Source organism: Diabrotica undecimpunctata, chromosome 6, assembly GCF_040954645.1.
Source record: "Diabrotica undecimpunctata isolate CICGRU chromosome 6, icDiaUnde3, whole genome shotgun sequence".
Classification (NCBI taxonomy): domain Eukaryota; kingdom Metazoa; phylum Arthropoda; class Insecta; order Coleoptera; family Chrysomelidae; genus Diabrotica; species Diabrotica undecimpunctata.
Genome location: NC_092808.1, coordinates 103,915,389 through 104,203,746, shown reverse-complemented (window position 1 = coordinate 104,203,746; position 288,358 = coordinate 103,915,389). Strand labels below are relative to the sequence as shown.

The 288,358-nt window shown below is 32.7% G+C and overlaps 2 protein-coding genes across 5 annotated transcripts in view; both read right to left on the bottom strand.

Annotated features, from left to right (window-relative positions):
- The window catches only part of nolo (ADAMTS-like no long nerve cord), a 2,006,971-nt gene extending 1,915,812 nt beyond the window's left edge, over positions 1–91,159 (bottom strand). For all 3 annotated transcript variants that reach the window (XM_072535059.1, XM_072535060.1, XM_072535061.1), the window contains exon 1: positions 90,961–91,159. The gene's annotated coding sequence lies outside the window, so the exon portion shown is untranslated. The remainder of the gene's footprint in view (positions 1–90,960) is intronic.
- Positions 91,160–128,419: 37,260 nt separating this feature from the next.
- Positions 128,420–228,778, bottom strand: LOC140443681 (dopaminechrome tautomerase-like). Of its 2 annotated transcripts, none has more exons than XM_072535056.1 (6): positions 228,664–228,778; positions 167,783–168,184; positions 150,129–150,351; positions 143,162–143,348; positions 132,667–132,861; positions 128,420–128,672 (listed from the first exon to the last, which is right to left on the bottom strand). In XM_072535056.1, the coding sequence occupies exons 2-6, from the start codon at positions 168,155–168,157 to the stop codon at positions 128,462–128,464; spliced, it is 1,191 nt and encodes a 396-aa protein (XP_072391157.1). In that variant the 5' UTR covers positions 168,158–168,184; positions 228,664–228,778; the 3' UTR covers positions 128,420–128,461. The 2 variants fall into 2 exon arrangements, with proteins under 2 accessions (XP_072391157.1, XP_072391158.1); XM_072535057.1 differs by lacking the exon at positions 228,664–228,778 and adding an exon at positions 228,469–228,657.
- Positions 228,779–288,358: the final 59,580 nt, after the last annotated feature.

Below are 288,358 nucleotides of genomic sequence, written 5' to 3'. Positions count from 1 at the left end.
CAAAAATGTTTATTAGCATTTTGTATAGAATGAACCGTTCTCTTAGAAACAACGCTTGAAGCAACCTTCGATTTTGCATGTCAGTTACGTGCTCGAATTCAATGTTCAATAAAATTTGTATCAGCTCGACGGTAAGAATCCGATATCTTTTGATTTAAGTGACCTATCGACAAAAATCAAGATGTGTTTTAAATGTAAAGAGATCAACTTTCGTATGTAGTTTTTGTGTTTTGCCGTATATAAACTTGAATTTTATACAGGTGTTAAATAAAAAACGTGGCTCGATTTTTGCCATTTTTTATGATTCTCACGAGATCAATACAATATATCCCTTTCATTGACTTACCACTATGAAGTTTTGATTACTAGAGCCTAACCTTAAGAACTTATAGTATGAAACTTCTGCAATAAACTACACAAAAAAACCGTCTCTTCTAAATGAATTTCCCGTGACGTTTGATGGTTTGTAATGTAAAACAATAAATTCTGCGTTTTTTATTCATATTTCAAATGTCTCATATTTGTTACCACAACTCAAAATTAAAATTTCATGTTATAGGTTTTAAAGATTGATCTCCAAAAATGGAAATTTTACTACAACTGTTAAATGAAAGTTTATTTAACACCTGTATAAAATCTGAGTTTATTTGCGGCAAAAATACAAAAAATGCATACGAAAGCTGAACTTTTTAACTTTAAAACGCATCTTGATTTTTGTCGATAGGTCACTTGAATCAAAAGTTATCGAATTTTTACCATCTACCTGATACAAATTTTATTGAACATGGCGTGAATTTTCCGCTAATAGTCTTGTTTCCTTCATTCGTTGTTTAGTTTAGTTGCTTATTTTGTCTTCTTCGGTTCTTGTTTTCTTTGTGACATGCAGTCTGGTTATAAAAAGGTTTTTTTAAGTTAAATATTAGATTTAGATGGGATTAAGCTACAACTACCTATAATAAAATAAATTACATTATGTATTAGTATATATATATATATATATATATATATATATATATATATTTAAGTTTTGACTTCCATTGTTCTTCCGGCTGACTTCTTCTTTTAGTATTGATTACCAGAGCCTGCTATATTCTGTTGATAAGTTTGCTATATAATTTTCTTCATATAGTAAAATGAGTGTTGCTTCTTTGATTTTTTCTTTTTGCTATATGTGTCAAAATTTCCAGACATATTTGCGTATAGGGGCTGCCAAAGACTCTGTTTTTGATGTACGATTCATGCTTATTTGTTCTAATTCTTAATTTGGTTTAGTGCAGAATAGGTCTCAGTGTATTTGTTCTTTTGTTGTGATATTGTTTTTACTTCCCAGCTTTTTTATTTATTCTGATACTCCATTACATATGAAAATAAATGAATGGAAATGAAAAGTATTTTTGAAATGTGAGAAATATCACAAGCATGCATTTTTGTTATAAAAAAGTGTTTAAAGTTTATTAGGTGTCCTATAGTAAATGGGGTGTGCTGATTACGAAGTCTTAAGGTTTTTCCCACATAAAAATTGTTGCATTCATTTAACCTTAGAACCACACGGTTCCGTCGGTTCCGACATCGAGTCTGACATTTTATGCGTATAAGGTAGTGGGGTGGGGTTGGGGTGAGGGTGAAATTGAGGACAATATTTTATCGGATCATGACTATAAAAAAAAAGAAGTAAATGCCAAGACATGCGAAGACTACAGAACAATTAGCCTAATGAGCCACTTACTTAAAACGTTCTTGAAAGTGATACACGGCAGAATATATAAAAAATGCGAAGAACAAATATCATGGACGCAGTTTGGATTCCGCGATTCCTTAGGCACCCGAGAGGCTCTATTCGCTGTCCCAGTGCTTATGAAAAGATGCAGGGATGTTAACTGTGATATGTATACTTGTTTTATCGAGTACAAAAAGGCATTTGATAGAGTAAAGCATGATAAACTTATAAACATCTTGAAAGAAGTGGGGTTAGATGATAGGGACTTAAGAATCATCTATAATTTATACTACAACCAAACAGCCAATATTAAAGTGGATGACCAATTGACAGAGGCAGTCTCCATAGATATAGGAGTGAGGCAAGGATGCATTCTGTCCCCGGTGTTATTTAATATATACTCTGAATATATCTTCGAGCAAGCGCTAGGCGAACTACAAGAAGGCGTATTAGTCAACGGAATACGTCTAAACAACATTAGATATGCCGACGACGCAGTAGTTTTTGCAGATAGTCTGGACGGTTTGCAAAGAAAAATGTTGCGTATATCAGATATAGGTAGAACACAGACTTGATCTTAATACGAAGAAAACAAAGTACATGGTATTCAGTAAGCGCGAAATATTAAATACACAGCTTTTGGTTGACCAACATCCAATTGACAGAGTGGACAGCTACACATACCTTGGTACCAACATTAACAGCCAATGGGATCACTCCAGTGAAATAAAACAACGCATAGGAAAAGCGAGATCGGCGTTCATAATGATGAAGTCTCTTTTCAGAAGTCACGATTTACCACTTGCTACCAAAATCTCTCTCTTTAGATGCTATGTATTTTCTACGTTATTATACGGAGTAGAGGCCTGGACACTTTCCGAAGCTTCTTTAAGAAAACTCGAGGCATTCGAGATGTGGTGTTACAGACGTATTTTAAGAATTTCATGGGTGGATCGTGTGACTAATGTTGAGGTCCTACGTAGAATAGGCAAGGAATGCGAGATTATTAACACCATCAAAGAGCTCAAACTAGAATATCTTGGCCATGTTATGAGGAATGAACAGAGATACGGCTTGTTGCAATTCATTCTTCAGGGCAAGGTATTTGGAAAGAGAGGACCAGGGAGAAGAAGAATATCTGGGCTTCAAAACCTGAGAAAGTGGTTTAATACATCGACAACCGGACTATTCAGAATAGCAGCAAGTAAAGTTAGGATAGCCATGTTGATCGCCAACATCCGGAACGGATAGGCATCGTAACAAGATGACTATGAGGATATCGAGTATGTACCCTCTGACTCTGACGAAAATGACAAAGGTATGGACATGTCTTTAGCAAATGAACCACTATATGAGAGAAACTTTTTTTTTGGGTAGACAATGAAACAATTTGGACTGACATTCCATTGAGTAGTATACACTCTCGAACTCCTTCGAGAAATATTATTACCCACCTTCCAGGAGCAAAGGGTAAAGTCAAAGGTATTATTGACGAAATAAATATTTTTTATCTTTTTATAACAGATGAGATTATTGAACTGATTTTTCAATATAATAATGAAGAAATTGAGAGAAAATCATCGTCATATAATTCAGAAGAGTCTTACATATCTTCAACAGATGTTACAGAAATAAAGTCCTTTATTGGCTTGCTATATTTGTTTGGTACACTAGAAAATTCAGGCTTGACATAACTGGGTGTATTTTCTCCAGTTTTTGGTCCCAGTTTATTTCGTTGCGTCATGAGCAAAAATCGTTTTGAGTTTTTGTTGAGAGTGCTCCGCTTCGATTCTAAGATCACGAGGAAACAACGAACGAGAACAGATAAATTTGCTCCATTCAGAGAATTCTGGAATTTATTTGAGAGTAATTGCAGCAAAAATTACACTCCATCGGAGTATATAGCCGTGGATGAGACTTTGGTAAGCTTTAGGGGAAGATGCCCGTTTAAAATGTATATACCAGGTAAACCAGATAAGTATTGACTCAAAATTATTTCTCTTTGTGATGCAAGAACATTCTATTTCTATGAAGGAATTCCTTACGTTGGCAAAGGGAACAGACCACAAAGTGACCTGCTGTTACCAACTCAATATGTTTTCAAGCTGGTAGAACCCATCAAGAACTCAAACAGAAACGTTACCACCGACAACTGGTTTTCGTCTTGTCAACTGTCTGAGGAACTTGGGAAGAATAATCTAACTTTAGTAGGCACCCTTCGGAAAAATAAGAGGGAGATTACTAAATCCTTTATTGACACAGAAGGGATTCCTACTGAGTCATCACGATTTTTGTTCAGTCCAGATAAAATTTTGGTATCCTATGTACCTTCTGATCTCGTCAATACATTCTACTGGAGACGTAAATTAAATTTGCTATAAACCTGATATAATAGAATTCTACAATATGACGAAGGGGGGAGTAGACGTCTTTGAGAAGCTCTGTCATTCAAAGACCACCAAAAGAAAATCCAACCGATGGCCTATGAGGTACTTCGTTGGAGTTCTTGACGCTGCTGCTGTGAATGCTTTTGTAATTTACAAACTGAATGTAGATACACCTGTTTCGAGATCTCAATTTTCAAAAAACTTATCGCTCGCCTTATCGGCTACTCACATGGAGCGAAAAATTCAAAATTCGAGAATTCCAGTTGCCCTAAATACGCAAATATCTATATTGCTGGATAAAGATGTCTCTTCTGCTACAAATATAGGTGCTGACGCTCAACAAGGAAGCTCAAAAAGACCAGGATTGTGTGCCTTCTGTGATCGGAGAAAGAGAAGGAGAGAAAATTACAGTTGTGGCCATTGTAATAAAAGTGTGTGTGGTAATCACAAACGAATTGTTTGCCCCCAGCATTATAAGTAATTAATGAAAATTTTGTAATTTTTTATTTTGTTTAACCGTTTTTGTTGTTTTTTTTCCACTTTATAACTTGGAATGTGAAGAATTGTATTACTTTTGTTTAATCGTTTATGTACTTCTAATGTATTTTATAAATTTTTTTATATATCAAATTAACGTATTTTTCACTAAAATCTATTATGAGTTTGGTTATTTAGTTTACAATTGTCTGCTTTGTATAATAAAATAAGTTTTCGATATAAAGTAGCGGTAAAATTAGAATGATATATCCGACGTCACGGTACTAGATATGTCCCAATCATCACCGTGTGGTTCTAAGGTTAATAGTTATTTTATAATTACAGTTCTTTTATGTGTGTTGTTTGATTTGGTTTAGTGCAGAATAGGTCTCAGTGTATTGGTTCTTTTGTTGTGATACTGTTTTTACTTTCTAGCCTTTTTATTTTTTCTGATAAGCCCATTACATATGAAGATGAATGAATGGAAAAGAAAAGTATTATTGAAATGTGAAACATATTACACACATGCATTTTTGATATAAAAAAGTGTTTAAAGTTTAATAGGTGTCTTATAGTAAATGGGGTGTGCTAATTACGAAGCTGTAATTAGTTTTCTTCTAGCATGGCAGCATTTTGAGGAAAGTATTTCTGAAATTTTTCATAGAAACTGTCAAAAATACTGAGAAAATATATTCTATTGAAACTAATTTTAACAGAAAGTTATACTGCAAAATTAAGTCAGTCATAAAAAAACATGCAGTGTAATCTACGTTAGACAATCGTTTTTTTTTTTAATAAAATATTTCACTTTTTTCGTGAAAACTGCGTTTTGTAATTTTCTTTTTGTGGATTTGAGTCTCTCTTCAAGATTCAGCACTAATCAGCAATAATTCTAATATACCGTCTTCATTGGTAACGTCTCTCCATCTCCTTTATGTCTTGATGGAAGCTCTGTCCCTGTTTCTCGCTGATACCTCTAATATTTGCGGGAAAACAGTCAAGGTAAGAATCCAGAAAATGAAGTTTGGCGCACATATTGCATGCCAGTTTTTATTATTTTTGACCATGTTGGCTACAATTTCTTTAAAGTTTGATGATTTGTTGTTTCCAAAGAAACCTTCTATGTTTTCTTCATACTCCAGATTCCTCCTAGGTCATTGTATTATGAAACAATCTATCCGATTTTAAGGTTCGAATTTGAGATATCGAATCTTTTAGTAACAGATAATCTTTTAATTTTTTACTTCTCATTCAATGTCCATATTGTTAGTTATTTTACATATGCAGTTAGTTATGCAGTTTTTAATTTAAACCTGCTTCAAGTAAATATATGATGAGTAGAAACGAATTTGAATCTCTTATTGAGAGATATTGTTTTAATTTTTCACTTTTTATTTAATATCTGTATTTTGGTATTTTTAATGCTATTTTTATTTTAAACCTGCTTAGAATAAATATATGATAAATAGAAACGAATTGATCGAAAGTAGTGAATCGAGGTGAAGAACCGACTTCTTGTGGCACTAGTTTCGTGACGCTCGCTTCAACATTTTACTATAGAGAAAAAAGTAATAAAACACCAGTATAGAAGCTTCGCTTTCAAAAATGTATAGTTTTGGACGAGTAATAAAATTTTGCCAAAAAGAATAAAAAACGAAATCTAACTGAATAGAAAATTTAATTTATTTCTAAGATATGGCCGTCAACTTAGTTCTTACACGGATTTCCGACAACATTTCATTCAGGATCACTTTAGAAAAGCTAGTGGCACATTTCGAGAATTCCGCTTGTAATCTCGCCAATCAGACACCCAAGAGGCGGATGCGTCGTAAGCCAGCATGAAAACTTTCAATTACCTTTCCCGTTTAACTAATCCTGCCTTGGATCCCAATGAACTCAAGTTGAATTTTATAAATGTTGCAATTAATCAGAACTACGGCACTTTCTGTATTAGACTTGTTATAAAACGTTGTAGGATAGCGTTTTAATTTGTACAATTATTTCTAGTTTTGTAGGGGTTTAGCATTTTCTTATGTAATAATGTGTTCCACCTCTGTAATAAATTTAAGTTTTTTTTTATCATTAACGCATTTCACAATCAAATAAAACTTAATGTGAATTTTGGGATTCTCCCCGAAAAATATTAATTTTTGGCGGTTTTCTGAAGATAATTGTAATTGTGCTATCTAATTATTAATCTTTTCGAAATTTAGTATATCTAAATTAAGTATTTTTAAATAAATAAATTTTTATTTATCCAGTCAATGTAAAATAAAAGTGACAAATGAAGAGAAAACCAACAGGGTTTCCAACAGGGAACGGACCAGGATCAAATGATCTTGATCTGATCAAAAGTAAGTCAAATAAATACTCAAGATCACCATTGTGCTCAAATCAACCAACAGTTAACCAAATGATACCTTTTGATAATTATCAACAACAATATCAAGTACAGTCAGTAGTTGCCCAGCAAACCAACTTTTCTTATTCTACATCAAACTCTTAAGCTAAGTTAAACTTAAAAACAATCCAGAAATACAGAATGAATATGATTCAATGTCAGATAAAGAACATGAAGACTCTCAAAATAATAAACACTCATGGCAAACGATAAGATCAAAAATAAAAAGGCTTAAACGTCAAGATTCAAGAGAAGAAGAAGCTCCAATTACACTCTCAAATATGTTTCAGCCACTTCCACAGAAAAACTAAGTAAATGATAGGAATAAAAATCCACCAATCTCAAAACCCCCTCAAATTTTTATATATGGCGTGAATGACTATAGTAAAATGATAGATTATTTAGCTCAAGCAGTAGAAGTAGAAACTTACTTCACTAAAGCCTTAACAAACAACACAACAAAAATTTTACCAAAGACACCTGAATCCTACAGAAAACTAATACATCACGTACGAGAGGAAAATATTGTCCACCATACATACCAACCTAAGGAAGACAGAGCATACAGAGCAGTTATTCGAGATCTACATTACTCTTTTTCGATAGATGAAATAAAAGCGGAAATTCAGAAAAGGAGTCATAAGGTAAGGAACGTTACAAATGTCAGACAAAGATTGAGCCGTGAACCATTTCCATTATTTTTTGTGAACCTCGAGCCTCAAACGAACAACAAAGAAATATTTGAACTACAGTAAATACAACATTGTAAAATAAGGGTTAAACCAACGAGAATTAAAAGAAATATACCACAATATACACAATGTGAGGAATATGGTCACACTAAAACGTACTGTGCAAAACCATATAAAAGCGTAAAATGCGCTGGATCACACAGCACAAAGAACTGCAAGAAACCAAAAAAACACGCCAGCAACTTGCACTAACTGCAATGGAGACCATCCTTCCAATTACAGAGGATGTTCTATTTATCGTGAACTACTAAATGTCAGATACCATGACAAATCAAAACAAATCACCACCCAAAATCTTGTCAACAATTCCAATGTAAATATACCTACCCAAAATCATGTTCATAATTTCAATAACATAAGTTATAGAGATTCTACCATTGGAAACATAAATGCAGATAACAAAAATAACAACAATGAATTAGCAGATAAACTATGAAATTTTCTAAACGAATTCAAAAGTATGTTCTCTCAACTCTTAAACCAAAATAGCATGATTTTAACCATGTTAACTACAGTCATAACAAAATAATAAAATAGCTTTCAAGTCCACTACGAATTGCATCGTGAAATTCTAATGACATTTCAAACCATATATTAGAGATATCACTGTTCTTAAAAATGTTAATATAGACATTTTATTAATATCTGAAAGCCATGCCACACAAAGAACGGTTATTAAGATACCTTACTATACTGTGTATTATGCAAACCATCCAGACGGAGGAGCACATGCAAGTTCTGTCATTATTATTAAATCAAAAATTAAACACCATGCAGTCCAACCTTTTATTACGGAAAAAATTCAAGCAGCAATCATTAAAATCGAAACAAACACCTCTCTTAGTGTATCATCAGTCTAGAGCCCACCTAAACATCCAATTTTAAGCGAAGAGTATCATGATATCATACAAACTCTTGGATATAAATTCATAGTAGCAGGAGACTAGAATGCCAAACACACCACATGGGGTTCCAGATTAATCTCGCCTAAAGGTCGAGCATTAATGAATATCATCCAACAAAATAACTTAAGATACTTATTTACGGGAGAACCCACATACTGGCCTACGGATGTCAACAAAATTCCAGATTTGGTAGATTTTGCTATAACAAAAGGGGTATCTGACATTCATAGTGCAATAGAATCAAACTTCGATTTAACATCAGATCACAGTACAATAATAATAACTTTAAGTACACACATAATATGGAGAACACCACCACCCAAACTCACAACTAAAGAAACAAACTGGGATGTTTTCCAAAATTCTGTAAATACAAAAATTAGACTAGATATTAGAATAAAAGAAAAAGAAAGATGCAGTAAAGCAGTAGACTATTAAACAACAGTTTTACAAATATCAAGATGGGAAGCAACACCACAGCGCCAAAGAAGTATGCAAGAAAACCATAATATCCCCCTTCATATAAGAGAACTGGTAGCAGAAAAAAAAGAGCTCGACGTATATGGCAACAAACGAGAACTCTACTAAATAAAACGTACCTTAACAGGATAAGTCGTAGACTAAATAGAGCATTACATGAAGAAAAAAACGACTCTTTCCAATTTTATGTTTCGAACTTTTCACATGAAGACCACTCTATATGGAAAGCTACAAAAAAATTTAAACAACAGACAATAACAAATTCACCTTTAAGAAAAACAGATATGACCTGGGCCCACAGAAATAGAGAAAAAACAACAGTATTCGCAGAGCATATTGCAACTGTATTCGCAGCGCCAGATACTAATAGCCATGAAGATGATGATATAAGAATGAACCTCGAAACTCCATGTCAACAATCTCCTCATCTGACAACATTTACTCCGACAGAGGTTCGACAATAAATAAAAATGCTTAATCCTAAGAAAGCTCCTGGCTATGATTTGATAACAGGGGAATTACTTCAGAAGCTACCGAGAAAAGCAGTGGTGCTATTAACAATAATATACAATAGCATACTACGTCTTCAATACTTTCCAATACAATGGAAATTTGATCAAGTTACTATGATTCTGAAACCTGGTAAACCCGCAACGCAAACAAATTCATATCGCCCTATAACCCTACTCCCAATAATGTCAAAAGTATTAGAAAGGCTTAGAAAGCATAAAATCGAGCAAGTTGTTCCCATAAACGAAATTATACCACAACACCAATTCGAATTTAGACGTGAACACTCAACCATCCAACAATGCCACAGAATAGTAAATATAATTAAAACCACTCTCGAAGAGAAAAAGTTTTGCGCTATAGTGTTTCTAGATATACAACAGGCATTTGATACAAGCCATAAATAAAAAAACATACATCCACCATCTCAGTGAAATCTACTCCTTTCTTTTAACAGTAGACAAACAGCATATGAAATTCAATAATTTAACAGATTCCTTTTTAGAATAAGATTATTACCATATTATCACATAGTTTAACAATAGACTCTTAAGTAAAAAATCATACAGCTCATTATAATAATCAACTTTTCTTTTCAAAAAAATTTTAAATACGACCTCATTCTATACTACTCTTCAACATTTACATAATATCTAGGTCTTGGAATTAATCAAGATCTAAATATCAAAATCTTGTTAAAGTGATCTTCAATCACTTTAACAATTTCAACTTTTAAATAGCTCCAACTTGAGATTCTAATCAAATACAGGTGGAGACACCTAATGAAGGCAAAGACCACTACAATCTCCATTCTACTTTGACCATCAAGGAAATAAGAAGATTTTAGAAGGTTAGAGCTTTTAAACCTGCAAATCAACCACATTGTCGGCTTTACATGACATAAAGTTCAGGTTAACAATTAGATAAAAAAAGATGTAAAACTCTCTAGAGAGGACTTTCTGTCCAATACACAACAGTAATAATTGTGCGTTGTCTTTGTATCAGTCTTTGTAAATTTCCAATACACGTATTTTGTGAAAAAAACTTATACAATTTTTAAAAAAATTTTTATAACTTTGACCAGCGTTCTTTATGGCGATAATCTCAAATCGTAAGTAACTTAGTTAAATACACTGTCAAATATTCACGTATAACTATTTGTAGCTCATCCCTGATGATGACCATCGACGAAATATTGGAATAATAAAGGAACAAGAGTACACTTAGCCTATTCTTTCAGCTGTGTTTACCCACAGAGTCTCAAGGTTTATTATATATACATATATATATATATATATATATATATATATATATGTATATATATATATATATATATATATATATATATATATATATATATATATATATAATGAACCAGAAGTATTTGCTGACAACGTAAGGAAGTAAACGTTAAATAGTGGGTTTGCAGCAATAAAAAATGAAACGTGTACTCTTTTAAATTTTTATTCCAAGCTTTCGGACATTGTTTATGTCCTTCATCAGGGAGCTACAAATGTGATGAATAAATTGTTGGCGTTGGTATAATTAATTAAAAAATTCACTACTTACAAACTTAATGAGGTTGTATCAACGAAGATGTATTATAATGTTGATAAAATTTATCATAGTAAATATAGAAGTTATATTATATTAAGAAGTTAAACAAGGCGACCTAATATCTCCAAAGCTTTTTAATTTAGCCCTAGAAGACCTATTCAAATCTACAAATTGGTCAACACATGATATCAACGGTAATGGTAAAAAATTAAAGGTTTGTTCGTATAGGCATCAGAACGGTCAGCAACTGCACGACGCATGCGTGTTTCATTATTATCGTTGACAGAACAAAAATAAACTATTAGTGATTTAAAATCATCTGTTTGTAGAGCAAACATTCGAAGTAGTATATTAGTTAGTAATATTTCAAAGAATTTGCAGATTTACTACATATTTTGAATCGGAGACTTACGCAGTTCGAATTGGTTGAATCAAATCCCTAACCCTAACCATACTTTGAAGTTTCAAATTGTATTATTGTCGGAATTTTTTAACATAAATAAATAAACAATACAATATGGACGTAAGTACATACCTATTTAAAATGTATATGATTTGTACATTTTTATTATTTGGTCTGTATTGAAATAAAAAGCAAAATTTAAGGAACACGCTTCTTCTCCTGCAGGCTTTGTTGATTGATATTCTTCAGCAGGATTTAAAATATTTGATCTTATCGACGTTGACAATAAAACTGTTAAAATATTTTTTTTTACACAAGATCTCTTCCATTGGTTCTAAATATTCAAACTCTCTTTGACCTGCTCCTGCCTGGTTCTTATTATCGACAAACTTCTTGTAGTTGCGTTCAACCACTCTTCACCTATTCTTACATAGAGACGGAGAAGTAGATATTCCAGAAATTTTCTTTTCATTTTGCTACCATTGACTGCCACGTTTTATGAGTTTTTAACTTTTACTGTATCTTCTATATTTCTAAATCCTATATACGTTTCAAGAAGTAACAAAGTCGCGATTGTATTGAGCACATTCGAGAAATTATTAATTATGATGAATTGACTCGCTCTCAATACGTCGGCATAAAAATGAATATGACAAAAACAAAAACAATGACAAACACATACGGGCCAAGACGTATAACTATAGTTGACACTGAGATAGAACAAGTCCAGGAATATATCTACCTGGGCCAAATTCTGAAACTTGATAAATAAAATCAAAGTGCGGAAATCACTAGAAGACAAAACTGGTATAGACAGGGTTTGGAAAACTCAGTTGGATACTTAAAAATCGCATAATACCTCAGTACTTGAAGAGCAAAGTGTTTAACCAGTGCATCCTTCCTATCACAATAAAAATTACCAAACTCAAAGGAAGCTTGCAGGTCATACTGCTAGTCTAAAAAACCAACGTTGAAACACCACAATACAACATGGTAGACCTTACAAAGGTAGACGGCAAAGAGAAATATCACAGATGAGATGGTTGGACGACATAAAAGAATAGCCGGAACAAATTGAAAGTATATTGTTCAGAACAAAGCTCGATAGAAGGATTTGGAAGACTCTAATATCCAAAAATAGACGATAGAAGTCTAAGAAGAAGAAAAAGATCTTAGGTATACTACTGGAAAACAGTTTTATAACCATATCTACAATTAACGATACAAGTACATAAAAATCAGAATTTGATATTAATTTGGGGGTACAGCATCACCTTCAGAATTTGAAGCCAAAATTGCCCACAAGATTGAGGCCAAGTAAGTCAACTGTCAAATTGGCTGTCACAAAACGCCAATTGGTAAACATCTACAGGATCACATAATTTCTTAATTTCTATATGTTTCAAACGATTTCCCCGTTGGAAATCGAAACCTAAAAAACTCGTTACAATTTTCATTGTAACGCTTAATCAAAATTTAATGCTCATTACAACCAATTGTGGTTTAATCTTATGTAAATACATTTTTAGTTTTTTGAAGTAGGGAAGGCTAGACTGGTAAAAACAATGTCCCCGAAAAGATTCCAGAAAAAAAATGGACGAAAGAATGGAAGGACCTAAGAGAAGAGGTAGACCTAGAAATAGATAGCTGCAGGATGAATACTTAAAAACTAGGCTAGTTGGTCAATCATGAGCTATGGCGAGAGGAGCAGAAACTAAAGACAAATTATGGAAGAGGCTAAAATTCGATACGTATTTTAGCTTTAAGGACGAAGACCGGCGGATAGAATCTTTGTTTAAAAATTAAAAGGCTGATTTACTAGGAAACCTGAGTTCAAAATTATCCAGGTATGTGCTGTGATAATTTTTATACTCATACATTACAAAACCTTATATTTAATAATTGGGTTTTATGAACTTCGGGTTAAACCAGTAAGCTGCTTAGTGGAAAAATCATTATTACGTGGTTATAAATAATTCAGCGACGACTTCCTCAAAACCAACGGAATTATTTATAATCCCCGCTAGCTACGTCTACATGAGAATAAAGGATGTTTAATTTCGCATTATTTACTTACGTGTATAAGTAGATTATTATGGGGTTTCGTTTATATAGTAACATATAGAAAGTTTGTTGAGTTAAAAATTAACCGTAGGGTCGGTTGTTGGGTAAAGTATGTAGTTATATACGAGAATATGTGGTAAATATTTAGATATTTCGTTATAAAGAGTGAACGTAAATAATACACAACGTAATGCCACAATCTAAATATTTATTATTTATTGTTTCTCATACTGGTTGTCTCAGATTTCTCTTATTTTACAAACTTTTAACTTAATTAGAGATGATACATATGTTTTCTTTAAATTTAAATTACCATTAAACATTTGGATTTGTTTCTTTTATATTATTTTGCCGTAACAGTAATGATCACCTAAAAAAACGATTGGTGGAATTCTCAGATCATGGTTGAAATGTTGTTTTAGCTCAAGTAATTTTTCCTGTTTTTTGTGCCATCTACTATTCTATATGTTATCTATTTTGCTGTTTCTGATTTATTTCTTGTCTTAGAAACAAGACCCGATAGAGCCACAACACAAAGGCTACTGGAAACGACAGCGATAAAAGTACCGAGAAGAATTACAGAAAATACACTGAGAGAACGAATGAGACGTGAAAACATTAGAAGAAAATGTAACATACAGTGTATAAATGAACGAACACAAAATAGAAAAAGGAATGGAATAACCGCATAAGCAGAATGGGGGAGACCGGTAGACCCGTGTCGTCAAAATAGCAAGAGATATGCCACCAATCGGAAGAAGAAGTATCGGACGACCGCGCAAAAGATGGAGTGACAACCTGCAATAGAGATATTATTTCGCCAATGAACAAGCAAAATTGCTAATAAAGATGAAGAGGAAGAATAATCAATTTTGCTGTAGAAATATGATTTGAGATCTGTCGCTCAAGTTTTTAAACAGAACTCAATAATTGCGTCCTCTAAGACTTCTCGTTCATATTTATCTGCCAGATCGTTTCCGTGATTCCAATTTGAGATGGCACCCACGGGAAAGCAATAATTCTGTAATTTAGACTGTGCAATTCTTGTCTAATGAGTTTGACTACGGGATGGGACGAATAGATTTTGGAGATGATTTCTAGAAAATTTAGTGAATCTATAAAGATTAGGAAGTTAATTTCAGAGTTCTCCTGTTAAGATAGTATCAGTCTCCGCTAGTTTATATTTCTTTATTTCCTTTATTACTAAGGCAGATGCTATATAATGTTCCGTCTTAGATACATCGGTAAATAACTGTTTGAAAGAGGAATATTGAGAAATTAAGGTTTAATAGTTAGAATTAATTAGATGTCGATTGGTTTCTGTCTTATTTTTTGATCTTCTTCCTGTAGTTCCTTCTCCTATCGAAGGTTGGCTATCATCACAGCTATCGATACCTTATTGGCGGCTGCTCTGAAAAGATCTACTGAGCTACAACAATACCACTCTCTTAGGTTTCTTAGCCAGGAAATTCTTCGTCTTCCTGCGGATCTCTTATCCTTGATTTTACGTTGCATTATGAGCCTTAATATCTCATATTTCGCACCTCTGGTAATGTGGTCTAAATATTTCAGCTTTCTTGTTTTGATGTGCTTTATGACCTCGCAATCCTTTTGTAGCCTTCTTAATACTTCTGCATTTGTAACTGTTGGATCTATGGTATTTTCAAAATCCTTCTATAGCACCACTATAGATTCTCAAATGATTTCAACTTCTTTATATTATCCACGATTATCCACGAAGGTCTCGATTAACAAACATTGTTTTCATTTTTATAAAGGCTTCTCTTGCAATTTCAATGCGTGTCCTTATTTCTCTACCTTGGTCATTGTTTTCGTTTACCCAGGTTCCAAGATATTTATAGGTATTCACTCTTTCTACTTGTTTTTCCTCGATACCTAGCCTTCCCACTGCATGTTGCTTAGAAATAATTATGCGCTTGTATATTTTATACTGACTTGATTTAATTTATTTACTAAGCGTTGCAATGAGTGCTTCTAGACTGTCTGCAAAAACAGCGGTGTTGTCTTCAAATCTTATGTTGTTTAAGATTTTTTCGTTAATTGATCTCCCTGTTGTTCCTCTAATATAGCTTCCTGAGAAATAGCTTCGCTGTACATATTGAATGACAATGGGGACAGCACGCAACCCTGTCTAATATCTCTTTTCATTTTTATACTTTCTGTATCGACATTTTCGATTATAACCTTTGCTTTTTGATTCCAGTACAGATTGACAATAACCCGTATACCTCGACTATCCACATTGTTTTCTTTTAACAGTTTTACGAGTTTCTGATGTCGTACTCTATCAAAAGCCTTTTGATATTCTATAAAGCAAACATATAGGTCCTGGTTCTTATCTAGTCGTCTTTGCGCGAGAACGTTAAAAGCAAACAGAGCCTCTCTCGTTCCTAGTTCTCCTCTGAATCCAAACTGGGTGTCATCGATATCTTTTTCTATTTTTTTGTATAGTCTTCCATGTATTATTTTGAGAAATATATTAAGTGTGTGGCTTATTAAGGAAATTGTTCTGTACTGAGAGCATTCTGTCGCATATAGTGACTTTGGTAGTGCTACAAACGTGGACAGCAACCAATCTTCGGGTATTACTCCTGTTGTACATATATACTTTATTGAAAAGATCTAAAAGTATATGTAGTGTTTCTTCGTCAATGCATTTAATTAGCTCAGTGGGTATCTGATCTGGGCCTACTGATTTTGCGGTCTTTGCATTTCTAATTGCCTTTTCTAATTCGCACATTATTATTTTCGGTCCTGTTTATTCCTGTGGTCCTTTTTGTATCATTCTATCATCGTCGAATAGTTTCATTATGTATTTTTGCCAAAATCTTAGTTTATCTTTGATGCCTGCAATGAGTTTACCATAATCATCTTTGAGTATCCCATAGTGTGTTCGCTTTTTGGTATTTGTTAGTTCTTTTACTTTTTTATGCATATTAAAGCTGTCATATTTTCTATGGCCTTTTTTATCTCTACCTAAGTTCTACTTTGTAGTTCCTAATATTTTGGCTTATTTCTCCCTTTGGCTTTTCTTCTCTCTTCCATTAATGCTAGAATTTCTGAAGTCATCCACTTCTGTTTTTTATTTGTCTTTTCAGGCTTTAAATTTACTTCTGCATCCTTTAGTAATGCCTTCTGAATATTGCTCCACGTTTCATTGACATCTTCTGACGTTAAGATTTCTTCTCTTACTTCTGTTAAATTTGAGTTGACTTGTTGGATCACTTTTTGATGTATTTCTCTTTTTCTAAATTTTGTATAATCAAAAGTTGGTTTATTTTTAGGTATTACAATCTTTTTGAGTTTTACGTGCATTCTAGCTATCAGCGGGTTATCGTCTGAGTTGAAATATGCCATTTTTTGATAGTAGATCCAAATTAACGTGAAAAGAAGGTATTAGCCAGGATGGGGGAGTTTTCATTTATGATTTGTCTGGATTTTTTTGTAAAAGGTTATGTGGGTTTTTACGTGCTGGATATTCGAGGAGCGAATGATTTGAAGACATTGTGGATAGTACCGCTTCGCTGCGTATGAGATTCTTAATTCCTGTCTTCTTAAATCTAATGGTAGTTCACCGAGTTTGGTCTAAAGTTATATGATAGGGACTATTCTAAATGCACCGCATATTATTCTAAGATCATTATTTTAAATGATGCCTAAAATTTTTTTTTGTTCTTGTTGATGCAGATGAGTAAGCATGGCATCCATTATGGATTTTGGAGCAGATCAGATTTTTATGTAATGTAAGTGAAATTCTACAGTCCGCTCCTTGGTTTGTACCAGTTAGACATTTCAAAAGTTGAAGTCTTTTTTTCAGAAATTGCTGTAATATATTTAATGTGTCCTTCCCAAGTTATAGTGTATTTTTATGTATGAGAGAGTAATAAAACAATAAATTATGTATGCAAATCCCTAAACTGTTGATACGGGTGACTCAATGAAAAACAGATATTTGTCAACAGTTTACAGAAGTATATAGGAAAACAATTTTAAATTGAGTATGACCACCAGGTATAAGGGTTGGAGCAGAATAGAATACAATAGTTGTGAGGGTTACTAATCCCTAAATAAGGTTGCCAGTGTCGGAGTGATGGAGGTTAACAGGTACTAATGAATTTGCAAGAAATGTAAGATGTTTATTTTATTGGTTATATATAACCAATAAAAGTTTAATAAGTACCTACCTATTTGCAAAATAAAGTTTAATTCTTTAGATAAAATAAAACGTTTTATTTTATCTATTTGAAAAATAAAGTTTAATTCTTTGCCTATTTGCAAAATAAAGTTTAATTCTTTAGATAAAATAAAACGTTTCATTTTATCTGAAATGAGTGCATTCCACGAAGTAAGGGTTTCAACAATCAAACATTTAATTCTTTAATTCCAGGAATCTACGACAGTAATTGACTAGATAATTACCTTCTAAACTTATTCCACAGAAAATGTGATAGTGGGTGTTTCCATTTTGTATATAGGAAGGTCCAAGTGGCGTATTCAAAATTCTTAACAGTTCACTAAAAGTAGGTACTTCAGTTGCAAGGTGCAGTTTATTGTGTATACTAGTGTTATGGAAAATTTGGAAGTGCCGTGTAAACGCCGAAAAATTGGTCCTCTAACAGTTAATGAAAAAACATTAATATTTAATTGTTTTATATCATTTACAGACAAACGTTTATGTGAAAGTGTTGATGAGACCGTTGAGTTAGTTAGCAGTACACTTGGTGTTGGGAAATCTACGATTTACAGAGTTATTAAAGAAGAGAAATGTGGTAGTTTTCAAATGCCACGTAATGCTCCAGGGAAAACAAAATTTCAAATAGAATATCATTTTAAAGAAGGACTTCGACGGAAAGTGCATGAATTCTTCTTTAGACAAGAATTTCCAACATTGGATAAAGTTCTTGTCTCAGTTCGAGATGATAAGGATTACCCAGAAATGAGTCGAAGTACGCTATGGAAACTTTTAAAAGAAATAGGCTTCCGCTGGAAAAAGAATCCCAGAAAGTCTATTTTATTAGAAAGAAGCGATATTGTCATATGGAGAAGACATTTTCTAAGAACCATAAAGAAAATGAGAAACCAAAAAAGAAAAATATTTTATCTTGATGAAACATGGATCAACGAGGGTCATACACCAAATAAATTTTGGCAGGATGAAACTGTTACAAGTCAAAGGCACGCTTTTGTAAATAACTTATCTACTGGTTTAAACCCACCATCAGGAAAGGGACGCAGGCTGATAATAGTACACATTGGCAGTTCAGACGGTTTTGTTGAAGGTGGTTTATTAACTTTTGAATCAACTCGTACCGGTGACTACCATGAAGACATGAACGCTGATATCTTTCAAGAATGGTTCGAACAAATGATAGATCTTCTTCCTAAAAACTGTGTAATAGTAATGCATAATGCAAGTTATCACTCCAGACTTATAGAAGGACTGCCCACAACCAAGTGGTTAAAAAAAGACTTGCAGAATTGGCTGAGTTCAAAAAATATTACGTACCATCCTGGATCTATAAGAAAGGAACTTTATTCGTTGTGTGCCCTTCATAAAGAAAAATTTAAAAAATACGAAATTGCCAAAAATCGTGAAATGACAGTACTTAGATCCCCACCATATCATTGTGAATTAAACCCGATTGAACTGGTATGGGCACAGATAAAGAGTGAAGTTTCAAGAAAAAATACCACTTTTAAAATTTATGATGTTAAATAGTTGTTTTTGTAGGCCGTAAATAATGTAAAACCTGAAAATTGGGAAAAGGCAGTAAATCACACTATTAAAGAAGAGGAAAAAATGTGGAAGCTGGACAATATTACTGATAAAATGATCGAGCCAGTTATTATAAATCTTGGTTCTGAAAGTTCATCTTCTGAATCTGATTTGGATTTGTAACAAGTAGCTGTAAGTTTTATATTAATATTTTTATTCATCTATTTAACATACCTTAGACGGTTTTAAAAATTCTTTTTCTCTTTTGTAATTCTTAAAAATTAAAAAAAATGTGAATTTTTTAAAACCCTTTTTAATGTAGGCCAGTCAGTTCTAATATAGTGTGTGATAAAAGAGGTCACTTTTGTTTACATACACATAACACTTTATAACACTGAAATAATTCATTTATTTTTTACAATTATTCAAAGTAATTTTTCAATTAATCTTGAGCACGCCCATGGAGTGGTCGGAGCTACCAGTTAAAATTATGCTAATTACTCTCTCGTTTATAAAAATAAACTATAGAGCTTGATCAAATATTAAACCTAGATATTTAATGGTTTTTATATATTAAAGTGTCTGACCTCTATGTTTTAAAGTAAGTATTTCCTTTGTCTGTTTTGGTCTCTTTAAGAATATGATGCAGCGAGTTTTAGATAGAGCAAATTTTAAACCACTTCTTTTAGACCATGCTGTAAATTTATCGAGTTGATCTTGTAGTACTTCGGCCAGACTCTGTATATTGTTTCCCTTTAAGGATATTATATTATCATCCCCGTATAATCTTGCTTAAATGAGTTTATTTATTTATTTTACTATATCATTAATAGCTGTAAGGAGAAGCTTCGGAGTGATTACCGAGCCTTGAGGCGTGCCATTTTTTTGGTATCTCACATTAGAGAGAAGACCGTTTAGGTTTGGCGTGAAATTTCTATTTAGTTAAATTATTGGTAGTCGATTTTAAGGGACGAAATCAAGATTGTTGATTAATTGGTTGGTTATTTTCTTCGAGACACACAATAAACAATTATTTAGATTTTTTTTTCTAAAAGCTTACACATTACACAAGTTAAAGACACAGGACGATAAGAATCTGCTTTGTTTGGTAGCTTATTAGATTTTAAGATGGGAATAGTTATAGCTGTTTTCCATAATTTGCGAAATTCATGTTTAGTCCATATACGATTATTATATATTCTTAATATTTCAGAAAAGAAGCTGGGATATGATCGATCACAGGGATGTATCCTTTAAAGAATCTGCATTTAAAGGTTTATTATGGTTTACTATGTTATTATGGATATTTTCTTTTTGTTATTTGTATGTTAAGAAATCATAGTTAGAATTTGTGGATGTTAGCTGGAATGTTTCTAGAAAGGGATCGTTTGCAAGTTACCAGCCACCACCCAAAAGAAGAAAGGCATATTCCATAACCTATTTTAATTACAATTTTTTTCGATCCCTGCATATAGCCTATTATTTAGTTACAATTATGTATTAATATTACGTAGCGAAAAGTTTTATGATAGTTCCAAAATTTGTCCATTTCGTTTATATAAAATCACCAAGTAACATACTTATAAATGATGAAAAACTACACTTTTTATAATGTCCATACATAAACAGCTTACATGATTAAATAAAGATTATTAGAATTGAACACCCACTCAACAGCTACCGTTACATATGGCAATAGAAAGAAGAAAAAACCTGTTCCAGGCTGTCGCGTGCGTATTCATCTTCTCGCGTCCTTCGTTGTTGAAGTAGTAGTTGAGAGTCTTCGTATATTTAATGACTCTCTTTATATAAAAGAAATAGTAATGTCGTTAGCATCGTTGCTATAACGCAATGTTACAATAAAAAGCGGACATTTATGGTTGATACTTAATAAATTGCTTAATAAAAATACCGTCAATAAATCTATATAGTTAATGAAGTCGACCGATGCTTGATGAAATTTCATTTTATAAATAAAATGGGGAATTTATCGGCATAATATATAAAGATATAAACAATATAAATACTTCAGCAGAAATCTAGTTTATTACTTATTTAAATTTTTTGCTTTAATTAATACATTACTACAAAAAAAACTACGACAGACAAAGAAAGTTAAATTAAATGAAAAGAAAATCATAGGGAACTTTTGTATCGTAAAGGGTGTCATATCTCAAATATTATTTGAAACGTACCTACTTAAAAATACATTAAAAAATGGACGAAAAATTGCAAAGAAATGGAATTACCCAGTCAAAACACTGGGTCACAATTACACTAACCACTAAGCTTTGGCAATGAACAAACAAACAACAACAACAAAACAACCATGGATTTACATTCGTTATAAGCAAACAAAGCCATAGAAATTTTGTTACTAGAGGTTCTTCAGAAATATCCAGTGGACAAAAATTTGTAGCCGATAATATTAAAAAGAAGTGGTATTATATTGGTAAGGTATCCAAAACTGTAAATGTAAATATTATAAGCAAATATATAACTGATAAAGTAGCATTAAAAAAAAGGTAATGATAATGCCTTTATCATAGAACAACTTAAAACTACAGGAAGAACTAATTCGTTCAAAATTGGGGTTGACCTTAAGTATGATACAATGAATTTTGCGGAATTTTTGGCCAGATGGAATTATTCTAAGACGATTTAACATCAAATTAAAGACAACTCAAAGAAATAACAATGATGTTATTATTGATCCGTCTTCTTCTGATGGTGGGAACAAATCTACGAATATTTCACAAAATTTTTCCCAATAAGACAACCATCTGGAGGTACATGTGCATCAAATGGCTATTACATTGTCTATTATCAAAATGTTATAGGACTACGGACAAAACTTAATACCCTCGCTGAATCAGTAACAGCGAATAATTATGATATACTGGCATTTACTGAAACCTTAATATGTGATAGTATGGAGCAGTGGTGCTCAGACTTATACTGCATGGGATCTACCACATAAACTGCAAGCATCCGGAGATCGACTGCTATACCCTGTTTTAAAACCAGGAGGAATAATTCAAATTTACCGCGCCGCAATGTTTGTTTGTAATTGGTCCAACCTCAGGCAAGTTTACTCCACTGTTACGAAATTTTGACACTAATGGCATTTCATAGGTTAATTAAGTTATATCGGCGATTTTTTGTGTTTTCTGCGTTATTCTTTTAATGTTAAGATTTTTAGTCTGCTTTTATATAAAAACAGTTGTTTTTAGAACTCTTTAGCGACTATATATTTTTGGATTACCACCGAAGGCCGATATGATCAAGCAAAAAAGAAGATGTATTTGGTAACTTTTTCTAGAGACTTTCTTGGGTGTGAATCTGTCTCTTTAGTTTACTCCTCCTGGTTTAAAAATTAAAAATTATAATTAATAATTAAAAAGTAAAAATTTCAAAATGTTCATTTTGAAAATAAAAAAATTTATTGTACATTTCTAGTTGATAAAAAGTTGTAACTACAGCGAGTTATAATTAAAGTCATGTTTTTCATATTAATTTTATTTGGATGTTGATGCACGGCACTGCATGTCAACCACAAGTATTTTATATGATGGTACGTAATTACCGAGGGCCAAACGCAAGCATGAAGAGAGATGTTCGTCAGTTAGCCGATTACGATATTTTGATTTCACTATCTTCATTTGGGAAAATGCAGACTCACACAAGTATGTTGATCCAAATATTGCTACGAGCTGCAGAGCTACTTGTCTCAAAATTTCGTATCGGTCACTCTGTATTTAAGGTGTGTATCCGAAATTATTTTCAGTACCTCATTTTGGACGGAAATAATCTCCATATTAAACGTAACGGATTTCAGTGGCTATTTTTTCTACGTCTTGGCAAAAAAATGGATTAGACATGAATGTTACAATAGCTGTCAGTTCTTTAAAATCAGCGAAGCGTCTTTCAAACTCTCTATGAAGTGCTTGCAGCTCCGTCTCGTAATAAACATAATTCAAATGAGCGGGTACTCTTTTTTTCAACAATGGAAAGTTGTTTAAATCCTTTCTGCTAATTTGTTTAATTAATAATTTCAATTTGTTGACAAAAGAATGTATTGCGCTCATCATATCGATAATTGTTTTATTTTTACCTTGTAGTTTAAAATTAAGGAGTTTCAAATGATTTTTTAAATCTATTAGGAAAGCCAGATCACTGAGCCATTTTTCGTTTTGAAATAGATGAGTGTCGTCCCCTCGTTCTTCTAAAAAAGAAATTATTTCGGGAAATAGCTTGTGGAACCTATCTAAAAATTTTGTACGGCTCAACCACCTCACACTTGTATGCAGAAGTAAACCAGTGTGTTCCGCAGAGTCGCTAGTTTCCAATTGCGAAAGACTTCGTTGCAAGCTTCGCGCTCTGATTGAATTCACAATTTTTGTTGTCATTTTCATGATGTCGTCTATATTTAAAATTTTGGAACACAAAACTTGCTGGTAAATGATGCAATGAAATAAAAAAAAAACGATGGAAATTCATCGTTAGCTCGACATAATGCAACAAATCCATTGTTAACGCCAGTCATGGATGGTGCACCATCTGTTGTAATACACACGAGTTTGTAAGTCGGTAGCTCGTATTGTTTCATAAAATTTATAAAAACGTTGTATATATCTTCTCCGCGAGTTTTTCCTTTCAGAGGCAGCATTGTTAACAATTCTTCTTTAGCCAACATGTCAGAAAATACCAGCCGAATGAAAATACACAGCTGGGCGGTATCATATCGGTTGACTCGTCAAATTTTAAAGAATAAAACATAGCATCATAATTATTTCGATCATGCACGTGTGGTGAGTCAGAACAATCCCCGTATTTTCTCCATGAATCGCGATCGACTTCAAAAACTTTGGCGATCGACCGGTCGATCGCGATCGACCTTTTGAGCACCGCTGGTATAGAGAGTAATGAACTAGGCATCTCACAGTACACTATATACCGCTGTGATATATCAAGCTTAAACAGTTCATGTGAACGACTTGGAGGAGTTCTTATGGCGATTAATAGGGACATTTCTTGAGTTTTAGTAAATCATCAATTTAAAAACATTAAATGTATTTTTGTTGAATTTTTATTTGGAAAACAAAAGTGTCTTATGGGATGTGTTTATTTATCTCCAAACTCCGCATTACGTTTGTATGAAGCCTATGTAAATTATATAGAAGGTATTTTATATGAAACACAGTACAGTTTGGTATATCTACTTGGTGATTTTAACCTACCAAATATTCATTGTTAAAATGATGAATATGGTTCGAAACCGATTGGAAATATTACTAATAAAGTTGAATTTATTTCAGAAAGTTTTGATTTTTTAAATCTCTTTCAAATAAATAATGTACCAAACTGTAATGGAGGTTTGTTAGATTTTTTCTAGTATAAATAACATTGACTTGACACATGAGAAATATGTGGGAGGAAGGATAGAGATGTTGAAAGGTAATGGAAAATCAAGGAGGAGATAGAATTACTGTGTGACAAAGGACTTAACAGAAACAGAGAAAGATGGAAAAATAGTAGTTGAAAAAGACACGATGGACAGAAGTGAATTGCGAAGAAGACTAAGGAACAGCCTTCCCTGAAAAGGGAAACGCTGAGGAAGAAGAAGAAGACAGTTTTTCTTATAATGAATTTCACCAATTCTGTCTGGTTCTTCTGATTTTGTTGTCTAAGAGCAGTAAGATATGTGAGAGGTCCATATACAGGGTGAGTTTTTAGTGCGACTTTGGTCGATAATTCCGTTATATTACAGAATATCCAAAAAAGTTATTAAAAAAAAATGTAAGCAATAATATTCTCCCTGATTTGGTAATATGGCGAATTTTACAGGGTAAATAATACCTAGCTGGTAACGCAAACATACAATTTTTTAAATTGGAAGCCCTGTATATTTTTACATATTGTAGATTCATTACATAATACAGTTATGATCATTTTTATTTCGAAATGATTAATAAATAAGGAATCAATAAATCAGTACCCATTTTTATAATTAGGTAAACAATATAATTCTAGTTTTTAAATTCCGTTTAACAGAAATCATTAACAAAGAGTTGTATGCAGGGTGAACTATAAAAGAAAATTACGATTTTTTCGGTTTGCGATATTTTTTAGATGTTCAACTCTATATTTTATTTTTTCAAAAGATCGCATTTATGACACTCTTCCATTTTTATAAAGCATTTGTGTACATAAACTTATTACTTACCATAATATTTTTAGTTTTCTCAAATTTCGAGAATAACTTCAATTTTTGTAAATAGAAATAACTAAAGTAAAAGCCATATATGAAGACAGATAAGTAATTAACCGATGATCAGTGGACATCAAATAGTGGCTTTGAAATTTAATAATTCCAATCACTTGAAAAGTAAATGATTTAATTTTCTATATTTTATGTACAGTGAGAATTTTGGATTTTGTTCTACTAAATACAAAAATAAACTGAATATAATATCTCTATAATTTTCATTCTGTTTACTATACTATGCTAATAGTCCATCGAAAAGTTATATTTTTGACAGGGCGCAACATTATTTTTTGATGTGTGGGGGTTGTTAATGTAAGCTTAAGTTCAAGTTTGTGGAGTCGTCATCCTTGTCCCCAACGCCATCTTGGAAAAAAAGGCAATGGATTTTCGCGCTATATCTCGTGAATCAGCAACCCTACACAGATTTTTTTTAAAACATAATTTGTATAAAAATAAATTTTGTACAAATTGTTAAAAAGTTATAAACGAAAATAGCTAAAAATTTTTAAACCAATTTTTTTTTTGGCCTTATAACTTTTTTTCTGATCATTCTACAATAAAATAAAAATAAAATAAATAAAATAAATTCATTAATTTCTCTGTATTTTACAGCGCTCCGAAGTTGATAGATTTAATTTCAGAGTTTTGAAAGTTTTTATTGGTATCCAAATTTTTCCATGCTTTTTTCAGCCCCAATCTTCAGGATCGCAGTTTTCCTGGTGATAAACTCTATAAAAAAATAACACTATGGAAACGAGCTCCCTTTTGTGTTGGCGGAAGCAATAATAAGTTAAATATAATTTTGGTCACCATCATCATCTTTGACTCCACAACTCATGGTGGGTCTTGACCTGCTCAAGGATAAGTCTCCATTCTCTACTATTCTTCGCCTTGGCTTTCCAGTTTCGTACTCCCAACATTCTCAAGTCTTCCTCCACCTGATCCTTAAATCGTGCTCTGGGTTTTAAATAAATATATTTTGGTGGCTTCATCTCATTCATTCTCTCTATATGACCTAACCACCGTAGCCGGTTTATTTTGATGGACATAATAATATCAGGTTTATCGTACAGGCGGTAAAGTTCGAAATGATAGCGTCTACGCCATAATCCGCCGTACTGTACTCCTCCATAGATATGTCGGAGGATTTTACGTTCAAAGCATCTTAAACGTTCTTCATCGCTCTTTGTCATCGTCCATGTTTCCGACGCGTGGGTGAGTTGATATTGATAAGAGTTCTGTATATCACTAGTTTCGTTCTTTTTGTAACCGTAACCGTCACCGTCTTCGCGAATTGTTTGTATCTCATGCTGTTAGACATCTTTATTTCCACCACATAAAGAGACAAAAAACGTTTACCAACGACAATGATCAAATATGGCTCGGTTTTTTTACTTAGAAATAATACTTTTCGGCTAGCTTACTTAGAATATTTCTGTTAATTTCATGAATTTAAGTTTGCTGATCTCGTAAGCTAATATTGTGTCGCATTCTGAAAAAGCATGGAGAAACAGCAAATTCTCGGCAATGACGTATCCATATACAAAACTTAACGGACAGTATAATTTATGCGACTTACACCCTTTTGAAGGTTAAACAAAAATTGGACACTTTGGACACACAACATTGGACTTCTTCCTTCCTAACGCCGTAAGCAAGACAAGACTGTCAATGTCCTCTGCTACGAAAGTCACAGAATCATGGAATACAGCAAGAGCAGAACGGATGAAGATTGTATCTGCATCAGATTCCGCCTGGTCGACACAAAAACCCACTTCTGATATAGCAGTTTTGAGAAAATGTATTAAATTTGTCTTCTTTTCATTACCAACAAATGTATCTAGGAATAATATTGGTACGGTGGTCTTATTAAACTTTATCTCTATCCATTGGTCTTTTTTCGTGCGACGCAAGCATACGAGGAAGGTAAGTTTTGTGGTGGCGAATTCGTTCAATAATAAATTAATAATAACATAGGAAGATGTCACCGCTTATTATAAGATGGCGAGTATTCAGTATATATTGTATGCAATTAAATAAATTTGGAGTGAAAATTATTTTATAAAAAAGCCTTTATGATATTGCTCTTGTGTTATTTTATTGTAAAATTACCAGAAAACAAGTAATAATGCCTAAAAAAATTTTTAGTTATTTTTGTTAACACCTTTTTTATTTTCCATTTTACAGTTAAAAGTAAAAATATAAAGTTGTAGACAATTTAGTTGGCTACAAATAATGTCTCATACAATTTTTTGTGGGGTTGTCAGTGTACGAGATAAAGCGCGAAAACCCTTTCTGGTTCTTTTGTCAAGATAGGGGCCGGGTGTACAGGATGGCGACCTCACAAACGTAAACTTAAGCATATACTTAGCCTCCCAATAGATCAAGAATAATAAAATTGCGTCCTCTAAGAAATACACGCTAAGCATTAAAAATATAACATTTTAATGGACAATAAATACTAATTACTATAAATTATTATAATTTATTAATATATAATTTAATACTTAATTATTATAATTAACATTACTAACTAACCTAAAAATTAAATAAATTAAATACTTAAAAAACTTAAACAATATTTAATCAGTTTTATTTATTAATATTTCAGATTGGTGTAAATTTAATAAATATAGTAATTATTAATAGCTTTAAATAACATTTTACAAAGGATGCCGATTGACCATTTACCTACTATGTAATTCCCATTAAGATATTAAATAATACCAGATCATTTAATTTTCAATCATTAACAAAATGTAATAATATAATGACAAATATAAATTTGATTGTGATACGATCTACACATATATCGCCAAGGCAGTATATATTTATTTGTCGGTAACAGTTTTTAGATAACATCAATCATTTTTCAATATTTATGTGTATGGAACCTTATTTTTAATAATAATATGTTCTTGTAATGGCATAACTTTGATTATTTGGTAAACCTACATTATAATTACAAGAAATTAAACGAAAATTATTAAAACGTGTTTGTTAATAAATTTACTGTATAAGTACGATAATACTATACTTCATACCATTTCGAAAACTTGTTGAACAGCGCTAATTGACACAATAGAGCAGTAAAATGTTATAAATAAAGATGTAGTAGATATCTTCACTTACTCGGTGCACTAGTAATAAAGTTATTCTAATTAAATGGCAAAGCCTTATGTAATAATATAAAAAAAAATATTTTTAATATATAAATAATAATTAAAAAATATAAACCAAAACAATATGCAATGAATGTAACAATTAATGTAATAAAAAGGAAATAACTCCAAAGTAAGTTTTTAATATGTCCACCTCCAACGTCTATGTAAGTTTGTAACCGATATTTAAATGAACGAGCCACATTTAATTTTATTTGTAAGTCAATATTATTAAAAGCTTCTCATATTCTATTTTCTTATCAACTGACGTTATTGGGGGCTTCTGATACACAAAGTTTTTTACATGGCCTCACATAAAAAAATTAATTGACAATTCGGGGGATCGCGTTGGCCAAACCGTTGGTCCTTCTTTGCCCATCTACTTCGCAGGAAATTTATTATTTAGATGGTTGTGATGGTAAAAGCAGTTTTTTTTGCACTAATTTATAAATTTTATTAATTTTTTATTAACAAAATAAAAGGTTATTAATACATTTAAACATTGAGGAATTACTGTCTTATAAATTTGTGCGAAATTTCCCCCCGATCGGTCAAATAATTTGAAAGTTATTTAATTTATTTATCCCTGAGGCTAAATATTTAAACTATTGAACTTGCCCTATGAATGATGCTAGATATATTTAGCAAATTTCATAGGATTCTTTAAGACTTAAACTATCTCAGAAGTTAAATGCATATTACGTTTTCATCGAAATTATTTACAAGATGAAAAAAGGGGTATGTTTTTTACTTTTAAACAATTGCAATAAATTTTATATTTTTCAAGCTACAGACTTGTACGTACAACCATTGGATAGCTGGTAAAAAAACTCACATTAAAAAAACCTTCTATGACCAATAGGAACGAAGTTAGCGACTATTTTTTTAAAAATTGTATCTCCATTGTTTATAAACATTAAGAAGTAAATTTGCACAAATTTTGAATGAAAATCTAAACTTCATATTGAAACTTATAGCTATAAAATTCATCCAATTTTTCGAAACTTACAGCCCTTCGAAACGAAGGTACTTTCGAAAGATCGACATAGGAAAGTGGAGAGGATAACTGTTTCAGCTCCGTTTTTTTTTTCGACATCGGAACTTCAAATTGAAACAGGTAGGAAAAATTTACATTATCTCGGCTTCCATTGCAGCTGGAAACCTCTTTTTTAATTCTATGGTAGCTCGTCGAAATATGAATAACTATATAGTTTTCATTCACTGGCCGGAAAATATTGGAAACCTCGGAAAAATTGAGTCCATTAGAAATTCACCGTAAAAAATTACTTTTTTTTAATTTGGCTGGCAATGATGTAATAATACTTATATATTTTATAAATTAAATTTCAGGTAATTTTTTACACAATATATCATTATATTCCTTCTATTAATTATAATTGTTTGTATTTTTATAATTAACAATACTAATTTTTATTCTATTTTTCGTACAAATATGATATACCGATATTAACGAATATTAATCTAATCTGCGTTACTGCTTTGATAAAATAAGTCGATTCATCGACTTCATCGATTCATCGTCGACTTCATCTGTCCTATTTAATTTTGCAATGTTTATTGAAATTTACGTTTTTTATTTTCTTTACATACATTGGTTTAAAAGTTAAAATTTGGTTAATTTAATCGACTTCACTGTCAGCTCCGAACCTTTTTGTTGAAGTTTGTTTGTCTTCACTTATTAAATCAGTCTCTAAATATACATTTTCAGAATCACTGTCATCGTCAAACGTAACTGTACCGAGGTTGCAGCATATTTTCTCCTCAACTTCTTTCTCAGTACAATTTATGCACAAGTTCGTACAATTCAAACCACGTTTTCTGCACCCCCATCTAGTAGTTTTGCAACCTGTGGTGCATTTGCATGTAATGTGCTTTAATGTTTCTTCGGGAAATTAATTATCTAGAGTATAAATTGGTTTAAAACCAGTGGCACTTTATCTCCAACCATAGGCACAATCATCTAACTTATTACCTATCCACATTTATTGTAATTGATAGTAAACCCGAAGAACATGCTGTTTGGCTGCACCTTCAGCTGGTGGCAGAGTTTCTAGTTTAAAAGATATTTACCGATATTTCTGCTGAATTGTAAGTATCTTAAATCATTTAAAGAAAGTGTATCCTTGTGTTTCTTTTATAGTTATTTATTATAATTAATTATCCATTCAATAGTTTTAAATATTATAATTTTCAATCAAAAAGTAATTAAATACGTTTAGTTAAAACTGTTTTGTTCAAAATACAAAAAATATTTTACTTAAAGAAGTATAAGTATATTGCTTTCTAAAGCCACTACACTGAGACTGACGAAATTTTGGAGCGTGGAGCTGAAACAGTTTCCCCTCAATTTTCCTATATCGATCTTTCGAAAGGCTGTAAGTTTCGAAAAATTGAATGAATTTTATAGATATAAGATTCAATAAAGTTTAGATTTTCATTCAAAATTTGTGCAAATTTTACTTCTTAATGTTTATTAACAATGAAGATATGATTTTTTAAAAAATAGTCGCTAACTTCGTTCCTATTGGTCATAGAAGGTTTTTTTTTAAATGTGATTTTTTTTTACCAGCTATCCAATGGTTGTACGTACAAGTCTGTAGCTTGAAAAATTTAAAAGGTATTACAAAATTGTTTATAAGTAAAAAACATACTCCTTTTTCAAAAGTTTATTTTGTAAATAATTTCGATGAAAACTCAATATGCATTTAACTTCTGAGATATTTTAAGTCTTAAAGAATCCTATGAAATTTGCTAAATCTGTCTTAACTTTTAGATCGGGGGGAAATTTCGCAAAAATTTAAAAGACGGTAATTCCTCGATGTTCAAATGTATTAATAATATTTTATTTTGTTAATAAAAAATTAATAAAATTTATAAATTAGTGCAACAAAACTGCTTTTTTGCAAATATCTCCGTAAATTATTTATCAATTTTAATTGAAAAAAACGGGAAAACAAAGATATTCTTGATGATTAAAAAAAATGATAAAAATACGAGTACCATTTCATCTATTTGTCATCTAGTAACCCCTACCTATATCTTAAAAGCTTCAGATATCTGCAAAAATTTTTGCCGTGAAATCGATGATTTTTGCAGAACCAGTCTAGGCTAAATTTTTAATGTAGCTATATGCGGTAGGGATGTATTTTATGTTTACGGATGATTTTTGTCGCCGAAGTTTGACTAATGTCATATTGACGTAAAGTTTCACAAGTGCTGGTGTTGGGATCCTCAGTAGTAGCTAACAGTTATCTCGTTTTATTCACTTATAACAGTTTTGGTTTTCTCATTGTTTTTACAGGCAACTGACCCAATACGAACAAAACGATTAATTATTGTTCAAAATGTCTTACGTTTGGCTTACTCCTTTCAGGATATCGCTGTTGATATATTCTGGATTCAAGTAGGTAAAGACTCGAACTTTCTGTTAATACCCAGATCATATCTATAAAGAAAATATCTCTAGAGAAAAAAATTATTTTTAAAATTGAATACAAGCCTCACAGACTGGCTAAAAAGGTAATAATATGAAAACTTTGACATAAGAACGCATGAAAAATAGCAGATTTCACCTCGGGGATTTTACAGTGCACTCCCGCCCTTCCTTTTAAATATTTTTTGTCACGTTCATTTTAATCTAAGGAAATTGGAGTCAGGAATGTAAACCCGAATAATGTGGTTAGTATTAATTTCTGGGACAGAATTTTGGACCTCTACGAGTATGCTGACTTTTCCGGATATTTTGAACATTTCTCCCAGGATTACACGAAGCGTGTATCCACTCTGGTGGGGCTGCCTCTCACTAGAACTACATCAAACAGAAACAGATTTGTCATCCACCATACATGGCTGAAATGTATTTTTTCTTAATCTTTTAAATATGGAAATAAAATCAAAATCATAAATAACGCAAATTCTATTTACTGAATGATATCAGGCATTAGCTCTTAAAGCTTCAAGTGCAGCATGCAAGATCCGCGAAATAATACCCATATAGTTAAATAATACTAATTTATCCTCCTATACCCATTCATCTCATAGAGCATAAAGGTTGAGAGGCTCTATATTAAGTAGGCCTTCGCGCGTAATAGGGATCGTATCGATGTTTAAGACAATAAAACATTTATGAATTAGGTGTAACCAAAAAAAAACCACGGTTTAATTGAGAAAAAAAAACATATGCAGGAGCTACGAACTCAAATCACAAAATACGCATACACACATATACATCTATTATACGGTGAGATTTGATCTGCAGCTGCTGCTCTCCCAAATTCCGATGTGTAACAGTAAGAAAAGTGTTTTCTAAGCGATGCTCTAGAGACTTTTTGAACTCTGGGATATGAAATTAATAAGCAGTATACTAGTGCACACTCGAGAAGTGTTAATGAAGATTGCAGAGGCTTCGAAAGTTCAGCGTAATAAAATTTAAGGACATAAAGGTCGACATGATACGTCGAGACATCATTCGATAAACTTATCAAAAGAAAGATTTAATATATTCAAAGAGGAGGTAAAACAGTCCGTGCAAAATCTAGTAAGGATCTAAGATCAGATTAAATATACTCCGGGCTGCTACAACTACGTATAGAAAAACAACTTAGTGTTACCAGGCTGTTTATTTTAATCTAAAAAACATTAAATATTTATTCATATCTACTCTTTTGGCACTACTTAACAGGTTCGCGAACAGTATGGCATAACAAACTGTTCCCATAAACGCGCATCTTTTAAGAACATCAGTTTATCGAAAACAAAATTAAAAGTAGTTAAACATGATTTATTATGAATACAACATATATTTTTGACAAAAACATGGAAAGCGGCAAATACCGTCTTATCCCTAGCTAGCAAAGTATATTTTCGTGAGGTGCATACATGACAGCGTTTCCCGTCACAAGAAAAATGAGAAAGAAATGGACGAATTAATTAAAAACAACAATTTTATTGTCTATGGTAATCTTCGAAGCAAGGTTCCACACAAAAAGCTGTCCTGCTGAGGCACGGTTTATAAAGGTACTTGGTCTCCTTTCGTATAGATTTTAATGCACAATGTTTGCATCTCAAATGGTTAAGTTCATTTGGATCTCTTGGGTTTGATATCTTCATGAGTAACATTTTCTATGAGTCTAACAAGTTTCTTTTATCGTGCTGATCTTTATTAATCCCCAAATATTTTTTGCAGTTTCTTCACAATACTGAAAAAATGATAACTTTTTGTCCAGAGTTATTTTTATGTAAAATGCATTCTAAAGAGAAATGTCTAGTAGATGGAACATTACTTTTTTATACAATCTAATACTTTTTCTCTGAAATGAATAATAACTAATCATCTAGTCAATGTGGTCAACACCAGACATAAACTTGTAATAATTGGCTACTTCCTTAGGTTTTACTTTTTCAAGACCATACCTGTTTTTAGCAGTAATCAATTTGGCATCATATTTTGTAGTAATGCAAATGACATCCCGTTTATCTCTCCATTTTAAGACATACTTGACCACATCTGCTCCAACGTTGTTCACCTTTCTTTAACTTGGGTTTTACGATTACGGCAGGATTTATTTTACGATCTTTTCATAAGGTACCAGTTTTATGGATTTTTCGACGAAGAAAAACCTTAGAAAGGGAGAGGAAGTTGTCCATGAAGATATGATGTCCACGATCTACGTATGACTCCACCAGAGAGAGAACTAGTTGCTCAAGTTTTGGTACACAAGTCGCTTTGGTTGTTATGCCGTACCTGGCGCTTTTGATTTTTTATGACTGGTCTAAAGACAAATCTTCTGGAGGAACAACGGCACTTCTAAAGTTTGATAATAATCTATTCAAAAGTGGTGTATCCTTTTGTAGTTTGTCATCAAGACTTTTGCCAATCTGTTCGTAAGAGCAACTAAAACACCTTCGGAGTTCTTTAAAACGTCTTCCAGAAATATGACGATGAGAAAGGGGGCTGTAATATACTGGATCCATCGAGAACCTTTTCCTTATTGAAGGGCATTTGGAGTAACTTTGTAAGATACACAGAGCTAGGATTGCTTTAAGTTTAGGTTTAGTTACTGGTTTAATAGGACTATATCTATAAGTTCGTGTGTGTGGTCTTTTGGTTTTCTATAAAATGTCAGCATGGGCATTCATAAAAGTGACAATCGTTTTCATAACGTCATCATTCTAGAACTTTTTAAAACATTGGATAAAAACACATATTGGATACCACTACCAGCATTATCAAACTGAAAAACAGGAATATCTGTTGTGGTATCACACTACATATCCTATGGTGGTTGCAAATCGAGATCACTAACAATGTTTTCCTTATCACTACTATCGTCTCTAATAGGGTGCCGGTCACTGGAGTCATCATTATCATCATTATCACCACGATAATTAGGGTCTAAGATGTTATCGTCATTACTGAATGCTTCTGGCTCTGTCTAAGCCTCATCAGATGCAGATGATCCTGTACTGACTTCTTCCATCAGTTGCAAAAGTATTTGTTCGTTTTTCTTATAAATTTTATCTATTTGCAATGTCGATAATCAAATTATATTTTTAGATTACTCCACCTTGTAAATAAAAAAAAATATGTTCCCGAACACTAAATATTTTTGTAAACTAAATTTAACAATCATTAGAAAAGATCCAGGATAGACATTTATAACACGCAGTATTTACAAAAATTAGAATTATTTTAAAAAAAATAATAACAGTATGATTTTAGAGTTTTATGTAATATATTACTAAAAGTTCACACCAAAAACCTAATTAGAAATTGATTCTTATGTACATAATACAGATTAGGTACAAATAAATGAAGAACTGGATATTTGTTGATATAACCTGTGAGTATTTTGTGGCTTCGTTCAGTGTTTACTTTATAAAATCTAAATATATAAAATTAAGGACTTATTGATACTTACCAAACACATAAAAGTGCTTTGAACTAATTCAAACACACTGTATAACTTTTAAAGCATAAATATGTAGGAATATATTAATCACGTGCATTACCAAAACACAAGTAAGGTTAACCGCATGGCTAAACTTACGTAGGGCCATTTTGCGAAATATTTTGATGTTTGCTGGGTCACTAGTCGTATTCGTATGGAAAAATTAATATACACATGACGAAAAATGCCGCTTTAAGTATTATACGGAGCTGGTTGTTCTTGTCCGCGAACGTGTTAAGAAAAGCACAATACTAAGTATTGCAAAAAATTCCACATAATCAATTTATCATGTCATATTGTGTGAAATCCACTCAATCAAGTCAATGTTATTTGAGTCCCACACCCATACATGTGTACATATCACTCCACCTGATACTCGAAGCAAAGTAGCCAGAAAGAAACAAACTCTAGATTCGTGACATCCACGCCACTATTACCAGACTACTAGCATAAAGGTTCGGACCGAGAAAAATCTCTCTGGCCAGATCCACATATCTGCAAAACTACACTAGAAGGAACTCGCCTTACTAAATGAAAAGAAGCTATTCTTCATTGTCTGAATCCTCGAGAAGAACTTTTGTCTGGTAGCCATCCTTCTTACCCCATATGAAGGACTCTGAATCGTCTGCGAGTCAGAGTGCCCAAGTGTAAAAACCAACATGGAGAAATGGGGCTATTGCTTGCTGACTCCGATGGCCTATGTGAATGTGGATCGGTACAAGATTCAACACATCTACTAGGTCGTCCTTTGTTGGAGAAACCTTACACCGAACACGATCTCCGATACCCAATTGACAACGGCCACTTCGATTGCTCATTTTCTGGATAAACAAGATTTAATCGTTTGAACTGGACATGTAAATTAGTAATTAACGCTTTTAATTCGTTTTTTACTCTAATCTTCTTAAATGACAATTGTTTTAATCCAGTATCAAGCACATTCCTGTAATTATTCTAGCATTACGCTTTCCAGCTAATGTTAATATATATTTTGTTAACATTTTATATGTTATAGTTATAATAATCAATATATTTAGTTTATATCTGATATTTAATATTAATATTCAGTTCTGCTTGACGCTATTTATTTAAATTCATTTTGATATAAATCCAGCGGCTTGTTTGCTCCTGCTGTGTTTTGCTGATAAAATGCTGATTTAATGAGCAATTACAATCGGCGAATTTGTATATTTATTGGTATCTGATCATAACTGATATGATTGTTATGTAGAATATCAAATAGATTTTTATATATTTTACAACTGTTTTAAACATTTGGTGCAACATATTTATAGTCAATATTAGCCTGTATAAGCCATTATATCAATAATAGTTGTACAGTGCGAGTCAAAAGTCTGTTCCTCCCTCGTATCATTTGAACGGTTATACTTATTTGAACGGTTATACTTATAATAGGGAAATTTGGAGGGAGGTAATAAATAGACGTAGGATTCTTAACTAGTTATAAGAAGTGACGTAATAGTGACAGATGACGTTAAAGCGCCACTGTGACAGATAATTTTAAATAGGAACTTATGGCAAGTGATACCTCGTTTGAAAGGTATTGAAAATACCTATCTAACCATACTAATTTTATTTGATTTTGATGAATGAATTAATAAATACTAAAATTGTAGTTTCGCATTTAGTTAATAAATATTAATACCTTCGCCTCTGGTTACTTGTCAAAAAGTTGACGTTTTTCAATTCTCTAATTGTTTTTACGTCGTCAACTTTTTTGATAATTAACCAGAGGAGAACGTTAGAATATTTATTAATTAATTGCGAAACTATAATTATTTTTATATACCTATTCAATCAAAAATTGCAGAATTAATTTTCAACGCAGCAGAAAGAGTGTGTGATTTACGCACTAGCAACAAAGAAAAATATTAAAAATATTAATAATAATTTCTTACAAAGCTTTTACTTCTGTTCCTAAACTGTTTCATCTACCTCGATCGTTCCATTACCTATCGCTTATACCCTGTTTTATCATGATTTTGTCTACTTTTTTCTCTAGAATTCTTTTAGTCACGCACTCTTTCTTCAACGTTAAAGTTTTATTCTGTAATTCTTGTATACATCTGCAGACACTGGCCCTTCTTATAATAATATGTTTGCAAAACTTTAACATTTTTCTTTTTTTTATGCTAATATAACTTTTTGTAGAGATATAGGGGTTATGAATAAAAATGAGAATTTAGTTTTCCAATTTTTTTAGTAAATACTCCACGTGGTATGAATAAAAAACAGAAGTAGATACCCGTTTTGAGTAGCTACTATCATGTGCAGTTTAGTTGTGAGAATGTTCTCATTTTTGATATGAATAAAAATATCTTTATGCTCTTTAGGATGAGAATCTACTCCATAAATTTGAAGTCTAATAGTTACCAGACTTCATTTTCATCGTGGCAAAGCTATGGCTGAGTTTGAGTTTAATTTGCGTTCAAAACAATATTATAAACCAAGAAGTAAGTGTGATCATGGCTTTAAAGTATTATATCGATTTAATAAAAAAAATTTTAAGTGGCTATATGTAACTTCGATAAAATAAAAAGATTTTTAAGATATGTTGGTGATATATGGTTGGATAACATTTCCTCATACTGCGGCGAATATAATAGAAGCTTAAGAAAGATGGCAAAGTAAACTTTTCCGTATGCCGTGTGATTGCACCCACATAAAAATAAAAAGACCACCTCTTTATGGTGACGAATATATCAATTGCAAAGGATATCACAGTATCAACGTTCAAGCCACTTGCAATGCAGATAAGTGGTTTACAAGCGTACACGCATCATATCCTGAATCTGTCCATGATTCACGGATATGGAGCAAATCGCAAATTTGTATTATTGATAAAAATGAATTTAGGAGGTCACATGCAATAATTTTAGGAGATGAAGTTTATTTCGTAGCAAATTATTTACAAAGGAGCATGTAATAATGGAGTTTTGGACAACTCTATTTTAAAAACAATTGTTCGTTTTTAGGTAAGTTTTAAAATATTTCATATAATCATCCCTCAGGTCTCAATTACCGACAGCAGAATCTTTGGCAGATCATATAGATGACCGATATTTATAAATATAATCTTACTTTAGTATAATGTAAGAATACACATACATTTTTGGTGTTGTTCTTTTCTGACAAAATTTCGAAGGTAACTAGAGGTTAATGAAAATACGATGATTTTTTTATAAATATTACATTACAAGATATCTTTGTAACTACTGAATTTGTATTACCTTCCATGATTTCCAACAAAATCTTTTCCCAATTCTTCAGAACAAGTTTCTTATTTCCTGTTCTAATAATATCAGTTTTTTTCTTGTTTCGATTTCATGTTACTAAATTTTTTGGAGATTTGAGTTGTAGTTATTTATGAACCGAAATTAAGCTCCCATTGTTTTTTCATGACTTCAAGTGCTTTTGATTTTGATAATCGAACGGCTGGTGTTTGTGACTTGGAAAAAAGTATAGGAAAATCACGTAACATATGCAGAAATCCCATTTGGTATTTTCAACCTTTATTACTTTCATCTTCACTGCTTTTACTTATTGTATCAACAAGACAACACGATGAATAATTTCTTAAATTAAAGTCTATTCAAGATTATGCCGAATGCTATGAAACAGGCTCTGACAAGTTTATTAAATAAATAGAGAATATGCACTCTTATGTGCAGTCAGCAGAAACTCACAAATTACATCAAAATATTTTTATTTGTCTGAAATCGAGTAAAAACTTATACTTTATGGGCATACTCATGAGAACATACTCAATGTTTATATTCCGTTGTTATTCTTTTATTCATACCTTCCATCTGTATTGCTTCTTATTACTTTGTAGACATTGTTCTGAAGCTATTTTCTTGTGGCATTTTAAATTAATTTATATTTAAATACAGCCAGACACAAAAGGAATAAGAGAGTATCCATCATTATTTAACTAGGGACCTATCAAGGCATTGATTTATATAAGACACAACAACACTAGGTCACGGACAGGAGGAAGGTATACAAAATATGGTTTAAAACAAAGGTAACAAGATAAATAATTTTTAGAGAATTATAATGATAACTTGTTTTTTTTTTAAATTTAATTAAAGAGTTGGAAATATCTACAGGGCCGAGTGATAATAAATATAGTATGTTCCAAGGAGCTGCTATTTTATATTTTAATAAATCATTTATAAGTTTGGATGAGTAGACTGTATTTTTAGAACAACCAAAAAATATATGATCGAAATCACTTTCCTCTCCACAATGCTCACATTTGTCATCATCCTAAACCTGTATTTTAAATAAGTATTTTGGATAAAATGCCTGCCCGAATCGTATTCTAATAATGGAAGTTATGTGCCTCCTGGAAGCTCTACAAGACTTGTACCAAGGAAATTTGGGAATATCTGGGAAATCGACATATTCATTATGTTCAAATCCTGCATGTGCTTTAATCCAGAGAAAATAGTACATTGATTCCTTTGGTTAAAAGAGTTAAAAGAGTCATTGGCTCTTTGTAATTGCTCGTTATGGATAGAACAATATTTTTATTTACATATATGTTTTCACTATAGTTTGGTACAATAATATCTATATGTAAAAAGTAAGAAGAGTAGTTTTTGAATATCTAGTAGTAGTATATTTTGATTATACGCTTCGCAGAGTAAGGGGGATTTCTTTTTTTTTTGCCAATATTTATTTGTCAGGTCATGGCAATTTAAAGTCACTATCTTTTCGTATAGAGATGAGTTCAGTGAGTATACTTTCATTAAATATTTTTTGGACAAAAACCTTCGTATTATATTTATAGGAGGTTCCAAGGCTTTTAAATATAAAGCTTGTACTGGAGTGGATCTCATAGCTCCTAAACATATTCGTAAGACTGGGTTCTGTAAAACTTTGAATTTCGTGAGTAGAACATTACTTGCTGATCCATACAAAACACTTCCGTAATCCAATATAGATCGTATGTAAGCTTTATAAAATAATAAACTTACTTCAACCTTCGATCCCCACCAAGGTATATTAATTGATTTAAGAAAGTTTAATCCCTTATTGCATCTGTTCAACATGTCATCAATATGTAACTTCTAGATCAATTTCTGGTCGAGTAATTGAATTTAATTGTGTTTTAAAGGGAAAATTGGTACCCACCCAAATTGATTGTACTAGCATTAGAAAAGTTATGTCTGGTAAATAAACAAAATTGTGATTTACTGCAAGATAATTCGAAATCATTTTCTATAAACCATTTTTGATAGAATCCATACACTTTATTCAGATTTTCAATGGATTCCTGATATTTTTTTGTTTTCTTTATAAAAACAGAAATCGTCAGCATGCTGCAGCTGCTGTGTAAATGTTAAACAAAATAGGACTCAAAATGGAGCCCTGGGGTAATCATTTGTTATTAAGGGTAGGTCCTATAAGAGTATGACTGTATTTTAAATAAATTATCCTTTTTGTGTACAGGTTCACAACGTTAGAAGCATACTGTGCTGGAATATGAAAAAATCATTTTTTCATATTGCAAAATTAATAATTTTTTCTTGGAGAATTGATACCGAGCCGTAAGCGCCTTTAATGTCTAAAAATAAAGCAGGTACATAACTGTTCTTTGAAAAACTATTCTGAATGTCTACAACAAGAGTTGTTAAGGAATCTAAAGTTCCATAACCTTTCTTAAAGCCATGTTGGTTAGCGGGTAAGGGACTTTGATCTCTTAGTCACCAATCTAACCTAATTTTAATTATCCGTTCAAGAGTCTTTAATATAAATGATAATAAAGATATAGATCGGTAAGCTTCAGTTAATTTAGAGTTTTTTCCCGGTTTGGGAATAGGGACAACTATAATACGCTTAAAATCGATTATGCCGATACCCTCAATAATTATCTGGTTAAATGTATTTAAAAGTAATTCTTTTACGGTATCTGGCAAATTTTGTATTATAGGATATTTGACTGCATCATATTCTGGTGAGGTACTAACGCGATTATCAAGGGCAAACTCTAATTCAGCTCTTGAAAAAGGTGTTAAGAGAAAATGATTCTGATCAGATGAGAGAGTTTCAAATGGCATTACATCTACCTGGTTATTTATGTAAGGTGGAGCTATTTTATTAAAAAAGTCGTCTACCCACGAGTTACTTAGAGGCAGTGGATAGTTAACTTTTTTCCTATTCATTTTTCTTGCTTGTTTCCAAATAAGACTAGATGGAGTTTGTTTATTTAATTTTGAACACCATTCAACCTAACTTTGTTTGACCTTTAATTTCAGGAATTCTTTGACACGAGCATTTACAAAAATTTCCAGATCAAGAATTTTTTTGTAGTTTACTAATGCTTTTTTTCTTTCCGCAACGGATTGATCACATTCCGAATCCCACCACGGAGGGGGAGTACGTTTACATTTAAATATTTGATATTGGCAAATAGATTGTTTAGAAGATTTATTAATACGGTCAATAAGGAAATTATATTTTTCTTGGGTGACTGAGGAGGCGTGAGGGTTTTTAGTTAATTAATAGGACTGCGTGGAGACTTGCAGAATTTCATAATATTGGAGACCATTTACGTTTGTATCCCTCCCTAAATCCAACAACGCTAAAAAATGTAACGACTTCTGACTGATGAGACTTATCTCCCATATATTAAAGTTGTTTCTGACAATAATTCAAAACCGAATGAAGAGGATATAGGCCCAGAAAAATTTGGTTTCAACAACGGTATGGGAACCTGAGAGGAATTGTTTAGTTTCATTGTGCTCAAGCAAAAGTGTGGCGATCAACAAAAAGATGCATATTTTTGTTTCGTAGATTATGAAAGGGCATCTAATAAAGTCAAGTATGAAAAACTAATAGAATGTCTACAAAAAAAAACATTGATCCCAAAAGTATAAACGAAATACGTGATAACTTTATTAAAGCCAAAATGCATTTATTAAACCATAAAAATCCAAGGACGAGCTAGACAATGTTGTATGCTTTTGTCATTATTATTCAACCTTTACTGAGAGAAGATATTGGCATGAGCTCTGGATGAGGCACCAAAAGGTATTAATGTCAACGGTAGTATTGTTAATAATATCCGATATACCGACGACACGGTACTAATTGTCAGTGTGAGCAAGAACTACAAAATCTGCTGAACCAGGTAGTGAGCGAGGATATAAATATGGTCTTAAAATTAATGCAAAGAAAACAAAACAATGGTAATCACGAAAAAGAATACTCCAAACATAAACATATTAGCAAATGACAAACTAATTGAACAAGTTAAGAAGTTTAAATATCTAGGATGCTGGATATATGAGGCATTATGAGCCAGGAAAATAAGCAAAAAAAGTACCCTGTGTGTGATGCTGAACCGGCCAGGCAAACGAGAGTTGTTTTGAGTAGTATGGATCTCTGTAACAAAAACCTATATGTTTCCTGCTGTCGATTTTTTGGACAATTGGTTATTAACAAATTAAGGTCAAAAAACAGTAAATTTTCACTCTTTTCATCTATCAGCAAAAAGTGAAGCATTTGAAACCAATTTAAGAGTAATAAACTTATAAGTTAAACCTTTAAAATACTATTTTTTTAATGTTTTATTCTTATTTGTTGCTTAGAAAGTTGCAAAATAAGTCGTAAATTTCGGTTTTTTATAAGTAATAAAAACTTATTTAAAAATAAACTTAAATGTTGGGTCTTTCCCAAAGTTTTAAAGCGGTCGGTCCAATTGTTTAACATTAAATTTCTTTGTTTATTCTAAATTAATTTTTTTGCAATAACATGCCAGAAAATGATAAAGTTTCTTTCGTAAGCTATCCACAGTATTTCTGTGGATAGCTTACGAAAGAAGAAGGATGATTCTGTCAAATTAAAAAAAAATAAAGAAAAATGATTTTAAATATTTAAAAATCAATTTGCAAAAATATATCAGTTTTTGCTTATAAAAAATTACAATAACTTTTTAATTGTTGGCTGCAGGAAAATTATTTTTTTATATTTAAAGCATTTTTCTACAAATTAAAAAAAGTTTTAATGGGACAATTTGGGACGAAGTTAGTCCCATTGACAGCAACTTTGTTTATAACAATTAAGAGATCGAATTAGCGTTATTTGAAACAACACACTTTATATTTCTAGTGTGCAAAGATTGAAAAAGTTAGCATTTTAATAAAACCGTCCACAAAGCTTCAAAATGTGGTCCTAAAAATCGGCCGGCTTTTAAACTCGCATGACTGGTGGATGAACAAATTCCCTTCGTTGGCTCAGTGAAGATGTTCGTTCTGTTGTAATGGAAACACCAAATAATAGTAGCAGAGTTTATTGTTGAGACGTACACTATGGGTGTAGACCCGGGATTACTTTGAGTAGAGACTGATGAAGTTGATCGTTGAAGACTATATGTTCGTTGAGTGAATATTGATTGAATACCTCTCTAGGCAAGAGATCTTAGTTTTATATAAACTTTAATTGGGTCAATATTTTCGCGGACCTCGCGTGACATGTGTATTTAATTTATGTAAATAGTTTAACTTTGTCAGCACTTTTGACTGATGTCCAAATTATATTATTGATAATTGACCAAATGTGTATGTAACCTAATTAACTACGTGTGTGTATTTAATAACAAATAGATTCATTCGGTCTACTGGGTGATAAAATTATACTGTCCAATTTCGGATATGAATTCTAAAGATTTGATATTGGACATACTGCGGAATCGGGCAATCTGGCCCAAGTGTCAATACTCAAGGTTTACATATAAGTATTACATAACATAGTAAAATTCAAACATGATAAATTATAAATAGTTTAAGAATAATCAACAATCTTCCAACCGTACCCCAGCTATCAATGTCCGACTGTATATCTAGATTAAAATTAGGGCAATTGGATGAAAATGTGGAAAGTGGGATGTCAACTTGGGAAGTCGACGGTACATTGTTGTGCCGATTACTAACTAATACAGGTACTTCCTGTTCGTTAGTCTGAGTTTGTGGATTCCCTGAACGACATAGTCGTGCAACAGGACGGTACTTCCATAACGTGAGTATCCCAATTATTACCATTATAGTAATGATCCCGGTGGCCACAAAATAATGCCAATTAGATTCGTGAATCGATCGCCACTGCGTATGCGTCATTTCTTGTTCCAGACTCTCCTCCTCAAGTAACACATGACGTAGCTCTCCTCCTGGTATGTCAAGGTAGGTGTTTAGAGGCGTGTTAAACTTGCGGGGTGTCCTCGCCACCAGTTGGGCCACGGGAGTGATTGGCGACTTCAGGTAACTCGTCACTGCTCTGTCCACCCCACTGCTAGTGGGGAGTAATGTAATATTTTTCGTTTGGGCGATACATTTGGGTGAAAGCTTCAGGAATGTGACTCGTTCCAGTACTCTTTCGTTCCGATTTCCATCGCAAATAATGGATATGTGTATCGTGACTGGCGTGATAACTAGCCAGAGGTTGGGAGTACCCATCTTACTCCATTGAGCTGTCTGTATTGTCCTGGCTACCACTGGACATGTGCTATTCTTAGATCGCTCATAAATTTCTTCAAGTATGCAGTTTGGTTGAGTATCCATGTTTCTTATAGCCGTTGGTGAGCACGCTATCTGCGCCTTTGTCAACAGTAAGCATCTTTCTCTATCTTCCGCGGTCAATTCGAAGTAGTGCAGTGTGTTATAATCTACGACCAGTAGATTCCTTGGGGCGACAAATGTGCGCAACACCGACCCCTCAACGTTAAGTGGTATGGCCGTGACTTTGAGCATGCTGTACTTATTTTTCCCTGTCACTATGAAGTAGCCGATGACTGTTATATATCTGTCGTCATGACTGACTTCTGTTTCTATAATGGGTTGTCGTCGTATTTCGACCCCTTGAGGCAGTATCTGCCCTGCTTTCCCTATTAATTTGGTTATTTCACCCGGTTTCACTATATCAATGAAGTGTCCGTGGTTATAGTGAAGGTTTAATATTCCCTCGTAAAATTGAGTATATTCGTTTATGAAGTCCATAACTTGTAATGCTATCGTTTGTATTCGTAACGTGCTATATTCGGTTTCTAGTTTTTGTGCTTTGTCTTCTACTTCGTTAAGTCCTTTAGATATTTCTTGTAGACCTGTGATTAGTGCTTTGTTAAACTTGTTCAATTGCTTGTTTATCCTGTTCTCTGTGTGATTGATTGATGTTATTGTCTCTAACATTATCTTCGCCTGGTGCTGTGATCCCTTTATTAGCTCCTTTTGGTTATTATCTAATGCTTCAATGTTACTGTAGGCTTCGTCATTGACTTCAAATACTGAGGTTAATATTGTTCCTAATATTCCTCTTCTTTCCCTTCCCTTTATTTCTACTGTCAACCCCTCGCTTACTGACTCCGCCTTTCTTTGTCCTTCCTCTAACTTCTCTATTATATCCTTACAATTCATGATTTTTATCCCATGACACAGTTCTCGTAAGCCTTGTATCATATTTCCTATTAGTTGGTGCTCTGTTCGAATTCTTCCTTTTTCGAGTAACACCTTTATTCGAAATGTTCCCCGGTCTATGACGACCTCTCCAAGGTCTTCTGTGAAAAATCCTGGTACCGGATTATATATTTTATACGGTTCTGAATTTATGGGTTTTAACATCGTTAAAAACAATATAGCTACTAGTATTTTCTTCCATCTTAGTGCTGCTGCCTTTTTCGGCTTTTCCTGTTTCTCTTCTTCCAGTCGTATTAGCTTATGTATGGGTCTTTTAGTCAGTTTCCCGTTTGCCTTTCTCACTGTTACTACTCTGGTTAATCCCTCCGCTCCAGGGTGTGTTTCTGTTACCCTCGCTAATGGCCATCTGCCTGGAGGTGTATCCTCTTCTTTAATTATAACTATTTCTTCTTCTTTTATGTTACGGTGCGCCTTATGCCATCTATTTCTCTGTTGTAATTGGTGCAGGTATTCCTGTTTCCAAATTTTCCAGAAGTCTCTTTTTATTTTCTCCACTAATCTCAACCTCGTCGGCATCTTCAAATAAGTCGTAAGCTCTTCTTCCCGATTTGGTGATATAATTTCTCTCCCTATAAGGAAGTGAGCTGGTGTCAGGGCTATTTTCCCTTCAGGGTCTTCTGATGACCCACATAATGGTCTCGAGTTCATACATGCTTCTATTTGTGCCAGCACCGTACTCAATTCTTCATATGTTAGAACTGTTTCCCCGATGATTCTTTTCAAGTGATATTTCATTATTCGCACTGCGCTCTCCCATAATCCTCCGAAATGTGGTGCATATGCAGGTATGACATGCCACTGGGTACCTAGTGCCAGTAATCCTTGTTTTATCTCGTCATCTATTTTTTGATTTTCTTTTTTCAACAAATTTGCTGTTCCTACGAATGTGGTTCCGTTATCGCTGTATACGTTGTTGCACTGTCCTCTGCGTGCCGTAAATCTCTTGAACGCTGCGATGAATGCATCCGTAGACATATCGCTTACTACCTCAAGGTGTACTGCCTTCGTTGACAGACACACAAATACTGAGATGTAGCCCTTATAGCTCCTCTGTCCTCTGCCTCTCGTGGTACTTATTTTTATTGGCCCGGCATAATCTATCCCTGTGTTAGTAAAGGGATGACTCGGGTTCACTCTGTCTTTCGGTAGATCTCCCATTAATTGTTGTGCTGCTTGGCTTTTATACCTCCTGCACCTTAAACATTTTGCTAGATGATCTTTCACGGTTCTTCTGCCGTTGATTATCCAGTATTTCCTTTTTATGTACTGTAGTGTTTGTTGTAATTCGCTATGTAGATTTCTTGCGTGACTATCTGTTATAAGTAACTTTGTTAATGCACTATCCTTTGGCAAAATTATCGGATGTTTTTCTCCGTACTTTAGATTCGTGTGTCTCAGTCTTCCGGTGACTCTTAGAATTCCTTGTCTATCCAGGAATGGTATTAATGACGCTAATTTATTTTTCTTGTCTAATTGCTGTTTCTTCTCCAGCTTATTTATTTCTTGTTTGAAGTAGGCGTGCTGTGTGTGCTTTATCACCTTTAATAGCGTTTCCTCTAATTCTTGGACTGTAAGCTGACTTTGTCCATTGTCTTTCTTTTATCTGCATTTGTCTGCAAATCTCCTACAATATGAAAGTACTCTTCTCATTCTTTCTAAATTTGAGAATCTCTCGCATATGTCCTTCTTTATCGTTGTCGTGTGCACCGTTATTTTCGTTTTGACTTCCTCCTCATTTGTCTCTGGTATTTTTTCTGATTCCTGAGTTAAAGTTTTGTTACTAGTCAGGCAAGTTGGTCCCTTCCACCATAGCTCTGCTTCTAATAATTCTGATGCGGTACTTCCACGTGAGAGGATTTTCGCTGGATTTTCCTTTGTATCTACCTTATGCCAATTTTTCGGTCCTATAACGCTTCTTATTTCCTCTACTCTGTTGGCGACGAACATTTTCCACCTTTTTGATGATCCCCTTATCCAAGCCAGGGTTATCGTTGAGTCCGACCATGCATATACCTCAATGTTTTCCCTGTTCAATGCTTGTAGGGTTTTCTTCATTAAATTTGCTAGTAGTACCGCGGCACACAGCTCGAGCCTCGGTAACGTCGTTTTCCCTTTCAATGGTGCGACTTTCGATTTTGCTATCATTAGATTCGTTTTAATTTCTGGGCCTAATACCCTTGAGTAGATTACCGCTCCATATCCTTTCATAGACGCATCTGCAAATCCATGTAGTTCTACTCTGTTTATCTTGCTTAAGTTGTTCCACCTGGGCAATGTTATTTTCTCCAGATTTACTAATTGCGCCTGGTATGTATTCCACCTGCTTTGTTGGTTGCTATTCCTAGGCCCATTGGTATCTTGTGTATTTTCTCGCCTTCCGTTATTTTGTTCTCTGGCGTTGTATGGATTATTATTTCCTCCTCTGTACCTATCAGCTTGGTACCCGTTTCTTCTATTGTTTGAATCTCTTCCATTTCTTTCTTGTGTTTGTTCTCCTTTCGTTCCATTGGAGTTTCTTTTGTTGCTTGTGTTTCGTTTTTCATAATGCAACATATGGTGGTGGTCTCCGCCACAGTGTCTGCACCTATATTGTGAATAACATTGTTTTTCTTTTTTATGTGCTAGGCAGTTTGTACACAATCCTTTTTCTTTTATCATCCTGTTCCGGTCTCTTACATTGAGTTCCTGAAATTCTCTGCAGTTCGGTACTCCGTGATCTCCGTTGCATATCACGCAATGTGTTCTTGGTTTCCTAAGAGATCCTCCTTGCTTCTCTTGTCTTTTTTCTGACTCCAGCAGTTCCAGTGTCTGAAATCTTCGCTGTAAGAATGTTTGTGTCGATTTGTACGTCGGTATCTCTCTACTGTCTCCAATGTGGTTTTCGTACAGCCTCCTAGTTTCATTGTCCCATTTCGTTATGATAATTCGGGCTATCAATGGGCTCCACGCTTCCGTGTCTGTTCCTAACCCTCCTATGGCTTCCAGACTTTCGTGGAAGGTGTCATGTAGTGATTTCAATGCTCTAGCAGAAGATTCCTTTACTTCCTGCGCTAGTAGCATCCTGTCTATTAATTTAAACAATATCATCCTTGGGTTCTCACACCTATCTTTTAGCATGTTCCAGGCCACTTCGTAGTTGGCCTCGGATATGTTTAAGTGTTCTATCATTCTGTTGGCTTCCCCTATTACTTGAGTTTTTAGGTACTGCATTTTTTCTGCGTTTGATAACTGGTCGTTTTCATGTATTACTTTAGTAAACAGATCGTGGAAAGTTCTCCACGTTTCATATCTGCCTTCATACACAGGGATTTTTACCTGCGGCAATGTCACACCGTCCCTCCTCTGTGTGCTTTCTGGCCGTTGCATTCCTGGCCTTATTTTCTTTAAAACTTCCCTGACTTTCCTCTTTAGATGATTTATTCTGTCTACTTCTCCATTATCTGTAGCGTCTAGTTCCTCATTTACTGCTGCTTCAATCATTAGTGTATTCACCTTTTCCATGTATTCTCTTAACTCTGACTGCAATTCTTCATCCTCCTGCAAGTCTTGTTCATTTTCTGGCCGTAATAATTCCTCGATTCTTTGTTTTCTTATCTGTATCTCCTTTACTTTCGGTGCTTTTCCTCTTTTCAGCACCCTTCCATATTCTTCCAACAGGGTTTTCCCCTCAATGTATGTCTTAAATACCTGATCATAGTATTTTGTTTCAAAATATTTTTCTTTCGTTATACCCCCTTCTAGCAGCTTTTCGTGGTTATTTAAAAATTTTGCCCAATATTCTTCTAATTTTTCCTGTCTATCCCGGATGTATTGTTGATTTTTCCGAGATTGGGAATCCTTTTTTGTATTTGAAACGAGTTTCGTTATTTCTGTTCCTAATTCCGCTTGCTTAACGTATATGCTTTCCATGATTATTCTTATAAATTTTTACATTCAGCGGTAAATATATTAGACAATACGAAATGTACGTTATTTATTAAATAAGTATACCTGTACTATAACACTTTCTTTTCTATCGGAATGTGCAATTTAGCGAAATATGAGTTTGACCTTGCCTGCTGTGCTATTCTTTGTACTGAGGTAGGTCAAGATGTAATCCACACACTCTTATAATGATATATATACATATATATATATATATTGTTATCAAAATAAATGAAATTATTTGCTACGTAATTATTTTAATTTTTCGAAATAAATTATTTAATTGAAATTGAAAGCAAGCTATATGTATGAACGTTTTTTTTTTCAAATTGTCATACAAAATTACTGTTTAGTAAGTTATAGTTGTGAATGACGTTTATTTTTGTTTTATCAATTCTCTGTATTATTTAAATGGTATACATTCTAAAGTACATTATTATACGATTGATAGAGTGGATATACGATTGTTGTTCTAAATTGTTAAATTGTAATAAAAAAAAAACTTGTTAAATTGTAAGATTGTAAAAGTTGGAAGATTTTGTAATTATTCAAAAACTTACGGTTTTTTGTGTTCTTAGACGTTGAGGATCCCTCGCTTCTGGTGGGTTCTGCAATCGGTCCTGTCCTTTGGCTGCTCTGCGGCTCTAGTATGGCTCTCGGCTTTGGTACTGCTCTCGGCACTAGTATGGCTCTCGGCTTTGGTACTGCTCTCGGCTCTAGTATGGCTCTCGGCTTTGGTACTGCCTCGGCTCTAGTATGGCTCTCGGCTTTGGTACTGCTCTCGGCTCTAGTGTGGCTCTCGGCTTTGGTACTGCTCTCGGCTCTAGTATGGCTCTCGGCTTTGGTACTGCTCTCGGCTCTAGTGTGGCTCTCGGCTTTGGTACTGCTCTCGGCTCTAGTGTGGCTCTCGGTCTCCCGGGTCTAGTGGTCTCTCTCTGCTACTGAGGGTGTTGCTGGCGTGGACTGTATAGGCTCTCTCAAACTTCCTTGAAGTATTCTGTTTCTCGATAGGACCATGAACAAATTCCCTTCGTTGGCTCAGTGAAGATGTTCGTTCTGTTGTAATGGAAACACCAAATAATAGTAGCAGAGTTTATTGTTGAGACGTACACTATGGGTGTAGACCCGGGATTACTTTGAGTAGAGACTGATGAAGTTGATCGTTGAAGACTATATGTTCGTTGAGTGAATATTGATTGAATACCTCTCTAGGCAAGAGATCTTAGTTTTATATAAACTTTAATTGGGTCAATATTTTCGCGGACCTCGCGTGACATGTGTATTTAATTTATGTAAATAGTTTAACTTTGTCAGCACTTTTGACTGATGTCCAAATTATATTATTGAGAATTGACCAAATGTGTATGTAACCTAATTAACTACGTGTGTGTATTTAATAACAAATAGATTCATTCGGTCTACTGGGTGATAAAATTATACTGTCCAATTTCGGATATGAATTCTAAAGATTTGATATTGGACAGTGGAGTAGGAAGGCGCTGTTAACTGTACAACTTGTATCTCTGGTTCTTGTTTATGGTTTTCGACGGTTTTTTTTAATTTGAATGTACTTTTGCGTACATTACGAGTATATATTATTTAAATAAATCAATTGGTAAATAAACCATCTAATTTGTTTAATTTTTTTTTATTTTTGATTATTTTTAGTATTATTAGAGATAATTTTTACTGTAAAACATAAATATTTGTGATTAATATATGAGGAGCGTCTATTCAAAAAGACACATGTCCATCAAGTGAAAATAAGATAATAGTGGGATTCTATAGAAATTCCTAATCTGACCAAGAATATAAGGTCAGAATCAAGCAAAATACATCTTGTCCCGTATTAAACACATAGGAAGATATACATATCCGAGCAAAACAGCACATGTCCCAATCGAGTAATTTGATTGTATATTTCGACCAAAACTACTCATGTCCATGAGTTCATAATATGGACTAGTGCAAATTCTTTTTCAAAACAGCACATGTCCACAAATCAAACTTTCCTATATTAGGCTTTTTTACCTATTTTGTGTACGGATACTCGGTTATAGAGGGCAATGCTAATCCTTTATAATATTTTAAAGTGCTTGTTTACAAAAAAATACGATATCTCCACGTTTTGTATCTGTGGTTAACCTATAAAGTCCTAGCACGCAGCGTACACTTATTTCGTTTCAAATACGTTGTTTTTGTTTTGCGAATTTTTAAGAGCTACAGCTACATAATAGTTTTACCTTACTCTTTATAGTTGAAAACTATTTAATAATAAAATATGGATGGAACTGTGGGGCAAATTAACGTTGGCTCTAGAAAATGTTCGAGGCGAGATGTTTTAAAAGAAGAGAAGAATGGGACTAAAAGGTAAGAACTAGGTATTTTTAGCAATTCGATTACTAAATTTTAATATGCGTGTTCATTAAAGGTATACCAACAATGACAATGGAATAAAGAGATTCGAACGTCCTTGTAATCATCAAACTGGAAAAACTTAAATTGCAATTCAGTTTCGCTAGAAGAAATTAAGATACAGAGGGAAAAACTTTATGGATATTCCAATAAAATTGATCAAAACCAGAAATTGAGCCATTTTATCTCAGTGTGTCCACCTCAGAGGAGATGTGGAAGAGATAACACAGAGGAAAATAATGTTAAACCTAAATTATTTTATGCCTTCCATTCTGTACAAATGCAGTACCGGCAGTACGGCAGTGCCGGTGTGTAAAAAAATTATTATGGCTGCTTTAAACATTTCTGCTGGTCGACTACGCACAGTTACCAGATTCCTTGAAAGAGAACAGATATCTAAAGAAAGACGTCGTGCGGATAGAATTTCACGAAAAAACGTTGACAAAAAGCCAAAGTTAAAGAATTAATAGCTTGAATTCCAGCAACTGAAAGTCATTATAATCGTAAGAAATCTTCACGAATTTATCTGGCGTGTGACTTAAATATCAACAAACCTTTTCAAATGTAAAATAATGCACACGACAACTATAAAGTGAGCCTTACTATGTTTAAACACGTATTCTACCAAAACTTTAATATTGGTTTTAAGTCCACAGCTTGCGATGTATGTAGTACTTGTCTTAATTTAAAGTACACTTTACGTAAAGAAACAGGTGAAAAAAGAACAAAAACGTTGACCGATTTACGAATTCATAAGTTACGTGCTAATGCATTTTACGAATAAGCGAAAGAGTCTCCTCCAAAAAGCATTTAATACACCATTTACGCCCTTTGGATTTAACAAATTGTGAGCAAATACGGCTTTTTTGTGATGGTTGTGGTGGCCAAAATAAAAATTCGTATATAATGCATATTTTGGCCTGCTGGCTTTTAGAATCTCCTGCGTCAGTCAAAACTATAATAATACATTTTCCAGTTCGAGGGCATAGCTACCTTCCAGTAGACCGCGCATTTGGAAGGGTTGAAAAATTATTGAAACGCAAAGACTTGATCACAAGTGTGGAAGAATACAATGAGGTTTACTCTAATATCGGAAATGATATGATGTTAGGAAAGGATTGGTTTTTATACTACATAAAAAACATAACGGATGATTTGTACAACAAAATTCCAGGAATAAAAAATTTTAAACGCATTGAACTCAAAAAGTTTACTACAAAAAACATTACTACAACCGTTAAGTACAGGGCTTCCGAATTTTATAGATTTTAAATCAAACTAGATCCATATCAATGCTTAGTAAAATGGGACAAAAGTGAAAGTACATTCAAGTTAACACAGCTGTCAACTAGAAACGAAATTGCGAAAGAAAAGAAAAAAGACGTACAGCAATTGTTGGAAAAACAGTATAATAACGATGAAAAAAAATAAATGGGAAGATCTACCAGAGCTGACATTTTTTAAAAACATTGTTTATGGAAATTCAATACAGAATTTTGAAGAATCATCTACAATAGAGGTCGATGAAGAAGAGACATGCGATTGCTTGGAAGTAGACTGCGGAAAGGTTCACATATAAATAATGAAGTTTATTGTTTATTTTTATAATGTAAAATGATTTATTTTTCTTGGATTTTCTGCATACTAATAACAATTTCGTGTATTTTACCAATAAACTGTTCAAAATAACACATGTCCGTCACTCAATCCAGTCAAAACTGCACATGTTCATACTGTCTGAACAAAACCACACATGTCCAAATTAAAAATAACTATTTTTCATTCCTTATCAAAAAAAAAGTAATTACGACTGTATTCAAACCAGTGTTCACGTAAGTATACTTACTGACATTTTCGTTAAATAAAAATTACTTTCCGTTGTGCAAACAGTTTTTGTAAAATATTTCAAAACTACTTTAAGTGGACATGTGTAGTTTTGTGTGGACGCTCCTCATATACTTCTTCAATAAATGACGTTAATAATTTTAGTTATAAAAAATTTAATGAAAAAAACAAATTATCATATTCAATTATTTCAACAATAGTATTGGTATGTATTGGTTTAGCAATAAATAATCTCAAATAAACTAAGTTTTATTTCTAGCTAAACATGCACGGCAGTTGGCTTTGCAAAAGGTGGATGTCATACCCACATGATGAAACTTATTCTACTCTATATAATTATGATGATAGTATGATAAGTTGAAAAGTTTACCGAAAATTTTCATGGCAACCTATTTATTGCCTTTTTCAGTTCGAAAGCACTTTTTTAAGACAAAAGATATACCTGTGATTTTTATGCGAAACGCTTCCCTTAAGCGTAAATTGCAAATAAATAACTAAAATAGACGAAAAAAGCCAATTTTAGCTTTTTTAAGGCCAGTTTGTTGGACATCAAATAAAAAAAATTTATGAAGTAAAAGCTCAAGTCAAGTAGTTTAAACATGCGCAATTTAATTTTGATTTTATATTGCAAACGTCAGTTTAAAATATCCCTAAACCAATTGTTATACCCCTGCGTTTCGGAATATATAGACGTATATACAGACATATAACGTCTCATCTTTAACGTTCGAAACACATTGTTTATTTCTCACTTCAGAAGTCGAGTCTTATTTTGATCGAAAGAATATGATGCTGCAATATTACAATAAAAAGTTTATCACGGGGCCTGCTTATTAAAAACGGAAGAACTTGGTTTCAAAGAAAAATGATATTTTTTATTTGTTAAAAAATTGTTATAAATAAACAGCTTCCTGTGGTAAACTTTGGGTAAACTTTTTACTGTAATGTTCTACCAACAATGTAGCATCATATTCTACCAACTAAAATATTATTTAGCTTGGGGGAAAAAATAAACAATGTGTTTAGAACGTTAAAGTTTAGACGTTTGTCAAGTCCATATGTCCCGAAACTCAACGGTATATCAATTTGTTTGTTTGTGGATATTTTAAACCCACTTTAGTCACTGTTAGTTTAGTTTAGGAGTCACTGCAAGAAAGGGATATTCATCACGTATGAAAAGGCCTGATAGTTCAATATTTATATTTAAAATTGTTTCTAACATTTTTTTTGCTTTAGGTTAGGTTAGGACGTTAAACGTTGTTGGCGTTTAATAAACCATGCAGCACTGTTATTTTGAGTTGTTGTATTATTAAAAATCTCTGTTCTTTCTGAGATATTTTTATGGAAATTTTTTTAAAAATTCCAGTTTTTTTGCTTCGAAATCCTCATCTGACAACTGAACTAACTCTTCTGCATTTAGGCCATAGTCTTTATCAGATTGATTATTACTTTTTTTTAATATATTTTCTTTGTCTTTTTGTTTGCTGGACCTATTTTTTAATTTTTTTTTTTGAGCAAATAAATTTTGGTAATAACCAGTTGGACTTGTGCTTATATTTTGCAATATATTATTTAAATAATTTCCCCGTGAATTATATGAGGAAGCGTCAGAGAAATTACACAGATATTAATCAAATATATACTCCAGGGAAATAAGCAAAAAATAGACCATGTTCGTGACACTCAATAATCCAGGTCGCTGACAACTTTTTTAGTTATTGTAGACCTATAGGAAGAAAACCTACTTGTTTCCTGCCTTGAATTAAATTGTTAATTATTAAAAACCGGCTCCGAACTTTAGGCAGGAAACAGGTAGATTTTCTTCTTATAGAACTACAATAACTACAAAGGACACTATTGAGTGTCACGAGAAAATCCTTATTACCCTGGACTAATATGACTGGACAAGCAAGTGACGAAACAAACTTCATATATTATGTAAACTTTACTAACAAAAACGTTCAAAATAAATATTCCAATAAATATAAATAATCAAATCCCATATTCAAATACTGTTAAATATTTGAGTATTACCCTGAGCTCATGTAAAGAAAAAAAGAAAATAATAATTCTGATTGAAATACAAAAAAATGTACTGGCTGATTGACCAAAATTCTATATTGTTTCTACATAAAAAATTATTATTATATAAGCAAATACTGAAACAATAGTATTAATATAAAAACAGTATAAACATTTAGAAGGAAAATGTCACAAATCGACAGAAAATATTTCTATTCATATAAAAATTTAATCAAATTCTAGCTACTTACTGCTTATTTATATAAAATTTCTTCAATCGTCGTCGACTTTTTCGTCCGGAACATAAACGTCTTCGTGAACTACCCATTTTAAAAACAATAAACACACTGGTTTGTCAAAAGTCGAAATAAGCCATAATAATGTTATTCAACATTATTTAAAACCCTCCCCCGAGAGGGTGTATACTTCTTACCTACCTGTCGGCGAGAATCCAGAAGCTATCGACCAGGACAGTCTGTGCTGACCGAAAGAGAGTTACATTTAGCAGAACTTTGAGATTTTTTAAAAAGTTTATACCAAATAGCTGCTTCGTGTTACACTTGTTAAAAATCAAAACAGATTCGGAAAGTGGGTCAAATTCTGTAGTGTTCTATTTAAAAAAAAAAATTTACGTTTATTTTAACCAACAATATTTGGAAAAAAAAATATTGTTTAAACAATTTATTAATTTACAACTAAATAGTGCACTAGAACTTTTTAAGACCTTTCATATAAAAAAAGAATCATCTCCATATCTGCCATAGTTGTTGCGTTATTTGATATAAACTTTTACATTGGAATTTAGCTATGCCCAGAATCGTGAGGAACGGCCTTAAAGTGAATATTTTACGAAAATACACAAGAATAACTTTTGTTTTAGAATAACCCGAAACTTAATTGCGCAGCAAAAAAACATTTTCTACAATTTGTTTAAAAATTGTTAAATAAATAAATAATAAATAAATAGACTGCCATGGAAAATTTTTCCATTGAGAAAAATCTCAAATTTTTATTTGAGATCATTTATTACCAACGGATAGGATACTTTGTGTTTTTCATAAAATCTATTATAAATAAATTATTTAGGACATTTATTAAAGAAGTACATATAAATCATAAATATTTGGGTTTTACGATAAAATAACCTCAAATAGTACTAAAAAAAAATTGTTTTTACAAATATAATTTATTTATTAGATGATTTATTTAAGAATTTATTTATTTAAATATTACATATTCGTTATTTACGCAAAATTTACTCCACCGCTCGCGCTCCCACGAGTTTCAAAGCAGGCTGATTTTTTGGACCGGCTGATCTTTTTCAAAACTTTTCACATTAAAACTTAAAGTATGTTATTTCAAATGACGCTAATGATCGATCTCTTAATTGTTATAAACAAAGCTGCTGTAAATTAAAAATAAAAGAAGCTAAGAAAGCTTTTTCTTTTTTTTAATTTGTAGAAAAATGCAAGCTTTCTAAATATGAAAAAAAAGTTCCCTACATTCAACGGTTAAAAAGTAATTATAATTGTTTATAAGCAAAAAATTGATAGTTTTTTATTAACTATTTTGCAATATTTAAAAACATTTTTCACATATTTTTTAATAAAGTTGATAGGATGATCCTTTTTATTTCACAAGCTATCAGTAGGACTACTGTAACGTCATTTTTTTTTATTTAAATTGTCGAAAAAAAATTTAACATGCAGATTACACGAAATGTTGCATGAACATATGTAATAAGAAGAGTTCTAAGTTTATTGTAACAAATAGGGATAAAAACTTTTAAAAAACACAATTTTGAAGGTTTTCATGTGACTTAAGTTTATTACTCTTAAATTTGTTTTAAATGTTTTACTTTTGGCTGATATACGAAAAAAATGAAAATTTACCGTATTTATTTACCATAATTTGTTAATAGCTAATTAAATCCATACTACTTAAAACAACTGTCGTTTGCCTTACTGGTTTAGTCTTACAAAAAACTTAGTCTATTAGTCTCAGAACAAGAATAAAATGTAGAATAGAACAGAACATAAACATATTTCTAAAAATTAAACAAGGTTTCACCAATTGCATCATGTCACCAATGATCAGCATGTCGGCATACTAACGAAGAAAGATGGGAACAAAACTTCCAACCTTTGCGAAAGTGCTGAGGTCCTGATGAAAACACGCTTTCCCGGTGTAAGTGTCTCAACAGCACCAAACTGGATGAAAAAAGCAATCATACCCTCAATAAACGACTGGCGTCTCGCCAGAACAATGATTAATGAGGAAAAGGTAAAATGGGAGATATTGTGCTTCACCCCTTTCAAATCACCAGGGCCTGACGGCATATATCCAGTCCTACTACGGTGGGGACTGGATATCCGTCTGCCGTACCTCGTGAAAATATTCAGACCCTCTTTGGTTCTGAGATATATTCCTAGGAAGTGGAGAGACGTACGTGTGGTCTTCATACCAAAACCGGGTAGGATGTACTACACCCTACCAAAGGTTTTCCGACCAATTAGCCTAACATCCTTTCTGTTGAAAACGATAAAAAGGCTATGCGAGAGGTACATAAGTGATGAAGTTCTGGTTCATAACCCACTTCACCCAAATCAGCATGCATATACTTAGGGAAGATCTACCGATTCTGCACTGCATCATATAGTGGGAAGAATTGAAAGATCGCTCGATAATAAAGAATCCACCCTAGGTATATTGATAGACATTGAAGGAGCGTTTAATAAAACCATATTCCCAACCATCACACAACAGCTCAACGTCAGACCGTAAGCAAATCTATATTCAGTATGCTCTCTAATAGAGCAATAAGCCTAAAGGTAGAAGACGTTTCTGTTAGAGGCCTGGTTACGAGGGAGTGTCCACAGGGAGGAGTGCTATCACCACTACTCTGGAACATAGTTCTAGATACCCTGGTTGACCAACTCAGCAGCAACGGTTTCTACACAATAGCCTATGCAGACGATATTGCTCTCCTGCAAAGCGATAAGTTTGAGAACACACTATGTGAGAGATAACAAGTTGCTCTCCCACTAATAAAAACATGGTGCAAGGAACACTCATTATCTATAAATCCTAAGAAAAGAGAGATGGTCCTCTTTACCAGGAAAAAAAGAATCACGGGTTTAATACCCCCAAGGGTTTAAAACTACAGTCTAAATTTTTCTGACGAGGTGAAGTACCTTGGTATTACCCTTTACAGGAAGTTAACATGGAACTCACACTTAGATGGTAGAGCTAAAAGAGCATATACTGCCTATGAGCAGTGTCGACGAACGGTCGGACGCACCTGGGGCCTTACGCCCAGGGTGATCGCCTGGGTCTACACTGCTGTTATTAGGCCAATGCTAACTTACGGAGCTATTGCTTGGGTACCAAAATTGCTACAGGCAACAGCGATTAACAAACTAAACCATATTCAGAGGATTGCTTGCATAAATATAACAGGTTTCATGAAAACACCAACTGCTGCAATGGAGTTGATCATTGGCATCACGCCTCTAAATATATATGTCAAAGACGTGGCGCTAGTGACAATGATGCGACTGCGCTCAGCTGGTGCAAACCTTGATGTAGGAATGGGACAATTGAGAACTCGTTTCTGGCGGGGAGAGCTGGATACTGTTATAGGCAGGCTGCGACTCAATTGAACCAAAGTTTGTCTTTAACAAACCCTACAAAATCAAAACAAGACAGTATATGGAGACAAACGTGGCAAATGCCTATTGCATGTACACCGATGGCTCCAAAATGAAAGAAGGCTCAGGATGCGGGATATACTTCAGATCAGTAAACCTAATAATAAAGAATAAAGTGGGGTACGGGCAAAAATGCCAGCGTAATTCAGACAGAACTGACTGGTATCTCTATAGCCGCAAAAGAGCTAACCCAAAAAGGTATAGCAGGGAAAACTATAATGATATGCACAGATAGCAGAAAAGCGCTACTAACTAGACCACGTGTCACATCAGGTTTAGTAATAGAGTGTCACAAGTCACTAACTCAAGCTTCGGATGGTAATACCATCATCCTGAGATGGGTTAAAGGACACAATAGCATACGCAAATCGTAAAAAGATGGGAAGAAGGGCAAGGATGTAAACTTGCCAGGGTAACACTAAGAAACATTGAAGAGTCAACATCAAAGAAGTACTTGGGAATGACCAGGAAAAACCTACGTTTGGTAGTTGGTTTTTTAAATGGTCATTTTCAACTAAGCAAACACCTCCACGCACTGGGGCTAGCAGACACACCTCTGCTGGATGTAGGATCTAGGAAATGTGAACGAGAAGATCAAACTGTAGAGCATGTCCTGTGTGAATGCCCGGAGTTATCGTTATTACGAGAGTACGCGTTCGGCGAGTCCTAGCCCACTACTACCCACATAAGAGAGATGTCTCCTGGTGATTTGTCCACCTTCCTAGAAATGGCAGGATGGACACTAAGCTAAGGGTGACATGACAGGATGGACACTGAACTAAGGTTGACAGCTCCCTGGGAGGATGCACAATGGGCCAATTGTGGCCTAAGTCCTGTGAAACTTAACTCGCCCTTCCTACTCTACAGATACAGATACAGATACAGATGCTATGTACACAGTATCCTAATGAATGGCATGGAACAGTGGATGATGATAATTAGCTCGTTATAATGCCTCAAAAACGTTAAGATGTGGGTATTCCTCGCATTCTTAAAGTTCCATAGACTGACCGTGTTAGAAATGAAGAAGTTTTTAGAAGACGTATGAATGGAGGTTGTAAAAATTATTCAAAAACAGAAAACATCTTATCTTGGACATATATTCAGACACGAGAGATATAACTTCCTTTAACTAATAATAATGGAAGGAAAAATAGAAGGAATGCGTGGTCCTAGTAGACTTGAAATGACCTGGCTGCGTAAAATCAAGTATTGGACAGGACTAGACCTCCAAACCCTAATAATAAAAGCAAAGTATAAAGATGAATTTTCAGTAGTTATCGTGAACCTTCATTAGTCACGGCACCTGAAAAAGGAGAAACCAAAATAATTTGGTGGAAATCTAAACGTCAAATATAAAGTATTTTCAATTAAAATTGTGATTTATTTTTAATCTAGTAGTGAACATTTATTACAATATAGAAGATAATGAAGCCTTTTATACTCATTAGGTGATCCTGTAAGTTTTTTTGAAATATCTTTTGTTTCTTCTTAGAAATATAATAAATACGGTAATTAATGTGTGGCATATAACAACAGTTATTTATCTATTTTGTTTTGCTTTTTATAATTTCGATATAAATTAAATATACTTTTATATTCTATTGTTTTCTTCAACAATAGTAATGTTATACGCATTAATACATCAATCTGACCAGTGTACAATCAGTGTTTAGAGTTGCAATAGGAGGATGTACAGAGTACCACTTTAGCCAAGTCGATAAGAACCACTATTGCGGATTTGAAGATCATGAGATATGTATGTATATGTTTATCTAATATTCTAATATTCAAAAACCACTGAACCGAGTGCACTAATATTGTGTGAAAGTTAATTTTTTGGTACAACTTAGGAGACATAAAATTTTTTATCTCGGTTAATCATCCTTATTTTTTTTTAATTGTAAATTTAAAATGTTTTATAAGACTTCACCTCTACAGTTTTAGTTAATTTGATCCATGTAGCTATGAAACAAACATTGTTTGTAAACTATTGTTGTTTATTTGAATTCCTAGGAAGGTCTAATAGGTGAGGAAATAATAAAAGCAATGGATTTATTTCTCATACAAACAGTTTTATATTATGCTCTTATACAGAATGTTAATTTAAACATAAAGTGGCGTTAACCAAACTTCACGTTTATTTACTTTTTTCGTTTTGCTTAAACTTGAGAAAATATTATGATGAAATTGTAGGGAGAATAATAAAAACAGGGGGGTTGAGGTTAATTGGATATGCAGCTGATTGAAAGACAAGTGTACTCTGGTCAACAGTTCATTATATTTCGCCAATTTTCATTGGCATCATCAGATGAGAGCTAAAATCATTTAAAAAATGGTGAAATACAATTTGAGAATTGTTTGATATTTATATCTTACTTGATTGAGGTTAACGGCAGTGTGATTTTTTAATAACCAAATAACATAACCCAATGTCGATTGCAGCTATATTCGACATGTAACATTTAGTTTATAAGGTTGTATAATTTACTTTAACATTTTAAATATAAGCACAAACACAATTCAAATTAAAAACAAAACAAACACAAAAACGTTTAGTTGTGACTGTCATTAAGGTTAAGTACCAGAAATACCAAATATCGAATGTTCCTGATTGAATTATGCTAGAAGATAATTAGTTCCATGTCGTTAATGTCGTTGTTTGTTGCAACTTCTGTAAGCAAACTAACAGACCTAACCTAAAAAGTCGTATCACTTCCCACAAGAGTGACAGCAGATTATATACACCATATAATGAATTACAGCGAAACAAAGATTCTTGCAATGCAAAATGATCTTAATAAAAGATTATTTAGAAAATTTTATATTTATTATGAAAGCGAATAGCTAAACAAAATGTTGAAAGAATCAAATTAGCTATGATATCTTTACGAGTGTGGTTGAAAGTCCTTTTTTTTTGTATATCTATTACTCGTATTCTTGGATGCTTCACACACCCCTGTTCTCCTCAGCTGGTGAAAGTCTCTCACACACACTAATGTCGCTACAGTTTCTCGAAAAGACCTCATGGATAAACACCTATCCCACAGTAACGCACTTTCTTAATAATCGAAAATATTTTCACTTCTCCGATTAGCACTACATATATGCTACATATGTTTTTCTTACTACAGGATGTAAATTCCGCTTTGAACTACTACAACTCCTTTGGCTTATTCCACGGACACATCAAACACTATATACAATTTTTATTTACTTTTGCTGCAGGCTATGGAGCAACAAAACAACAAGCTTCTTCAGAACTTCAGAACACAGTCCCTTCTCCTTCAGCATCGCAAAATCGGCCTGGTATCATTTCCCTTTACCTTTAGCTTCTACCAATCAGATTCCAGCATCATACAATCCACATTTTAAATCCCAACCAATCACATTCAATACTTTCTGAGTAAACAAACTCGCTGTGTCATGACCTTATATCATTTGGTATTTCCAATTTCGTTAATAATTCCTTTCTTTTTGTTTACAAGTCTCGATATAACAATATAACTAAACATAAAAATTATTATCTACCCTCCTTTTTTACTAAAAGCTTTCTCCTTACTTTCAAAATTCTGTGTACAAAAGATTTCTATTTTGTATTTAAAGAATTCCTATACCTGTGCCTTTGACATAATTGTTTATCGACTATTTCTATCATATCGATATATATCTAGTTCATCATAGCTTAGACAAACTCATTACTCATTCTTATCTATTTGGATTTTACAGAAATAGCAAATATTTTCCTAGCAACGGCAAGCCGCTTATACGTATTTCAACCTCTTTACGTCTCATCAGAACGACATATGCTGTTGCTCTAAATCGAAACAAAATATATCCCGTCGTAGGACAATAATTATCGAAATAATTATTTACAAACGTTACAACGCCATCTAATAACAACACAGGAATCCTAAGATTTGGCGAAACTGAATTCAAATCTTTACCACTGTGCTTTCTTAACCTCGCAAAGCAGACAGATTGATGAATTAGTCGGCAAGGGAAGCTACATACGCATTCCACATGCCGTCCATCATGGTCAAAATTCGTAGAGTTTCTGGTACTCCAAACAGAGTAAAGAACTAAAACATAATGACGGTATTAGACTTTAGGTACTTTAGGTCTCATAAGAACGACATATGCTCTCGTGAGATCTATAAAATTGATCACTTTCATTGACCAGCCCTAGCAAAATTTAAATGTCTAGGGGTCAATCTTTAAAACCTGTAACATGAAATTTAAAATTTGGGTAACAAATATCAAGCATTTGAAATATGAATAAAAAACGCAGAATTTAATGTTTTACATTACAAACGATCACACGTCACGGAAATGCATCCGAGAAGACGGTTTTGGGTGTAGTTTATATCGGAAGTTGAGTTCTTTTAAAAAATGTACTAGTTTATTGAAAAAAGATTTAAACGTTTTAGATCGTTTGTAATATGAAAGTTTAAGCGTAATTCAAATGCCCTACTTATCAAAAATTTATAGTGGCCAGTCAATAAAAGACATAGATGGTAATGATCTCATGAGATTAATTAAAAATGGCAAACATCGCGCCACGTTTATTTATTTAGCACTGAATTTATTTGAGGCAAAATACAAAAACTGCATATCAAAGCCAAACTCTTTACCTTTAAAACGCATCTTAATTTTTGTAAATAGGACACTTGAATCAAAAGATATCGAATTTTTACCGTCGAGCTAATACAAATTTTATTGAACATTAATTTCGCACGCCTAAATGATATTGAAAATCGACGGTCACTTAAAGCGCTGTTTCTAAGAGAATGGTTCATTTTTCATAAAAAGTGCTAATATATAGTTTTGTTTAAAAACAAAAGACAGTTAAGATTTGATTGCACGTATAGTGCGTCTGTGTATCCGCTTATACGTATTTCACCCTAAAAGGGATCTTCAGAGCGGTTATTTACAAACGCTCTGAACGTGAAAATAATCTTTCCTGTCATATTAGAAGCAACTTTTGCTTAAAGCAAGAGAAGAATAAGAAGAAGAGAAGATGAAGCAAGTTTTGATTAAAATTATCTTAGCTAGATTTTTTTATTTAAAACATTTTGTTCTACGGCGTACAAATTTTTGGTAAATTGATTTTTTTTGCGTTTTTGCCCCCTAGCTAAAAAAGTGGTAAACATTTTTGGCTTCTTTTTTGAGAACCCAAAATTAATATTCTTGGCAAAATTCAGCTTGTTTCTATGATTTTTAGGGGTTCGGTATCATTTTCTTCTCTGACGACTGGAGTATTCGAAATGATTTGCCGCGCTTAAGTTTCTAGCGTTATCTTTAAGAAAACACTTTATTTTACAGTAGTGGTCGATTTGCAGTAATGGGATAAGCTCTCATAGAATCTGATCCAAAATATGATACAAATCATGTCTCGTCGTTTGTAACCTGTTATCACTGTCAGAGGAAGCAATACTCACTACGTTCAATAAACTTTGAATAACAAAATCTTTTTTGCAAGCAGTCAGCACTACTACTTTTAAATGCTATTTTTTGCAGACTTTGTAGATCTAAATTTCATTTATAATAATATACTTAATCTTTGTTCTTAATTATAAAAATAAAACATTAGTTTTCTGAGTTAAATATTATGTTTTTATGGGATTAATTTACATTTATTGGTTGCGATTGTGATGATTTGTGACATTTGTAAATAACTAATGTTTGGACGGCGTTACATCATGGCGTTGCATCACTAGACCAAGCGCCATTTTCTCAAATTGTGGATTATGGCGCTTTCTGGTAGGAAATAGCATAAACTATCTACAGGATAAATCCCATTAGTCTGTTAGTAATGGTTAACCAGATATATTTAAAAAAACCAAGTGCCTTTCTTCTTATTCTGTATTTTGAATTTTGCATAACTAGACCAAGCGACTAATTTTGTGTATTAGTTTTGCATCAGTAGACCAAGCGCTTCTTGCGAGCGTTTTAATGATTGTAAATCGAATATGTGGCAACATACGTACATAAACGTTGTTGACAATAACTTGTTGAGGCGTTTAGGTTCAGAAGTAGTGACAGTTATTGCTTAAATGTTTCTATAAAATAACCTGTGTCTCAGTGACCTAGTGTACGGGAGATCCAAATAGTTGAGTACTTCCAGATGTGGAACCCAAAGACGTTATTCCTATTCTGTATTATATTTAGTTAACTTTCAGATTTTGTAAAAGAACTACGTAAAATACACCGTTTTCTCAAAAGATAGTGATTTTCATTTATAAAAGTAAAAATTAACTCTCTGAGATTGATTAATCAGTAATGTTACATGCTCGATTGTCGTCCCAACGTGTCGCGTTATAAACCGTTATTAAGTGCAATTAAAAATGAACAATTTTAAATCAAGAACGAGATATATGATTGCCAGTGCTGTGGTATCACATAAACTAGAAGGTGTATGGGTAAGCAAATGAAATAAATATTTATAAATATGATTATACAGATCATATATCTGTACCAACATTTTTGTGACATCAGCTTTTTGTGACAAAGTTGAAATTTTTATAATATCTATGTATAAGTACGTGTTGTTAAATTAAATTTATGTCGGCAACTTAATGTTGATTTATTTTGTAGTAGTGTTGTTTTGTTTGAAATACAGTGTTTCAGAATGAACTGTAAATAAGCAAACGCTTGCTAATTTGATGATATTTGATGATTTCTTGATTATGATTTGGTGAATATTTTGATCTAGTTTTATTTTAATTTTTTTTGTTGTGTATTTTAAGACCAAAAACGGAATGAAAGCTATGAAACATCCAATGGGTGTTCGAGATTGTCGTGGTTAAAGTGGAGGTCGTAACAAAATTAACGATAATCGTGTACAAAAAGAAATTGAGCACATAACGAAATTTCCTAAGTACAAGTCACATTACAGAAGAGCTAACACAGAAAGAGAATACCTAACAGAAGACACAACATTAAGTAAAATGTATGAATTGTATATTGAAAAAGCAGACAATGATCCTGTTAAATTTTCGTATTACAAAAATATATTTTTAACACGATTTAATATTTAAAGAAAAAAGTTAAAAAAAGATGCTTGTAGCAGATGTGATTTTTTCGAATTAAAAATTAAAAATTGTGCAGATAACGAAAAATTAAGCAAGTTAAAGGTATAAAAAAATGTGCATTTGGAAGAAGCTGAAAATACATAAAAAGAACGTGGAGATAATTATAGCAGGAGACCTTAACGGCAGAACCGGAAGGAAAGAAAACGATAAAGTAGTGGGGAGATTTGGAGAGGATGAACAAAACGATAACGGAGAACGTCTGATTGAATTATGCGAATTAAACAACCTAAAAATCACCAACGGATTCTTCAGACATAAAAATATTCATAAATATACATGGACGCAAGAAACACGAAAGCTGAAATCGATAATAGACTACATAATAATCAAACAAGATACCACAATAAAGATCAAAGATGTGCGAGTCAAAAGAGGAGCAGAATGTGGAACGGACCATAGATTACTGACAGCAAAAATGGGCATTAATTGGAAACATAACAAGACCCCCTCCACAGAAGAACCGTTGAACACTATAAGAGAAAAACAATACAATATAGAACTACTCCAAGAACAATCAATAAGAGAACTATACCAACAACGTCTAGACCAAAAATTAATAGAATTTAGATACGGCAACATCGAAGAAATATACGAGCATATAAAGGCGAGTATAAAGCAAGCAGCATTCGAAGCCCTTGGGGAAAAAGAACATATAACAAATAAACAGCACTATAATGAAATAAATGAACCAACAAAAAGAATAATTGAAGAAAAAAAGCAACTATACAGAAAATGGCTGACTACAAACAACGATGAAGTTTATAAAGAATATAGAGAAAAAGATAGAGAAGTGAAAAAACAAATAACACAGCAAAAGAATGAAGAATGGGAAAGAATCTGTTTAAATATTGAAACATATATAGGAGGTACAAGAACTTCGAAGTCATGGAAAGTACTGAGAGGATTGAAACAAAACTCAAAAGAAAAAACTAAATTGGGAAATATACAGGACAAAGAATGGAAGGTCTACTACAAGGAACTATTAACAGAACAAAGACCACAATTCATTGGAAAAGAAAACAGGCGAAGACGAAGCAGATTCCCACAACAAGAAATAGAAATAACAGATAGGGAAATGAGAACGGCCATAAAAGCAATCAAAAATAAGAAAGCACCGGGACCTGGAGGCATCTCACCTGAGCTTATAAAATACGGATCAAAAAAATTACACCGGATGATACAATGGATATTTCAGAAAGCCATAAATGGAGAACAGCTCCCAAAGGAATGGACGGCGGCATATATGACATCTATATTTAAGAAAGGAGATAGAAAACGATGCGAAAACTACAGAGGAATAAGCGTAATATCATCAATAGGAAGATTATATGGGAAGATACTGCGAGAAAAGATAGAGCAAGCGATAAAAGGCCAAATCGGGGAGGATCAGGCAGGCTTCACGGCAGGAAGATCATGCATAGACCACATATACACACTGGAACAACTGTTGGAAAAGAAAAAAGCAAAAAATAGAGATATACACTTAGCCTTTGTGGATCTGAGAAAGGCGTATGACTCTGTACCAAGGTCAGAACTATGGGAGGCAATGTACAAATTAGAAATACAGACGGAACTCATAGAAGCTACAAAAGCTCTGTATAAAGAAAATAAAGTGTCCATTAAAATGGGAACAAGAATCATAGGAGACTTCACCACAACAAAAGGGCTCCTGCAGGGTTGTTCCACATCTCCAACCCTATTCAAAATATACTTAGAGAAAGCCTTGACTACATGGAAAAGAAAATGCGAAGGCATGGGAGTACCGGTACGGAACGAATACCTATATACGTTAAGTTTTGCAGACGATCAAGTAGTGATTGCACAAGACCAAGACGACCTCAGCTACATGATGAAGAAACTACAAGAAGAATATACCAAGGCTGTCCTAGATATTAACCTCGCGAAAACAGAGTACCTATCTACAAGTGAAGAAGACATAGAAGATCTACAGATTGATGACAACGTAACAATCAAAGGAAAGGATAAATTCAAATACCTGGGGTTTATAATCACGAAAAAGGCAACAACAGAGGAAGAAATTACACAAAGATTAGGACAAACAAGAACAGCAATCCGACAACTTAACTCAGTATGGTGGGATAGACACCCAAATTTGAAGACAAAAACGCAGATTTATAAAACATTAGTGCGAAGTATTATGACATATGGGGCCGAAAATTGGATCATAAACAAGAAAAACAGCAGTAAGATAATAGCAAGAGAGATGGAATGCCTGCGAAGATGCTGCAGAGTAACAAGAATGGATAGGAGAAGTAATGACGAAATAAAACAAAGAACATCAATAGAAACAGACATACTAACATATATAGAACAAAAAAGACTAAAGTGGTATGAACATGTAAGAAGAGCTAGCGACAGCAGATGGATAAAAAGAATAACCGAATGGAGCCCCATAGGAAGGAGGAAAAGAGGACGACCCCGAAAATCCTGGAGGAACGAAGTAGACGACGCCATGAGTAAGAGAGGACTAAACGATGGAGAATGGAACAACAGAGAGAGATGGAAACGGTTGAGCGAGGGAAGGCAGTGAATACTGTAGAATCCCCAAATATATATATAATATATGAAAATACACAATAAAAGCTAGACCTGAAGATGAGCAACGATCAACCAGAAGTGAAAACCTTTTGTTTTTATTTAGAAAAAACTCTTTCTCTCCCGAGAATATCAACAAATATCGTATATTATAAGCGTCAATTATGTATTTGCAACCTTGGTATCGATAGCGGCAAGGATAACAAAGGTATTGTATGTTTGGATAGAAGATGAAGCTGGCCGGAGAGCCCAGGAAGTAGGCAGTTGTCTTAAGAAACACATTGAACATGTAATTTTGTGTTCAGACTCTTGTGGCGGCCAAAACCGCAACATCAAAATAGTTTTGATCCTGAAAACGATTTTTGAAACTCATCCTTCCATTAAAAAAATTACATTACGCTATCTCTTTTCTGGTCATAGATTTTTACTCAATGGTAGTGATTTTATAGATATTGAAAATGCCTTAAAATTTTAACAATGTTTATATACAGTTGATGATTACCTAAGCGCGATGAAGAAATCTCGTAAAAAGAACCCAGTAGTAGTTCACAGAATAAAAAAAGAAGAATTCGCTGGAACAAAGAGGTTGAAAACTATGATTAGAAACCGTAACTCAGACATAGAAAACAGTAAGGTAAGCTGGCTTAAAACAAGACAAACTGAAATAAGAAAGGATAAACCACTGAGTATTTTTATGAAAACTGATTTTAACACTAGTGAAGTTGAAGTAGATCTTCACAAGAAACTTCGAAAAGGACGGCTCGTTGCAATGTAATCCCTAAGTAACCACTTGATTCTTCTTTGGCCACAGGCAAGCAATTTTCTGTGCTAAGCTTAAGGACTTAAAAGCTTTAATGCACCTAATACCAAATGATGCAAAACCTCTGTATCGCTCCCTTTTCAGTAACAATACAGTAATGTTTATTTACTATTTTCATAATATTCAGAAAATTGTACTTACAGTTAACACTGAGTTTAAGTTTTTTTTTATATTTTTGGTTAATTTCTAAAGTAATATAAAATATTTAAAACAACGACTTTTATTGTCATACCCAAAAAGAAAAAATAGCATGTGGCCTACTAATCCTTCACTAAAAGTGATATTTTAGTTACGCATCACTTAAACAATGGCATCACTAGACCAAACTACCTCCATATCGCTTGGTTTATTGAAGTATAATACAATTACACAATGTGGCGAAAATCGTAAGTCGACCAAAAGCCTTCTTCGAAAATAAAAAATTACGACTATTGTAACATATACTGAATTTAAAGAGAGTGAAAACTTTGAAGTCAAATATCTCAAAATCAATTTTTGGCGCTTGATCTAGTGATGCATAACGTCGTCCGTTTGATGTTTCGATTTCCACTCCGTAAATTGTTCTTAAAAAAGGTTTTTAAACAAATTCTTAAAATTTATGAATGTGAAAATGAAATATTAATGTGATGTGAATACGAAAAATGTCATACATTTTTCAGAATTTGTATAAAAACCTGTTTTGAGAACAATTTCCAGAGGGGAAATCGAAACATCAAACATTATTTATTTAAAAATGTGATTTCCATCACAATCATAACCACAAATTGTGGCTTATTAAAAAAACATAATATTTAACGTAGACATTCCACAAGAACTTACGTTTCAGAACCTTGATATTTTATTAGCTTTGTGCAATATTTATATTATGAGTTTGATTTATTTGAAAATAATTTATTAGGATTAGAATACTAGAACCAAATGCAAAAATAACCAGAGTTTTTTAATAACTGGCTTAACATCACAATGTTTTAATCTCGGCGCCAAATAACACGTAACACAGAAAAATTCAGAATAGTAAAAAGACGAAAAATAAACGTAGACTATAAAATTCTAGTAATGCATTCTGATATCTGTTTATGACGGACGGCATTTTATTGAAGGTTTGGTATTTTTAAATAACGAAAGCCAGCATATTAATAAAGATAGTAAATGAGAGAGCAGTGGTGATAATAGTTATTTTTTTAATGTTTATGGCTTTATTTAAAGCAGATATGATGCAGGATGTGTATAAAATCAATATAGGTTTTGATTATGATACACGTCCGTTCTTTTGAGAATATTTTTTACATCTTTCTTAATTCTTAATCAAATAAAAGGCGGATATCGATATTATTACATCTTGCCCAAGTACTTTCGCTCCTAGAACATCTTCAGGGGCATCTGAAATAAACCAAGAAACGTTTTTTAACTAAAGAAAAATTAATTAACTTCGAAAAAACTCGGAGTTGATGGCAGATAATTTTTTTTGTAATATAACGTTTTAGACTTACTTCGTCAAAATTAGGCTATCCAACAATATATGGTGAATGTCATAAATATTAACTGATATATTTACACAACACGAGACAAAGGAGAGTTTAACAATTATTATAAATTTGAAGAAGCTACATATTGGATGACAGCAGAAGAGAGAATGGCTCCTGGTCCTGCTGTCACCCAATATATAGCTTCTTCAAATTTATAATAATTTTTAAACTGTTTGTCCTTTGTCTCGTGTTGTGTAAATGTATCAGTTAATGTTAATGACTAGACTTCGGCAAATATGCATATTGCATATTTTGCATATTGTGCATATTTTATGCAAATATTTCATATTTTGGCATATTTGTATAAAAGTTTGCATAAAGTGCACAAAAGTTCAGATTTTTATACTGTATTTGAAAATTTTTAAACATACCAATTTATTTCAATTCTTGTATAAAATTTTGTAGTCATTTTAATCAAGAATCCAATCCAAGTACGTAATCTCTACAGGTACAAAACATTTACAATTTCAAAGAAGATCAATTTAAGTAGCCCTCAACATTCTTAGAAAGTCTCGGTCACTGAGGCATTCAGTTGTTGGATAATCGCTAAGGGTTTCATTTGCATTTTATGATCTAATCCCCAAATCTATCTACAATTTATTGTATCTTAACAGCAGGTAAACGGCTAATAGTTTTGTTCCTAATTTAGGGATTTTCCAAAATCTCCCAGTTTATTGAATTAGGTACCTAAACATTTCTAATTTGATGCTCAGATTTGTAAATCATTTTTGTTTTGATATTCAAAGCGTAAACACTTGTTGTGCGTAACAAAAAGGAAGATTGTGATTTTATAATGCCTAAAACAACCAGTGCTTCAACGTGGATTAAACCTAATTATTAAATATCTAATATTTCATACATACAGGGTGTTTCCAAATGACACTTACAACGTTTGACTGTAGATACTTCTCGAAAAATTGAACAAAACGATACAGTTAATGAGGGGTCAAACTTATATACTTTTCGAGATACAGGGTGTTAAAATTAAAAAAAATTAAATTCTTTTAGTTAATAACAACAATAACTTTAAAACCAATAAACGTATTTACTTGAAATTTAGTACTCGTAGGTTGTTTTTAAATGAAAAATAGCTTCCTTTAGTGAGAAAATATTGTCCATGGTACAATACAATGGTGTGTATTTAGAAAAATTTTTCAACTTTACTTTTTTTATGAAGTCAGCTATTCTAAAACACAATTATTTTTATTGTAATTGAATTAACAAAAAAAAACTTTTGTTGAATTTTAAAATAAGTTATATGATGTACTAATGGTTAGTAACAAAAACTAATTTGTGGATTAATACTGCATTTAAAACACTTAGCGAGTGTTTTTTTTTCCAAACCAGATATTTGATTAACCAAAAACACCTTGTATATTTTTATATTTTAAAGGTTGGGTTAAAATAAAGATTTTTATTTTTATTTATAGATAGCATGTGAGAAGAAATTTTAGATAGACCAACATGTGAGAACTGCTTCACACATTGCAAAAAAAGGAAAAATAGGAGGAAAACATCAAACTTCAATGGCTAAATGTTTCCAATCTACTTCAAAAAAATTAGATGAGCAAGAAACTTTTAATGAAGACTTGTGTCGCGCATTAGTGTCTGCAAACATACCGCTTTCAAAATTAGCAAATGTAAATTTTAGTTCGTTTCTAAAAAAATATTGCAAACTTAATGTTCCAAGTGATCGGTCTCTAAGAAGAAATAATGTGAACGGGCTATACTCGTCGGTGTTAATTAATATTAAGGAAGAAATTGCAGATAATTATTTTTACATACCTGTAGACGAAACCACTGATTCCTCAGGAAAGTATATTGCTCATTTATTAATTGGTGTTCTTAAAGAAAATACCTTACCAAAATCTCATCTTATTTCATGCCAGCAACTTGAGAAAACAAATGCTTTAACAATTTCGCGTTTTATACAAGAAACATTAGCAACTTTTTTTCTTCCGACAACTATTCCTTCTAATAAATTACTGCTTATTTTATCGGATGCTGCTCCTTATATGGTGAAAGCAGGACAAAATTTAAAAATATTTTTCCCAGATTTAATACATATTACTTGTGTAGCGCATGGATTAAACAGAGTTGCAGAGGAAATAAGAAAAAAGTTTCCTCTTGTAAATACCATGATATCCAGTGTCAAAAAAGTATTTCTTAAATCTCCTATAAGAATTCAACTTTATAAAGAAATGCTACCTAACATTCCTCTTCCACCACAACCTATTTTAACGCGATGGGGAACATGGTTAGAAGCAGCTAATTTTTATGCAGATCATTTTGTTAAAATAAAGAACATAATTGATACGTTAACAGATGAAAGTTCCCAATCTCTTTTGGATTCTAAACAAACTTTTCAGAGTAACTTGCTTCAACAAGAACTTTCATTTATAAAATCAAATTTTAGTTTTGTTCAAAAAACAATTACTCAGTTAGAATCACCAAAACTGTCATTGTTCGAAAGTACAGCATTAATAAAAGAATTTGCGTCATGTTGTCGGAACGTTAGATGTAATATTGGAAAAGATATTTTAAAAAAATTTGAAGCTACTAAGGAAAAAAATAAAGGTTACCATATTCTTTCTGAAGTAGTCAGTGTTCTAGCTGGAAATATTTCGGAAACAATTAATTTAGAACCAAATGTTTTGGTTAGTTTGAAAAATGCTCCCGTTACATCAGTTGATGTTTAACGAAGTTTTTCCATATATAAATATATGTACTCAGACAGAAGCCACAAGTTTTTGTTAGAAAATTTTGAACACTACTTGGTCATTTATTGTTACCATAATTCTAAATAAGTTTATTCATACTTAAAAATGATGTAGTTACTTAAAATTAATGTAAATCTAAATGAATAGTAGGAAATATTTAGTTATGTACACTTTTTTTTTAAATAAAATTGTTACTATTTTACGATTTTTTTATTTATTTGTATGCATATTTTGTAAAATATTTGCATATTTTCGGGGAAACACGTGCATATATTTTCTACATTTTTATTTGCATATTTGCCGAAGTCTATTAATGACATTCACCATATTGTCTAAGTCTAAAACGTTATATTATAAACAAGATTTTATTAACCATCAACTTCGAGATTTTTAGAAATTAATTAATTTTTCTTCAGTTGAAAAGTTGAAAAAACGTATCTTGGCCTATTTCAGATGCCCCTGAAGATGCTCTAGGAGCCAAAGTACATGGGCAAGATTTAAAAAAAACTGCAGATATATATATATATATATATATATATATATATATATATATATATATATATATATATATATATATATACGTAGGAATTATCAGTAGTAATATCCCTAGTACATTGATAACAGACGAGATAATTTCATGACAATCGAAAGCTCGTTCCTTGGTAACAGCACGAAGCCGAAGGCTGAGTGCTGTTACCAAACAACGAGCTTGAGAAATTTGTCATGAAATTATGAGGCATTCATTAATGTCCGAGGGATATTCGGCGGATAATTTTTCGAAAAAAAAAAATCATACCGAAACATTTATTTATTAAAAGTACAGTTAGTGAAAGTACAATTATTAAAATTTAAGTTAACGTTAGATTCGTTGCTGTTCTCTACTATAGAAGATCTATTACCACGCATAATATTTATAATTCTTCTAAGCTTCTATGTTCATTCAACTCATATTCTCGTCCGCAGCAAAATTCCATGAATATTCCCCAAATATATTTGTGACTGTAGGTTGTATTTCTGGGAATTTTTTCTTTGATTAGCGCATTTATACTTTGAACATTCTCATTGCCGAAACGAGACATTTTGAAATTTATTTGGATGAAGTTGTCAAACTCGATCGTGCTGTCATAGGGATTGAAAATTGCACTGAATGCAATTATCAGTCTAATGTTGGCATGATTGGGTGAAATTGTTCCACATGACACAAAATGTTAGAACAGTCGAAAGATTATCAGGTAAAGTGGTCTCCAATAAAAATCTTTGTTTTTTCTAAGAAACTCAATATTTCGCTATTTATTTGATAGCTTAATCAGGAGTACACTGTAAAACAATTTTAACATTACAAAAAAGGCGTACAAATACATTTAAAAAACAATTACAGAAAATAAAAAATTTCACAAATAAAAACTGACATTGAAGTATGTAATGAATGTCAAGATTAAATTGTCTTAAGCACGTTCGTTACAGCAATACGATAAAAAAAATTAAAATTACTTCAAATGTAAAAATAAAAATAAAAGAAATAAGAAGAATAATATTTCTTTGATGAATTATTAAGGTTAGTTGTTATTAAGTTGAATGTTAACTATTTTAAATATTTATAAATTTTGCTCAATATATTACAATATATGCGGCTGGTCATACAAGGGAAGGTGGAAGGCAAAAGAGGACCGGGGAGAAGACGCACGTCCTGGCTGAAGAATCTGAGACAATGGAGTGAAAAACATCAACAGAACTTTTTAGAACGGATGCAGGTAGAGTCAAATGGGCCATAATGATCGCCAATGTTCTTAGAGATGGGGCACGTTAAGAAGAATATTACAATATGTTACTTAACTGCCCAGTGTCCGTTTTATAATTTAAAGTGTTTTTATTTTTGTTAATGAGATACATCTCATTTTTTGGAAAAAATATATACTGAGCATATATTTTTATATACTGCTTGGAAAAATATACTTGCGCAGTAGTTGAGCACTATGAAAACACCGGTCATATGCTAGACTATAACAAAGCTCACATTTTCACACAGGTTGATAACTACAAAAATAGATTATTTCTTGATATGTATCACATTACCAAAAATAAAAACACTTTAAATTATAAAACGGACACTGGACAGTTAAGTAACATATATTGTAATATATTGAACAAAATTTATAAATATTGAAAAGCTATTGAAACATTCACCTTAATAACAACTAACCTTAACAATTCATCAAAGAAATATCATTCTTCTAACGTTTCTTTTATTGTTATTTTTATTTTTACATTTGAAGTAATTTTAATTTTTTTTTTCTCGTATTGCTGTAACGAACGTGATTAAGACAATTTAATCTTGATATTCATTACATACTTTAATGTCAGTTTTTATTTGTGAGATCTTTTAATTTCTGTAAGTGTTTTTTAAATGTATTTGTACGCCTTTTTTGAAATGTTAAAATTGTTTTACAGTGTACTACTGATGAAGCTATCAAATAAACAGCGAAATATTGAGTTTCTTAGAAAAAACATTTACTTTTATTATTCACTCACATTTTCTTTTTCCCATTATATATACCTATATATATATATATATATATATATATATATATATATATATATATATATATATATATATATATATATATATATATATATATATATATATATATATATATATATATATATATATATATATATATATATATATATATATATATATATCCATCAGATATTAAATTTTATCAACATTATACGAGGTATGTAAAAAATTATGAAATTTGCTCAAGAATAAAGTACCTTTATATTACACAATATCGAGAATTTGTATATGGAAAAGTTGTTTCTTATTAAAAACTATGTGTTAATATATAATAACATCCCTGTTTTTAAAAAGAAAAATTGCATTTTTTTTTTTAAATATTGATACCCAACATTTCTAATTTTTATTTATTACAAATATGATACTGAACTCTTCCGTTCAGATAAAAAATGATTTTTAAATAAAATAATTTTCACAAAACAAAATACATTAAATATCTAATTAACATTAAAGAGTTATAACCTTTTTTATCGGAACGGAAGAGTTATCATATTTGTAATAGATAAAAATACTATTCAGTATCGGTAATTTGACAAAAATTTGCATTCTTTTTTATTAGAAAAGTATAATTACATATTAAAACATAGTTTTTTTATTTAAAACAACTTTGCATAATACAAATTTTCAATAGGGTGAATTATAAAGCTACTTAACTTATTTTTCATAAAATTAATAATGAAAGAGTTAATATATTTGTAATGAATAAAATCATGTTGAGTATAAGTAATTTGACAATTTTTTTTTTAATTAGATAGATGTAATTACTATTAAAACATAGTTTTTAATTTCAAACCAGATATTTCTATTTTAAGAACAATCTTGAAGTCTTTCTCTTTTACGTCTTCCGGTCGGATTCCTTTTAAATAATCTACTGGGCCGTCTACTTTCTTTCATCCTTAGAATATGTCCAAGCCACTTAAGACTCTTTCTTTTTTTTCTATCATTTAACGTATCTGTGGAATTTAAGATATTAATGTCTAATAGCCTAGTTGGTAATTCTGTCACGCCTTGATATTCTGGCGCTTTTTTGAAAAGAGTTTATCTCTACTACATCTATATGTTTCTCTTTGTTTTAGCATTTAAGTCAAGACTTCAAATTACTTTCTTTCCCTATTCCAGTGGTATCTAATTTTCTGTTGTCCTCCTAGCTTATCTGCACTCAACAGTACTTCTAGATATTTAAATGATGTTACTTGTGTTATTTCCACGTTGTTGTCAATCACATCGGTAAAATTAGCTTCAGAGTTAAACACTTAATATTTTGTTTTTTGCAAACTTATGTTGAGTTCCCATTCTTTATATTCTCCGTACAGTCTGCTGAGCATACATTCCAAAACATTGGAGTCCTGTGCTACAACAGCTGGTCATCTACGAAGTTATTGCTGCTTAAATAGCCGTCCTTCACTGATATCTCCATACCGGCGCAGCTGCGTTTCCACTGATATAAAACTATTTCTAAATTAACACTATTAAACAAAGGAGATAGACTGTATTATTTTTTAACAATCTAATTGTAAATATCACTTTCGTTAACATATTTCTTTCAAAATATTAACTATCGCCTGCTCAACTTCAAGTTCATGTAAAACTAACCATAATTTTGACCTAGGTACGTTATCATACACCTTTTTTAAATTAATAAAGGGGATAGCCGTTTCTTTTTCCATAAAATGTCGTTTTCTATGATTTGTTATGTAAGAAAGAGAATATTAGCACATTTTAAGTATGTTCTTTACTATCTTACAGAAGAGTCTACTTGAAGTTCTGTTAACCAACAATCCTCTGTAGTTTGCAATATCCATTCGTTTTCCTTTCTTGTATAAGAAAGTTATCATTATTATTGTATGATATGTTTTATTGATATGTTTTATTGGTGTTTTACATTTATTTATATATACATTATCTATTACATAATCGCGTTAAATGGTGTATTAACTGGTCATCTCCATACTTTATCATTTTATATATTCTTATTTCATCTTAACAGATTTTCATAATAAAATTTCCAAGTTTAAATCAGAATAACGTTGAGAGTCCGTTTTGTATGGTTGGTTTTCATCTTTCTTATTGATCTCCATACTTTAGTGGAGTGCGAAGCTTCTGTTCTCTTTAATGTTTAACTACAATCAAAAACAATGTTTTAAAATAAAACGAGCCCAGAATTTTCATCAAGAGCTGATAAAAGAAGTCTTTTTCTTGAATTTGGGTACTTAATGATTTCAAAAATAATATTTTTTACTTGTGGTTTTAAGCCGTGAAAATCGGAATTTTACGTTTTAAGTTTTAAATTATTTATAACCCGAAAACAATCAACTTTAGAGAACACTTACAACAGATCTTATTTGGTAATGATCTACAAAATCTTGAAAAAATGAATCTAATAAAGAGCGTATGGCAGGGCGGACGATCATTTGTACAATGAGAATTTAAACCAGCAAAAATTTGTGCCATAGATCTTGTTTCTCAGCACACGCTGCAGCCCGAGCACTTTTCCTGTCATAAGCGCTTCATTAACGATTAGAAAACAATGTTATACTTATTGCAAAATGATATAACAAGATTTAAACTTAAATTTAAGTCCTTGGTGATTTCAAAAATAATATTTTTTATAGTTATCTTTTTGAGTCTTGAAAATCGTAATTTTGCGTATTTTTCAGTTTTAAATTGTTTATAACTCGAAAACTATCAAGTTTACAGAAAAAATACAAGAAATCTATTTTGTTTGGAATGGCCCAAAAACTTTTTTAAAAATTTGTTCTGACAAAAAAAATTGATTTGTAGAATTTGTTTAAATAAAAATAGTTTAACAACATTTTAACAACCTTTCGCCTGGGCACCCTTTTGAACCTTATTCTGGGGTATCTCATGAAAGTATTTCATATTTTCCGAACGAACAAGAGCTTTTCGCCTTGTCTATAAACACGTTTTTTCTTGACAAATTTTGCACACTAAGTACCTAGTTTTTAACTAATTTTACTTAATGAAACTACTTTTACTTAATGAAAATACTTTAATATTAATTAATATTGAGTATTTTTAGGGAAAAAAATTTGCCATGGCTAAATGGGCTTGGGGCGGACATGTTGCCAGATTAACGGATGATAGATGGACCAGAAAGATTCTGGAATGGCGACCAAGGCAAGAGGAATATCGAAGCAGAGGACGACCACCGACTAGATCTTCTTTTTCTTTATGTGCCGTGCTTGTATTCAAGCGTTGGCTATCGTCATATTGACAAGCTGATGAAATGATTCTCGGTCGGCAGCTAGATGAAACAGTTCCTCGACCGTTCGGTCTGTCCATTGTCTAATGTTACGCAGCCAGGACAGTTGTTTTCTTCCGACCCAACGTTTTCCTTCGATTTTGCCCTGAATGATTAACCGGAGTAAACGATATTTAGGTCCTCTCATTATATGACCGAAGTATTGGACCTTTCTCATTTTGATGATGTTGATCAATTCTCGCTCTTTGTGCTCGGTCTCTAGCACGCGTTCGTTAGATATGTGTGCTGTCCACGGGATTCTGAGCATGCGAGGGTAACACCATAACTCAAACGCTTCTAATTTGTTAAGATTTTTTATTTTTGTTGTCCAGGTTTCACATCCATAGAACAAAGTGGACCAGACGTAGCACTTCAATACTCTTAGAAGTGTGGTCAACGACAGACTTCTACTACATAATACAGAACGCCAGTTAATAAAGTATTTCCGTGCGAGTTCTATTCTGGTCAAAATTTCCTCGTCACTTTCAACCCTGCAGTCAATCCAGCTACCCAGATATCTAAAGTGTTCCACCCTTTCCAAGATTTTGTTATCTAATCTTAGTACTGAGTCTTCGATATTAATTTTTCCGACCACCATCCATTTTGTTTTTTTTGCGTTGATTGTTAAACCCTTTTTAGTGCATTTGTTGTCTACAGCATTCAACAGGGTTTGAAGATCTTCTGGACTCTCTGCCATTATTGCGGTGTCATCGGCGTATCTGATGTTGTTAATAATTTCACCACCGATCTTAACACCTTCGCGGCGATTATTTAACGCTATTTCAAAAACTGGTTCAGTGTAGGCATTAAACAACATCGGTGACATAACACATCCCTGTCTGACACCACGCTTAATAGAAACTTTAGCTGAAACCTCTTGGTCCACCTTAACACATCTAATCACAATCTAATGTCATACATGTCCAGACCAACTGAGTCGAAGCATTGAAATAATAATGTATGTGGTATTCTATCAAAGGCTTTTTCGAAATCTATAAAACATACGTAAATATTTTTCCTAAACTCAATGCTCTTTTGTAAGAGTATTCGCATGCAAAAAAGAGCTTCTCGAGTACCCATACCGTTTCGGAAACCAAACTGCTCATCACCAGTTATCCCCTCACAACCGACTAGATGGACGGATGATACATCGGGCGCATCACCACAAACTGGATGCAAGAAGCACAAGATAGGAATAGGTGGAAAATTTTACAAGAGGCCTACGTTCAGCAGTGGAAAAATATAGGCTAATTGATGAATGATTTTTTGGGAGAGTTCTAACTATATGTATTCTGACTTTGACATTAATTTTACAATTTTTTTAATGTTATAAATCTTCTGGCACTAAATGATAAACAATTTTTACATTATACTTTACTTTATTTTCAAATTTCAGTATAAAATTAAGTTGTAAAATAACTAGAGACCTACCTTACCCTGGTCTACTTAGAATTTTTTTTAAAAAATATGCCCAGAACAACCCCTGTGCGAGAAAAGTTTAATCCTTGTCCTAATTTCAAAATGTTTATTATATTTAATGCTCAAAAAAGATTGCGCTAAAAAAATGTTATTTATTATCATAATAATTTTGGTCAGACTAAGATAACTTTACACTAAAAAAAATTAAAGAATAGCTAGACTTAATGCACACTTCGTTTTTGGCTGCATGTACTAATCTTAAAGCCAAACAAAAAAGTGTAGCACTAAATGATAAGTGGAATCGAGATCTAAAAATAAAAATAAAAATTGAGGAAGTCAGAAACATGTGCACCAAATGGAAGCAAATTTATCTGCAACCGAAAACTAAACCTTATATATCCGAATTAGATTTATTATAAGTTATGTTTGTTCTTCTGTAGGGAGTTACACATAAAAAATCATCAAGAACTGACATAACCAGAAAGCAAAAATAAGAAATAATGATTAAAAAAACAGACCTCGTACCTAGGCCACATAATTACATAAAGAAATGACAAAAATTTAACTTGATACAGCTAATAATTGAAGCAACGATGAAAAGTAGCAGGGTCATAGATAAAAGAGCAATGGCATGGTTTCGTAATAACATAAGCTTGAGCAGGCATGAATGTTTAACAAATATTAAGCGATGAACAGAATAGAAAAACTTTTGATGTAGTGATCGCGAACCTCCAATAATGGAGTATACCTAAGGAAAAAAGGTATATTCATTAAAAACAATGTTGTACACCTCTTAAATATTTGTTTAGAGCCAAACTCCTTGCATTTTAATAGAGCCATATATATCATCCATTCCAAGATGGCGGAAAGTAAAAAATGTGCCATCACCTCTCTCTGTAGTAAAAGAGGTAGATTTTGAAGAGAATACATTTAAATGTTCTTAAACTAAGCCTAAAAAAACAATCGTTTGTATAGTATGTGGAAATAGTTATCACATCTTATGTGTTACAAAGTGAAATTCTTCAAGATAGGGGATTCACGTGTAATTTGTTGCCAAAATAGTGATGAACAACCCATCGAATCATTTAGTGCCATAGCGATAGAAAATCAGTGGTTAAAAAGGCTGTTAGCTGAAAGATAATAAGTATAATTTATTATTAAATAACAATAATCCATTAAAATCAAATAATGAACATTTGCTAGAAAAATTAAATTTATTGAAATAAGAAATAACCAGAACCATAACACCATAAAAACCCAACACAACTGTTAATGAGGGTTTAATAAAAACTCAAGGTAATGAAGATAAGACGGCCAGTATCCAGTTAACGAATTCTAAATACAAAATGATACAAAACAAATAATGAAACTGACTCAAATAAAATTTTTAATGATAAAAACACCAAACATGTTGAAAGGCATTCCAATATACAGGGCATTTTAAAAATTACTACAAACGAATTAAATGCATAATTAATGTAAATTTAAACCAAACAATCGTGTGACTACATGACAAATTTAACTGTTGAGAATAAGGAAAGCACAAAAATGAATCTTAATCATATCACAACGGGTAGTTCAGAGAATAAAACGAACGATGAGGAATATCAGATTGTGAGAAAAAAATGTAAGAAAATAATGGGAACTGGAATTGGTGATAAGGATTTCCATGGAAAATCCGAAAAACCAGACAAAAAATTGTGGCTATTCATCTCAAAAGTTCCGGATAGTGTAAATGCGGACCACATCAAGAGTTTCATAATAACTAAGACAAACTGTGAGGTTATACAAGTAAAATTGTTACCAACTGACCATAAAAGAAGGGATAATCAATGTTTTATGATAGGTGTACTACCTGACTTAAGGGAAGAAATTTAAAATCCTGCTTTTTGGCTGAAAAAAATTGGCATTGAACGATTTAACTTTAGGTTAGGAAGAAGATTTTTAGATCGAGAGCATCACAATAGAGGTCTATCAACTGGAGAAGATAGACCAGGTTTTTTTTAGTCAAGTAAATCCAAGAGAAACGTTACTTTTATCATCACCAGACAGTTGTTTAAAAATATTGCAACTAAATGCTCAATCTTTGACAAATAAGTTACTCAAACTTGAAGTCTTAACATTGCAAGAAACACCTGATATAATTTGTCTATCAAAACATTGGTGTACTGAAGAAAACATCCAATTTATGACCCTGAATGGATTCAACATCGTCTCTTATTTTTGTCGAAAGTTCCATATCCATGGAGGATCCATCATCTACATCAAAGCTGATAATAAATTCAAAACATTAGACGTCTCTAACTTTAGTGAAGAAATTGTGTGTGAGTGCTGTGCGATTTCTCTGTTTATAGCCAATAGGAAAATTTGTGTTATTGTATATATATTGTATGTTTATCCTTTGCCATCAGAAGTTTAGAGTTTTCTGTGTAAATTACATAATATATTGGATCTACGCAGTGCAGTAAGTCATATCATGATATTTATATTTGTGGGGATCTAGATATTGGTTAGTTGTCATGTCTAATAATAAGAAATCCTTTTACGAGTTTTTAGTAAGTTATAATCTTAGAGTCACGTCTGAGGTTCCTACAAGAGTTTTTGTAGATAAAGTGGGTAGATGATGTGGGTAAAACATCATCTACAAAATTGGACTACATATTGACAAATATCGAACCACATCTTTATAAATCAAATGTTTTCGAGGGGCACTTCAGTGATTTTCGCTACGGTATTTTCACTTAGTGTAAATTTGCAAGCCAATAAAGTGTCGAAAAAAGATAAAAAAAAACTTATCAGTTACAGGGATACGTCAGATGAAAATATGTTGATGTTTAAAGCAGGGATTTCTTCTACAGTTTTTAATGAAGTTTATTCACAATTGAATGCTGAATATGCCACAAATTCATTTGTTAGCATTTTAGATTACAATCTAAATTTATATTGTCCAATAAAAACACGGTATAAAGCACACAAAACAAATAAGGCTACATGGGTAACAAATGGGGTAAGACACGCTAGTGAAAAACTAAAAAATTTACACTGGATAGCAAAAAATATAGGAAGTCTCGAGTCTCAAGATACCTATAAACAGGCAAAAAAAGAATATAATTCTCTATTAATAAATACTAAAAAAAAACTTTCATAGTGAATTAATTAATCAATCTTACAATATACCAAAAACAATTTGGAATTTAGTAAACAGTGAAACCGGTAGGCAAAAGAATAGGTCTGATATTATTATTCTACATTATGATAATAAAATTATTACCAAGTCTTGTGATATTGCTAATTCGCTTGCCTCATATCTTACTACAAGTACAGAATACAATCTTTAACCCATTTAGTTAATCTCTCAATAACAACCAGCCAATTTCCATCCATATTTAAAATGGTAAAAGTTATTCCAATGTTCAAAAAGAATGACCCTCATGATATTTCAAATTATAGACCAGTATCTGTCCTTAGCATAATTTCCAAAGTAATAGAGAAGGTTGTATACAACAGAATGTTAAATTTTATAGAAGAATACAATTTATTAACTCCAAACCAACACGGCTTTAGATAAAAAAAGTCAACACTCACAGCTGCATGCAGGTTGTTTAAGCGTATTTATGATGAATTAGATAGTAGAAACCACGTAGCAGAACTATTTATTAATCTATCTTTGATAAGAGCTTTTGACTGCTTAGACATAACACTTATTTGCAATAAATTATATAACGTTGGTTTTCGAGGGATATTTTTAGAATGGGTAATAAATTTCTTAACTGACGGGAAGAGTGTTGTTAAAATGAAAAAATCAAGCTCAGAACCATACACGACAAATAAATGAGTACCACAGGTATCCGTGCTGGGGCCATTATTATTTCTAATTTTTATTAACGACCTACCAGATCACACAAGGGCACTTTTAATATCAATGTTTGCTGGTGATACCTCGTTAATAGTCTCTGCACATACACTGAAGGAACTAAAAATTACAATGAAGACTGTTGTTGACTGCTTTATACGCTGGTGTAATACCAACAGACTAATATTAAACATTGACAAGACGGAAATTATTTATTTTCATTCATACAACTCATCTAACTATGACTATATCTTAATATGTTATCTTCAACTCACTCTACAAAGTTTTTGGGTGTGTTCATTCATTGATTATAATTTTAAATGGTCAGAGCAAGTGAATTCAGTGAACATGAAATTGAATAAAGCTTTCTATGCTATATCTAGAATCAAAAACACACTACCCATCTCGGCATTAATGAACGTTTATTATAGCTTTGCTTACAGCCACATGTGCTATAATGTAATTCTGTGGGGGAATTCAGTATATAGTAACAAAGTGTTCACTACCCAAAAAAATTATCCGTAAAATTTTTAATTTGGATTATCAACAATCTTGTAAACCAATTTCTATTAAACACCAAATTTTAACTTCCTACTGTCTATATATCTATAAATGTTTACTTTATGTAAAAGAAGAAATCAATACATTTCCAGTAAATTCAGACAATCACTATTACAATACAAGAAGTGCTGAATCTTAACGAGTTTCTAAACACAGAACATCCAAATTTCAAAATTGCTTCAGATATATGGGACTGACCTTATACAATCATTTGCCAAAAACTGTGAAAGAAATACCACTTTCCCCTAAATTTAAAAAAAAAATGTTAAAGATTTACTCTTAGAAAAAGCATATTATTCTATAAATTAATATCTTGAGGACAAACTGCAGTAGCTTCATATTTTACTTGTAAAAATGTTATTTTATATATTTTATGTTTTGTGAATTTGGTTACACTGTGAATATTGTATTATACACATTAATGTTTTTTTTATATACCGAATTCTGTAGTGACGTATCCTATACTTTTATTTTGAATGTCTTAAAGGATCAATAATAAAGTATGACTATGACTATAAAGGCATGTTGACAGAAATATTTATGTAAGATACCAAATGTGCAACTCCCAATAGTACAATAGTAAAAATTTCCTTTATTGGAATTCGTATCGATAGCGAGATATGAATTTGAAGATAATGAACAACGTTTAACCTGATGTTAAATTTACAATAAAAAATGAGCAAAAAAAAATAGATAGAACCTACCATATCTATGTTTCGTGAAGTTTGAAGGCATTTCACACAGTAAAATTAAATGTTGTTATTCACTTATTGTATGCAAGACAGATATCTCTAAGAATAATAAAAACGATCGAAAATATCTACCAAAACAAAACAATAAAAGTAAAAGTGGAAGAAAAACTAACTAATTAAATTTAAGTCCTATATTGTTTAACCTGATCATGAATGAAATAATTAAAAAGTAAGAACTAAAAAGTATACCAAATGGGAGAAAAACAACTTAAAATAATCTGCTATGCAGACGACGCAATACTAGCCTCTCAAAGTGAAGATAATTTAAAAAGTATGCTGCAAAAATTTAATATAACCGGCAGGAAATTTAACATGTTAATTTACCCAAATAAGATAAATTACATGGTTAAGCAGAAAATTTACTGAGATGTTAATTACTGAGCTGGAACGTCAAATAATAGAACAGTGATGGACTTTAAATATCTAGCCATTGCACTATCTCTAGCTACGCAAAGCTCGGAACAGAAATGTACGATCAAGTAAATAGAGCAAACAGAGACGCAGACTGCCTGAATATAATAATATAGAGAAATAAATATACCTATCAGAAAAGAAATGAAAGGCAGAATTTACAAAACAGTCATCAGACCAATAATGACATACGCGGCAGAAACACGACCTAATACAGAGAGGACAAAAAAAACGTTGCAAACAGCAGAGATGAAAACTCTTACAAAAAATGTATGATAAGACACTATGGGACAGAGCAAGAAGTAGAGATATAAGACGTAGATGCAAAGTGGAGACTGGGTAAGAAAAAAAACGTAGTAAAGACGACGAAAGACGTTTTCCCAATAGGAAGACGATTAGCAGAAGGCCACTATAACGATGGAACGACAACTTACTGGAGGCACGAAGAAATACGGACAGTGTCATGTTATCAAGACACAATAAAGGAATATAAGTATTGTCCAACCAATAACCGGTAATATTGCAAACTCTGAAGAAACAATGTATTAATACATATCCAAAGATTATCAATTCGTATTTGGTACAGCTGGTTCCTAAAAAAACCGATACGACTTTTAAAGCGTATTTTGTAGAAAATTGAGCAGTGTATTTTGAAGGATAAATACTTATTATTTACATACTGTCACTGTCACTGCCAAATCTTAAAATTTGTCAAATAACTTATTATATTCGACCTCAAAAATGGCTCCACATGCTAGCAAAGATCTAAAAGCAAGAATTGTAACGAAATTACAAGATAGTTGGTCACTATCTGACATAGAGAACCATTTCAACTTAAGCAGAACAACAGCTTTTAACATTAATAAAAGATGGAGAGAACAAAAAACTCTCGAAAGAAAACAAGGTTCTAGAAGACCAAAAATATCTACTGCTCATTAAGATCATACGCTTTGGAGAGATTAGAAAAGAATCCTTTTAAAGATGCGAAGACTGCAAGAGTTATGTTACAGTTTGCGGGAATAAAGACAACTTTCGCAGAATTAAAGCATTGCGTCTTAGGTGCCGAACTACAGCAAAAAAAAAAAAACAAGCTCTTACTCCACAACAGAAGCATCCAAGACTTATATTTGCTTTAAACTATCAGCTACAAAATTAAGATTTTTGGGACAATGGGTAATATTTACAGTTGAGAAAATTTTTCAATGTTCCACAAAGGGCAAAATTGGGGTGTATAGACCAGATAATAATAGATTTAATCCTCTATATGTTGATAGATCTCGAGCAGCTGGTTATTTTAGCGTCAATATATGGGGATGAATTTTATCTAGAGGAATGGGAATGGTATGGCGTATTGATGGCAGGTTTGTTGGGCAGACTTATTTGAATATACTAAAAAACATCATGTTTCCCAGTGTAGAACAGTTGTATCTGGAAAATAATTTTATCCTCCAACAAGATAATTGTCCTGTTCACACTGCAAATATAATAAACCAGTGTCTCCAGAATAACAACATCGAAACCTTACCATGGCCCAGCTATAGTCCAGATTTAAACCCAATCGAGAATGTGTTATGGTTATTATAAAACGATTGTATCGGCGTAATTTTATATCTCAAAATGCTGAAGATCTGTGGCACGGTATAGAACAGGTTTGGGGAGAGCTCTCTGAAGAAGACAATTTCATAGTTTCTTTTACGTAGATAGACCGAAGACTACAAGCTGGTATCAATGCTGATGGAGATATTACAAAAAATTAATTTTATTTTCACATACCTAAATTTAGTATAATTTGGGTCTTCCAGACCCTCGCTCTCTTTCGAGAGTTTCTTATTCCTTCATTTTTTATTAATAGAAAAACTGTGGTTCTGCTTAGGCTAAAATGTTTTGCTGCCTCTGATAGTGTCCATTAATCTTTTAATTTGGCTACAATTCTTGCTTTTATATATTGTTTAGTTAAGTCGTTTGTTTTATTCCTTAATAATTATAAAATAAAAACTATCATTTATATACTCTATAAAATGCAGGAATTCAAAAGAATATCAAAATTTAGACCTTAATAATTATTACAATTTATGAATTAACATATGTAATCAATTGTTTGTTTGTTTATTTTATTATTTGTCATAATAAATATAATATAATGTCAGACCAATCAAATACACTGCTCAAAATAAACAAATCCTAAGAGTCGTATCAGTATTTTCAGAAACCAGCTGTACATATAATATCTACATAAAAATAATAAAGAGATTATTTAATCGATGTCCGAGAGAATACAAAATCTCTTGCATTATATGAGGAGAAGTCTACATAGGTCAGAGAGGAAAAAGTTTTAAGTAGACGAATACCTAAGCATAGAGCTAGTTTTGCATGAACCAACCGTTCAATTACAAATATATCTTTGATCTCTTCTAAATTTTAATATATTTTAAATACTGAGTTTAAAATTTGACGAAACTAAACATGATGGTTAATTACATTCTGTGGAAGTTTTTTGAAGTTACGTTTCCTGTTACATCATTGAACATATATCTAATTACATAAATACATAGTACCTATACACGAATTATTCTATGTACATATTTAAGCACTAAATACTAAACGAAAAATTTAATATTTATGTAAAATAAAATATAAGATAAGAAACTCAAGAACGTTTTTGGGCAAACCGATATTTTTACTACAAAACTAATTTTTGATTTATTTTTTTTTGTAGAGTTCTAAACAGAAAAGTTTGCATACTTCCATAAACTGGTAACATAGACGATAATTTAATACATCTTATAGAACCATTTGTCTAATATTTGTTTTATAATTATTGTAAACGAAAAGTTTTCTCCAACGTTAAAAAGCGAAAACAATATTTTATGTGCCTATCAGATATGACATAGCACACGATAGCACACATATCGCTAATAATGTTCTACATGAACATGTTTGGTTGTGTTATCTATGATATCCTATTATTGTAAGTATGACAGATTAGATTTGTTAATCAATTAAGAAACTAATCAACTTATTTGAATTGAAAAAGGACTTAACTAGTTTAAATTTCTTTCTTTATTTTAATTTTTTTTTAAAAACCTGTAAAAAAATAAATAATATTATTTATTAACCGAGAATAAAAGTTATTACAAAATATGTTCTGAGTTAACCGTGAGGAACTGTTTGTATAAAAATCCGCATGCAAAATACAATACACATACCAGTATAAAGTACAGAACTAAGGAAAGAATCCGAAAAAGTCAAACAAAAACAATCACTGTAAGTGTTTAAATTCGAACAAATCTCACACCGAGCCTACAAAAAACGCTGCGTCAAAGTCAAAAAGTTCCAAAAATGTAGTCGACTGTGATCGTCACGCGCGCACGTTATTCGTATGTTTTTGGGGCACTAGACGCGATGCTTTCCTCCCATCGAGACGGCCGAGAAACGAATGCTATTGCCGATCACCACACTACTTGCTTGCGGCACTCTTGCCACGAGCGATACGATGCGGTATCGACCGCGGCATCACATCAACCCTGTATTTCTTCAATTTACATAGTAGGCCGCTTGCCACGACTTTTTTCTTTGCGCCGTCTTCGATTTGCGATTGTTTTCATAGCAGTTATGATTTTAGTGGCGCCGCTATCAATTTTAACGTTTCAAAAGAAAAAAAAATTTGATTGCAGCAATAAACATTTTTGATGTCCATAAAATTGCTGAACAAAAATTTGAAAACATGACACATTATTATTTCTTAAGGCTTTTGGAAAATCTATATATATGGCCAAGACGTCGACCGCAAAGATTTTGAAAGTAGCCCGCGAAGCTCTCTTCGTTATCTTTCTGTCTTTGTATGTGTAGTTATATAATTATGTATGATGCTGTTCTCAATCTCAATACAGCGCATCCCAATGACGGATAGAGAACATTATATTATGGATATGAAAGATTAAAATAAGGTACAAACAATATTGTCTCTGTAGTTTTCTGATTGTTTCTTATTACCCGTTTTAAATAGTAAGATTAGCTCGCTTGTTCTCCATTCTTTCTTTATTTGTATTTTATTGTATCTTGTTAATTACTATTGTCCATTGATCCATACTTAACGCTCCACAATATTTCAATTATTCATTTGGTATCTCGTCTTTACCTGCAGCTTTTCTGTTCTTTAGTTTTTCAAGTGTGTATTCATTTATGAAAATTTCTGGTGTTTGTGGTTGCAACGTCATTTGTTGTTCTTCTGTATATATTTCTTTAGATAGTCAATCCATGCATTTTTTTCGATGTGTTCGGGTCAACAGGTTTGACTGCGTTACCGGTCCCCTGGGACCAGTGTTCGTTATTATTAAAGCGGTATGTGAAAACTGCGAACTTTTAAAAATTGTGAAAGGCATATCTTCGTTAATATTCGTTTGTTTGAATTGCTAAAAACAGCATTATACTTATCTTAAGATTCGCAACATGTTTAAAAGAAAAAACTGTACCGGGCTTTGGGGGCCGGTAATGCACAGACATTACAACTGGTTACTCGGGTACGAGACCGGTTCTACGGGACCGGCGCATATTTATATATGCATACTTGCGCAGTCAATCGACTATCGTTTGTATTTCAATAGCAAGTATGTTTACGCCCGTATTTTACTAGTATAAAAATGTCATCTAGCGTTAAACAGATTATGTTTTTAGCTCAAACAGCTGATACATACAAAACAAAAACTCTACGAGTGTAACGAACCGAGTACTTTTCAGTTGAAAATAAAAAATATAACGAAGATAACCCAAGTATTGTAAATGAGCGCCAAAGTGCAACTGATTCAAGAGTCCATGTGCTTGCATAGTTGTCAAATAGTAACAGTGAAAATGTTCTTTTTCAATGTTCTTTCTTCAGATGAATCGTACAGTGATGTAAGTGCGAGTAATTTATTCGATGATGATAATGGGACAGAAATTGAACGGGAAAAAATGTCAGAACCTAAAAATGATGATGAAAACCATTGGCATGATATAGATGAGGGTGACAATAAAGCTGGTGAGTTGAAACAATATCAAGATATGCCTATATTACATTTTAACGTTAACGAAATAGAAAATCCTATAGACGCTTACAAATTATTTGTAACCGGTGATCTTTTACAGAATATTTTTACTGAAACAAATAGATTTGCTAGGGAAATATTGTTAAATATAATATCGATCAAAAGTACGTATACGTTTCTGGCTAACTGCGATATAGCCGAAGTTTTTTTTTCAATATGTATAATTTTGGGATTAGTTGATGGACCGGCAATAAATTTATATTGGACGAAAGATCCCATGTTCAGGAATGAGTATATTATGAATACCATGAGACCATGAGGTTTCTTTTACTGATGGGTTGCATTAATTTTTGTAATAATATGCAGTTTAATAAAAATGATCGGCTCTATAAGTAAGGTGAAGTTTTAAAAGCATCGAACAAAAATTTTCAAGCTGCATCAACTCCAGGACGAATTTTGGTAGTGGATGAAAGTATAGTACCTTTTTACAGAAGACTGCAAATAAAGTAATACCTGCCAAATAGAACAAGCCCATATGAAATTAAATTATATAAGTTATGTACAGTGGATGGATATGCTAACAACATAATCGTTTATCCTGATAAAAATACGATTACTAATGCAAATACTTCTCAAAGTGAGCAGATAGTGTATGATCTTGAACATGCTAAATTCGAAAAGGGCTACTATCGCTACTTGTATGCTGATAATTATTACTCAAGTTTACCTTTAGCCAAATTATTATTAGAAAAACACATAATTTATTCTGAAACCCTGAGGTCCAACAGAAGAGGTGTTCCCAAAACGGTACATAAACAATAAAAGTGGGAGAAATTTATGGTACTCAGAACAACTCCTTACGTATTATAAAAACGACGGACAAACGGCAAGTCCTAATGTTAGGGGAAGGCCAGGATATATCGTCTACTTAAGACAAAACTGTTCTAGACTTTGCTATCGCTTTTACGAATTTGAAACTTATAATTTGGACATTTAGTTCATTCTGTTAACCAATTACTGCTTCAAAAATATTATAAAATAATTACAAATATTTTAAAAATACATATTTTTGAAACCCAAAAAATCAGGTAATATGGATGATGTAGATGGGTAATATCGATCAAGGATGGGAAATATCGATCACAGATTTAAGTATAAAATACCTACTTCTTTAGTTACATTTACAGTTTGAGCAAATATAAAGAGTAGCAGTATCCACTTCCGTGCAATCTGCGTGAGCCCAGAGACTACAGAAACGGCATCTCCACCATAATTCATTTGAGTCAAACTCCGATCATACTGCACATAGTTCTCTTTATCGTGTTTGGTGTTCTTTCATGCCATAAGTCCTCTTTTTGACTAATTTTTCTGTTTTTATATTAGTAGCTTCAATTGTTCGTTTAGCTTTCTCGACCTCATTCTTCTTTTGCTTTTTTTGTTCTTTATTCTCTAATTGTTCTTTTAATGGTGTTGATGTTAAACTGGTCGAGTGTTGAGTTCGCCTGCTTCCTGTTTTTGTATAACTACTGACTGTTAGTGCCAGTAGAGGGCATATTTCACTAAAAGATATACGAGATAGGCTTTCATTTTTTAGCTGCACAGATTTATCCTTATCGTCGCCCAGATAAATGTCTGAAACCTTTTCTAATTCTGATTTAGATAAATAATAATTTGATGATGATGCTACTTTTGATCTCAGTGTTGTTGTGTTGATTTTCTCATATTTTTTTTGTTTTATACACTTGTCACATTCTTGGTAGTAAGCTGTCTTAATTGGAAAAAAAAAATCTAGAGGCTGGAGACGGTGTGCGGTGGCAGTGAAAGGAGATTTATTCCGGTGTCGCGAAAAAAATTGTAGGAAGCCAGACTAAAATGCGTTGTGTGGTTATCTAGCACTATAAGAACTGGATAGTCTTTAGAAGCAATAACATGCCACTGAAAATGGTTTAACCATTCCAAGAAAAGTTGTTCCGTTATCCACCCTGATTTGGAACATCTGTATATTGCCCTAATAGGACCGAAGAATGAAAAAAGATAAAGAAATACCCAACACTATAAAGAAAAGAAAAATAAACTACTTTGGTCACATACTAAGAAACGAGAAATACGAATTGATGTGGCTGGTCACACAAGGGAAGGTGGAAGGCAAAAGAGGACCGGGGAGAAGACGCACGTCCTGGCTGAAGAATCTGAGACAATGGAGTGGTAAAACGTCAATAGAACTTTTCAGAACGGCTGCAGATAGAGTCCAATGGGCCATGATGATCGTCAATGTCCTTAGGGATGGGGCACGTTAAGAAGAAGAAGGACCGTTTTTGTCCAAACCTTCTTTCTTCCGATTTCTTCTATAAATAAAGATAGGTGGAATATATTGACCCCTAGGCACAGAAATCGCATACTAGTGTCGTGATTTCTCCTCGTTTAAAACTGGTAATTGCACCAGCTTGTTTCTGGCCTCTGGCAATAACAATTTTACAGGGAATATGAACATTACTAATACCCGTCTCATCAACATTAAAAATTTGATGACATTCAAATTTGTAACGATCACATAAAGTTGAAAAGTTTTTTGTAAAATATCTTTAGTTCTTCACGATTAAAAGAAGTAATTCTAGTCAAACTCGTTGCTTCTGGTTTACGCAAACTGGTTCTGGCTGACGGTGCATAAATGAATAAAACCAATCTTTTCCAAATATTTTCGTTGCCATTTTAAATGGATGTTTAATTTTGTTTTGCTCTGCATGTTTATAAAGCATTTGACGCATGGTACAGGATGTAAGGCCAAAAAACGCTTTTGAAATTCTAGATACAAATGTTCCATAAGGGATGTTGTATAACTTGAATGCTCCTCCTATCGATATCATTTTGTCAGCTATATCGCTGAGCGCTCTTTCCATCGCCTCTTCGCCCCATGAGGACCGTCTAGTTTTTCTGTGATATGTTCGTGGCATCTACAATAAATAACATCAACTGAGACCTACCACAATTAAAGTAATATCAATTACGTTGGGGTAAAATCGACCACTATGGTCGATTTTATGCGAAAGTGTGCTCATTATTGACATGAACTTTTTTAGAAAACACTAAACCTAAAAATATATAATTTTGTGATATCTGTATTCTTGAAATATGTTTTCATGCATTGTGAATACTAAATTGATTGCTATACGGAATATCTGTGTTGAGGTCTTTCTATACCACATTCTCAGGTTAGCAAGCCAGGATATTCTACTTTGTACTGAAGTCCTTTTTCCTTCAATTTTATCTTGTAAAATGCATTGGAGTAGCTCGTATCTGCATTAGTTTCTTATTATATATCCCAAGTGCTGCAGCTTACGGTCCTTTACGATGTTGACCAAATCCGCGGTTGTGTTCATCCTGCGTAGTACTTTGTTATTGGTGACTTTGTCTGTCCACGGTATCTTCATAATCCTTCTGTATAACCATAGCTCAAAACCTTAAGTTTTGATAGTGTTTCCGCCTTTAATGTCCACGTTTTTACTCCGTACAGAAATACTGAGAACACGTAACATTTAAAGAGCCTAATTTTTTCTCTAAGGTGAGGTCATAGCTCTTGACAGAGCTCATAGTCAAGAATTTGCTTTTTGCCTTTCCGGTGCGACATTTAATCTCTTTGGTATTGTCCCACGACTCATTGATTATAGTTCCCAAGTAGTTGTACTGTGAGACACGTTTAATTCTCATTCTATATATATATTTAGGGATTCTACAGTATTCACTGCCTTCCCTCGCTCAACCGTTTCCATCTCTCTCTGTTGTTCCATTCTCCATCGTTTAGTCCTCTCTTACTCATGGCGTCGTCTACTTCGTTCCTCCAGGATTTTCGGCGTCGTCCTCTTTTCCTCCTTCCTATGGGGCTCCATTCGGTTATTCTTTTTATCCATCTGCTGTCGCTAGCTCTTCTTACATGTCCATACCACTTTAGTCTTTTTTGTTCTATATATTCTCATTCTCCTCTCCCTAAATGCTGCATGAAAATTTAAAATCCCTTAACCGCTATGGACTAAAATTTAAAAAAGAATGGTTGCAGAAATCATTTCCATATTCAATCATAAAAACATAGAGTCCGCACAAACCATGCCAAATGTTAGACTTACTAAACAAGAGCAATACGCTACTATCTTCCTTGTGCGACTATGTTGTTGCAAGGCAAATGGTACAACGTGTAATGGCAAAGTGGTAACTTACGGCTTACGAAGGCAACTAAGAAGATTTCCTATTGGCTGTAAATAAAGTTATCTCTTATATAAATGAGTTGGAAATATTGACTAATTTATTATTCAATAACTTAAACATTAGTTAAACATGAAAACAATATACAATGACATGCGTGGTTTTTCATAAAGTAATATTTATGCATATGCAGATATTTCGTATTTACAAGTAAATTTATTCATTGTACAGAAAATACTTTATAAACTAACTAATCATTGATTTATTGTCAAAGTTATTATGTCAGTAGGAAAATATTGTACAAAATTTAAAAGCCAAATGAATCTTAAAACTTTTCTTTGTTCGAAGTAAAAGTTTGTTAATTATCGATGGAGTCAAATTCTCGTAGGACATTAATCTTTCTAAATGAAGTTGATGGGCTTTACCATGTTTTGCTTTTAATAATGAATATATTTTGTTTTAAATGAGTTTTTTGGTAGTCTAAAATCTACATTTATTAAATTTTGTATTGACTGTTTAATTGGAATTATTTATATGCACATAACATATAACAACGTATGGATATTCTTTATTCTTAGAATTATCCTTTCTTTTAATTTACACTTGTTTTATGGTGTTTATTTTGTAGCTTAAATTTGTAAGTATTCATTAAGTATCATTCCATCCAGTAGCCGTATGGTCTTGATATCTTCATATTTAGGGTGGACCCTCTCTTTACCCATCCATTCTTGTGTTTCGTGATTCATCCATTGTCTTGCATCCTCTTGGTTTTCCCTTTTGGTCCCAGTATTTTTCTGATAATCTTCCTATCAAAAACTCTCAATTGCTCTTCTTCTCTTACTGTTTATGTAAATGTTTCTGCAGCGTATACTACTATTGGTCTTATAGTCGTTTTGTAGATTTTCATTTTTGTGTTTCGGCTTATCTTTTTATCTCTAAACATTTTTTTATTTCTATAAAATGCTGTATTTTCCGCTTGAATTCTTCTTCTCATATCTACACTTTTATTTCTTCTATTTACTAGTACTCCCAAATCTTTGAATGTTTCAACCTAAACTGTGTGCATCTATTGTCAGTTCTGTCATTTGTGTCTTCTCTTTCTTGTTTACGTCTGTATATCCTATTATTTGTACTACATTCTTGTTTATAAATGCTGCGTTTGACAGCTTTTCTATTATCTTGTCTAGTGATATAATAAATAGTACCGTTGAGAGCGCATCTCCTTGTCTTACCTACTCCATTTTTTATGTTTATTATTTCTGTTCTTTCTCTTGCGGTGTCTATTATTGCTTGGGAATCTCGCATTGTCATTTATATCATTCTTACAATTCTATTTGGTATATTACTCTCTTGTAAGTCTTGGATTATTTTTCTTCTGTTTAGTTTGTCAAACCCTGTTTCAAGTCTAAGAAAAATATATGTGTTTCTTCGTTATACTCGTATGTTTTCTCTATCACTTGTTTTAGCATATGTATAGCATCTATCGTGGATCTGTCTTTTCTAAAACCGTACTCGTAGTTGCCTATGCTTTGTTCTGTATATATTGTTAGTCTGTCTCTAATTATACCAGTCATTACTTTATATGTTACATACAATAAATTAATTGCTCGGTAGTTTTTGCATACCCTGTGGTCTCCTTGATTGGGATTGGATTGGGAGACTGGATTGGGACTGGATTGTCACTATAATTCCCGTCTTCCATTCTTCGAGCATTATTTATTTGCTTCATATGTTCTGTATTAACTCATAAATCTATCTGTATAGTGCCTCTTAGCCGTATTTTAAAAGTTCTGCACTATTCCGTCACCTCCCGCTGTTTTCCTGTTTATAAGATTGCTTATTTTCTCTTTTACTTCTCTATAGGTCAATTCTTTTTTTTTTCATCTTGTTCTGTGTTCGTTATTGTTTCTCTTACTTCTTCACTATATATTTCTTGCTATATTTCTTTGAAATACTTCTGCCGTTTTTCTGCTTCTATAGCTATATTAGATGTCCGTTTTCGGTTAGCTAGTTTTAAGTATTTTTACAATAGTTTTGAGTTGTGTTTATATATTTGTTGTTTTCTTGTATTATTCTGTTTCTATCTCGTTCATAATTTCTTTTACTCTTTGTTTCTTTGTCTTTTGCCTTTAATCTTTGTATTTTTCTCGTTCCTCTTCGTTGCTTGTGCTTAACCATTTCAATCTTGTTTTATTCTTTTCTTTTTCTGCTAATTTTGCACTCACTGTCAAACCAATTATTTCTTCTTTTATTTTGCATTTCATCAACCACTTTCTCCGCTGCATTGTTTATTCCTTGTTTGATTTTTTTCCACTATTCCTCCATTTTTTGTTCTTTGAACTGCATCTCTGCATTTACTTCTTGTACAAATCTTCTTTTTACTTCTTCTTTCTCTTTCAATTTATCTACGTTCCACTTTCTATGTGCTTTTCGCCTTTCATTCTTCGTTGTTTTTATTTTACATTTTGTAATCACTAGATATGGTCCGAATCCATGTTGGCCCCTCTATAAGATCTAAGGGATAGCGCCCACTTAACTGGCATGACAAGTGACAAGTTACAAGTAGAGCGCATCTAACAGGTTACTTAAAATGTAACCAATGCAAACGAATGATTCACACGACTGACACACCAAAATGACAGTGGCAGTGGCGACATGCAGCTTGCTACGCCACGTCGTTAAAAATAGAGCTTGTTCTACCTTTTGCCACGTGCTACTATGGAATATAAATATGGAAGACAGGCCAGAATTTAAGATTCGTTTTACCTCATTAATTGAGAAATTTCTAGGTATCTATGACAAGACAAGTCAGTCATTCAAAATTATTCATCAATAACTTTTTTAATTAGCCGATCTGTTTTAATTCTTCAATGATAGATATTTTAAAGATGACCAGATTTATAGATTTTTGTCTAGACCACAGTCATACCTTACAAGCTGGTGTAAAACCTAAAATTGAGCCTATATATTTTTTAATAGTTGGTCTATCTGACATTTTTGTAAAAAAAGCTTGTATTCTAAAAAAAGTTGTTAGCTTGTATTGTAAAACCATAATGTTAACAAAAATAAAACTATTTGTTACGATATTTATTAGGAAAAAAACGAATAATTCAACGGATGAGGGCTAAAAACACTATACCGTTTTACTAGAATACCTTATTAATATTTACCTATTTAGGAATATGTATACATCATCAGCTTGGTGCTACAGCCCTTAGAGGGCCTCGACCTTCTCAAGCTTTCTACGCCATTCTATTCTGTCCCTCGCTTGCATTTTCTAGTTGCCGACTCCTATCTTCTCGGCATCTTGTGTTACCCCTTCCATCCACCTCAGCTTTGGTCTACCCCGTCTTCTCATTCCCACGGGTTGCGCTGTTAGAATCTTTTTTATCATGTTTGACTCAGGGGCCCTGGCTACATGTCCTGCCCACTGCAGGCGGCTTAATTATAGTGGTAATATCTTTACCACCAAACGTATGCTTGTAGATATTCTGCAGTTCAAGGAATATGTATACACAAATATGGCTTTAATATGTTTTTTCAATTGAAATGTGGGATTAGTAAAAACTTCATCATGAACACGTATAAAATTGTGTTACACACAAGTAGCTTGAATGATGCTATTAATTTTGACAATATTGCAATATATTGGTGTCTCCAATACTTTGACCTTTGAAGTTGGCAAACCAAATGCACACTCAATAGATCTTTGCCCTCTAGAAAATATGTAATTAAATATTTGTTTGTCATTTGTTACTTGTCTTCTGGAATATGGTTTTACGACACGATCTGAGAGGGGAAAAGCTTTGTCTGCTGTAAAATGGTAAAGAATACTTGTATTATCATTTTCTTCTGGTAACGGTTAGGTTCGGGAAGATCAAGTCGGTCGCGAACTACTGCTTTTCCAAATTTACTTTCTTTGAATGCTCTGCCATCAATATTTCGTCCTTATTCCTCAATACCAACCGACAAAAATAGCCCGTCTGCATCAGCCACAGCTATTAATACAATAAAAAAATATCCTTTGTAATTAAAGTAGGCTGACTTAGATTTCGATGGGGTTTTAATCTTAATATGCTTTCTATCAATAAAGCCACAGCAATTGGGCAAATTTCAAAGTTCCCAGTATCTACTTGTTGTTTTAAGCGATAATTCCCTAGAAGGTTTAGTCAGATATTTTGGCTGAACTACTGTCCAAATTTCGCTTCGCCGGATACATATTTAATCCTTTAAATACATTAAATCTTCTATGATCTTGAATCTCTTTCCAATAAAAGTGTACCCAAAACTGACGTTGCGGACAAGTTTTGTTCATACTGTTTACGTTTAAAAGCGTTAGCATAACTTCATCCTCAGAGGACGAAATTATGAATTTTGAAAAAACTAGCCTTTTTAGTGTCGTTACTTTAATGTGCGCTACCTGCCACGCCAGTGCCATACCCTTGCTATGTCACTGCCATGTTACATGTCACGCCACTTTGGTGGGCGCTCTCGCTAAGGTTATTTATCGATTGTTTGTGTTTTTTTTTAATCAGTACATGGTCTATTTGATTGATTGCCCTCCAGACTTCCTGGTCTCATCCATGTTATTTTGTGTATATCTTTGTGTTTATATTGTGTGCTACTTATGTCCATGTTTAATGCTGCTGCTAAATTACATAGTCTTTCTCCATTATTGTTTGTTGTGTCGTGTATCGAGTTTGTACCTTCAAACTCTCTGAAGAAATTTTCCTTGCTTATTTGTTCATTGAAATCTTTTATAAGGATTAATATATTTTTTTCCGGGATATTCTCAGCATTTTCTTCTGTTTTGTTTAAGTTGTCACTGTTTTTACTCTAATGTATGATATTCTTTTACTTAGGGTAAAGGGAGGAGAGATGGACCACTTTTAGAAAACCGAAGCCTTTTTCTTTATTAAATAACCATCAGAATAGAAAAAAATTGTATAACATAACTTAACATTAATTAATTAACATTATAATTCTTAAACCTAAAAAAATATAATGCACTGGCAAGTCATCGGTCCATCTCTCCTCATAATCTATGGAGGAGAGATGGGCCACTAGGAGTAAAAGAGATGGACCAAGCTATACCTTTTTCTTTTTAATAGCAAGAGACTTTCCGTACTTGTTACAGGGATTAGCGAAGCCAGTACAAGTTTCATGTAACCAGCGCTTACAAAAAATACATTGTAACCAGTCATATTTTTTACATGTTTGGCGATAGTCCTCGTTGCACCCAACACACTCATTTTCAATATCACTCATGTTTTCATCACCACTAGTGTCGTTTAGAGTAACATCTTCAGATAGTGACGATTCGCTTGGCGTTCTCTTACGTTTTTGTTTTTTATAGGTTTTACGCTTTTTTTAATCAAGGCATCCTTCTTCATTTTAATAAAGTCTTGAACAGTAATCTCTCCAGTTATTTTTTTACGAACTTTCTTTATTGCTGCTGTCAATACAGGCACGGGCGTTACCTCATCAAGAGCCTATCCGGAAGTTATATCTTCATCAGATGACTTGTTTGGGCTACCGTGCAAGGGTATTTTACCACTGATTCCAGAGGGACCTGGTTCAGGAGATTCTGATCTAACTGGAAAATTCATTGTTTCTGTTTCTGATGGGGTGTGTGTCAAAAATGCATATTCTTGGAATATAAATGGATTAAACGGATAAATTCCCGTGAATTTAAATGCAGAAACCGAATTTTGGACAGTTGCTGAGTTTCCCTGATGCTCGACCTAAGAGTTTACCAAACTGAAGGTATTTTAGAACCTTGTTTGTGTTATTCTGTATCATAAAACGGCATTCAGCATAAAAGTTACTTTTAAGTGACTTAAAAAAAGTACGATCCCGAGGCTGTAGGTAATGTGTTGTGTGAGATGTGTGGCCATCTAATATTAATAAGGTTTTACCTGGAGGCTGTCTCCTACAGCAAGCTATTACACTGATCGTTTCACCTTTTTCCCCAGGGCTTACGCTAGGAACACATTTTGAACCTTTTTCTGCTAGAACTTGACCGGCTCTAGTATTCAGTTGTAATTCTGTTTCGTCAGTATTAAATATATGTCCGGGTTTATCATAAAAATTATATTCGGCCATATTTCTCTCGAGGTCAGAAAAGTAGTTATCGACTGTTTCTTTGCACATTCCTAAAGCTCGTGCAATTGAGGTGTTCACAGCTTTTCTAATTGAAATGTTAGGTCTTCTTTTCAAAAAGAGTTCTAACCATTTTTTACCAGCTTTACCTAAAAGTAGACAATAAGTAACTCTTGTATCAGATTTATGATTTTAAAAATTTACCTTCTTCTACATTAACTTTATTTGGGATTCCTAATCGCTGAGCTAAATTAAAGGTCATGATTTTTACTTCAGTTCTGGTTGGTGCAAAGCCTTCTTTTTGTAGTTTTTTTATATAGCTAACGACTTTAGCTTCAAAAGCACTTCCTAAAGAACAATCTGGACCCAGTCGGTTCATATTATCCATATTGTTTGTTTTTATACGACGTTTAAAAGTCGTTTTGGGTATTCCAAATGCTCTGGCGGCTTCATTAATACCCATATCAACATTCTTTACAGCATCTATGGCATTACTTAGCTCCCTAGAGGTCCAGTTACATGTATTAGGTGTATTTTGTTTGCGAATATATTTATTGGGCATAATCCTAAAACAAAACATACTGGTCCAACACTCCTCCTCGTAAGTGGTCCTATCTATCCTCAAATAGGAAGAGAGATGAACCAGCCCTTATTGTTTAAAATAAGCAAACTATAGCAGTAGTTCTTACTTTATAATACACATTTTAAATATAGTTCAATAATAAACTAACAAATAATTGGTCAAACTCACCTGTTTTTACAAAACATGAAATTTAAAAAACTTAAATAAAATTATCACACCTGGCAATTTCAATTATCGAAACACCGGTTTTCGGTTATACCGGTTTTTTTTTGCTTACGGTTTAACCTGGCGGTTATAACCGGCCAAAAAAACCGGTTTTTCCAAAAACCGGTTTTCGGTTTTTTTTTTAAATAAAATAGGTTACAAAGTTACATTTATAATGAACTTTAGTTTGCGATACTACATTCGACTCGATATCAATATAATCAAAATTAGTACTATCTAAAGAACATCAATATAAATTTAAATAAAACACAATTTTTAATAAAACCATTTTATTCTACTAATTATTATATTTATTTATTATTTTATTATTATTATATATTTATTGATTAATATTAAATATAATATAGCGTAAGATTAATATATACATATTACAATAATATACAATAAAAGTATAATATAAGTAGAATGAAGTAATATTTTAAGTAAAAAAGTATAGGTTAGAAGGTTACAAATAGGTTATATTATATGAAATGTATTTAGCATTATGTTGGCCAGTATTTTTCATGAAGCCTATTGAGAAAAACTCGTTCATAATATGTTGGTCGGTTAAGCGGCTTCTCTCATCTGACACAATATCATTCAATGATGACACCAGTCTCTCTGATGCCACCGAACTTCCAACCAACGACATGTATTTTTTAGCTATAAAAGCCAAGCCTGGCATACAGGTTCTGTTCTGTTCCTAGAATGATAACGGATCACTTAATCTCGCAGCAAGGGCTGCTACATATATAGAGTCAATCAGAACTGGAACCACTTTTCACCAACTCCAGATCGTGTGAAGACCAAAGAGGGTTTGATTTTAAACTCACTTCAGCTTTTTCCTTCTGGAAGGAGCAGGAAGGAGAAAGTTTTCCGATTTCGGTAAGATACGCCCTAACTTCCGAGCTTAAATTGGATGTGACTGTCTCCGCCATAGACGGATTCAGATATAGTTTTTTGAACCTCGGGTCCGTGATTGTAGCATGGCAAAGCAGTGGGTTTCATAAAAGCTTAGTGCCTCTCTCTTGAAGGCTAGTTATAAGCTTTTGGCATAACTTTTGGGCTGTACTAAGGTTTGGCTTGAGGTTTTTTTATCTTTCGATAATAGATACAAGGGGGATAACATGGCTAGCAGTAATGTACTAGAAACTCGAGATCCCCTTTGTGGCCTCATCGAAAGGCGATAAAATTTCAGTAGTCAGATGTAGAGAACATTAAACAAAAATTATTGTACTACTGCTCAACAGAGAGCGCTAAAATAATTCAGATTCTATTGTCATTGAATATGTTATGAGATCAGAATATAATATGCAACTATTGTATTTAATTAATGATGCAAATTTAATTTACCATTTAAAAATATAATCTTCTAAAATACCCACCAATTTTCCTCTCCTCCTAAACCCAAAAAATTCCCCACCCCAACCATTTCAACTTATAAAAAATGTCCCAGACTCTTTCAAATGGGATTTAAAAAAAATATATCAACATAAATATTTTACTTAAGAATAAATTGGATAATGCAATTCATCTTTTATTTTTACTACCATCAAAAAAAAATTATCATGTATAACTTTTAACACGTTTGTATATTTGTATAACAGATACATTTTAACTCATTTAATACTTCCTGTATGGGTGTATCGTTTTTAAAACGTAGGGAAATCCTTGGAGATTCGTATTCGTAATCGGTAATTCGATATTCATAGTCAGAACATTATTTTTGGTAATCAGAAAAAGCCATTCTCCCACTTTCAATGTCAAGAGTCAAGTGTGAAAAATAGATGATGTACCAGATCGCTTCTTATGTAAATATTACGACTACAAATACCTTTTCAACGAAATATTATAATAAAACTTAATTGTTTCTGGCTAATGTGAGTTTGCACTTTCAGTTTGTTTCTGTATTTATAAAATAAAATAAAATTTGAATTATGGTTTTTATGGAATAATTACTTGTGAATAATAATTATGATTGGTATCCAAAATAATACCCAACCTAATCCTACTCACGGTAAAAACCTAATAACCGGTTTTTACTTTAAAAATAAAAAAACCGGTTATAACCGGGACAAAAAAACAACCGATAAAACCGGTTACTGCGAAGTAAAAACCGGTTTTCGATTAAAACCGGTAGATTTTTCCCATCCCTAATTATGTCAAACGATACAACAGAGTAGGATAGACTTGCCCTGTTGCCAAGCTTGGTCAGGTGTACCTAGCGGAGCGACTATCCTCCTGGTCCATATCTCATACCTTTGCTCTATGGGTTTAAATTCCATAACTATGTCTCATTTCTCCTATCACTATAAAAGCTGTTCCTCCATATCCCTGGTTTTCTTCGCTTGCATACGATACTCTATAATTTTCCTTTTCGATTTTTTCATGTCCCCATCTGGTTTCCTGAATTCCTGCAATATCTATCTTGTATTGTTTTATCTGTGCCGCTAGTTCTTCCATTTTTACAGTTTCCAGCAGCGTCATCACGTTCCATGTTCCAGGGTTTTTTGTCATTATTTTTCATTTTTTTGTATTTTTCTTATTATTCTGAATATACCTTGACTCATTTTCCTCTTGGTTTGCATTATCTGTTTTCTTTTCATCCATCCATTCTTCTTTTTCTAAAGGGTGATCCTTAAGTCCTGCAAAAAGAAACATTAGATATTCCACTTTAAAGTATTACGATTCCAGCCAACTTGCTTTAATAAAATGTTTATGTTAAGAAGGATATAGGGTGTTAAAGTTGAAATTTAAAATTTTCTTTTTTGGTATAACTTTGATGTTTGTGGACATTTTTTTATAAAAATTTATAACCAAGGGTTTTTTATTATCAAGAATTATAATTTGATACAGAATTTGATGTAGCTGATCAAGGGCCCTTTTTTTACTCTTCAAATTGGCGCTATTTGTGTTAAAAAATATAAAAGATACATTCTTTTAACAAAAAAAAAGATATACTTGTTAAGAACTTATCGCTTTGATAAGTTCTTAAGAAGAACTTATCGAGATAATCGCAGAGATAATTTTCAATAGTAATACCACTAGTGATTCAATTGTCGCGATAAGTCTGTCGATTTACTTGTAAACGAAACTCGAGTTGCTTGAAAACACCACGAGTCCGTAGGACGAGTGGAGTTTTCTTTAAGAAACTCAGTTGAGTTTAGAAATAAAAGACAGCCTTATAAGCTAAATTAAATCACGAGTGGTATTTTATTAGACTATTTCATGAACAAAGTGATAGGTCAAAAATTCAGTAGAATGAGAGGAAGAAATTTAATAATAATACATTTGATCTAGGTAACCCAAATCTAACCATTTTACACAGAACATCATAAATTGTCTCCATATATAAGATTTAGATTTTCTTGTGTTACTCGGTATATTTTCTTCAATGTTTTGGTTTATAACTTCGTTTGAAGTACCACCGAAACGACTCATTTTGACGTATACAGCTACAATAAGTTTTTTGGCAAACGTCAAACTTTGCTTTGCGATCGGTATCCATGGTTACGTCGTTGAAAACACGAAGCTAATAGACCAATCAGAATTGAAAGACAGTTTGTGTTTTCGCGATAACACAAGCTGTCTTTGGTTTGTGATTGGTCAGGTTATGTGAAAATTTTAAGACGAGTGAAATAGTCGAGATAATCGCAGTTTACAAATCAGCTGCTTAACTCTAATTTACCGCAATTACTGCAGGTAAAATCATCTGCATCTAAAGTTAGTATTGAATAAAAGAACAACTAATCATTACAGTTAATTAGTCAATTTTGGGATACTATCACTGTATTAAAAAAATTCATAATATCAAAATGTTGATTAAAACAATATGTTTTTTTTTTCATTGAATATACACAAAAGAGTATTTTTAGTGTATAAATTTCAACATTGTTAACATTATTAATAAAAAACTGCTATAATGCTTTTGATCAAAAATTTTCGCTTGAGTTCAACGAAAAAACTAAAACAAAATAACGTCCCTTACGTTTCACAGCAGGTTAGGCACCGCTTTTTTGTCTTGCGTATTTTTTACCCTTTTATCTTACGCCACGATCGCAAAGGCTTTACCAAAACAACATTTTTCATGCAGATGACATTTGTTTGACCAGACAAAAAACAAAACGGTCGTTAGCCTATATACCGGACGTTTAGTATTACAGCAGAAAAATATTCATAAATATCTATTATCATTTCTTAATAGTCGTAAATTGTTTATACACTATTGAATATATAGTTTTATACTTAAGTTTTAAAATCCTTTTACATATTTTCGTTATGCTAAGTTGGTAACATACTAAGTGATACATATTATAATATTTTATATAAAAAATTATTAAATACTGTTTGTATAAGACTAAATTACGTATCGAAAACAACAGTGTAGTGTTTTTGATTTTTGCTTGACCGTTTTGAAGTGGAATTTTCCTCGTTACGATGGATTTGTTAAAAATTTGGATTTAGGTTTAATCCAAAGCTCTTATCCCTTACTTGACTTTTGAAATTTAGCCAAGGATTGCTTTTACTTGGGGGGTAAAAGTCATCCCTTCTCGGGGGTGAAAAAAGATACGATAACAAAAATTCCGGAAATAGATAAATTGACTAATTCTAAGCAACTTTTGTTATAAAGTTTGTTCATTCACTCAAAAGTCAATACTTTTTGATTTATTTGCGAGTGAAAACGTTCATTTTACAAAATAAAAACCACGTTCTTAGACGGTTTTTCACAAATAACTTAAAAAGTAAGTATTTATCGAAAACAAATTGTATGCAAAAATCTTGCTTATAAAAAACAAAAAAAAATGGTGTACTTAAGATATCTGTAGACAAAGTAGAAGCAGAGTTTTAGCTTATGGAATGTAGGTTATTATTTGTCAAATTCCAAATTGAATATTTTAGACCTTCTCAAAACTTTCTGGAAGTATTTAAAAAGCTTTAGTTTAGTTTTTTTTGAAGTTTCTAGCATCAAACCTAAGCCAGTTACTCTCAAAATAAAGTTGGTCTCTTTCTTTTGGTACAAACATCTCAAAAATCACTCCTTAATTAGCACAAGTAAAATATCGTTACCGGTTTACAATTTTTTTTAAATAACTTATTAGTGATAATAAGTATTATTGATATTGAATAACCAAATAAAAAATATATATATATATATATATATATATATATATATATATATATATATATAATATATAGGTTCTATTTTTTTTAACGTTTTGGTTTTGTTTGTCTTCTGTAAGACAAAAATTGATTAAGGGATCTTATTGCCCTTAAAAAAATACAAGGATCTTTCAAGTACTTCATAGCTTAAAACTTATACGAGTTATAAGTAAAAAACTAATCACATAGTTTAGAAGATACCAGAACGCGTATATTGGAGAATTGTAAGATACACATGCTATGAGCGTAGGCGCAAAATTTCGAGTCAATGGTATTTAAATGCATTCATTTTTTTCGAATCCTGAAAAAATTAATAAGTATTTTTGAAAAATTTGAACGAAGAATGAAAGATTACATTATTACAGAGGGCCGAAAGTCCCTGAAAACTTCTTTAATGTTTATTTTAGTAAGTTACATGGATGAAAATGAAAAGAAAATAAAGTGTGATTTTGAATTAAAATATCTCATTTAAAAGAAACTTTTTATTTATAGTAAGTGACTTCTGACCCTCCGTAATAATGTAATCTTTCATTCTGCGTTTAAACTTTTTAAAAATATTTATTAGTTTGCTCAGGATTTGAAAAAAATTAATGCATTTAAAAAGCATTGGGCCCGAAATTTTGCGCCTACAAATGCAAACTAATAAGAGCTTTTCTAAGTTAAAATAAACTAAATTCATAACATTTTGAATAAAAAAAATATTGTATTTATAGTTTCAATGAAAAACAAAATACTACAGCTATTTGAATTTCTTTACCAGGGGTGGTTTTTATACGGGTAGAAATTATGTGGAAAAAAATTAAATTTAATGTCACTGTATAATAAAATATTTCCAAATTGCTTAAATTTACAATTATATGATATTTTTTAATCGCTTTTAAGGTGTTGTTTTCACCCCTAAAAATAAAAACAACTATCGGCACAATTCCAACTTTTAAGTGAAGGATAACCTAAATCCAAATGTCCATGCAAATCAGTGAGGACAAGGTATATAATGACATTGTTTTAATTATCTATAATAAAATTTTAATTTATGTTGTTTAATGTAAACCGACATTCATTTACTTTATTTAAAGATGATTTGAATCAATTACCAGCTTAAAATTACAATTATACAATTTTTTTGTAATTAGGGAAGTTTTCACATCTAAAAAATAAAAAAAAAATAGCGGTTTTAGTCCAAAAGTGAAGTGGAGGGTAAAAAGAACGTAAATCCAAATTTTCCTGCAATTAGGTGATAACATGGAAAATTACAGGGTGTTGCCGTCTTTCACATTCATTTACTGGCCTACCAAATTTGGAAAATATTTTTATATTTGCTATAAAATTTATAGTATTATGTGAATGGTGGATGGGCTCTTGTGACCGGGATGTCTCAATTTCCTGACCGGGATCAGTGGACAGAACGAGAGTCTGCACTGGATGTGTCCAGAATAGACGAGTGGGCAGGTGCTCTGGTCGGTCTCTCGGTTCGCATGCATCAGGGTTTCAGGCCGAGATCTTTGCTCAGAGGATAATAGATAGGGCTTACTTAGGCAAAATCATCTCTATCTGCTCTGACAGTTCAGCAGCGCTTTTGAAGGGCTTTTGAAGCGCCCAAAGTCAGCTCTAAGCTGGTTCTTTAGAGCAAGAGAGCACTTGCTAATGTTGCGCGGACTAATAGGGTTAACTTGGTATGGGTAACGGGACACATAGGCGTCGAAGGGAACGAATGGGCTGATGCGCTGACATGACAGGGCTCATTCAATCTGCCGGTGGGAGTCGAACCTGTGATTGGAGTACCCTTCAGCATTGGTCGGGGTAGTCTCAGAGAGCTTTTTCTGTGGAGTCCATGAGTTCCTGAAGTATGAGACAGGCTAGGTCTCACAGGCTCCACATAGTGAGCCATCCAAAAGTCTTACAGCCCAACTTCTCCATCTCGACCGTAGAAGGTGCTCTCTGGTGGTCAGTAGAGCCACTGTAGACTCAGGCGGCACCTTCATCTGCTTAGATTGACGGATAGCCCACGGTGCCGTCTTTGTAATGAGGAGGAGAAAACCTTCTCATATGTCCTCTGGAAGTGCCTGGCACTGGCCTACCAGAGGTGGCAGATCTCGGGTTCGATCTTTATGCAACCGTGTCAAATAAGGGAGTTATCTTTAAAGAGACTTATGGCTTTCTGTGAACTCACAAGTTTACTAAAGGATTAGATGTTCAGAATGGCTCAGACTTGGAGCCTCTACTAATCACTGCAGATATGGGAGCCCGGAACAGCCTGGGCCCAGAAACGTCGAAGGCTAGGTTCTTATGGACCTATTCCGTATGATAGGGGTAATACAATGGAGCCGTCTTAGGAGGTCTAAGTGTCTGAAGGGTTAATAAATGGGTCCTGCCTCGATATGCCATCACCATAACCATGTAAATGGTAATTATTTCTGTTAAAATACATTATCACTTATTATAGTTTATTAAATCAATGTAATTATTTTATGACAATGTCAAAAGAAACATGCTTTACGATATTATATTCAGCTGTTAGTTGTTCTTTATATCATTATGTTCTTTATATCATATTTTTTTTTGTTATTTAAATTAACGTGTCTTAACAACTAATGGTCATTGACACGGGAACTAAAAGTAATGTACAATTAATAAATACAAAATTTTTAAATATCTTACCTACATCAATTTGTATAAGTTACAGTTTCTCAAAAAACTAATTAAAGAGTTCATTAAACAAGGCGAATTAAGTGTATCACTAAGGGTACCATTAATATTATGCTATCGTCAGATAGAACTAGAAGTATTGCATTTAAGTAGGACATCCTAGATGGAACAGCATGTATTTTTTGGTTGTATTTGGTGTGATTTGGAAGTGCTTGTACTCCACCCATCTTGCCAATTTATAGAGCTATTTTAGGTCTTAATGTAGCTGTATTTTTTCGACTGGAAAATTGGGAAAATTGTAGACTGAGGTGCCCGAAATTACTAGCTGATGACAGTGATTGTGTACCTCATTGACTATTGGGTGTTGTGAGCTTAAAGTTCTTAGTGAGTGAATTTATGGCATTTGTCGGTGCATATGGCTATGGTTCTTACAGTTTGTAGAAAGACGAAATGATGCTATTTTTTTGGGCTGTTGTAGTAACTGCGCAACTTGTACCATATTTATCCTTACTGGCGTCAGTATAGAATGTTGTGTCAAACTTTCCATTATCTATCATTTTGTTAAATTCTTGTCTAAGCAGAAGGGTGGGAGTTTTCTTTTTCTCACAGCTACATAGACTAATGTTAAAAGTAGCAGCTTTCTGTTCCAAGGCTGGGTATGAGGGATATAAATAGGGGTCATCTTCGAGAAATCTGTATTGTTAATTATCTGGTGTAATTTACGGTCAATTAGACATACTGACTTAAATATTTCACATTTTTAAAGTAATTCAAAAGGAGTTTTTATCTCCCAAATTCCAGACTAGGTTCGCAGGCTTCAGATAAGATAGATATAAGGGCACCAAGACAAATATAAAGAGACGTATTTTAAATGACGTTAAATGAATTTAGGAGAGAGTTACAGGCTGATATATAGAGTATGCTACCATAATCGACTTTTAGACCTGAATATAGCTCAGTACATTCTATGTAATCGTTGCTCTTCGGCCTCCGAGTGATATTAAGCAAAAAAGTGTAATTATGGTAATTGTTTTTAAAGAATTAATTATGATGTTAACCTTATAAATACAAGAGTAGCACAAATCTTCTTACCCAGCCTGGTTCCTTTTCTTGAATTGATCTGAGCATTAATAATCCTTAAACAGCTCCTCTTCTTACCTGGTACGTGCTCAAAAGTCTCTATGATAATAATCACTTCCCTTTCTTTATTACCAGTAATGAGATTAAACCTTTTTTTACTAAGAGCAATTGGAATATCTTAAAAGCTAATGGGGAACTATTCAGCGCAGCTGTTAAAAAAAGATTTAACGAATTTTTTTTTTAAAACAATGCTATACGGATGTTAAACAATTTAATAAAGGTATACTACAAGCAGCAGATGAATAAATTGAAAATAACACCATCAATATTTCCCAAAAATTCGTACCATGGTGTAATCTATCCTGCAATCTAGCAATAAAAGCTAGTAAGAAAACTTCAAGACAATTTTACAGAACACGATAAATAGAGGATTTAATTAATTTTAAAATACTAAAGGTCAAATTACAGCGAGTGTTAATCAAAACTAAAGGGGATTTTGGATTAAATTCTCCAGTAATATAACCCCTGACATACCTCCAACTCAAGTATGATACAAAATAAAACATATTATTGGAAGCAGCACAACATATAAAATACCCGCTTTTATCCACAAAATATGATGTTATCACAGACGACCAGAAAATGTCTGATACCTTTGAAAAGCACCAGTCCAGCACGCTATTGACGCTGATGATCTCTTACTATTTTGTCAAGGCAGGAGCACAACTATTACATGTGCCTTACTTCAAAACACCCTAAAGTGTATTAATAGTTAGTAAACAAGAGTAGGATTCAAATTTTCATTACCTAAATCAGCAGTAATCCAGTTTAGCAAAAAATACAAGTCACCCCAACTTAATTTACAGCTACACGGAATTTTTCTTCATGTAGTAAATAACCAAAAACTCTTAGATTTAAATTTTGATAAAAGACTATCGTGAAGAAACCATATTGAAGAAATCTGGATCAAGGATCCATAGCATTAAGAATTTATAATCTTCTAAACAAAGACGGCACTTAAAAAAGATGAATAGTGTCCAGGGTTGGTTTTTCAAAATTCCTTTCCTTAAAAGTATTTAACCCTGCATTGGTGTCGCCTCATATCAGAACACCAGTAGTGGCGCCAAGTCTGACAGACCTAAAATTCAATAATTTATTAATTAGAAAATCCAAACCATACTGGTGCATTATCTAACTTTACTTCTTTATGAATATCATTTAAACAATAAAATATAATTCGGGCAAAATAAATAATATAACCTTCCAAAATAATTAATAAATAATAGATGTTCACGAATTGTGAAAAATAAAACAAGGGTTCATGCAAATTAATTTTTATTTTATTAAGGGTACAAAACATTAAAATATAAGATTTATTTGTCAAACTCGATCCTATGAGTTGCACTTTTAAATATTTTGTGGGTGCAATATACAATCAGGGCACTAAAACCGGGCATGTGTAAAACAAATAAATTTTTTGCACATTTGCCAAAAACTACGAGTCTTACTGTCTTTAAAGCAAAAACTATATCGTTTTTTATTATTTAAATTATTGGGATTACCTCTTGGAACTTCACTTGAAGTTCCAGTCACTTCCTGGCGTCGGTTGCGAATATTTGGAGAGATATTTTCCATCATGGAGCGACGCTTAAGCTGCTGGTCGATTAGCTCTAAAACGGCCAAACGTTTTATGTACATTCTACGAAGCAAATTATCATTTTAATCATTGGCCAGATATATGATTTGAGGGATTACTCCAGCCACATTCATAAGTGAATAAAAAATCACCATTGGCCATCTCCGGTATTTCTAGTTACATTATACGTGGCACAAAGTTCGTCAAGGGTGTCGACCCCATCTTTAGTTGAGTTATAGAACGTTACAATCTCTGGTTTCTGTTCATCATGTGTTGATTCGTCTATTTGATCATTATTGTGCATACTTGAGGCCAGTATAACATATTTTCCTTTCTTGGGTATATAGGATACTATTGTAGTATTTTCTTGGAATCCAAACATACTTGAATAAACAGGTCGATGTTTGGTGTTTATAAACTCTAACAGTTTTTTGTTTTTTTTTTTTCACTGTACCGACGTATGTCAAGTTGTGATCACGACGAAGTTTTGTAAAAAGCTCAAAGCTAGTAAACCAATTATCACAGGTAAGGTTTCTTCGAGTACCCGATATTGGACCAATTAATCCCTCGACAATACTAACGGACCATTTTTTAAATGAAAGGGTTCCTCTGGTTGTAAACCAACATATGGTTCTAAATTTAATGTATATCTAGTTTTTGCATCAACTAAGGCAAAGATGTTTAATCCATATTTGCTCGGTTTGGAAGGAATATACTATTTAAAACCGCATCTTCTCCGAAATGCCTCAAGTTTTTCATTTATAGTGCCATACTCGCTAATTGTGTAGGCATTTTTCAATTTTTTACAAAACTTGTAAACAGTTGTATTGTAGGCGTTAGCTTATCAGACAATTTTCTTTCGTGTCAAGTTTCTAAATCATCAAATCTAGGATGTCTCAACAAAAATAAAAAATGTTGCTGCGACATGGTTATCCAAAACATTTTAACCCCGCTGCCATTTCGCTCCCACAACTCTTCTGTGCTTAATCGATTATTTTTCAAATGCCTAGCTAAACAGATCAATCCAAAAAGCTCTTATTTCGATTACATCAGTGCTTGTAGCAGGAGGGGCTCTGTTATACATCTCTTTCGGGTATAAATATTGATCTATATATTAGTTTGTACTTTCCACAATATTGTTTAAAATATCTTCGGAAAAAAGCAAATTCCAATAATCAATTATGGATTTGGCATTCTCACCATGCTTTGATACCCGGTAAGTGAAAAACTTTAATAAATTGGCGAGTTCTTAGCGTTTCCACTGGGCAGTGTTTTTTCAGACTACTCCATCTTTGCCTATAAAAGAAGCAATCCGTGAAACTTTTGCTGCTATTACATCCACTTCGCAATCATCGCCATTACCCTCTTCTTCAGTGTTATCTATGTCTATGTTATCTACTTCATCTTCTGATTCAATGTCATCAAAATGTTATTCTGTGTCAGTTTTTACTTTCTCAAGCAATTGAAGTAGATAACTTTGTTCCTTTTCATAACTCATTGTGATAAACATAATAAATTTGACTAAGAAAAATATAAAATAATACATGTTTACGTAATAGAATACATAATATCAGCAAAATTGCTCACCACTTGTAAAATAAATTCCAAGAAACGAAAATAAAACAATAGTCACTTGAGTTACTTAAGAGTGTAGGCCAAAATTTCGGGCCAATGCTTTTCAAATGCATTCATTTTTTTCGAATCCTGAAAAAATTAATACGTATTTGTGAAAACTTTAAACGCAGAATGAAATATTAAATTATTACCAAGGGCCAAAAGTCACTGAAAACTTCTATAATGTTTATTTTATTAAGTTATAGGGGTGAAAAAAAAGGAGAAAATTAAGCATGATTTTTAATTTCAAATATCCCATTCAAAAGAAACTTTTTGTTTATTCTAAGGGACTTATGGCCCTCGGTAATAATATAGTCTCCCATTCTGCGTTTAAATTTTTCAAAAGTATTTATTAGTTTTCTCAGGATTCGAAAAAAAATTAATGCATGTAAAAAGTATTGGGCCTAAATTTTGCGCCTACGCTTTTAAGTGGAGGCGCCAAGTCTAATGAACCCAAATAGGCTATAACAATAAATATAAAAATCAGGTACAAGTTCTCGGCTCGATGGTCGATGCAATAATAAATATTAGTAAGGTACCATGGTACCAAGAGCACGAAGTTCATAGTTTAAACCCCGCTCTTTTTATATCGTCTAGTACGACACTTGGGTCTAAGAGACTTGGCGCCACCGCTCCAGGATTAAATTGCCACCTAGAATCTTATGTGTTCTTCGTACATCTTTTCTATACAAATATTGTTTTTATTTTTTCTATTTGTGACATTATTTCATAAATCTCTCTGTTTACGATCAATAATATTTAATACGTTTAACATTTGTTGTTATTCGATTTTAATAGCCGACGATCGATTTAACCTACTTCATCAGATACTTTTGCAATTTTTTCTTAAACAAGAGTGTTTTTTAAAAGAAAACATTAAAGATATAGGTATGATGATGTATCAAAATGCTGACACAATTTTAATATAAAAAAATCAATTGCCAAATTTATATTAAAATATATAGCCTGATATTTTCAAATTTAATAGAAAGCAGTATCATCTATTTTAATATAAAAAATAATCACCAAATTTCTATAATTTCTCTGTAATTAAAGTTGAAAAACATTGTAAACGTCAAAAAAATGTCCGCTTTAAGGTCGTCCAACAAAATTGAAGCGTAATTACTCCTTTTCGTTTTGTCAGCTGTCACCTACAGCATGATTAATGAAGTTTATCCTGTATGTAGTTTATAGCTCTTCACATCAGAGGTGCGAACTCTAATACATAGTGTATCGATCAAAATTGTCTTTGATTTATTACTTAACTTTATTAATGCTAACACTTTACATACATATTGCACTAAAATATTCAAGTATATAAATACATGAGTAGTTCATCAGTACACTGATGAATTTAAAATGTTACAATTAAAAGTATTAAATAGAACAATATACAATAATTATTAACAGGTTTACTGCCGTAACGGTCACATAGGCCGACCATAGGTCATTTCCCACTCGCCACGGCGCGGCGGTCATAGAAGCCGCTAGGAGGTTTGTCAATAAATCCAGCTCGAACTCGGTTATGACCGCCGCTTTTATGTAAAACGTAAGGTAACTGCTTGAAATATGGGGTTATGTGAATTTTGGTGTTGGACTAATTTTTCGTTTTCATTTGTGGAAATTAGATTGGTACCTAATGGAAAATTAAAATGTTTTCATCCTTGTATATATAATATAATAACTAAATGAATTAGTCTAAAATATTACCACGCATTAATACAAAATATATAAGTTTTATATTACGTTTGTAAATGGTTTGTGTTGAAGCAGGGAAGACAAAAATGAGGGCGATTTTTGCAATCCGTAACTAGGCATAACTCGTGGGAAGAAAGATGAGAAGGAAAAGGAAAAATAGAAAAAACGGAAGAAGGAGTAGTGAGAATAAGGGAGAAAGTAGAAGAGGAGTTGGAGGAGTAGAAAAAATTAGAGCTGGAAAAAGTCCAAACAAAAGCACCGGAAAGGATAGGGAGGGAAGACAATAGCAAACCAAAAGAGAGAAAGAAATAAAACGAGGAAAAAAAGAGATAGAGAGAAGAAAACAGACAAAAGAACGGAAAAAATAAAATGAGGGAGGAGATTCTAAGGTAAGACAATGAAAGAAAGAAGGAGAAGGGCAAGCAAGCAGTACGGACAGCAGAAGCTCTAACGATGAATGGGAAGAGCGGAAATCAAGAAAAAGAAAACCAAACAAGAGGACAGAAACAACCAGTTTGGAGGAAAGGGGACAGCTACTCAACTACAAAGCCAGATTAAACTTGAAGCGTCACCAGTACAGCGTAGCGAAACTCGAGAAACTAATGAGAAAGGTGCCAAATACAAGACTATCCATAAAGAGAGAGGTCTACATCCTAAGAAATCGGATGCTTGATTATATTGAGGAAGTGGAGTAAAATACGAAAGAAGAAGAGGGTCTAAGGAAGTCTGTATGCACGAGGCCATTAAAAAAAGGGTAGACGATATCGTGGACAAGATGGCAATATACGAGGACGAAAAGAAAACAATAGAGTTTCTAAATAAGTACTGACCAGAGGAGATCTTCACGAGAACCGCAATGAAAGAGAAACTTCTCGAAAATAATAGGAGACGTGACAGTCTTTGACACTACAAATGATGAGGGCAACAAAGGTATGGAATAGACCATACGTTATATATACCTATACGTTATGTATCTTACCAGGTGTTCCATCGGATGTGAAAAAGGATGGTGACCTGTGAACTATGAAAGTCACGATGTCTGCACATAAAGATAGAACGTGGATCCACAAGGAGCAGTATGGATTCAAACTTCTTCCAAACAAGAAGGAAGAACAAGAGCCGGTGAAGTTTCTAAACACGTTGAATAAACTGGTACAGAAGATGGAGAAGCTAGGAAGATAAATCGTGGGAATCCATACGCCGGAAGCACTAGGAGATAAGACATCGAGGAGAATTCTGGAGTGGGTTTCCACCGACAAATAAGCAGAATTATTTACAAAGAGGAACAAGAAAAAGAAGAAAACTTGCTTTATTACGTTTTGAGATTTACCTTAAATATAGTTTTAAGTCTATGTATTGTTATCCTTTTATGATGTAATTTTTTTTTCTTAACTAGAGTTTTAAAAGTTGAGTTTTAAATATGAGTATGTTCTCAAAGTCTCCCATTCTTCATTTGTATCTAGTTTTGTAGCTTGTATTTCAGATTTTGATTTCAGCAGATTTGATAAAGATTCTTTAAATATATCCATTTTTGTAAGTAATAGTAACATGGAAACAAATAAATAGTTTAAGTACCCAAATATGGGATTATAAAACAATTAATAAAGAATGTAAAAGTTGACTTATACACCCTATTAACAAGAATAGAAATAAGCCAGAATAATTCAACTATAAAGGAATGATGTTATTTAACATATCATACAAAGTATTTTCTTCTATCCACACATCCTATGACTCTATAGCCCAATTTGACCCATGGACTCCCTCATTAAACCTTTCCATCTGTTACGGTCTGTAGCTATTCTCCTCCACGATCAGCTTCAAAAGAGATTTCTGACGTCCTTATCTACATCATCCTCCCATCGCTTTCTCAGTCTTCCAGTAGGTGTCTTCTGCTGCATTGTTACATTTAACAGTTTTTTGAGAAGCCTGTTTTCTTCCATCCTATATATACATATATATATATATATATATATATATATATACATATATATATATACATATATATATATATATATATATATATATATATATATATATATATATATATATATATATATATATATATATATATATATATATATATATATATATATATATATACCCGGTATTTAGGCGGCACACGCCCTTCCGGTAGGGATCTATGGAGGAGTATCACCAAGCCGCAAGCCCTTATCTCTTGCCGTACTGCTCCACCATAGGCCGATCAGATACCAGCATATTCTAGACTAAGCCGCAGATTCATTTAGAATTTTAAACTGCTGCGTTAGCCTTTTTGTTTTCTGTACACCGAGCTGGGGATTGAACTGACATCTCTCGCAATGAAGCGAAGCCCGCTTGGATCGGATAGCCAAGCGGGCTGGCAATATATACATATATATATATATATATATATATATATATATATATATATGTATATATATATATATATATATATGTATATATATATGTATATATATATATATATATATATATATATATATATATATATATATATATATATATATATATATATATATATATATATAATATATATATATATATATATATATATATATATATATATATATATATATATCTATATATATATATATATATATATATATATATATATATAACCTGCCCATGAAAGAATACCATATTTCTTTAAACGGGGACGCTTGCTTTCTTCTTTACTGTAGAGTAGAACAAAGTGACGCCTTTTGCGAAAGAGGTCAATGGCGACTACCAATGCGGATTTCGACCAAATTGATTTAATAGTGATCACATATATATAATAAGGCAAGTGTTAGAAAACATCCAATAATACAACATCAACCTAAACAGTCTATTTATTTATGTCAAACAAATTTTTGATACTATGAAAAGGAAATAACTATAACGAAAACCTAGTGCTTCTGGGTATATCCAAAAAATAGTCAGATTAGTACAGCTCACTCTCACTGACACCAAAGCAGATCAAATAGGATGCATGACAAGGATATGCTCTCTCAGTGTTATTCTTTAACCTCGTACTGCATGAAGCAATATTCAAAGTTATCCGTGGAAACCTTATAACCAAAAGCAAACAAATAATTGCATATACCGATGATGTCATGATACTTAGACGTAATGAGAAAGCAATAAAGGAGCATGAGCTCTTTTATTTTGAAAGACTGTGTTTCTGTTTTGATCTGCTGTGTAACCATCTAATTTGTTAATTCTTTGAGGTCTTTTTAAACAGTTCTGTAACTATTTCCTTGTGGCATATTTAAGTTAAAAATTACGTTTATATAAGTTTCTTTTTGTCTCAATTATGACGAATGTGTTTATCTAACGTATATTTAGTTTGTAGTTTATCCATTGTTTCTTTGAAACTAATCCTTTAAATCACTTAAGTAGAAATGCGAAGATTTCTTGGACAAAACTAAAATTCAGATTTTTGCTTTAATTTGTGCCTTCTATAAGTTGCAAGTCAGACGACGAAAAAGGTATAAAAAAGACATGGGGGATCTAAAAGTTGCATTTTACAACATATCTCCTCATCTAAGCAACCATCCTTGATGAACTGGTTTCTTGTATTCATAAAGAGTAAACCGACATAAAAGAAAAGACAGTTTTGATTTTACGTATAGTGCCTTTGTATATCCGCTTATACGTATTTTATCCTACCAGGATTCATCAGGACGACTGGTACAGAAGCTCTAAAAGTGAAATTAAATATTTTCCCTCAAAAAAGCAACAATAAAATGGCTTTAATATGGACGCTATAGCGACATCTAAGAACAAATCACTAAAGTAGTAATGCAAAGATTTCTTTGAAAAAACCAAAAGTTTTGCTTTAATCTGTGCCTTTTATAAATTGCAAGGCAAAACAGACGATAAAAAGGTGTAAGAAAGACATGGGAAAGCTAAAAGTTGAATTTTACAACATATCTCCTCATCTGAGCAAAAATCCGTGGTGAAATGGTTTCTTATACTCATAAAGAGTAAACCATTCGCTTATACGTATTTCATATTTAAGCCTTTTTGTTGCCTTATTGTTGCTTCGTTTGACGTTGGACAAAAAATATTTTATTTCACTTTAAGAGCTTATGTACCAGTCGCTCAAATGAATCCTGGTAGAATGAAATACATATAAGCGAATAAACAGAGGCACTCTATGTGAAATTCAATCTTAACTGCATTCTCTTTTATTTCGGTTTACAATTTATGAGTACAAGAAACAAGTTCACCAAAGATTCTTGCTTGGATGAGTATATATGTTGTGGAATGCAACTTTTAAATTTCACATGTCTTTTTCACACCTTTCTTATCGTTTGTTTAGCTTTGTAATTTATAGAAGCCACAGATTAAAGCAAAAATCTAAATTTTGGTTTTGTCAAAGAAATCTTTGCATTGCTACATTGGTGATTACTTCTTATATGTCGCTTTATCGCGTCCATACTGAAGCCATTCTATTGTTGCTTCTTTTGACGAAACAAATTTTATTTGACTTTTATAGCTTCTGTACGAGTAGCTCTGATGGATCCTTTTCTTTTAATCCTTAAACATTTCAAGTGTAACACTGCCTGGGGTAATTGCGGGGTAGATTGAGCAGCTCTATGGTTATTAAATAAAAGAGTATCAGAAAATAATAAATATTAGAAAACGATAACATCGAGGAAAGCGGGGAAAAACTCAAAAATAACATAATTAACGCAGCAACACAATCCCTTGCAGAGAGGAAAGTAATGAACACTAACATATCAAAAAAGAAAACAGCATGGTTTAAAGAGGAAGTGAAGACAAAATGTGAAGAAAAGAAGAAAGCCTTTTTACAATACAAAACACAACAAACACAACAGGCATACAACCACTATAAACGAATGAGAAATGAAACGAATACTTTAGTTTAACAAATAAAAAAGGAACACTGACAGAGTTTCTCAAAACCGATGGAACACGACTTCTACGGAACACGAAAAGAAATATGGAGAATGATCAGAGGACAAAGACAAGAGATGAACGAACTAATAAAAACGAAACAAATTCAAAAGGGAACATGGGTAGACTACTTTAGATCCCTGTTTGCTAAAGGTGACGATAATAATAAATATTGAGAAGGAAGAGGTAAAGGAAGCATTAAGGAAATTAAAAAATAGAAAATCACCAGGAGAGCACAGAATACCGAACGAACTTCTAAAGTACGGAGGACCAGATCTGACCAAACAACTATTAAAACTAATCCAAAAAATAATAGAACAAATCAGAATTCCTGAAGAATGGAGATCAAGCATCCTAATACCTCTCTTCAAAAAAGGAAACAAATCGGCCCTGGAAATTACAGGGGAATTAATTTATTAACCACGTACTGGCGCACCCGGCAGGGGTTTTGGGGGTTTAAACCCCCCCAGGACTCAAAATAGAAGTAGCATCATAAAAAAATTCCGTAACCAACCAAACCCCCCCCAGAGGCAAATTCTAGGTGCGCTACTGTAAACACGACACTAAAATTAACAACCAAAGTAATAAAAATAAACTGAATGAAATTACAACACTAGCAGAAGACAATAAGGTTTTTGGTCGGGAAGATTATGCATCGAAGCTGTATCTATAATGAGGCAAGTGCAAGAGAAATAATTAGAATACAACAAACCGGCATATCTATGTTTTGTGTACCTTACGAAGGCATGTGACCGGGATGAATAATTTAAAGACGTTATCCATTTACTCTACGCGAGAGAGATACCTCCATAAAAACGATCGAAAATATCTACCAAAACAACACAATAAAAGTAAAAGTAGCAGAAGTAACCGATCCTATTGTAGCTGGCAATGTTATAAGTTATAAGATAGGGAGATTCCCTAAGTCCTCAATTGTTCAACCTGATTATGGATAAAATAATAAAAAAAGTAAGAACTAAAAAAGGATACCAAATGGAAGAAAAACAACTTAAAATAATCTGTTGTGATGGAAGAAGTGATAGAGTTTAAATATCTAGGCATCAGTTTATCTAGCTACGAAAAGCTCGAAACTAAAGTGGAAAATCAAATGAATAGAACAAACAGAGCCGCAGGCTGCCTAAATTAAGTAAAATAGAAAAATAAAAATATCGGAAAAGAAACGAAAGGCAGAATCTACAAAACAGTCATCAGACCAATAATGACCTACGTGGCAGAAACAAGACCTGACACAAAGAGGACAGAAATGATGTTAGACACAGCAGAGATAAAAACAATTAGAAAAATTGATGGCAAGTCACTATGGAACAGAACTAGAAGTACAGATATACGACGTAGAGGCAAGATGGAGAACATCAAGAACTGGGTATGAAATAGAAGAGTAGAATGGAACGATCATAGAAGCCGAATGACAATAAATAGAGCAGTAAAGAGGGCAAAAGATGGTTCCCCAATAAGAAGACGATAAGTGGGAAGACCACGAAAACGATGAAACGACAACTTACTGGAGACACATTAAAAAACAACCAGAGTCATCTCTATATAAAAAGAAGAAGAAGAAGTAGAAAATTTCAAGTGGATAGACTGTCTTCATTATACCAGTTACTCTAGCTAGTTTATCCATAATCTGCGTGATTTGTCGTGATTTTTTACCATGATTTTTTTCAACAGCATTTAAGTTTTATGCGTCTGAGTATGCCTCAGAACTTAACCTTTTGAGATATAAGAATAAAATTTATTGGCCGAGAGGTAAGAATAGAATTTATTGCTTATATTTATAGAAATTCCAACTTATTCATCGGGATTAATGGACATTGTCCATATAGCCCAGTCTGGTTAAAAAAAAGGTGGAAAAATGTTTCGCAGATATCTGAAGCTTTTAAGACATAGGTGGGGGATAATAGATGATGAATAAATGAAAAGATACTCCTAGTTTTACCTTGCGTTTTTTTTAAGCAATAATTTATGGCCACAATTTGATTTTTTGTCTATAAATTTTTTCTCTTATATTTTAAATAAACAATATTTATGTCATTTTTTTATGTCAAGAATATCTTTATTTTCCCGTTTTTTTAATTAAAATTAATAAATAATTTACAGAGATTTGTGCAAAAAAGCAGTTTTTTGCACTAATTTATAAATTTTATTAATTTTTTTATTAACAAAATAAAATGGTATTAATACATTTAAACATCAAGGAATTACCATCTGTTAGATTTGTGCGAAATTTCCCCCCGATCAGTCAAATATTTTATAAGTTATTTAATTTGTTTATCCCTGAGGCTAATTATTTAAACTATTGAGCTTGCCCTATGCATGATGCTAGACACATTCAGCAAATTTCATAGGATTCTTTAAGACTTATACTATCTCAGAAATTAAATGAAAATTGAGTTTTCATCGAAATGATTTACAAAATAAACGTTTGAAAAAGGGATATGTTTTTCACTTATAAACAATTGTAATAACTTCTATATTTTTTAAGCTACAGACTTGTACGTACAACCATTGGATAGCTGGTAAAAAAGCTCACATTCATAAATAAAAAACCTTCTATGACCAATAGGAACGAAGTTAGTGACTATTTTTAAAAAAATCATATCTCCATTGTTTATAAACATTAAGAAGTAAAATTTGCACAAATTTTAAATGAAAATCTAAACTTTATATTGAAACTTATAGCTATAGAATTTATCTAATTTTTCGAAACCACGGTACTTTCGAAAGATCGACATAGGAAAGTGGAGAGGATATCTGTTTCAGCTCCGTTTTTTTTGCTGTTTCAGCTCCAACACGTAGGAAAAATTTACATTATCTCGGCTTCCTTTGCAGCTGCAAGCCTCTTTTTTTATTTTGGGGTGGCTCGTCGAAATATGAATAACTACATAGTTTTCACTGGCCGGAAAATATGGGAAATCTCGGAAAAATTGAGTCCATTTGAAATTCACCCTAAATACTTACTTTTTTTTAATTTGCTCGAATAGTCTGTCGCAGTATTAATAATGATGACAATATTTTCACCCTCCTAAATCTCGGAAAATCCCGGAAAATCAACATATGTTTTTTCATTTTATATCAATGATGTAATAATACTTATATATTTTATAAATTAAATTTGAGGTAATTTTTTACACATTATATTATTATATTCCTTATATTAATTATAATTGTTTGTATTTTTATAATTAAAAATATTGATTTTTATTCTATTTTTCTTACAAATATGATATACAATATTAATCTAATCTGCCTTACTTCTTTGATAAAATAAGTCGATTTTTTCATCACTTGCCTTACTAAATTTTGCAATGTTTATTGAACTTTACTTTTTTTATTTTCTTTACATACATTGGTTTAAAAGTTAAAATTTGGTTCATTTATTCGACTTCACTGTCAGGTCTGCACCTTTTTGTTGCAGGTTGCTTGTCTTCACTTATTAAGTCAGTCTTTCCATACATTAACATATTAATGGGCGATCTTAATGCCAAGGTGAGTCAAGGTAAGGTAGGAGAACAAGTAGGAAAATATGGGCTTGGAAACAGAAATGACAGAGGAGATCGATTGATTCAATTATGCCAAAGTGAAGACTTCGTAATAACAAATACCTTTTTCAAATTACCTCCTCGACGGTTATATACATAGACATCTCCACAACATACCAAAGAAAAAATAGTGAGAAATCAAATAGACTACATTATGATAGCAAGGAGGTATCATAATGCTGTTAAATGTACTAAGACGTACTTAGAAGCTGATATAGGCTCAGATCATAACCCGGTAGTTACTGTGATAGAGGCGAGATCAAAAAAGATTAGAAGACCACACAGAAAGGCACTAGATTTAAATAAACTTAGAAACAAAAATATACGACAAGAAACAGGAGAAGAAATAAATGAAAACCTCCGTTCAGTGCAGCAACAAATTAACGATACAAACAACGTTAACCAAAAATTAAAGTACATAAATACAGCTATACAAACAGCAGGAAAGAAACATCTTACAGAAACAACAACAAAGAATAAGGGGTGGGTGACACAAGATATACTAGACTTGATGGAACAAAGAAGAAAGATGAAGAATTACCCAGACAAATACAAAGAAATAAATATACACATAAAAAAGAGAATAAAAGAATTGGCTTCTTTTATTCTCTTTTTTATGTTCTCTCTTAATCCACAGAGGAGTGGATTAAAAAACAATGTGAAGAAATGGAAACCTATGAGAAAAAGTACGATGCGTTCAATATGCACAAAAAAGTAAAAGAGATACCAGGAAGCATAAAGAAATGCCAAATAGGTAAACTTGAAGACAAAGATGGAAATCTTATTGTAGATCTAGAGAATAACATAAAAATATGGACAGAATACCTGAATGAATTATTTGAAGACGATAAAAACAACTTAACTCAGATAATCAATGCAACTGGGCCAGACATATTGAAAGAAGAAGTAGAATACGCAACAAGAAACGCTAAAAATGGAAAAGCAAATGGAAATGATGAAATTCCTACAGAACTGTTGAAGCTTTTGAATGATAAATACGTAACCATAATATTAAATTTTGCAGCGAGGAGCTAAAACAGTTTCCCCTCCACTTTCCTATGTCGATCTTTCGTAAGTAACTTCGTTTCGAAAGGTTTTAAGTTTCGAAAAACTGGATGAATTTTATAGCTATAGAATTCAATATAAAGTTTAGATTATCATTCAAAATTTGTGCAAATTTTACTTCTTAATGTTTATAAACAATGGAGATATCGTTAACAAAAAATTGTCGCTAACTTCGTTCCTATTGTTCATAGAAGGTTTATTTTTTTTTGTTAAATGTGAGTTTTTTCCAGCTATCTAATGGTTGTACGTACAAGTCTGTAGCTTAAAAAATATAGAAGTTATTACAATTGTTTATAAGTTAAAAACATACCCCTTTTTCAAACGTTTATTTTGTAAATAATTTTGATAAAAACTCAATATTCATTTAATTTCTGAAATAGTATAAGTCTTAAAGAATCCTATGAAATTTGTTAAATGTGTTTAGCATCATTCATAGGGCAAGTTCAATGGTTTAAATAATTAGTCCCACGGATAAACAAATTGAATAACTTTTAAACTATTTGACCGATCGGGGAAAAATTTCGCACAAATTTAAAGGACGGTAATTTCTCAATGTTGAAATGTATTATTAACATTTTATTTTGTTAATAAAAAAATTAATAAAATTTATAAATTAGTGAAAAAAAACTGCTTTTTTGCAAATATCTCCGTAAATTTCTTATCAATTTTAATTGAAAAAACGGGAAAATAAAGATATTCTTGATATAAAAAAATGGTATAAATATTGTTTATTTAAATTATAAGGGAAAAAACTTATAGACAAAAAATCAAATTGTGGCCATAAATTATTGCTTAAAAAAACGCAAGGTAAAAATAGGAGTATCTTTTTATCTATTCGTCATCTAGTAACCCCCACTTATGTCTTAAAAGCTTCAGATATCTGCGAAACATTTTGCCGTGAAATCGATGATTTTTGTATAAGCAGACTGGCCTAATAGATTTATAACTAAATCATATTAATATTTTAGCACAAAATCATTTATATTTGCGAAATCAGTATGTTTGTAATTTTTTCCACCAATGTTGACTATTTTAAAAACCTTAATTACCTGTAACTTTGGCACCACAAATGTTAGGTTTTTAAAAACTAGGAGCAATAGAAACATATGTGATCCTTTGTTGACAGTTTCAATCACCAGGAATATAAATTAGATTAGATCGGAAATTATTAAAAGATTAAAAATTATATTGATAACTTAGTCCTTTATTGAAATTAAAATAACAATATTATTTTGGTCACTTAAAATAAAAGTTGGGACTAAGTCCTGGAAAACGGGTAACTGTTTGCTTCAAAGGTATTCTTAAAATTCTTATATTCGTTTCGTTTGGAGTAACGGTCCTTTTATAGAACTTATGGAAACGTGAACTTAGGACATAAAGGTATCCATTATTCTTCCAGCGAAGTTCTGCAACAAACTGAAGATTCAGAGGATCTGCTACTAGCACCCTAAAAAATTAACAAAAACTTGTTATGAAAAAAAAAATATTCTATTTAAATTTACAAGTAAAAATAAGTTTTACACTTTTAGTTTTAAATAAATGAACATAATAAATATAGTAAATAAGTAATAGGACTACGAGCGTAACTATTATGAAAATTAATATGCGAAATTGCTAATAAATCCTTTTCAACATAAATATAGGACAAATTCATGTTACAGACTACAACATTGATGGTTGATACTGTTATATTATTACAATTGTAATTTATTTAATTTTAAATAATTTAGCTTCTGTCATTTTAGACAACTACCGTAAGTTGCACTGACTGCTCTGTTCCGATATCTGTCCTAACATGTCAATATTGTCATTTTTATCAGTTATTATCAACAGGTCATCGAAGACCCTTTGTCTCAGGACCAAGTATCTGATGTAGAGCCATACGTTGCCATGTTATCAATTCCAACGGTAACTTAAACATCCTAATTTTTAATAGGATATAATGTCACATATTTGTAAATTTAAAACATTTAAAGGGTTTTCACTCATATATTTAAGTGGCTCATAGCATGTACACTTTGTAAATGTTAACCACATTTTGCATAACCTTACTCAACATTTTAAATCTTACGTTATTTTTAATTAAAGTGGTTAATTACTTTCAGGTTACACTGATGATGGAATTTACATTCCGAAAACGTTTTGTATTTGTGATACAGCCCGTTTGGGTATTCTATTTATACCTTGTACTAAAAATTTGAAATAATTTTTTTTATATATTGTGGTATGATGTGTGGTACGGTAGATATAGTAGTTCATTTTTCTTTCCTAGATGGCGCCGTTACCTTACTGGACAAACGATGCGACCTGTCATCAAAGCCTTTTATATAGATAGAATAACATTCAATTTATGTATGCGAGGGCCGGAAAGGTCAAACGATAGAGTTTTTGACTACCACGTAGAAGGCATACGTTTATTACCTGACATCGGCAAAATCATCCTTCTTCTTCTTAAAGTTCCATCTCCTATCGGAGGTTGGATATCATAACGGCTATGGTCACTTTGTTGGCTGCTGCTCTGAAAAGTTGTAGTGAACTACAGTTAAACCATTCTCTAAGGTTCTTCAGCCAGGAGATGCGTCTTATTCCTATGCTTCTTCTTCCTTGGATCCTTCCTTGCATAATAATTCTCAGCAGCTCATATTTTTCTCCTCTGGTTATGTGACCCAAATATTCTAGTTTTCTTCTTTTTATGCTGTTCATAATTTCTAACTCCTTATTTAGACGTCGTAGTACCTCAGCATTGGTAATCCTTTGAACCCACTGAATTTTTAATATTCTTCTGTAACACCACATTTCGAACGCTTCTATTTTCCTTATGTGTTGTTTCTTCAATGTCCAAGCTTCCATTCCGTATAGTAAGATAGAAAATATGTAACATCTTAGAGCCCTCAATCTGAGATGCAACTGAAGGTCTCTGTTGGTAAGCATTGTCTTCATTTTCACAAATGCTTGCCTTGCAGTTTCAATTCGGACTTTGATTTCTTTGCTTTGGTCATTTCTGTCATCAACCCAGGTTCCCAGATATTTATATGTCTCTACTTTTTCTATTTGGATTTGCTCTATCATTAATCTTTCATTTCCATGTTGCGTTTTTGAGACAATCATAAATTTAGTTTTTCTCTTATTTATTTTTAATCCGTATCTAATGCAATAATCGTTAATTCTATTTACCAATTCTTGTAGCGATTCCAGGGTGTCTGCCATTATAACGGTGTCATCAGCGATTCTTATGTTATTTACTATTCTTCCGTTTACAGAGATTCCATCACCCAGATCCGCTATCGCTTCCTGGAATATGGCTTCACTGTACACGTTAAACAGTAATGATGACAGAACACAGCCCTGTCTTACTCCTCTCTTTATATCTATATTTTCGGACTTTTGTTCTTCTATCTTTATATTGGCCTTTTGATTCCAATACAGATTGATAATGATTCGTAAGTCTCGTCTGTCTATATCTTTGTTTCTCAGTATTTCTATTAGTTTTTCATGTCGGACCCTGTCGAATGCCTTCTTGAAGTCGATGAAACAGGAATAAATATCTAGGTTCATATCTAAGCATCTTTGAGAGAGGACATTAAAAGCAAACAATGCCTCTCTCGTTCCCAAACCCTTGCGGAACCCAAACTGAGTATCATCCAGATAATTTTTAAATGAAAACGATGCCAGTCCGACTCTTCTTCTTCTTACGATGCCTATCCGTTCCGGATGTTGGCGATCAACATGGCTATCCTAACTTTGCTTGCTGCTATTCTGAATAGTCCGGTTTTCGATGTATTAAACCACGTTCTCAGGTTTTGAAGCCAAGATATTCTTCTTCTCCCCTGTCCTCTCCTTCCAAATACCTTGCCCTGAAGAATGAGTTGCAACAAGCCGTATCTCCATTCATTTCTCATAACATGGCCAAGATATTCCAGTTTGCGCTCTTTGATGGTGTTAATAATCTCGCATTCCTTGCCTATTCTACGTAGGACCTCACCATTAGTCACACGATCCACCCATGAAATTCTTAAAATACGTCTGTAACACCACATCTCGAATGCCTCGACTTTTCTTAAAGAAGCTTCGGAAAGTGTCCAGGTCTCTACTCCGTATAATAACGTAGCATCTAATGAGAGAGATTTTGGTAGAAAGTGGTAAATCGTGACTTCTGAAAAGAGACTTCATCATTATGAACGCCGATCTCGCTTTTCCTCTGCGTTGTTTTATTTTACTGGAGTGATCTCATTGGCTGTTAATGTTAGTACCAAGGTATGTGTTGCTGTCCGCTCTATCAATTGGATGTTGGTTAACCAAAAGCTGAGTATTTAATATTTCGCGCTTACTGACTACCATGTACTTTGTTTTCTTCGTATTAAGATCAAGTCCGTGTTCTCTACTTATATCTGATATACGCGACATTATTCTTTGCAAACCGTCCAGACTATCCGCAAAAACTACTGTGTCGTCGGCATATCTAATGTTGTTTAGACGTATTCCGTTGACTAATACGCCTTCTTGTAGTTCGCCTAGCGCTTGCTCGAAGATATATCTAAAGTATATATTAAATAACACCGGGGGACAGAATGCATTCTTGCCTCACTCCTCTATCTATGGAGACTGCCTCTGTCAATTGGTCATCCACTTTAATATTGGTTGTTTGATTGTAATATAAATTATAGATGATTCTTAAGTCCCTATCATCTAACCGCACTTCTTTCAAGATGTTTATAAGTTTATCATGTTTTACTCTATCAAATACCTTTTTGTAGTCGATAAAACAAGTACACACATTACAGTTAACATCCCTGCATCTTTGCACAAGCACTTGGACAGCGAATAGAGCCTCTCGGGTGCCTAAGGAATCGCGGAATCCAAACTACGACCATGATACTTGTTCTTCGCATTTTTTATAATTTTGCCGTGTATCACTTTCAAGAAAGTTTTAAGTAAGTGGCTCATTAGGCTAATTGTTCTGTAGTCTTCGCATGTCTTGGCATTTACTTTTTTTGGTACGGTCACGAAAGTCGACTTTAACCAGCTTTGGGGTATTTTTAAAGTTACGTATATGTTATTGAATATAGTTGTTATCCAGGCCGACTCAACATGAATAAAAAGAGTATCTTGGGCAACCAGAATTCATAATAATGAGGCTGAAGAGTAGATCTTGCAATGTTATCTTCTTTGTAAATATAACGTAGACCTAAAAAATAGCAGATTACCCTACTATACATTACAAAATAGCAATTTCGGTGTAAAAGTAGACTATTATTATTATTAATAAATTAATATATTACTTTGCAGCTTATGCATAATAAATAATAAGTGAAAATAATAAGTGTTGTAAAATAATAAGTGAAACAAATATTTATTATCTGCCAATATAAATATGTCCTTAAATCAAGTATTTAACAAAATAATTAAAACTTTGTACTATAATTATTTTAAAAGTAACTTACTGCTGATTATTGTTAACAACATTCCAAGCAGCGACAGATGTTTCTGTCATTGGACTAAAGAACAAAGTATTATCGTCTTCATTAATCGCCAAAGGAAGTCCTTGAGAAGATTTCTTTCCTGCTACCATTATAGGAATTTCTTCAAATTCAGCTGGAGCTCCTTTAGTTAATGTGGCGGTTGGAATACTAAATATTCTAAAATTGTAAAATATACTTTATAAGTTACAAAAAGAAACATAATTAAATAAAAATAGTTTAATAATAATAAAATTGTAAAAAATCACACAAATCATCCAAGTGAGAATATGGCGCAAGTAGTATAAAGTTATAAAAGCTGAAGAAATTTTAAAATCGCGAGAAGAAATATCCTACCTGAAACTAATCAACAATTTGAAGTATGAACGAAAAATTATACACAAACTATGTATGTTGCAATGAATAAAATTCGACTCTGCTCACGAATAAATGTTGCCCAAAATAGATGAATAGATGTTGCTAGCCAGAATAAGGCTATAATCATATTACTAATTGAAAAGCAGATCGGCAAGATTTTAAAAATTACTCTGGCTTATAATGAAGTCTAATTGAGGACCTTGCTGCAAGAAGGGGGCAACTCCATTTATAGTAACTTTCGGGAAAATAGAAAAAATGTTTTATAAAAATTTACTCATGTATTAATTACAATATAGCAGTTTAGTTAAAAGATAATTATATTGGTTCACCTGCCATTTTTTTCCTTTATTTATATAAGCTTCTTTTTGCAGAAAAAATGCAAAAAAATTTGGAGCTGCCTCTCTCTTGCACCAAAATTACAAAAGAATAGTATCCATTGTAGTTATTATTAGAAAATAAAAAAAAGTTACTGCAAAATTTGTTTATTATTATTAAAAATTAACAAAAGAACGTTTTTTCTTTTATATTTAAACAAAAAATCAGTCTATTCGTCTGCTTGGCCGTCATCATCTGTGCCTGAAATCTGGGAATCATGGTTATCATTACCAACGTCATCACATTTAAGGGATTGGTAAAACTCCATTTCGTTGGCTGGAATCTAGTTGGTAGCTAACTGCATTACGTCTTTATACTTGTCCTTTTTTACGGGTATCCATGACTCGTTCACCATCAAGTTAGTTTCAACTGAAAGATTATCTCTATTGTCCATCAAAATGTAGTACGATTCAAAAATAGGAATATCAGCTGTAACAGACACATTAACTGTATCCATGTGGTCCTTGCTGTATTCAAAAATCCGGTGTTGAGAAATCTTAAACCTCTGTTTCTGAGAATTCATTACAACTTTTTTAAAATGGTTCTCAAGATTATCAGTAAGATATGATCTTGAAGATCATATCTTAATGAACCATAATGAGTATGAAATATTCGGATGTATGTTGAATAAACTGACAGTATTGTGTAGGAGAGAAAATATTCTCTTTTTTTCGAAAAAACTTTTCTATAACACCAAAACAACGGTCACACGGTAGGAAACTGTGCTCTGATTTAGGAAAACGATGTTGAATATTCTTCAAAGACGTGGTTCTTACAAGAAGATGCAGAAACTGTAGTATCGTTGAATTTTTATTTTAAGCTGCAGCATTATCAGAAAAAAGGTACAGTTGTCTGACATTTTTTGGAAGAATATTTTTTATGTAGTGATAAGGAAAAGAAACCACTTTATTCCGTAATTTTCTAGCGGTTGTTTCATTGTTTATGTAAAAATGAGCTTTGCCGGTTTTACTCGAATAATAATAATAATAATAAATTGCCTTTATTTAGTCTGTAATAATTTACAAACAAGAGATACATGAGGCGAAGTCTAGCTAGAGCTACTCCACTTAACCTCAAGTTTACAAAATCAGTTTGAAATAAGTAGAACATGAAAAAAAAAATTATTTATAAATTGACATAAATAATAATATAATATTGAAATGGTAGAAATAGTCATATGGCTACTAGAAAAATAAGATAAAGATAATAATTTGTGATGTTATGTGATAAATGATATTAATGATAAATAAAAACAAAAAAAAAATTCTAAAAATTCTAATTGTAACAATTACAACAATATACTATATAATAATAATAACGTTACTGCGATTGTAGTAAAAATTTCTTATAATGCCGCTTCATGAAATCAAGAGATTTACCTCTTAAATTTTTTGTTAAACTATTAAACACTAAAACAGCATTGTAAGTAAACGATCGCTGGAAAATAGCTAGTCTATATCTTGGCAGCATAAGACTATGAGGATATCTCAGATCCAGATTATGAGCGTCTTCACGAAATACTAATTTGTTCCTTAAATAAATAGGATTTGACGACGAAATAATTCGATATATCAATGAGACGAGGTGATATTTGTATAAATTATCTATTGTTAGCCATTGAAGTTCTTTAATTTTGCATGATACACGATCATATTTTCTTATGCCAAAAACAAATCTGCAACAATTATTTTGAATTTTTTGCAACCTCAATTTCGTAACTTGATCTAAGCAAGGGTAAAATACCAAGAGCCCATAATTAAGAATTGACATAACCATAGTTTCACAAAGTAACTTTCGCAATTTAAAGTTTAAAATGCCTTTGCTTCTATACAGTTGACGCATAACTAAATAGCACTTTTTTACTAAAAGGGTGACATGCTCTTGAAAACGTAGCGTACAGTCATATATGACTCCTAAGTTTCTGCAACTATTAACATTTTTTAGAGGTTCATTTTTTATAATTAGTTTTAAGTTATCCTGAACAGTGGCTTTATAATTTTTTGAACAATATAACAAAGAATTACATTTTTTAGCATTCAGTTTAAGATTATGTCTAGTGGAGTAAGTACAAATAGATTCCAAATCCTGATTTATTTTTTGTGACGCTTGATTTACAGAGTTAGGTTCAAAAGAGAAATACAGTTGTGTGTCATCTGCAAAAGAGTGCAATTTCAGATTATTTAAAGATTTATACAGGTCGGATATATATATTGAAAAAAGAAGAGGACCAAGAACCGAACCTTGAGGCACCCCTGAATTGACAGATGCAAATTCTGATGAACTATTATCGATTATGACCTTCTGATAACGATTTACCAAATAAAATTTGAAAAACTGTAAGGAGGTATCATCAAATCCAAAATATTTCAATTTAGCACACAGAAGAGCGTGATCAATAGTGTCGAAGGCTTTAGAAAAATCAAGCAAGATGACTGAGGTTGCTTTTCCTTCATCAAATGATCGAAGTATATTAGCGGTTAAGTCAAGAAGCAGGGTCGTTGTACTAAACTCTTTTCTAAAGCCTGATTGTATACACGTAACTACATTATTTCTGAAAATATAATCGTATATCTGTTTATAGATAACCTTTTCTAAAATTTTTGACAGTCCCGGTAGGATGCTTATTGGGCGAAGATCATTAAGTGATTCAGGTTTATTTGATTTGGGCAGTGGTTTTACCAAAGCGTATTTCCAAGTGTCCGGAAAATAACCTACCTCCAAACAACAATTTATAATGTGCGTAATATAAGGAGCAGTAATAGAAAGGGAGAGTTGTAGCATCTTTGCAGAAATATTATCACATCCAACAGCTTCCGATTTTAACCCCAATATAAGTGATTTAATTTCATCAATAGTGGCCATTTTAAACGAGAAAATAATATCTGGGTTGAAAATATTTGACTGATACCATTGGGTTGTCTCAGAACAACAATTTACAGGGCTAAAGACAGATGTAAAATAATTATTTATAGATATAGGATCTTTAAGCTCCTGAGGGATCTCTATAACTGGTTTATTTACAATTTTGAATAACCTCACAGCTTTCCAAAGATCTTTTTTATTCAAAGAAGCAGACCGATAATTTAAGTAACCATTCTTCTCCAAACGGACCGCGTTAGTAACTGCGTTTCGAAGATCTTTATAGTAACTATAGTCTAAGACGTTTTTAGTTTTCTTATATTTGGCTAAAGCAGCATTACGAGTTTTCATCATATTCTGTATTGTGGGTGTTAGCCACGGAGCAGGTGGCTTTGTAATTCTTGATTCAACATAGGGAGCATGTTTATCAAACAGTGAAACTAACATATCATTGAAAATTCGAATTTTATTATCTATAAAATTTTCGTACAGTATATTATCCCATGACATTTTTTTCAGATCTGCGTTAAAAGAAGATATTGAAAAGTTTTTGTAATTTCTATATATCTTTAAAAAATTTGTTTTGTAATTAATATCTAAATCAAATTCACAGTACACTGCTCTATGGTCAGATAGTTCATGATCTAAAACGCCTGAATGTTTAATGAGTTCACTTTTATTTGTATAAATAACATCGAGCAATGTTTGTGAACTGTTAGTTATGCGCGTAGGTTCCTCTACTAATTGAACAAAATTATAAGACTGAAAACAATAACTTATTTGATTATCTACTAGCTGATCAACATTGATATCACCAGTTACAATAATATTATTAAATTGAGGTACTATGTGAGAAAGAGTATCATCACAATACTGTATAAAATTTAGCATCCTGCACGCCTCAGTTCTATATATAACACCGACTAACAATGTTGTTTTCTGTATTTTCACAGAAATCCACATTTGTTCGATACCTAATGGACAGGGAAGGTCAGCAAGTTCTGACTTTGAAATGATTGAATCACGTACAAAAACAGCGATTCCACCACCTCTTGAACCACGGTCCTTACGAATTATTTTAAAACCCGGAATGTATACACTCTGATCTGAGATATCCGACGTCAACCAAGTTTCGGACAGGCAAACGATATCAAAGCTGTGATCATTTACCAGATCTAAGAAAACGTTAAATTTTGAAAACAAAGAACGTGTATTAAAATGAGCTAATTTTAGCTTTTTGTTAGACATACTGAATTCTAGTTTTAAGTTGCTCAATTTTACCTAATAAATAACCACAAACTGAACTGTTTGCAACATGAGCTGTATCTAAATTTAGTTTGTATCTTAAGTTTAACGTTTTACAATTATTACAGCACATTGTCTGACTGGTACAATCTTTTATTTCATGAGATTCAGAACATTTCGGACATATTAAATTACTAAGACAATCTTTTTTCTGGTGACCAGCTTTGCAACATTTAAAACATTTTACAATATTAATGTGTTCACTAACATAACATTTGAGCCAGCCTATATACAGAAAACCTCTATGTAGACCCATAGTTGACGTTTGTAGAAGGCTTCGCCGGCGGAATTTTCGGCAGAGAAAGATTCTGCTGAAAATCAAAGGTTAAAATTTCTATGTCGTTATTTTGTTGGCTCAGTTTTGTCTTTTCTTTTTGGTCTGTAAAAAAACGACTTGCTTTAACCTTATATACTTTCTTTTCAAGTCGTAAATTTTCCTTTTCAGTATCATCAAGAGCTGGATGTTGAAGGCTATTGTGTAAGTTGTCACATCTTTTGCAGGTGTCTGAACGAGGCGCCCCATAACTATAATTAAAATTTGCTTTAAAATACCTAAAATAAAAATCGTATGTCACTTGGGTTTATAGTTTTTATCAACAACACTTTCCGGTTCATTCACTTGCCAATAAAGTTCATGCATCTTTTTAACATTGAGACCAGAAGACAAGTAAAAACAGGACGTTTTCACTCGTCTGTAGTGTGACTCACGTCGTGAAATTTTTTTATGTAATTATCTACCTTCTGCAGTAAATCGTTTGAAATGCGGTTTTTTCTATTTTTATGTTTACCTTGTTTGTTGTTCGGGGGTGTAATGTTGTTACTGCGCAAAATTTTAGCAATATTATCCACTCGTTTTTTGGACATTCCGTGTATTGTTCCAAATGCACTCCTACAAACTCGTATTTCTTATATACCCAGATTAATATGGTACCTGTGAGCACAACTACGCTTCTCTCGCTCACTAGTTTTAGCTCGAGTTCTGGCAAAATTGCTTGTTGTTATTAAACCATCCAAGTTTGAATCTGTTTGTCTCCTATTTCATTAAAGTTTACTAAAACTGTTTGCCTCTGTTCTTCGTTCACCTTTTCAAAATATTTAAACTTACATTCACAATTAGGTCTACTTTGCCTAGGACCCACACTACTACCTTTCCAGTTAACATAACTTTTTCTTTCTGTAATACATTTTTCTTAATGTTCCGTTTCCACTGGATCAACACTTTTTCTATTCTTTGCAAACGAAACACTCTGAACCTCGTTTTGAACTGTATTGACTCTAATCTTGTGTTTTTTTACACACCTTCTTTTCACTGAAGGCCCTGCTTCATCAGGATCAGATCTTTTTCGATTCGGGTGGATTATACAGATCAGACGAACCGTAAAATGCACTGCGAGAATACGTTAGACCGTTAGAGCAATGGACTTCAATGGACTAAATCATAGACTGAATACTAAACTTAAACTTCCGTTAATTCCGTTCAAGGAGAAGCTAACGGTTACAGCCAAAACGTCTCGATTTTTGGCGAAGGAAGGGGGCAGCTCCAGAGCTGCATCCTTCTTGCAGCAAACAATTTCGGAGGCAGGTACATAAACAGTTATTACTTAACATAACTTTTTCTTTCTGTAATACATTTTTCTTAATATTCCGTTTCCACTGGATCAACACTTTTTCTATTCTTTGCAAAAGAAACACTCTGAACCTCGTTTTGAACTGTATTGACTGGAATCTTGTGTTTTTTTACACACCTTCTTTTCACTAAAGGCCCAGCTTCATCAGGATCAGAGCTTTTTTCCGATTCGGGTGGATTATACAGATCAGACGAACCGAAAAATGCACTGCGAGAATACTTTAGACCGTTAGAGCAATGGACTTCAATGGACTAAATCATAGATTGAATACTAAACTTAAACTTCCGTTAATTCCGTTCAAGGCCAAGCTAACGGTTACAGCCGAAGCGTCTCGATTTTTGGCGAAGGAAGGGGGCAGCTCAAGAGCTGCATCCTTCTTGCAGCAAACAATTTCGGAGGCAGGAACATAAACAGTTATAGGTTTACCATTTATAAATGGATCTGCTTCTTTCTTGCACCAATCGATTTAACTAATTTTTTTACATAATATGCATCTATAAACTAAAATTTGACCAAAATGAAGCAGCCCCCTTCTTGGAGCAAGGTGAAATTATTTTAAATTAGGTAACTATCATGCTACTGAACAAAAATAAAACATTCAAAGACAACATTCGTTAAACTAGCATGATAAATCATAAAAAACCAAACCAAATTACTGGAAAGCGAATGTACTGCAATAAACTGACTTTTATGAAGGTTCAAGAAATGTATATAAAATAGAATAGATAAAATAATTTTTATAACAATATAAAAGTAAAATGACGTTAAAGGTACAGTCTGACCAAATTTACTTTGTATTTTAAATTTTGATGCGCACTGGTGTTGACATTTGGTAAATCGCGAGGTCTCAGTCGTAGATTGAACGTCGCGAAACAAACGTAATTAATTCTACAGTTGCTAAAGTCGGTAAAAGAATTTTTAAATATGGATTTAAAATCGTTAGTAAAACTTAAAATTCTAAGTGAACAAAATCGTGAAACAGTACACAATGTGTTAAATTTATATAAAATTAGAAGCAGAGCGTGGTGATCCATTAGTTCCTTTATCACAAGTGCATGAACGGGTTGCATAAGCAGTTTTTATTACAGTAGTACATCTTAACATATTTTTAAATAAATTTTCTGAATTTTATTTTGGTAACGTCTCGCCAAGTAAAATAGCTGCACGGAGTGTACATTCGTTTCCTGTTTCGCTTATGAGTTTCACGATCTCCGTTCTCTTTGTGTGCATTTAAAATACAAAGTGTATGTGGTCAGACAGTAAGCGTAGACTTGTCCGGGTCGGCCCTCAATGGAAACTACTATGACTATTAGCAATTTATTATATTCGTGTATTCAAATGAATCAGGGCGCACTTTACGGAAACCCAATAAAACCATAGACGTATGTATCAACATGGACTAAGCAGTCTGTAGAGCTAAGTGACGACACCATATATTTTTTTTTCATTGTGCGTTGTGTCTCTGTCCTACATCAGGTAAGTATCATAGCGTCTCTTTTTGGTGAGGAGAGAAAGGGATGAAACAAAGCAGTTGGTAAGAAGAACAAAAAATGACAACTGGAAACAGTTTACAAAAAGGATGGAAAGCGACTTCTCTGTTACGCAAAAACAAATATGGAGATTCATAAAAATGGAAAGAAATGGCAGAATTAAAGGAATACAATAACGTACCAGCAAACGAATGGGAAAGATACCTGACGGAACTGTTTAAAGGAAAGGAAAATAATGATCAGTACAATAATGTACCTGAATTAAGACACGAAATAGAAATCAGTTTTTAGGAAGTAGAGGTAGCCATAAATTTACTCAAAAATAGAAAGATACCAGTAGCAGATAGAATAACCAACGAGATTCTAAAACACGGAGGAGAAAAAATAGCCCTAGAGATAACAAAACTTATACAAAAACTAACATTGCACTGCAAAGTTCCAGACGCATGGAGAAAAAGCATAATGATACCAATGTTCAAAAAAGGAGATAAAGAAGACACCAACAACTATAAAGGTATAAATCTACTGGACGTCGCACTTAAGCTTAGCACAAAAGTCCTAACCAACAAAATCAATAAAATAACAACTTTATCAGATGAACAAGAAGGATTTAGATCAGGAAGATCCTGCGAGGACGCCGTATATCTACCAATACAAATCACAGAAATGACCATCGAGTACAATAAACCAGTCTATCTATCGAAAACATATATATGTACTTCTATAATCGAATACAGGCAAAGATAAATGGAAAACTAACACAGTGTATATCAGTACAAAGCGAAGTCAGACAGGGTGACTTGTTAAGCCCACTTCTCTTTAATATAATAATGGACGAAATAATACAAGCAGTACGTAAAGGTCATGGTGAACAGAATGGGGAACAAAGAAATCATTTTATGCAGAAGACGCCGCATTAATCGCAGAGACAGAAAACGAGCTCCAAAGATTAACACACATCTTCAATACAACAGTCAAGAAATACAATATGATAATATCAGCAGAAAAAACCAAATGTATGACAACATACGATGTAAAATCGAAATTGATAAAATAATAATAAAGTAGAAAGCAAAGTTTAGATATCTGGGAATAGACATAACTAGTTACTGAGATGTTGAAGAGGAAGTACGACTTAAAAGCAATAAAATCGGTGGGATCCCTTAATGACACAATCTAGAAGAACAAACGCCTAAGACAAAACACAAAAACAAGAATCTTTAAAGCAGCAATTAGACCTATATTAATATACACGGCGGAGACAAGATCTGACACATCTAAAACGAGACGACTACTAGAAACAACAGAGATGAAAATACTCCGACGAATATCAGGGAAAAGTCTGTTGGATAGAGAGAGAAGCGAAAATATACGAAAGGCATGCAATATAGAAGACATAAATGAATGGGTGACAAAACGGAAACAGGAGTAGAACGAACACATTAGTAGAATGGCAGAGGATAGGATAGTACAAATAATATGAGATAAGTCACGTACATACAAGAAGGACGAAGAAGAAGAAGAAGAGAGAGCGTGAGGAGTTCTTAGAGAAGGACCCTGATACACAAGCGCTAATGTCGTCGCGTTAGCAGCGCCGCGATATTTTTTTTCCCAACCGGACAATGGCACTACCATGGACTAAATTATACGAACGGCAATAGTATGATTTGCTAATCAGCTGTAATCTGTTTTTAACTTACTTAGGACTTTTGTTCAACCTGAATCAAAAGCCTCTATTACCTCATCTGATTTGTCTGCGATGGGTACGTTTATTTGGACTGTACTAGTTTTTGTTTGTAATAAATGGGATCGGCATTTGCTTTGGTAACCTCAATTGCAAACAATTTCTATTACACTTAGCAACTCTACTCATTGATGGAGGAGATGATTTTAAAACTTAAAACGACAGTGAGGATAGAAATCTTTTACTGTATCAGAAGGCTACCTTGAAGATTCGATAAAAAACAAAGTTAATATAGCAAACAAAATCCATGCATGATGTTCCAAAAACAAAATACAGCAAACTAATTTTGTTATTACTACTACAAAAATTATAACAATTCCCAACATTTTAGACACATTTTTCATTCAGATATTTAACTCTAGCATTGAACATTTTACATAAATATTCACAAATATTGTCTTTATTCAGTTTATGTAATTGTATCTAGTATCTAATTTTAGTATGTGTTAATTATTTTAAAAGACATCAAGTTTACATCACAGTGTTGGCGATAAAAAAATATATTGTACGTCAAGAGACCGAAAATTAGGGTTTTTCAGGTTTTCCCGAGCTTGCAGGGCTCACCTACGACTGGCCCTAAAATATTTTTCTCTCTATCTTAAAACCCCACTTTCCGATCTTGTAACGTAAATTACTATTTTTTCACAAAACAATACTGTATAATTTAATAGATGCACTCTATATATTCGTGAAAAAATTACCTATCAGTTGCAACTGCTTGGTAAAATACCGTAGCAACTTGAGGTGAATGTGCTAATCCTATTATTCCATCCATCAGAGAAAATTGTTCTCCCTCTATGTTTATATTCGCATAATCTGGATTAGGATACATTGACGGGTCTGAAACTCTCCAGGTTTTGTCGCTAGAACCATCGTAAACTACGATTCCTAAAATTAAACTGATTTAGCAGAAAGAATATTCTCGAACTTGATAACATATTTCTACGTATAGTATATATATAATCTATATATATATATATATATATATATATATATATATATATATATATATATATATATATATATATATATATTCATATATATACATATATAATATATATTATATATATATATATATATATATATATATATATGTGTGTGTGTGTGTGTGTGTGTGTGTGTGTGTGTCTAAAAGATTAACTCTTTTAGCAAAAGCTGCTATCGCTTTGTTGAATGAAATGGCCAAATATATGGCCTAGGAGGACAAATTCGTTAAACTTTCCGTGATCGAATCGGTATCAAGAAAGTGTTATGAATCATTTCAGCATATCCCTGCCTCATCATCAGACACTTAGGCTGATACAAATTCAAACTCGGAAAGTCCAACGAATGTCTCCTAAAACTTGAGCACTGCAGTGGTTAGCGTACAGAATTGTTACCTGCTTTGGCCTTTGGCATGAACGAAAACGATTTAATAATATCGTTTTCTGTCCTCTGGGCTATACGAAATGTGTAAAAGATTAAATCTTTTAGCAAAAGCTTGGAAGTGCGAAAGCAAATAAATTACTTGGAAGTGCGTTTAGATCGCAGGCTCATATGGAGAAAACACATAGACCTTATAGTTCAGAGTTTAGAGTTTATTTATTTAACAACATACATAACAAATACAAATACTGTTTATAGCAAGTCAAAAAAAAACACATGGTATATCAAAAAGGAATATAAAACGTTACTTAAATATATCACAAACAAGAACACATCGCACTAATAATGCAATAGTGTCGCAACTCAAACTTTCAATTCCCTACAAGTCAATATAACTGTCGTTTTAATAATGCAAGAAATGAATAAGAGATGGCGCCACAAGACGTTATTCATGACCAACCGACTGTCGTCATCCTCCTCGCAATATTGCGTCATCTTTAGTTGTGACAAACAGTGATCGGGAACGCACGTGTCGCTTTGCTCATCATTTTGAGTTTCTACGTTATTGCTGAATCAGGTATGTAATTTTCGTAGTTATATTTCGAGTTATTACATCCTTCTTGATTTGAACCTAACCATAACATTGTTGTTTTTCTAGTTATTACACTATTACTGATTAACACCAAAACTTTTTAAAATAATATTTTTACTAACGACACTATTATTGGTTCAGTTCATTATTTTTGACATACTACACTATGGTTGAATCATAACTTTAAACCAGTTTTTTTTGTTGTTTGTAAAACATTTATTTGTCATATCTATTTGTCAATCACTATAGTAATCTCATTTAAAATGTGTAGCAGAGTTAAAAATGTGTAGCAGTATTAAAAAGCTTACTTACTACTTTATTTTATAAATTTAGAGTTACTACACTCTTCGTGACATTCTTGCGTCAAGTATCTATGTACTTAATCTAATAATTACTTGATTCATTTTAAGATTCAATACCCATAAATCGTGGGCGATTACTTGTTGCTACGGCAACAAATGCTGATGTTAAACCGATTACAAAATCCAACCAAAGGCAATATTACATTTCACCGATGCACTCAGACCAGAGCGACTTTGATTCCGATGTTTCCGACCGAGATCCGTATTTCATTCCTGGTGTGCAAAGTAAAACCTATAGTTTGCCCCGAGGTCGAACAATAAAACACTTAAGTAGCTTTTATTCAAGAAGCTCCTTATCAAGTATCTCTTCTACCAGTAGCTCTTTATCAAGTAGCTCGGATGATAAGTTGTGGATAGTTTAAGTCCTTTTGCTGAACTAGTGGGTTAACTAATAAATCAAATGTTTCTTTGGAAAAGCAAAACAATAACACTAAGGGTAAAAAGGGGGTACACCTGGAAACACAATGTAGCCAAATGACTTCGCAATACTGGCAAAGTGTATGAATCTGTGAACAAAAAAAGTGCCTGGGTTCGACTTGTGATCAAAAATGCAGGTTAAACTGTCGTTTACGAAGAAAACGAGACATCAAGACAAGACATTTTTAGGTATTGGAGTTTGGGAGACTTACAAAAACAAAGAAAGAGAATTCATTATTACACATATGTACTATAGAAATTAATCCAAAATACAGATGTTCTTTAACACAAAATTTTCATAAACTAAACACTGGATTTAATTTTACAATAACCAACGATCACATTGGAGTTAGCAAAACATGTTTTAATACTCTTGCTATAAACGATCGACCCATTGACACATTGAAATTGCTACAGCTCTATAAAAAAACAGTGTGGTTTAATAAAAGACGAATCAAAATAAGAAAAGGTATTTGAAAAAATTACTCGTCTAAAATATAATACCCAACTCCTGAAACTTAGCATCGGGATTTGACTGATTACAAATTAATAAACAGTATTACTATTTCATTGTGATCTATATACTTTGATTTTCAGACTGATTTAAACTGAATTCAGCTGTTAATTTAATACGATATAGTAAATAAGAAGTGTAATAATAAATATGGCTGGATTTTTTAAATTTTTTGGAAGGTTTATTTTGTTAAATGCAGATTAAGTACAAAATGTTTCAGAATACTGTATTTTGTTATACCTATCTGTGTTTGGAATAACTGTTTTTGTTTCGGAAGGTTTATTTAATTGTACTTTTTGTTCAATTTAATTTAAATTATAAACGTAATTAAAAACAATCTTTATTTATTAAATACAACAATTCTCGGTAATTATTAACGGGTAATATAATCTCTTCTACAACAAAATTCTGGTAAGTCCAAAAACTGACGTAAACCGCAGAAAAACATTAGTAAATCAAATTGTAGTAACACAAAATATTTCATAAATAATTTCATAACTAAAAATAATTTTATTTCGAATATTATGCTTAGAGCAATAGTTACAACTTAAAATTCTTAAATAACTTTACTGTTAGTATTTTTATTCAACTAAGAGTATAAAGAAACTTCCTTTAATATTAATTAGAAACACATTATGCATTATTTTTTTTTTACCTGCAATAGGAAATAATTAATGAGATTTTCGTTGATTTCGAAAAATCATCTTTTTTGAGTTACGACACTATTGTATTATTAGTGCGACATATTAAATAGAAAAATATTTATGGCAAAGTTACAGTAAGCAGTTCAGCGGATATTCTGCAATGAGTCATATATTCTTCTGAGTAGTAAAAACAATGTTTCATAAGATATTTTTTTAAAACTTTTTCGAAACTATTATAGCTTAGTTGTTTAATACTTTTTGGTGAAATATTTTAATAGTTATAATGAAGGCAATTTTTTTCTGAAAGACTACGATTCTACAACGATTTGTTCGTAGGTAGTGACAGTTTCTAAATGAATCAGTTTTATGTGAATTTTAATTAAAACTTGAAATATTAACAGAGTAGGTAGCAGCATAATTTTGAATTTGATAAAGAAAGATCAGAAGTGTTCTAGGTAACTTACCCCTGCCAAAATCCTCATAGCTTTTTTTTGCAATCTAAAAATTTAAAGTGCATTTGTTGAATTGCCCCATAAGATTCAACTATAGTTTAGGTGAGAGTGAAATAAAGAAACATATGTCATTTTTAATATTTTAAAGTTGACAACCCTTGCTAGTTGGCGAATAACAAATAATGAACTTAAAAGCTTTTTCTTTAGTTGTGAGATATGAGCCAACCAGGTCAGTCAATTATCTATGGTTATTCCCAATAGTTCAAAATTCTCCTTGGTATCTGGTTCATTGTGTAAATTACTTGCAGATATAATCAAATTTTTGCTTGGTTTTTTACCAGATTTTAGGTTTTTGCAGCAATCCATGTGCTATTAACAGATTTAGTCGAATTTTTCTCATGAAATATTTTTAAGTGATCTGGTGTCTGCCACATAGATAAGTAGTTATAAGCTAAAGAGAAATACCTCTGATTCCATGGTAATTTAATTTATGGAGAAAAATGTCGTCTGAAACGCAGTCTGCAACCTTGCCTGACCCCTCTCCTTCTCTCCACTTCTTCTAATACCTCTTTTCCAGTTTTCACATTTGATCGTTGGCTGTAGTATAAATTTAATATCAATTTTACATCCCTCACATCCAGATTTTTGTTTTTGAGTACTTCTATAAGTCGGTTATGTTTTACCTTATCGAATGCCTTGTTGTAGCCTATAAAGCATACATAAAGATCTCGATTAACATCGAAACATCTTTGGGTCAGCATGTTAAAAAAAATAGTGCCTCTCTTGTGCCCATTCCATTCCGAAATCTAAACTGGGAATCACTAATAACCATCTTCAGCTTAGCGTGTATTCTATTATGGATGATTTTTAGCAAGGTTTTGAAGGTATGTGACATTAGACTAATCGTTTGATAATCACTACATTCTTTGGCATTTACTTTCTTTGGTAGACAAATTAATGTTGATGTCAGCATTTCACGTGGAATGATTCCTGTGGAATAGATTGTGTTCAGTAGTTGGACTAAAAGATCTATAATTTTTTCATTGGCCAGTTTTAGCAATTCACTTGGTATTTCATCTGAACCAGCAGCTTTATTATTTTTCATGGACTTTACTGCATGCATAATTTCTGACTTTGTTATTTCGGGTCCCTCGTCTTTACTCTGATTATCTTTATATGTATTTTCCTGTCTCTGGTCATGGAATAATTCCTCTATAATATATTCTTTCCATCTTCCTAATTTTTGTTCTATCTCCACTAAAATGTTTCCTTGTTTGTCCATTAGTATGCTTGAGGTTTTCTGTTTTGCTACCCCAGATAATTCTTTAACTTTCTTATGGAGATTGAAGTTATCATATTTGTTTTGTAAGTCTTCTATTTCTCGCATTTTCCAGCGAAATAAGGCTCTTTGGCTTCTCTTATTTTCCTTCTTATTTAATTATGCAGCTGTTGATACTGAGTTATGTTGATATTCTTCTGCCTTCTTCTGTCCTCCATTATTTCCAAGATTTCTTCTGTCATTCAATCTCCTTTCTTGCATATGATTGTTGTGAGTTCTCTGCGATAATTGCATTTTTAAAGAATTGCCACTGTTGTTCTACATCACCATCAATTGATTCCGGTGTGGATTCTAGGTTTGCATTAATTTCTTGTTTCAGTTTTTCTTTGACTTTTTCTGATTCTAATTTTTGTATGTTAAGTTTATTAGTTTTGTAGCTTTTTTGTATCTTTTTTAAGTTAAGTTGGGATTTTGCTACAAGAGGATTGTGGTCCGATGCCACGTCTGCACCTGGGTACGCCCTCACCGATTGTATTGCGTTTCGGTATCTGTGGTTTATTAAAATATAGCCAATTTGGTTTCTAATAATTTAAAGGCGTCGTTTAGGTAATTTGAAGAAAGTATTCATTACCGCAAGATTATGTTCTAGGCAGAATTCTATAAAGCGTTTTCCTCTCTCATTTCTGCATGTCTGCAAAGAGGATAGTGTCGTCTGTTTATCTGATGTTATTCAGGCGCTCACCATTTATGAGAATACCCTCTTCGATATGCTCTAAGGCCTGGCTCATGACGTGTTCCGAATAGACGTTAAATAATAGGGGAGAGAGTATGCAGCCCTGTCGTACTCTTTATTGCAACTTCTTCTGTTAGTTGGTCTTTCACCCGAATGGTTGCTGATTGGTTGTAGTTGATTCTTGATTACTCGAAGGTCTTTGTTATCCAGATCAGTTGCCTTTAGTATATTCATGAGCGTATCGTGCTTGATTCTGTTGAAAGCTTTCTGGTAGTCGATAAAGCATAGATAAATATCGCAGTTGACGTCTCTGCACCTTTGAAATAATACCTGAACGGCGAACAAGGCTTCTCTTGTACCCAATGCATCGCTGAATCCAAACTGCGTTCGTGAGATCTGTGACTTACATTTCTGATAAATTCTTCTGTGTATTATCTTTAGGAAGGTCTTAAGAATGTGGCTCATTAAACTAACAATACGATGCTCTTCGTAATTTTTTACATTAGGTTTTTTAGGTACAGCAATAAATGTATATTTTAAAGAGCTCTTTGGGATTTTTCCCAAGTCATAGATTTTATTGAACGTTGTCGTAAGCCATTTTACACCTTCGTCTCCCATGATTTTTAGAAATTCTGAAAGAAAGTTGTCGTCTTCAGTGATTGGTGGTCCTGTGTTGTATTCCATAATCATCTGGTTGTTATCTCTGTCATTATCGAATGTCTTCTCAACGTGTCTCTTCCATATAGTCTTTGTTTGTTCAATGTCTATTACTATATTTAGGTTACGTTTTATATTCCTTTTTTACATACTATGTATTTTTTTGACAAACAAAATTTGTATTTTTTAAGTAGTTAAATAAATCAACTCTAATCTCTGCAATACCTCATTTGCTCACGGCAATTAATATTGCTTCAAATTTACTATTAAGAATACATTGATTATGAAAGAAACATAGTAACCGATAAATAAAAATGTTCTAGAAATGACTTGAACAGCAACAAAACAACTTAAATAATATATCCTTAATACATACTTACAACTTCTATTTTCTAAATTAAAAAATAAGACAAAAATAATTATTTACAGAATGTCTTCGCATTGAACCCATTTTATTATTACTTATCATTTTCCTAAAGCTTTTTATTTACAAAGTCTATCATTTGACAAATTACTACAGTTTTTCACACAGTCACTAATACAATTTTCGTCATGCTCATCAATACTGGCTCCACGGTCCTATTGGACCATGACCTATTTAATTAAAATGTGGCGGCCTAACTTTAATCATTCATAAATAAAACACAATTTACCTGGTGCTATAGTGTCGCTAATGTATACAAAAGCAGAGTCACATTTTCCTTGAATACTTTCATCTATAATAAGGTTGGTAAATATAGAGGCTGCTAGTATAACTTCTCTAGGAAAGACAATAGTTCTTACAACTTGATCAGTCTTTAAATCAAATATTAATATCTTAGGAGGACAAACCCTTCTGAAGTTTTCAATGGTGTCCAATGTTCCAGCGTCTAGTACCTTAAAATTTAAAATACAAATTTATGAATTTAGAATAAGGTTCAAATCTTTTGCTACTTTATTATTAATGGTAGAATATACAGCACGTTATTGAAAAAAGATTAGCCCACAACCTTTTAACTTATGTAGTCTTTATGGATCTCAAAGGCATACGATAGTGTATCACTTTCAATGCTTTGGATATCAATGGAAAAACAAGGAATAAATAAAAAATATAAAAGCAGTACAAGAGCTTTACAAAAATATGAAGGTAAACATTAAAACTGGAAACAAATTAACTAGAAAAAATCCTATTAGTAAGGGTCTCAAGCAAGGCTGCTGCATAGCACCTACACTCTTTAAAATATATCTGAATGAGGCGCTCTCAGTATGGAGAAGAAAATGCTGCAATATGGACATACCAATCTAAAACGAGAGATTGTACACGATACACTTTGCTGACGACTAAGCGATTCTAACTGAAGACGAAAGCGATATAGACTATATGCTTAGAAAACTGGAAGAGGAGTATACCAAGTGGGGTCTTACAATTGATATACAAAAAACCGAGTATTTAGTTACAGAAGAAAAATTAGAAAGCCTAAAAATTGGAATGGGAACTATAAAATCAACTAAGACCTTCAAATACTTGGGTGTCCAAATAACATCAAAAGCATGGAGTAACGAAGAAGTAGATTGTAGATTGGTTAAGCCAGGTCAGCTATTTACTACACGGACTATGGTGAAATAATAAAATAACAAAAGAAAATAAAAAAAGAATTTATAAAACAATACTAGAAAGTATTGGGTTGTACGCCGTCGAACTTTAGAAATCTAATCAAAAAGAACAAATCAAAAATGAAGGCAATAAAAACAAACCATTTGCCAGACGATGTTGTTGCCACACTAGACTTAACAGGGTGAGGAACGTAGACATCAGGAGAAAAATGGAAATTGGCCTAGGCATAATAGACATAATAGTATCGAAGTCAAAAGAATAACCTGGTATAGACACGTGCAGAGAATACCGGAAAATAGATTGCCAAAAAAGATAGAAAAAAGGACTCTGCCCACTAAAAAAAAACGGGGTAGACCACGATGGTCATGAAGAGAACAGGTCGAAGATGTATTGACCGCCAGATATTTAAAAACTGAAGATCAAGAAAACGCTGGAAATTAGGATGATTGAAACTACGCCAGCTGTAGAAGACTCGCTTATTATATACATAGTAGATTATACAAGTTATTGGATGTAGTAGGTATCGAAGAATTCTGTTAATGAAGTAGTTCATACTTAAAAGCTATATGAATCCAGTAAAACTGCTGGTAAAAGTACGTTTATACTAGTTTTTTGGCATTATGAATCAAATGAAAAAAAAAAAAATGACCCACACCAGTTGTTCAGCAGTCAACAGTGCAAGAGCCGTCCCTGCACGGACCACAGGGCGCATGGATCGAACACTAGCGACAACGACGGCGCGTAGCTGTCAAGGAAAAATAAGACATTCTTTTTTTGGTTTTGTTAATTTTAAGTTTATATAAAATTATTATAATAAAGGTGTTAAAGTCAGAATAAATATTTTTTATACAAGGAATACAGTCCACAATACTTCTGAAGGCTCAGAAATAAAAACATTATTCATGGTCCTTCGAGCCGGATTTTATCAACAAGCAACAAGTGTATTTTTTATCGGCAAGTGAAAAAGTTTATATGGCATGGTATGTGCAAAGAATATAGAGCGTCTATCTTCTTTGGTATGTGGTGAGTACACATTTTTCATTCCTATAATACCTATCCTGGAATAAGAGAGATATTAATTTGTGTCACAAGGTTATTATAATTTCGGTTTGTTAGGATTTATTAATAGCAAGCTTTAAACTTTATAAATATTATACATAGTCGATGCAATGGATCAGTTAACAGTTTTAAAAAGAAAGCGTGGTATCTTTAAGGCACAAATTACAAAATTTGATTCATTTATAAGCAGTTTTACTCACGATAAAATAGTAGAATTACAAGTTAGGGTTGACAAATGCAAAGAATGGTGGAATGATTTTGATCAAATACAAAGTGAAATTGACTTATTAGACACATCAGAGGAACAATTACAAGAAAGGTTAGATTTTCAGGATGCATATTTTAAACTAATAGCCTCTGCAGAAATTATATTAAAGAATGAAGTTAATTTAAACGATACTATAGCAAACTCAGGTCACAATACTAGTTTAGATCGAAATAGCTTAAAAAATGTACGGTTACCACCACTGGAGGTTCCAACTTTTAATGGTTGTTATCAACATTGGTTAGAATTTAGAGATAGTTTTACTAGTATGGTCATAGAAAATTCTGATTTAAATGATGTTGACAAGCTTCACTATTTAAAAAGGGCTTTGATAGGGGATGCCCAGGATGAACTGGAGCAGCTAAAAACTACTAGCAAAAATTTTACTATTGCATGGCAACTTTTATCTGAAACATATGAAAAGAAAAAACTTATTGCACGTGGTCATATTGAAGCTATATATGAATATCCAAAAATAACTCAGGTAAATAGTTTAGAATTAAAGAAATTGTCAGGTTGTATAAAAAGAAATTTAAAGTCACTAGGTATGTTAGGTTATCCAGTTGAACATTGGGATGTTCTTTTACTTTGTACCATAGAGAAAAAGCTTGATTATTACACAAATAAGGAATGGCAAGAAAAGGGTCCAGTTAACGAATTTTCTACGATACAGGAATTCTTAGCATTTATAGATCATAAAGTACAACACTTACAAAATTCAGAAAGGGATAAACAAGATATAGAGCAAATATCAAAGGAAACAAAAAAAAGGGTGCAAAAAATGACATTATCAAAGTCATTCATTGCAACGTCCAACCAATGTGCACTTTGTAATTTACCGCACTATTTTTATTCATGTAAAAAATTTCATAATTTATCAGTGTCAGCTAGAAGACAAGAGGTAACAAAATCAAAAGCATGTTGGAACTGTCTAAAGGATGGACACTTAGTACAACATTGTACATGGGGAGGTTGTAAACTTTGTGGAAAACGACACAATACTCTTTTACATATGGATGGTAAATTTAAAAACAATTCTCATTTACAAACAAATGCAACTCAACTCAACGGATCAAAGGTTGAATCACAAATTTGTGGTATATCTACCCAGAAAGAAACACACACACAGGGAAATGGCATATCTAATCAGGGAAAGGAAGTACATATTCAGGGACAAGGTGCATTCTATAATAATTCAATGGAAGGTACATCTCAATTAAACTTTTTGGGTCAGACAGGTTTTTTGGAATCACATTCGGGTGATATAGGTCAGACATGTTTTTTAGAATCACATTCGGGTGATATAGGTCAGGATTCAATTAAATTTTTAAATCATTCTAAGCAAGGTATATCATACAGATTAAAAACTGATATTTTACTTTCAACGGCCTTAGTATATATGCAAGACAAATATGGAATTTTGCATGAATGTAGAGTTTTATTGGACTCAGGTTCACAGTCAAATTTTATATCACGTTCATTTTTTGAAAAATTACAATTACGGGCAGATAAGGTACACATTCCGGTTAAAGGTTTAGGTCAAGGTATAACAAACATTTCTCAGGCATTAAATGGGACACTTTTATCAAAGTTTAGCAATTATCAAACAAATGCATTTTTATTGGTAATTGATAAAATTTCTGACAATTTACCAACTTCGGATTTAAACTTGGATTTTATAAATATTTCTAAAAACATTGTACTTGCAGATGAAACATTTGGGGTTTCAAAACAAATTGATGTATTACTGGGAGCATCAGTTTTTTGGCAATTATTATGTGTGGGTCAGATAAAACTTGGCAAAGATCAACCAATTCTCCAAAAAACTAAGTTGGGATGGGTTATTTCAGGGCCAGTTAGTCAATCAATTAAGGTTAGCAACAATTCAGTGGTATGTAATTTTTCGTCTAATGTTTTGGAAAACCAAATTGAAAAATTTTGGTTAATAGAAGAATTTGGTGCAAAAAAGGTTATGTCCAAGGAGGACATTTATTGTCAAGAGTTGTTTGAAGCTAGCACGATTAAAAATGAAAACGGTCATTTTGTTGTTAAATTACCAACAAGGTCAAACATTTCTGACTTAGGAGATTCTTATAGTAATGCACTAAAAAGATTTGAATTATTGGAAAATAAATTAAATAAAAATTTGGAAATGAAAATTAAATACCATGAGTTTATGCAGGAATATATCCAGTTGGGTCACATGTCAAAGGTTGAAGATAAAACTGACTTCAATTCAGAAACACCCAACTACTATCTTCCACATCATGGAGTTTTAAAAGAAACGTCTTTAACTACAAAATTAAGGGTAGTGTTTGATGGATCAGCTAGAACTGACAGTGGTTTGTCATTAAATGATGTTCTAATGGTCGGACCAAAATTACAAGATGATTTAATGTGCATTCTTCTTCGTTTTCGAAAACATAATGTAGTTATAGCTTCAGACATCGAAAAGATGTATCGACAGGTTTTTGTTTGCAAAACTCAGCAAAAACTACAACAAATATTATGGAGGTTTTCGGATGAGCAACCAATTGAGACATACAAGCTGAAAACGCTAACATATGGGACCGCTCCAGCAGCATTTTTGGCTATAAGAAGCTTACAACAATTAGCTCATGAGAATCAATTGAACCTGCCTCTAGCTTCCCAGGTGATTTTAAAGGATTTTTATGTTGATGATTTGCTTACAGGAGGGAGTTCAATTGAAGAAGTAAAATCATTAAAGGATGAATTAAATAATATTTTGTGCACAGCAGGATTTTCACTTAGAAAATGGGTATCAAACAAACCTGAAATTTTTGATGAGGATATTCAAATAAAGGGAGACATTGAACATTATCTTGCAGATGATGTTACAACAAAAACATTAGGGCTTTATTGGAACTCAAAGATAGATTCGCTTCAATATAAAATCAATTTTTCTAATTACACAAAGGTTAGCAAAAGAACAGTTCTGTCTTTAGTTTCACAGATATTTGATCCTCTTGGACTAGTAGGGCCAGTTATAATTAAAGCTAAATTAATAATGCAATCACTATGGCAATTAAAATTAAATTGGGATGAGTCTTTACCTTTAGATTTACACACAGCTTGGAACCAGTTTAGGGAATCAATTGCAGATTTGGAGAAAACTCACATTAGCAGGCAAGTTTTGTGTTCTAATCCAATTAATAGACAATTACATTGTTTCAGTGACGCTTCAGAGTCTGCTTAAGGAGCAGCACTCTACATTCGGTCACTGGATCAAGGTGGTTCTTGCTTAGTTCATTTATTATGTGCGAAATCAAGGGTAGCACCCTTAAAAACAATATCTTTGCCTAGATTGGAATTGTGTGGTGCTTTATTGGCTGCCAAATTGGCATCGGCGGTTATCGCAACAATAGGTGTTAGCTTTGATGAGGTACATTTTTGGTCTGATTCAATGATAACTCTTCATTGGATTTTGGGTGAACCGTCACAATGGAAAACCTTCGTTGGAAATAGGGTGTCGGAAATACAAAGGCTTTCTAATGGATATAGCTGGCATCATGTTGACTCGCATGATAACCCAGCCGACATAATTACGCGCGGATATGAACCAAAGTTATTAAACACTTCAAAATTGTGGTGGAATGGGCCACCATGGTTAGCTTCTCATAAATTGTCTTGGCCTACTAAGGCTTTGTCAAATTCACACATTTCTATCATACCTGACCAGAAGGTAATTCAAACATTTATATCAACTGTGCAATTTGCTGAAATTTGGAACCGATTTTCCAGCTTAGCTAAATTGCAGCGTGTTTTGGCATATATACTTCGGTTTGTCACCAATTGTAAATCATCTAATAATAAGACAACGGGTCCTTTTACTGTAGATGAAAAAGAAAGAAGTTTTTTCTGTTTGGTATATATGGCACAAAATGAAGTATTTCATCAGGAAATACAAACAATAAAAAAATCAAAACCAATACATAAATCGAGTAAAATCTTATCATTAAATCCTTTTCTTGATGATACAGGACTATTACGAGTTGGTGGACGTCTTCAAAAGTCAGAATTGTCTTTTGACCAGAAGCATCCAATCATACTCCCGAACGGTCATGTATTAACTAAACTTATAGTGATATCGTATCATCATAAATACTTGCATGCAGGTCCACAAGCATTGCTATCAATAATTCGTTTAAAATTTTGGTTATTATCTGGACGTAGCACGGTTAGACACATTCTGCATAAATGTGTTACTTGCTTTCGTGTCAAACCTACATTGCTTGTACCTCTTATGGGAGATTTACCTAAATCTAGACTTCTGCCTACAAGGCCATTTTATAATTGTGGTGTAGATTATGGGGGTCCCTTTGAATTGAAAACAAGCTATTTACGGAATTGTAAAGTAGTTAAATGCTATATATGTATTTTTACATGTTTTACAACAAGGGCGACACATATTGAACTTGTATATGATTTAAGTACTAATTCATTCTTAAATTCATTTAAACGTTTCATTGCTAGAAGAGGTCTATGTAAAAATATGTATTCTGATAATGGAACTAACTTCGTTGGGGCAAATAATCATTTGCAGGAGTTATATTCATTTATGAATGATGCAACGGTAAAATCAAATTTTTTAGATTATTTTTCGGAACATAAGATTCATTGGCATTTTATTCCAGCTCACTCACCACATTTTGGTGGCATCTGGGAATCAACTGTAAAATCGGTAAAGTTTCATATACGAAGGGTAATGTGTAATAATAAATTTACATATGACGAAATGTATACTTTGTTGACGCAAATTGAGTCTCTCCTAAATTCCCGTCCTTTATTACCTCTGTCGGAAAGTCCAGAAGACCTTGGTGTACTCACCCCTGGACATTTTCTAATTGGAGCACCACTTGTAGCACTGCCACAAGAAGAGCTAACTGAAATAAATCCGAATAAGTTGAAACGGTATCATCACCTGACTCAGATAATTCAGAGTTTTTGGGTACGCTGGTCACGTGAGTACCTCTCTTCACTTCAGCAGCGAACCAAATGGAGAACAGCAGCTGACAACGTGAAAATTGGATCATTGGTTATTATTCAAGAGGATGGTCTTCCTCCTACTAAATGGGAATTGGGTAGAATATTGCAACTACATGCTGGGACAGATAATGTTGTGCGGGTTGTGACTGTGCGTACTTCTAAAGGTGAATTCAAAAGGCCTTGTGTAAAGTTAGCCGTCCTGCCAATGGATGAACAATAATGGTTATGGTTTACAAGAAGCGTTGTTTGAAAGGCATCACTTAAGCCTTTCAAGGGGGGGCGGCATGTTCAGCAGTCAACAGTGCAAGAGCCGTCCCTGCACGGACCACAGGGCGCATGGATCGAACACTAGCGACAACGACGGCGCGTAGCTGTCAAGGAAAAATAAGACATTCTTTTTTTGGTTTTGTTAATTTTAAGTTTATATAAAATTATTATAATAAAGGTGTTAAAGTCAGAATAAATATTTTTTATACAAGGAATACAGTCCACAATACTTCTGAAGGCTCAGAAATAAAAACATTATTCACCAGTGATCTTTGTCTCCTTTAGATTTTTGGTCCAAAATTGAACATAGCTCTCTCGTTACTCTTTCCACTCCTGTCTAAGCTGTTTGCTGGTCGCAACTACATTCTGCTCGCTACATTTTTTTGGTCATCGTGACTTCTCGTGATTAGTCTTATTCTATTTTGCCTGTATTATAATCTTATTAAACTTAATTTTTCTATTCGGTCTTTCGACTTTTATTTTTGCAATGTGACCTGCTTAGTCCCATTTTTATTGGATATCTGTTTTGTTTGATTTCTCTCAACCCAAATGTTATTTTTCTTTTAATGGCTTACAACACAATCACAGGTATTGTAGGTATGGTAACAAAAAAATGTAAACACCTACACATACATTTATATTATAATAATTTTGTGACATGTTTAACGTCCCTTACTAGTAAAATGATTAAATGTTCTTCAAAACTTGTTCTTGTAAATCAACTTGGTCGACATGATATTGATCCATGAAGGATAACGATTCTCTGGCAACATGCGGTCTAGCATTGTCTTGCTTAAAAATTTGGTTTTTGATGATGTTTAGATATGAAATGAGATGAAGCTTTATTATTTCCTGACGAGAGCGTAAGGCTATTATATTGTCTTTTGTAAAAATAACGGATGATCTGCTGCCGTAAGTAATAGCACCTTATACCATAAGTCCCACGGTGTGGTGAACATGCCGTTCTCTATCAAATTATGGGTCACTTCTGTCACCACGTTATTTTCCTACCCTTTTCCGACGATCGTGTATCCCCAGACAGAAACATGATTCGCATACCAACCATACTTTTATGCTACATTATTTATTAACATTTTCCATATTTCTACACCATTTGGGCTGCTGGAGATCATTTTGTCAATCAGTTTTTGTTCTGGACTATCCGGTGGATGCTTTCTTATTGGCGTCGATACAGTTATATTTCTTGTAGCTCTGCCATTACTCCCTATCAGGACATGACTCATTCATGCAAGTCACCGGGATCTCATTAGTCTATGTTTAGAGAAGTTTCTAATTTCTACGTTTAAACGAATCTTGTAAATACCTTCAGCCTCTTGCTTGGACTCAGTATGTTTCTTAATATTTTGTTTTTAAAGGTAATATGTCATTGCTACCCTTTTAGTATTACTCACCATCCCTCGCATCCGTACAATACTACTGGTCGTATAAGAGACTCTTTATTTTAGATATTTTGACAGTAATTTTGATACCAAAATTTTATTTAAAGCTCCCCATCCTTATGTCTTGCTGTTAATTTCCTTTTTAACTTAAAATACTATTCTCTTAAAGTTCTTTACTATCCCCAGGTTGTCCCCATCCACCTCTATTGAATTGGTATCAGAGTTATCCTGGTTTCTGCGTGCCACTTCCATGAATTTGGTCTTGTTTATGTTGAAAACTTTGCCTGGTAAAGATTTTAACTGATGATACACTATTTAAATACGTTCTATTTTGCCTCAATAATGTTTATTTCGTCAGCTTAAGCTAATATTGTGTACTCTCTGCCATCCAATGGAATTCCTCCTTGTGTCTTTATTATTGGACGTTATTAATGACCTATTCTAAAATAATGTTAAATAGAAATAGGTATATGAGGTCTCCATTTCTTAATCCGCTGACACAATTAAAAACTTTAGTGATCGGATTACCAATGTTGACACAAAAATTAGGGTTCTTGACATATATATGCTTCTTTGAGTACCGTGCTAAATTAGGTGTGGGTAGCTTCCATGACTATTTTCTCATATTTTTTTCGATCTTAAGCAGAATGTAACAATTTATCTGCTAATTTTTATTTTTCTGCTTAAGTAATAACTGCAGTATCCAGTATCTGCTACCTGTCATTATATGTAAAAGATATTTAAGTTTTCTCTTTTTTATCAACTTCGTGAAGTCACTTTCGCCTTAACCTATTCTTTTAGAGACTAATTTAGATAATCAGAATTTAGTGTCCGGTTTATCCAATATCCTAGGTATTTAAAATGGTCAACTTTTGGAATCGGTTCACTGTTGAAAATGAGTTGAATAGGGCCATCGCCTTATTTACTACTAAATAACTTTTTCTTTGATGTATTTATACCAAGTCCGTTACTGGAGCATTCCCTAGTAAATGGATATATAAGGAATTAAAGATCTTCGATACTTTCAGCCATGATCGCTGTGTCATCTGCAGATCTAATATAATGTTGATAGTTTCTCCCCGAATTTAAACATCATATTTTCCTTCTAATGGTTCGTTAAATATTATTTCCGAGTATACGTTAAAAAAAGTGGGGGATAACACACAAGCCTGCCTAAAATATCTTTCAATAAAAATTTTTTCTCTTTCTTTGCCATCTAGCAGAATAAAAGCTTTTTGATTCCAATGTAAAAGTCTCAGATCCCAATCATATATTCCAATCTCTTCTAAATACTCAAACAGCGTAGAGATTATAAAATAAAATGTTTCAAAAGGGATGAAAGGAAATTGTACAAAAAAAAAACAGAGAAGAGACAGAATAACGTAATAATTTAGGAATTAATGTGGAAATAGGAAACTGAGCTTAACTCTTAATTTATATGGCGGGGTCAATTTTGACCGTAATCAAACAGTGTTTATTTAATTTTCAGAAAGGCAGGAGGATGCAGTAACCTCGCCTGAAAGCTATTTCCCTACGACATCGCTTAGAGTTGAGTCCATGGTTCTTTAACCGTGCGTCATTAATACCTGTCGAGATAAGACATAGGTACCAAAAAGGCGCCTGGGAACGTTTTCAGATTTTAAGTACAATTTGTGACGTTTCTGGTTTGTTTACTTGTGGCTCTTAGCTTGTTGGATTTTTGGCTATTTTTTGCTCTGTTCTTGGTTTAAAGTTTATGGTGAATTTATTTTATTTCTCTATAAATGTTCATACAAAGTTAACCTCATTCACGCAGTTAAGGAAAGGGTTTGTTTAAGTTTCCGCAAAAGTGAAAGTAAGCCAGAAATATATGTCAAAATATAAGTCAAAATAATGTGCCTTTGTGATGTCCGCACCCATTATTTATTGAACGCTTTTGTGTATACTGAAAAAGAAAACAGAATACCGAATCATAAGTTATTCATACCAACTCACAATGTTCTTTCGTTAGTTACTCCAATAGTGACTTCTAACCACGATGTAACTAGGATAACTGGTTTTCCTCGCTAAGACTGGTCAACTAGCTACAGTAACGTAAACTTATCTACGTAGGTACTATCAAGGCGAGGTTTGTTTTTCACTCTTTGGTTTTACTAATAGTTTTTGTATATTAGAGAAGTTCCACTAAATATTATAAAAACTATCGAAAACATCTACCAAAATAACAAATATACAAATAGACTGGCAGGATGTCTTAATATTACTATATGGTGAAATAGACACATTAACGCTAAGATAAATTTAAGAATTTATAAACCCAGTCTTTTTCTTCATGTGCCATCTCCTCTAAGAAGGTTAGCAACCATCATGGCAATTCGCACTTTCGATACCGCTGCTCTAAAGAGGTCAGCAGAAGTGCAGTTAAACCAAGCTCTCAAATTGTTTAACCAGGAGATGCATCTTCTTCCGCGACTCCTTCTACCCTGTATTCTTCCTTGTATTAATAATTGCAGCAAGTTATAACGCTTACCCATCATGACATATCCCAGATATTGCAGTGTTTTGACTTTAATTGTATTTAAAACCTCTTTATCTTTTCCCATTCTTCTCAACACCTTCACATTCGTGACTCTATCCACCCAACTTATTCTTAATATCCTTTTGTAGGCCCATAACTCGAAGACTTCTAATCTGCCCGAAACATCTTTCTTTAATGTCCAAGCTTCCAACCTATAAAATAATACGGAGAACACGTAGCATCTCAGAAGTCTTATATTTAAAGAAATATGAAGTGTCCCTGCTGCAGAGTACTTATTTCAGTTTGTTAAAGAAATATCTTGCCTGTCCTATTCTTGCCTTAATCTCTTCTCTGTACTCATTCTTTTCGTTAATTATTGTACGCAGATATTTATATTTTTCAACTTTTTTAATTTGTTCTCCATGTATTGTTATGTTTTCTTGGCGCTGTTGGGCTTTTGTAATTACCATAAATTGTGTCTTTTTTGTGTTTAGGGACAGTCCGTTTTCTTCACTGACTTCTACCACTCTGTCAACCAATAGTGTCGTCGGCAAACCGTATAATATTGATTGGTGGGCGATTTACTTTTATTCCCATAGTTAGTTTTTCTAGTGCTTCCTGGATTATTTCCTCTGAATACAAATTGAACAAAGTAGAAGACAGAACACAGCCCTGCCTGACGCCCCTCTCAATCTGTATTTCATTTAAAAATACGTTGTTCTCTTTTAGCACAGCGATCTAATTATAATAGATAGCGTTAATGATCCTGATGTCTCTCATATCTCTCATATCTAAGTTTTTCTTTTCAAGTAATTCGATACGACGGTTATGTCTGACCTTATCGAAGGCTTTGTTGTAATTCAAGAAACACATACCTACTAACTGATTAACATCCATGCACCTTTGTTCAAGTACATTCACGGCGAACAGGGCTTCCCTCGTTCCCAGTGCATTTCTAAATCCAAATTGTGTGTCACTTATGTCCTGCTCAAGTTTATTGTGTATTCTCCGATGTATAATGTTTAAAAATAAACCCATATAAACCCAGTATAGGACCAATAATAACATATGCCTTAAAAACAAGGCCCGATACAGCTACAACGCAAAGGCTAAACTAAAAATGGCAGAGATATTATGTACTGAGAAGGATTACAGAAAATACGCTGAGAGATCGAAAGAGAAATGAAGATTTTATAAGAAAATGTAACGTACAGTGTATAAATGAATAGACACAAAAAATTTAAAAATAATGGAATAACCACATAAGCAAAATGGAGGAAAACAAGCAGAATTGCTTAGAAAGAGCAAGAAAAAAAAGTAAAAGATGGTTTTACTAAAGACAAAACCTTGCTGTCTTACGTACCACAAAAAATATATCAATTTGTCTCATTTCCTGTTTCCATCACAATGACAAACTTTTGCAAACAGAAAGAATATTGTCAAATATGATACATTTTTACAATGTTAATAAAGTGGAAGTGGATGTACTGTATCAAACTAGTGCTAATTATAAAGTAGGAAGGTGTACTAGAAGATGGCCACAGGCTATTTGGTTCAGTGCCCATCCAGAATCCGATTTGACACGGCAAAAATTCACCGTCGCTTTTGGAAAAGAGCTAATACATGACCATTTAATTTGGCGTGTTCAAATGGTGAATATTTCCAGAGAATAAATAGAAGTTATTCGTCGAGTTGGCTATATCCCACATGATAACCTAAACCTTGTAAAAATCATTGTGTCAAAACAAATAGTCATAATAGATGTAAGGATCAGCAACTGGTTTGTTGATTTATTATTTATTCTGATTTAAATTTTTGAAGATATTTGAACAATTTTAAATGAGAATGTTCTATTTTCGACACGATAATGTGTTTTTCTATTTGTTTTAAGATTATCAACATTAACCTAGTTTTTTATTGATCCTGTATATTTTGTTCCAAAAACATCCATAGTACTATATGCTAATTTTTATAGCTGTACTATTAGCAATTTACTACCTTTTTACTTTTATACCTTTATTGTTTGTTTTATTTACACAAAGAATTCAAAAGTCTAATTTGATTCCGTCATATCTTAAACTTTTTTTTCACCATACTAGTTAAGTGGTACGAATCAAATAATTTACTAATAATGGCAACCACACAACATAGGACAGATCTAGACTAATGTGAATATACAAGGCCACACAAGACACTCAGAAGATCGGTGTTTCTAACTGAAAAAAGATATATATATATATATATATATATATATATATATATATATATATATATATATATATATATATATATAAATATATATAGAGAAGTATAAAAAAATAGTAAATGGTAGAGATGCAATATCCTTCATAAAAATAGGTAGGCTTAGATGGGCTTAGATGTGTCAAGAGCAAATGAAAATTACCCACCCAGACGAACTCTATTATCGGTCCCAGTGGGAAATAGGAGTAGAGGCAGACCACGACTGAGATGGAGGGACGGTGTGGACGAGGACGCAAGGAAAATCGGCGCGGCAAATTGGCAACGGTTGGCGATGAACAGAAACGACTGGCGAAATAGACTGGGGAAGGTCAAGGCTCAACTAGAGCTGTAGCACCACTGATGATGATGATATAAATATATATATATATATATATATATATATATATATGTATGTATAATATATATATATATATATATATATATATATATATACAGATTGAACGAATTTAAAACGGAACATACGAAATCAATGATTTCGGCTCAACTCCGCTCTAGGTGGTAGGCCAACAAAAGGTTGTCAAATAATTATATTATAAAAATCCAATACTTCAGCGGGCTACTGGATTCGGAACTCATTCAAGAACAAGTCAAAACTCCACCCAAATAGGTTGCCTAGAATCACTGTGAAAACTAGACTAAACAAGCAGTTATTATGCTGTCAAACCACTTATCGCTTCCTTATAGTCCAAGAGATAGAGCCGAAATTTTGAACTGATCAGTAATATGACATTTCTCTATTGGAATATATTCATTGTAACTGGGTTAAGACTTTGCCTTACAGGCGGACGCCCCTCTTGGTACAGGGGGTGGCTATACAGGGATGAAGTTGTAATTTTTTTCGGAAAAATTAACGATCGATAATATGGCTGAAAATTTGCCCAGAGTAAGATCTTGGTATAACTAGACGAAATCCCAAAGGGCGGACGCGAGAGTGAATATATAAGGGGTGGCGGACAGGGGTGAGGTTGCAATTTTTTGGGGAAAAATTAACGATAAGTAATATGTCCTCCATTTTCATGGCTCATTATTTAGCTCCTAAAAACTCTAAATATAAAAGGGCGGACAGCTGGGTTAGTACAGAGAGCCACAAAACGGGGTCAAATGTACCACTTGCCTGCGCATTTTAGGTCTCGGTAACAATTTTCAAACTGATTTTATTATGATATTTTTATACCGATTGATTTGAAAATTTGTATGCTCACTTCTCTTACTATTCTGAGAAGCGTCAAGTAGAGTTTTCCTCAAAATTTTCCAAAAAAATTTCCGTAAATGAAAATTTTCGTAATTTTTTGAGGTAAAATCTAATTTGTAGAATCCTTTCGATTTTCTGTAAGTTATACCATGATTTGTTTTCCAAAAATATTCAAACGATTATTCTGATAAAAAAAAATTTAGAAAAACTTTTCTAAAACATTTGATAAAACTCTACGTCATCGTCTGAATCTTTTATAGAATATTTTGTAGTTTTAAAATGATATTATGATAATGTTTTTTATTTCAAACTAAAGTCATATTTACTTTACAAATCACATTTTTTTCTTAAATATAAATATTTTACGAATTAATTTTTAATTGAATAAATGTTTGATATTTGATATTTTATTAAATTAAAGTAATTTTATAATGTTAACTATTAAATATTTTTGGTATAACAAATAGTAATTTTACTTATTTTTTATTGCAATAAAAAGGTTTTTAAATTTATATTGCATAAATAATGATTGTTCAGATATAAGAAAAATTTGATTTATTATTAGATTATTACATTAATAATCAATTACAAAATATATTATTTCTATTTATCAATAGGTAAAATTCAATTTGTAGAATTCCTTTAACATTTTACAAATAACTATTAATAAAAATCAATTTAATAGTGGAATTATCAATTTTTTAAGTTTTGAAATTTACTTTGTAGATTTTTCAATATTTTTTTTAACTTTCAAATTGATTGAATTTTTTTTCATTAGTTAATTATAATTTTACAAATTCTGTTTGGACATTAATTTTGCATCATTAATATTTTAAAATATTAAAATAATAATGATGCGCGTTCATTTAGATCAGTAATTCTAGACGCATGCGCTAAATGTAATAAGTATCAAGATGCTTTTATTCAACTTGGTGAAACTGACTTCGATTGTAATGAAGTTTTTTAAACCTTAGAAACTTTCATATGTCACTTATATGGAACAGGACTGACGAGAACAATTCCAAAAAGAAAAGTAAACGATGTCAGAGTTTCACTATTTAACCGGCAGTATAAGTTGCATGATGTGAACGAGCCTTAAAAAAAACTAAAAAATTTCGATGCTTCAAGCTTACCACCATGTCAAGATGAATTACACCAACATCTACTGCGAGCTCATTATATTTCAAATATTTGGACAAATGCTCATAAAAAAGTACCAACAGAATTGATTGTTGAAGAACATGGTTAGGAGTTTGAAGATGAAACATATAAATTCAAATGATTTAGTGGACCTCAGATGCCAGAATCAGTTCGAGAAGTAGTGATTGAAAATGAAGCAGATAATGAATGTGATATTATTGAAAGTGAAATTGACGAAGATGATGAATGTGATGACATCAATGAGAGTGAGAAAAATGACGAAATTTTTAAAGTTTTTCTAAATTTTTTTTTCTTATCGGAAAAATCGTTTGAACATTTTTGGAAAAAAATCATGGTATAACTGACAGAAAATCGAAAGGATTCTACAAATTAGATTTTACCTCAAAAAATTACGAAAATTTTCATTTACGGAAATTTTGAGGAAAACTCTACTTGACGCTTTTCAGAATAGTAACATACAAAGTTACTATTCTGAATATTACTATATATTACTAATATATTACTATATAAAGCTCAGAAGTGAGCATACAAATTTTCAAATCAATCGGTATAAAAATATCATAATAAAATCAGTTTGAAAATTGTTACCGAGACCTAAAATGCGCAGGCAAGTGGTACATTTGACCCCGTTTTATGGCTCTCTGTACCAACCCAGCTGTCCGCCCTTTTATATTTAGAGTTTTTAGGGGCTAAATAATGAGCCATAAAAATGGCGGACATATTACTTATCGTTAATTTTTCCCCAAAAAATTGCAACCTCACCCCTGTCCGCCACCCCTTATATATCCACTCTCGCGTCCGCCCTTTGGGATTTCGTCTAGTTATACCAAGATCTTACTCTGGGCAAATGTTCAGCCATATTATCGATCATTAATTTTTCCGAAAAAAAATGACAACTTCATCCCTGTATAGCCACCCCCTGTACCACGAGGGGCGTCCGCCTGTAAGGCAAAGTCTTAACCCAGTTACAATGAATATATTCCAATAGAGAAATGTCATATTACTGATCAGTTCAAAATTTCGGCTCTATCTCTCCGACTATTAGTCAAGCTCCTCTTTACTTTAAAGGAGGCAGATAGTTGAACGATATTTTATACAATGTCTATCACCGGGTATGGATTTATTTTTGTCCAAGTTTTATATTGGTCCACTATTTCAAATGCAGTTCAAACAGACATATATTAAATTGTATGTTCCGTTTTTAATTGGTTCAATCTGTATATATAAATGTATATATATATATATATATATATATATATATATAGAGAGAGAGAGAGAGAGAGAGAGAGAGAGAGAGAGAGAGAGAGTTCGATTGAACTTTTTAGGCGCGCTGCTAACAAAGTCGCAGTGGCCATGATGATTTCCAATCTCCGCTACGAGTGGCACAAGAAGAAGAAGAATATATATATATAGGATACACAGGAGTATACAAAAGTAGAAGCAAGAATACAAAGGTATACACAGGATAACACTATAGAGCTGGAGTCTTGAGAAGACTGAGATCCTCTAAAATTTGTCACACCATTACCTCGATACTAATTAAGTATGTTACCTATTGTTATGCTACAGTATATTACTAAACGTAAGGAAAAAATAAACTTACCCAAAGTCTATTACAGGAATCTGTCCTAGTCCTGTAGACCGATATAAGTCCAGAACAGTTATAGTTTCCACTCCCAGCACCATGTAGTGACCAATCAGGGTAGGCTTGAAGAATTGGACTTATGTCTTTTGGATTATTGATGGGAATGGAAGTTAATGTAGCAGGAACTCCAGATCTTAACCTCGGAATGGAGATAAATATTCTGTCGTTAGTTATCTCAATACCAGTCGGCACTGTATTTTCTGGTTTGAAATTGTGAGCGGTTAATTGTGGCGGAAAATCATACGTCAGAAAGTTCCATTCTTTTACTAATTGTAGACCAGATGAACCAGTAATTAATAAAACTGTTAAATATGCAATTGTTGACTGTTTCATTGGTCTACGATATTGAGCTAATATGACCTGAAAACAAAACCAAATTATATAATCTACTTTTAGTGCTCATATAGCTTATAAATATTAGATCTTATGAGATACATTAGATTAATAGATTAAAAGATGTTATAATAGAAGTATATATAATGAAAAATGTTTTTATAAACAAATAAACAAAGCGATAGAACTACTGTCCTTAAATTCGATTTCAAGCATCGAATATATATATATATATATATATATATATATATATATATATATATATATATATATATATATATATATATATATATTCAGTGTGGAAACCACTTATGGAATAAAATTGATTGTGTCCTTATTATAGAAAATAATAAATAACTCTGGGACACGTTAACTTCTAAATTTAAATGTGCGCTTTTTAAACATAAATTTAAATGTACAGGGTGATCCACGCATGTCTGGCATTGTCCATAATCCTTATTTTTAATGAAACACCCTGTATATTTTTATGTTTTTAAAAGATTCTTAACAACCTGATTTCAACGAACTATATCATGTAGGGTCTGTAATGAATAATACAAGGTGAAATTTTGAAATTAATAATTTATCACGTGTTACGGTATTTTTTTAAATCAGGTAAATACGGACAATACTCCAAGTGTCAGTATATTGGGGAAAATTTGTTTAGTAACCGTGTTATCATTATTTTTTGTCGTTAATAGGTAAAAACTGTCTAGATAGACTGCTAATTAAACTAAATCGGTAAATAATGCGGATTGTTATCAATCAGTTGTTGTTGTGTTGACATTTTACATTAAAATAATAAATTCCTAATTAAAAGCTTTACATTAATAGCTTTTTAATTTACATAAAAAGGTAAAAGAGTTTACATCGACTACCAAGAGAACGACTTTTCACACCATGCTGAACACGGATGGCAAACTGCTAGAATCAACGGAAGATAAACTGAAAGAATGGGAAAACTATATTAAAATTCTTTTTCACGACATACGAGAAGAACCAAGATTGGAAAATAACAACGAAGGGCCAACAATTCTGAAATCTGAAATCATAAATGCAATTAATCATCTTAAAACAAATAAAAGCCCAGGTCCAGACGGAATATACCCAGAAACGTTAAAATTAATCAGCGAAGAAAATATCGAAATATTTGTCCTTTTATTCAATCGCATTTATGATACAGGCAAAATACCCCAAGATTGGCTGGAGTCAATATTCATCCCACTACCAAAAAAGCCTAAACCACAACACAGCAATGAGTTCCGTCTGATAAGCCTTATGAGTCATGCAGTAAAAGTCCTACTAAAAATCGTACATAATCGTATCTATAGAAAGTGCGAAACAATCATCGGAGACGATCAGTTTGGATTCAGAGCCGGCATGGGAACGAGAGAAGCCCTGTTCAGTTTACTAGTTCTCGCCCAAAAATACTACGACCAACAGAAAGATATATTTATATGCTTTATAGACTTCGAAAAAGCATTTGATAGAGTAAGACACGACCTACTATTAGAACGTTTGCAAGAAGTCGGTTTAGATGGAAAAGACATCAAATTCTTAAAAAACTTGTACTGGAACCAAAACGCCAGAGTTAGGATCAAAGGTTCCACATCCGCAGAAGTAGAAATTAGAAGGGGAGTTAGACAGGGATGTGTTCTGTCGCCTCTGCTGTTTAATCTTTACTCCGAGTTTCTATTTAAAGAAGCATTGGAGGATTCCAAGGATGGAGTCAATGTGAATGGCGCAAATATCAACAGTATCAGATACGCCGATGATACAGTGTTAATTGCGGATTCCGACTTAGGTCTACAATGACTCATCGACAAGACGAACTCGACCTGTGAGCAATTTGGTATGAAAATAAACATTAAAAAAACCAAAGTGATGTCAATCCGAAAAAACCAAAACGTACCTCAACCTTGCACAATAAATGGGCACATTTTAGAACAGGTCAATAGATTTAAGTACCTGGGATGTTGGATCGATAGCAGCCTAAATCCTTATCTAGAAATAAGATCGAGAATAGAACAGACCAGAAAATCTTTCGAAAAAATAAAAAAACTGCTTTGTGATTCTCGAATAAAACTCGAAATTCGACTAAGTTTATCAAAATGCTACGTCTGGTCGACTCTTCTATATGCAGTTGAAACGTGGACCCTTAAAACATCAACCGTAAATAAATTGGAGGCCTTTGAAATGTGGATCTACCGGAGAATACTCAAAATTTCATGGACATCGCATACCTCAAACGAAGAAGTGCTGCATAGAATAGGCAAGGAAAGAGAACTTTTTAACACAGTAAAAGTTAGAAAAACATCATACCTAGGCCACATACTGAGAAATAATAAGTACCAATATGCCCAACTTATAGTGAAAGGAAAAATCGAGGGAAAGAGAGGCCTAGGAAGGAAAAGACTATCGTGGCTCAGAAACATCCGACAATGGACAGGGCTAAATTTTGAACAGCTAATAAGAACAGCTGAAGATAGAGAAAAGTTTAAAATTGTAGTAGCCAACCTCCATCGAGGAGAGGGCACTTTAAGAAGAATTAAAAGCTAATTTCTTGCAGAAATAAAAATGAAATATTTAACTGAGACCCACCGAATTGAGATTTTAATCATGATCGGTTACGGGGAGAATTGTAGAAGTCAAGTCGAAGTACAAAACTTATTTAATCAGAGGTATCCTCAGTTGCCTAATATTGCACAAGGTACTCTGTCTAAAATTTATGCACACAATTCAGAGAACTTGGATATGTCAAACCATTAAAAAGAAAACCGAACTTCGTTGAAGATGAGGTGAAAGTGGATATTTTGTGAAGTGTCGCAGAGAATCCAACGTCAAATTCACGGTAAATTGCACGTCAACATAATGTGAGTCACACAACTGTACTAAGGTGTCTCCATGAAAAAAAAAACTTCATCCATATAAATTAACTTTTGTGCAGGAGCTAACTTTTGCAGGTAGAAGTAATTTTGTTGTAGAGCCAAATAATGGTGGATAAAATTAACACAAATGAAATAGCTGTCGGCACAATATTTTTTTTCTGGTGAATCAAAATTTAATTGAACGGACAGGTAAACCGACAAAACTGTAGATATTGGTCAGCGGAGAATCCTCGTTGGATGCGTGGGACACCCACTCAGTATCCTCAAAAGTTAAATGTTTGGGCAGGTATTATAGGAGATCGTATTATTGGTCTTTTATTTGTAGATGGTAATTTGACAGCGGAAAAATATTTAAGCATGATAAGAGACGATATTCTTTCTCAGTTGGCAACTTATATCCCAATTCAATAGAAAATCTGACCCTACTGCATAAAACACCCAACATCCCATTATGCTTTAATGGTGAGAAATTACTTGAATGAAGTCTTCTTCAATAAATGGATTGGACGAAGGGGTACTTTTGAGTGGCCAGCTATGTTTCCAAGTCTTATGCCTTTGTATTGTTTTTCTGTGGGGTTATCTCAAGAACAAAGTATATGCAACACAACCAACTAGCATTGAAGACCTCAAAGAAAGGATAACTACAGAAATACGGAATATTTCACCTCAAACTTTAAACAAAGTTCGGGACGAGTTTTATAGGAGACTGTGTTATTGCGAACAACAAGGTGAAGAACATTTTAAGCATTTATTTTAATGTAATCGAATTAATTACCTCGGGTATTCTATGAATTAATTGTCTTGAAGAAAATTATAGTTAATTTCAAAATTTCACCTTGTATTACTCATAATAAATTCTACGTGATATAGTTCGTTGAGATCAGGTTGTTAAGGAGCTTTTAAAAATATACAGGGTGTTTCATTTAAAATACAGATTATGGAATATACCAGACTTGCGTGGATCACCCCGTACATTCAAATTTATGTTTAAAAAGCGCACATTTAAATTTAAAAAATAGGTATCTCAATGTTTTTATTATTTTTTAAAATAAGGACACAAACAATTTTATTCCATAAGTGGTTTCCACACTGTGCATATATATATTTATATACAGTATGATGCAACTGTATGGAATAAATTCATTATTTCAGAAATAGACGACTTAAAAAAATTTTAAAACACGTCAATTTTAATTTTTGAATGACCATCAACTAATATATATGTGTTGGACATTACGTCATCAGTGTCGGCGTAATGACGTAATCGACGATTTTTTTAAATACAAACTGGGGTCACGCGACAGCTCATTTGAAAGGTCTCCTTATCGTCTTTGATAATGGGTTGACCAAAATTATGAACTTTTTTATTTAACGTGGAATTACAATAAATATTCATTCACTGAACTATAATATACTAAGAAATTCCACTGAAAATGAAACAAAATAGTGTTTTAGCTGGTTCCCAAAAAAAAATACATTGATAACAAACAATGCTACGTTATAATATGAAATTAGTTATTGTAGTAAGTATTCCAAGTTATTTTTCAAAAATAATTAAATTTATATTGTCATTGACTCTGTCTTGTCATGCCTTTATTTGTCAATGATCTGTGAGTCTGTCAAATAATAGACGTTAAATTTTTACTCTTAAGCATTAATAACAGTGTTTACAAAACTGAAACTAACAGAACGAATCCAGATTTTAATCATGATTGGTTATAGAGATAGAGTGAAGACTCAAGCAGAAGTTCGTAATTTATTTAATGCTAAATACCCGAATTGCGAAATATTTACTTAATCAACAGTAAGTAAAAAAAAATAGAGAAACTGGCCGTGTTAAAGATCTTCCCAGAAGTGGTAGAAAATCAATATCCGAAGCCAAGAAACTGGACGTTGTACTGGCGTGTCAAGAAAATCCCCATATCAGTTCTAGGCAGGTTGCACTAGATAATAATGTCTAACAATCAATTGTTGTAAGAGTGCTAAAATAGGAGAAGTGCCATCCATACAAAGTACATCTGGTCCAGAAGCTATTAGAAGATTACTTTGATAGAAGAATCGAATTCTGCGAAACCGTTATGGAAAAAAGTAGCAGGGATCAGGATTTCATACAAAAAAGATACTTTTTTATGATGAAGCGTCTTTCAAGCTGAACGGTCAAGTTAATCGCCAGAAATATCGATACTGGGCAAGTGAAAATCAACATTGCATGGAAGAGTATAGGACACAATATCCCGAGAAGGTAAATGTTTGAGCCGGCATTATAAACAGTCAAATTGTAGGGCTATATTTTTTTGAGGAAAACTTAACTGCTTCTCGTTATCTAGAATTTCTTTAGGATTATTTGTTGCTACAGCTGAATCAACTATTTCCAAATAGAAATGATTTGTGGTACCAACATGATGGGGCTCCCCCACACTACGGCGTTGAGGTACGAAATTACCTTAATAACGTTTTCTCAGGTAGGTGGATAGGTATAAAGGGGCCCATCGAATGACCATCAAGGTCTCCAGATTTAACTCCGTTAGACTTTTTGTGGGGATATTTAAAGAGCAGAGTGTATCAAAATCGACAGAATAAGGTAGAAGAGTTGTAAAAGCGTATCAGAACGACAATTGCACAAATAACACCTTAAGTCATCGGACACGTTAGGAAAGAATTTATTGTCCATCTTACACATTGTATTATTTCTGAAGGTCGTCAATTTGAACATTTGTCGTAATTTAATTGTATTTAAGTAAACATGTATTGTAAGTTAATTGTATTAATAAACCAGCAGTTTCGGTTAACACTGTAGAAATAAATATTCAAATGATTATATCGTTGGAAAGGCAATAAGGAGACCTTTCGAATGAGCTGTCGCGTGACTTCGGTTTGTATTTAAAAAAATCGTCGATTACGTCATTACGCCGACACTGATGACGTAATGTCCAACACATATATATATATATATATATATATATATATATATATATATATATATATATATATATATATATATATATATATATATATATATATATATATATATATATATATATATATATATATATATCAGTTGATGGACATTCAATAATTAAAATTGACGTGTTTTAAAATTTTTGTTCAGAGTCGTCTGTTTCTGAAATAATGAATTTATTCCATATATTTGCATCATACTGTATATATAAATATATATATATATATATATATATATATATATATATATATATATATATATATATATATACATGTACTTAAAATTATAAATTTTCATCTTCATTTTATTAATATTTATTCTTTTATTGGTTTTTGTTTAGTAACTTAAAATAAGCAGTTCCTTATTACCACAACAATAAAAAAGTGGTTTTTTTTTTTCTGAAAGAATGTATAGCCGGATATCTGAGGCGCATAAACCTGGAATAGGCTATTGAAGGCTGCATCTTTTGAAATGCTTTTTTTTCATTACACTATTTTGCATACTTATTACAAAATAATTACAGCGTTATCGACCTGTATTTGTATTGTATATTTGCATATAAATAGTAACTAATATTAATGTTCAGCAAACGGAAAGTTTATGGTAAAATTATATGTATAGCATGTGCAGAGGCATAAACAATGATTATTTATGACACTATTTAAATATCAATGAATTTTAATTATCGTCCTAAAGTGTACTTAAATATGATTTACTAAACCGATGTCATATAATACATATATAAATTTTTAAAATATTATATACGACAAAATCATATAGAGCATTAGATTTTTCTTTTCATGCCAACTGAAAAAACTTGATGCACTTTTTCAGTAAAAGACCGCAGTGAGTTGACGATACTTAAATTCAGTTATTCTTGCGAAATAATGTATTGGGGTATTGGTATAATATCTTCGTTGATCTAGCAATGGAGTAATTGTACCTGTACAAAACCATATTTTTGACAAATATTGAAGCTTTGTCGGTCAGATAGCCAAGCGGGCTGGGCGGTCGGTTCTCATTCGCTTCACTGCGAGTGGTTCAGTGGATGTGAGTTCGATCCCCAGCTCGGTGTACAGAAAAACAAAAAGGCTAACGCAGCAGTTTAAAATTCTAAATGAATCTGCGTCTTAGTCTAGAATATGCTGGTGTCTGATCGGCCTATGTTAGAGCAGTACGGCAAGAGATAAGGGCTCGCGGCTCGGTGATACTCCTCCATAGATCCCTACCAGAAGGGCGTATCGCCTAAATACCGGTGTATATATATTGAAGCTTTTTATGAGTGCCAACAATAGTAAAAATACGTATGTGATAAAAGAATCTATAATAATATCTATAATTGTTTCATATAATCTTAGGTAATCAAGCTGTTTTGCTTGGAATATTTACCGAGTCTCTGCATTTATATGATGCATAAATCTATACTGCCGATTTTATATTGGCACGATAATAATTCTATGAGTTGCTTCACGATGAGGTAATTCTGTTGTTATTTATTGAAACCTGGGAAAGTTCTTACTTTCGTTCAGAAATAAATATATCCAAAAGCTTATCTACTTTTGCAAAGTGTCAAAATCATGTACTGTTTTACATGCAATAACAGCATTCAAAAAGAAACCAGATTTTACTTAATTCCAAAGAATATAATCGTAAACGGAATTTGCTTTATTCTTTCGATCTACAGAGCTCCAAAAAAGTTACCTGTTCAAATAAGTTCGATACATATGTTTTAGAAAGACATTTGTAATAAAAAGCAGTGCAATTAGGTTATCTTGCTCAAACCTCTTCTGCTTACCAAATGGGTATATTATCAAGTTCAAGCGTGGCTTAATAATCAACTACATTGACCCAAACAACTGAAGTTGAAAGTTATTCGACAACACATTAAAACCAATCCAGATTTTACTTCTCAACCCCAATCCAATTTTTTGCAATTATAAAAACGGATGTTATGCAAAACGCGGCCGCAAAAAAAGTTATTTTGCTCTTTGGACAAGGGTTCGACCGATATCAGCGAGGAGACATCTACGTGATAGCTAAGATTAAAGTCTTTTTCTTCTTAGAGTGCCGTCTCCCTACGGAGGTTGGCAATCATAATGGCTATGTCTTAAAATTTTATATTTTGGTCCCCTCATCACGTGGCCTACGTATTCCAGTTTTCTGGTTTGTACAGTGGTGATTAGTTCTGTTTCTTTACCAACTCTCTCCAGGACTTCTTTATTAGTAATTCTATCAGTTCTATCAGTCTAACGAGAGTTCGAAAGCCTTGATTCTTTTTAAATTGCATTTTTTTAATGTCCAAGTCTCAGCTCCATATAATAATATTGAAAATATATAACAGCGAATGGTACGTAGTCTGATCTCCAAATTTAGATTTATGCGCGTTAGGAGTGGCTTCATTCGTATAAATGCTGATCTGGCAATCTCTATTCGCCTGTTTATTTCTGCAGTATGATCATTGGTTTCATTAATCAAAGTTCCCAAGTACTGATATTTTTCTACTTGTTCTATCACTTTACCGTTGATAGGTGATGTTAATTTTGTGGTCTTTTTGTAATTAGTATGTACTTCGTTTTTTAGCGTTTATAGTAATTGCCACCTCAGCACTATTCATACTTAAGCTTTCGATAAGATGTTGTCGATCTTCTATACTCATTGCTATGATCATAGTGTCGTCTGCATATCGTAAGTTGTTAATTAATTTTCCGTTAACGGTAACTCCCGCTTTGATATTATTGAGCGTGTTTTGGAAAATTTCTTTAGAATATAAGTTAAACAAAAGTGGCGATAAAACACATCCCTGTCTAACTCCTCTACAGATCTTCATTTCTTCTGAGTGTTGTCCATTAATTTGAACTATGGCACTTTGGTTCCAATATAATGTTTGCACTATATTTATAATTTTACTGTCAATGCGCTTGTTCATAAGTATTGATATTAGTTTTTCTTGTCTCACTGTATCGAAACCCTTTTCGTAGTCAACAAAGTACAAGTGTAGATCAACGTTTACATCCCGACATCGCTGAATCAATATGTTGATGGCAAATAGTCCTTCTAGAGTACCCATTCCATTTCAGAGCTCGAACTGCGTCTCGCTAATATCCTCCTCTAGCCTTTCTTATATTATTTTACGTATTACTTTCAGCAGTACTTTTAAAGTATGACTCATGAGGCTCAGTGTTCGATAATCAGAGCACTCTTCTTTCGTATCATATACCGTGTTGAATAAATCTGCTAATACTTTCAAGTTATCCTCTTCCACTAGTTTTAACAGTTCTACTGGTATTTCATCTAATCCAGCTGCCTGATTTTCTTGAATTTTCTGCATTTCACCTCTTTCAATTTGGAAAAGTTCTCTAACGTACTCCTCCCATCGTCTTAATTTTTCTGGTAAATCTATTAGTAGTATTCCTTTTTTATCTTTTATGTGTCCTTGCTGTCTATTTCAACCCATTCCAGTCACTTCTCTTATTTTTTGTGCATATTTCTCATATCATATTTTGTTTCTAGTTCTTCTATCTCTTTACATTGTTTCATCAAATAGATTTCCTTAGCTGTTTTGATTTTTTCCTTAATTATTCGTTGTATTTCTTTATACTTCTGTATGTGTTGTTGCCGACTAGTAGGTCTCAAATGCTCTGTAGTGTGCCTCAATTGTTCTGGTGAAACCTGCAATTAATTGAAAAATTTGAAGAATTTGAAGATGAATTACTCACAATTACGCCAATTCTAATTTCTGTTCTTTGGCAAACATTCACCTTCGATACTGAATTAAAACCTGAACCGGAGCCTAAACCACCAAAGAAAATAAAAAACAATAGCGGGAATACTCTTTTTTAAATATATAGTTTAAATTTAAAACGCGGCTCCAGACTCTATTTTAAAGGAGGTAGGAAAAAAGGTCGATAATAAACTAATATTACCATAGGAAAATTAACACAATAATAAGTTATATGAATAAAAAATTGTATAATAAAAAACTAAGCCTAATGTTTTTATAGTATTTTTATGAATCCAGTTCAAGAACTTCAACAAGGTCAACTTCGGAGTACTGGAGAGCCGAGAGAAATTATTGAAATTAAACACACATATAGTGAAAATTTTAAGCTAAAAACTGTTTATAATATTGATTTAATATCTCTTTACTCTAAAATTACCAGAAAAAGAGTTAAAAGACTTAGAAAAAAAAATTGTTCAAAAATCATCAGATGTCTCCTCGCTGATATCGTTAGAACACTCGTCTGATGGCGATTCAATATTAAGGCACGGCTGACCCTAGAGATATTACTTACATTTTAGGAGACTTTAATGTAAAAATTTGAGTAGGTACAGTTGAAAATATAGTTGGACAGTTCGGATTAGGAACTAGAAACGAGAGACGAGAAAGGCTCTTAGAAATCTGTCAAGAAAAGAATATGGTATGGCTTGGTTTTAGCTTCCTAGGAGAAGACTATATACATGGACGTCTCCTTCTCATACAAAAAACCACATTGTCAGAAACCAGATAGACTTTATATTCGTAAATAGCAGATTTAAAGACTCTATAACCTCAGTTAAAACTTATCCTGGAGCAGATGTTAACTCAAGCCACAATCCGTTAGTTGCTGACGTGAAAACAAAATTAAAAAGAATTGAACTCAGAAAACAACAACCAAAAATTAATGTAACAATGTAAAAAACGAAGAAATAAAAAACGAATTAAAAAAAAATGTGAATGTTAATATGTAAAAAACACTAACTGACAACAAGCAAATTATGGACGTAAATAAAAAGTGGTATAATATAAAAAACACGGTACTGAAACCAGCTCAAGAAAGTTTGATACAACATAGGTCAGAGGCTAAAAACAGTGGATGACAGAAGAAATATTATTACAGATGGAAGAAAGAAGGAAATATAAAGGAAAAGTAATATAAAACAAATTTGTAAAAAATTTAATTTGCTACCAATATTTTTATTTATAACACCTGTACAGTGTTTGTATACTACTATCTGGTCCAAATGACAAATTATCAGTTATATTCTGACCTAATTTAATAAACAACAAATACTTAAATCTGAGGGCTTACCCTATGGCTTACTCTTATTTTATCTATTAACTAATGCACTACAACTAACATGCAATAACATAACAGCACTATACTCTGATTTTTACACTAAACTGTTACACATACTAACTCAAATGATTTTGTCCTTATGAGTCTTCTCTTTAGTTCGGTGTTGTCAAGAAGCTGGATTGCCTCGACATTCACATGACTATTCAGCCTTTGCTCATGACTTGCTGCTATTCTCTTGATTGCTTCGGTCAAAATTTTCATATCCAGGTCCTGGTGGAGGTTGCTGTTACGGATATACCAAGGAGCATCAACAATATTCCTCAGTACTTTATTTTGAAATCTCAAGATAATATGTAGATTACTAGCTTTGGTACAACCCCCGAGTTTTCACCCATATACCCATACTGGCTTCAGTACTTGCTTGTAAATAGATAATTTATTATAAATGGATAATGTTGAATTTTTTACAATCAGAATTTTTTACAATTCAAAATTTACTTACATAACTAGGTGCTTGGTGTACTACATACTCCACTGGTAAACTTCTTCCGAATTTTCCATCCATTAGTCCAATCTCTGGAGTAATCAATTTACTTATAGCTTATAGCTTTGACACATTCAGAGATAGGTAAGGTAAAGGGGCGCGTGCGTAAGCTGTGCTTATCAGACATGACAGCCAATTTGGTGCGAATGGTATACTGAATACAACGTAGCCCATAGTTAAAAGTTAAGAATCATTTATTTTAATTGGGAAATTTTCAATTTTTTGATTTGTAAAGTTAATGTGTGCAGATTTATTTTATTCGCCATTTTATGGTTCAGGTATGTATTGTATTTACTGATAGTCGCTTCGATATTGTATTAACTTATCAGTCGCTTCTTCACTAGTGTCTCCTATCGCTAGTATAGCTGTATCATCCGCAAAGGTGGCAATAGTATTTTGTTCTAGCTCTGGAATGTCACACGTATATAATAGGTACGGACCGTACCTAATATACTCCCTTGTGGCACGTAAGTTTTGATCTCCCTTAAATTGATGTACACTTCTTGTTTTATTCTGAAACATCTATTCGCAATGTATGATTCTAAAGATTTCTGAAGACTGTCTAGGCATAAACGATCTTAGTTTATAGTTTAAACCTTCATGCCAGATATTGTCAAAAGTCCAAGAAGATTGTAGAGCAGATTATCTTTTCTTCTAATGTTTTTTTATTATATTCGTTATTCTGTGGACTTGATCTATAGCGGAATTTTTATTTCCGAAACCAAATTGATGATTTGGTATAAGATTTTTTCTTTCTATTGTTGGTTTTAATCTTTTCAATAGATGTTTTTCAAATAGTTTGACATCACCGGATGGAGTGATGTTGGTCGATAGGATGTCATTTCATTAGAATGTTTATCTGGTTTTATGATTATAATGACTTCCATTAACCATCTAGACTCTGGGAAAATATCTCAATCTAAAAGCAGGATTTATTAGGTGTGTCAGCTTAACTTTGGAGCTTTCTTAGGATTTATATTCTCTTTTATCTCTGTTGATGCTTCTCTAAATGATGTAAACGTTATTCTTTTTTTTTGTATGAAATGGTTCCTTCCATCTCAGTTCTTCACCATCATTGTCGTTGGGTTGTAACTTGCTTTCCAAATGATTTGCAAATCGTTCTGCTTTCTGTTCGTTAGTTTTAGCCCAATTGTCGTTTTCCAATTTGATAGGAGGAGAATCAATAATTGGTCTCTCCATTTTTTTTGTTGCCTTCCATAACGAATAATCTGTGTTCTGGTCAGCTTTTAAATTACCTAAAAAGGAATCAACTGTTGACATTTTTATATTCTGTATCTCCCTTTTTAGTTTTTGTGCAGCATTATTTAGACTAATTTTGTCTCGTACAGCTCTGTATTGCTGCCATTTTTTTCTTAACTTTCTTTTTTCTCTTATGAGTTCTCTTATTTCCTGTTGATAATTGTTCCTTTTTGTTCCGGAAGTTATTGTGGGATTATTTTCCCAAACTACCTCTTGGATATTTTCAATAAAAAATATATTACTATCAATCTTCTTCTTAGGGTGCCTGTTCGTTCCGAACGTTGGCACACGGTGGTATGTTTTGTTCCGGAAGTTATTGTGGGATTATTTTCCCAAACTACCTGTTGGATATTTTCAATAAAAAATATATTACTATCAATCTTCTTCTTGGGGTGCCTGTTCGTTCCGAACGTTAGCGATCATTCTGGCTATGATGACTTTGTTGGTTGCTATACGGAATAGCTGTGTTGAGGTGTTTCTATACCATGCTCTCAGATTAGCAAGCCAGGATATTCTTCTTCGTCCTGGAGCCCTTTTTCCTTAAATTTTACCTTGCAAAATGCATTGGAGTAGCTCGTATCTGCCTTGATTTCTCATTATATGTCCCAAGTACTGCAGCTTACGGTCCTTCACGATGATGACCAAATCCGCGGTTATATTACCTATCAATAATGTCTTATATTTTTTTTTGTAGAATTGCTAGTTTACGAGATACAGCGCGAAAACCCTTTCCCCCCCTTTTACAATATGGCGGACGGGTGACAAGGGTGGCGACCCCACAAACTTGAACTTAAGCTTACACTTACCCTTCCAACACATCAAAATAATCAAATTGCGTCCTCTAAGAGATGCACGCAAAGACATAACAAATGTAACATTTCAATGGACTAATATTTTTAAAATGGCGGGTGTAATTTCTGTCTAAGTTATGTTATAATTCTAATTTTCTTATATATATATATATATATATATATATATATATATATATATATATATATATATATATTATTGTGATATTTAAAGTCTTGGTGCGCCAAGCAATAATTAGCTAATTAATTTTTTTAATTAATTAAAATTATTTCAATGATGTGATTATGACTCTATCACAATTTTTAATTCTTTTATCTCAGGGTTAAAATTCGTGCTTCAATATCTATGCTATTACATGTGAAAGGTAAGGTCCAGAGAATACCGGAATAATAAAAAACACATATGATCTAACACTATATATTGAAAAAATATAATGAAATAATTCACACTCAAAAGTTTTCAATAAACAAATCTCATATAAGGATTCTCAAAATTTTGTTCTCCGTACGTGAACAATCAAAATTAATGGTACAAACAATATTAATTGAAAACTCAAAATCCAAACTATTCTAACTCTCCTAATCAAAATATTTATATCCTTTCTAAATTACGTGTAAAAATTGTGTTATCAATAAAAGAAAAAAAAAAAAAAAAAACTTCAGAACAACAAAAAATATCTCTCTCTGATGATGAGTGGTCCAAATCCTTGTTCCTTGTAGAGACTGTATTATCTCCTCTCAACCGCTCCCTATGTAATCAGCAATCTTACATCAGATTGTTGCAAGTATATCGTCCTTAATGATCTCCTTCAAAAGCACAAATCATTCAAATTATGATAGCCTTTCTCCTCTCGATAAACTGAATCTCTCGTTGGCCCGAGTGAAAACTTGACTCTTGGAATATCTTCTCTTTACGATAAACTGAATCTCTTGTTGGCCTGAACAGTGACTCTTGGAATATAAGTAGAGAAATATGACTTACAATATTTTGTTGTTTCAGCTTCTGTCAGATACACTAACTCCACAAAAACTCACTAACATTCAACACTACTGCTTGCTACATTTCGGGAACCGACAGAGAACAAACACTGTTCTTTCTTGAAGACTTGGAAACCAACTCACCATATCTTTTTTCTCTCCTCAATCTCGCTAAACTTTCTCCCACACACTTATCCCACCTTTTTCAATCTCCGCCAATCACAACTCGTCACAATTCCCCCATTTCTTCATTTCGATAACAAACAAATTTTTACCTATAATTATAAATTTCCTAAAACTTATTTACAAATACTATTTTTCTATAAATCTTAAAAACTAACAAAAACCTCTTTCTATAATCCGCTATTGTCTTTAATCACTACACTAATGTATTTGTAAAAACCCGTTTCAATTTGTCTTTTGTTTCACTTAAACTTATGCGGGTCAACTGAAGTATAACAAAAGAAATGATTGATGCAAAGCTTACATTTTGTTTGGTACAGGTAATTCAAAGATTTAATAACTTTCCTTCTCCGAAATGTTTGTTGGATATTATCCTACTTATCTGAATTATTTTAATGTTTTTGAACTTTGAAATATTTTTAAACAAACCAATATTTTCTTGATTTTACATATCATAACAATATATATATATATATATATATATATATATATATATATATATATATATATATATATATATATATATATACATATAATTTAAAGTTGTTTATAGAATAACACCACTGTTAGTGTAGTGGTGTAATGTTACGACCTCGTATACTTTCAGGTAATAACGTTTTGGAAAAAAATATAATATAGTGCGTCAATTACATACTTGTCCGAGCTATATTTTATGCATTTAAAATTAAGAATTTTCCTTCTCTTGCATAATGTGCTATTTAGCACATAGCTTATGTAATATACTACTAAAATATTAAATTTATTACCCATAAAATACTCCTTTTATGTACTTAAATACCGTTAATTATTTTAAGAAAGATTTTTTTAACAATCCATATTATATTAATTATATATTACAGTGCCGTTCGCCTTTCTTTTCTATTTTTAACACCTGTTGTAGCGCTTAACAAAAGTTCTTCGTCTTATGTGAGAAAAATTTTCGCCTTCCTCTACTACCTTTGGAATTATGTCAAATGTTGGATTTACTTTGTTAACAAAAAAGCTATGAATTTTTCGCCTTACTATATTTTGCATAAGTTCATCAATATTAAGTGAGTTTCTTCCCATTGATTATTTACGAGTTATATTTTAATTTTTCCTCTCTCTAAGAAGCCTAAGTATAAAAATGTATTTACTCAGTCCTGTCATCTTGGCTCATGTTGAGACTATACATATACATAGTTCTAACAATAGTTTCATGCACATTTAACAATAGTGTAGTGGAAAAAAAATGTGCAATAATTACTGAATTTTTGAAAACATCACAGCGTTATAAAGTGCAATACCTTGAGTAACCTCCGTTTGCAGTGTTTGCAACTGAGCATAATATTGAATTAAAGCACATAAAAAGCTTTAATTTTAGCTACGCTAAATTAAGTTCGACCCAGTAGTTTATGCAAAATTAACGATTTAATTTACAAAAAAATTTTGTAAAGGTTTTTAAGATTCATATTATAGCTCTTTTCATTACAAATCAAATGAGATTTCGTAAGATCAGATTGGTCAATTCGTTTTTGAGAATCGTTTGATAGTTAATAGAAATTCCTCAATTTCTATACATTTTGCAGGGCCAGACACTTTTTTTTTAATAGAGAGATCGAATTCTAAACGAATTCTCTTTTTGTTCGATTATATTTGCCGCGAACAGAAAATACTGCGGATAAGCATTGTTTGAGAGTGTATTATCAAATATAAGTTTGCTTTAAAATAATCTTCATCCTTCGCATTTTGGTTGGCAAAAGGATGAAAACTGATTTGAACCGATTACATCTACTTTTGTTTTAACGTGGATAAGACAGTAGCATTATCCTATAAAGGAGCTCAACCTTTAATTCTTAATTTGTATCCTTAATTCTGTAAAATTTCTTGGTGTTTTTATAGACAGCAAACTTAAGTGGTCCCTTCATACCGATTTGTTAAGTAAGAAACTAGCCTCAGCCCGCTATCCAAAGAAGATCTGTTTCGAAGGAAATCAATTTAGCATCTTCCAAAATAACATATTTTTCTTTGATCGAGTCTCATCTTAGATATGGCCTTCCTATTTGGGGTTCTAGTACAGCTGCCCAATCTGATGGTATTTTTAAATTACAAAAAAGAGCAATACGCTATCTTTTTGGCCTTAGTAGAACGACACATTATAGAAGCTACTTCAAAAATCACATTCTTTTAACTCTTTTCTCTTTATATATTCTAGAAACTGTTTAATTAGTAAACACCGACATGTTTTTTCAGTAAGACCTAATCATTACTACGCCACCAGAAATTCAAGCTTTGATGTGTATTTACCGATCCCGTCCACTGAGTTAGTAAAGAAATCTATAATATATTTGGCAAAAAAATTATACAACCATCTCCCTTTGCGACTTATATTATTATTATTATTATACAATAAATAAGGGCAGAAAAACGAGCTCCTCTTATTCCCAAAAAGCAAAAAAAAATAAAAAATATCCTTATAAAATTATCACCAATTATATAGTTAAGTAAAGTTAAACAATTATTTGCCGCTATGGTGTCTTGATCCAAATTGTTCCAGATATTAAAGATTCTATTTGGCAAGAAGTTCACCCTGGACCTTGCAATAGTTTGTTCTCTCTTCAACCATAGTTAGGTCTTACACGGCCGTATGCCAGTCTTGTGGTTTTACGCTAAACATTTCAAGTAAGCTTTATTGCGACTGAGATCTGGATTCCACACTGGTCCGGCAAACTCAAGAATAGGTCTAACGTATATTGAGTAAAGTTTACTAACAGAGGTTAGAGATATACCTGTAAAACATTTACGGATCAAAAACAGTTTCTTGTTTGTACGTTTACACACCGACACTATGTGACCAGACCAATTTAAATCACTATTTATTATCACTCCGAGATCATTGCGGGAGGTTACCGAGTTTAAGGGATGTCCATTAATAAAGTATGGTAGTGATGGGTTATTTTTGCCGATATGTAAAACAACGCATTTTTAATGTTAAGCAGAAGTAACCATTCTGAAGACCATTTAAATATTGCGTCAAGATCTTGTTGAAGAACATGTTGGTTAATAGTTGGATTCACATATAATTTCGTGTCATCAACGTAAATGGAAACCTTACTAGATACAATGAGCGGAAGATCACTAGTGTAGACACAAAAAAGTAGCGGTCCAAGTACTGATCCTTGTGGGACTTCACTCTTGACTAGCTTATCGAGGGAGTAGTCTGTCCCAACACAAACCCTGAAGTATGTTTAACTTTCCGTGGAGGTTACCATAGTGATCCAATTTAGCTGGTAATCGACGTTTTGGGACATGGTCAAAAGCTTTGGAGAAGCCTAAGTAAACTACATCGACAGAATTCCGACTGTTTAAAGTTAATGACCAATCATATCCTAATATCAATATAGCGGCTTGCTACAGCCTTTATTAGGAGTATTCTGTGATTATCTGAGAATTGTTGATCAATGCTATGACTAAGTAAATTTAAAAAAATGTCTTTGTTTATGTACCTCCGTAAAACTTTTGTAACTAAATCGTTGGTACTCATACAAGTTGGAGAAGGGATTTCTTTTAAAACTGTCTCAGCCATAAAGCATATATCAATTACACTTTCAGACGGATATTGCAATCCTTTTTTTATTTTTTTTTATCAATATATGAAAATAAAAAGTTGTTCCGAGTGACACTTACTAAGGCGCTTAAACTTTCACTACAGACTAATCTTTTTTGTAGGTAAAACACAACATAACCAGCAATGTATGTAGTTATGCTTTTAGAGTATTGAGAGAAAGGATTGATATAGCTGTGATCATGAATTATATCTACTGACACATCAGTATCATAACTATTACTCAATCTATATTCTCTGGAAGTGAGATTAATGTGATCGGTGGGATTGCATTTTAAAATATTTAAATCTTCTAAAGGAAAGCAGTTACCACTAAATTTATTTTTCAGTTCAACATGCACCAAAATTTTTTTATAAGCTGACTGAAACTTCATTTTGTACACAAATAAAGTAGCTTTATTATAAAAAAAGCATAAATCATATTTTTAAACGCAAAAAACTGCTGTTGTTACATCAAAAAAAATGTCAAATAGTACATATTTAAAGAATGGCCAAAACAAAAATGTGATTAATTATTAACTAGTACTTTATACAAAATATCAAGAACCTTCTAGTTGAAATCTCTCTTTGTTCACACCTATACAAACTTATTTATTTGCAAATGAATGCAAGTGAAATGTACAATTGAAGTTGTATACTGTGTAATGTCCAGGTGTAATTATAATTATAATTATAATGTCCAATTTACTAAATTTTGAAGGTTCCCAGTTCCCACACTATTTACGAACTGTATCCAGGCATTTCTCCTTTCAACATCTTTAGGAAATCTACAACCACATAAACCAAATTAAAAAGATTACATGTTCTTTTTACACGCGGCATCACTAAAAACGGAAGTAATACCGCCCTGTACAGTGTTTACAATTTCATACTAACCTATGAAAAGATATTCCAGTGGAGATTTTCTTATTATTACGAGTGGTATTTGGACACAAAATAAAAGAACACGATGTCATAATAGTTTCACTTTAAATAAACGTAAAAACCGTACAAAAATAAGCTCAAAATATTTTTAAAATTAAATTTCTATGCACAGAACTACTCGACACAAACAACAATCTGTCAGATACTCACCAATATGGCGAACCGATCCCATCTATTTCACCGTATGTCATATCCCCTGCAACCTGATGTTAGTAAAGCCAGTTCTTAAAATGGCGGGATTATAAAGAGGAAGAGGTATGTTCTCATTATTCTAAATGCTATTTTTAATACAAAAGCTACAGTTATTAAAATAATACAAATTGAAAACATATCTCAAAAATAGGACATTGGCTTAAAATTATAAACTGTAATTTTCATTACAATCAATTGTGGCTTAATCCCATATAAACATATTCATTCAAAATTTTTTAACCGCCAATTTAAAGTAATGTTTAAGATTAAATGAATATCTCACAATTTTATTAAAGAATTTGTTTTTAAAACGATTTCCGGATTGCAAACCGAAACGTCAAAATAAAACAAAAAAATGTAATTTCTATTACAATTAATTGTTTTATTCACATGAAAATAATTAGTGAAAAACGCGCCACAAGAAAATATTTTCAGAAAAATATGTTTAGTATTGGCTGAATAATAAATTATTCCTATCACAATTAAATATTGCAAGAAAGCAAATCGAAACAGAAAATGACCTTTACCTTTACACACCTATACCAAAAATATTACTGTGCTTACTAGCAAGTAAGCAAGTATTATGAAATAAACTGCAATTCTAGCAGATTTCAATGCCAGAAAAAAAGACACGCCCATGATACAATTAGCGACAACTAACAAGGAACAACATGAAAAACCACGATCTGATTTATTATAAAAATTATACGTAATAAGCTATAAACACACAAGATATTCCACAAATGTAGTTGCAAATAGGAGTACTTGAGAAAGTGGGTAATTTATTATAATATAATTATACATATGAAAATTATAAATATGAAAGATATTGAAATTAATCTGAATAAAGTTTAATTAGGAATTTCTGGATTTGAGATTTTCAAGTCAGAGTAACACGTTAACAGACGTAATCGAATTATTACGCAGTGGGTCTCTTTGTTTTTACATCGAACGTTTAAAGAATATATTATAATATAGTTAGAGTAATTGCTTAGTTTTCATTTTAAAAAAATATATCTAACCTAATTATAACTTTAAAACATGCGCGTTTTTGAAAGTTGAATTCAAATTTAATTTATAAATATTATGTTTTTGTGTTAAATAAAAGTAAAAATAAGTTATAAAAAGTCGTAGGTCCTAGTCCGCCCCTGGGTTTTTCACCTCCTCGCCCTCACAGTATCATCTCATAACTAAAAGAAGGAAGTTGTTCTTAGTAATTTGTCTTACATACAAAAATTTCAGTTTAGTTCTATCTCTCTCTCTCTTTCTCTGTCTCTCTCTCTCTCTCTCTCTCTCTCTCTCTCTCTCTCACTCACACGTTCCATATCAGAACAAAGTATTTAATTTACGAAGCCTTTGGTTATTGTGTATTAGTTTAATAGGTCAGTGAAGAGTTGTGTAAAATCCTGTAAGCCGATTCGACAGCTCGTCACAAGGGTTTGACCCGAAAATTTGTGGATGAACACCCGCTTCTTCTTTAATAATATTACTGAGACAACAATTATTATTTATGCTCAGCAAAATTTGTACGATATTAACGAATATTACATACATTACACAGAATAAACCATGGTCGGTTATAAGTTCCCAAGCTTCCTAGTTGCGCACAAAATTGATAATGTTTAGAACACTTGATTTAATTCTATTACTTGGGCGTACGTGATAACCATTTTTTCTTTTATGAGGGAGGGTCTAAAACACCCTCCTCAGCGGTGAATTACTGGTTGGATCGCCCTGATTGGGACGCAATATCGGCACGGCATTCACCCGATCTCTCATTCACGAACAATTTTTATGCATTTTAGTACTTTCTCTCTACGACTGAATTCTTCTCTTCCTCTGTTCCTCCCTGTTCATGTTCAATCTCACCCCATTATCTTCTTGCTTGCTCCTGTTTACCCTGCCTCCCTTCGGGTCGCATTTCTTCTTGTTCCTTTCTCTCCAATGTTCTCCTCGCATATCTCTGAACTGCTCTCCACCGATCTGACCACCTAAGCAACATATGTAAAGGTATGCCCTAAAGTAACCATGCCCTGTGAGCATCAGTGTCAGAAAGTAATCCAAACGCCGGTGCCAGCAATCCATCCACCTTCTCAGAATAGGGATCAACGACTTCGTCCACTGCGCCACCCTTCTCATCTCGTCCCGTTCCTCTTGCTACACCATTATGGACCTCTTATTTTCTTCTTTTTTTAAACGTTCTGTTGCTCTGTCTTCATTTCTTCTCTTGATTCTTCCTCTTTCCTTCACTAGCACGGGCATGGGAATACACCCGGTGATAACTCCCAACGCCTCGGCAGAGACTATTCTGTATGCACACGTCACCCTCAATATTCTCTTTTTATCTGCTCGGGTGAGCTGCTTTCTGTACGCCTTTGTTAAAACTGCAGTACTACAGACAGGCGTAGCATAGAGGACGATAGATTGCACAACAGAATGAAGGGCCCTCCTCCTCTCAGTTTTGGACCCCCCGATGTATTTTATCCCCCCATTATCCCACTAATGCGGCGGATCTCATCGCAGCTCTTTGAATCACTTCCTTTACGTTCTCCCCCTATTTTCCGTTTTGACTCAAAATAACCCCTAAATACCTCACGCGTTTCTTTGAAACCACTCCGTTCCTAAATATTCGAATGTTATCCCGTCACTTTTCCTTGATCCCTTGAGAACTATAGCCTCAGTCTTACCCGCAGATAGTTCTAGCTCATACATTTTCATTCATTTCTCGACTTGGCTGCATGTACGCTGTGCATGTTGCATGTACGCTGTGCACTATAACGCTGTGTGATAACTATATTAGAATGGCGCCTTATTAAAGAAGTGATGGATTTTAGAAGTAAACTACATAAAAATATTTTAAATGCTTAAACTTATGAGGTAATCGCCAATATATTTCAAAATTTAGAGAAAGAAAAAACTTCAGGCTAATATTATATTATATTATTAAATGGTTTGAACTAGTCATTGCAGCGAACGATGTTTCCGAAAGAAATATTCCAAGATTTGTCAAGAAAATATGAAATATATATCCACTATTGGTGAAGACTGGACTTCCCAGGACTGTATAATATTCAAACGGCATATCAAAATACTGGTGTTAATAAATTTCTGGTCCAGAGTTTTAACAAAGGTAAAAATAAAGATAGTAATCATATAGCTCCCTGAGAGATAGCACAAAAAATGAATTGCAATTAAACATTGTCTGTGATTCGAAGGGGCACCTAACCAGGAGCACCACAAATACCGAAAAAAGAGTTGAATCACTTTTTATTTGGTAATTTCTCTGGTCTCAGTGAAGAAGTTAAGAGAAGAATACATATCGCTAATAAAACATATAATGGACTAATTAAACATCTAAGATCTAACAACATCACAAGAAAAACCAAATGCAAAATATACAAGACCCTGATAAAACCGGTCCTTGTATATGGATCAGAGACATGGACACTATCGAAAAGCGATGAAAACCTATTAGGCACATTTGAACGAAAAATCCTTAGACACATATATAAGGGGGTAAAGGAAAATGACATATGGCGCAGAAGATATAACTTTGAACTGTGCACAGCATACAATGAACCCGAGATCATAACATCCATAAAGATCGGACGTCTGCGCTGGATGGGCCATGTTGAACGAATGTTGGAGACTGAAACACCAAAACATATTATGAGGCAAACACCAGTAGGAAGAAGGTCAAAGGGAAGACCCAAACTTAGATACATGAAACAAGTGGAACAAGATCTGAAAACACTTAAGATTACCAACTGGAAAAACAAAGCAAGGAACAGAATGGCGGAAAATCCTAGAACAAGCCAGGACCCAGAAAGGGTTGTCGAGCTACTGATGATGATAATGATGAATTTCTCTGGTCTGTACCACGATTTTATCAGTCACATCGAAGAAATTAATATTTATAGTTAGGACACTGCCGAGATATTCGCGGCAAGCATTTTGAATATTTCCTACATTCAGAGTGATGATTTTTTTTTATTTTTTTACATTATCAAGAAATAAAAAGTATCACTAACTAGTTTTTTAGTTTGTGTAGCAAATTTTTGTACAAACTCAGATAGTCTTCTTTTTTTTTAATTTATTCCAATTGGCTGTTTCACTCTGTATACCCAATATATACATTTTTAAAGTAAAGCGTACAGTAAATAAACCAAATAGAAGTTTGTTGTAATTATAGACAATAAATAATATTGGCGAATATAGACCACCACTCCCTTTTTTATATTATACCAGAGGTATATTTAATAGCCGTGTATCAATCAATGTTCACAGAACGTTTGACAAATACTATTACACATTTGTAGTAAAAAAAACATCACCAGTAGGAAGAAATAAATAATTTATGGATACGTCATCTAAAATAAAAACTAAAGTTGATTTAATTTATGAAACATGCAGCATGTCGAGGTATAAAATATTTTTAAAACTAATACTTTCATTTGTAATCGCAGATTATAGAGTACAGACCACACCTCAATAGTAAGGAGTTAATAACATTATGGTTGACATTAACTTGAACATACCAGTATGTTTGTAAAAGAGCTATTTATATCCTGGTTAATATAACATATTGTTTGTAAAGAAGCCATATAACTAAAAAATCTCATTGAGATGCTGGATACCAAATTTTGTCTAATTTGATCAATATTTAAAATTTTAATGACTTATGCACATCAAAAGTTAAGGTCGCCCAATGTGGGAAGCGATCACTATTTGGTACTTGGTAAAATTAAATTCAATGAAATATGGAAAAAGAAGCTTAAACAAACCAATGCAGAGGAAATAATAAAAATAGAAAATTTAAGAGATGACATAAAATCATTATTATCATAAAAGGCTAGAACAGAAAATACAAATGGAGAATATCGAAAATAAAAGCAATGTAGAGACTAGCTGGAGAAAACTTAGAAACATATTCTGGATGCTGCCCTAGAAGCCCTTGGAACGAAAATAATAAACAAAAAGTGGTCAACGAAAACACCTTGATTTACACTAGAGGTTAAACAAAAATGTCACCAAAAAAAAGATTTCCTAAAATATAGGTAAGAAAAAATTATCCTATGAAGAATATAAAAGAATAAGAACTGAAACTCATCAATTGGTAAGAAAAATAAAAACAGATTACTGGGAAAGATTCACAAAAGGAATAGAGATGGATTTCTATGGACAACAGAAACAAGTATGGCGCTCCATAAGATAACAAAGAAGCGAAATAAAAGAACTAGTTGAAATAAAACACATACAAGAGGATACATGGGTGGCCTTCCTGACAGAAATGTTTAAAAAACAAAACGAAGAACCTTTACCAGAAACGCCAAATATAATAACTGAGGAAAAAACCGAAAACTCCCAAAACGATGTGAAAGAAGAAATAAATAAATTAAAAAACAGAAAGTCACCAGAAGAAGATCAAATACCAAATGAACTCTTAAAATATGGAGGTGATCACCTTGTACAACAACTGAAACTTCTTATTAATAAAATAATCACCACAAACAGAATACCAGATGAATGGAGGAGAGCGATCATAATGATGTTCTTCAAAAAAGGAGATAAGAAATACCGCAATAATAATCGAGCAATAAATCTATTAAATACAACATTCAAATTGACAGAAAGAATAATAGCGACAAAAATAAACGAACTAATATCTCTGAAAGAGGAACAGCAAGGATTTCGGACAGGAAGATCATGCACGGATGCAGTTTTTGTAAAAATACAAATAAAAGAAGCTGGAAAGTCGCTGGAATACAACAAACCAACATATATGTGTCTGATAGATTTGAAGAAAGCGTTTGATGGAGTGAAAATTCGGGACGCGATACATTTATTATATGAAAAGGGAATATCACTGGATTTAGTAAAAACCATTGAGAATATATATATATATATATATATATATATATATATATATATATATATATATATATATATATATATATATATATATTGAAAAAGTTGTATTTTATTAATTTTATTTTTATTTATAATAAATGTTGTAATTTTTAAATTCTGTGGTTCGTTGTTTAATTTAATATATACCTCAGCTAGCTCAATTATGTGTTCTAAGCAATCTGTCACTGTGTGACGTCGACTCTGTAGTCTCCTGGTAGAGTTCAAAAAGTAAATTTTGGTTTAATTTCTTATATATATATATATATTATATATATATATATATATATATATATGAAATATATATATATATATATATATATATATTTCATATATATATATATATATATATATAAATCTTTATTAAAAACGATTTTGAATCAATTAAGTGACGAAACGTTACAACCTCATATCACTTTAGAAGGTAATCTCTTATTTTGGCTGACTTCTTCTACACAGTACACAATCTATTTAACTTTGCCTTTTACCGCTACTATAGGTAGCATATTCGTTGTCAGTTTTTATAAAAAATGTATTGAGTACATGGAAATTCCATCTCACTGCAAAGTCAATCACACTATTTCCATCATGTTTTTTATTCCTATACTTAAAGTCCCATGAAGTCTTTCTATTCCCACTTTTTTCTATCAATATGTCTATTCAAGTCACCTTCAATAATCACTTTTCGTCTAGAGAAATCTCGAGCATCTCCCAATCAAGGGCACTTTAAAATTCTTTCTTTACCTGTTATTTACAGCCTACCTGTGGAGAGTAGGCACATATGATTCCACGTTGATAAAACCTGTATTCAGTCGGTCACTCATTATTCTATTATTTCTTCTGAATAGTCTAACAAGATCATCATCATCATCAGAATAATACCTATTCCATTTCTGCCACGTCTTTTAGCACTAGTATATATTAACTTGCATCCATCAAGATTTCTCAATTTATTACCTTTCCAATAAGCTTCCTGCACACAAAGTACACCAATCCTTCTCTTTTACATGAAATCGGTGAGCTCTCTTCTGTCGTACTTCCTACTCTGACAGTTGCAATATTCAGAACTAGCTTCTTCATTGCCTCCGGGTTTTTATTACCTACGTATTTGTTTTTATTATGGATATTTTCTCTTGCTGAATGTCTTCGACATAAATTTCTAAATTTTATAAATTAAATTGTCCTTGTACTTTCTCATCTTTTAATAAGTCTACGTAAAAATGTTTTCTGTCAATCTGTAAATTTAAACAGTTTACATAAATGCTTGGGTTGTCTGCTAAATGATAGATGAGACCCTGAGACTGATATTCAGAAAGTATAAGAGAGAGAGTATTCCCTATACAGACTAGTAGAACAAGCCAAAAATGCTTTCTTGAGATTTCATAAATTTCTAAGTAATCGTAAGTTTTTCTCTATATGGAATGGAATGATATTTATTAAAAGTCAGATACATTAACAAACCAAAAAGTTTTTTATTGCCTGCGTCTAATGTTTAGAATATCATTGAAGAGAATTAAAGGAATTGAGGAAGTAATATGTACAGGGTGGTAAGAAGTTAGTGATATTTTTGAATAAATAAAAAGTAAGAAAACTGTATACTTTACTCCAATTGCCAAAAGAAAGATAAAGTCTTAGTTATTAATACTAAAAGGAAATATATGTGGTAATAAAAGCCTTAGAAAAAGATAGTTGTTAATACACTAGTAGTCAATTTAAAGTTATTAGGTAGTTATAGTTATTATCTTATTGACATCTGGTCAGTAATTTAGGTAAATAATTTCATCGAAAAATTATAAAAATTTAGGTCAAACCTCAAGACTACTAAACGTTAGAATGTGTAAACATCAGCAATATATCAAAAATATGGTACTTGAGAGATTTGAGTTAAGTTTAACAGACTAGTTCCATTAAACGTTAAGTTTATTGGTAGTATATAGTCATCCATCGTACAGAAGGAAGCGAATGGTAAACAGGAAAAATCAAAAAAGCTGCTATCATTTTATTTCATTTGGTTACATGTATTAAAACAAGTCACTAAAAAAAAATAACACGATTAGTAAGTTCAGCAACAGATCTAGAATATATCATTTCTTTGTAAAATAATATACTTATTAAAAAATATTTTAGTTTTGGTATTTAATATTTTATATCGACATTGAGAGAGAATACTTTCTTTATTAGGACAGCATAATGAGTTTTTTCTGTTTTTTATTCATAAAATACAAAGAAATTACCTACAGGGATATTTTATTTTAATAATTAGACGTAAGAGTTTTAAATACCAATCATCTACAATAACATCTTAAAAAGAGAAATATTCTATGTATAAAATGATAATCGAAAAAATTCTAAAGGTAAATGAATAATTAAACAATATATAATTACGATCACAAATTGAAAGTTATGTTTACTAACATATATCAGTAACAGAGCAACTCTAGTTGTAGGTGAAGTGAAGGCCGATCGGTAAAAGGTTTTCAGTAATTATATATTACAACTTCGCTAAGACAGATAAATTAAGATTAAGTCTAGATTATGTCGGGATTAAAAAACTCTGACATTGATATACACAAACGCATAAAATATATGTAAAAAAGAAGTGCAATGCATATATGTAGATATGTTTTAGAAATAGGTTTTTTGTTATTTTAACTGGATTGCAATATATTTGTAATATCACTATTTAGCAACAGATAAAAATCAAAAAATGAGAACTTGTTAAATGCAGATGTTTAATAGGAAAAACATCTACCGACTAGTGCTACGGTTAACGAAAGATGAAATTGTGAATATTTTGACATATTAAACATATTTGACATATTAACAAAGTACCAATTTATGGGAAAATAAGACACTTACAGAGTTCGGTCCTGACAGGTATACTAATTAGTGCGAATTTGTCAGCTCCAAACAAAAACAGTTATTTAGATAGTAAGGAGAAGTTGGGAATATGGCCCCTGCTGGTAAGTCGGCCCCTGGGGAATTTGTGACTTCTGCCAATGCCATTATTGATTTAAGCTTGATACTACATCTATCTTTATCTATCGAAACTGGCCAGGACCCGAAAACTACCGCGTTTAGCCTGTAGTCGACTTACAAAGCTCGCTTCATTCACGTGCTTAACAAAACTTTTTGCCGTTCTTGTTTTTATGTTGTTTTTTTCGAAGAAACCAGTTAAAAACATTATCTTTCTCTGGCTAGTGTGTAGAAAAACCATTGAATATTGACTTTTAAAGGTATTATAACTATGAACATTTTGCAATAGATATAAACTGTTTTTGATATTTTGTTTATAATGTAACTATTGCTTTAATATGATCCCCTGAATGTGTATGCATTATGGACCCGGGTCCATATTACATACACATTGAGGGGGCCATATTACATGTTTGCACTTTATTATTTTCAGATGCCTCGTACTAATCTTTCTCCTAAATCTGAGAAAAAAACAACGACATGAAAAAGGCAGTAGAGGTTGTTCGTAATAAGCGTATGGGTTTTAAGAAAGCAGTCAAAACATTTTCTGTACCAAGAACTACGTTAAGAAGGCTAGTTCATGATCACGAGTAAGCATTAGTACGAAAACCATTAGGTAGAAAAACTATTTTACCTTTAACTCTGGAGAAACAATTAGTCGATTACCTTTTGTAAGTGGAGCGCACCTTTATAAAATAGACATAAAAAGCAATTATCTCTCAGAAAACCAATGGAAACATCTTACGCTCCAGTGCAATTCAATCGCCCAGCAGTTAAGGAGTTTTTTGATCTGTTAGAGGTTGAATATGCAAGAAAAAATTATTCTCCCGACCATGTCTATAACGTACATGAAACTGGACTTACAATCGTGTAATCAAAAGTACTGCAAGTAATAGGACAAAAAAGTAAAAGGCAAATAGAAGCGTTAACTGCAGCAGAACGCGAGTCTTTAGTGACGTTTGTATGCACAATGAGCGCAGGAGCAACTTTCATCGCGCCATTGTTAATTTTTCCAAGAAAAAATTTTACAGATATATTAGTGAAAGGGGCTCCGCCAGGAGCAATCGAAAAAGTACACCCTTCTGTTTAGATACAAACCAATTTATTTTCTGAATGGTTCAATCATTTTGTATCAAAGGCCAATTCAACGGAAGATTCTCCTGTCCTTCTTATACTCGATGGTCATTACAGCCACACTCGGAATGTTGATATTGTAGAAGTTACTCGTGAAAAGCATGTCACCATTATCAGCTTGCCTCCTCATACTAAGCACAAGCTGCAGCCGCTTGATAAAACATTTATAGGAAATAAGAAAATTTCTGTTACATTCTTATTCTTCACGTGCCATCTCCGCGACGAAGGTTGGCAATCATCATGTCTATTCTGATCTTAGATGCTGCTGCTCTGAATAGTTCAATTGATGTGCATCCGTACCATTCCCTCAAGTTACGCAACCATGAGATTCTTCTTCTTCCTACACTTCTCTTGCCCTGGATTTTCCCTTGTATAATCAATTGAAGTAGGTTGTATCTCTCATTACGCATAACATGCCCCAGGTATTGCAGCTTTCGTGTCTTGATAGTTTCCAATACTTCTATTCTTTTGTTAATTCTTCTTATGACTTCGATGTTTGTTATATGCTCGGTCATTGATATCTTCAAGATTCTTCTATACACCCACATTTCAAATGCTTCCAACTTTTTAGCAGTCGACGCGTTAAGTGTCCATGCTTCTATCCCATAAAGCAGAATCGAGAAAATATAACACCTTGCCAGCCTAACTCTCAAGTCCAATTTTAGTTCTCTTGCACAAAGTACCTTTCTCATTTTATTGAAGTTTGTAGGTACTTTCTCTATTCGAACTTTTATTTCTTTGGAGTAATCGTTTGTGTGATTAATTATTGTGCCAAGATAGTGGTAGTTTTCAACTTGTTCTAAAGCATTACCGTTAATTGTCAGGCTTTCACCATTATTTTGGGTTTTTGATATCCTCATAAATTTGGTTTTCTTGGTTTTTATTGATAATTCATATTCTTGTCCATATTCAACTATCTTGTTCATTAGCTTTTGGAGGTCTTGGAGGTTGTCTGTTATTATGATATTATCGTCCGCATATCTAATGTTGTTAATTGGTGTTCCATTGACCTGGATTCCTGCTGTTTCTCCCTCAAGAGCTCTTTTCATAATTTCTTCAGAGTATGCATTGAATATGTATGCATTGTATGTATGCACAGAAGGATACTAAAAATATCTTATGTGGACCATGTCACCAACGTTGAGGTCCCACAGCGCATGACAAAAGAAAAAGAAGTGCTTAATTTAATTAAACAACGTAAGCTCGAGTACCTCGGCCACGTGATGCGGAACGAAGAAAAATATCGAATTCTTCAACTTGTTATGCAGGGTAAAGTATTTGGCAGAAGAGGACCGGGACGCCGTCGTATTTCGTGGTTGAAAAATCTCCGACAATGGTTTGGGATGACCTCAGCGGAGCTGTTTCGCAGAGCAGTCAACAAAGCCATGATAGCCTTGATGATCGCCAACATCCGGACCGGATAAGGCACTGAAGAAGAAGAATGCATTGAATAGTAGTGGTGACAATACACACCCCTGTCGCACTCCTCTTTTAACTTCGAACTCTTCTGATCTGTGTTCATTAATGCGTACGTGTGCCTGCTGTTTATAATATAGATTTGTTATAATTCGAAGGTCATTGTGTTGTAGTTGTTTTGCTTTGAGGATATCCATTAGCTCTTTGTGGCGGACTTTGTCGAAAGCTTTTTTGTAGTCCATGAAACAGACGTACATATCTTGGTTCACATCCAAGCTTCTCTGGATTAGTACTTTGAATGCAAATAGAGCTTCACGGGTACCTAAGCCATTACGGAATCCAAATTGAGTTTCTTCAATATCCATATCAAGTGTTTTGTAAATGCGTTTATGAATGATCTTTAAAAACAATTTAAGTGTGTGAGACATCAGGCTTATGGTACGGTGGTCGGTGCATTCTCTAGCATTTTTCCTTTTTAGGAGACAAATGAATGTTGTAACCGTTTCAAAAGATTTAAAAGAAAATCATTATAAATTTCAATAATTTTTTTTTAAATAAAACTTCTAACCCCATCTATCTGTCAAGTACCTACCTGGAGCCGACTCAAGGATTCTTCTGTAATTCCCAAATATATCTGGTAGATGAGCATATTTTTCAACTTGTCACTCACGCCCAATTTCCAGAATCAGGCGCCATGATAGCGCTTCGCTCTTTTCTGTTAAGAACGTCCAACCGTTAAGACGTGTTTCCAAAGTGGGTCTCAATTTCAGAGGTGAGCAAGCAATCCTTTTCTTGTTCATATTTCAGATAGATATTTATTTTTTTAGACCCTTATTGGAGAGGCTATAATGCTGATATTATATTTCTAATACTCGTCGCAAGATAGTATTGCTATGGAGTTATTCCAGATCATGGCCCAGTAGCAGTATCTTTTTATGGAATACCTAACCCCTCTTATCTAGGATGGTGGTGATTTGATATAGTACGTAGCTGAATCAATGGTTTATTTGGTGACTGATTAAATAAGAAGAGAAACAGAGCAGATTAAGGTTGTACCAATTTTTATTATACCTACTTTCAAGACAACAGAAATGATTATGAACTCAAAAAAAAAAATGAAAATATAGTGAAGTGTTCTAATTTAATTTAAAGGTTTATTTTCTTCATTGTTCCTAGTTGATAAATAACTATATTATTTTCAATGTAAACAAATTTCGAAATTTGGGTTTAATATATATATACATTCATTTTCTTTATAACCAATTCTTAATTTAATACGATACAAAGATTTTTTGTTTATGATAATGTTAACATAAAATAATATTTTGGAATCCCTTTGGGATGACGTAACTTTTAATGTTTTCTTTTTGTTCATTACTAAGAAATAATAAAGAATAGTTTTCTTGTAAACTTTCAATAAATCTTAATTTTTTTTTGCTCTTCCCCTTCGAGGATAAACCAGGGGTGGCGTCCAATAATAAATTATAATTTCATATTATCTAATTGTGCTTGAATTTAAGATACGATATAGTTTCTGTATGTTTAAGAAAACCCCGCCCAATTCTCTTCGACAGTGAGCGATTCTGGCTTGTATATATCATTGTAGCACGGCAGTGTTACAAAATGGCGCCCCGTCGTGTGGCATATTTTAGATTTGCTCTATTTGCTCTAGAGGCCCTTTTGAGGCTTTTGAATATTCCTGCATCTTCAGAATTTTTTAGATTTTTATCCCTTTTCCCGAAGCCAGATATCTTTTTCAATATTATTAGTTGTTTTGTACCCCCCTGTATATGTAGTTAATTAGGTCTGTATGTTTTGAACCATTTTTTTGGTTAAATTGTGTATTTGTTTTATCCTATTTTTCATTAAATCAACACTGCTACGATTTTCATTTTCCTTTAATTTAATCTTCGTAAAATTGCGTAGAAATATTTTCGTCGTATTTTTAATTTTGTGAAATACTTCAAACGTATTTGGAATGATATAGTTGTTTAATTCCAGACTCGTCTATCTAAAATAAACATTCCATGTTAGAAATTTTGTTTACGTTCATGAAATAATTGATTTGGTATCTAAACGCTGGCCTTTTCTTAGAAGCGTTTGTAAGTAATATAATATTTCGTCGTTCTTTTTTAGTGTTTAGATTGAGTGAAACCTTGAAATTATTCCGGCTAATATGTCTCGACAATTTGTATAGTCCTCAATTCTTTCTCATATATTCCTCAATGTGTTTATTTTTATTGTGTTTATTTTAAATAAACGAAATGGCTCTTAGCGTTTGTTATTTGAAAAATCAATTAAGTGAATTTTATTTCTTAACCTTGATTCATGGTTTTTATTCGCAGCTGGGAATTATATCTATATACAGGCTGTCCCTACGTAATTTTAAAATGTGTTATCTGGTTTCGTGCAGAATAATTACGCGAAATATTTTTTTGCGAGGATTTGAAGTTGAGTTCTTTGATCTTGGATGTTTTTAATATGTTTAATCTGTTACCTGATAAATTTTCTTTTTAATTTGTTTTTCGTTTATTTTAAAAATTTATTTTTTCATAGTTTAACTTTTTCGTACTTTGAAAAGAAAACTTTATTTCCTGAAAAGGAAAATGCTTTCTATATTTTAGAGTCCATGGTTCTTTTGTTTTGAATGTATAAGGAAGTAATGATATGACTTCGTTTCGCTCTGCCTAAGGCGTCTTTGTTGAGAATATAGAGCGGAAATATTGTTATTCTCCTTCTGTTATGTTAATTTTATGTCTTTGTGTGGTCAGATGTAGTAGAAGTATGTTTTTGGTACTGGAATTTATTGTTATTTGTGGTTTTACCTTTTTTTCTCGAGATGTCCTGTAGGACGTACAGGCACGTGACCTGTATTATTGTATCTTGAGTTATTTGTGTTGATGTTAGACTACTGGTATACCCAGCAGCTTTCTTTTTTGTCGTTGACATTTTTGCGGTCTTCTAATAGTTTATTAGACCACATATATCTTTTTGCTTTGAGACTTTTGGCTAAGGCTCAAAAGCTTTCATTTATTATCTTGTGTTCATGATATGGTACAAGTGAAGGTTGAAGTAGTTTGCTGTTGTCTATTGTGACTCTTTGTATAAACAGAGGTGAAACAACCCGCTGCCGCCTATTGTGAATTTATCTTTTATCTTTATGTCGACGTTAAGACCACGTTTGTTTAACAATTGAAATAGTTCTGGTACTACCGTTAAATGACCCACTGAGAATTAAAAGTTTATATTATTTTGACTCTGTTAGAGTTCTGGTAAAAAATGGTAAACATTTCTTTGTGATTTGTATGACGACCATATTGGATTCAATTAGGTGTCAAAAATGTTTTACTATTCAACTTTTTTTATTGTTGTGATGTGTTACATCCAACATCATGATTTTCTATTATTAACGATGGACTGTAATATTTTTCTATTTCTTTGGAAGATTGTAATGATTTTTCCGTTCCTTTTAAGTCTTATCGTAAGTTTTTGTTTCGTGGAAGACTCTTACGATTTTTTTGTTTCTTTTGGAAACAACAGTTTGAAACTGGACTATTTGTGTAGCGATTGTGGCTTGTATGCCATATACCCATTTTTTTCCTTCTTCTCCAAGATTGTGTATTAACGGATTGGATTTATTTTCTTCTTTTGTCCTTTTGGAAGTTTCTCTGCTTGGAAATTTTCCGCTGTGATCAATCCCAGAGATATTCTTATGGAACTATTGGCCATCCTGTCTTTCTTCTTTTGCGTTAGTTTAATTTTCAACCAGTGGTTGGAAATTCATTCATTACTTGACTGTCATAGTCAACTTTATTATTGTTTGATGCTATTTAGGTTGTCTACCTAGTGGATAACCATAGCGAAACTTGCTAAAGCTACTTAGTTGGCCTACCGCCTTTGTTGAGCTGGAAGCATCCCTCTTTTCGCTCCCAGAAACTTTAACACTGGTCTGTTCCACACTTTTGGTTAGGTTAGAGCCATATTTATGGAAATCTGCCATTGGTCGTTGTGCCTACAAACTGTACCTGATGTCGATTCATCAAATCGAGCATCCAGTTTAATTTTGCATGTAAATATGTCGTGATTTTTGTTTATTTTTTTTTGTTTTATTTAGACCTAAAACTTATCTAAGTCAGTGTTTCGTTGGATAATTCAGATTTGTCTGAAACCGAATAAATCGGTTTTCTTAAATTTTTAATACCTTTCTTCTAAAATGTTCAGTCCATTCTTAATTTTTAATTTTTTAGTTGATTCCCTGTACGCCTTTGCGTACTTAATCTTTGCTACCTTCTCCAGCGACTATTCAACCCCTCCGTGGCCCGTGTACAGGAAGAGAACTTTATCCTGGAGAGGATTCGTTTCCTTTCCAAATTTTTTTGGCGTGGGGTCAGTACAGCACTGATACCCTAGTACTTAGTACATTGAATACCACTTTGCTTCGGCAAATCTGTCCCCTAGTGCTTCTTTCCCTTCAGGAAGTTGACACGTTTAAATTTTTTTTGAGCTGTCTCGACAACCCTTGTTTTATGTCGGTGGTGTTGACTATTAGTCAGGGAGCATCCTGCTATAGTCAAGTGGATTAGTGGACCTATCCCTATTCCTATTAATAATTTTGTGTATCTCAGATGTTGTTGCAAAGAGACGAGCCTCTGGAAGTAGTGTAGGAGACTCCGCACGTCGATCTCCAGAGCAACTCAGTTTGGCTCGTACCCCAGTTCGTTGAACTGTTTTACTTTTTATTATTATAATATTGATCATTTATTGTGTTCAATATAAATTTTATTTTTATCTTATCTTATTCTACTTCGGTATTATTCTCTCTCTAGTTTGTATTGATCGAGATCTTGAGTTTGTGCTACCCCGACCAAGAACCTATATTGATTTTAAGGGTGTTTGCAAAATTTAATCTCATTTTATTTTTAGAATGCCTTGGTAGAATGTGATATTTTTATGCTTATGTTAGTTTATATTACAATAAATTGTACATACCTTTAGTTGTCTTCTCAAGTGGATACAAAATTCAATTTATTTTACGGATTTATAAATCCAAGTAATTTTTTTGGTATCTATACCAAAGATATCAAGATTCCTCTGTCTAGTTACCAATGATAGTTCATTATAGTATCTGTTCATTTGCCTAAATTTTACTCTTAGTGTGAAGACCTTCGAATTTCGACTCTCTATTCGAAACCCCCCAAAATAATGTTTGAAAAGTTTGAATAATAAATTATAATTCCATATTATCTAATTGTGCTTGAATTTAAGATACGATATAGTTTCTATATGTTTAAGAAAACCCCGCCCAATTCTCTTCGACAGTGAGCGATTCTGGCTTGTATATATCATTGTAGCACGGCAGTGTTACAATGTTGAGGTCAACCATTCGTTGGGTATATCACCCGATTGATAAATTTTATTAAAAAGCTTTAAGAGGACATCAATGTATCATTTTCTATTATTTTAAGGATATCAATATACCGGTGCCCCTGGGGCAGATCAACTGCCCCGGGGGCAGTTGATCTTGCCCTGGGCTTTTTCCGTTTCTGGTGTTCTTTAGTGCATACAGTATTTCTTCCTTTGTAATTTCTACATTTGTTTCTGTGTCCTTAAAAGACAAGTCTTGTGGGTTTCCTTTTTTGTCGTCGAAGAGCTGTTCCATATACTCTTCCCATCGTTTTAGTTTTTCGTCAGTCGTTAGCATAGTATTTCCATTTTTATCTAAAAGAGTTGTGTTGTGGTTTCTTTTTTGCAGTCCTGCCATTTCTTTAACCTTTTTATGTATGTTGAATAGGTCGTATTTGTTCTGAAGATCCTCTATTTCTTTAAATTTTTCCTCATAATAAGTTTGTTTTGTCTCTTTTATCTTTTTTCTGATTTCGTTGTTAATGATTTTGTAATTATGACTGTCTTTGTTCTTGGCTTGTCTTCGTTGTTCCTTCATGCCGAGTATCTCGTCGGTCATCCAATTGTCTTTCTTTCTTACAGAATGCTTAAGCCTCATGATATTGCTGAGTTATTGGGTAAAGCTTACTTAAAATGTGCAATAGCTGAGATTGCAGTAAATGGTTTTAGAGCGACTAGAATATATCCCTTCAATCCTCAAATTTTTTAGGATGCTGATTTTCTAGCAGTCACAATCGCTTCAAATGGAAGAGGAAAATATATCATCGAGTACAACTTCTTCGATGATGAACCCACCTAAGCTGTCTGTCGAAACTGCTACATTAACTGTAGAATCGTCTCTCCAACCCACTTCATGCACTGTTCCTTAATCCTCAATTCAACCGAAGTCTTGTACTCCAAGCACTTCAACATCAGATTCAGTATATCTTCAACCTAAATCATCTATCGAGCATAGAAGGCTGCTAATTATAAAGCCTTCTATCTTCTATTTAAAACCAAGAACATCATCAGCTGTAAACCCTTCGCTTATACTACGCCATCAAATTTCACCAATAGGTACCCATGCTTGAAATAATAACTTCAAATCGAGGAAGAAAATCAACAAAAGCCACGGTAATTATATCATCGCCTTATAAATTTGAATTAGAACAATTGCTCAAGAAAACTGAAGACCGTAAACAGAGTTGTGGACGCGAAAGGGGACGCGGAAAGGGACGAGGACGAAGTCAAATTTGCAAAAAAGCGCAAGAGAAAGTTCGGAAACTTATTACCGTCGAAGATTCTGACACCGAAGAAAGTGATGTTTCCAATATTGAAGAGGATACAGATTCCGAACTAAGTTTACAGGGTTCAATTCCTGATAACGACGACGTCGTGTGCATCTTTTGCGAGGAGTCTTATTCAAGTAATAGCAAAGGGGAATCTTGGGTACAGTGTCGTAGCTGTCTTTTGTGGGCACACAATGAATGTGCCGGTGCAGAAACTGAACATTATATCTGCGATTTCTGCAGATAGATTTTTGTATTCCTTTAATGACATTTTTGTTTTTCACAGTATCCTAGATACTGACAAAAATATTTTTTTTATGTTAGATCTTGATTTTTTTATATTTCTTAATAATACTCTATTAATATTAGACTAAAAGTTATGTGGACAAAAATTAAAATTTAAAAATGTTGGTTGTTTATTATTTCTAGTCGAAAAACAAATTAAGAGGCCATATCCCTATTAAGAGGACCTTCTCCTCTAAATTAATAATTTTTTATTTTCTCAATTAAGTGTATAAGAGTGCCTTCACTTCCATCCTGTAAGTACTAAAACAGAGTTTTTTCACAGGAATTTATTGTATTTATCATAAGTCGGCTTGATATAAAAACTCTAAAGAGGTTTATTCGTTATCTATCCTTCTTGATATTTTCTCCTTCGTAAGAATGTATGGGCGTCATGTAATTTGTTTGACTATTTTTTTTTCTAATTATTTCTCTCCTGTGCGTGTTGTTTTCCTTCGGAGAATGAGTAACCACTCATCTCCTTTATTTGGTCCGAACATCGTACTGAAATTCTTCTCTGGATCTTTTACCCGCTACGTTACCTTCAACTATCATTCGCTCCATGCCTTGTTTTCTAGTTATATGTCCAAAATATCTCAGTATATTTTGGTTGATAGTTGTAATGAATCTACTTTTTATGTTAAGTTCTGCTGGTATTGAGTTATTTATGCGATGGGCGGTCCATGGTATAAGCAAAATTCTACTATAGACCCACATTTCAAATGCCATTATACGTTTTGAATCAGATCTTTTTAATGTCCAAGTTTCTGAAGCATAGGTGGCGATAGGAAATATCAATGCTCGAACAAGACGTAATTTTGTGTTTTTTGTGATGTCAGTGTTCTTCCAAATTTTTGTGAGTTTGGCTGTTGACAATCTGGTTATTCTGATGCGTCGACGGATCTCGTCTTCGTATCCTCCACTATTAGTAATAACGAAGCCTAAGTAATTAAATTTCTTGACCACTTCGTAACCTGCCATGATTCTTATCTCTGCATGGTTGTTTCTGATTCTATCGATGATCATTACTTTGGTTTTCTGCATATTTATTTTCAAACCATATTCCGTACTCACCGTGCCTAGCCTATTCATAATTTTTTCCAGTTCTTCTGGTGATGACGCCAATAGAACAGTGTCATCAGCATAACGTAGATTTTTTATATTTCTTCCTCCTATCGTTGCTCCACTTTACCATTCTTCAAAAACTTGACATAATATGTTCACTGTGTATATATATATATATATATATATATATATATATTTTATAATATATATATATATATATATATATATATATATATATATATATATATATATATATATATATATATAATATTACATAATCAAATACCACTTGGTTTGTTGGGTATATTGTACAACATGTGATTTGGCGTTAATGCTAGACATTTCTCTAATATAATTATGTTTGATTGTTAACTTTTCTTTACACTTGTTACATCTCGGTTCGTGTTTGTTGGAAAACACATGGCTATTAGTTAATCGCATATGACCCAGCCGGAGTCGCGTTAATATTATCTTGATCTCTCCGACTTGTTGGTAATATGTGCCAGGGTTTTATCGATTTTTTACTATCGCGTAGCTTGGCCGATGACACTTTTCTTCCCACATATATCGCAATTTATATTTGTATCATTGTCTTCCTCTTCATTTCCTTAAACTCTAATATGGGATGGTATCCAGAAGAATATAATATTTTTTCCATTCAGTTGAGCGGTATGAATTTCTTGTTTTATTTTGATGACCAAAGGATTCGTTAGGTAGATATATTGGATGGACTGTACGGAACTTAGAGAGTCTGTGAGTATAATATAATTGGTATTATTGGATGCATTGACAGCAAGGGTGGCTTGGTATAGAGCGTAGAGTTCAGCAGAGTAAATGGAGTACTCTGAAGGCAGTTTGTATTTATTTGTCGATGTTGGGGTTATGCAGTACAAGTATCTTCGTTTGATTTAGATGTATCTATGTATAAATGACGACTAAGCAAGAAAATTCTGTGCTCTGCAATCCAGCTAGCAACCGGCGCCATATTGATTCCGGGTCGAATTGTGTAAAATGGGAGACCGGGCAGATGATTGTGGACGACCAGGCAATATCTGCGAAATGAGATACTGGAAGATTAAACTTAACATTACGTATAAAACACCGCATCGCAACATGGAATGTTAGGGGGCTGCTACAGCCAGTTAAATTGTATATATTAGAAAGTGAACTGATCAATGAGAAGATAGATATCTGTGGAATATCTGAGATACACTGGAAAGGCCAAGGACATTGCGAGGCCACTCACTACAAAGTTTTTATCTCAGGAGCAAACAAACCAGGAGAAAAAGACGTAGTAATATTAATTCAAAAACGTTGGGCAAAATATGTACATGAATACCTTTTAGTAAATGATCGAATAATCAAAATAACTCTAAACACTAAACCAGCCAAAACGCATATGATATAGGTATATATGCTATCCGAAGCGGCAGAAAATACAGTAGAAGAAACATACCACCTGATACATAAAACCATCTCTAACATTCCCAAAAAAAGAACCAATGATGATAATAGGAGATTGGAATACAGGAATGGAAAAAAACAATAAAGATGACCATTTGAAAGTAACGATAGGTGAGCATAGCTTATGCGAGCGAAATGAAAGAGGTATACGGCTCCTTCAATTTGCCATCGATATGGATCTTAGTATAGCAAACACAATGTTTAAACATCATCTGCGGAGATTATCAACATGATTCTCGCCTGGAGGATGATACAAGAATCAAATAGATTATATTCTTATAACTAAATGATGGAGGAGCTCAATTATCAACGTGAAGACAAAACCAGCTGCGATCTGTAGTTCCGATCACAAAAGGTTACAAGCAGAATTTCGCTATAAGTTACACAGTAAAACAATCACAAATAAAAGACAAACATTAATTCCAGAACACCCGGAAAAGTTTAGAGAAGCATTAGCAGAAGCTGACCTACCAGTGACTACCGGAGACCCTGACAAAACGTGGGAATACACAAAGAAATGAATCACTGATGCCATCAACAGTACTAATCTTAAAGACACAACATCATTATCATCATCATCAGACTCTTTCAATCCACTGCTGGACATAGGCCTCACCTGTTTGTGCTATCTAAGTGCCCTGTGCCTAAGTGTTCTATCTTGTACTTGCTGTATCGTTTTTTGTTGTCTTTCGTAAGTCGTCTTGCCATCGTCGTGGTGATCAACTAGTTTGCGAGTTCATCTTCCGTCCTTCATTCTGGCAACGTGTCCAGCCCATTTCCATTTTAAGTTACAGCTTCTTTCAATTACCGCTCAACTGAATGGAAAAAATATTATATTCTTCTGGATACCATCCCATACTGGAGTTTAAGGAAATAAAGAGGAAGACAACGATACAAATATAAATTGCGATATATGTGGGAAGAAAAGTGTCATCGGCCAAGCTACGCGATAGTAAAAAATCTATAAAACCCTGGCACATATTACCAACAAGTCGGAGAGATCAGATAATATTAACGCGACTCCGGCTGGGTCATATGCGATTAACTAATAGCCATGTGTTTTCCAACAAACAAGAACCGAGATGTAACAACTGTAAAGAAAAGTTAACAATCAAACATATATTAGAGAAATGTCTAGCATTAACGCCAAATCACATGTTGTACAATATACCTAACAAACCAAGTTATATTTGAGGTCTACAGTGCAATATGCCAAACCCAAAAAGTTTCTTAACTTCAATCAACATTATAAACGCAATCTAAACATATAAATGTAATACAAAATTATTGTTCGTTACTATTGTCTCGCTGATAACCAATTTGGCCGATACGATTTTGTTAATAAATTTTCATATCAAAATATTCCGAAAACGGTACACAGTATCGAGTTTTACCAAAAGTATCTTTTTCGTGTAAAATTGAATGATGTTTAAGTTTACTTGAAATTTTGATTAATAATTATACTCCTAAAAAAGTTATATTGACTAATACTTAGTACGATCCATGTAACTAGCGCCCTCTATGAGAATCAGATATAAAAACAAATTCATGGGATGTATCAGCTTCCAAAACATATTCGTAATAAATTTCATTACAATGTTGCCAGTAGTTTACCTTTTTTTGAAACACCCTTTATATAAGAAAATTTTAATAGATAGTCCATCATTACTACAGGAAGATTTGCTTTTGATACTACTGATTGTTTGGATCAGTTCAGATTTATCAACTGGTCTTATAAAGAATTAATTCGAGGCCTTTTTTAAATTGGGGAGAAAGTAAATAGGATCTTGTTCTGGCAAAACAGCTGATGTTACATTTTCACTCACATTAACAAAGTTTTCATTTAGATTTTCAGGGTTTGGAATAGAAAATGTTTAAGTTGTGTTAGTTTTATTTCGAAGATCGTTCATTATGTTTCCCTTCAGCATTTTTAGAGCTTCCCAGATGATTCTTATACTTCATTTTTTTAACTGTTTTGATAGGTTTTAGATAGGTTCTTCTGTACTTGGAGATATATTTAATGACAAAACATTGGTAGTAAATTTCTTGATGTACAGTAGTGAACGCATCTTCTTGGCTGATATGCTAATACCTTTGGTAGTCCAAGGTTTGTGATGTTTTGACTTAATTATAATTAAAGAAATGCCTTATTGAAAATACAGACAAGCTTATCTAAAAAATCACTGAAGTTATAGTCCACCTCCACATAGGGAAAGTGCCAACCAGAAGTCAAGCGCAAATTTTGGAATTTACTTAAGTTCTTAGCGAAAAAAATCCTACCTAAACGTTGGGTTTTCGAGGATTGTTTGTTAAGAGTGTTAAACTTGGTATATACTGCTTCATGGTCAGAGAGTCATGCATTAATAATTGTAGAGCGTACATCAAGGGGTACAAAAAGCGCTCTCAGACTCAATAGAAGATATATCTATCAATGGAGAAGTTTTGAATAATTTACGTTTTGCAGACGATACAGTAATAATGACTGACAACAACAATGATTTACAGAACGTAATTCAACGCCTTAATGAACGCTGTCATGAGTACGGACTGAAGATAAATTTAAAGAAAACTAAATGCATAATCATGACTAAATCTGCACATGCAAATATCCAGTTGACTATTGAAGATACTGCAATACTTAGAAACATGGATAACATCAGATGTAGACCAAACCAAGCATGTGCATCATTTATTACACTTAAAAAATTTCTTTGTTGTCGGGATATAAGGTTAGAAATACGCCTGAGAATGCTTCGATGTTACGTGTTCACTACCCTTCTTTATGGCTTGGAAGCGTGGACACTAAAACAAGTCCATCTGAATAAGCCTTTGAATTTTGGTGTTACAGAAGAATCCTACGAATATCATGGATTCAAAGAATCTCAAACGTGGAAGTAACTAGAAGAATAGGGAATGAGGCGAAAATAATATTAACTATCAAAAGACGAAAACTTGAGTATTGAGGACATGTGATGAGAGGGCAAAAATACGCATTATTACAACTTATTATGCAAGGCAAAATCCGAGGAAAGCGAAATGTTGGAAGACGAAGAATATCCTGGGTTAAGAACTTAAGGGAATGGTTTGAATGCAGTAGTGCAGAACTTTTTAGAGCGGCAGTCAACCTTCTACCTTCTACCTAGATGATTTCCAACCTTCGACAGAAGATGGAACTTATAGAAGACATCAAGGGGTGAGAAATCTGACACAATATAATTAATTATGGTAGATGTTGTTTACTTAACATCAACTGCATATCATGTTCGTTGTCTGTAATTATACTTATTTCTGTGTTTCTACTTATGTCTCTCTATTATTTAGATCTGAATAAGATTTTTGTTGACTATCTAAAACATTATCTCTCTTATTATATCCTTATATCTAGCCGTATCTAAAGCAATCATTCTTCTATAAAGAATTATTGTTTTGCAAACATATGTTGTATTTATTGCAGAAAAAGGCAAATTACAATTTCTATTAATCTTCATTTAATATTCTTAAGCAGTACAGGGAAACGAATTTATTTTTAGCATTGCTGTGACTTTCTCCTATTTATTTTATTTACACACATTTTTAATAGATACAAATAATGAAAGTGTTAACTCACAATATCTTTGCTACATCTCTAACGTATACAATTTACAATTTATTTTTAGGTACAGTATGTAAGTTAATGTTGTTTAACATTGGATCAAGTTATAGGTGTCCGTAGACGTGTAGATGAAAGTTTTTAACTCTTTAAAGCTTGCTGGCCCCAGTGTGTAACTTTACAAAAAAAGTCTAGTATTCTAGTAGTCGAGCTGTGTTATGCTGAAACCACTAATAAAATTACCTCAAGATTATGCTCTGATTTTTTTTCGGTTGCGTCACTAATTAAATAAGACGTACATTTTTTAAAAGTTTTGGAAACATTTATTCTTAGTTCATGTTGAAAGTGTGCTGCTCTGACGGCATGTGGATTTTCGTTATCCCAAATATGACCATTTCTCCAGTTATAAACGCCTCTACGTGTGAAAGTGGCTTTCAGTAAAAAGAATATTGTTAACGAAATTATTATTTACATTTGTACTGTCCGTAACAAATTGTTTAAATTCTATTCGTCGAGGAAGATCTATGGGTAGCAAGTTCTGCACTGGACTAAAATGATAATCTTAAGCCTTCTTTTTTAATATTCTGAAAACTGAAGCATGGTTTATTCCAGTTATTGCTAATAAACATCTGGTACGTAACTGAGGTTCATTATCAATTCTTATCAACATATCATCCTTATGACTCGCTGTAATTATTTTTGTCATGTTTTATCGTTTGCCATGTTTTTATCTTTATATTTCTATTCTATTCTTTCTATATTTCATAAATTCTTTAAAGAGAACTCACAACGCTTTAACTACATTTTCTTCCAAAAACTTTAGTATTTCAACATTTAGTTTATCGGAGCTAAGTGCTTTTCCAATTTTTGCCATTTGCATTGCTCATGTATCCTCACTTTCTGCTATAGATGGACCTGTTCTAGCAATCGGTGTCTAGTGTTCTACTCTTTCATCTGCAATTAATTCAGAAATGTAGTTTTTCCATTCTTTCAAGGACAGTGAACTGTTTATTAATATCTAATATTCTGTGTCCGTTTTTATCTTCTAAACTTTGGGATAGTTGTTTCCGTTTGATTCCAGCGTTTTGTTTTAATGTATTTTGCAGATGAAATGTATGGTATTTCTTTTTATATTGTTCAATTTCATTACATTCTTTTCTATGAAATTCTGTTTTTGTATATATATCTTATCTTCTCATTATTGTGTGGATCCTCTTGTATTCGTTTTTATCTTAATTTCTAATTCCTCTTCTTTGGTTTATGAGTCTCAGTATTTCTTCTATTATCCACCCTTGCTTTCTATTTGTTTTTACTACACTTAATTCTGTTTTTTGTACGGTTTTTAATATATCTTTAATTTACGTCCGGTTTTTCTCAGTACTTTTATCTTTGCTGGATGTGACCTTCATTTTCTGTTTTAATACATTAGTTATTTCTTGTTTTACGGTATTAGTTGATATCTTTTCTCTATGAATAGTAACTGTTTGTTTATTAGTCCTTGTAATTTTTTTTCAATCTCGGTCTTAATTTTTCCAACAAAATATTGTGATCTATCGGTACATCTGCACGTGGATATGTTTTGATTGCTTAATACTGAATTTCTGTATCTTTTATTTATACGTAATATGAAGTCTGCTGGTGATCTCAAAATCAATGTTAACATATTTCTTCTTTTATTTCGTATTCCCAGACATATTTTTGCATTTTTCTATGATATCTTCCTGTTTTCCTTCACCAGCCGTCGCAATAATTCTTCTGTGACAATATTGAGGTCGTGTTTCTTTGTAGATGCTAATCCTATTTCTAAATCATGGTAGAATTTTTAATTTTAAACCATTTAAAATACAAAAAAAAATCAGCTTACAATATAAAAAATTGATATTTTACTAAAAAATATATATTTCAAATATCCAAAACTTTTAAAAAAATGTACGTCTTATTTAATTAGTGACGCAACCGAAAAAAAATCAGAGCATAATCTTGAGGTAATTTTATTAGTGGTTTCAGCATAACACAGCTCAACTACTAGAATACTAGACTTTTTTTGTAAACTTACACACTGGTGCCAGCAAGCTTTAAAGAGTTAAAATTTATTTTAAAAACTCATATTTAAGCTGAAATTAAAAGTCATTATCATCAATGAAACATCTTGACAGTAACATTTAGTTGGCTGGTATCAACCGCTAAACAAGTTGTCTATGTTTCAAGCAAGGATAACAAATATGGTCTATGAAAGTGATATCTAGACTTCGGCAAATATGCAAATAAAAATGTAGAAAATATGCGCATAAATATGAACGTGTTTACCCGAAAATATGCAAATATTTTACAAAATATGCATACAAATAAATAAAAAAATCGTAAAAAAGTAACAATTTTATTTAAAAAAAAAAAAGTGTACATAACTAAATATTTCCTACTATTCATTAAGATTTATATTTATTTTAAGTAACTACATCATTTTTAAGTATGAATAAACTTATTTAGAATTATGGTAACAATAAATGACCAAGTGGTGTTCAAAATTTTCTAACAAAAACTTGTGGCTTCTGTCTGAGTACATATATTTATATATGGAAAAACTTCGTTCAACATCAACTGATGTAACGGGAGCATTTTTCAAACTAACCAAAACATTTGGTTCTAAATTAATTGTTTCCGAAATATTTCCAGCTAGAACACTGACTACTTCAGAAAGAATATGGTAACCTTTATTTTTTTCTATAGTAGCTTCAAATTTTTTTAAAATATCTTTTCCAATATTACCTCTAACGTTCCGACAACATGACGCAAATTCTTTTATTAATGCTGTACTTTCGAACAATGACAGTTTTGGTGATTCTAACTGAGTAATTGTTTTTTGAACAAAACTAAAATTTGATTTTATAAATGAAAGTTCTTGTTGAAGCAAGTTACTCTGAAAAGTTTGTTTAGAATCCAAAAGAGATTCGGAACTTTCATCTGTTAACGTATCAATTATGTTCTTTATTTTAACAAAATGATCTGCATACAAATTAGCTGCTTCTAACCATGTTCCCCATCACGTTAAAATAGGTTGTGGTGGAAGAGGAATGTTAGGTAGCATTTCTTTATAAAGTTGAATTCTTATAGGAGATTTAAGAAATACTTTTTTGACACTGGATATCATGGTATTTACAAGAGGAAACTTTTTTCGTATTTCCTCTGCAACTCTGTTTAATCCATGCGCTACACAAGTAACATGTATTAAATCTGGGAAAAATATTTTTAAATTTTGTCCTGCTTTCACCATATAAGGAGCAGCATCCGATAAAATAAGCAGTAATTTATTAGAAGGAATAGTTGTCGAAAGAAAAAAAGTTGCTAATGTTTCTTGTATAAAACGCGAAATTGTTAAAGCATTTGTTTTCTCAAGTTGCTGGCATGAAATAAGATGAGATTTTGGTAAGGTATCTTCTTTAAGAACACCAATCAATAAATGAGCAATATACTTTCCTGAGGAATCAGTGGTTTCGTCTACAGATATGTAAAAATAATTATCTGCAATTTCTTCCTTAATATTAATTAACACCGACGAGTATAGCCCGTTCACATTATTACTTCTTAGAGACCGATCACTTGGAACATTAAGTTTGCAATATTTTTTTAGAAACGAACAAAAATTTACATTTGCTAATTTTGAAAGCGGTATGTTTGCAGACACTAATGCGCGACACAAGTCTTCATTAAAAGTTTCTTGCTCATCTAATTTTTTTGAAGTAGATTGGAAACATTTAGCCATTGAAGTTTGATGTTTTCCTCCTATTTTTCCTTTTTTTGCAATGTGTGAAGCAGTTCTCACATGTTGGTCTATCTGAAATTTCTTCTCACATGCTATCTATAAATAAAAATAAAAACCTTTATTTTAACCCAACCTTTAAAATATAAAAATATACAAGGTGTTTTTGGTTAATCAAATAACTGGTTTGGAAAAAAAAAACACTCGCTAAGTGTTTTAAATGCAGTATTAATCCACAAATTAGTTTTTGTTACTAACCATTAGTACATCATATAACTTATTTTAAAATTCAACAAAAGTTTTTTTTTTGTTAATTCAATTACAATAAAAATAATTGTGTTTTAGAATAGCTGACTTCATAAAAAAAAGTAAAGGTGAAAAATGTTTTAAATACACACCATTGTATTGTACCATGGACAATTTTTCTCACTAAAGGAAGCTATTTTTCATTTAAAAACAACCTACGAGTACTAAATTTCAAGTAAATACGTTTATTGGTTTTAAAGTTATTGTTGTTATTAACTAAAAGAATTTAATTTTTTTTAATTTTAACACCCTGTATCTCGAAAAGTAAATAAGTTTGACCCCTCATTAACTATATCGTTTTGTTCAATTTTTCGAGAAGTATCTACAGTCAAACGTTGTAAGTGTCATTTGGAAACACCCTGTATGTATGAAATATTAGATATTTAATAGAAAATATTAGATACTTACAATTTTCCCACAGACTGAACAGTAGATTTTTCCCATATCCATAGACAGCTCTTTATAAGGTTTAATCCAAGTTGAAGCACTGGTTGTTTTAGGCATTATAAAATCACAATCTTCCTTTTTGTTACGCACAACGAGTGTTTACGCTTTAAATATCAAAACAAAAATGATTTACAAATCTGAGCTTCAAATTAGAAATGTTTAGGTACCTAATTCAATAAACTGTGAGATTTTGGAAAATCCCTAAATTAGGAACAAAACTATTAGCCGTTTACCTGCTGTAAAGATACAATAAATTGTAGATAGATTTGGGGATTAGATCATAAAATGCAAATGAGCGAACCCTTAGCGATTATCCAATAACTGAATGCCTCAGTGACCAAGACTTTCTAAGAATGTTGAGGGCTACTTAAATTGATCTTCTTTGAAATTGTAAATGTTTTGTACCTGTAGAGATTACGTACTTAGATCATTTCTTGATTAAAATGACTACAAAATTTTATACAAGAATTGAAATAAATTGGTATGTTTAAAAATTTTCAAACACAGTATAAAAATCTGAACTTTTATGCACTTTATGCAAACTTTTATACAAATATGCCAAAATATGAAATATTTAATATGCAAAATATGCAATATGCATATTTGCCGAAGTCTAGTGATATCCTATAATACCGACAACTGTTCTTTATATAATCTAAAGGTTTTTATGTTTCACTGATGATCGTCGGAACGGACCAAAAACTTTTGAAGATAAGTGTCATCCGTTTGGATAATTTTTAAAGTTATAATAAAAATATACTATCATACATTAGAAGTGTTTACTTCATTCTAAGATTTTTTATATTTAATTGGTTTAAAATGTTTAGAAAAAAACAAACTATGCTGCAATAGTTAAATTTGTTAACAAATTCCTACCAAATTCTTTTATACCTGACCAAGCACCATTTGAAAAAATACTATTAACCCGGCGCCAGAGTGGTGGGGTATGACATAACCCATTGAGTTTAAAATTAGTGCCAATATTTTTATCGGTAAATTAGCGCGACAGGTATTTCAGCACCTTTCGTTAGAACCTTGAAGGAGGTCTCGCAGTTGTTGATTTACTTTAGAAGTCAACGCACTCATCACTATTTTGATCCAAATGTCGTTGGGGTATCATATACCCCACCACACAGGTAAGTTAATATATTTATGGTAGTATTGTTTGAGTTGGGCATTTACATTTTTATATAATTTCCGTTGAAATTATTTATTTTTAATGAAAATGTGAAATTTTATACATAAATTATTTAAGTTTTTGTTCTAGATTATGGCTTATCGATATGAACGGGAGCAGGCGAGGCTCCAAGTTTTATGGAACGATTATCAAGACGATGATGTAGTAATTGGATCTGCAAGCGAGAGCGAATCCGACAATGAAGACAACAGTAGACACAACTCTGACAGCGAGGAAGATGCTATTGATTTAGAAAAGTCGGTGACTGATATAGAAATCGAAAATGAACTTTTGAGTTAAGAACAGGAGAGTCAAAAGAAACATTACGTAGGTAAGGACGGCACTAAATGGTCTTCAACATGCTTTCCTATAAATGTAAGAACACGCTCAGTAAATTTCATTACGCATTTACTAGGTGTAAAACGAAATGCAAAAATGGCGAAAACTCCCGTGAAATGTTTCAATTTACTTTTTACACCTAGTATGATGGACGATGTCGTAACTTGGACTAATATAAAAATAAGAAGGAAGTCCACCTGCTACGATGAAAACCATCAGTATGCAGTTCGCGAAACCAATGCAACTGAAATAAGAGCATTGTTTGGAGTACTGTACTTGGCTGGGGTGTTCAAGTCTGCTCGGTCTAATTTAGAAGATCTTTGGTCTACCGATGGAACCAGAATAAGCTTATTTAGAGAGACGATGTTTTTACAACGATTTATTTTTCTACAGTCTTTTCTACGTTTTGACAATATAGAAAATCGAGAAGAAAAAAAACTTGATAAAATAACTGCAAATGGTAGTCAAGCGAATACCTTACTATTGATGAAAAGCTGGAGGCATTTAGAGGCCGCTGTGGTTTTCGCTGGAAACAACAGCGGTATATGCCGAAAAAGCCTGCACGATACGGATTAAAGATATTCGCTCTCGTTGATGCAAAATCATATTATGTTTTGAATTTAGAACTACAAGTGGGATTGTAACTCCGATATCTGGAACCAAACGAAATGTAACATTCGATAATTGGTTCACAAGTTATGAGCTGATGCTGAAGCTTTTAAAAGATCATCAACTGACGTCTACTGGAACTGTAAGAAAAAAACAAAAGGCAAATACCTAAAAGTTTTATAAAATCTAGAAACAGGCCAGTATATTCCTCAATATTCGGATTTCAAGAGAGTATAACGTTAGTTTCATATGTAGCAAAAATAGGAAAAGTAGTTTTTCTAATGTCAAGCACTAGATGCCGCCGAAATTAGTATAAAAATAAACATTAAATATGTTAACAATGTCAAGTATGCAGACGATACCGTTCTGATAGACAAAAAAATAGAAGACTTACAAAATATACTAGACAGAGTTAATAATGCAAGTGAAGCAATGGGACTGACAATAAATCTTCAAAACACTAAAGTAACCGGGTATAGCAAAACCGATGAAAATTATCGTATTAACCTAAATTAGAATAAGTACACAAATTTAAATATTTAGGAGTAGTACTAAAAGATTAGTGGGCGTCCCGTATATAAATAAAGACACGAGTAAAACAGGCTGGAAACATGTACAATAAATGAAAAAAAATTTATCTATAGCTGAAAACTAAGCTTAAACATCCCAAACAAATCCGAATTAAAGTTATTAAACGCTACGTTTGGTCAGTTCTTCTGTAACGAGTTAAAACCTGGACATTAAAATTAATATTTCGTAGGCACAACACATTAAGAATTGAACAGTAGTAAACACCATAAATAGAGACTTAGAACTTATAACAACGATTAAGAAAAGAAAGACCTCGTACCTAGGTCGCATAATGACAAATGACAATTATAATCTGCTATTTAGTATTCAGAGCAGCTGAAGATAGAGGCCAATGGAGAAAAGAAAAAATGATAGGAATATTGGTAGAAATCACGATCCTCAGTAATAGAGAACCGACAAGATAGAGACAAATAATAATTGAAGGGAAGATAGAGGACTGAAGAGAAGTAGGCAGAAGAGCCATGTCATGGCAACTTGTAAAAATTATATTTAAAACTGTTCGCCAAATAATTATATCATGGGTTTTCTTCGTTCGCTAAACAGTTTAGTAGCTTTCATTTTCTACGATGATATGATCAAGTACAAGCAAGACGCAAAACGATCAGTTAACTAATTTGAAATAAGTTTATGGCGAAGGGCATACGAATTTAAAGAATGATGGAAAAATTTAATTTCTAACTGGCCATCCACCCCAATAAAATCCTTCGCCTACCTACTTAAATTTCCAAAAATTTCATCGGGTGCCAATTCACGCAAACCCTTTTCTCGATAGAAAGCCCATTACATATGCAAGCGGAAGACAATTCATGTGCACCCAAAATGATGGTTTCACTTTATTGCGTTCAATAAATAATATAATTGATCTTGACAACTTTGATGAAAATATTAATATGGATCCATCTCTAATAAGTTTAAAACGTGCTCCAATTACATCTTGTAACGTTGAAAGATCTGTTTCTTTTTCAAAACAAATATTAACAGAAATACTCGAGGAGTTAAGTATGCACTTATGAGCTTCTCCAGATCCGAGTTACGAGTAGAATTGCGAACGTTTTCATTGAATAGAGAAATATAAAGATTAGTATATAAAAATAATAAAATAATATAAAAATTAAGAAAAAGGGAAGCATTTGAGTGGCAAGTAATATTTGGAATTTAGCAAAAGATATTTGGCATTAAAGAAGGTTTGCTCACATTACTAATGCAATGTGCAAAGAATTTTGAAAATGTTATGCCTATGGATTATTCATGAGCGAAGTCGCTATTTTTCAATAGCACTGCTATTTGCGATTGCTATTTTTAAATCGCTGCTATTTTTACTTGCTATTGCGATCGCAGTTTTGTTGCGATCCCATATATCACACAATGGTTAATAGCAGGTAGCGATATATATTAGCAGCGAAGTTGAACATTATTGGGATCGAAAGAATGATAGCAGTCTTATTGTAGCCATCTGGTTTATGATCGCACATGTTATAGTTACGAAATTAGCAGTGACGGCGAAGGATTATTATTATGATAAAAATATTGTTAATGATCATAATTATTATTTATTTCTGAAACAAGAAAAAATGATTAAATAAAAATAAAATAAACCACATAAACTTGTAATATACAAAATATTTGAGAAAATTATTGTACTTAAATAAAAATATTTCGCTAGAAGAAAACCTGATGCTTAAGAAATAAGTGTTGGTTTTTTAATTCTGTTTGGGTATTATTGCGAGTCGTTAGTATTTTATTATTTTTTATTTTTTAATTTGAAAGTTGCATGGGCAAATTAGTTATTTATAATAGAATAATTTATCTAATTTTAGCATCGATATCAGGTTGTACCTCGATTATATCATTTAATTTACTGTTTTAAGGTACAAAACTAAAAATATCCAACCAGCATTTTTGAATTTTAAGAAAAATTTGCTTTTTCTGTGCCATTATTCTGTATGTACAATAAACAAAGTAAGGGTATTATTCAATAACATCACAATATTGGTAAATCATATTTAGAAATAATAACATTTTTGTTTTCTTATCACTGAGTCTAGTTCTTCTCTCATTTGGTACTTGCCCAGCTTTTGAAAACAGCCTTTTACAAGGTACTGAGGAAGCCAGAGCACATAATTTTTCTTTTGCTATTATTGATAAAGTGGGATAGTGGTATTTGTGTTCGCGCGACCAGTTTAAGGGATTTTCATTTCTTGGTAAAATTTCATCCTCCACAAATCTTGTCCTCCAAAAAAAAACTCAATAATGGCACGAGATTTTCTGGTTCCACGAGGTTGAGCTACTGTCACTTGTACTGAGACTTGTCGAAAGAGCTCCAGATTGAGAGTTCGTCACTATCAGTGGAAATAGTGGATGTTATTTCAGGACATAAATCTGTTGCTGAAATATTTTTTTTGCGTATATAAGTTCTTCTGCATATTTTTCTGGAACTGCTGCTATAATATATTGTTTGGCATTATCATCTGAATTTATTCCAGAAAATCCAAACGTTTTAAATCTTGGATCTAAAAATGTTGAGATAATTAAAGTTTTACTTTTCTCTGCATTTCATAGCTGCTTAGTTAAGCCAGTCAGAAAAGTTCTTAGATCTTAATCGGTTGGGAAAAATCCTTTTTAATAATTGTCTGTAAACACTTATCAAACCATTAGACATGGGAATTACTAATGATAGAGTGTAGTATAATTTTCCACTAATAATTTTTGTAGCATTTTCGAATGGTTTTAGAATACTCCATAAATGTTTAATGTTTTTCCAATCAGCTACATTTATAAAAGGAAGTTCCTTATTAATGAGCGCGCCTGAATTTCTCCCAACATGTAAAATTTACACTTTACAAAGAATTTCCTCAATTAATTTGTTTTTCAAACCGTCTTTAACAATTCCAGTTTAATTTAGAAATTATTGCATTTTTAATATTATTGGCATTATCAGAAACTGCAAGCAATATTTTGTTTTCTATACCCCAAGCTTCTACAGTTCGCTGAAGCTCTTTCGACAAATTCTCCGAAGTATGAGCTACATCAATAGCACTACATTCCAACAGAACAGAGTACAACTTATAATTACTATCTAAAAAATGAGCAGTTACATCAATATAGATAATGGTATTAATAGATGTCCAATAATCAGTAGTAATACAAAACTGTTGATCATTGCTATTCGATTCGCATATTCTTATAAATAGCTATATTTAGAATCGCGGCTATTTTTATTTTTCCATATCAGTGCTAACTGCGATTTTCAAATAGCAGCTATAAAGTCGCCGGTTGCGATGTATTGCTCATCACTACATGGATATAATTATTTTCTTCACTTGCTCTGTGGAAATATTTATTATATCTGCAATAGCTTCATATGCATTATCCCTTCTGTTAATAACCCGATACTCCTTGAGTTTAACATTCTACAAGCATTCGAATGATGGGTAAAGATCAATAAACAGCTCCATATGTTGTCCAAAATGCGAGTTCTGCCATTTTCTATTTGTAATTTACAGTGCTCTCGTATTGTTACTCGGTTTGCGTTCAACTTTGATCCATACTCGTATACAACTGGCAAAACGTTCAAAGAAGGCTTTTGTATGATCCATAACAACTAAATGTTCGGACAAGCGAAAATTTATTAGAAACGATCATCTTAACAACTTTGCTTATTAAACCAAAGAACGAGACTAACAATACAATTAACTTTATCAGTAATTAACAAAATATTGAAATGTTTCGGTCTCTATAATATTTGAGTTGCAGCGTTGGCGGTAAAATAAACGAAAATGTTGCGTAACATCGTGAGAACTAAATGTTCGGAAAATTCAAAAAATTACTACTTTAATATGGGGTTACATCGCCACGCGTACCGCATTATTTGTACTAAAGATTTACATAAGTCAGGATCAAAACTATCCCATAACTCACCTCATTTAAGGAAAAAGACAGTTAAGATTTGATTTTACGTATATTGCCTCTGTATATCCGCTTATGCGTATTTCATCTTAAAAGGGATCCTCAGAAAGGCTATTCACAGATGCTCTGAACGTGAAAATAAATCTTTCCTATCTTGAGAAGCAATTCTAACATGGCTTCGTATGGACGCAAATAGCGACATCTGATAATAAATCCGTAAACTAATTTTTCGAGATCAAATTCAGATTTATGCTTTAATCTGTGCCTTCTAAAAATTGCAAGGCAAAACAGACGTTTTGGGGAAACTAAAATTGCATTCCACAACATATCTCCTCAATTAAGCAAAAATCCTTATCGAATTGGTTTTTAGTACTCATAAAGAGTATACCGAAATAAAAGGAAAAAGACAGTTAGATTTGATTTCACGTATAGTACGTCTGTATATCCGTTTATACGTATTTCACCCTAAAAGGGAGTGGGGTATGAGTGAATGAGGGGAGTGTTGTGTAATGCAATTTTAGATTCACCATGTCTCTTAATAACATCTTTATCAACTTCTGTTTTGCCTTGCAATTCTTAGAACGGCACAGATTAAAGCATAAATCTGAATTTAGTTTCGAAAAATTAGTGTACGGATTTATTACCAGAGGTCGCTATTTGCGTCCATACGAAGCCATGTTAGAGTTGCTTCTCAAGATAGGAAAGATTTATCAGCCGTTCTGAGGATCCCTCTTAGGGTTAAGCAGATATACAGACGCACTATACGTGAAATCAAATCTTAACTGTGTTTTTCCTTTTATTCCGGTATACTCTTTATGAGTACTAGAAACCAATTCGCTAAGGATTTTTGCTTAGTTGAGAAGATATGTTGTGGAATGCAATTTTAGATTCCCCATGTCTCTAATAACATCTTTATCAACGTCTGTTTTCCCTTGCAATTCTTAGAAGGCACAGATTAAAGCATAAATCTGAATTTAGTTTCGAAAAATTAGTATACGGATTCACCTCATTTACTTTTCAAATCGGCGACAGTTCTCTGGGGATCACTACGCAATTTCTGTTTCATCTTATGCCACAATGTCTCAATAAAATTAAGGTCTGGACTATTCGAAGGCCATGAGAGCTCTTTAATCTTATTATGTGCAAACCATTTTTTAGTTGTTTTAGCTGTAAGGCATGCAACATTGTCCTACTGGAATATAAAATTCAAGTCCGGGTAGAGATCGTTAGCACTTGCTATAAGACTATTTTTCAAAATTTCTTGATTTACTTTAATTGCTGCGTTAATTGTGCCTTCAATTACCTCATATCTTACTGGACCCTCTGATATGCTTCCCCAAATCCTAATTTATTTGGAAAACCTCACAGTTCTTTTGAGATCTATTTTATGGAATGCTTTATTTTTACTTTTGATAACCCATTTTCAAAAGTCATTCGCAAAAATCAAATTTTGTTTCGTCACTGAATATGATTCTGGACTAGCCATCAACGGTCTATGAAATCTTCGATCTTGCCCAATTAAAGCGTTTGCTTTACGTTTCCATGGACCGTTAATGACTGGTTCAGAGTGATATTCAGTGACGAATGGAAATTTAATGTTTGCGTCGAAGACTTTGGAATACGGGTTATCACAATTTAAAATGAAGCTTTACATAAAGATTGTCTCAAAAGAACTGTGAAGTTTTCCATAAGATTTATGATTTGGGCTGCATGTCATCAGAGGGTCTATGAAGATATAAGGTGGTGACAGACACAATTACCGCAGCAAAGTATCTAGAAATTTTAAAAAATAGTCTTGTACCAAGTAGCTGAGAATATAGAAGAACTACAAACTTTACTAGATGCAATAAATACTGAATGCATTCAAATGGGACTTAACGTTATTACAGGTAAGACCAAATTTATGATAGTATCAAGGAGTCCTATAAATAATGAACAACTAACCCTTGGTGGACAGCAAATAGGCAGAGTGACAAAATATAAATATCTGGGAGCTTATATCAACACAGAATTAGATTCAGACCAAGAGATCAGGGTACGAATAGAAATGACAAGGGCAGCGTTCTTAAAATTCAAATAATTGTTCTGTGACAAAAATCTGAATACTGCGCTGAGACTGAGGTTTGTTGAATGTTACGTCTGGTCCCAACTATTGTACGGGGTAGAAACATGGACTTTAAAAGCGCAAATAGTTAAAAAGCTTGAAGCCTTTGAACTTTGGATATACCGGAGAATGTTAAGAATTCCATGGACTGCCAGGGTCACCAATGAGGAAGTGCTGAGAAGAATGGTCGAGACAAAAAATTGCTGAGAACAATAAAAGTACGCAAGACTGCATACCTTGGACACATACTGAGGAATGATAAATATAGTCTTCTGCAGGTCATCATGCAGGGTAGAGTCGATGGCAAAAAGGGAATAGGTAGAAAGAGGAAGTCATGGCTGCGAAATATTCGAGACTGGACAAACATGACTGTAGACGAATTATTCTACGTTGCAAAAGATGGAGAAACTTTTAGAAATGTGGTCGCCAACCTCCGTTAATGGGGACGGTATAGGAAGAAGAACCAAGTGCCCACCATCTCTACCAGGAATTGAATGTTATAATCCAGAAGGATGGTGCTGCATGCCATTTAGCTAAAACAACTAAAAAATGGGCTGGACACAATAAAATTCAAGTCGTTTCCTTTCTTTCGAACAGTACAATCCTTCATGTTATTAAGACATTGTGGCGTAATATGAAACAAAAATTGCGTAATGATCCCCAAAAAATTGTTGCCGGTTTAAAGAGTCATGTGGGTAAATTATGAGATATTTTTTACCCTGACTTATGTAAATCCTAAGTACGAACAATGCTAGACAGGATTGCCTCGGTGGTAAAGGCATGTGACGATGTAACCCCATATTAAAATAGTAATTTCTTGAATTGTCCGAATATGTAATTGTCACCAGGTTATGCAATATTTTTGTTTATTTTGCCGCCAACGCTGCAATTCAAAGTTTGTATAGACCGAGCCCTTTCCATCCTTTGTTATTAATGATAGAATTGAATGTATTATTGATCTCGTTCTTTGGTTCAATAAGAAAGATCGTGAAGATGAACGTTTTTAATAAATTTTCCGAGCGTTTGTCCGAGCATTTAGTTGTTAGGGCTCGTACTTTCGAGATGCACTCCTAGTACTCGTAAATGTAAAGCGGGTTTAAGGCTCAGGCAATGCAACAATTATTAAAGAGCGAAACAGCCCGGTCCCAAATTGACAAAAAGACATGTGTTATCTCACGCACAAGGGGTGCTACTTTTATATTAGCTCTACTTCAGTGAGTTTTTATGTTTATTTAGTATTTAGTATGCTTTTTGTTTCTTATGATCTATGTAAGCTTCCTAAATAAACATTATTATTATTACTATATCGTTTGACTTGCAGCAAGGGCAAGGAAGGGTTACCGATTCCCAAATTGACCCCTTTAAAAAGCTTTAATAAAAAAATTATTACAAGTAAACATTAAAAATTCACTAAAAATTACGAAGTAATTTGTTTAAAGAGATTTAAACAAAATTAAGTTATAAACTTGTAAAATCTGGCTAAGCGAAGTTATAGAACAACTCAAAATGAACATTTTAGCTTTTACAAATATTTCTATGTTAATGTTTGACCAAGATAACAAGGAACTTTAAATAAGCTCGCGTCGAATAAAAACCATTACATACGTAAAATCCATGTAGATTTAGAGATGCATATTACTTTATCGTTATAAATAAAATTACTCTAGTCTTCAGAGACGAGAGTAATACTGAACCTCCAAAAATCATACGAATAAGCTGAATATTTTGCCGAAAATGTCAATTTTAGGACGCTAAACTGATGCAAAAAAGTTTACCACTTTGACCCCTGGGATTTCCCCTAAAACCCCCATTTAGAGGGGAAAACGGAACAACATCGATTTACCAAGAATATGCACGCGACAGAAAAAAATGTTTCAAATAAAAAATGTAGCAAAGATAATTTTAAACAAAAACGTTTATTTTCTGTTTAGAATGAACTGTTCTCTCAGGAGCAACGATTGAAACGATCGACGATTTTGAATGTCAGTTATTTGCGCGAAATCAATGCATAATAAAATAATTTTTATCAGCTTGATGCTAAAAATTCAATATCTTTTAATCCGACTAACCTATCGATAAAATTCAAGGTTCGTTGTAAAGGTAAAGAATGCAGCTTTCGTATTCGTTTTTTTTTGTATTTTGCCGAAAATGAACTCAGTTTTTAAAAAAGGTGTTACATAAATAAACGTGGCGCAATTTAGGGTTTTAGGGGAAGCCCGGGTGATAAAGTGGTAAACTTTTTTGCATCTTTTTTGGGGTCCCAAAATTGATATTCTCGGCAAAATTCAGCTTGTTTGTATGATTTTTAAAGGTCAAATTATAGTTAAAATTTTCTTAATTTATTTGTGTATAAGATGTATATATATATATATATATATATATATATATATATATATATATATATACACATAACATATATACATAACAAAATCTTGGTCAAAAATTAAGATATACCGAAACTTAAAATGTTCGCACTTTAATTTGTTTAATTCTTAACTTCCATTAACCAGATTTTCAAAGTTTATTATAGTTTAATTTTGTTTAAATATCTTATAAACAAATTAATTCGCAACTTTTTAGTAAAAACTAAAATTTAAAAGTTTAGTTGTTATAACTTTTTGAGTTATAAAGAAAAAGGAATTTTAAAAAGTTTTTTTAAGCTAAAAAAATACCTTTAAATTGGGGGGACATAAAAGTGCATACGCAACCCTCCGCCGGGCTCCTAGACAAATAGGAGACATAATATTACTTTAGAAAATATAAATGTAAATTTGATTTATTGTATTCTTATGTATCTTGCGGTCTAAATAAAATATAAGATAAACAATAATGAAAATATTTATAATAATAAGATATTTTGCCGTTTTATTTGTCACAAAACCTGAATTTTAGAAAATATTAATAAAATAATAATAATAATAATAATATTATACAATATATATATATATATATATATATATATATATATATATAATGAGACAAGTGTAAGCGAAACCATTCAACAAACAGGAATATTTATATTTATGTTTCGTGGACCTTAAAAAGGCATTTGACATGGACAAATTAAAGAACGTAATCCACTTATTGTATGAAAGAGAGATGCCTTTTGGAATAATCACAACGATCGAAAATATCTACCATAACAACACAAAAGTAGTAGAAGAAGAACTTACCTCGTTCTCTAAATTTTTCAAAACTTTTTTTCTTTGTTTGAACGTATTTGTGTAGGTATTCAGTTTTTAAGAATATCTTAGTAAAAACAATTAAAACTATAATAACGAATTTTCAAAAAGTGTCTAAAACTTTATATAGGTAAATAAAACTATGCCCGAGTCAAGCTCACCCACACAAAAATATGGTTTACTTACGTTAAAACAAAGAGAGTAACGGATTACGATATCACTAAACCGAACTGCTTACTTCACGGTCAAATAACACACAGGTTACAAATGCGAGGAAGGATTGTCACGACGAAAGTGTGGTAAGAATATAGAGGATAGGGTTAATATATACACGTACATACTGAAAGTTGTTCATTTTCCGTAGATTATTGAGTTAACCGAAGAAAAAATAGTTGTGTAGTGACACATGAATATTCGAATAATTTAGTGACTACTTTAATCGAGTAAAAGTTAATTTTGTAATACAAAATTTTTAGCCTGTTTAAAAATTTAAAAGTAAGGCTTTAGTAAATTATACAGGGTGTCTTACTTATACTGCACTTTAGGCGTATTTCTGAAAATGATCACATTCAAAACCTGAAAATTTGTACGTTCGATTAATACTTCTGGGAAAAAACAAAATTTAAAGACATCTCAATAGGCAGGTATTTACTGACTGTTTTCGCTAATATATACGTCAAGTGAGCAAACTTACACATTTTCTGAAGAAGTTTCGGCGCGGAAAATAGGTTTTTAATTATTTAAGTGATAGATTCGACCGTTATTTGGTGGAAATTTTATTTTATATAACAATAAAACACTGAAAACTTTATTTTTAAAACTTCCACAAAATTTATTATATCTTATCACTACAGCTGTTTTAGCAGAGTGAGAGAAGAAAAATAGATCCCTTTCTTAAGTGATCTATTTTTGGTATGTGTTTACACTTTACACCTTAACGGAATAGGTTGAGTAGAAAATAACTGTTTGTATTAAATTGTACTTTTTTATGTTCTTTAATAAAATGGTCTATATGTATATATGTTAATTCATATAATGACATTTTTTTATTTAAAAAGGGCTTTGTAGGGTGTGTTTATTTTTGATACACGCAGTTCACCTAGACGAATTTTCATGATGTCATTACCCATAGCCTATATATATTGAAATTGATACACATTATTTATGAAACTTTATTAAGAAAAAAATGATGAATTTATGAAAGGATTTTGTCAGTGTGCTGTAACATATAACACATCGTCCTCTTTTGTCATATTCTTCCAGCCTATGGTGTGTTTGTTGAGGTTTTGTAACATTATTGTCTTTGCAAATGGCAGTCACTAATTCTTCGCAAAATTGTGTAACATCCATTTTTTTGTTCAAAGCTTTGTTGTACAGAATTAAAGCATTCACTACGGCTGTATTGGTCAATAACTCTATTCTAGGTCCGATACCATTTTATAGAACGTCTGATGGGATTACTGTAGGAAGCTTTTTGATCAGAGACGTCAATGTAAGATTTAACAGAATTGTATTCTACTATTGTAGACGGTTTTCTTTTTATTCCTTATTTTGTATGAATGTCGACCATTTCTGGACAAGATTTTGTAGTCAAAAATGTTACCTCTCTTTTGTGGATCCATTTTCCTACAATAACTTTTGTGTTCTTCTGTAGCGCCATCATATCTCCTTTATTTAGCATTGCTTCAAACACCGACTTGGGATTGTATTTTCTATTTTTACGAAGTGTTCCAATTAGATGAATATTGTTATCATCTAGTTCGTGTGCCAAACTGACACTGGTGTAAAAATTGTTCGTAACCAAGCTTCTTCCTGAGTGTAGAAAAGGTTGCATTAATTCCATGACCACTAGGGATGCTAGTGATTGTTCCTTTGATATTTTTTGCTTTCCACTATAAATTTTTGCGTGATATGTGTAGCCGCCTTTTCCACAGAATTTAAAAAGTTTTACGCCATATTTATTACGTTTGCCAGGTATGTACTGTAAAAATGACAAACGTCCTCTAAAGAGAATCATCGATTCATCAATGCAAACGTATTTGCCTGGTACCAAAGCACATTGAAAACTTCTATTGAACGCCTGCAACAATGGTTCAACTTTGAACAATCTGCTTCCTTCAGGACAAGTTTCATTATCTGAAAAATGGAAGCAAGCAAAAAGAGCCTCAAATCTACACCTCGGCATGTTTGTCGTCTTGTATATTGAGCAATGGTGGATAAAATTAGTTCTTCAGTAATCTCGTAGTCGTGGTTTTGTATTCAAACCCATCCATATCAATATTCCCAAAAATTTTAATATTTCTTCTCTATTAGTATCATTCCAGTTAGTAAGATATAAATTTGTCGTAACGTTTTCATGATTTATAGCATCAGTAATTTGTAGTTCGTTGTTGTAGTTTAGTATTTGCAAAGTTTCAGACCCGTGGCGGTTATAACAGTAAATTTGTGAAATAAAATTGAAATTTGACGTTGCTGATGTAATAAAATTTTTTGGTAAGTAATATTTTACTGGTAACATACGTTAAGCTAAATGTTGTTTTTGATTTGTATATAATGACTACACTTTGTCAAATATCATACTTTGTTTTAGGTTTGAATGGTCAAAACAAAAGTAACAAAATTAAATTTACTGTCTTGTCTATTTGCCTATGATGGACCCCTTTGTCTTTACCTATGACTGACTAGGGGTCCAACATAGGAAAAAGGAAATAAGTTGCTACTTAACATAATACATTTTACAGGGATGGATTCTCATAAAAGGCAACAGTGGAATGAGAGTAATATGCAGCAAGCTTTAAAAAACATACAAGAAAAAACTATGGGGTTTAAGCTGGCAGCAAAAACATTTAACGTTCCAAAAACGACTTTGAAAAGGCGCTTTAATAAGCAACAAGGAAGTACGAAAGGTGATTTGAAAGGACGAAGACCAATATTTTCCACTGCTATTGAAAAGGAAATTGCTAAGCATATTATTACTATGGAAGCTCGTTTTTTGGCCTGACCAGTAAAGATTCACGAAAACTTGTATACGAAGTACCTGAAAGAAACAAAATTAGCCACAGTTTTAATAAGGAAACCAAGATGGCAGGCTGGAAATGGGTAAGAGGCTTTTTAAAGCTAAATCCTCGAATATCGTTACGAACTCCAGAAAATACTTTGTTGGCAAGGGCTCAAGCGTTTAATAAACCAAATATATGTGCTTATTTTACAGCATTAGAACATATATTAGACTAGTTTCAATTTCCACCCGACAACATTTATAACATGGACGAGTTCGGTTTGACAACTGTGCAAAAGAGATCGCAGAAGATTTATGCTAGTAAGGGTCGCAAACAAGTTGGTGCTTTAAGTATTGCAGAGCGCAGTCTACATGTTACGGTCGTATGTGCAATGAATGCAATTGGAACATATGTTCCTCCTGCCATGATTTTTCCTCGACTTCCTACATTTTCTGTCTCTGGCTGCAACATTTTTTAAGGTTTGAAAGGCTTACCAACCAACCAAGTTTTGTTGTTAGTCGATGGTCATGGTAGTCATAAAAGTTTTGAAGCTCCCCAGTTTGCAAAAGAAAACGGTATTATCATGTTTTGTTTTCCTGTTCACTGCTCTCATCACGTTCAACCCTTGGACCTAGGATTTTTAAGACCACTTCAAACTTACTACGACCAAGAAATTTAATTATGGCTGCTACAGAATACAGGTAACACAGTTACCCAATTTAAAGTAGCCAGTATCTGCAATAGAGCATATTTAAAAAGTGCACTTCCATTAAATGCTATAAATGCAGTTAAAAAGACAGGAATAGAACCGTTTAATCCAGATGTATTCGGGGATTGGCCATTTTTGCCGTCTATAACAACAGATAGAGAAAATTATGAACAAAACCCACTACCAAGAAGGTCCGACGAGAACTTACTACCAGAATATCGGAAGCAAAATGTTTCTTCGATTAAAGGTTTATCAAAAAGCACTGATCAGAAATCAACATCATCATCAGTCCTAAATATCTCGGTCGAAGATATTTGTCCTTCTCCTTTAGCTGGAGTATCTAAAGTAACTCAGAAAAGGGGTAGAAAACAGGGTAAAACAGGATATTTAAATTCAACGCCAGAAATTGATGATATAAAACAAAAAATTGCAGAAAAAGAAGCAAAAAAAAAGAAAACAAGACACAAAAAAAGTTAAAAGGTAATTTCGTGTTTTAACTACAAACAGTTCTGAAGACGATTGTGAATCTTCTTTTTAAGAAGACGACTCGAACGATGCAGCTTGCATTTACTCTAACGAACTATTTTCGCATTCACGATCCAAAGAAAAATGGATTCGTTGTCAAGTGTGTAAGAATTGGTGTCACAATAAATGTGCAGATGTAAATCCTGGACGTAAACAATTTTTGTGTGAATTGTGCAGGTAACTTTTTTCTTAAAAATACCTATTTGTAATATTATGTATCGTTTAGAATATCTTTTGGTTTAATAAAATAATTTGGTATTTACTTATTTTATACAAAATGCAACGGGTTTATCATGGGCGTATCAAAGGGTCCATCATGAGTACATATATGCCCATGATGGACCCTTACTAGGATTTTAGTAAACTATGAACCCCTTTTGTCATCTTAATTTTCATCAAAATTTAAAACATTTGCATATTATACAAATAAGACGACGTTATGTCCATATTTAAATATGACCATATTTAAACCCTGCTAAGTAAATAATTGAAATTATTATGGAGCTTTTTCCTTAAGGGATCCATCATAGGCACATTTCCCCTAGGCTCAGGGAGAGTAGCTGTTGTGTATTATGTATGATACACATAGGAGTCAAAGTGTTTTAATTTGGTAATTTCCATAGATTCTAATAAAGATTATTAGCCTTTATTTTGGATGTGAAGGATTTGAAATTCGTCATTAAAAAATATTTATGATATAAAAGGTTAAATACGTATGTAGAATCTGTTTGTCTATTATTGTTTTAACCTTCTAGCCATTAGCCATAACCATTCTTTTAATGACGAATTTCAAATTATTCACATCCAAAATAAAGGCCTTGGGCTGTCTTTATTAGAATCTATGAAAATTAACAAATTAAAAACACAGACATAATTCTGAATGACCAACTTGGGAGAAACATTTCTCCCCTCCTCAACCTATTCCGTTAAAGACTATAAAGTATAAATACACACCAAAAATAGATCACTTGAGAAAGGCACTCTGTCGAAACAGCTGTAGTGATAAGTAAATATAATAATTTTGTGGAAGTTTTGAAAACAAAGTTTTCAGTGTTTTATTGTTATATAAACAGTTTAGTGCAAAAATTGCCACTCTTTCCAATGTTTGCTTAAAAAGCTATCTATTTTTAATTATTATATTAATTTATTTATTTTATCGGTTAAGAAAAGAACACATCTTCAAAATTGTGTATTTTTTTTAATTAATTCGTGGCTCCAAAAACAGTACAAAAAGACAAAATGGTTAATTGTTTATAACTTTTGTGAAAATTATTTTACACTTTTTTGATTACTTTTAAATGGGGTTCTTACAGTGCTTATTAAATCCTTAAACTTTAGCTTTATCCATCAATTATACTATAAATTCAATAGGATTGTCAGGGCAGACATTTTGTAGTTCGTTAACACTCGGTGGTAAGCGGCTATATATTTATTTCTTTATTAGCACACAAATCCACTTCTCAATTATCATTTTTGACCGTTACATCTGTTGGAAGTCCGAACTAGAGAAGGTACACTCGCCTTGTTGCGAAATTTATTATTTAGTACCGCTTGCAGCTTATCCGTGCCATTGAGGTATACCCTGAATGCCAATAGAGAGGCATGCGGACACCGTTATTTCTTTTCGAAAGTAATATTCTTAATGCAATACGGCAACATTGTGAAAACTCACCCACAAATAACCATTAAAATCAGGTTGGTGCTAGTATTTCATGAGCGTACCGTCGGGTAACATCATGGCATCAAAACCAACGTGCAGTACATCTGTTAATAAACAAAATAAAAAAAGGTGGTTCTCTGTGAGAGAAAAGCAAATGATAAAATCGGTTTATGAGGGATTGTGTAGAAGGTATCCAGATATGCTTATAGAGGACATCGCGGCATTGTCTGGAGATTTAACGAAAGTATCGGCTCGTACGGTTTTCCGAATAATTCAAGGTAAGAAACCTATCCAAAAACCAATCCATAAAGGATGTGCAAAAATTATATTGGACGATAGTACGAAAAGTATAATCCGAAGAAAAGTTCATGGATTTTATTTTAGGAACGAACTGCCCACGTTAAGGGCTATTCAACGAGAAGTTAATGCAGACGCAGATGATACTTTAAATAAAATATCCATGAGAGTATTACAAAGAACTTTACATGAAATGGACTTTCGGTATGTGAAGAGAAATCGGAAAAGTTTGTTGATCGAGAGAGACGAATTAGTGATATGGCGGAGAAAATATTTGCAAAAAATTCGTGATTTTAGACGACTTGGTAAAAAAATTTATTATACGGACGAAACGTGGTTGAATGAGGGTCATACGAAATCCAAAGTGTGACAAGACTTGAATATTAAAAGTGGGCGACAGGCTTGCATTGAGGGACTCTCAACCGGCTTAAAAGCACCCTCGGGCAAAGGAAGACGTCTTATTATAACGCACATTGGAAGTGATTCAGGTTTTTTACAAGATGGTTTAAATGTGTTTACCTCAATCAAAACGGGCGATTATCATGAGGATATCAATTCGGATGTGTTTGAAAAGTGGTTTTAGTCTATACTGACTCTTGTAGATCCTAGTTCGGTAATTATAATGGACAATGCACCTTATCACAGCCGTCGTATGGAAAAAATACCGACTTCTGCATCTCGAAAGGCAGATATAATAGATTGGTTAAGAAGTAAAAATATAGATTTTGATGAATCCATGATAAAGGTTCAATTACTTGATATAGTGCGCGAACATAAGAGTTCATATATCAGATTTGCAGTAGACGAAATGGCACGCGAGCATGGCATCACCGTATTAAGAACTCCACCGTATCATTGTGAATTGAATCCCATCGAGCTAATATGGGCACAAATAAAAAATGAGGTAGCGCAAAAGAATACAACCTTTAAATTAAAAGATGTCAAATTATTATTAGACCAAGCCATACAAAATATAACCGCTTCCAACTGGCAGACATGCATTAAACATACACAGAAAGAAGAAGATAAAATGTGGGACGTAGACACGCGTGTTGATGTTCTTATCGAGCCCATTATCAGTACTCCAGGAGAAGACAGTAGTGATAGTGAATTAAGAACAGGAAGTGATTCAGAATAAAAATTTTTCTTTAAAATAATAACTAATAGGTACAGTTCTAGAGATTTTTTGTTGCTACATTCGGAGACTACCTGTGAGATCCTTCGTCCTACCTGGTTATAATTTTCTATGTAGGTATGTACCTAATAACTATATTATTATTATTATGGCAAGTTTGTTTTTCACAATTGTAGTTTACATTAGGTTGCTGGGTCTAGAATTATTATTTTCTGTAAAGAAGTTGGTATTTATATGTTAATATGGATTTTATTTAAAAAAAAATATTGTACATTCTACCGATCTCAAAGTCGATCACAAAGCGACTAAGTTATTTCGAAACTATTACCTATTTACAAATTCATTCACATTTACTTAAAACTCTCATGTAGAAATTGATTGTAAATAAAAGTTCAAAAGAAAAAACAAGGTTGTTTCGGGAATTCTATTATTTCCATTTTAGTCGTATTTAATTGGAAATTTCCAGGTATTATATTTGTATTCTTGGAAATTGCTCAATTTGAATGCTACGTCGTGTTTAGTTTAAAACGCATATTATGACTAACGAGGGTTTTTAAAAAGGTTAATCTGAAAATTCATCTACAGTTTGATGTCTTAACGGTGGAAAACTTTATAAAAAGCAGTGGAAGATATTCTATTGGAGAAATGCAAGGCGATACAATAGTTACTAGTTATTCTTACGTTTACTACTGAAAGTTTCGTTTATATTTTTAAGTTATTTTCTTTTTTGTTTGTTATGAATTTAAGATATTTATAAATGATAGGTTTTGTTTATTACAAATTATTACGAACCAGAAGTATATTCGTGACATTTCATTATTATAAGGGAGAAAGTTTTGGATTTAAAATATAATATAATTTAGCACCTAGACACCGTAAGGTACAAAAGGACGGCTTAAGTAAGTAAGTATAATTTAGCATTTGAGATGTTGTAAAATAAACATGTACATATTTCTTATACTAAAAATAATATAAATAAATAAAAATATTGTGTGTACATCTGGCTTACACAATTAATTGTTAAGACGTAATATATTTTGAATATAATATTTTTACATAACATTTTAACAAAATATATTTAACATAAATTAACAATTTTACCGTTGACGCAAAAATATTTTTATGTGCAAGTTTCCTATTATTCTCCTTATTTTAAAAATATACACACCACCATTGAACTACACGCGTCTCTCATCTCAAACCCCTCGAGGATCCATAATTTCTAAGCGATAACCTGACAATCCTATTGAATTTCGACTATAGTTTAAAATTTATTCACATTGTTTAACTCAGAGGTCACTTTTTGTAATAAAAAAGGTTCATTTTTATAACCAAAAATTGTTTTATAAAGGTACTGTTAATTTCAGCCTATAAAAAATTGGCATAAATTGTAAACTAATTTACTATTTTTGTTGGGAATATGCCACAATTTTACTCAAATTAAGTTTATTTGACGTTTCGATCTCCACTTCTCACAGACATAAATTTATGATATATTTTGAAGTATATGTCTTTAAAATAATATTGTTAATAATATTGAGTTGCGTTTCTAAGACGACGTTATTCATTCATTCATCAATTAATTTAATTACATGATGTCAACTTTAACTTAAGAATATCCGTCAGAAAAATCATAACGTGTAACTTGTCTTTAAACAGACAATCACGTGCAATGATGACAGTAAAATTCACCAGTTAGTGATCTTATGGTAAATCATTAGGAAAAAACCAGAAAAAAACCTTGGGAAACTATCCCGACATGGTAAGTATTTATTCTTACATTTATTTTACTCTTAATATTAACACCAGACTCTGATTTTATGTATGTTATTTTACAATATAAATTATGTTACTTGATATGTTATTGACTAACTAATACATAGTGGTATTTTCTTTCATTTCATTTCTTTTTTTTTTAATATGTGTAACTAGAGCCTACTGCATTCTATAGGATACATGACAGGACAGTTCTTTATGTTTACATATGATTTAAGCATTTTTTCTTAAGAGCCTAGGCGCAAAATTTCGGGTCAATGCTTTTTAAACGCATTCATTTTTTTTTCGAATCCTGAGAAAACTAAGTATTTTTGAAAAATTTAAATGCAGAATGAAAGGTTACATTATTATGGAGGGCCGAAAGTTCCTAAAAACTTCTATAATGTTTATTTTAGTAAGTTTCAGGGGTGAAAAAAAAAAGAGAAAATTAAGTGTGATTTTTAATTTTTAATCTCATTCAAAAGAAACTGTTTGTTTATTCTAAGGGACTTTCTTTCCTCGTTAATAATGTAATCTTTCATTTTACGTTTAAGTTTTTTAAAAACATTTATTAAATTTCTCAGGATTCGAAAAAAATTAATGCATTTAAAAAGCATTGACCCGAAATTTTGCGCCTACACTAATACATTAAAACATAAAAGTAAAAAAACCTTACTTCAAAAGCCTGTTTTACAGGCATAAATTGAATGTTCTTTGTAAATAAATGCATTACACTTAGCATAAACGAAATCGCATTTTTGATCCTTTTTGGATGGACATATTTATGTAGCATCACAGTAGTTTTTTCACAATTTGGTTGACAGGTAGGCCCTAAATTGTAGTTACAAATTTTCACAAATTTTTCACAAGTCTTTAAGAATATGCTTTTGGAGTTTTCCGTTTTCCGCTCTTCTTTTAGTGTAGGGTAAAACTAATTATGTGGAAAATTCCTTTAGGAATAAGCTCCGTTTATCATTTCGTCCATTCTTATAGTCGAAGTGTTCAGTCAAAACTAAAAATAAATGCAGTGAGGGCCCCTACAGCTACGATATTTTTCCAACTAACCATCCAGTTTTCAGTTTGGAACTATCCATCTTTTTATTTGTGTTTTACATGTGTAATTTGTAATTTTCTGATCCATTACGTCAACACCTCTTTTTCTTTTATTATAGAAATCTTTAATTTCTGATTTCTATTTTTCTGTTTTATTAATATGTTTGTCATTATGGAGTCAGCTTAGCAATATCACAGCTTTATTTTTTTAAGGTACGTAACTCACCAATATAATATTTTCGCAAAATCCAAAACAAGAAAAATTTACAGGTCTTTCCTTGTTTGCATGCATTCTTTTTATTTTTTATAATGGTTCAAACTGCAGTAATTCCAAGTGACAATAATTTTTCAAATAAGTCGACACTTGTAAAAAAGTTACCAACTACTAGATATCTGGAACTATGGCGTATTGAATTTATCAATTTATGAATATTATTTGAGCCCAGATTTCATTGAGTATTATCCACTGGCTTTCTTCTAACATATATTTTTCGATTAATAACATATTCTCCCAGTCTGGTTTAAAAAAAAAGGTCGAAAAACATTTCGCAGATATCTAAAGCTTTTAAGACATAGGCGGGGGTTACTAGATGACGAATAGATGAAAAAGTACTTGTATTTTTTGTCTATAAGTTTTTTCCCTTATATTTTACATAAACCATATTTATCTCATTTTTTTATATCAAGAATATCTTTATTTTCCCGTTTTTTAAATTAAAATTGATAAATAATTCACAGAAATATTTGCAAAAAAACAGTTTTTTTGCACTAATTTATATTTTTATAATTTTTTTATTAACAAAATAAAATGTTATTAATACATTTGAACATCGATCAATTACCGTCTTTTAAATTTGTGCGAAATTTCGCCCCGATCGGTCACATAGTTTAAAAGTTATTTAATGTATTTATCCCTGAGGCTAAATATTTAAACTATCGGACTTGCTCTATTAATGATGCTACACACATTTAGCAAATTTCATAGGATTCTTTAAGACTTAAACTATCTTAGAAGTTAAATGCATATTGCATTTTCATCGAAATTATTTACAAAATAAACGTTTGAAAAAGGGGTATGTTTTTTACTTATAAACAATTGTAATAACTTCTATATTTTTCAAGCTATTACCTGAAATTTAATTTATAAAATATATAAGTATTATTACATCATTGATATAAAATGAAAAAAACTATATGTGTATTTTCCGGGATTTTCCGAGATTTCCGGAGGGGTGAAAATTATGTCATCGTTATTATTATTGCGACAGACTATTCCAGCCCAATTTAAAAAAAAAAGTAAGTTTTTACCGTGAATTTCAATTGGACCCAAATTTTCCGAGGTTTCTCATGTTTCCCGGCCAGTGAAAACTATGTAGTTATTCCTATTTCGACGAACTACCCCAGATTAGAAAAAGAGGCTTCTAGCTGCAACGGAAGCCGAGATAATGTAAATTTTTCCTACTGGTTTCAATGTGAAGTTCCGAACTCGAAAAAAAAATCGGAGCTGAAACAGTTATCCCCTCCACTTTCCTATGTCGATCTTTCGAAAGTACCTTCGTTTCGAAAGGCTGTAAGTTTCGAAAAATTGAATTGATGAATTTTATAGCTATAAGATTCAATATAAAGTTTAGATTTTCGTTCAGAATTTGTGCAAATGTTACTTCTTAATATATATACACAATGGAGATATGATTTTTTTTAAAAATAGTCCCTAACTTCGTTCCTGTTGGTCATAGGTTTTTTCTAAAAGTGAGTTTTTTTACCAGCTATCTAATGGTTGTAATACAAGTATGTAGCTTGAAAAATATAGAAGTTATTACGATTGTTTATAAGTAAAAAACATTTCTCTTTTTCAAACTTTTATTTTGTAAATAATTTCGATGAAAACGCAATATGCATTTAACTTCTAAGATAGTTTAAGTCTTAAGGAATCCTATGAAATTTGCTAAATGTCATATGTCATATGGCAATCATTAATAAAGCAAGTTCAATAGTTTAAATATTTAGCCTCAGGGATAAATAAATTAAATAACTTTTAAACTATTTGACCGATCGGGGGGAAATTTCGTACAAATTTAAAAGCCGGTAATTCCTCGATGTTCAAATGTATTTAATAACTTTTTATTTTGTTAATAAAAAAATTAATAAAATTTAAATTAGTGTACTGTGGAAGATTTAAATTTAAGTGAAAGATTGAAAGGTGTACTGTGGAAGAGAAAAAGAGGTTTCAGAAGAGCGGAAGAACCAGTGTAGTGGATAATTAGTACATATCAGTATAATTGGCACATAAATTGCTAGAGAATAATACCCATATAATTGGAACTCTTAGTAGCAACAGAAAATTAAACCCAAAAACTGTTTAGCAAGCAAAATTAAAACGTGGAGAAATAATTGCAGAAGAAAGCAATACTAGCATTTTTGTAGAAAAATGGAAGAAAAAGAGGGGTGTCCTTATGCTAAACACAAATTTTTTACCGGAAATGGTGGGGGTCAACAGACGTTCAGGTGAATTATTGAAGCCCAAAAGTGTGCTGGAATACAACAAACATAAGGCCTATATTGATTTATCAGGTAACTTTATTATATAAAAACATTTTTTTTGTTACTGTAAAATTGTTTTTAGATCAGATGAAATCATATATGTAGTTTGAAGATGATTGCAAAGACGCACCACAGAAAAAAATGAAGCCTATGCAAAAATGCCTACCCGCCGAACTAGAACAAGTATAGAGTATAAAGAATTACCAGACAAAGAGAAGAGAAGAAAAGAAACTACACAGAATGAAGAAATGAAACCACTTAAAAAAGAAACTTCAATATATAGAGAACCTCAACAGAGAGAAAGAATTCAGAACATTCTATAAGAAAGTTAACATCAACAGAAAAGAATTCAAGGCAAACACAAATCAATGTAGAAGTTTGAATGGCGATCTATTAACAACAAGAACAGACGTACTAAACGGTTGGACGGAATATTTTAACCAGATACTTAATATAGAGAAAGAAGAAGAAAACCCGGAAGATGAAAGCTGTGAGGTAAGCGGAGCAGACGAAAGGGAGGAGGATCCACCAACGATCCTGGAAGTTAAAGACGCTGTAAACAAACTAGCCAGAAACAAATCACCCGGAATAGATAATTTCCCAGCGGAATTATATAAAGAATGTGGCCATGATATCATAATAGCGCTACAGCAGCTTATAAAAGAAATATGGATACAGAAGTCCCTTCCCAGTGATTGGAATATTGGAATACTTTGCACCATACACAAAAAGGGAGATATCTTTGAATGCTCTAACCATCTAGGAATTACGCTTCTAAATGCATCGTATAAAATATTCTCCAATATACTATGCCATCGTATGGCATCATATGCAAAGGGAATAATAGGACAATCTTCTTCTTAAAGTTCCATCTCCTATCGGAGGTTGGATATCATAACGGCTATGGTCACTTTGTTGGCTGCTGCTCTGAAAAGTTGTAGTGAACTACAGTTAAACCATTCTCTAAGGTTCTTCAGCCAGGAGATGCGTCTTCTTCCTATGCTTCTTCTTCCTTGGATCCTTCCTTGCATAATAATTCTCAGCAGCTCATATTTTTCTCCTCTGGTTATGTGACCCAAATATTCTAGTTTTCTTCTTTTAATGCTGTTCATAATTTCTAACTCCTTATTTAGACGTCGTAGTACCTCAGCATTGGTAATCCTTCGAACCCACTGAATTTTTAATATTCTTCTGTAACACCACATTTCGAACGCTTCTATTTTCCTTATGTGTTGTTTCTTCAATGTCCAAGCTTCCATTCCGTATAGTAAGATAGAAAATATGTAACATTTTAGAGCCCTCAATCTGAGATGCAACTGAAGGTCTCTGTTGGTAAGCATTGTCTTCATTTTCACAAATGCTTGCCTTGCAGTTTCAATTCGGACTTTGATTTCTTTACTTTGGTCATTTTTGTCATCAACCCAGGTTCCCAGATATTTATATGTCTCTACTTTTTCTATTTGGGTTTGCTCTATCATTAATCTTTCATTTCCATGTTGCGTTTTTGAGACAATCATAAATTTAGTTTTTCTCTTATTTATTTTTAGTCCGTATCTAATGCAATAATCGTTAATTTTATTTACCAATTCTTGTAGCGATTCCAGGGTGTCTGCCATTATAACGGTGTCATCAGCGAATCTTATGTTATTTACTATTCTTCCGTTTACAGAGATTCCATCACCCAGATCCGCTATCGCTTCCTGGAATATGGCTTCACTGTACACGTTAAAAAGTAATGGTGACAGAACACAACCCTGTCTTACTCCTCTCTTTATATCCATATTTTCGAACTTTTGTTCTTCTATCTTTATATTGGCCTTTTGATTCCAATACAGATTGATAATGATTCGTAAGTCTCGTCTGTCTATATCTTTGTTTCTCAGTATTTCTATTACTTTTTCATGTCGGACCCTGTCGAATGCCTTCTCGAAGTCGATGAAACAGGAATAAATATCTAGGTTCATATCTAAGCATCTTTGAGAGAGGACATTAAAAGCAAACAATGCCTCTCTCGTTCCCAGTCCCTTGCGGAACCCAAACTGAGTATCATCCATATCATCTTCTAGTTTTCTATATAATCTTCCATGAATCACCTTTAGAAATATTTTGAGGGTATGGCTTATTAGTGATATTGTCCTATAGTCTGAACAATATTTGGCATATACTGTTTTTGGTATTGCTACAAAGGTGGACACCAACCATTCCTGTGGGATTTTTCCAGTTTTATATACTTTATTAAATAGGTCCAGAAGTACAGGTAGAGTTTCATCGTCTAGACATTTCAGTAGTTCCGCAGGTATTTCGTCTGGACCTACAGTTTTTCCGTTTTTTGCGTTTCGTATTGCTTGTTCGATTTCCTCTATTATGATCTCTGGCCCCGTTTCGCTGTCGATTTCTTCCGGTTTTTGCCGATTATCCTCAAACAGATCTGTTATGTATGTCTTCCATTTTTTTAATTTCTCTTTAATTTCTATAATGATTTTTCCATTTGCGTCTTTCAGAAGGGCATCTTTCTTTTTTCTCAGTGTATTTGTCATTTCCTTTATTTTCTTATGCATGTTAAAGCTATCATACTGTTTAGCATATGCCTCTATTTCACTGCATTGATTAGCAAGCCAGGTGGATTTGGCCTCTTTTATTTTCTTTCCTATCAATCTCTGTAGTTCCTTGTATTTTGCTTTACTCCTGCCTTTATGTTTCCTTCTTTCCTCCATTAGATCTAAGATTTCTGAAGTCATCCATCTCTGTTTTTTTCTTATTTTTGTCTGCAGTAGCTTTTCTCCTGCCTTTATTAAAGTTTCCTGTACCATGTTCCATTTGTCATTAACATCTGTTGTTTTTATCACGTCTTGTTTGATTTTCTTTAAGTTATCATTTATTTCTTGTTTTAAGCTCTGACGTATAGGTTCTTCTTTTATCATTGAGACATCAAACCGTGGTATATTGGTTTGTTTTTGGATCTTCTTCAATTTTATCTGCATTACGCCTACTAATGGATTATGGTCTGAATTTATGTCAGCTCCGGGGTATGTTCTCAGAGACTTTATAGCGTTTTTATATCTAGATTTTATTAAAATGTAATCTATCTGGTTTCGAACAATGTAGTCTTCTGAATCCGCAGGTGATTTCCAAGTATAAAGTCTTCTTTTAGGTAATTTAAAATTTGTATTCATTATTACCATCTCCTCGCTTTGGCAGAATTCGACAAGTCTGGACAATAGCACAATAGGACAATACCAGGTTGTAAATCAACAATTCATCAGATTTTAGCCCTGAGACAAATTCTGGAGAAAACACTGGAATACGGTGTAGACACGCACCACATATTTATAGACTGCAAGGTAGCCTACGACTCTGTAAATAGAAGAGAATTATTTAGAGCAATGATAGACCTAGGTGTACCAAATCAGTGGGTAATTCTAACCAAACTAACCTTTGAAAAAGTTGAACATTTTAATACAAAGAACGGGCTACGTCAGGGAGACCCATTTTCCTATATACTATTCAATCTAGCTCTGGAAAAAGTAATACGTACGTCACAAATCACAACTACCGGTTCAATATATAACAAATCTGTGCAAATCCTAGCATATGCTGATGATATCAATATTAATGAGAGAACGGAAAACGTACCACGAGAGGCGTACGTAGCACTAAAGGAAGCGGCTACAAAAATGGGTTTAATAATAAACACCAATAAAACGAAATATATGAAAATAGGTACGTAACCACAAATACTACGGCCACTTGTTATAGAAAACGACGTCATCGAAGCAGTTAACGAATTTGTATACCTGGGAACGCTCGTCAATACTGGAAATGACACTAACGCAGAGATAAACCGCAGAATTTTCACGGCTAATAGATGCAATTTTGGCTTAATCTCCTTTTTAAATCTACAGTTATATCAAGAAATACAAAATCAAAACTCTACAAAACAATAATACGCCCAGTCCTAACATATGATTCAGAAACCTGGACTTTAACAAAAAGCAATGAAAACATGTTAGGATGTTTCGAAAGAAAAATACTAAGGCGAATCTATGGAGCGGTAAATGAAAATAGTTTCTGGAGAAGATGATACAACTTCGAACTCTATAGAATATACCAGGAACCAGATATCGTAAAACACATTAAAATAGGACGTCTGAGATGGGTAGGCCATGTAATGCGGATAGAGCAAACCGACCCAGCTAGAAAAACGCTCCTTGATAGACCTATTGGTCAAAGAAAAAGAGGAAGACCTAGAACAAGATTCCTAGATATCATAGATCAAGATATGAGAAATATGGACGGATAGGGACGACTGAAAAAAAATTCTTGGGGAGGCTAGGACCCAAACAGGGTTGTAAAGTCAAAATGATGATGATGATTGTCCAATACATGATCTCACCGCTTACATATTAGCTTAAACGGATCTGTCTAACAAACGCAATGAGACGCAGCTAGAAGTGTGAACTGACCTGTCGGACAGCATGTGTCCCCCACGGCCACATTCATGGAAAACAATATATGCAAACGGAGGACAACGTTTGTCCCCCTTAACACTTTACGTGTTAAAACAATTTCATATAAACACAATGTCGGATTTTTACAATTATCAGTTCGACTATTTTATTAAACTACGACAATAAAACATTATTAGTAACACATTTTAAGTTGAATTTTCATATCTTTATTTTGGAAGAGATTTCTAAAGCAGCACATAATAAATATGGCTTTTTACGAAATAGTTGTCACAGTAAGCATTTGGTCCATTTAAGTTACGAAGGAAGTCGTTATACAACATGTAATTTTTTATTTTACACACTACATCAATTCTATTAAAATCTGTAAAATTAATAAATCGTCAACCTAAAGGGTTAACCTGCTAAGGCCATTTTAACTAATTTTATAGGAGAGCAAAAAAACGTTGTAAAAATACAATTTTTTGTTTAAAATATTAATCTAATAACTTTATTCATTTAGAAATGTCTTTATTTACAATATGCTGATAAAATTTACAAGATATAGTCTGGTTATTAGCTGAAAAGTACTAATTTTGGAGATAGCAGGTTTTCGCCATTTAAAAGAGAAAGTAAAAATGAACTTCACAGTCTTTCAAGGATCTTTTAAAATAAAACTAGATCTTGTTGCTTTAAAATAAAATGAGTTCATTAATACAAAATGAAATCCAAGTCGTAAATCAAAGTTATTGAAAAAGTAGATTACTACTATTAATCGGAAATAACAACGGAACGTTTTTTTTTTTTGCTATTCATGGGGAAGATCGTCGTAACATGTGTGCATGTGTGTGTAATCAACGAGCAAAGTCTTCTTAATATTTTGTCGATCTTCATATTTTCGCGCGGTTATTTTACGCCTTTCTGAGTGTAGATTTTTTAGTGACTGTCTTTGAGGAAGATTGTCCATTTTTATGTAAAATGTAACTTATAGTGAATTTGTACTTCGGGTGAATATCGAATAGCACGAACATCGGTAAGTTTTGCATCGCCCTTTACCCTCCATGGTTGGATACTTTTGTAAAACTGAACTGCATTGTATTTCTTAAAGAAGTCAAAACTTAAATAAGTTACATTATATGGAGCTGGTTTCTTTCTTGCCTGCTGATAGTCGGTGACATAATTGACAGGTACGTTTATTATCTTATCTTTTAGTTTTTGTTCCATCACTGAGTGGACAGAATCCACTTCAATTTGTGTATGGCCAGGCTCAAGAAATTTCTGTTCTATTGTTATATTATGATTTTTTGCCAAATTCATTAGGGCATTGGCAATAACACAATTGTGATTTTGATAGCTACAGCCATCAGTAAAAATAGTAATGGTCTCTTCATTCTCATTCTCTTGCTTAGCAATTTCAGGAAGAATGTGGGTTTCGAAAAATAATACTCAAATACTTGCAAATTCTTCGGAATTTAGCTCCTTCGGCTTCATTCCAAAGATAACAAAATACATTTTACTATTTATTAGATTGTAGAAGTACAGGTTGTGTACTTGTATATTTTTTCTATGATAAAGTGTACTAACGTTTGATTTTGGAGCCATCAACACTGCTTGTAAATTGACTGTAAAAACAAACTTTTTCATCTTTTTGTCCTTTTTCTTTTCTTCTCTGGCTTCTGTTTTTCTTTAAATTTGTGCTTTATTTTTATTTTCCGAAATATTTTCATTCTTGAAACAGATGCATTTTTCACACTCATCCTTTTTCAAGTGGGACAAGGCAAAATTCTCATTTCTAAAGGCATTTGAAAAAGTGGCTATTGATAGATTCATTTTTTTTTTAATTTGCACCACTCGTTAACATAGAACTCGTAGAGAGATTGTTGTGATTTCTATTCTGCTAATAGGTATTTCTTTAATATTTCAGTTCAAAAACATGGTTCTACACACTCTAAGATTCTGGCCTTTGACCTTGCAGCGTTTATCCCCTTTTTGTCTCTTTCGATTTTTTTCGATTTCTTGTCCTTTTGAGAGCTAGAGAAACAACATGACTGTTTATAAATGTCTTTTTCCCCCCAGCTCATCCAAAATGCTTCAAATATCTGACGTCTGTCCTGTTCTGTCAAGGACAGACATTTTGTAGCAGCTGTCCCTTTTTTGCATCTCGGTTTCATAGCACGAGGTTTCCTTCGTTCTTCATAGTTCCATTTTTCTTCATTTTTTCTCTTGCCAAATTTCCTTTTCCTGTTTCCCGTAATCGTTTATTTTTTTGTACAAACCAAGTTAATTCGTGCACTTGAGAACGTTTTTTTTTTCTTTTCTTATTCTTTGCTGGGTATTCAATGATGTTACTTGAATCTATATCTCTTGAATGTACACTCGACAAAAATTTGAGACCGTGCTGCAGCGAGTCTAGACATGAAATGGCGTGACGGCGATGACTTAGCAGTATTTACCTTTACGAATCCAGATTCTTACAGATAGCAGGTTTTCGTATCAGGTAATAGATGGTATTTCTGGCATAATTAGGAGTTGGTTGGTTAACCTCTCATGGAAAAAAGCAAAATAGCTTTCGAACCCTGCAAAATTATTATTTTATATTAAAAGTGGACTTAACAGGCTAGCACTTTAGGGTGTCGAAATACATAATAAAATTACTTTATTTAGTTTAAAAAAATATTATTTAAATTTTAAAAATACACAAAAAATAGTATGATGCTCTGCGCTAGTCATCAGTACAGCCTACTGTATCACTTTTTTTCCTTTTTTTTTCCTCATGATTTACGATGGAATCACTAACAGGAGAACTTTACTGTCATCTTTGCATATGGTTCTTTTTAAAGACAAACCGCATGCTATTATTTTTTTTTTGACGGATATTCTTAAGTAATGGTTAATTTCATAAACTATCTTAAAATAAAGTTGTCACATAGTGTTAGTAATGGAGTGTCACGAGTCACTAACTCAAGCTTCGTATGGTAATACCATCATCCTGAGGTGGGTTAAAGGACACAATAGGAATAAAGGCAACCGCATTGCAGACTCTTAGGATCTGGGGATCTTTTTGGTTGGTCAACTACAACAATCGCGGAAATTGTCAAATGTCACTCCCATACGCAAAGCGTAAAAAGATGGGAAGAAGGGCTAGGATGTAAAATTGGCAGGGTAACACTCAGTAACCTTGAAGAGTCAGCATCAAAGAACTTGGGAATGACCAGGAAAAACCTACGCTTGACAGTTGGTTTTTTAACTGGTCATTGTCAACTAAGCAAACACTTCCACACACTGGGGCTAGTAGACACACCTCTTTGTAGAAAGTGTGAACTGTGAACGAGAAGGCGAAACTGTAGAGCATGTCCTATGTGAATGCCCGGAGTTATCGTCAATACGAGAGTACACGTTCGGCGAGTCCTGGCCCACACCTGCCCACATAAGAGAGATTTCTCCTGGTGACTTGTCCACCTTCCTAGAAATGGCTGGATGGACAATGAGCTAAGATTGACAGCTCCCTGGGAGGATGCACAATTGGTTAATTATGGCCTAAGTGCTGTGGAACTTAACTCGCCCTCCCTACTCTACAGATATAGAAAGTTGTCCCAGGAACACAACACAAAAATATTGGCAATATCATTTTTTAGTCATCTACTTTAAAATGTATAATATATGTCTGAATTGTCAACATGAATAAGTTAGATAAAATTAGATTATTAGAAGGATTGTTTACCAAATAAAAAAAAATAAAATTTGTTTAATTTATTAATATTTTATATTTTGAGAACGATTTCTGAAGTGAAAAAATTGTGGCTTGTTCCCAACAAAAATTGTAAATTGCATTAAGATGCCACAAGAAAATAGCTTCAGAACAACTTTTAAACTAGACACTACTCTTAGAGTTACACCGACACCTCCTACGTAAAGTATTACTTATCACAGGTTTTTCCCTTTTTTTCATTTTCATACTTCTAAGCATGTAAACTAACTTCTGCAATAATTAAAATTTCCATATTTCTAATAGAAGGCCTCCAAAATTAGAATGTAAAATGTCGTATGTTTACTTTTGTCCAAGTATACAATCGTATGTTCTACTACCGATATATGCCGAGGTTATACGGGGGCCGAAGATTTAGTTTAAGAAAATGAAAGAAATAAAGGTATGTATTATTGTGTATTGATATTTTATAGTAAAATGAGTATTTTAATATAAACGTAATAATTTTTATCTTTACCAATGAAAAATATTTTTTTTTTTTTTTTATTTTAAATTAAAGTGTCTCGGCAACTATGGGCCATTGACACTGGTACAAGTTTATAACAATATGTTTATGTTTACATACATATACAATCTGTTTATATACAAGTTAGGATACATTAATAACATCTTAATATAATTACACTAAGTAGTAAAGGTGACAGTCTTTTAGGAAACGAATTATGGCACTGTACATGTTTGTAGAACCAAGTAGATCACTTAAATTATTTTGAAAGTTGTAGTAGTCTCTTTGAGGTTTGTAGTGGACGCATTCTAGTAATATGTGCTGGACTGTTAAGGACTCATTACAATGTTCACAGCGAGGATGGTTTTCAGACGACATCAGATATCCATGAGTAAGACGAGTGTGACCTATTCTGAGCCTTCTGATAATAATATTGTCTTTAATGAAAAATTATGTCGTAAGTATATGATACGATGTTTTACGTTGGCGTTTCATATTGTTTTTTATCGTATCTACTACATGCCATAGATTACTTTGTTAAGTTATTTAAGTTACAACATTATACGTGTCAAAAAAAATGTTACATAGAACTAATTTCATTTTCTTTTTGGAGAATCTCCTCTGCCATCGGATCTAGACAAGAGTGCAATAGAACAAATTATGGATTTTTTGTCAGATACAGTTGATAAAGATTTGAATAACGTTCCTCCTTCCCTGTTTTCTGGTAAATATCTATAAATAAAAAATAATAAAAATGATAATAATAATACTATTTAATATAATATAATAGTAATATATTATAATATTTAATATAATAATAGTAGACCGGATCTCATACTAGTTAATAAACTTACTAGGCAAACAACACTTACGTTCGTATTCATAGTCCGACTCCAGCGCGTCGCTGGCTGTTCACCACCATGGTACAATGAATACACAAGGTATGATATTGCGCATGACATTTGACAGCTGGCCCAGGAGTGTGACGTAGTTAAGATCGCCTGAACCACCTCGAACCCATTATTACAGCTTAACGTACACATTAATTTTGAAATTGTGGTTAAAAAGTGATCTAATTTTTTTTTAAATGTTTTGTTTTGGTTATAATTGAATAAAAAATATATTTTCAGTAGCGTAAAACCTTTACTTCTCTTAGAGATTCAGGCAAAATATTTATTTTTGTTTTCATACATATTTACTAATAATATAAGTACTCTTTTTGTATGCAAATCCCTTGAAATTTAAAATTTTTCTGCAGAAGAAATACTGTGAATAGGTAAATAGTAGTAGATTTGCTTATTCTGATTCACTGTCACTCACTTCCAAGCAGTTTTACTGAAATAAAAACAAAATAGAGTACAATAGAGAAAAATCTGTTTTACAATTCAATATGGTATTTTAGATGAGTTATAATGAAATTTAGTAAAATAAAAAATATACACATTACTATAACCTACCGATTATTATATGCAAAATTTACTTATCAAACAATATAATAATATGAAAATAAGACACAAATTAGTTCAAACGCAAAACACAATAAATATCGACTTCAGACGACTTTACACCGGCAAGACAGAAAGCTTGTATAAAAACAAAAGTTCAACAATAATATCGGTTATCAATGGTGACTATTGCAAATTGCAAGTTATGAGATAATAAATATATTTTAAAGTATCTTAATACTGACTGAGTCATATATTTTATAATAGAAAAATAATTTATATATATGCTTATATATGTGTCTTTATACAAATGGTGTTTAGTTACTATTTATTTATACTGTATAGTATATAGTAGTTATTTGCCATTGTATATCTGGTTTTGTACCTTTTTCAAAGTACGCTGTGCAATTGCTTGTTGCAATAGTGACAATGAAGATAAAATCTTTAGGTTTCATACATTTCCTAAAGATAGCGTGACCAGAAAACTGTGGATTGTATCTTGTTGTAGATAGGATAATTTTAATTGTAATACTGCAAGAATTTGTTATACACATTTTAAAACTGAAGATTACCAAAGAAATCTACAACAGGAACTTTTAAATTACGTTTCTAAAAAGGGTCTAAAACTCAAACCTGAGGCAGTACCTAGTCTTTATTTGCCTAAATCAACATCGGTTACCCTTTTAACCAACCAAAAGAAACGCGTACAAGGAGGCGAACAAAGAGAGTCCAAAAAGTATGTTGAGCAGCTTCTTACTACTTCTAGGTCAACGACGTAAGTCTAAATCTTTATTTTTATTAATTATTAGTCATGAAACCTTAATGGTTTTTTCATATCGATTTGTTAAGTAAGAAATTAGCCTCAGCCTGCTATGCAATTTGCAATAAGAACTGTTTCGGAGGAAATCAATTTAGCATCTTCCAAAATAACATATTTTTCTTTGTTAAATCATGTTATCATTATTAAAATATACAATGTTATGATCATTATAGACAATACCAAGATAATTTTATGTGTGAATATTACAAAAATGTCATTTTAAATGTTGTGCAATATTGTGTGCCCTCACTACACTCATATTCGATGGCCAGCTAGCTCATTCGATATAAATAAAGTTGACTTTGTCATTATTTATTTTGATTTTGTGTTTAGTTCAGTAGGTATATATACGTACAAATTTTGTGTACCTCCATTACCACTTTTCTGTATATTTTTAAACATCTGAAATATCGAACTCTGGAGTATAAGTTAATTAACCTGTACCTACGTGTAATAAAAGATAATTAAAACTTGTCTTATAAAGGATATCTATGTTTTATAAAGGATAAATATTATAATAACATAATTTTATCATCTCTTTGTAATTACTATAATTAAATTAGCCAAATTATATAAAAAAAACTTAAAATTAAAAGTCTTTCCTATACAACTACATTCAAATGTTGCGGGAATAAGCGATCTTGACTACGTCATGCGCGAAAGCGAACCGATTTTGGAACATTATGTATCATACCTTGTGTATTCATTGTACCATGGTTCACCACCATATCTATGTTTCATAGTCGACCTACAGCCTGGTTGACGCAAGCGTAAAGCATCTTTCTCCGAACAGTCGCTGGCACAGCTGGCATGTCGCTGGGTACGCGCCAGTCGCTTTCACAGTCATCTCACCCTCGCTCGAATGACGCATGCCCTGTTTAGAGATTTTCGAAGCTTCGCCAGAGAAGGTATATGCATGCTCTGGCGATTCGCCGATTCGCCCGTCAATTTGAAATACGTTTGCGATGGACGATTTACATCAATATTATGTAGTTAACCGAGAAATAAATGAACAAAACGATATATTACAAGTACCCAGAAGATATATAAGGGACATGCAAAATCCATTACACTTTTATAATGATAATGAATTTCGAAAAAGGTATAGATTTCGAAAACAGTTATTGAAATAATGTTGCCAGTAATAAATGATGAAATGGTGAAAATTAATCGACGTGGATTACCGTTTCCACCCATTTTATGTCTTTTAGTTGCCTACTAAAATTTCCCGCCTACTTGCTCAGCTATTACCCACATATATAAAATTTCCTGAAGGTCTCGAAAACCAGAGAAAGAACCAAAGGCTGTTTTACGATATTGCCAATTTTTCACAAAGTAACAGGGTGTATAGACTGTACCCACATACCAATAAAAAGTCCTGGAGGGAATATGGCCGAGGTATATAGAAACAGGAAAAGATATTTTTCAATAAACGTCCAAGTAGTGGGTGGACCCAATTTAGAAATTTTCGATGTTGTAGCTCGTTGGCCTGGAAGAGAACATGATTCGATGATCTTCAATAATAGTTCAGTGAAACACTGTTTCGAGAATGGCAGTTTAACAAAATTTCTTCTTGGAGATAGTGGCCATGCTTGTTTACCATATTTAATGACGCCTCTTTTAAATCCTGGAATTGAACAAGAAGTAAGGTATAACAGATCTCATATAAGAACGAGAAATACCGTTGAGAGATTGTTTGGATTGTGGAAAAAAAGATTTTGTTGTTTGAGTCGGGGTTTAAATAATAAATTGGAAAGAGTTCCAGAAATAATTGTGGCATGTGCAGTTCTTTACAATATTGGGATCAAAGTGAATGATGTAAATGATGAAAAAGATAATGTGGAAGAAGAACTAGATGATAATGAACCTCACATACCGAATCAAGCTCAAAATATTGGACAGATTGTACGAAGAAGACTTATAACATTTTAATTGATTTCAATTTTATGTTACACCATTTGGCGCTCTTTCACTTAGCTGTGTTGAAGTAATTAATAAATAAATACAATTCTCCCTTTCTAAAATTCCAAATTTTCCTGCTCAATACTATTCAAAATTCCATACAAACCTATCACTTTTTCCATTATAATATCAATAAATAAAAAACAAATCAAGAAATACAAATGTATGTACGAGTAATTATAACATATCAATGTGTATAAAATAGAAAATCAAATTAGAAATTGTTAGTGGGACATCAGCTAACAATTAAAAGGTCTTTAGAAAATAAAAACTAATATACTGAATGCAATCTATCTGTTGGTTGAATGGTATTTGCGAAAACAATATCCTATGCATAGTCCAGGTTTTTTTTGTCACTATCAGCACACTCGTAAATTGTGTTTTTTCAAATTGTATCCATACAACATATTCTACATCGTTTTTTGTCACGTACTGGTTATATTTCAATATTGATAATGGTCTGACAACATTCCATCCTCTCTTGGTTGTGTGTTCAGTCAAAGTATTGGCAAATTTAGAAGATCCTTTTTCCCTCCTCGTAGATTCGCCACTGACTACCCAACGCTTAGCTACTCTTCATACAATTTGTATTGTCTCCAAGCATTTGCAAGAAAATTGCACTTTTGCAAATTTTTTTATGCAAGGCGCATTATTTAATTACTTAATATTATTGTTAATATTAAAAAACAATATTAAAAGCTTTAATACTATTACCAATATTAAAAACTTTAATATATTATACATTATAATATTAATATGAATGAGTAGAAACGATTACATTTAAATTTGGCAAATTGTAACTCCAGTCGACTAGTTCACAAGTACGATTGCTGTAGATCCTTGTCATCAAATACGTCTATGTTTTCATATCGAGTAGTAAGTAACCGATCGCCCACTAGCGGTTCTCCGAAGATTGACTATGAAATAGGGGATGAAATCTCGATGGAGTGTTCGCTAACTGAAGAACCGCCGGCGACTCTTCCTGGCGACGCACTATGAATACCAGTGTTATTGATGTGACGATACCCAACACCAATACTTTACGTGTTATATACAACGAAAAGATCGCCAACTACAGAGATCTAGAAATACAAATCAGGAGACAATGGAGAATGGAAAGTACCCAGACAGTACCTATTATTCTATCTACTACTGGTGTTATTCCCAAAAACCTCCTAGCGAACATAGCGAACATAAAACAGCTGGGTCTAAATGAACATCTTTATAAGGCCATGCAGAAAGCTGTACTCCTCGCGACGTCCAGATGTGTACGAAAATTTTTGGGAGATACTTCAGCAAACTAAGTCACCTAGGGCTCGATGACACGGAAAGAGTTTCACCAGAGCTCAATCCTTTTGATACCGTAGGTATCTGGGATGAGTGAATTTTCCCCTTAGAGGGAGTGTGAGCCGTATGGCTAAATCTGGATATTATGTATAGGTACACAATGATAACCAAACATTGAATTATTTTTAGAATCAATAGAGAACCAGTCAGAGAAAGATAACATACACATTCAGGTTTCTTACATGTCGATAACATCAGACGTCGACATGTTACATCTTGAATTATTAATACAAGAAAGAAACTAACAAATACAGGTAACTCATATAAAAGTCGTGATAGTAAAGGTAATGGATTTTGACAAGAGCTATGAGTTATGCCGATGCAGTACACAAGTCTACCTGTTATTTAGAAGGTCATAGCTCTTGTCAAAATCCATTATCTTTACAACCAGTTTGCGAAATCAATAGAACCAACGTGTCCAGAAAATTGTAGAAAAAAATTTTCGTTAAAAATTATTACCGATGAAAAGATTTCCGTTTTCAATAAATTTTGGAATTTAGGTAAAAGGAAGAAAAAGCAATGGGATTTTGTAGCTTACTTAGTACGAAAACAAAAAAAAAACGAAGAGTTTTTACTGATACAGTATCAAGGCACAATTTTACTCTTATTTATAGACTGAATGTAAATAGAGGTGATAAAAACGAATTTATATATGTTTGTAAAAAGACGTTTTTAAATACTTTCTCTATAAGTGAACAGTTTGTCTACACTGCTTTGCAAAAACTAGACGTTAATAGTGGTTTGATATAAATAGATCAGAGATACCACCACAATCATCGTAAGGTATGAACCGAAGACGTTGTCAAAAGTGTTTGTGATCACATCAAGTCCATTCAACCCATAAAATCTCATTATACACGAAGTAAAAGTCATAACCTTTATTTGGATAGCGATTTGAATTTCGATCGCTTATTTGATTTATTTATACAAGAAATAGTTTGACAAACAGTTATACTTCTCTAAATGGACCAATGAGATAAATGTCGCATTTTAAAAAAGAAATCTGTTTGAAACACCAATTTATGAGTCACATCTGCATAGTCAAAATCTCGTGCGTGAAAGAAAGTGCTTTAATAAAAACTAAGCTAAAATCTCTTAGGGAATAATATTAAGAGCTACATTTAATTTTCAGAAAATACTTTCTTTATTATTTTTATTATAAACGTAAACTATCAATATTCAACTTGACTGTTTTCAATGTCGTGGATAAAGAAGGTACTTGCTTCATGTAGCATGGAGGGCAGGGCAAAAGGGGAGCTAATAAAGTTTCTATATATTAGATGAAATTTATTTCAAAACCTAAGGAGCTAGGCACAAATGAGTTTAGATTTTGTTCGAATAATTGTGTGGACCAAAACCGCGTTCGCATAGCCATGTATTTGTATGCTGCATTACCTTTAAAAGTATCTATTCGTCATTGCTTTTTAGAAGTTGAGCACACTCAGAATGAGGGTGATAGTAAGTTATGTTGTATTTTTATTTTTTTGTTACTAGAAGGTTTTTATGTTTAATTAAAATTTAGGTTATGTTGATGGTTCTTAGAATAAGGGTTATTAAAAGTTATTGCATGATTTATTTACAATACGGTACCTTAAGATAATTACAATAAGGTACTACTTTTTGAATTTGTATAACAAATAACCATAATTGTATCAATAAAATATGGTAGTGTGATTCTATCAATAATAATTTCATGCTTTTTCATTGCCTACTTTCCTAAAAATACCCCTGAATATTTTTATTACAATGAGGTTAATAAACTTACAACATTATTATTTAAAATTTTAACTAAGTAGAATATATTATCTACTTCTTCTTCTTCCTTTGCCCTATCCGTTTCGGACGTTGGCTATTAACAAGGCTATTTTGACTTTGTTTACAGCACCTCTGAACAGTTCGGTCGATGTTAGTCCGAACCATTGTCGCAGGTTATGCATCCATGAGTGTCGTCTTCTTCCCTGTCCCCTCCTACTGTCGATTCTTCCTTGGACTATTAACTGTAGCAGCCGGTACTTAGTATACCTCATGACATGTCCGAAGTACTCAAGCTTCCGTTTCTTTACGGTGAAGATTATTTCTTTGCTTTTGCCTATTCTCTGCATTACTTCCACGTTAGTGATGTGGTCTGTCCAGGATATTCGAATAATACGGCGATATATCCACAGCTCAAAGGATTCTAGTTTCTTCAGGGTGGCTTCCGTTGTGGTCCATGCCTCTGCTCCATAGAACAAGACCGGGAAGACATAACACTTGACCAGTCTTAATTTTAGTTCCATTGAGATTTTGCTTGTGAACCACTTTTTCATATTGTTGAACGCGTTTTGCGCTTTTTCAATTTGTGATCTTATTTCTGTTGACTGGTCCCATTTTGTGTTGACTGTGGTCAACATTATCTACTACTTACAACAAATATTTACCATTTTTTACAAAGAAGAATATAGTATCTATGACATACGACAAATAGTTTTGTATAGTGCCCTACGTAATTCATAGTAAGTGTTACATACTATAATTTACTTTTTATGTTGGTCCACGTAAAATATCGTAAGTGATTTTTCTCGAAAACAAATAAAGTACTACACAGAATTATTACACACCTATTTAGTAATTAATATGCAAATTTTCAAATATATTGGATGTTCCATCATTGAACAATCATTAATAAACAATGAGCGAACCTTTTTTACACAATCATTTTTACAAAAATAATCCCGGCACTTTCCTTACGTAAAAATGGCTTCAGTTAAATTCGCTGAAACTTAACAGAGATAAAGTTTTGGTCATGCTGATTACAAGTTCTCATTGCCGCAAGACTCAGAGATCAATTGTTTCTGAGTTACAAAGGTTAAAGTGTCAACTTTTAGTCCATTTGAATAATACATACATATTTGTAAAATATATAGGATGTTAGTAAATAACTACAACAAACTTCTTGAGGTGTTATGCATAAAAAAATAATGACAGTTTTCTATATAAATGTATGTCTGTATAAACAAAATGCTTCGTTTACATAGATACGGAGTCTTGAAATTTTTCTTACAAACTGAGGAATTATTTATTTCCCTGAAACTGGTTAAAATATTCAAATGATATTTGGTGGGTTTTAAGAGGTAGTTATTTCTCGGTTTTTCATATCTTTTCTCGTTTTCTTGTATCTTCTTGAAAGGTGGCACAAGATTTTACTCTAAGCTTCATTGGTTGTCGTATTCGCGCAAATATTCCTTGAGATCGTTCAAGTATTATGTAACGCAATTAGGGGGTAAGGGGTTGTAAAACGTTACGGTGCGTTACAGGACAGGAAGGGGGGTTCGAACCAGGGCCGCCGCTACCATGTGTGCCAAGTGTGCACCGCACACGGGCCAAAAGCAGTCCACTGATGATAATACTTTTTTAAAACGAAAATAAATTCAAATAATTAAATGGTAATGATTCAGATAATTCTGTGAACTCTAATATTCCAAACAATAATAATTATTCAGTACGTGATAATACTTAAATGCGTTTCATTTATTATGTATACTTCTTTTTTTCATCGTAATCTAAAAAAAAGTCAGAAAATATTATTTATTGTATGGACTGCCGCCCATTTGCAGGTACAATCATAACGCAGTTTCGTTAATACTTTTTAATTCTAAGCGGCTGGCGGCTTTCGGACAAGTGGTTGTAAAGTTTCTGTTATAATATTGTTCCTATGGTTATGTTTATAGATGGGTTATTATGTCTTATGTTCAGTCTTAGTTGAGAATTAGTAAAATAAAAAAATATCGTAGTGTACCCGTTTCTTTTGCACAGTGGGTACTGTATTTCGAAGTAACGTCGAGATCAGAGCAATTTTATTCGTATACGCGTTACGGCTACATATTATTTGGAGAAACATTATTTGGACAACTTATTTGCAGTGTTTTTGGATTTATTTTGTTAAATTCGCCCGGCTTCGTTCTTAAGTGATGATTTCAAAATGTTCGAAAGAAAAAGAAAACGACTTTTAGGTTTTTAATATAGAAAAATAAAAGAGGCAAAAACTGAGGAGAAAAAAAACCTTAGCGGTGCACTGGAATCATTTTTGATGAAAAACATACATGAAAATATAGAAGACTCGGATATAAATTTAGGACCTTCAACTTCAAGCGAAGTCCAAACCATAGAAAAAAGTACCAAACAATTAAATATTCCTGCGGATAGAGACGGATAATTTGATGACAATAATGGCCTGCAAATATGAATCCAAGTGAAGTTCAATCTGTTGTTGAAAACTTTCCTCAGCAAATTACAAAAATTAACTTCCCCAGAGATACAAATATGTAATAAGATATTTTCAGAAACTTATTTTTATCGCACATGACCTACGCAAGACCAAATTCATCGCCCGTGGTTACTTTACTCATTATCACTAAATAGTGTTTTTCGTGCACCTTGTAAACTGTTTTGTTGTGATTAAAGCAGTCGACAATTACTTAGTGGAATTAATGGGGTAAGTGACTGGCAACATTTAGCTAATATTTTAAAAAGACATGAATGACATGAATCCGGTGCAGCTTATATAAAATATTTTCAAAAACTGTTTAAACTATCTACAACATTAAAAAAAGGATTAACAGTTGACTCTGCTCATCAAAAATTATATGAAATGGAGAAAAAACATTGGGGCGCACGTACAACAAATAACAATTGTAGTAAGATGTGTTTCTGCTTTCTGCAATGTTATCTATAGAACATGAAGTGTGTGCGACATTGGACATTAAAGATATCGTCAAAAAGTTTTTCGAGACGAAAGCCCGAAAAGTACGTTTTTAGTTTTTTTATGTGTTTATGTTTCTATTCACGGTTTATTTTAATTAAATGGACGTTTAAATTAGGATATTAGAATATACATATTCTGGACGTTGGATCATGGTTATTAAATTAGGATCATTGACGTTTAAATTAGGATATTCGGATGGGATATTAAGATATACCTTTGGATAATATATGGACGCTCGATCATGGAGATTAGTCTAAATGTTTAAGTACGTATTTATCTTTTTACAAATTATTATTGTTATATTATGCATCTTCTGCACATTTCTTTAAATAATAGTATGTATGTCTAAAGTGTTGGAAGGGGGGCGGCAAATATTAAGTTGCACACGGGCAGCCAATACCGCTTTCGTAGCTGGGACCGACGGCTTTACGTGCCCTCCGAAGAACGGTGACAGCTCAGTTAAATTAGAAATTTTAAATTTTTGTCGGTGCCGGGATACCGGCCTTTGTCAGTTAGATAAAGGTTCATGCAAGTTTTCATTACTTCTTGTGAGGTTTTAATTTGATTTGTCGCCTTCACTGAAAGCATTTAAACATCAAGACCTCAAGAACATAATATATTCATACAAAAGGATCTGTTTCCCATCCCACATTAGTATATGCCACAGCGACTTGCTGCCAAAAAGGCAATTCTTTGCATTGTGTGCTACAATAAAACATCGCCCAGCGATGCCGATTGGTTCAACGAAGACGAAGTTAACGCAAGTGGTTTAATAATTCCAGACCCTCTTCGTCTACTTTCCGGATGTCAGTAATGAAAGCATCCGAGTGTCTGGCAAACCTGTGGCCAGAGCAGTAGTAACTTTAATTGAATTGTTTTTTAAATACCTACCTCTTTCTTCCATTCTTATCAACAAAAAATTTAGCAACTCCATCAATAGAGTTACGACATACCCTGAAGTAGATTACATCTAATCACAATCCTTTAGTCGCCGTTGCTAAAACGAATAGAAAAAACATCAGCAAAAGAATTTTGACCATTTTAGCTCTCAACTAAAGTAAAATAGAAAATAATGTAAACAATCACATTAAAGAAATAAGAACGACCGAAAATATTGAGAAAACATAGAAATTATTTCGTGAACATATGACCAAGATAATATAAGAACACAGTGTCAATGATAGATTCAATGGAGGACATAAAAAATACTAGACCTTTTTGAAGAAAGAAGGAAATATAAAGAACACAAAAAAAATAAAGAGAAATAAAACAAAAAATACGAGCGGCTAAAGTAAAGTGGCTTCAGAAATGGAAAATTTAGAAAAGAAGCATGACATGTTTAACTTGCAGCTCAAGAAAGTTCGTGTAAAGTTTTTGGCCTGTATAATAAAAAAACAATAATACTCTAGTAGATAATAAAGGAAAAGGTATGATTGATGAACTAGAAATATTTGAAACACGGAATAATTATATAACTGAATTGCTCCAAGATGGCAGGCCAAGCATACAGAGAAATGTAAATCAAGGGACTGAAATTTTAAAATTTGAATTTCTTCATAAAATAAAATGACTCAAAGACAAGAAAGCAACTGAATTAGACAACATCCCAGCTTCTTCTTCTTCACGCAGCATGTCCTTTCAGAATATTGGTTACCATTATAGCTATCTTAATTTTAAGACATTAAATAAGAGCTGAACTCCTGAAAATTATTCAAGAGGAGCTCTAGTTAAGCTTTTTAATGCTGTATATATACTACTGGTTAAAATAACTGAGGAATGGTTAAAGTCTGTTTTTATAGCAATTCCGAAGGAAGCCACACATTAAAAAGTTTTTTCTTGGAATTATTCATTACGAAATAAGCCTAGATGTAACCCATTTTAAATTTAGGAGTGCGTTGGGTACCAGTGAGGCAGTTTTTGGCGCAAAGGTACTTCTCCAAAAATTCTGCGACCAACGTAAAGATATTTATGTAGCTTTCATCGATTACGAAGAGGCTTTTGATAAGGTGAAGCATGAAATAACATATTAAGCACCAAACTCATTGATGGTAAAGATCTACGTTTCTATGAATGTTTCTAGGACAAAATTTATGATAGATCAACAAAACATTAAGAGAGTTATTAATTTTAAAGCTTCAATGCAGACCAACGAGATCCAAGTAAAGAGATCTTCTTCTTCTTCTTCGTGCGAGTAGGATTACTCCTGTTTCTTCTTCTACAAATTCCGCTCCTATCGTAGATTGGAAATCATTCTGGCAATTATAATTTTGTTGGTTACGCGCCTGAATAGTTCAATTGAACTGCATCCAAACCATTCACGAAGATTGCGTAGCCACTACAATTTACGTCTTCCTATGCTTCTTCTGCCTTTGAATTTAGCCTGCGTTATATTCCTTAGTAGTTTGTATTTTTCATCTCTTATGATGTGCCCCAAGTATTCCAATTTCCTGATTTTTATGGAACTTAATACTTCGCATTTTTTTCCTAGTTCTTCGAGAAATTGTTCGTTTGTTTTGCGATCCATCCATGATATTTTCAAAATACGTCGGTAACACCAAATTTCGAATACTTCTAGGTTTTTAATGTTGGATTTTCTAAGTGTTTAAGCTTCAACCCCATACAAAAGGGTAGGGAAAATATAACATCGAAGCATTCTTATTCGGAGCGATATATTGATATCGCAATTACATAAAAGTTTTCTCATTCTATTAAAAGTTGACCGTGAAATTTCAATACGTCATCCTATTTCTTTTGTGTGATCAGTATCTTCTGTGATCCATGCTCCAAGGTATTTGTATGAAGATATTTGTTCAATTTCTGTATTATCTAGTACTAGCTTAACTTTGATGTTTTGTGCTTTTGTAAATACTATGAACTTTTCATGTATTTTCATGTATCATGGTTTTCTTCAAATTTAATTTTAGTCCATAATTGTTGTAATATATATTTAGTTGTTTAGCAAGGTGTTGCAGTTCTTCTATTGTTCCTTCCAGAAGGACGGTGTTGTCAGCATATCTTATGTTACTAAGTGGCTCACCGTGTATTATAAGGCCCTCACTGACCTCGGCAAGCGCTAATTCTGAAATGGCTTTACTGTATAAATTGAATAACAAGGGTGATAAAATACACCCTTGGCCGATCCCACGACGAATCTGGATATACTTATTCAGTTCATTTTAAACTTTTACTTTTGCTGTTTGGTTCCAATAGAGGTTGCATATAATTATAATGTCTCTACTGTCTATGTTTTTATTTAATAAAATTTATTTGCCGATTATGCTGCACTCTGCCAAATACCTTCTCAAAATCAATGAAACAGGCATATACTTCGTGATTTATATCTAAGCATCTCTGCGAAAGAACACTTACTGCAAACAGTGGATCTCATGTTCCCAGTCCTTTCCCAAATCCCATTTGTGTATTACTTATGCCTTCATCTAATTTTTTATGTATTCTATTGTGAATTACTTTTAAAAGCAATTTCAAGACATGACTTATACTCCTGTTTGTCTGCCTCTTATTCTGTTTTAGTCGTTGTTGACTGTACATTATCTTTCCACCTTTTTGACGGCCTTCCAACGGGTCTTCTGCTATACGGCTTGTTGTTTTTACATATGTTCGCTAATCTACCTGGTCCCTATCGGAGTACATGTTCGTTCAGGAAAAAACACTTACTTTTAAAGTAAGATGCATTAATCATAGCAATCGTACAATAGTAACATATGCGCGTTGCGACGCAAGGAACACCGAAGCACTAAAAAGGGACGTCACCGGAGATAAACTGGAGATGTTTTCAGCACGCTGAAAATTCGTCTCGATTTAAAGTGACTTTTCTTTGTATAAAATACTCCGAAATTCTCTTGCCACCCTTCTTATGACCTTTGCAGGTGTTGTTCCGTAGGTTCGTAGAGCAAGTGCAACCCCATAAATCAACTCTATTGTATTGCGCTTTTGAATGGCTATAATTTTAACTAAATATTGATATTTATGATATATAAATATGATATTTTGTAACGTTTTCTGTGGCTGCAACGTAGTTAGCAAAAATAACAAAACTAGTGAATTTCTTTGAACTTAAAAACAGGTCACCATGTGTTTTGTAAGAATTTAATTTGCCTACCATATTGTGTATCATTTATAAGGGATTGAAAGTCGGGACTGAGCAATTACTGGGCTGGAGATAGGGTAATCAAACAAACCGAAACGTTTGTGAAGGGCCACTCTTGTTTTGGTTGAAGAGCTAGGTCGTAAGTTAGTAAATAAAGAAGGGACTGGAGGGGGTAACTACAAAGAACTAAAAAAAATACTTACATAGATTTCCTGGGCAACAATCACAAGAAGGCTCCTAAACTATTTGAAATGGTCGCCGTTTAAACAAATCCTCTTGCTGGATAGAACGAAAGGCTTTTCTTTCCTAAAAAATGTTAAAGGGTGAAAATTTTCAGGTTAGGAATGTTTCTTTCCAAACTTCTGGTTTGGAGAGAAACATTACATATTTATTATTACCTCACATCAACAGTTATTACAAATAATATTAAAAACAAAACTTACAGGTTGGGCGACATTTGTAACGATTTACAACAAGCTACAGACGTTGGGAACACTTATAAGAATTTAAATTATTATTGAAAATGAAAAATGTTTAAATTTCTTAACGGAGCTTACATTGAGGTTAACCTTTAACCTTTAACCTACTCTTCAGGACGTGTGGGATAACTATGGCACCTCACCAAAATACCTTAATAATTCATTTAAATTTTATATTATTGCTTGCGAAGTTATACAATGAAGCACTGGTAACTAAAATAATTTGTTTTTATTTTTACCTTTAACTAAAATCTTTAAATTAATTATTTTTACAGTCAGGGCATACAAAATTTTTACTTTCTTTTCGATGTATATTGCAAATGGGTTTTCTGCATTATACTGCATGATATTTTAGTCTTTCTATCCCGTGATCTAACACAAAAGCTGCATCTTCGATTTATATAATGTTGAGTTCCTCTAGCAGGGTGTTCTGATACTGTGGCATTACTGTTAGAAAGAAATACATCTATCGTGGTTTTTACGGTTTTGCGAAAATTTTTGCTATTCTGTTTCCTGTTTAGAACGTTTGGGATTGCAAGTTCTTGTGCCAAGTTTTGTAAAAAAATCTTTCGCCTACTTCGGTCATTACTTTTCCAATTGGGAAACTTTTTAGTAAATATAATATAGGCATTGAGTGCAGCCATATCAATAGTTTCCATAAAAATCCTAAATGGCCATCTCCTACTTAAACGAACACATGTATATTCTCTGGTCATTTTATTTTCGGTGTCAACGGACCCTTTGGATTTATTATGGTGTAAAATAATTTCTGGTGTTTTGCTTTTTGAAGTTATAGTTCTATACGCGCGGTGAATCGGTGAAATCATTACATATGTAAGATATGAGTAAGAGAGAGACAGAAGATATATTTTCTCTCTCTTTCTCTATCGGGAATAAAAATGTTCCTTTTGTATATATATTTAATAGTACGATTGCTACGATTAATGCACTTTACTTTAAAAGTAAGTGTTTTTTTCTTTGTATAGAATAGATAACAGCAATGAGTTAAGCCAGATATTTTTCGTGATATTTAAATTAATTGCTTATTTATTCACAATCAAAATGTTGCATTTTATTCGTTATTATTCTAATCATTTAACCAGCTACCTCTTGTTTTACACAGAGCACCTTTCTTATTTTAAATTTGACGTAGAACATTTTTGTATACAGCCTCTTTCACGCTTAATCCCATAGTCTTCGAAATATTTGCGAAAAACGTAAATTAATTTACTGATTTCGCACCCCTAGACCCCCCTACCACTCCCACCTACACTCATCTGTTGAAGTAGTCTGTACTAAACTATGTATGTGGACCATATAGAACAATTTGATGTTGGAGAATAACTTTTACTTTGGATTTCAGGGTTTGGGTCTAATTATACCATACTAAATATACAGTTTGTTTTTAAGATAGGTGCGTTGATATTAAACTAGTTGTATTAGTTATTTTTATATCATAATATCCTACTTTGATCAAATATAGAGTTCATTAGCCAATAAAATACAGTCGTTACTGAATATATTAAGTAAAAAGGTAGTACATTGACTGAATAATAATTGTATAATTCCCAGTATATATACTAATTAGATCGTAGTTACATATGTATTTAATAAATATCACAAAAAATTGATTATTATTTAAAAAAATTATATACTTTATCAAGCTATTGTATGTGTTTGCGTGTACGAATGGTATCGACCATGTTGCTAGTCGAGAATTGTACAAATTAGCATTAGGTTACTTTGCAATTTGCTTGTACTTGTCGTTTTAAGTTAGCGAATAAATCATAAACTTACTATTTTTCTTAAAAATAAACCAAAACTTTTCTGTAAAATAAGTTTTTTATTTGACGTTTCGATTTCCACTTCGGAAATCGTTCTCAAAAGACAAAACAATAATAAATTAAATATATTTTGTGGCAAGTTCTTTGGGACTTGGTAAAAAATTCTTCTAATAATTTAATTTCATTTGACTTTTTCATATTGACAAATCAGACATATAGTTTACATTTTAAAGTACTTTATTTTACTTAATCAGTAGAACCCATTTGTACCTTTCGGTGTTGGGCCGTTTACAATACAATTCATTAAATTACAATATTTGACAGTCTTCTGAGGTATCCTAGCTCTTAACGAACTTTCTCCATTCCTTCCTATTGGATGCCATCTGTGTTGCTTCCTGCCAAGTCTTACCCTTACTCTGCAGTATCTGCGAGATGTCACTGTTCCATTCTTTAATGGGTCTTCCTCTTCTATTCTTCCCTATTGGTTTGGCGTCCCACACTCTTTTTACTTGTCTATTATTGTCCATCCGGGTTAGATGTCCGAACCATGCCAATTTTTTCTCTTTGATTGACTCGAGTATCGGTTTGATTTTGAGTCTTTCTCTTATTTCTTCATTTCTGATTCTATCAGTTCTTTTTACTCCTATCGTTCTTCTGAGGTATTTCATCTCTGCTGCCTGAATTCTGCTCTGATGTCTTTTGTTTAATATCCAATTTTCTGCTCCATATGTCACTGTAGGTCTATATATTGTTTTGTATATTGTCATCTTGGTCTTTGTTGATATTTCTTTGTTATTAAGGAATCCTCTATTTAGTGCTTGGAATAGTTTTTCTATGTTTTCCATTCTGTTGTTAAGATCATCCTCGATGTCTCCTTTGTTGTTGATTACTGTTCCTAAGTATTTGTATGAATTTGTCTGTATTATTTTTTGTTGGTCTATCATTACTTCTATTTGATCTTCCGTCCCTTGTTTCCTTGATATTTTCATTATTTGAGTCTTCTCTTTGTTTACGTTTAAGTTGTATTTGCTTGCTTCTAGGTTCCATTTCTCTAAGTTGTATTTCAGTTTTTCTGCAGTTTTCGCAATTAATACTATGTCGTCTGCAAATATACACATCTCAGCATTTATCATTTGCATTTTGTTCCAACCGATGCAGTATTTCTTGAATGTTTTCTTACATTTTTTCACTATCTCATCTATTACATTTATGAATAGTACTGGGCTGAGACTTCCCCCTTGTCTAACTCCTTGGGTTGTTTCAAATGGTTCTGACTGTATATTTAACATTCTTACTGTATTTGTTGTTTTCATGTATATACTCTTTGTTGCTTCTATCAGTTCTTCACTTACTTGTTTCTTCTTTAGGCTTTCCCATATATCTTTTCTTTTGACTGAGTCGAATGTTTTTTCCATTTTTATAAAGCTCAGATGTATTTCTTTATTTTTCTTTAAGGCTTTTTCTATTACTTGTTGCATGGTGAATATATGATCTTGTGTGTTGTGTCCTTTCCTGAATCCACTTTGTACATCCTCTAATTTATATTCTATTTCTTTTCTAATTTTCCTTTCTATTATGGTTTCGTATACTTTTGCTGCTACACATAGTAGTGATATACCTCTATAGTTCCTACAGTCTCTTGTGTTTCCTTTCTTGTATATAGGTATAATTACTGCATTTGTCCATTCTCTGGGTATTACTTTTCTCTTCCATATTAGGTTATATATGTACATATAACAATTTTTCTTTTGCTTTTACTCCTATATATTTCATCATTTCTGGTGCTACTTCATCGCTTCCTGGTTCTTTTCCAATCTTTATCTTTCTTATTGCTTTTTCCAGTTCTTCTTTTTCTATAGTTTCTGTATTTTTCGTGTTTCTTATGGATACTCTTCTGTTGTGGCTTACCTTCTCCATTGTATTCGCTTGATTTGCATTCAGTATCAGCTGAAAATGTTCCCTCCATCTTTCCATTATTGTCTTATCGTCGTTTATTATTGTTCCTTCCGTGTTCATTATTTGTTTCAGTTTCGTTTCTTTGTTGCTTCTTAGGTTTTTTAGTGTTCTGTAAAATAATTTTACGTTTTCTTTGCTGTTTTCTTCCATTTTTTCCCCGAATTTTTCCCAACTTTTCTTTTTCTCTTTCTTAACTATCTCTTTAACTTTTGTTCTTTGTCTCTTATAATTTTCATATTTTTGTTGTGTTTGGTCTTGGATGTATTCTTTCCATAATTTCTTCTTTTCTTTTATTTCTCTTTTCACTTCATCGTTCCACCAAGATGTTCGTTTCCGTCTGTTGTTATTTCTTGTGGTTCCACATATTGATTTAGCTGTTTTTATCATCGCATTTTTAAATTTTCCCCATTCTTCTTCTATTGTTTCTGTTATTTCATGTTCATTGTCCATCTCTTTCTCTAGTCCTTCTGAGTATCTTATTCTCGTTGTTTCTTCCCTTAGTTTATAAATTTTTATTATTTCTTTGCGTTTTCTGTTTATGTTCTCATTTCTTTTTATTTCTTTTCTTTTGCTTTTAAATGTGGTTTCTACTAGATAGTGGTCACTACCAATTTCATAACTCCTTTTTACCCTTACGTCTCTTATCCAGTTCTTCTCTGTTTTTTGCACTATAGTATAGTCTATAATTGATTGTTCGTCTCTTGATTTGACTTTTCTTGTGATCTTGTGTATCCTTTTATGTTGGAAGTGTGTGTTCATAATCACCAGGTTATTGTCTAGACAGAATTCGAGTAGTAATTTTCCATTTTTGTTTAGTTTGTCCTCCCCATAAGGTCCGATGACATTGTTCCATTTTTCTGTTTCTTTCCCCACTCTGCTGTTCATGTCTCCTGTGATAACAATTTTCTCTGTACAATCATTTATCACTTCTTGTAATTTGTCCCATAATTCATTCTTTTCGTTTTTTGTTGCGTCTTCATCTGGTCCATAACATATGATTAGGTTTGTATTGGTTTCCTCTGTATCCATATCTATGTCTACTCTTAGTATACGTTCGTTGTAATATATCCAATTTTTTATTTTGTTGATACTCTCCTTCTTTATCATGCACGCTACTCCTGCCTGAGCTCTCTTCGTTTCTTCCACTCCACTGTATATTAGTAACATTCCGTTTTCTAATATTATTGATCCTTTTCCTTTTTTCTTTGTCTCTGTTATAGCTACTATTTCAATGTTCTTATCTCTAATTTCTTCCCCCAGTTCTATTTCCTTCCCATTTATACCTCTCACATTCCATGATGCCATTTTCCAAATTGTTTTGTTCTTTTCTGTGTTTAAGTTGTACTTCAATTTGTTTTTACTTCCGTTTGTATTATCTTTAGATCTGCTCATGTCCCTGTTCTGTGCCTGTTTTGTTTATCGGTCCGTCATTGTGTTTTCTTCAGCTAGTTTTTTTAACCAGTTGGTTCTGTATTGTATGTTATTTTTTCTCAATTCTCATTTTAAAGTAAATTTAAACTTTAAAATAATATTGTAATATTAACAAGTTGCGTTCGTGGGACGATTTTATTAGTATATAGTTTATTCGATTACAGGAAATCAACTTTAACTCAAGAATATCCATCAAAAATCCGTGGGAAGTTGTCTGTCTCCCATCAAACACGTCCCCAGGTGGTGGATAGGGTATAATAGTGTAGGATCGCCATATAATAATGTATGATCGCCATATAATAATGTTGTATATTCTTAGGAGATTGCTTCCATCAATAGTTCCATATAGTGGAACTCTAGGGCTAGTTTACTCCCTGTATGTGAATGATTAACTTGAACTCACTGGATACTCATAATTACTTTATTAGTTCTCTAAGTACAATAATAGAGAGAGTACCCAGTTGACGGATGATAACACTAGTTTCGACTGTTCATTCTTCATTCTTAATAATAATAATCTACTCCCTTTATTTTCCAGTTATTTAGCTCACGTGCGTTTGTTTATATAATCATGTTTTACTAATTTAATTTGTACACCATATTTAATAAGCTTTTGATTACATTGCAAATTTCACTAGGTCAGCGTGTTTTCCAGTTACACCGATATTTTCAATGTCAAAAACAAACAATCGCGTTTAGCAATAATAGTTTAATGTTATTAAAAGGATTTTAAATTTTTAAACTGAATTGGGTTACTTAGATCTAGTGCTTAATTAAATCCCGGTACATCCCTATCCCTCAGAAGAAAAATTTTCTGAGTGCTGTTCGTTTTCAATCAATTACATAAACTGTTTTTACTCTTTCTTTCCGAAAGAAGGAAATTTTTCGTGTCATCATCAACTGATTACTGGACATATATACATTATTTACATATACATATTTATAGAATTATATACAAATTTTTGGTACATATTTCTTTATATCTAATAAAAAAGTGTTCAATATCAATATAATTTTGTTTGCATTTTCACATAACACTTAATTCACTGGTGTTTCTGGACTGTAAGCGTATAGGCTATTTTTATGCACCTCCTTGATCTTACCGTCATCTATCTTAATTTTACTGTTAACGTTATTTACCTCTGTTGTTATGAAAGGACCTGCATAAATACTATCAAACTTACAATTCTCTTCTCTTTTGACTAGGACTAGGTCTCCTATTTCGAAGTGTTGTGGCGTCGTTTTTGACTTATTTCTTTCCTGACGCTCCTTTTTGTGCTTTAACAAGAAGGTTTTAGCTCTCTCGTGTGCGAATAGTAGTTTATAGTGTAACTCATTGTAGTAGGCATCTATGTTGTAACATGGTTGAACATCTCGTGTACCGTCTTCAGGTAAGTTTACTTTCCTGCCATACAGCAATTTGAACGGTGTATATCCATGATACGCGTTAGGGGTTGTGTTGTAGTAGTATGTGAACATTCTGCAACACACGTCCCAATTTTGTCTGTCTTTATCGATGAATGATCTCACGTACTCGTTTAATGTTCTATGTAGTTTCTCACAACTTTCAATCGATTGTGGGTGGTACTTCATTGAGAAGTTGTGCTATATATATAGCATTTTTGTTATTTCGTGCATTACTTCATTTTTGTACTCTCTGCCTTGGTCTGTTCTGATTTGTTTCATGAGTCCGTATGTTGGTATAAAATGATCGAAAATTCCGCAAGCTATTGTCTCGGCTTCTTTGTTGCACACTGGTATACTCACTGCGTATTCCGTCAGCTCACACAGCATTGTGACACAGTATCTACTGCCTTCATTACTTCTAGGGAATGGACCTATCGTGTCTATATACACTATGTCCCATGGTTTTGAAAAAGTATCACATTTCACGAATTCCTCGACATGTAGTCTTGTTGGTTTGTCAATTTGACATTTATGACATTGTTTAATATATTTTCTTACGTCTTTTTCCATGTTTCTCCATTAAAATCTTGCCTTTAGTTTCTTTATTAGCCTATTATTTTCTACATAACCCCCAAAAATCGGTGGTTATGATATTCCTCCATTATCCTACGTTTTTCTTTGTCATTCTCTACTGTTTCTGATACTTCGCATATGTATATTTTTATATTTTTCAATAATTTGTTTATCTTATGATAAATTTGGAAAGACGACGTCGACGACGAAAAGTCCGATGGTTCTTTTTCCATAAAAAGTATTAACACATATTAAAACTTGCCCATTATATGAAAACAGATATTTGCTATAATATTTTCAGATACCTAGTGAATACATAATATTTAATTTTAATATATATTTATATATTTCGCCTTTGATCCTCCTCGTCTGCTAAAGGAACCAGAAAAATCAAATCTTCCTCCGATTCTAAAGAATCCATTCCAGACTATGCTGTAGTCGTCGGTTCAATGTGATCAATGAGACAAAACACTAATCGCAGCAATGTGTTCATGGCATGAAAAAACGCTTATATTGCTAGATAAATCGTGTCGTCAACGCACTAATTAAATCGCAGCAATGTGTTCATTTCTTAATAGAAAACACAATTAAAACAATTTTTTGCTTTTTAATTTTAATAATCTGGCTAGATTTTTATTAAACTAAACTTAAACTAATTGCAGATAACGAAAGTAAAAGCCTAGATTTAATAACAGCACTATTCAATAAGATATATGACACAGGTAAAATACCAACAGACTGGCTAAAATCAACATTCGTAGCATTACCAAAAAAATCGAATTCCTCACAATGCGATGATTATCGAATATTAAGCTTGATGTCTCATGTCCTTAAAACTTTTCTCAGAATTATCCATACACGAATTTACAAGAAGTGTGAGTTCCAGATGAGTGACACTAAATTCGGATTTCGAAACGGATTGGGAACACGAGAGGCTCTTTTTGCTTTAAATGTGTTTACGCAACGATACAGAGACATGAATGTAGATGTATATGCATGTTTTATTAACTATCGAAAAGCATTTGACTGCGTTAACCATCACAAGATGATCGAAATTCTGAAAACAACTGGAGTTGACGAACAAGACTTGCGAATTATCTCAGAACTATACTGGCACCAAACGGCAACAATTGAAATAGAGCACACAACATCCGAAGACATACAAATCCGACGAGGAGTGAGACAGGGTTGCGTCTTATCACCGCTACTCTTTAATTTGTATTCGGAGTCTATATTCAGAGAAGCATTAGACGAGGTCCAAGGCGGAATTAAGATTAACAGAATCAGCATAGACAACATCAGATATGCTGATGATACCGTCTTAATAGCAAGCAACGCACAAGAACTACAAAATATAATAAATGCGGTAGTTCACCACAGAGAAATGTTCGGTTTACATCTAAATGTTTCCAAAACTAAATCTTTAGTATTTTCAAAGATACCAATAAACGTACAGGTGTATGCCAAGGGTCAAATAATAGAACACGTAAATTCCATAAAATATTTGGGAACAAATATCAATAGTCAGTGTAATCCAAAAAAAGAAATCCTATCAAGAATCGAACAAGCAAGGAAAACATTCATGAGCATTAAAACATTTTTTACAAGATCAGACCTTAGTCTACAGCTTAGAATCCGAATGATCAGATGTTACGTTTTTTCTGTCTTACTGTATAGCTGTGAAAGTTGGACAATGGACTCTGAAATAGAAAAAAGAATAGATGCCTTTGAGATGTATATATACAGACGAATGTTGACGATTCCATGGGTACAAAGAGTTACTAATGTTGAGGTACTTCGTCGCATGTGTAAACAAAAAGAATTAGTAAGAATAATCAAAGAGAGGAAAATGTAATACTTGGGTGATGTGCTGAGAGGCGAAATATATGAATTACTTCAAGTTATACTGGAAGGAAAAGTACAGGGCAAAAGATCAGTAGGAAGACGCCAGAACTCGTGGCTGAAAGACCTGAGGAGATGATTCGACCGCTCATCCGCAAAGATCTTTCGCGCAGCAGTTTCCAAAACTACAATTGCCATTTGGATCACCAATCTTCGAAAGGAGACGGCGCAATGAGAAGAAGAAGAGATTTTTATTAATCTGGATGTCCTTAGTGTCAATTCCTGATAGACGTAATAGTTCTATGAATTTTTCATATTGGATAGTGTCGAACGCTTTGTGATCTTAAGGAACGCGTTTAGCAGTCTGATGGAATTTGACCGGTGTCGTATATCTTAAAAACTCTACCGACATTTTATTGCATCCTGTTGCTTTTTCATCTTTTGATTAATCTATAGTTTCGTTACATGATAATATACCGTAAAAATTTTTTTTATGTAAATTTCCCAAGTCTGTAACTTCTCTTTTGTCGATAACAAGTTTGTTATTCTCGTCTATTAACTATCAAAACTAACCTGACTTTTCTGGTAAATAAAAGTAAACTCTTTGTTTTTTTTTGTGCACATTAAAGCTATTGTGTATTCCTTCTCTGTTCACAAATTGTTGAGAGCACGAAATATGCCTCAAACTCATAAAACGGTCGTAAATCATAGGCGTTCCTAAGGTGTTTATTCATTAAATAATAATATAATGTTTTAATACTGTTATATATAATATTGCTAATATTTTAATACTAATATATTTAGCAAAAAAACAATTAAAACTTTCACGACTAATGTTGGTTATTATATCATATTAATAAAAATAAGAATTTAACCTTTAACAATTTTGTAAATAATAAAACCTGGAATTCATATCCGAATGTACTATTCGTTGCAAGATAATTCAGATGGAATTCCCCAGATTTTTAATAATATAATTATATTCGAAACTTAACTTGAAAGGGTGAAGTTATTACGAACGAAAACAATTTTTTTGTTTAGTACGTTTTTGATCGCATGTAATTTACGGCTCGTCGGTGTTTCCGTGTCTACGGCAGTAATTAGCGTCTCAAATATTTCTTTTGCGAATTATATGCAGTGTGTGAGTGATTTTTTATTCCATATACCTACGAACATATACGTACCTTTCGCTCTTGTTGGATTGTTTGTGATGACTTCATCATCAAGTTTTACACCGGTACTGTTGCGTACAGTCAGTAAGTCTGTCTATTCACCAAGAGAGAAGACTATTGTCCTGAATGTTCACGATGCTCTGGTTTCTCAGAATCCCACAAACACTGTTCGCAACATAGTCGAAAGTTGTGCCAACATGACTGGCGTAGGAGAGTCAACTTTATATAGGTTCCTATCAGAAAGAAAAAAACACGGTATAGCTAACCCAAACACAAACGAAAACTTAAAGAGAGGGAAAAAGCCTATTGAAATTGATGAATTTGCCAAAAATGGTATTCGAAGGAAAATTCATGAATGTCTTTTCAAAAAAGAAATACCAAACCTAAACAAAATTTTACAAGAAGTTAGAGACGACCCGGATTTAGCTCATATCGGACGAACTAAATTGTGGCAAGTTTTAAAAGAATTAAATTTCCGGTGGGTGAAATCAGACCGAAAATCACTTTTGATTGACCGAGAGGAGAAGATGATGTTGGAGAAGAAATTATCTAAGATTCATACGAAAATTCCGGGCTGAAGAAAGGCCCATCTTCTACCAGGATGAAACGTGGGTAAACTCAGGTCATATATAAAAAAAATTTGGTCAGATAAAAATATATTAAGCTCCAGGCAAGCCTTTATGGAAGGTTGGTCTACTGGTATCTCCCCACCTTCTGGCAAAGGCAGTAGATTAATAATTTCTCACATTTCGAACTTTCGATTTTCACACTTTCGAAGAGTATTTTGAGCAAATGATTGAACACATACCACCAAATTCAATTATAGTATTAGATAATGCACCTTATCATTCACGACTAGTAGAAAGACTTCTAACGAATGCGTGGAAGAAACAGGATATTCTTGACTGGCTGCGGTATAAGTATCTGCCTCACGAAGATGGAATGGTAAAAGCAGAACTTTTAAAAATTGCCCGGCAACACAAATCTAAGTTCAAGAAATACGTAGTTGGCAAAATGGCGGAAAAGCGAAACATCACAGTATTTAGACTTCCACCCTACCACTGCAAAATAAATCCGATTGAACTCATTTGGGCACAAATGAAAAGTTATGTGGCTAGAAAAAATACGTCATATAAAATACAAGCTGTACGTGAATTGTTATATGAGTCTTTATAACATATTACAAAACAAAACTGGAAAGATGCAGTAAGACATGTAATAAAAGAAGAACAAAAAATGTGGGATCTTGATAACATAATTGATGCGACCGTAGAGATTATTAACCTAATATATAAGGTAAGTAATAGTAGTTGTAATCGTAAGGTATTAAAGGGGAAAGGCGCAAAATGTCGCCTGTCAAAATGTTCAATGTGTTTTAAATGTATCCATTTTTTTTTTCAAATCCTGAGAAAACTAAAAAGCATTTTTGAAAAATTTAAAGGCAGAATGAAATATTTTTTAGAATAAATAAAAAGTTTCTTTTGCATGCAATATTTTCAATTAAAAATTATACTATATTTTCTCTTTTATTTTCACCCCTGTTACATAACATATTAAAATAAACATTGTAGAAGTTTTCAGGGACTTTCTGCCCTGAGTAATAATGTAATCTTTCATTCTGCGTTTAAATTTTTCAAAAATATTTATTAGTTTTCTCCGGATTCGAAACTAATGGATACATTTAAATCATCATCATTTTGGCTTTACAACCCTGTGTGGGTCCTAGCCTCCCCAAGAATTTTTCTCCAGTCGTCCCTATCCATCGCCTTCCTCCGCCAAGCACGTATTTCCATATTTCTCATGTCTTCATCGATGTTATCTAGGAATCTTGTTCTGGGTCTTCCTCTTCTTCTTTGACCAATAGGTCTATCAAGGAGCGTTTTTCTAGCTGGGTCGGTTTGCTCCATCCGCATAACATGGCCTACCCACCTCAGACGTCCTATCTTTATGTGTTTTACGATATCTGGTTCCTGGTATATCCTATAGAGTTCGAAGTTGTATCGTCTTCTCCAGACACCATTTTCATTTACCGCTCCATAGATGCGCCTTAGTATTTTTCTTTCGAAACATCCTAACATGTTTTCATTGCTTTTTGTTAAAGTCCAGGTTTCTGAACCATATGTTAGGACTGGGCGTATTATTGTTTTGTAGAGTTTTACTTTTGTATTTCTTGATGTAACTGTAGATTTAAAAAGGAGATTAAGCCCAAAATAGCATCTATTAGCCGTGCAAATTCTGCGGTTTATCTCTGCGGTAGTGTCATTTTCAGTATTGACGAGCGTTCCCAGGTATACAAATTCGTTAACTGCTTCGATGACGTCATTTTCTATAACAAGTGGCCGTAGTGTTTGTGGTTGCGTACCTATTTTCATGTATTTTGTTTTGTTGGTGTTTATTATTAAACCCATTATTGTAGCCGCTTCCTTTAATGCTACGTACGCCTCTCGTGCTGCGTTTTCCGTTCTCCCAACAATATTGATATCATCAGCATATGCTAAGATTTGCACAGATTTGTTATATATTGAACCGGTAGTTGTGATTTGTGACGTACGTATTACTTTTTCCAGAGCTAGATTGAATAGTATATAGGAAAATGGGTCTCCCTGACGTAGCCCGTTCTTTGTATTAAAATGTTCAACTTTTTCAAAGGTTAGTTTGGTTAGAATTACCCACTGATTTGGTAATTCTAACCAAACCACCTAGGTCTATCATTGCTCTAAATAATTCTCTTCTATTTACAGAGTCGTAGGCTACCTTGCAGTCTATAAATATGTGGTGCGTGTCTACACCGTATTCCAGTGTTTTCTCCAGAATTTGTTTCTTTTAGTTTGGTTAAACTTACCAACTGATTTGTTACTCCTAGGTCTATCATTGCTCTAAACAATTCTCTTCTATATACATAGATAGGATACATTTAAAACACATTGGAAATTTTGCCAGGCGACATTTGGCGCCTTTTTCCTTAATTAAATAAATGTATCTTTTACAAATGGCAAGAAACTTTTTATTTTTGAATAAAATAAATAAGTTTTATTAAAAAATACAATTTACATAAGTACAATTTAAAAAATATATTTATTTAGTTCAAATAAATGTTTCAATCATATACTCTACGACACTGGTCGTTCATTTCTAACCATTCAAAATACCCCCGTAATAGGATTATCAGGTATTGTATTCCTTCAGATATAAGGTGGGTTAGTCGAAAACGTCTTAAACCGTCAGTTTTAGGTTGGTTTTTACTATTATATCGTATTACCTATCCTCTCTGTATTTCAGTTTTCTAATTAGGGTTAAACTTGTAGTGAGCTATCAACAAATTGTGAACTGTGAGCTTTTTTGTTTTTCTGCTGACATTTCGATCTAGTTCCTTATATCATTTGAAATTATTCTTATTTTTCCTCCTTGTGTCCATGAGGTGTAATATTTCTTCTGTGATTCTCTCGTTCTTCTTCCGTTTGGAGTAACGAATCACTTCTCTCGCACCATTGCATATTATGTCCCTTAGATTGAATCCGTCTCTTTCGATATTATTGGTCTATCTAATAATAAAAAAGAAAGAAAATTATTGTTAATATAAAATCGTGAGCTTTTAGAATAATTAGTATTTACACGTAGAATAAGTAGGGCACATGGTAACAAGTAGTTCCAAGATATATAATTTAAATCAAGCAATAATTAACTGGTGGGCATTTATTAATTTAATCTCGTACGCAATTAATACTTTCAGAATGCAAGAAACTCAATTTATTTCTGTCATATCACTGTCAACTCAAAATGAATAAATATTTATATTTTATTTGCTTTTTACTAGTTTATTTTAGCCATATTTTGATGTAAATGTAATACGTTATACTCGCTTTATTTTATGTTAAACATGATGTAAAGACACCGATTTTGTCACTGCAGGAAAGATTGTTTCATAATGTATCTTACATATATATTAGTACATAAGGTATAGTGTATCTCAGATAATTAAATATGTATCTCATATAATTAATTAAATCGTTTTACTTGCTTGATAAATTCTGAAACAGAAAGTGCGATAATTGTTTTACTTTGTAACTATTTTGTTATTTATTTGATTTAATTAAAATGGAATTCATCTGATAGCTAGATAATACTCTTTTGGTTATTTTAAATATTAATCGAGGGAAATTTGCTTATGGCAAATGACAGTTATTTTGAGTAGTATGGACATATATATATATAATCGTTTGTAGTCAAAATACAAACATTAGTGACTAATTTTTTTTTTTTTATTTAAAGGCAGCCGCATCAACCATATTGGTTATTAGCGGATGAATTTAATACAAACAATAATGATTACAAATAACAAATAAATAACATACTTATATGTGGTTCAATATGTTACAGTCTCTTAAAAATTTCACAATATTTTCACTGGTACACTCAATAAAAATGTCCCTTATAACTGATGGGATTTTATTAGTTAGTCTTTCAGCACTATATTTGGGACACTCCGTTAATACGTGTTTCACTGTTAACGGCACGTCACATCTCGTACATTTTGGTTGAGGTTCCTTCTTCATGAGGTATTCATGGGTGAGTTTGCTGTGTGTAGCAAAATACTGGGGTGTGTAGGAGGAGAGAGGTATAAGAAAAGTGGTCTATATATATGGGATAAAATAGATAACAATTAAGTAAAGAAGTATGAAAAAAAAATATTGAACGGAATGTGGCTAGGCTAGCAATGTAGGCAAGAGAATGACCACTAGAAACTCAGGATGGGTACGGCCAATTTGCATGCCTTTTAAAGACAGTAAATCAGGAAAATATGTATGATAGATAGAAAAGAAGATAAGAAAAATGAATGGATATAATGAAAATTAACAAAGAAAACAAATTGAGGGCGCCAGAAGAGGGATACTACTCTAAAAAGAGTAACGGTCACTCTTCCAGGTATCGTATACTGCTAAAATTAATTAAAGTTGATCTAATAAACAAAAATGCTGTAAATGTAAAAAGGTAAGGAAATATTAATAAAAAAAATTATATGCAAAACAAATTCAAGTTTATTAAATATAACTTCTTAGATTCTGACAATCTCTAAGTTACCAAAAAGTATATGAAAATTTCACAATATAATATTTTAAAAAAAGAATGTTGAAAACAACTATAATAAAAAGTTGAAAACTAGACAGAATAACTCTGATATAGAGTGTACAACCTACATCTAGGTTAAAAACAACCTTAGAAAAAAAATAATGCTAACGTTGGAAGAACGTATAGCCAATTAAATATATCATACTAACCTACAATATGACCAACAATATTGTTAAACAACTCTAAATGCACATACAGACAAAATAATATATATAAATGGGAACAAGCCAAGTTAAACAATTGAAACGGTATATTATCCTGAAGGGATAATAACCGGAGTTAATAACGCAAGATGAAATATACAAATTAGTTAAATAAACAAATAATAAAATAATTAAAGTTAATAATGAAATAAATGGTTAATACAAAAAAACAATGGAAGATAATCTCTGGGTAGAATTTGAGCTCAAACTTACCGATACCTTACACCAAGGGGAGTTATATTAATTAATATATATATATGTTATAAAAAAAACCTATAACTGGTGAAACAAGATATATATATAGTTCTGAAGTAAAAACCAACTGTCCTCCTAGGTGAAACAGTTGTCTGGAAGGATACTCCCGAATAGCTTCGGTGTCCCAGCGAAGTCCTCCTTGAGGTCCGAAATTAGCACGGAGCTGGTGCTAATTGGCTTAGTTCGATGATGACTGTCCTGCCCTACCTCTAGGTGCAGGCTGGAGAAAAAATGAGGGTGGAGTAGACAATACTCCCTGGCTTGTCCCAATGACCCTGATTCTTATAGAGTTGAAGTGGTACTCTCCCTCGGATGTTCTGAGGGAAATTTATAATTCCATGGTAGGTGGCTGAAAACAATTCCCCGTTACTTCTAATCTCAATATTGATAAAAAGAAATCAAAGAAGAAGTGAGGAAAGTTTCTTTCAGCATAAGAAACCGGAGCAAAAAGATAATTATGGTAGATAAAAAAACCCATCCAATCGGATGTAGCGTGACCTTGCTTCACATAGAGTAAATATATAATGGCCTTGGACAAAATACTATATTAAAATATGAAATAATGAATCTGAATAATAGGATATAGATAAAATACTCTAATGTTTATAATATAAAAAAAATTATTATTTACCAGATAGCTACTTAATTCCGTGCTAGAAATTTCACTTCAACTTCCCGAGTTTGCGAAAACACCGTCAATTAAATTGATTACGGTTATACTTAGAATATTTAACTTCTTGAAGTGAAGGAAATTCTATGCATTAATTGGATTTTCTTTCGCTAACTGCCACTTGTACCACTCCAAACTCTCGATCAAAAGTGAATTTTAATTCACAGTTAATTAACCAAGAAGAGCCAATTTCCACTTCCCTTAATCTCCTGTCATTTCTCTTGTCCGCAATGGTACCAAATTAGAACAGAGTGACAACTTAAATTATTAACAATACACACTTAATGGGCAAATGAACACTTAAAGTTAGGCAACCCATACTACGTCTCTGAAATTATTTTTAATATAAATTGTTTATTATTTTAATTTAAATTGTAATAAAAGTAACGACTGTTACATGTGTCCTAATCGGAGCCTGGTTAATACAACCTGAAGGAAACGGCTAGGGGCGTTGTTAGTCCATCGTCCAAAATTTGGTTTAATTTCTTTTAACTTTGAGGAATTTTCTTCCCAACATTTAGTCCAATTACATATCAGCTTTTGTTTAAAGTACGGATTGAGATCTTTTGCTAATGGTTTTATTATCGGTCTGATATTTGGGGAATTTGCTATTTCCCGAGCATTTTTATCAGCTAGTTCGTTTCCTTTAATGCCTATATGTGATGTGTGTGTACCCACACGAAGACTAATGTTTTGTTTTCCAGCTGCTGCATCTTGTTTTTAATTAATTTAGCTATCGGGTTGCAAGTGTACATTTTTGACAGTATATGAAGGGAATTGATTGAGTCAGTAATAATAAGGAATTTATCTGGTTTGACTGTTTGTATGTGAGTTAGAGCTCTGTATATTGCATACAATTCTCCAGTTATCACAGTGGATTCTGTGGGCAATTTGAAACTTTTTATTATGTCTCTTATAACAAATGATGATCCTACACCAGAAGTTGTTTTAGATGCATCTGTGTAAACTTGGGTATATTCAGGGAAAGAAGAAAGTATTCTATTATAATTGCTTATAAATATTTGTGGATTAGTTTCAGATTTATGATATGATGATAGTTCTAAATTTAAAGTAGGCAAAGGTATTAACCAAGGAGGTGGCGTGTTTACGTTTGCTGAATGTGTTGAGGGAAAGTTGAAAATTTCAATAGAGTTTAAAATGTTTTTGATCCTTAATTGAAATGGTAAATGTGTTCTTATATTGATATTTGATAACGATGGCTGAGTAAGAAAATGGTTGTCAGGTTGTAGTGATGAGTGTTTTGAAGCGTAAGATAGACTAAGTAATTTACGTCGTTCATGTAATGATGGCTCTCCAAGTTCCCACTCGAGGCTTGCAACAGGAGTTGTTCTATAAGCTCCAGAGATTATGCGTAATGCATTGTTGTGTATAATGTCTAAGATTTTTAAATTTGACTTCGACGCTGAAGAATATGCAATGCATCCGTAATCCAATTTTGATCGAATTAGGCTTCTATACAACAGTAATAATGTATCTCCGTCAGCACCCCATTGTTTGTTGGCTAAACATTTAAGAAGATTTATACCATTTTGACATGATATCGCCAATTGTTTAATATGTGGTTTCCAACTTAAAGTTTCGTCGAATGTTATGCCTAAATATTTTATCTTTGTACTTCGTTTTAAAAACTTTGTGCCGAATTTTAAGGCAGGTATGTTAGTGTGAATAGGCTTTTTGGAAAAAATAATATATTGTGTTTTGTCAGCTGAAAAATAGAATCCACTCCTATTAGACCACCTTTCGATTTTATTTAGTTCTTCTTGTAAAAGTTTGACCATCGAGTTAATATTTTTTCCTTTGATAAACATTATCATATCATCAGCATATAATCTAGCCTGTGCAGGTCTCTTGAGATTTTTTATAACATCATTCATTGCAATTAAAAAAAGTGTAGGGCTAATTACAGATCCTTGTGGTGTTCCATTGTCTTGAGACTTAATACTAGAAATTTCTCCATTACTACGTACAGAAAATTTGCGTTCATGTAGAAAGTTATTCAAAAATGCCAACATGTTTCCTTGAATTCCCCAAGTCTGCAGCTTTGTTAATATTCTGTGTCGCCATGCTAAGTCAAATGCTTTGTGGATGTCAAAGTAAACAGCTACGCATTTCTGTTTGTTACAGAAGGCTTCATTAATTTGACTTTCTAAATGTAAAACATTATCTATAGTAGATCTCAAAGGACGAAATCCAGCTTGTTCCGGTATAAGTAAATTGTGATGTTCCAAATGCCACATAAGTCTATTATTTATTATTTTCTCTAGCAGTTTGCAAGTAGAACATGTAAGTGATATTGGCCTATATGATTCTGCCGCTGTAGCCGGTTTCTTAGGTTTTAGTATAGGGATGACAATAGCTTGTCTCCATAAGTCAGGAAATTTATGTTTACACCAGATTGTATTAAAAAGATTCAATAGGAAGTCTAAAGCTTCGTTAGGTAACTGTTTTAAAAATATTGCGGGTATGTCATCTGGACCTGGTGATGTGTCTTTTAACATTTGGATCGTTTCTAATAGTTCTGTTTTATTAATTGGAGTATTTATATCATCGTTATTGGCTATAATTTCTATTGGATTTGCTTCTTCTTCTTCCCGATATCGTAAAAAATATTGCTGTAATTTTCATTTGTAGATTCTTGTCTGTATGTTTCAGCTAATTCTTCTACAATTTTCTTGTTTCATTAATTATGTTTCCATTTCGTTCTAGGTATTTTATTCCATTTTGTGTACTAACGCCAGAAATTTTCTTAACTTTTTTCCATGCTGATGACATGTTTGTATTCCTGTTAATACTTTGAACGTATTTTTTCCAGGACTCTTTTTTAGATCTGGTAGTAATTAATTTTGCATATGCCCTTTTTTTCTTTAGCTCTATTAAGTTCTCATTGGTTTTATGTCTTTTGAAAGTATTTAAAGCTTTTTTACTTTGTTTTATTGCCAATTTACACTCTTCATTCCACCAGGGAACAACTTTGTTTTTTGTTATATACTTTGTTTTTCCCATTGCAATTGTGGCGGCTTCAGTGATTAAGTTATTAAACAATTTTAAAGTTAAGTTTATGTCTTCTTCAATTATAGGGATATTCGGTATTTCTTCAGTAATTTTTGTTTTAAAAATGTTCCAGTTGGCTCGCTTAATTTTCCACTTTTGCAAAGGATTGGTTTTTGTTGTGGGGTTGGAAATTTTTGTTACTATTATTGGATAATGATCACTTCCATATAAATCGTCTACGGTTTGCCATGTGTGGTTTAGTAACGTCGATGGGTCAGAAATAGACAAGTCAATAGCTGAAAAATTTCCAGTAGCTGCGTCGAAACGAGTTTTAGCTCCGTCGTTCATTATTGTTAAATTCATGCTATTAATTACGTTTGCTAATACCTTTCCATTTTTAGTTGTTTTTCTGGAACCCCATAGAAGATTATGGCTGTTAAAGTCCCCGAGAATTAATTTTGGTGATGGAATTTGCATAATTAAGTCGGAAAGTTCATTTCCTTGGATATTTTGGCTCGGGGGAATATAAACGTTACATATGTTCATTTTTTGATTAGTACCTATTGTTACTGTTACTGCTATCGCTTCTAAGTTTGTTTTAATTGTTATTCTGTTTACTTGTAAATCGGTTTTAGCATATATCGCAACACCGCCACTAGCGTGATTTGTTTGTCTATTTTGGTAGTAAACATTATATGACCTCAAGTTATACGCATTGTTGCCTTTAAAATTAGTTTCTTGAAGACATATAATATCAGGTGAATATTTCTTAATAAGGACCTGGAATAAGGGTAGGCGGGTGTAAAAACTATTTCCACTGTAAGTTCCACTGTAAAATATTATTATACATGAATTTATTTTTATTTAAATAATTAGTTTTGAGATATATCGCTGTCTACGTCAGATCAGCCAACATGTTCGAGCAGTTGTTTGGTTAATTTTTTACTTAGTCTAGTACATTTAATTTTCATATTTCGATCTTCAGCCTGGGTATGTATTTCATTTATCATTTCTATAAGAGATGGAATATGTAGGGTATAGTCTTTAGCAATGCTTAATGCATCATTACTACCGTGAGTGTTCTCTAACAAATCAGTGAATTGTTGACTATCGAGTGGGAACTTGGGATTGTGATTGTCAATAAAATTAGTTATCTTTTGGGGCAATTCTGGAAATTCTAATAAGGGGTTTATCTTTCGACTTCAACTTTTTCTTTGGAACTTTTGGAACAGGTGTTGGAAAGTAAGATTTTGGTTCTGAGGAATTAGTAATATCTGGTGTATCTTCTGGGCTAGGTGTTGCAATTTCAGATAAATTTCGTTTGGAGGTCTTAGGTTTAGTTATCGGAGTTGTTTGAAATTCATTAGAAGCGGGTATGTCAGGATTGGGCTCATTAAATGTAGGAGTAATTGGTGTTGGTTCACATATCATTTCAGGGTTAGTAGTATTTGATATAGACTCACCTACATTATTGCTGTCTAAGGAATGGTTTAGAGAGGAACTTTCTTGTTGTGATCTAGTATATGAAGAAGTTGAAGTTTGGAGTTGAAGGCCGGCACATTGAGATGCAAAATGTCCTGGTTGCTTGCACTTATAGCATAATGAATCTGTTGTAAGAAATATGCGATATTTTAAGTCATCATGATTAATTTCTAGTGTATCGGGAATTTGGAAACTATCTTCTGGAGGAGATATGTACACCTGCCTTCGAAAACTAAGTATGTGACTATACGCTGAATCGGTTGCTCCAATTCGTAAGAATGTAAGGGGTGACATTAGCTGTAATCCAATGATTTTTAACTCGGTTTCCAATAAATTATGTGGAATTGTGGGACTTACGTTGGATAGAATAAGTCTTTGTGACGGGGTAACTAGCTTTCGTACTGGTATTACTGTGTTATTAATCTTAATAGAATTATGTTCTTTTAAAAATTTGTCTACAGCTGATTTACTTGATAAGTATACACAAACACGGTTGTTTGAAATTCTGGATGAAAAAATTATGTTTTTTGGATCTACAAGTGGTCCCAGTTCTAATAAATAATCTTGTAATTTGAGGCCCTCTATTGCAGAAAAGATAATTGCCTGATCTTTGCTAGGAAAAGTTGTTGGTGAGTGAATCAATGCTGTGGAGTATTTTTTAGTGTTTGGTGAGTTCTCAGTCTCAATAATAACATTGCCGTTATTACTATTCATTTTGGTCGTTTTCGATTTTTCGGTTTCATCAATTCGGCTGAGTACGGATCTGTTTTATTTAAAAGTTGACGAGCAACCAGATTTTCATAATTGCTCTTTTTATTTTAACCAAATTGTTAGGTTAGTTAGGACAATAATTTATTCAGTTTATTATCATGCAATCAAACAAAATCAAAGTTTTCTTTACTCACGTATGATTCCCTGCACTTAAACAATCACTATAATTACTTTGGTAATAATTTTAACTTGTTAATTATCGGTTTTTACTATTAATATTTCAGAGCTGTTTGTGAAACCAGTTGCTGGTAGCACGATCAGGTCAGGAATCCCATTAGTGACTAATGTTTGTATTTTGAGAACGATTTCCGAAGTGGAAATTGAAACGTCAATAAACGTATTTTAACCTTTAATTGTGGCTTATTCCCATTTAAATCGTAATTAGTTTAAAATGCCACAAGAAAGTAGCTTCAAAACAATATTAAAAAATAGTTTATATAGGAGATACTTCGGGAAACAAGTTTTATAAAATTGTAACATGTAGTGTGCTTGATTAATGTTTTTATCCGTTTAAAATTTACTAAGGAAATTACCCTTTGTCTTCTTCTTGTATAAAAAATTTACAAACCTAGGTCGAAGTGCTTTTTGCTTGCCGGGTTTTTGCGTGCCATAACTGTTTGCTAGCCGGGTTTTATCATCGCCGGGGGTACACTTGTGCCTTCGTGAATATTGAACACTACATACGGTAGCGTCAAACGTGACTCCGATGTTACTCCGAGGCATCAGTTGCTTATTGGGATTTGTGGCTACAGGGGCTTCTCGTTCATCGAAATATTCGGCACTAGACAGCGTCAACAACTGCAGAATACCATGACAGTCCACGGTCTAGGTTACCTGCCGGCGTGGATTGGTATTGAGCTCATGGAAATGTTCTCCTTCTGGAAGATGCTCAGTATAGCTTGTCAGAGTGAGCTTGGGTCGCAAGACTCACTGTTAGTTAGGCGCCATGTCACCGTAGGGAGGTTAGGATCTTTACAAAAACATAACTCCATTACAGCTCCCTAGGTGCTCTACTGAGGGCTTTGACTCTGTCCAGTTTTCTCTGCATTTCTATCCCAATTTGGTGGGTTAGGTATTTCTCACAAATAAAACGCAAACTGGTAGTAGAAAGGTTCTAGCAAAAATCTGAGGACGAGTGGGGAGCAGAGCCTCGAGAAGGAGGCTCCTAAAGTATAGGAGACCCTATATGGGAGCCTGCAACCTGGTGTTTTTATTTCGACCTAAAATATTTTGTCATGTAAGAAATATCTTGCCTTTCTAAAGACAAGACACCAGAAGACAAATTTTACAAGTCTTTCCCAGTAAATGGACTTAAGAAGTAGACTTCGATAGTATTATTCGAAGCTCTCTACAGAGCGTCCGAGATCCTGAAGGTGTTTAAGACCCTAACTAATCACAACGAGACGACATGGCGCCCCTTCAGTGCGCAGAATGTGATTCGCACAGAAATCAGAAAATAAAAACAACCAGGGAAACGACGAGAGGGGCACCCACTAAGCCTTTACTACCATTGACATTTTACATATTTACACTTTTCTAAATGTAAATCGGTTTACCATTTACAAACTTTTCTATTTAAAGAAAAGTCTGGTAACGGACTTATAATAACCTCGCAGAAGCCACGGCATCTCTGTAAGATTCAAGGTATACACTGTGCACAGAATATTAAACAAATATTCATATAAGACAAATTAATGTAAGAAATAAACCTCGAACTGTTAAAGCATTCTGGTTGCTGGTGGCACCTTGTCGACCACAGAGTGCCCGGTAAACTTATCGCTAAGCGGAAGCCTAGATCACATAAACTCCACGAACACGAGGATGAACTCGAGAAACCTTCGATCCTCCTCCAGAGCGGCGGTCGTCGACCATCCAGAAACTCCGAATAGCTCGGAGGATGCTACGGCCGTACGACATGTCGTGTCGCCAGTCCTCCATTTACTGCGATGGACTTGTAAAATGTT

What these genes read in the sequence shown, in the direction of transcription:
- LOC140443681 (XM_072535056.1), bottom strand. Translation starts at nt 168,157, where the DNA reads ATGAAACAGTCAACAATTGCATATTTAACAGTTTTATTAATTACTGGT. An exon ending in ATTCCTGTAATAGACTTTGG is followed by an intron (nt 150,352 to 167,782) that starts GTAAGTTTATTT and finishes TTAAATTTTAAG; the next exon opens with GTACTAGACGCTGGAACATT. An exon ending in GTTGTTAACAATAATCAGCA is followed by an intron (nt 128,673 to 132,666) that starts GTAAGTTACTTT and finishes TTAATTTTTTAG; the next exon opens with GGTGCTAGTAGCAGATCCTC.